At 39.2% G+C, this 248,772-nt stretch overlaps 3 protein-coding genes across 3 annotated transcripts; all 3 read right to left on the reverse strand.

Moving 5' to 3' along the window:
- Positions 1 to 80,039: 80,039 nt before the first annotated feature.
- Positions 80,040 to 198,220, reverse strand: AUH (AU RNA binding methylglutaconyl-CoA hydratase). The gene is made up of 10 exons (XM_082783805.1): positions 197,932 to 198,220; positions 188,778 to 188,845; positions 188,594 to 188,681; positions 164,740 to 164,826; positions 145,045 to 145,137; positions 144,497 to 144,553; positions 87,907 to 88,094; positions 86,083 to 86,133; positions 84,269 to 84,316; positions 80,040 to 83,606 (listed from the first exon to the last, which is right to left on the reverse strand). The coding sequence occupies exons 1-10, from the start codon at positions 198,170 to 198,172 to the stop codon at positions 83,529 to 83,531; spliced, it is 999 nt and encodes a 332-aa protein (XP_082639931.1). The 5' UTR covers positions 198,173 to 198,220; the 3' UTR covers positions 80,040 to 83,528.
- Positions 192,665 to 197,349, reverse strand: LOC309890176 (uncharacterized protein). Its single transcript, XM_082783807.1, has 3 exons — positions 196,013 to 197,349; positions 194,464 to 194,519; positions 192,665 to 194,295 (listed from the first exon to the last, which is right to left on the reverse strand). Exons 1-3 carry the CDS (start codon positions 196,305 to 196,307, stop codon positions 194,050 to 194,052), a joined length of 597 nt encoding a protein of 198 aa, XP_082639933.1. The 5' UTR covers positions 196,308 to 197,349; the 3' UTR covers positions 192,665 to 194,049.
- A 34,263-nt stretch (positions 198,221 to 232,483) lies between the features above and the next one.
- NFIL3 (nuclear factor, interleukin 3 regulated) lies at positions 232,484 to 244,836 on the reverse strand. The gene is made up of 2 exons (XM_082783499.1): positions 244,559 to 244,836; positions 232,484 to 234,357 (listed from the first exon to the last, which is right to left on the reverse strand). The coding sequence occupies exon 2, from the start codon at positions 234,169 to 234,171 to the stop codon at positions 232,795 to 232,797; it is 1,377 nt and encodes a 458-aa protein (XP_082639625.1). The 5' UTR covers positions 234,172 to 234,357; positions 244,559 to 244,836; the 3' UTR covers positions 232,484 to 232,794.
- Positions 244,837 to 248,772: the final 3,936 nt, after the last annotated feature.

The raw sequence follows: 248,772 nt of genomic DNA on the forward strand, positions 1-248,772 counted from the left end.
GGCATGATTTTTATTTTGAGAAATATATGTGTGCAGCCATCAATAGCATTCACTGCGGCTTAAAATTCTGCAGGATTGCAGCCCTGCTCCCAGTGACACTGTGAAGACCAGCAGCAGTCTCAGCTCTGGGTGGGGGATCCTCAACACCTTGTGAAGCACAGTGCAAAAGGACCTGCTTCTTTTATGCTTTTTCTCCTGGGCCAGACTCTCAACAGGTGCAAATCGGCCTCCCTGTGCTGCAGACAGCAGGTCTGTGCCAGTCAGCACCAGCTGAGGATTTGGCTGGCAGTCCGTATTTTCCTGAAGGCATAGCAACAATCCTGAAATGTGCCAGGGGCCTTAGGCTATGCGGCACTCTCTCTTCCATCCCTCCTGGCAACAAACCTAGGTGCGAGCACTCAGCTAGGAAAGTATGTGCCCTTTTTTAAGAGCCTGACTTGCAGAAAGGAAGGGAGAGCTCCCCGGTGCCTTCCCTTTCTCGTTCTTGCAGAGGCGCTTCGCTGCCCCATGGAGGGAGAAGGTTTGCTGGACAAGAGCCACAGCCCCGCTGGATGTTTCCACCAGCCCAGCGAAGCGGAACAGTCCCATCGCTGTCAGGCTAGAGCCAACGCACAATATTTTACGCAACTATTTTTGTGGTGGGATCAAATGGCCTGGTATCTGGGACATCTGCCGGAAGCAAGACACCCTTTGTGGGAGTCCACACAACTCAGCTGGCCTCACGCTGCCGGTTGCTGAAGCCACAGCCTGGGACTGCTTTTCAGGTCTGGTTAAGTACAGAAAAAAAATAAAACCCAGCTTGCTTCAAGCAGATATCAATCATGCCCTGTGCTACTCTGTTAGGTGCATCTTGTGCAAAAAACGAGAACTGGCGATATACCCCCACGCACCTCCCCGCTTCCCCAAATCCTATTTTTGAGTGAGGAGCCGGAGTGAACTCATGATTGTGGCAGGACCTCACCCCATGCCACCTCTAATTATAGGGGAGCCCTGGTCTGTACTGGCAGAAAAATAAACCCCCCTGCACAGACGTTGACACTCGGTCTCAGCAAGTGCAACCGTTCAACTGACAGCTTCAGGCACTGGTTCCTTCATGGCAGCCAGATATAAATATAAACCTTAACCGCACCGAAGTCTCCTTTTTTCCACTTTAACTCTATTTTTTTTATTATTTTTATTTTTTATTTTTTCTGTAGCCGATTCGTAAGGTCAGTTTTGTGATAGGAAATCCAACACGCAGGGCCGTCAACTGTCTTAATCCCAGGTGCCCATGCTGTTAAGCCCATATCTGTTGCAATCAATAGGTGCTCCGGGCACAAGGGGAGGGAGGTCAGGTAATAGAAGGGTTTCTAGACTGACCTCCTCCACCTGTGCTGACTGAAGAAAAACCTTGTCACAGGCTGATTGTGCTACTGCTTGCAGCAAAGACGCATGTCACTTGTGGCTGCAGTGAGATGTTTTCTTATCAGGAGTAATGCCATGTGAGGCGGTGTGAAGGTAGCAAGGGGTCAAGATCTATACACCCTCCTGAGGCCTTCTCGCTTTATCTGTGGCAAATACTTTAGACAATGTCAGAGGACTGCGTAAGAGTGGCAGCACCGAGCCCTGGCCTGGAGTGCTCCTTACCTAAGGGCGTATTTACACACATGCATGGCATGCCCATACACATAAAAGAGAGAATAACCCTCAAGTTTTCCTCTGAAAGTCTTGTAAAATTATTCAGGAAAAGGCATTCTAAGGTCTCCATACACAACACTTTTTTGGAGAATGGATCTTACCTTTTTAACATGACAGGAGGCCGCAGCAGTCCCTTTGGCTTTAAGACTCAGCAGAAACTTAGCTTCAAGCAGGCTCTGGGGCAGAGTGAAATGCATGGTTCACCTACCATGGAAAGAAGTGCTGTCCCTTCTTTTTTCCTTTGTTGTTTGCTGACTGAGGATTGGCATAGTCTGCCAACTAGCCAGGCCTAGTAACAGAGAAGACCACCCAAACAACCCTGTCATTAATACCCTCCCTGTGATCCAGCCCCATATACTTAGTGGCACAGGAAGCATCTCTGAGGCCTCTGAGTGAGCTCCAAGGACCTTTACCTCAAGCGTACCACATCTTTCCTTGGCGGGACAGTGGCATGGGATCAGTTTGTTCTTTGCCAAACTCTAAATACAAAATTATATTCTTTATCTACAGTTTACTGGAGTGTGGTTTAACAAGGTCACATGCTATTTCAGATATTTAACCAAATACAGTCAGAAAATCAAAGAAAATCAAAAACAGCTTATTGCACTCAAGTAGTCAACAATTACGTGCAAGTCCTCCATAATATGCTGTCAAGAAAATAGAAGAGGGCAGGCAGAAACCCCAAGGAGCCATAAATCACAAGGAAAAGGGAGGGGAAGAAGGCAGAAGTCTGGAAGAGACTTCAAGAGGCCAGCTATTCCTTTTCTTAGGGCAAAAACACCATCTATGTCATTCCCTATGAATGTTTGTCTTATCTTAGGTGAGATAAGACAAACATCAAACACTAGTAATGGGGACTCCACAGCCTCTCAACACATTCTATCCCAGTGGTTCACTGTCTCTGCTTTTAATGTCTCTCATGAATCTTCTTCCTATACTTCGAAAATGGATAGGAGAAAAGTACTTTGAATAAGGGATTGCAATTTTTTTTTTCTTTGCAAATTGAACTTAAGTTGTTTTGGTGTGCAAATAAAGATTATTCTGTGATTTATTTATTTTTTTTCTTTTCTTTCTCTCCCTCTTTCTCTCTGCTGGTAATCTGCTGCAAATTGAAAAAGCAGCAGTAACAGTTAATCCATGAAAAGATGTGGAGATGGTCAAGAATTCTGAAATCTTTCCTCAACCTATTTACTAGTGTGCCTGTAAGAGGTCTGAATCAACAAGACCTGGAGGGTCTTCTGAAGGTCTAATGGGGCCTTCAGTGCTTAACACCTAGAAAGGTAGGACCAGACGTGATATTCTTACCTGCATGCTGAAGTTTTTAGACATATTCTGGTTTGATCAGAATGCTCCTCTCAGGAAATAGTCTTACCACTCATTCAGTTTGAGATCTTCTCATAATTTGCAAGCAATGTCTTTCTGTGTGCAGGGTGTAACATGACTGTATTTCATGGCCACAAAGAAACCAATTCCTATGCAGAACACAGTTTGCAAAAGTGATGTTTTTGAGGCTGGTATTCTATTCCCATGGAAGGACATTAGCCTGGAAGGACATTAGTCAATGTTGATGACCATATTCAACTTGTCCCACATTGCCCACACAAACACATATTTGCAGAAGCCAGTGGGCAAATCTACTGCAGGGAATAAGCTGTCATAGCTTCACTGACTTCAGCTGGATAGCAGTGATTTCCATAAATTAAGGATTCTGGTCCACAAACATCTACATGTTTGGTTTCCTTTTGTGTTTACAGAAATACTCTCCACTAACTACACATTAAAGGGAAATTGACCCTCTATATGTGGGCAGATCTCAGCTCCTTTTGGATGCTTTCCTGAACATATTATGGTTGTGAGAGCAATCCTTCAGCTCAGCATGACACTCAGCTCACAGACACTTCTGTACTTGATAGTAAGACACAGAAAAGTCAGATTTTTAGAAACTGAATCAAAAACTAACTATGCTTTATAATCAAGATAGTTGAACATTGAAAATAATGTATTAATGATAGTGTTTTATTGGAGTTCTACTCACAAAATTCAAACTATGCCTTAAAGGTAAGCTTGCAAACTGGTATAATTATGGGGAAGAGAAAAAAAAAAAAAAAAAAAGTCATACCCAACAATTAACTGCTTACAATGGCTTAAAGGAAAATCAGACAGGTAAACTGTTTGAAGCCTCTTTTGAAAAGACTAATAACTTTTTCTTCAGGTACCTGCAGGAAGAGAGCAAACAGGAATATTATGTCAGCAAGGCAATCATGAGCAGAATTTCATCATCTATGGATTTTGGTGAGAAAGGGCATGAGATACTCCAGGGCATAGTATGTGCACAAACAAACCTGAACATTTCAAATTTTCTAGATCAAAATTCTATCTATCACAAACATTTAGGCCAAGGCTGCCAGGTGCAGAGCGGCTGGGCATTCTGCTCACCAAAGCCTCCTAACAGAAATTGTTTTACACCACCTAACTCTACTAACAGAGTACAAGTTTGATGGGGCAGGACGCAATCTGCTGCAAACTCCTGATCTGTAGAGACACGGAAGCACTTGTAAAACTGTACATCTATGGACAGATCATTTGCAATAACAGGTCAGTTCTCTTAAGCAACTCTTCTTGTGTTTTGCAAGAATTGACTTTTCATCTTTTGATTTATTTAAATGTGTGACATGTCCACCAAGCTACATTGCAAGATTTCCCCTGGACTGAAGAAACAAACAAATAAACAGGGGAGAGAAAATAAAAAATAAAAAGTAATGAAAAGAGGCCTTTTTTTCAGAAGAGTATATGCCTTCCTTTCTCTTATCCATGGCTTAATGCTACTACCTTCCCAAAGAATAGGGGCACATATCCAACATCCCACAGCTCTGAGAGACTTTCCTGAGCAATGTGCTCTACTTTATTTTTCTTCAACAGCTCTGCATAGCTGGAGCAGAATGTGGCCTCAAATCTCTTACTCATCTCCCATCTCTGTGTGTGATCGCAGGCATTGCTCACCAGCGTTGAAAGGTACTGTCAGCACAGCTATGATTTATTTCTCATTCCCTGCCTGACATTCTTGTAATGCCAAAAGCTCTAGACACAAGCTCCATTTGGCAAAAAAAGTTGTAATTGCCAACACAGCTAAAAGGAATTACTTTATAATATAAGAATGAAAAAAAATCAGTGTTGTTTTAACAGAGGTTCTCTGGAAAAGTGTGCTAACAAACTCCCTCTGGTGTGGGCAAGCTCTCATCTTCGTTTTTCCTTCCTGGCCTCTGTATGTGAGGCAGCCAGAAACTCATATATAATCTCAGAAGAACATGGAGAAGTCTCAGACGTTCTGCCAACTGCCCAGCTGTGTGCCTGAGAGGCTGGGGGTAGCACGTGCCCAGGAGGCTATGTTTCCCTGCATTGTGCTACCAGAATCCAGATCGGACTTGGCAGGTCAGCAGAGGAACGCCCCAAAAACCTCAGTGGGACTTCCCAGCATTGACAAATTCCTGGGAAGCTCTGCCAGCCTCCCAGTCATTCTCCATAGGCTGATATAGCAGGCTGATGGTAAACCAGATGTAATAGAGTACATATGATGTTAAAGTGCAAGAATTAATAAATGTTCAGGAAGGAAGGAGTTACAACAACACAAAACCCATGTCTAGCTGAGGAGGGCTTTCAGCCAGTAGTTCCAGTAAGCCTAATCTTTGGGACAAGCTCTGGCTTCTAACAAAGACACAATCTTTCTTTATATTGCTCTTTTTCTTGATGGTTTTGCATATGTGCACATGTGCCCTTAAGGATTTCCAGTAACCTCCAGCTCCAGCAGCTGATTCAACAAGGATGTCAGCTTGAATCTATCTATCTGCCTTACTAATTCAATCCCATCTATCACCAGCCCAGCAGCTGGTGGGAAGATTGCTTTTTAAATACACCTTCACAAAGGGCAGGTGTAGAGCTGTGGTTGAAAACTGCGTTATCTTTGAGTTCTTGTAAGTCTATGGCTGCAATGACTAGAACTATTTATTTATAAATCCATAGAAAGAATAAAGAATGCAGACTATTAGTACTGTGTGATAGAGTTTAAGCATATGTCAAGCAAGTAAGTTTGGACACAACAGTATCTGTGGGAAGGCAGTCTTTAGACATGACATGCTTAGTGGAAATGGGGCACAACCAGTATGTGTTCCATGGCAACATCCTCTTTTACTCCCTGAAATCATCAGGATTTCCTCCTAGAAGACCAGAACAAGGCACTTTCCGCCCCCTGGACATTCTGCACAGCTCTCTTCGCCCAGGTCGTAGTCATTACTCTTACTTAAAAGTCAGCAAAATGTGCTGTTAACAGGTAACCTCAAACTACAGTGGTCTTGTATCAAATTATCCATAATTTGCTATCGGGGCTATCAGCTATTTTCCAGATGTAATCAGGACTCTGTTCTAAAGTTGTGAAATTAATTAGGTTCACCGATAATATGAGAAGTTTTCTAATTAACCTCTACAGCACAGCAAAACACCTTCCTCATTCTGTCCCGGTAACTCTTGTCCAATAGGACTTCAGCAGCATCCTGAGATGTTACACCCGGGGAGAGACATCAAGCGCCTCATTATAATTAGCATTTTATGACACTTAAATTGGAGATCTCTGACTAATGGCATTAACTAACATGAGCTAAATGTTATGAAGAGCTAGAGGAAAGCTAAATTTTGTCCCAGGGAATATTGTTTACTTCTGCTGAGAAGCAGGGGGAAGGGGAGCCCTTGCATATTAGGAAGAGAAATCAGAAATGCAGCCACCTAATTTCTTGTCGTTTGTCAATTCAAAAAAACATACTTGGATGCTGTTCATTTGAATGAGTCAAAAACAAATGACAAATGTTCTAAAAGTCAGCTAACAGTGTGCCCTAGACCTGGATGCCAACGTTTGTGCCACCATCTCTCCCTGTCTTCCCTCAGGCTCACTACCACACAAATCACTGCTTTTTTTCTGATCCAGCCTCTGATTTGGAAATTGTTATTTTCAAGTTGTTCAGGGAGAAGGAAGGGTTTTGAAAGCAGAGCACAGGCACATTGTCCCTTCTCTGAAGCTGTTTTGTGCTATGAAAGAATCTGCAGGTTCATTCTTACGGTTTAAAGAACGAGAGGGGCAAGAGCCTGACAGATGCCCAAGTGTGACTGTCACACAGCTGCTCAAGGTACATCTGCCATGCCAGCTTTATCCAAGTGATCAACACCCAGACATACAGATTCAGACTAACATCCTCATGCTCTGAGCTACAGGAAAATATGATGTTACTTTTGTCCCCACCAGCCTTTGCCTTCAGCTACCCATGGTTATGGGATATAGGACTCCTTCCAATTCCCTTGCACAAGACTTTGCTTACTCTAGCCTGTTTCCATGGAAAACTGCAGAAGACCTATCAACCACCAGCCATGGACATTCATTGGTCATTGTCAACATGAATGTCTTGACTCCGTATCCCCACTTAATGTGCCCCAGCTTAAAGCAGCTCTGACCTCCCAGCAGGGGCAGCTCCCGGAGCCTTTGAGCAAGTAGCTGCTCAAGTCCACATACTAAGGGGAGAATGAAGGCAGAAAGTTTTCCTAGCCACAGTTACCACCCAAATATTTTCTATGTCATGAGTGCTAACACTTGAGTCATTAGCACTGTAGCTGTAACCATACTTCTTGACATAAATTCAAATTTTAAATTATTGTGAGAGCAAGTTTGCTCAACCACCCTGTAACTGTAATGCCAAATTAAGCTCGTTTTTAACAAGTACTATTAATGCTTCACTATAAACAGAAGTACTATTTTTTCAAATAGATAACAGCAGTTTGCCTAATGGCTGAACTAAAAACAAAACAAAACAAACAAACAAACAAACAACTTACTTGCCTAGTGAGCAACCTAGAACAAACTAATGTCTTACAGGTAAATATAAAAGTGTCGTGTAAGATGCAGAGCTGTTTGTCCAAGCCCTTTCAAAGTTTAATGATATTATGTAGGGTGCAGCTGCATAAATAAATTAAAGGGACCTTCTGAAGGTCTTGTGTCTTTTTTTGGTGTTGTTGTTTTTTGTTTTTCTCCAATAAGTCTCATTGTTTTAGAGTAGAATAGTTGCACATGGGATTGGGAGTTATTGAGCTGAATGGGTCAGGGCCAGCAATAGCAATATCCCTGAGCTGAGATGAGCTAAGCTGGTGATCCTCAGGAGTATTAAGGATGAGATTCTTGGTCTGTCACAAAGTACAACACATTTTTGCATCCTTCTGTTGCTTTTTCTCCCTTTACATCAGAGAAAAGTGCCAGAGGTCTGCACCAGGCCCAAGCCAGCACAGACCTCGGCTTGGTCCCCCCTAGTCATCCTCCTCTTCCTCTTCTTCCTTCTCAGGCTCCTCCTTCTCCATCTAACCTCCATCCATCCATCCATCCATCCATCCATCCATCCATCCATCCACCCGCTCGCAGTGGCAGACAAAGCCAGACCCTAGCTGCAGCGCCTGTCCTGGCCGCCCCTTCATGGCCATGCTGTGGTCAGCACGCGGTTGCTCCAACTCAGAATTCCTCCTCGCTGGTGTTTACAGATACCTGCTACTCACTCAGACCTGCCGTTTGTGGCACCAACGTGAGAAGCTGCATGCCGGTTTTAGTTCTCCTTCCTGCCGTGGTATCTGTAACCGACGGCGATTAACGCCTCTCCGGAGCGTGCTCCGCTCATGCTGCTGTAACTGTAAATACCACGCAGCCTGCACGCAGGGCAGCTCTCACCCGTGGCTGTATTTGGGCCTGCTAGGGTTTGTGTTTTGTGGTCAGAGCAGAAGCAGAAGGTGGGATTAGCTGTCTGTACTGCCTGGGTTAGCCTAAACCTTCCCTGTGGTCACCATTAAAGCTTCATTCAAAAAAACAGAGGTTCAAACAGGAAAAAAAATAAAAATAGATTTCAAACAGAAGTAGACATTTTAACTTCCTCTGCTTTCCAAAGCAATATGGATTTAAGCTCTACCTGTTCTCCTCCCTTTTCTAACCAACAGAAGTAATATATAGCAGGAGCCAGCACACCTGGACTATCTATCTTCGAGACCACCCTTGCCTGTTGTGGAGACACCTCACCTTTCCTTGGTGCCTCAAGTTTCTCACAACTGCCCAGTTTTCCCAGGGATTTGGGGGGAAAAGTGCTGCCTGCATTTTTGCAAGCATTACTGCAGGTCAGCCCAGATTCCTGCACTGGTGAGTGAGCTGGACAGCCTCATCTCTCAGACAGTGCTATTGATCTTCTGTGATCCCTGCCACCCTCCTACAGCTCTGGTCCTAAGCATGCTTTCACAGGGTGCCTCATTTCCATGCAGGCTTGATCTCTCAAATGCTGTCACAACCACAGACTCAAGCACAGTGAGGGTAGAAACAATGTTTTGAATGCCAAAATACTGGTTTTTTCTTCCCATTTGTAAACTTCCTTCTTGCAAATAACACCTTATTATTATTATTATTATTATTATTATTATTATTATTATTATTATTATTATTATTATTATTATTATTATTATTATTATTATTATTATTATTATTATTATTATTTTACTTTCCAGAAGCAGATAAACATTTCAGCAATTTTTAACTTGATGAAATTATTCTTCAATACTCCTCTTCAGCCCAATGTAATGTCCGCCTACCATACATTCACTGACAATTTCAGCAGGCCTGTGCCAAGTCGTCCCTGAAGGATAAGCCACATGTCCCACCTGCCTCAGGCTGCATGTCTGTGCAGTAACCCCATCCTCTCCGGCCACATCATCCAACTCCATTGCTCTCCTTCTGCCTCTTTTATTGGAAAATGGCTGCTCAGAGCCACTGGGCATGGGCAGACCTTCCAGGAGCTCAGCAGGGGCCCACGTTATGAGGCTGGGTCAGCACCTCCACAGAGGGAACACAGGAGGCAATTGAGAGCAACCTCATTTGCTCCTGAAGCTAATGAGCATTGTATGATCACTCAGGGGTTGAGGACAGAGGAATAAGAAAAAATATATAAAAAAGATATATATGTATGTATATGTATATAAATATACATGTATACACACACACACACACATATATATATGTATATGCAATATATATGGCAATATATGCATAGCAATTGTGTGTGTGTGTTTGTGTGTGTGTGTGTGTGAGAGAGAGAGAGAGAGAGAGAGAGAGAGAGAGAGAGAGAGAATGAGAGAGAGAGAGACAAAAGCAGCATAAGGAGGAACCTGGCTGGAGTATTATGTGTGGACAGGCAAGATGGGAATAGTCAGAGAGAAACAGAGGGAGCCTGCAGACAGGAGGCAGTAAGGACTTCTCCATTTTCCAACCGACGTGCTTTTTTGTCTTGGTATGTCTAAAGCTAGAATTGTGGAAGGAATAATAATAGACTGTTAGTTTCCATATAAAAGTATAAACTTTATCATTAATGTATGTAACAGACATGCAAAAACAAGGTGAATGTATATAGACATAGTCTCACCAGATTCAAACTATCATGTCCTCAAAAAAAAAAAATATATATATATATATATTAATCTGTGTATAAACACAACTGAGCTATGTTGTGGACTGAATATTTGCAGTGGATGAAAAATTAATCCTTTTAAGTAGTAAGGGAGCATAGTGAGACAGACTTTGGCTATGAACTTCTGGATTAACAGCTTGCATGAAATCTTTACTCATGCCCAAACTCAGAAAAAAAAAAAGCAACAATAACATGAACAGTTATTACCCTGCTATATTATAATACTTGAATATATTTAATGTCGCCCTGCTCTTCCTGAGAGAAAACAGGTAGCACAAGCCCAGTTCTTGCACTTCTTAGCAGGTGCCCTTCATCTGCTTTTCAGCATTTTTAAGACTCTCACTCAGCTTACCTGAAGTACTAATGAAGCTCAGTGCAATGGACCGCATTAAATTTTGCGTGAAGGTTACACAGCACAATGTGAACTATGTGGGAATATGGAAGGGATACTGAACCTGTAGTCAGAAGAGGAAGAAAATGCTGGAGAAGGAGGCACGCTGACAGCCATCAGACAAAGAGGGCTTTGCAAGTAGAATCAAGCACTTTGCACCTGCCTGCCCAGAAAGCTGCAGAGCAGCCTGCAGCGTGGTGCTGCATGTGGAAGGAAGCACCAGCCCAAACTGAAGAACCGGTGCGTGGCAAAATAAGCTGGTGTGCCTGCCACGGAGCATGATGCATGAACCATCAGTGGCACCAACTTCTCTGAGTCTAGGCAACATATATAAGAAGCACTACCACACATTGCCCTTGTCCTGTTTCCATCATATGTATATCGTATATAGCCCCATTCATCCCTGCACTAGTGTGGGGTTGCTTCTTTGTCAGCACAGGTGTCTCCCTTGCTGGGGCAGGAAGCTCAGCAAAGAATAGCAGAAGCAAACTCCAGCACCTCATGGGGATGGGGAGGCAACAGAAATCAGAGCACCAGCAGAGAAAAAAGACTGAGAGATACAGTATTCGTGAAGAAAAAACAGCCTAATTACAAGTGTAGACAAGGGAGTAATTGCAAAAGCTAAACAAGTAGACATGTATAAATTAATACTTAATTTATACCACTAGTGATACTGATTAGCAATGCCTTTAAGAACTAAATATTTAGAAATAGACTCTTACTCACATAGAGAATATCTTTCTGCATGGAGTGCTGAATTAATTATTACCTATGAAGTTGGCTCAGTAGTCCAGCTTTGACTCCAGTGGCCAAGGACTAAAATTCATTGCTACCTGGGCTGGATGTGAGCTACAGACCGTCAACCACCAAATTGTTCTAATGAGCAATTTATTTTAGTTCTAGCTATAGAAGTCAAGACCTGAGGGGCTGAGAGACAGGTCCCACTGAAAGTTGCTCCAAGTCCTTCACAGACCCAGAAACTGAGGAAAAAATTATGTATTTTTCGTTTGTTTTATGCAAGTGCAGAAAAGTAGTTTCCACTTCAGGATGCCTATGAGGTGCCCTGCAGGGGTGTACCTGATTGTGTGCCCTCTCTCAGCAGGAGACTTTGCAGTGGAGAAGGAGCTGGATGTGATTTTTGAGCTCCTGCCTGCTTGGCCATCAGGGTAAGTGCTGTCATTGATAGCCAAGCACAATGCTTAACTCCACGAGCTGCCTTTGACTTCATAGCTGTTTCCAACCAGGGGCAATACAGGAGCTATAAAGCATGCATGCAATCTAGGACTGCCTCTGCTCGCAACTGTGCACTTTTCTGTGTCTTGCCCTTACATGAGCAATAGTAGCACTGTGAAGAAACGTGTCTGCAGCGCAAGTGGAGACACTTGCACTCCCTAGTTTGATTAGCTATGCTGCTTAAACATACACACTTATTCAGAAAATCCTTATTTTTCCCAAGTACTGTATTCAAATTAAATATTCATCTCCCTTAAAAAGCAATTAAATTTTACTGTCTAGTAATTTGCAAATCTAAACAGCAAATGTAGAAAAATAATTAGCATAGTAAGAAATCAGTTATTTCTCTGATAAGCTCATAAACCCTTTTAATTAAAATCACAATATTTTTAATTGCTAAAGGGAATATTTTGTTTGTAATAGCAAACATTTCTAAATTTTAATTTAAGTTCCAATCTAATATTGTGATAATTGAGAAACGGCCTCCAGGGGGCAACAGTATCCACCAAACAAAATAATGTGCGTCTTAACTCTACCAAAGGATTTTCATGCATGAAAATTTATGTTCTTGGGATACAGTAAAGAAAGTTAACCTATATGAACTTTGACAAGTCTCATGTGGGCATTCACCAAGGGAAACACTTGCCGTTCATTTAAAAAACATACTTACTTATAAGTTATTATTAATTAAGATGCAAGATTATACTTTAAGAAACTGGATGTGTGCAAACTAGAATACAATTTGTAACCGAAGATGTGAAACATGAAAAGATGTGATTTTCCTCTTATGAGCTTTCAGGAATTGTGTTGCTTACGTGTTGTTTTTCCCATCAAGAGCAACCTAATGATGTGCAAAGGATTTATGAATGTTAGTGGCCTGACAGTACTGAGGCTGCCACAACTCCTTAAATGTTGCTGGTCCTGCCTGTAGTGATGCTCAGCATATATTCCCAGTAGGCACAGAGACGTGCAGAGTGGAAGGGAAGGGAAGGGAAGGGAAGGGAAGGGAAGGGAAGGGAAGGGAAGGGAAGGGAAGGGAAGGGAAGGGAAGGGAAGGGAAGGGAAGGGAAGGGAAGGGAAGGGAAGGGAAGGGAAGGGAAGGGAAGGGAAGGGAAGGGAAGGGAAGGGAAGGGAAGGGAAGGGAAGGGAAGGGAAGGGAAGGGAAGGGAAGGGAAGGGAAGGGAAGGGAAGGGAAGGGAAGGGAAGGGAAGGGAAGGGAAGGGAAGGGAATCTAACGAGAGAATAATATGGTCATATCATCAGGAGAAGTTTCTTAAGAACTAAGAGAAAGGAGAATTAAAGCAGAAGACCAAAGACAGGAGAAAATCACAGCAGTCAAGAATTTGACATTCATGGAGACAGAGATCTCTTCTTCCTTCTGGACAGCATCCACAAAGATCTGGACTGAGACAGATGGTAGGAGAGTCAGTTTAGTGCAGGATTTTGTTCAGATATGGTCACTTCTCTTTTGATTCTCCAAGATGTTTGAAGGACATTGAGATCCAAAAGGCTCAATCACTACTTGAGTGTAACACTGTCCACTTGGCGATCTCTTGTTTCAGTTTCTCTTTTCATTATCTACGTAGCAGTCAAAATATGACCTTAAATTAATCTTTGTCATGCTAAACTCAGCATTATTTTTTTTTTCCCAGGATTTGAGATCCTGGTGGGATATTTTTGTTGACCATAAAGAAGTAACTATATTTTGTAACCCATTTTGGCTTCCATTCATCAGCTTTTGCAGTTCACCATGTCCAGGCTTGACTAAGCATTGATCTATCATTCATTGAGCACATGATTCAGATAGCACAAAGCACAATGAAAGCTGTGTTTCTCTGACTGCAGAGTCAGAGAACTATAGTTTAGTACAAACTACTCTTTTAAGAATGCCAATTTTTTCACCCTACATTCAAAGGGAGGTCCAATGAACCTTAAAATAAAAAGAAGTCAAAATGGCTGTCTTCCTGCATGCAAGCTAATATTTTAGAGCCTGTTCCAAATGCCTTTAACTGAAATACTTCAGCAGAAGTTAGATTAAGTATCAATTAGCATGACACTAATAAAACTGTCTTCAACCGAGTAAAGATTGTAGGTAATTTTTTGCTGTTCCTATCAGTCAAAAATGGAAATTTTAAGTTGTTGGAGAGGGGTGGAAAACTCTGTGTTGCGTAATTATTCACACTTATTTTAATATCTTAACATAATTTTGTGTAATAAGAACATCTACTATTGGGTTTTGTAAACAACAAAATATTTGACAAAGATACATGAGGATATAATTACATTACAAAGAACATGAGAGAATAGAATCACAATATCAACATATTCCTGTGTTACCTCATTAAATAAAAACTGAAGTAACCAGTTTGTTCCAGGACCAAAAGCATAGTGTCCACTTCATCTTGACAGCTATTCTGTAGCTTGCTACTTTGCTAAATTGTGCCAGATGAACTTTCTTTGGTTCATTCACTTGTTCATGGGTTATGTTTCCTTGAAGAAGTTGTGAAGAATGTACCGATCAAGATTTCACGAGATAAAAATAAAAAAAAAAAAAAAGAAAACTTACTTCATTAGTTATTAACGGACTGGCTTGCATCATTTTTGACCTTTGGTAGCCAACTTTTAAAGTGTATTATGAGGTAGTCCCTCAAAAAGTAGCCGAGAAAGTATACGTGGTTAAAAGTCTAAAAACAATGGAAAAACAAACTATCAGTAAAACCATACCTGAGCAGCCAACCATGATTCATGAGTAGAAACATGAAAAAAATGCAAGTACATAACACAAGCTGTATGCATTAAGAATGAATGTATCTGGGATCAGCTGCAACTGCAAGGCCGTTTTCTTATCTAACAGCTGAAAAGTAGAAGTTGAGAACATCTTTTGTTACAGATAACTGATTGGGAGTGCTGGTTTGTCTAGTAGGGCATATCTGTACATATCACACATCAGTTGTCATGACAGCACGAACAGTCCTTGCATCAAAGTGGACTATTACTGCAGGTTTTCCACCTGACGCTCATCAATGCAACATGTCCAATCACCTGTGCAACTTGTTTAAGAGATTCTCCACTGAGGCTATTAAAGCAGAAGCTTTACTCAAAGTTCAGGCCTCGTACAAAGCTTTTCTTTGGGAAAGACTCCCCATTCATGTTTATTAATTATACTAGGTCCCAATGCACTTATTTCCTTATTATTTCCTTGTTTAGTAAACTAGTATTGTTTGCTAGTAGAAAAGAGCCATCTGATCATTTCCTTTTGGAAATTATTAGTCCGGCTTTGTGGTTGTGTCCTTTTTTTTTTTTTTTTTTTTTTTTTTTTAATAAAATCTGGAAGCATCTGAAATTGTTTCTTAGCAACCCTTTTCAGTTTGCCATTTCCTTCTATTCAACTCCCCATAGAGTGCTTCTAAAGCTGTAGTAAGGTTGGCCATTTCAGAGAAGCTATTATGTTTCCTCTTCTTGTATAAATGGTAAGATTGAGCCCAGATACCACAGCCTACTAGAAGTATTCTCCAGTATATTAAAAATTGTCCTTGAAACAATAAAATACTTTCAAATTGAGATAATAAATGAAATATTGGCAAGAATACTGATAGCTGTACTTATTGTTCTTGGAAAGGACAAGAGAGGATAAGGGAAGCTATTTCTTTATTGTTCTGTGCAGAAGGTTAATTTTGTCTAAACCAAAGCTTAGCCATTTATCCGAGTCTACAAAGGTACTTCTGACTCCCATCATCTACTTCTAGTACCTTCTCTTGCCTATCCGTACCCATTGGCAGCATGGCTATCCACCATCCCACAGAGCACTCAGAAAGCCCCTGCACACTCAAAAATATAGCAAATCAATAGTATGTATTTTACATGTTGTGAGACCAAACAACTCAAACATCACCCCCTTTGGTTTCCATAGGTCCCCCAAAATCCTTCCAAAAAGTTCAGGGCCATAATGGTGATTCCTGTTCCTGTATTTTCCAGTTCCATCATGTAAAGAAGAGTGACAAACTGCTTCAGAAGTGAGTTTTTTGTTTGTTTGTTTGTTTGTTTTGTTTTTTTCACAGCATGCTCTGACAGTGGTAAGTGACTCTTTTAAGTTAATTTATAGCAAAATGGTAAACCAGAACAGAACAGAGTGCTCTACAGTGGAAAATCTATGCCAGCAAAAGTCTGTTCATCCATTAACTTCTGTGGAAAGGCTCTGAGACATACAATGGGCTGCTGATTAAAAGGAATGGGTCTGCTGTTCATTTGCTGCTCAAGAGTCCCAGTCAATGTATGGTGTTCCCTTTTGTTTCCTGCCACTCCTCCCACTTTACTGGGTGCCATTTACCACAGCACTGATTAGTTTATCTATATGTGAACACATTCCAGGAAAAATGTCAAAATTTTGTGGTGCATCCTTCAGCACAGTTTGGGACTTACTTTTTGTTGCTGTTGTTGCCTACAGTAAGTGCATTGCCAGAATCCTGCAATAAACCATCTCTTTGTCTAGTACCCTGTCCTGGCCTACTGCCTTCTGCTGTTTCTCCAGTAAAAAAGGGACTTCACATTGATCAGGAAAGGCAACTGGGATGCCACCCACCACAGGAAAAACCTCCTTCATGCTCTTTGTGTAGCTGTTTTAGGCATGGTCTCTGTCTGCAGTATGGAAATTTAGGCAATGGATTCCAGCACAACAAGTAGTTATTACTGTGTGCAATAATAAAAAGGTTTTCTGGCATCTCTTTTTTTTTGCCTGAGCTTCCAGGACAGAGAAATACAAGTGGAGTTCTGGTACATTTTGGGCATCCATTGCTTTAAGAACCTGAGTTTCAGCAAGTTGTAAGATTAGAGATACGTTAATATTAATCTTCCTTATTTAATCAAGCTTGTGGGTTTGAATTGAAAACCTGAAAACCTTTTAGTCTAGTTTACAGATAGGCAGAGATGAAACAATCTCGGAGGGCATTAGGCAACACTTTAAATTGTTTTGTCTGCTAAAACTGTGCTGGTCTGTGCATATACACCCAGCATCAGCCTTGCCCCTACTGCATTCATTGACAAGGCTGGCACTGGGATCAACAGCAGAAGGAGGGCCAAAATGCTAATTGCCAAATCTGTAATTTACGTAACCCATTAGGAAGTCCTGTGACATATGCGAGGTCTGCTGAAGGAAGATCCTTCAATGTCATGCCATCATATGACATAATGCAGCACAGCCACACGCAGCTTAATATCAACATCAAGCAGCACCAGTCACTCAGAGGAAACACCGTATGGAACAGATGGGTGAGCTGGATGAATAGCCAGGGTTATGTCTGTATTTCTGCCCCCCACTGGGGGTATTTCACCTTTACCAGATCTCCAGAGATCACTATTGCACTTCAGTGTGGCATTAATAATGACGTCTGTCACTCTAACAGAATTTGCTGTCACTGCGATGTTCCTTTCAAAGTTGCAAAACTTTGTGGTACTGTGTTACCTTTCTCCCACTTAAGACCTTGGCTTTCATATACAGCCGGAGGACACTTGGTGGCACTCATTCAACATCAATTTTACTTCCCATTCCACAGATTTTGTGGGTTAATCTAAACAGGTGAATAATTCTCCTTAATAAGATTATCTCACGAACTTTGTCACTACAGACCAACTCCTGCAGTCACCACTCAGTTTTGACTTAATTGTTAATGAAGTCAAGAATTATTCAGCTTCTGTAACAGAAAACTAAAGATTAGTTTATGATAGTGAACTGATGGCTAATTTGGGGCTGAACTGTTTTTGCCTCCCCATTATTCTGTAAAATCTTCACTTTTGTGCTTGGCTGGGTACACAAGACTTATTCCCTGTGTTATGTGCAAATTCTTTGTCCTGCAACTGGCATGCAGCTGTTTGGAGAACAAACAAATAAATGCTGACTGAAGAGTCTAGTGACCAAAATAAAACCAAGAAAGAGACAACTGTGAAGGAGATAGAGAGTTGCACTTTTCTGTGCCCAGAAGCTCTTCTAATTTATACTTCTGGGTAACTGCCATCTGCAACCCAATATTCATACTGTGTTTTGAGAAAGATACAAGGGAAAGCCCAGCTCCCTACATGACTAGGTGAACAAATACCCATAACTCCTCTATAAAATCCTTGTTTTCCAGGAATTGCCCCAGTTGCTCATGGATAGTACCCTAAACCACTGCCAAGGGCTCTGGCCTTATTGCTGACACCTGGCAGTCGTTCCCATCAAAGCTGCTGAAAGATCTAACAGTCAGTAGGGGATTTGTTTATTGCCCTTAACAGCAGGGCACTATTACGTTAGCTAAGGATAATCCACCACAAGATAGCCCAGAGCTTGACTGAAGGTGCCTCCTTTGTGAGAGGGGAAGACTGAGCCCAGATGCCCCTGGATCTCTCCACTTAACCACACTCAAAATAAAACTGCGAAACACAGGTTACAAACAGGTCAGCAGCCACGCGCAGCCAAGGCATCCTTGGCGGGAAATGCCTTAAACCAGTGAAGCAGGGCCAAGCAGACAACCTGTCCACTCAAAAAACAGAACCAGCTGCACTCCTGTGGAACAGAACAGGGCTGTCCCCACCGTCCTCCAAGAGCACAACGGCCAGAAGAGTGACCCACAGCTGTTCACTGGGGTCACAGTGCCCAGGGACCTTGGTTACTCCATCGATGTCCATTGGCCCTGAGCCTATGAAATCTGCGCTGCCAGGAAATGTCCTTCTCAGAAGTTTTGCTTTCATTCGTCTTCCAAGTTTTACCAGCTGCACCAGGGAAGCTTTAACTCCTTTGGACAAAGAGCACGTTTCATTACCTGCACATACTTGCACGCACTTTGTTTGTATGCTCAGTGGTATTTATGTACTTGGAAAAAAAAAAAAAGAAAAAAAAAAAGAAAAAAATTAAAAAAAAGCTCTGCTGACAATATCTATACAGATACCCAATAATCGTTTCTTTATTAAAACCCAGCATGTACTTCTCAGACCAAGCAAATGAGATAGTAGTCTAAAAGGTGTGTGTCCAAGCCAAATCATTATTTTCAGAACATTTTACTTCTGTCCTGTTCAACAAGTTTTATACTTAAAAATGAGAGAAAATTATCTTCCTTTCATAACTCTTATGCAACTAAAAGGCTTTTCCTCTAGCCTTATTTTTTTTTTTTCAGAGTGGAAAACCAAACAAAAAACCACCACTGTTTCAAGAGAAACACAGGAAAGCAAAATATGATGCAAAGGGGAGTTGCAGCCAACTGGCCAAAGATCATCCTGCCCACGGTTTGGTAGCACTTCAGCCCCAGCACACCTTCCCGTGGTCTCACCACTGGGGCAGGATGCTGGCCACACGGCACAGCCAAGGGCAGCACCTCCTCTTCGCATTGCATCCACAGTCTGTCTGTCCTCTTGCAGAACGACAGGGCTGTGTTGTACATAAGTGCCACTGGCGCTATTTCTGTCCTTGCAAGGAACTGTAGTTACATCACGCTTTACCACAGGGACTGTTTTGTTGAAGATGGGTTACTGGCAGATAATGGCCGGGTCAGACACCGAGCCCAGGGAAGCTTACAGCAATAGACAAACAAAATAAAAGGCGCTCTTCGCATCAAGGCAGCTGGTATTGGGCCATAAACCCCCCCAATACACCGTGCTGTGGGGAGAGGCTGGGGGCACACGGCTGGGGATGGGTGCAGGAAGCTGCGGCTCCCCAAGGCTTTGGGATCCGGGGAGCCCTGGGGCCTGTGAGGGTCTGTGCAGCTCGGAAGGACGTGCAGCAAAAAGTAGGTCAGCCGTGCCGAGCGGGGTGGCTGCGGGGGGGGGGACACATGGGCGACAAAAGCCGCTCGCTGCCGGCTGCCCGCAGCCATCAGCGGGCACTGCTGGTGGTATTTACAGCCTGGTACACGGCTGTGTTTTCATAAATACATGGACACATTCAAGGAATTTGAAAGGGGGAGGGTGAAGGGGGGAGGGAAAGCACTTAAAATTAAGAGTGAAGCACAATTTGAAACCCTGCCTACACCAGAGCTTTTATAATCAGCTTGTGACATGCTTGGCACTAAACACTGTTTATGTCCACAATTAATACAGTTAATACTAGGTTAGTAACTGTGGCAGTCAGCCACGTGTGTAGCCTGGCACATGGGTGCCTGCTCGTAACCAAAGAGGCACACTTTCCTCCTCGGTGCTCACGGCTGGGCCAGCTCTAGCACATCTGGAACCAGTTTAACTGGGGCCTCCCTCCAATGCAGCACTCAGCATTGCCAGTGTATTCTTTTAATTAAAACACTATGAAAGGGGGAGAAGGAATTAGGACAAAAATGGGAGTGGGAGAGCATGAAAAAAAAAAAAAAAAAAAAAAAAAAAAAAAAAAGAGCACTAGGCTCTTTCCAAACCAAGCCACCCTGCTGCAGCAGGTTTTGTAGCCTGCCTGAACAAGACCCAGCACCAGGGAGCCCCTAGCAGGGCCTCTATAACCAGTCTGGCCAGTTCTTGTTTCTCCTATCTCTCCCTGCAGTAGGACATCTATGCCTGCATTACCCACCCGCAGCTGGGCGTTGTCCCCAGCAGGTGAGGGACAGTGGCAGTGCTGTTCTCTGTAGAAAATGGCTCACCTATGGGGCACTGCATCTTGCACTAACCCAGCCTAAGCAGGCAAACTCCAGTAACCCACAGATGATGTTTTTCAAAAATGCTTTTCCAGAGGCAGAGGTACCATGATGCAACATCAGGATGAGCATCTTGTGAGCTAGTTGCAAAACCCCCCTTGCACTTTTGGGGCAGGAGGTGAATTTTGAAACTGCATTTTTACAAGGTTCAAAAACTCTGGCAAGACTCTTGCAGGCAAGTTCAAGGCTTCCTGGGGAAACCAGGCATCTTCAAACATCTTACCTAGGCACAGTCTGACCTGCTCAGTAATATACCAGGAGCACTGATGCCATACCACACCCTGCTTTGCTTCAATGGCCACTCAGAACTTCAGTGAGAATGGAGTAGGCGCAGTTTAGTCATGCACTAAGTAATGCCACTAGCATCTATCACATATTTCTTCACTTATTCTTTCTCCAAGGAGAGGAGGATTTGTTTAGGCATTTTGCACGCCCCTAAACATTTATGCCAGAAACATCAAGGTCGAAGAAAGGTGTTATTCACCTGCAGTAGGAGCTGGTGAAATCTGAAATCAGCACCCAGAGAGAAGGAAGCCTACTTCAGTCATGGCATGGACATCAAAAATTACTGCCCTCTGCACAGATACGTCATTTTTCATCTAGAAAGATACCTCATGCCAGAAGAACATCCGTGTCGACCCTCATCCTTTAACCTAGTTCTTTAGATAGTCTGAGATGATCTGTCACATCAATTCCTCCCTTCTCTGGCACGGTTACAGCAGAGGCAAGCTCCATATCTCACTTTTATTCCACAGAACCTGAATGAGTAGATTCTTCAAGGACACTTTACGCATAGTGATTAGTATTCTCTTACTTCATGCTAAGCAAATGGGAAAGGTGAGGGGGTTTTGGTTGTTTGTTTTTGTTTGTTTTAGTTAAGGTACAAATTAATTGAAGGGAGTAAACACTTCATAGGGGACAAGAGATGGCACATGTCTGCTGTAACCTTCCTCCACATTTCTTTAGGAATGCCATTCTGGATCACCTGCTGCAAGTTATTGCCAAAAAAGGTAGCAAATACATTGTAACACATGCTTGAAAGGGTTCTATTCTTTCCTGTTTCAAAGTTTCAGAAATAACTTTGATCTGCAAGCCTCCAGAAGTCCCACATACACAACACACAGTGATTTTTATTTTTTATTTTTTAAAAAGAAAATCGATTACTGATCTCCACTGAAAATGATCTTCAGCTGAGGGACTTTTCATTTTGACACACTTAAATACCACAGAATTAACACTCAATACAGATAACAAAAAGGTCACGCACTCATCAGCAATTAAAAAAAAATAAAAATCACCTAGCAATGGAAAAAGCTTAAGCATACAGAAAAGGATTGTGTCCAAACAATGCAAGGATTATGAGGAAAGAAACTTCTACATGTATTGAAGAGAAATGGCATCCTACCCAGCTTGCAGTCAATGAGTATATTAGAGTGATATTTTATCTCCTAAATAATGAAGAAGGGGGATTAGGTGGAGTTGCTGTTCATTGTTAAGTAAAGCTGCCTTTTTTCCATCATCACAAACTCATATTTAGAAAGGCAGGATGGTGTGGAAGGACAGACCCAGTCTCCTCCTGCTGTTGAGCTCCTTGCTACTGTTCAGGGAGAATGACATCCCAGCGACACACAGTTTAAAATGCCTGCTCTAACCATTTGCCCATCAAGGAGAATCAAAATGTTTCAGCATGCTGCTTAGCCTCACTGTCCCCAGCTCCTTGGGGCTGACCAGAGCCAAAAGAGATACACACTATTTGGCAGGTTTATAAGCTGTCTTCCTGGACTCTGCTAGTCATTAAGTAACGTTTTTAGTCTTTAAAGATGGAAGCACACAAAGAGCCTAGAATGGACATGGAAAACATATGGTTTTACCATTCAAATTATTGAGTGTTAATTATCATCACTGTACTAATGAGGTCAGTCATTCATGCTCTTCTACTTTGAGCTGGAGGGCACTAATTGCAAATATAGTCCACTCAGATGACTCTTTGTGGGAAGAAATACGTGGGAAGCCCTGGTTTCAGTACAGTGGTGAAGATTATGGAAATCATTAAAATCAATTGGTAGAGAGGTCATTTTGTGAAACCTAAAAGTCATTTAGTTGTATGCATTCATGCGTTCATAGGGAGCATTTCTCTATTCTCAAACGGATTTGGTATACTTCATTTCTTAGCAGCCTGCTTGGGAAGAATCAGTAAACAGGAGGCTGAACAGAAATGCACACAGGTAATCACCAGTGGTGAAATGTGGAAGGCAAGCAATGCCACCATCCACTGCGAGGTTACCAGACCAACGGCATGCCTCAGAACAAGCACTGGCTTTGGAAGTCAGCGAAAAGACAAACTACATCTTACCAGGAGAAAGAGGGAGAAAGGGAAATTTGGCCCCTAATTCTTCCCTCTCTGGCTCCTGAGATAAGCAGAACTTATAAGAGCTTACGATGATTACAAGATTGCCTTTGATTCACAACAGAGAATAATTACCCCATTAGCTATTGTTGTGTTACTGGGTACTGCTACACATCGTGTGGGGTAGAGCTGACTAAAATGTGTGCCTTCAGCCATTTGTTGACTAACACAATCTTTGTGGTCGACTCATGCTGCAAAAGCTTTTGATAACGCTGTTATAAAGGCATGTGAATGTCAGTGTAGGAGGGCAAAATATTTTGAGCTGCTCAGCTTCACTTTATAAATATTTTTGGAAGCAACCAATGTGAAATGCTCCATTCACATTCAGCACTAAAAAAAATAATGGCTTCTTCTAAAACAAAGACACATCTGTCAGTGCAGTAGAGTATATGAATTTACACAATCTGCAGCACAAAAAAAGTACTTTCTCAAACAAATTAAGTTGAAGCAGGCAGAGAAAGAACAGCATGAAGCTCTCTATGCAATGTCAACAATAATTAACAGAGCACTTTATAGTCTGCCAATGCTTCCCGTGAGTAAGGTACTCTCAGATATTTGGTATGAGCCGGCTGCCCTCCTGTTCCTCTGCTCCTTGAGCCCAAAGCCATAAGTGTTAGCTTTTAGCAGCTAGCCTTTCATTAACTTTTAAAATCTTGTATGCCACCCAATGCTTTCCCTTCAACAGACAGGATGCAGAGGGCAAGACGACACAGTTGCAACTGCTGCAGGGATTCATGGGGTTTGCTTGGCTTCTGCATCAGACTGGGAAAATTGGGGGATTTGCATGTTTCTCAGGTGCACAAGATAAAAAAAAAAAAAAAGAAAAAAAGAAAAAAAAAAGGAAAGAAACAACAACAAAACCAGCATACTGCAACACACAGACAGCCTATTATTCTCTGCATTCCTGAGTTTCCCTGTCGAAAACTTTGGAGGACAATTTTTTCACTTCCCTCGGGAACACGTGCAACATTTGGAAGTTTTCTTCACTCCCCCTGACTCTCCAGGGAGGCATTCTGCAGCAGGGAGTCTTCTCTCCTGGGCTGCTTGTGTGCAAAAGGCAGAACGGATGTGAGCCTACTTTAGCACAGAGCACTGTATTGCTCCAGTGCTTCTGATCTAATCGTGTTGCCTTTGCAAGTGTTCATGGATTATATTTCCAATATTGCCACAGAATGCCACAGTTCTTTCTTTGCAGATAGCAAAACTGCAACCTTGTCTGGAGCAGAGGAATTTCCAAAAGTTTTTCCTTCTAGACTGAACGTGAATGATATCTTCCACATACAAGAGTGCTCCAATGGTTGTCAGGGAGACTACTGTTGGCACAACTTTGCCTTGGTATTTGGGAGGCTCGGCCAGTCGACTGCTTTCCAGTGGGCTGCGCAGATACAGCATGCAGGCGGATGGAGAGACACGGCTTTTTCCTTTGCCAGCTTTTCGTGAGCATGCACTACCTCCAAATTACAGCTGGGAGGGACAGACAGCATACCTCAGCCAGTGTTATTTGAACTAGTCTGCGCAGCAGCACAGCAAAAGCATGAAGACCAAAAGTCAAGTGCAGCCAGTGTGAGACGGGGATTATTTGGCAGGTTGACCTGAAGTGCGTGTATTGCTCAGTAGTTGTTTAAACTCTTCCAGGCCAAGACAAAGCTCCGCAGTAATGCTTCCCTGATGCTGGCGTCCTTCATGCAGTACATCCCTCAGCCCCTCAGCCTGATTCCCATCAGCCTGCAGTTTGTGCCATCGTCTGCATCTCCTCTGCAGACTCAGCACTTTCCTACTTCCCCCTCCATCAAGCTGTGACCAAACCTAAATCAAAACAGCCATCACGTCCCCTGGATTTGTGTAAAGGTTGAAAACAAGGATAATGAACTTTGCACTGGCTGAAGCTAATTAGTGCACAGGCAGTCATTTATGATTAAGCCAAGCAAAACAATTGCCACTAGTGCGAGAACTGAGTGCTGCAGGACAGTAAGGGCCCAAGGCACAGAGAAGTTAAGTGACTTGCCCAGTTTGACACAGCAATTCAGTGACAGAGGTAGAAATGGGCTGCTCAGTTCTCTCTCTCAAAGCAGGTCTAATCTCCAGATCATGCTTTGATCTCCCTTTACCAGTAGAAAATAAAACCCCTTCTGTTCATGCTATAAGTTATTACAGAAATTACTTTCAAGTTACAGACTCACCATTATCACATCTCTGCAAGATCAAACAAAAAAGAGGGTAGTAAGAGAGGAAAAGAAGGGTTACTTTGTGTCATTTACTTCCACAGTCTGCTCAACAAAGCCAAAGAGGAAAAACATTTTTTTTATTTTTTTTTTTTAGACAGATGCCTTTTACAACACATCAAACACTTTTCATGGGCGTATGTCAGAGACATTTTACTACAAAGGCTTTGTCCTTTGCATTCATGACAGTCCGGATGTTTATCAGGACTTTCCATTCCTTAAATTCAAGATCAAATTGGGATCTGCATTCTGATAGCAGCAGAAGTATATCAACATAGTCCACACTGCAAAACCATTACTGAAAAGAAAGCATTAACTCAACATTGTCCTGTACTAGCCCTGAGGTGGGGGTAGTTTCTGTCTCATGCCACCTCAAAGACTGATCTTCTCAGTGGATGCAGGAGTCAGGCCTGAAGGTTTTCCAGTCCTCCAAAATCCATCATCAACAGTATAATGACCCAATGTTTACCATATACCCAATGCCTCCACTCTTTTTGCTTTTTGACACTGAGCTTCAACAGGATATTCTGTCTCCTGAGACCACTCTAAATGTCAGTGTTTTGCTTAGGAGGAAATTTAATTGCGAGCCAAAAGAACAGCTCCTACACCAACAGTAGAAAAAGACAATAGGCAGAAAGAAATGTTTAAGGTCCTTCCCTTTGCTTCTGTTTGGAATACCAAAACTTTAATAAGTCTTCTCTATGTCAGTTCTGTTATAGATTCCAGTGTTTTCCAGTTCTAGTGGGTGATCCTGGTTTCTCAAGGAGGGTAAGCCACCAGCTAATCCTACACTTACTCTGGCCTCTGCCACCATTTCCTATGTCTAGTGCTACAGAGAATTTCCAATGCACACCAGCTTCTGCATTGGCCTTGCTTCCCCCACCAAAGAATGAACAGATCCATCCAGCAGTCTCCAGCAAACATGAGTAGCTGTGTCTGCAAAGAACAGGACTTGTGGATGTTACTTGCAGCAGTAACTCTTTGAGTCACTCAGTAACTCAGTCACTGAGTAGTAACTCAGTGAGTCCACATGAATAGTCTCTCTACCTGGCTTGAGTTAAAAGGAGCTTGTTCTCCCTCAGAGATGCCACCGGATGGATGGGTCACCCCAAACGTCCTGCCTTCCAGATCTTATTGTTGCTTCCATGAAAATGGTGGGTAAGTTTCTGGCAGCTCTTCCAGTTCACAGCAGGCTGGGGAAAAGCAGCATGTAATTTTCTGGCAACAACAGTGGAACAATAAAATTAATGAGCCTCTACAGCTATTCCCACCTGTTCTTAGTGCAATATATATATTGGATATATACCCACCCATAAGTCTCCCTGTGATGTTAGCTCAAACTAAACTATAACCAGAAAAATAAAGTAAAAAATAAAAGAAAAAATGAAGCCACTTCAGCCTTTCTTGGGTAGGAAAAAGAGTGTAAAAGACCAGGTGGGAACTTCACCTGTTTTTGCATCACACTTAAGTTGGTCCTAAGCCCTTTCAACAAAATGGAATTAATACTGGACAGATGGGACAGCAGCAGTGTCAATCCAAGGCTGATACTGACTATGTATATCATAAGATACAAAGATGGAGCAAGACATGGGTGAGTCAGCAGAATACATTTGTGTTCTATGCAGTCCTAAAATCTGGCTCTCTCCTTCAGGAAATTACACTACTATTGAATCACTGCTCTATACACTGCTCTGTACAGAAGTTTTCCATGGTGAGGAAGTCATTGTTAGGTTTTACAGTTTAATGCTGTGCTGCTATTTTAAAACATGTCCCAGAGCAGCCAGCTGACCCTGGGCGGGAAAGTATTTGAAGCACATCTGACTTCCATTCTCCCCAGTAAAAACTCCAAGATAGTCCAGGGATAAAGGCAGCAACCATTCCATATTCTTCTCGGGGGGGGGGGGGGGGGGGGGGGGGGGGGAAGTGACTTTTCACTTCCAAAACATCCCAGAAAAGAAGATCAAAAGAATGGGAAAAGATCAGTGAAACACTCATAAAATGGAAGTTTATCTCATGACAAACACATTAGGATTGCCCGGAATTTTTCTGAGATATTTTTCTCTCTCCCTCCCCCCTCCCCCCCGTAATATATTTGTTAGTGGACATACTTTCAAGAGGAATATTCTCATTTGAAATGCTTACATTGTGATTAGAATTGCTTAGCTTGCCCTGCTCAGCAAACTTTAACAAAAGCCCTGGCAAATTACTCTTAAAAAAGCCTCCCAAAAAGATTTGGGAGGCTGAGGGGGAGTTAATCTGAATTCAACTGTAGCAAAACATGTTTAAAATTTATTTCTTTTAACGGTTATTAAATGTTCAAAGTGCAGTAGAGAAGATTTTCTGATAATTGAAAAACCTCCCTTTTGCAAATATAACAATAATAAGGCATCATTGCACAAGGGAAAAAACAGATAAACATTTTATCCTAGATATCCTTCCCCTTGGACTGCATGGCCTTTGGCAAACATAGGGACTGTGATGTTACCCAGGTCTTTAAGTAGTGAAGTTTTCAAACAAAAGGTTGTGAAAAAGATTTGAAGAAAATATGTTTATAATTAACCATGGAGTTTGGAAGAAGACCAACAATGAAAGCAATTCTTGTTTTCTAACCTGGAGAACAAGCTTTCTATAAACACTCACAGTGAAGGAGATTACCATAGTAATGAAGTAAAGCAATGAAGTGAAACAGGGTACACACACTACACTTGAAAATGTTTCAGACTTTTGTTTTTTCTCAGCCAAGACATAAGCTATCTAGCACAGATAGACTTCGGATGTAATGTCAGTAGAGGTCTGTGGAGGCAGCGTCACTCTTGTGGAGTACAGCTCCATAGTCCACACTGCCCAAATGATTCTTCTTCCTTCCAGAGCTATTCCTGCATGGAAATGTTTTTACTATCTTTCTAGTGTTCCATAAATCACCACCACATACAGCAAAACAGCTGAATTGCAGTTGTTCTTTTTAGTGTGAGCTGGTTTTACACATTCATGGCTAGCTCTCTCTGTAAGGCTTCAGCCTAGCTATGGGAAAGAATTAAAATTAAATAGAGGTGGTTTGGACTTTGCAAAAGCCAAACCATAGCTGTTTCAGTTCCAGGTCCCATTTACTCTGAACCGTGAAAGTTAAAGCCTGAATGGTTTGGATAAGTGCTTCTAATTCTAGCATATCCCTATTTAAAATAAGAGGGAGGATTTGTTTTTAAAAAGCTAAAACTAGGATGATCTGGAACAAAGTCTGAAGACATTTAGGGACAATTCAGATAAATAATTCACCACCACACACACATCAATATCTGTCCTGAATTTTTATCTTATCCCTTCCTTGATTTCTGTCTCTCAGATATTGTTTGCTTCTCCTTAATTTCCAATGGAGCTTGAAATTAGATTTGTTTTACTTCCTTGTTTGCAAACAGAGCTCTGAACTACGTATTTGTGTGTAAGTTCCATACTGAGTCACTTGGTTACTCTCCACTTCTGTACCTGAACCAGTTGAAACTGTGCAACAGAAATCGCTATATGCCTTTTCCTACTCACTATCACTATTTAATTTTGGGAAAGAAAATTCTGATTATAGCTGGAAAGAGATGGAACTATTCAATTGTAATGGTTTCAGCCTCAAATTATGACAGCAGAAAAGGGCCAACATTATGGCTCAAGATAGTATTTATTGTCACAATTTATAACTTCATCAAGAGTTAACTTGGGAACTGCAAGCTGGCAGCAATAATTCTTACATTGCTGCAAACTGTGTTTTCATCATTTTTGTTGATACTGGCAAAACACTTGTTTTGGCTTTCTGTGTGTTGCAGTCATTAGTATAATATAGTATAGCCACTCTCAGATATATTTATGGGAAGGTCATTTTTATTCAACTGATTACGTACTGGAAACTTAAATAAACAAGTGAGTTAAAGACATCAGCAATCCCACTCCTTGATCCATGCCAAACTCAATTCCAAAAGCTGATTGGTTCAATTAGAGGAAAAGTCAAGGAGTGATTATGTCAGCTGTAGGAAAGAGGACATTACACTTCCTTTCACTGGAGGAATACCTGGAATGCTGCTACTTCATAATAGCTAAGTAAATCCATGAAGTTGTAGGTGTTCAAAGACAAGCTTGAACAAGTTCAGTAGCTACGACATTAGCAGAATTATTCATCCTGCTCATAATCAACAAAATTCCTATTGAGATTTTACCAAGCAGAAAGTACAGAATCAAGATCATTTATTTACAGCTCTTGGAGACCTTCTCCAAGGCAGGAAAGGACACTGTCCTTGAAAATGATATCTGGGGGGAAGGAAAAGTCCACGGTTTTCATTTTGCAAGTTTGTAACTGTGAAAGTTACAAAACAAGTCACTTTTGAGAAGTACTTATCTTTTATGCTCATTAGATTGCAATCCAGCGATGACTGAACATGATATTTAAACGGTAGTGTTTTTGCCAATGAGTTACATGATCAACACGAACTGCTAATGTTTTCTATTCTAAACCTTCTCAAAATGTCAAGTGTTCTCGTCAGCTGAGTAGAAGTGGCATAAAAGTAACTTTTTAAGTTGCTGTTGATGAGATACCCTTGGGGAACTTGGTATATACACTGAAATCATATTCACAATATGCTCTAATCTCCCCTGCTGCAAAAGGATTAGGCTCTTAACTCTCATTTCCATTAATGGCAATGTAGCACAGCCTGGGTCTTCCTTCCAAAAAAGACATAGGGCATTCTAAAATAACATAAGTATCATTTCCTGAATTTATTCAAGCTGGAAGAAAATAAAAATATAAAATAAAATCAGGTAATTGCTTCTGAAAACCTCAACATGGTAATTCTGCTACAACCTTCCTAGTTTTAGCACTGTTTTTTGTTTGTTTGTTCCTTTGTTTTAACACAGCCAAGCAGCACAGAAATTCATAGTTATCTAAGATACTCACTGTAGCAGGCTCACTGTTCTTTGGAGTTCTGCAGGCAAAAACATCAGGAAAAGGTAAGCAAGATGGTGCATTACCTGAGCTTCTTGACAAGTATAAAGAAGACCAAGCTTTGTTCCCTGGCATCTCATGGTTATCACATGTGATAATAGACAAGACATACAGAGTTATTTCCAGTCATGTACTGAGGTAAAGCATCAACTTGTGCATCCAAAGATCTCATAGCCTTGCTTAGGTGCCTCCAGAGCTCTGTAGACATCTGCTGGGCACCACTGCCTCTCATTGATTTTATCCTAGTGACCCAGAAAAGACCACAGACTTACAGAATTTCGTCCCCAGAGGTGGAGTTTGTTAAAGTATTTTCGGCAGAAGTCATGAAGTAGTTTACTTCTAAAGTTTCACTAAAGATCACTACAAACATTGTATTTCCAGAACTGTGGGTCTCACTTGTTGACAGATTTCAAGATAAGGCTTTTTTGGAATACCTTTCTTGACTGATGAACAGGGGTTTTTTGTTGTTGTTGTTTGTTTGTTTGTTTTTTACTCAAAGTTTTTTCCATGCACAAATATCTAATTACATTATTATTACATTTCTCCATTACATGGAGAAATCCATAAGGAGAAATCAGTTTTGAGTTTTAGCACTGTGCATCCTGAGTAACAGCACTGGTATATAATTTGGCCCAACTCATAAGTGTTTATGAAGATGAGGTTTTATATCCAGCCTTTATGCCCATGGATAAAGTGTAAATCAACATAAAAATCAGAAAGCAGGGCAGGATTTGGTATGTATTTTATTACATCCAATTTTGTATTTGCTTTTTTTTTTCGCACTTGGCCTGTAGAAAATGTTAGTGGGGATATTGGTTCAATTAAATAAACATTTCAAAATTTGAGTGCTTTGAAATTGCTAATTGCTCATTTGTGATCAGTTAGCAAGACTCAGTGCTAACTTCACTAAAACAAGTAATCCATGTCTAAACTGATTTTTACACTGCTGAAAAGTAAAAGGTCAAGGATGTTGGCAGAACAAGTAAGCCTCCAAAAACATTTTGGGGTCATTTCACATGTTGGATCACATCTGCTCTTGTAACTGTGTCATGCATTGCTGGATTTAAAAGCTCATTTTCAGGCGGGTAATATGATACTTTACAGCATTGTAGTCTCATTCACGTCACATTCACAAACGTAGCAAGTGGGCTGAAAAACACACAGTGATATTCAGTAACTAGGCTAACCCACATCCACAGATATCCAGAATGTGGGTTAAGTACAGGTAGATACATACAGCTGCCACATCCAGGTCAATGAGATGCATCTGGGTTCCCAGCCCATCCTTGCCTCAGCTGGCTTCCTATGTAAACCAGGCAACTGGGCCAGTTGGTGATGCTGCTTAGCAGCTTGCCCTATAAGCAAGGCACTTTCCCTCCTTTTAGCCCAACTAATAATGCTATGATGACAGTAACAAATCTTGGCATTTTGCAACATCAACTCATTACCACAACGTTTGAAATTAATCTTTAGGCTGTCACATAAAGCAGCAGCTTTCTTCATTGGTAATAAGGTTCACAAAACCCTCAGTAAAAGCAGATAGCCATGAATGCGGCAAAACCCACCCCATCCATATGAATTTTAAACTGAAACATCAGAAGCCTGGGGGGTGACTAGAAGCAAGAGGCTCTGGATGATTATAATAGATAATAATAACTTTAATGCTTGTAATTTTCAGGTGATTTATTTAATCCTCATACACACCCATAATGAAGGAAGGCAAAATAAATAAATAAATAAATAAATAATCCTGCCTTTGCTGTACAGAGACTACAAGGCAGTGAGAATAAGAGATTTGCCCAAGGCCACGCATGAGAAGTGAGGAATGTCTGGCTGCCAGCCCCATTCTCAAAATATGTGCTCTTTTACTAAAGGCAGCAGCTGTTTGTTTGTTCTCTGACACTCCTAAAGCACCTAAGTTTATTTCCACTGAAGATAATAATCTGTCCAGTCCAGTGCAAGAGAAATTGGGTCATAAATGTTTAAGCCAGTCCAGTTTTCCTGAAGTCTCCTGGTAAGCACATGGTTACACACAACATCATAATTACCGGGTTCAATTTTGGAAGGCGACTGGCACACCAGGAAGGAAGGTGCTTAGGCAATTGCCCAAGAGCTGTGGGTTCAGTACAGTGATTGATCTGGCTAGGGCAATTCCTGTAGCCTGAAATGCAGCTAAGGATTGTATGCATGCTGTGAATCCTCTCGTGCCACCACTGGAGGTGGGTATCTCATGCAAGCATGTCCCCAGCCGATGACTGGTGCACACATTGGAGATGTGTGAAAGCATAAGGCCTTGTGAGTGAAGGCTTCCTCTGGAAGGTATGCATATGTCTTGGATTTCAGTTGTGTGATGGCCTTGTCTGTCCCATGAGATAAGGGATGACGTGGAGTCCAAAAGAAAGTGGCAAAGAAAAGGGCGTAGACATGAGGAACTGTCCCAGCAAGCAGGATCCAGACTTGAAGCCCATGCAGGATGTCCTTGTTATGCTCAGGTCTTTCTGTGAGACTTTGGACAAAACAGAAGCATTTCCATTTTTCCACAATAAAGCTACTGAAAAGAGGGTGGTAGGTGTATTTTGTATGTTTTTGGGGAAGTGAGAGGTTGGTAGGATTGTTGGGTTTTGCCTGTTTATTTTCTTGTCAGGATGTTCACCAAGATTTGATCATTTTGATACAGCAGAAGAGCAATATACCTTGCTATGCCAAGACAGAGCCCTTCCAGCATGTTCCTACTTAATGAACTTCCAGCATGTTCCTACTTAAGCAGGACATAGCAGCCAGGAGTCAGAGGAACTTTTCTGTCTAGAGCACTACCATTTAATGAATTAAATTGGAGTAACGGTATTAATGAATACTCTCATTTCTACTGAATTAAACTGGTTCTTATGGTTCTAATTAATCTTCCTTTTTTATTTTTATTTTTATTTTTTTGTTTGTTTGTTTATTTTGAGCAGAGACAGACAGAATGATAGTAGACTTTCATCAGCCTGCTTATTGCTGACCCTTTTTCCTGCTTTTCCTGGCCTTGCCTGCCAGAAATGACCCTTTTTGTACATCCATAGGTCTGAGGTTTACTCTTCCTCAGTGCAGGCATTTTTACCTAGGCAATCTGAGTTGCAGGCTAGTCACTTTGGACACCCTTACTGTCAGTGAAGAAATACTGGTAGCATGGAAGGACAATTAAGCCCACCTAAGAATCTAAAAGTGTGTCAAACAGCTAATGCTGGGTCTTGTAACAACCTACAATTAGCATGTAAAGCCCAAGGCATCTGCACATTGACAGCATGGTTTAATCCAGTAATAAAGTAGGCTAAAATGATCATTATACCTAATAGCATTTTTAACAGAAGTGAAACTAGAAAAGAAGTTACACAAACATATTGATTTCAGCTATGCTTCCCTGACAAGTCTGTATAGATTTTGTTATTTATGTTCCCCCCACATTTTTTTTTTTCTTCTCCAGAAAGAACACAAGGCTTACAAATGTAGAAATCTCTGGTTGTGTGATATGGACAGTTGTGCATCAAAATGAGGGATTTACATGTTTAACTGCCTATATTTGTATCTTCCTACCCAGTTTGCATATGCAAAGGCGAGGGTTGTTATATTTATCAGTGCATAAATGAAAGGAGAGGAGATAAATGACCTGGTTTGCAGAGGTGCTGAGCACATGCAGTTCCTATTTATTTCAACTGGAGTGTGAAAAACAGGCCCTAAGTGACTGGCCCAAGCTCACACAATGCATGATTGTCAGAGCCAGGAAGAAAACTCAGAAATCCTTCCAGTCTAATCCTCCCAGTCTAAATCCTCCCCAGTTTAAACTCTAGACACAGCTTCTCCCAGAAAAAAAAAAAAAAAAAAAAAAAAGCTCAACAACAGAACAACAGCCTGGTCGTTCTCCTATCCCTACCTTAGTTTGCAGTTTGCTAATTTAAAAAAAAAGGGGGGGGGGGAGGGGTGCACATGAAAAACTCCTGCATAATCTCTAATGACTAAAAAATAAAGCCAAGTAGGGCAAGTAAATATGTGTGAAGCATTGCTCACACACCCAGCAACTTGCATGTGTGTCACAGATGGTTTTAGTGAAGAGCCAAAAAGAGAAAGAAAGAAAGAAAGAAAGAAAGAAAGAAAGAAAGAAAGAAAGAAAGAAAGAAAGAAAGAAAGAAAGAAAGAAAGAAAGAAAGAAAGAAAGAAAGAAAGAAAGAAAGAAAGAGAGAAAGAAAGAGAGAAAGAAAGAGAGAAAGAAAGAGAGAAAGAAAGAGAGAAAGAAAGAGAGAGAGAAAGAAAGAGAGAAAGAAAGAGAGAAAGAAAGAGAGAAAGAAAGAGAGAAAGAGAGAAAGAGAGAGAGAGAGAGAGAGAGAGAGAGAGAGAGAAAGAAAGAAAGAAAGAAAGAAAGAAAGAAAGAAAGAAAGAAAGAAAGAAAGAAAGAAAGAAAGAAAGAAAGAAAGAAAGAAAGAAAGGAAGGAAGGAAGGAAGGAAGGAAGGAAGGAAGGAAGGAAGGAAGGAAGGAAGGAAGGAAGGAAGGAAGGAAGGAAGGAAGGAAGGAAGGAAGGAGGAAAGAAAGAAGGGAAAAGGAAAAGGAAGAGGAAAACAAGTTTGTCCAGATAAAGAGAAAGATAGAAAGAGAGACAAAGACATTTTACAATGTAAAAGAAAAAAAAAATCCCTTAAATGCTACAAAAGTAAATGATAAAAAACATAGAAGCATTCCTTTTCCTTGATAACGTGTAGGCTAATCTCTACATAAATAGAAATAACCGCCCTTTGAAATGGCAATGATTTGCTTGGAAAACATTCATTAAAAACGTCCTGCAATTATTGACTCTCTCATTATTTCTTGGCAGCAGCTGAGTCTCACTGCATCTTGTGTTGTTTTTCCAGTGAAAAGCAAAGCATTGTTTAGAAAACAAATATTAAAAAAGCAAGGACATTGTATTTGAAATATGTGCTTGGTGACATGTAGCTGATTGCCCAAAGGAATCAGGATACATATATTTGTATTATTGTACACGTGAGTAGCTTGAATCATGTACTGTTCGCTCTCTTTGTTTGGATTATGCAGCTTGGCTGGGCAGCCATCCAAAAGATTCGCATTAAATTCTAGCTATATTCAGCACAAAAGTCATCTAGCATCAGAGGATCAAAGTTACATCAACCAACAAGCACCAAGGAATTGATAAGCCGCTAAAATTAGGTCATCTCCTAGCAGCTGCTTTTGATGGATGAAGTAGAATTTAGCCTCAGGTTTTCTATTTAAAGATCTGTTACAGCATCTTTTCCTGCAGCTACAATGAGAACACAACAAAGTATAATGCTTCTGATTAAATGTTTAATCATTACTCTTTACTCTTCTGATTGTTTCTGAAATGCCACAGATTTACTGCAACAGGGTATTTGCAGCTTTCCTAGCCCTTTTTAAACTGATCTTAAAATAGTCAAGATTTTTTAATTCCTAAGGTATAAATGTTAAGAGAGGACTTTTTAAAAAAATATGGATAAAATTCTAGCAAAGCTATTTACTTATCATACTTAGAAAGGTAGACTGCCACTTATGGGAAACTGAAAACAAATCTCTATGCAATTAACATACTACTGTGTCCACTGGAAGAAATCATTGGAAAATCACTAGGGAGAGTTTAAATACAAAATTACATATCCATGCATAAATGTATGTGGGGGCTAAATAAATGTATCATATATATCTCTCTGTATATGGCTACATATATTTACATATGGCTATGTATTCTATGTGGCTACTTTTTGGGAAATTGCCAACTTAAACTAATTAACACACTTTTAAAGGCACTTGCTAGGGCAGTAGGCTATCTTAGGCCTTTAGCAGCTGTCATTGTGATAACTATAAAGAGTACAATATATGCCCTACCAAGATGTGCTTGTGATTTCAGTGCAATACAAAATGTACCATCACTAGCAGCCTTAGAGGAGAGCTGAAAAAGGAAATAAACAGAAAGACTTGAATTAGTTTCATACACAAAGAACCTGCCCTTGACCTGTTCAGAACATGACCCAGGTCTGCCGGCTACAGCATGTGTGCAACATTGTATTGACATTATCTGTGTAAATGAAACTAGCACAGGACTTTGTCCTCAGGTTTTTCAATATGGTATCTCTTTTGTCTGTTAAAACAGGTATCACCTAATTTAAATAATCTTGAGAAACATGGGAGGGGAAAAGAAGGAGCACCTGTCCTGTGAATAAATAAAGTTAACAGCCTTTTGCCTTTTCAAGTCAAAAACGATGGGGACAAAGACTGAAAGACATAGTACATGATAATGTTAGGTAAGATACATAACCTACTTTTCCACTTATGGAGATGGACTTATGTATGCTGCTCTCTAATGGTCTTACCCTGGTTTCATTTTGCCTGCCTAGTAAGCAGAGTATTGCTGGGTAAGGTTTATAAGGGGCAGAAACTCCCTGTGCATTTCAGTTCCAAATTTGGTATGCCCAATCTTTATTACTGGAGAAAGCAGCACTATGAACTATAGCTCAAAATTTCAATCTATTTTTTTTTTTTTCCAGCTATGTACCTCTTTTTCAATTAAAAACCTAAACTGGGGCAGGAGGGAGAGTGTGTAATATGTCTGGAGTAGACAACACATCACAAACTTTTCCTTTTTAAGGAAGAATCTTTATGAGCAGAATGTAAATGAGTTTAATTTGTCAGCAGCGCTTAGTACTGCAGTCTGCTTGGCTCTCAAGCTAATCAGCTTTCTCTTTTGCTCAGGGCCTTGGAGAAAAAGACAGCCAGGGAGCCAGCTTGTAGGTGCCTAACTGGCTCATGGAATAGGACATCTGGCGAGATGGGGATGCTTTGATGCCACATACATTTCTGACAACCTCAGCTGAAGGCTGTCTGTCATAACATCTGCTATCTTACAGTGCTATTGCTACACTTTCTTCCTATGCATTGAATATATCTGATGTTACACTAAGCAAAATTTGGGAGTTCAGTTCTGCCTAAAAAGAAGTGGGAGAAAAGTACCTTTCCTGCCCTCTAGCTGCCCTTCTTGGCTCATCTTAGCATTAATATCCTTTTTGTTCACTTGTTTACTAGAAGAATTACCTCATCACCTACTATTAACAATATGCTCTGGGCAAAACTGGCCGAAGAAGACAGAACACAAGAAGAGTTTGCTTACTTTGTGACATTACATCTCAAAATCAATCTAAGGAAATAAACATAATGCCCTCTATTGTTACACAAAATCTGTGAAACCTTTTCAAAGGAGTAAAGCCATATAGTTTCAATAGGCCTACAAAGTTAACTCAAACACAAAAGAAGAATAACATGAGCACCATAAGCTGGACGTTTGCAGGAGAAATTGCTATTATCCTGGTCAACTTTTTTTGGCAAGGGCTATGATTTAAAGTTAAATGTACTACTGAATCTTTTCTTCTTTACAGTTGTGCTATTCTTGACAGTGATGAACATGCACAAATGAGAGTGGGAGTTCACAATTATTCTGTGTGATGTTAATCCCAATGTAATGCAGCATTCCTTAATCCGTACACATAAACTAAACCTCAATTGTTCAAGAACCAATCTGAGGCACATAAACAAATCTAGTTGACTAATTTATCATTTGACAGTATGAACAATTACTTTTTACCATTTTTCTTTCTTTGAAAAATAAATAATTTTAAAAATTCTTCCTCCCCCCCTTTTTTTGTTTTGTTTTGTTTTGTTTTGTTACAGTCATTTGATGCAATAAATACTGTTATGATCATATTCTGGAGATATCTAAAGAAGGAAGAATATCTCCATTCTCTTTCATTGCTGCTACCTGTATTATAGAATGTCAATATTCTGTAAAAGTTACCTGAGGAAAGAAGAAATGCCAACAGGAAAAAAAAAATCATATGAGGTGCAGCAGTTTTTTCTTTTATTCCAGTTGGTGACTAAATTAGGAGAATTAGGAAATGGGTCTTCCCCTCACCTCTCCAAATTTTCAAAATGTAGATGTTTGGCACATCTACAGTTCCTAGTTTTGAGAAAATATTGTATTTGTAAATAACAATGTTATTTTACTTTACTCACAAAATCACAGAATGGATTAGGTTGGCAGGGACCTCTGTAGGTCTTTAAGTCCAACCCCACTAGCTCAGGCAGAGCCACCTAGGGCCAGTTGCCCAGGACCATGCCTAGAGAGCACAATTGTTATTTTAATAAATCCTATTTTTTTTACTAAATAAAGTGAAGAATAATTGTGAACGAATCAAAGAACATTTTTTATGAGCTCCAGTCCTATTCACCAGGTATGAAAGCACTAGTAGTTGTAGATCATCTCACTCGCCCACACGTGGTTGCTATGCATTATGTTCCAAAACGCAAAATGCACAAACCTACTGACGACAAGAGTCTGTAAGAAGAGGAAAAGTGTGGTTACTTGTCGTAAATGAGAAGACCAGCTTCTTTTAGGCCTCCTTGTCTATGTCAGGAGAGTTTCATCATACTATCTGTATCTTCTTGGATCGGCAATGTGTCCTACTTCCATGTAAAGGATGAGCATTTGGCAATGAATGTGAAAAAATGCCGTGCAAGATCTCATTAGAGTGATCCCTGCTAGCCAGCCTAAAAGTATCAGGTAATCCCTGTTCCTTGATTATGTTGTAGGTGAACAGAGGGCTGGAGCACCTCTTCTATGAAAAAAAGGCTGAGAGAGCTGGGGCTTTTTAACCTGAAGAGAAGGATCCAGGGAGACCTCATTGCAGATTTTCGGAACCTAAAGGGGTCTTACAGAAAAAAATGGAGAGTAACTTTTTGCTCAGTCAGATAATGATAGGACAAGGGAGAGCGGTTTTAAACTGAAAGAGGGGAGATTTAGATTAGAGGTTAGGAGGAAAATCTTCACATAGAGAGTGGTGAGGCACTGGAGCAGGTTGTACAGAGAAGCTGTGGATGCCCCATCCCTGGAGGTGTTCAGTGCCAGGCTGGATGAAGCCCTGGGCAACCTGGTCTAGTGGGAAGTGTCGCTGCCCGTGGCAGGGGGGTTGGAACCAGGTGATCTTTAAGGTCCCTTCCAACCCAAACCATTCTGTGTTTTATGATTTTATGCTTTTGAGCCGAGAGGAGCTAGTTATATATGCAGTTCACAGTGCACTGTACAGCTATAAAAATCTGCTACAGGAGAGGAATAGTGTTTATAGAAGAATTATATACTGCCATACTTTGATAGGTCACTAATCTAAGCAGGCCATAGGGAAGATTAACATAGGCTGACAGTACGAGGTTGGTTTGTGGTCATGTATGCTGAGGAAACAGTGCCAGCTGTGTTTCAGAAAAAGCCATAGTTGTTTTCTATACCCATAAACTGCACCGGAGGAAAAAAAAAAAAAAAAATGTGAAAGGAATAATAAGACTCCCAAGATCAAGCCCTTGAACATGAGCAAAGTAAGAAGCAAAGTAAGAAGCAGTATTAAGGTTTTCCACTGCCTCTTCACGGAGCCCCCCAACCTTAGTTCCTGTGACCATGTTTTGTTACACAGTTTCATACCCAGACGTGGTAATAATAATAAAAACTGTGGACAAACCTTCTTCTTCTACTGGAACTTTGCCTTCTTCCAGTGGATGGCCATATATGTGTTTATCCTACTCATTCAGCTTGTGACTTCAGGTGTCATTTACTACATGCCTTTCAAACCCAACAAGCAAAACAGTTTTCTTATTGTTTGGCATTTACATCATAATATTTTTCCATTGCTTTCTGTTTGCTTTTTTTTTTTTTTTTCTTTAAATAAAGATGAAAAAAAATTACCAACAGTAAAACATCATTGTTTTAATGTTTAGATGCAGAGGAAGACATGTTTCAGAGAAAGTAAAGTAAAATTTGTCTTCAGCACGAGCTACTTTAGAGACCAGTTTGACATGCCAACTACAATTCTCAGTACTTGATAGCATTCTGTATTTGCTGAATATGGCAGTGAATATCTCACTGCCATCAGTTTCTGCTGTGAAGGTTTAAATTTCTGCAAATCCGATCAACACCGTTCATCATGGATATTCCTAAATCAACTACCTACTGTGCTTCCCCATCCATCCAGGATCCTTCTCTTCACCTGCTGCTTTGCACCCTTTCAGCAACTGTATTGCATAATATCTGTGATCTCCTTCCTCCTGCCAGGGCAATAAGACTTGAACTACTGAGTAGACAGCACGTCTACTTTTGGGTCTGGCTTTCAACTCCAGATAAGTGCTGAGAGCAACAATTTTAAAGGAAATTTACCATGAAAAGTCTCTCCTTCAAGGCCTGTATATGTGTGTGCATGTGTGTAGCAGAGGTGACTGAAGTAGAACATTGACATTGTCCATTGCCTTTTCTTAGTTTCCTGTCTACAGCCCTTTGAACCCATCTTTTTTTTTCCATCCTATGACTTGTTGCAGTAGGTATAGAGCCCACCTCTATGTGTTCCCCACACATTTAATTTTCTCACCACTGCATCCATGGAGTCTTGGGCTGGGATTGCTCAACTAGTGATAAGAACCTTAACTCTGAGGGGTTTAGAAAGGTATAGTGAGATGATTGTGAATGAAGCCAAGAGAATAGAAAAATGTTGGCTGAATACAAGGGAGAAAATTATCACTGTCAGAAAGTTATTAAAATCTGGACCAGATATCCATGTGAAATGGTGGAAGACATCCATTTGAGACTCTTGAAACTCAAATGAACAGAAACATGTACTCCCAAGGGATGGCTTGAACATGTTGTACTAGACCCCTTGCAGCTAAGATTTCCAGGGTTAAAACTTAGTCTTGATATGCTGCCAACAGTCTGTATACATTTTGCCTAGCTGCAGTGGTCAAGAAAGGGACCTTCACAGCTATATCAAGGCCTTTCCCACTTATTTGCAATAGCAGTAATGAGTATACGAAATATTTTATGTCCCTTTTCTTTGCCATATATAGCAATTATTCTGTCATTCATCAAATGTACACAAATTCCTTTTCATATGTAAATACACCATTTGCTTCACAACTCTAGCCAAACAGTTGTGCAGTTCTTTGTCAAGAAGATAATATATTTAATCACGGAGTGCCTTGTTTCCATTGTATTGAACAGGTGTTGCTTAATAGCATAGCCATTGTAACACTATATTCATTTATTAATGTGAGTGTAGCGAACATATTGTAGAGACAAGAATATGCTGGTCTCATGGTTAGGGTTAGTGGTTTCTTATGATGTGGTATGTGTAGGGTAGTGGCTTTGATTCAGAGCTGCAGAGAAGCAGGAGTTCATTATAGCAAGTACAACTGATGTGGCTGTTTTTGGCCCTTGCTCACTTTTGAAAAGCAGAGAATACTTGAAAGACTTCATTGAAAATGTGCAAGTTATTCAGTGTGGTTAATTCTACGTTAGCTTCATTCCCACCTTCTTTTGAGACTGTGTACGTGACCATGCCTTCTAAAACAGCAAAACCTATCTGAAATGGGTTCATGTTGCTTTTCGATATGTGCAAAATCCCTGGAATCCTATTTCACTAAATGACCTGTCTTCAGATATGATGGAAGAAGACAGGAGGTGATCGGCTAAAACTAAGAAACTAAGCTGACTTGGCCAGCGCAGCTACAGAAGCTCTGTCTCCTCGTTTACTTATTTTAAACACACTGCCACACTTTTAAGAGTTACTGCTCTGAGGATTCTCTACCTAGCATTGCAGCTCAGCCAGCTGTCAAGGTAGCTACAGTTGCACAGGCAAATCAGGTGAATAAGTGGAATAACTTAAGCACCTGATATTTCATATTGCACAAACTCACCCATTTACCATCAGCCCTCAGGGAAACACAATTGACTGAGGTAAATGCCTGCAGTGGCCATTTGGTTTATGGAACTCAAGTGTCTACTTCAGTTTGTTTGGACACATGTCTAGTATTTTTTTGTGAAGTGCTTTATGCTAACTGTGATGTCCTATATCATTATTATGCAGTGCATTAGAAGTGCCCCCCCATACACACCCCATACAGTCACATTTGGAAATGTTGCCTTTAAATTTCACAGTATATACTTAAATGATTGTATTGGAGAAAAGATTAATAAATGTTACTAAGTCTTCACCTCACTACAATACCATCAGTTATATGACATATTTTAGCTTTAATATTGTCTGCTAAATGAATAATCTTAATCTTGTTAATCTCTATTTATACAAAGACGTTTCCATCCATAATGCTAACTGTCTCTCTTACAGCACTTTCTATCAGTCAGCCATAAGCACTTTCCCACCGAAGCAAATGACAGTATCCCTTTAATGATTTCCATTACTGCTTTCTGGTCTTTGTCAGTTCTCAATGTTTTACTTTTAATGGAGGGCCAAGAACAGAACAAGGAAGCTATGAAGCAAAATTAAATGTTAATATTAGTAAAATATTTTCTGAACTCTTCTTGTGACCCTTCTTTAAATTGTCACAAGAGTTTGATCAAATTCCATCAAGAAGTTGTCCAGTTTTCCTTCTTTCTTAGACTCAGAAATATTTCTCTGCATTTTCTCCTCACTAACATCAGCTTTGTAGTCTTCCAACTCCTGTTTCAGCTGAATTACCTCATAGTTGTGAGCAAGTAAAAAGGAAAAAAACAATTCATTATCTGCTTTGTAATTTTCTTCCATTGGTCTTGGGATAAAAGCAGAGTGTTTAATGCAAGCAGGAAGCAAAATTACTTCTGTTTTCAAGATCAGCTATGATCTGGGCAGAGAGGAAACGCTCCATGTACAAACCCTCAGCTCTGGCATGTTCACTCAGCCTGGAGAGTGCTGCTTTGACCTGCCTTGGCCAAAGAGGACAGAAGAAAAATTTGGACCCTTACTTGAGCCACTTCACTGATCTGCTGTCTCATTACATCAGCTATAATTATTGGGCCTTTGCTCCCAAATCAGATTCTGTCCTACACCTCAGACCTTTTACTGTGTTTTATCCTCTTAATTCATGCAACAGTGCCAGACTTTTTCCCTCTCATTGCAAGCTCCCTCTTCTCTGGATAGAAATCTTTCATGATTTCTTCCATGAAACTAGATTTTATCCATCTGCCTCCCAAACAGCACAGACTAGAAGAGAGCAGGGAAATCACCATTCAGAGCCACACTGGTTTGGTGTGTGCTATACCAGTGATATCTAGCACAGATGCTCACACAACCTGTGACAGGTTCCTGTCTCTTGTTGGATACCATACAGGCACATCCTGCAATATAGACTCTTCCCAAAGAGCAATTTGTCTGTACAAATGTGAAGGACTGACAATAGATTTTTTTTTTTTTTTTTTTTTTTTTTTGAGGGGAGGCAGAGCCATTTTTGCCTACTGTTACAAAACAAGACAGTGAGAAAACTCAGAGCAAAAGCATCTTTTGGCTTCCTGACATAATACTGTGTCTGACAAGCTGTGTCAGTCTGTTTTATTTAGCTGTTTTTTATATTTTTTTAAACTGATTTTTATATTAGCCAGAATGAATTTTATAACTAGACTGAATAGTAGCCAACAGCCAACCCTACTGTAAAATAACTGCAGTGACAGCCCACACACCCTTCTTACTGGCTGAGTGACTGCTCTTCCCTCAGAGGACACAGACCATGGTTCTGGGGCTCAAATTATTGATTAATACAGGTCACATTTTCACCCCTTCTCTTCGTTAACCACTCAGCCTCATCACGTGCAATGGGAGACCTCAGGATGGGTTATGAAGTTTGCCTGTCATGAAAATCAGATTAATAAATTACCCTCTCTTGGGTGAAACTGACAGCACAACCAGGTTTACCTGCAGGGTCAGTCTGCAGCCTGGATTTCAGAAGGACAGACACCAGGGACCGCTAAAACCATTCTTGGCCTTTAGCAGACTATGCTCACATATCTTTGGTACAAGAAGGTAAAAATATATCACTTTTATACTCAATCTGGAGCTGGAGTGGAGAAAAGCAGCTCTCCAATTTCTGCCATGCTAAAGAAAGTATGATGAAAGCATGAATTTGACAGAATCCTCTGAACTAGCTGTCCTGTGAAATACAAACATAAGGCAGGGCAGGGGGGCATTCTATTGCATGCCAGTTAGAGAGACATATGAGACCTCACAGTCAATATTCATTTTTTACAGATTGCCCTTCCAGCCACATCAGGAGATTGCATCATTAACTGCAGTAAAAGCTTTTCCTACGTGGTGGAAAAATGTTCTGATGGTGGCAGTGAGAAATACTATTTCACTACACAGCGAAAATGAAAAGACTGTATTCTTAAAAAGACAAAAAGAAATCTACAATTGATAGAAAAAGGCAAACAAATTCTATTCACAGCTCTGTGTGAATCAATGATACTAGCCAACTTATCCTGAATTGTCAGCTATGTATCAAACTTGGGCCAGTAACTACGGAGCATCTTACTATAAACAGAATTGCTAACATGCTAACTGATACCCAACCACAGCTGCACAAAAATAGCAGAACAGCTAGGTAGGGAAGCCAAGTGATCACAGGTTTTTGAAAAATAATTATCCCTAAACAATAAAGATTCTCTGTGCAAAAGCTTCCTAATGGGAAGATCAATATCTTTTAACTATTATTTCAACAACACTATTCTTCATTAACAGAATAAACCTATTAATAGTGTACTTCATCACTTAGGTGATAATAACAGTAATAAACCACTTGAAGAAGAACTCATCTGTTTCCAAATTCAGCTGTCATTCACCCTGAAAAGAATAATGTTACTATATATATATATATATATATATATATATATGTATCTACAGCCTTTCCATTAGGAAACTCTACTTTTTTTTTTTTTTTTCCCCCTAAAGATTTATGAAGACTACAGAAAGCTCAAGCATTTCTGCAGTGAAACTAGAGGAGAGGGGGATGCAGTGATCTTTGACAGCATAATTCCCTCTTTCTAAACATTCAACTATGCCTGAACTTATGAGGTGTACATGGGCACAACGCAGCTGTTGTATAGTCTCAGGCAAAGCACAAGGGAGATTGAAGTCATACGGGTGCTAAAATGATGTCACTAAACATAGCTATCATTAAATTATTTTTAAAATTTTAGCACGGAAACATGATCTTGCTAGTCAACAGTTACTGGATGGACCAGCTGGGAGGATCTACTGGCAGCCTAATTCAGGATGTAGACATTCAACACATTGCATATGAACCTCAAAATAAGTAGAAAGAGGGGCAGCATTCCAGAATTATTTTTAAAAACAATTTCATAACAACTCTCTCTACCACGCCAACTACTCAGTGCTCTAGGACACTCCCTGATAACTGCTGTGCTATTGCTATCATGTTCTCATCTTGAATTCTCATTATATAATAAGCAAGGGAAAAAAAATCTTGTCACCAGGGTGGAAAAACTTTATATTCTAGACAGCAAGAGGACTCACAACTTAGTGATATTAGCTGCTGTGTTTTCCTGCATCAGCTTCCTAAAATCTACCTGCTAAGAAAAACATGGGATGTGCTCTTCTGCTCATTTTGTTTCACTGTTGACTGCCACTGTTGGCATGCAGGTTAGAACAGGACAGGACGGAGTGGACAGCACAACTAGAGTTTGCTGGCTCGATGTCTGAGCTACACCTGGCACTCTTAGGAAACTTAGCAAGGAAACTGAGAGCAGAGGGTGTGCCGTGTCAACATGTAAGATGAGTCTCGGTAAGCAACGGGATTTCAGAAACAGGACTCCCAACGGTTTGTCTGAAATGTCTACCATTACCTGGAGCTACTATGATGCTGTATCTGAGGAGAGTACTTAAAAAAAATAGCCTTTTTTCAGTGATACTAATCAGGTTTTGTTTACCCATCCTCACTGTGCAGACTTCTATCTAATGAGCTATTATCGTTCTCAAGTTATGCAACACTCCCATAAGAGCTTTCAGATTACAAATGGATTTTTTCCAGGCATCATATTGCCATGTGGCTCCAAATTATCAACTGACCTGCATTAATCCAGAACTTCTGAAAAGTCATTAGGCAACATAGCAACAGAGCTATAGGAGCAGAGGTTAGTCATTACCATGCCCCTAACTGAAGTGACAGCACTAAAATCACATTAGGGAAGAATTTCGAAAGGCTACACCTACTGTGTCTAAGTAAAGAACATAGATGAAGTGTTAATTGAAAGTCAGAGAAGTAGCAAGTTATGAAAATAAGATTAGAAGAAGAGTTACAGAGGAAAGAGAGACTCAGCTGATTAGAGAGAAATTATTCATAAGACCAGCTGCTGTAATTTGAAAAAAAAAAAAAAAAACCAACAAAAAAAAAAAAACACTCCACAAGCATCCAATTTTATATTACCATATTTATATTAAATTCAACACTGTGAAAGACAATTACTAAAGATGCTAAATCCATACACTGGGGAACTCACAAGAGGATGCTGACCATGCCTGATATTTAGGATAAAATGCCATGAAGTTGCACTATTCCTTTTTCTTGCCCTCTGCACTCCTCCATTATTGCCTGGTGGTGATATATTCAGAAGGAAACCTGACCACTCTGAACAGTAATGAAGTGCCATTGTGCTATAATGGAGTGCTTAACTTATGTGTTTCAATGTTATTTTTGGCAGCCATGTTATAAAAATCAAAAACTCTGTATATGTGTACGCAAGTACATTACATTCAAGTCACATGAGCACCAAGCATAATTCTGTCCCAGAAATAAATGTGCTATCATTCATGGCTTAAGTTTTCTAAAAGTGTTCTTTCCCATCTGATGCTCATTTGGGCAAAGAGAAATCAGCTAGTCTTACTGGCAGAGGCAGCAGGAATTTGCAGTAGTAAGCTTGGCCCCCCCCACCCCCCACCCCCACCCCGTAAACTTCCTGTGCTGCTGCACTCCCATGTACAAACTAGCTGTGGTATCAGGAGCAATTCTTGCTCCTCTCCCCTAGCACCCAGCTTAGTCTGCAATGGAGCTTCTGGACTCAGCACAGCACTTGGGTGGTGCACTGTGACCAAAGAAGTGAGGAGGGCGATGGTGCTCCTAACTCAAATACAAGGTGTTTGTAACCCAACCCCACCAACACCAAGGAGCCCAGCCACCAAAAAGCTTGCCCCCAGCCAGTGTAGCACCTAAAGAGAAGGAATGGAGTGTCTTCCAAGATAGTTATAACTCCCTGTAGTTTCCAAGTGGTCTTCAGATGATGGGCAAACTAATAAAGAAAAGCAGTGTGAAACAGCAGTGGCTACTATCTGGTACATGAGACTGTGGAGAAACCCATGTTAACTCCTCACAGGCTAAGTCAGGAATACTTCTGCCTGCACCCCCTGCAGCTCCCCACAGCCTGCATCGCAGTCCTCCTGCAGAAGCATCCTCTCGTTTCTGGCACAGAAGCAAAACAACCAGTGGCTTTTGGAAGCCGTTTCCTTGTCATGGCAACACATGCAACAACCTTTGTGGACGTCAGGAAATTGCTGGGCTTGAACAGGCAGTGATCTCCCCTTGCAGCAGTAGCAGCAGCAGGCTAAAGGCCCCTCCAAGCCACCCGAAAGGCAGGAGTGGGGCACGCTGCTGTCTGTGCCCCAGGTCCTGGAGGAGGCAGTATATGCGGTCTGGCTTGGACACGTGGCAGGTGCAGTGACACAGAAAGAAGCCACCTAGACGTGTCTGTGTGCTGTACCTGGTTGCTGCTGAGTCACCCAGTGCCTTTGAGCAAGTTAAGTCTCTGTGAAGAGAAGGTTTCAGTTTCTTCCCTTTGAAAGCAGAATTATGTTTCCTTAGTGGAGTAAACCTCAGAAACACCAAGTGTCTGCCCGGTGCTTTGAAGCTTACATGTACCATTCAGCCACACAGAGTCATCATCCCTTTTTCTTCTGCTTCTGTTTCCAGTATGAAAAAGAAATTACTCCATGAATGTTAAAATGAATCTGGCTGCTCATGGAGGCCAAATCTTTGACCCATCAGCTTTCTTTCCCCAGTTGCTGTGGCCCTAACCCATCTCCTCAGTCCCCACTGTGTCCTTGGTATGTTCTCTGCATGCACAACACGATGTCTGCTGTGCTAGGGAGCTCCGTGCTGGCCGTGTAGCTAACACATATGCTTTGCCTGCCTTCCCTCCATGGAGGCACTACCTTTGCATCTCTTCCTCTAGACTGAAAGCAGTTTTCATAAATCTAGTCAAAACATAATTATCTGTAATCCCTCTTCAAATCCAGCTGAGGACTGAACGAGCTCAGAAGCTACTAGTGAGGGGGACTAGCAGACAGACTGATGACAAAGAAAGATTGCATAAGCCTCATTTTCTTATGAAGCCAAGCTACAGTACAATTAGGAGATTCAAAATGATGTTCTACAAAGACTATAATTCATCCACAGTTTACAAATTATTACAGAGCGACGTGATTCATTTAGCACAGAAACACAAAATGTTACATAGGAAAAATGAGGGCTGGTCCCTTATTTATAGCTGGTCGAGGGGTCCTGGATATGATCATGGGTCTTGGAAGCAAATAAAATATCTTAATGATAACCTTGCATGATTTCCCTTAGCAATTAGAATTTACAGAAAGTTGATTTAACAGATTAATTGGCATGTTGATTTATCCTCAAATTGTCATAAAGCCAAACTACACTATTTTAGCTATCTAACTGAAACACTGATTAATCCTACATACCTACTTTTATGTTAGAGTAACATTGGTGACCCTTCTAAATTTCCGTAGGTATAAGGTAGTCTTCCTCATGACTATTCATGTCTATACAACTGAATGTGGTTTCCACAACTGTGTTCCCTGCTGAAGCTGTCTTGCAGTGGTATATGCACTTTACATTTCAGTAGTAAGCATACTTCAGTTTATACATGTATTAGCTTTCTGTTTAGTGTAAGTTGCTCATTCTGCTTGTTGCCATCAAAGTGGTTAACCTTGTTTAAAACCCCTAGAACTGAAGGGTTACCCCAGCAATATTGAAGCCTGTGCATTTCTGACAACCTGCATCCAGCCATTTTAAGTCAACAAACATGTCTTTTCCCTGACCCTTCTGAGCTTTTGTTCAAAAGTTTGAAGGCTGCTTAGTGACAAGTGATTTGTTTCCATTAGAACATGCCTCATTCCAGCCATCCGTGACCATTTTGTACTTAGGGCTTTATAACCAGCACGTCTCAACATTCCTAAAATCCCAGAGAGGATCTGAAAATAGAATAAGAAATGAGCATTTAAATTAAAAACAACAGCCCTTGCATGAAGCTGCCAGGTTTTTATGGTAGATAGTGTCTTTTTGCCCACCCCCACTCTCTCTACTCCCCCTTCTTCACAGGGTTGTAAGCCTCATTTTCCATAATATTTTGCAATGCCACCTAGGGTTACATTCACTCTATTTATAGGAGCCTGTTTTAAAGTGAAACAGGTGTCAGATTGAATGAGGCTGTTGTCAGCATACACGTCCTCTTGGGGAGGGGATGGGAGGTTTACTACTTTCTGTACTTGGGGGATTTACGGTTTGATCGCTAATCTCTCTCTGCAGGGTTCGGAGGGAGGAGGGGGAAGAGCAGAAGAGCAATGGAAGGAAAGGTTAGCTTTCTGCCGGAGCTATGCAGTGCTGCCTCTTCCCCGGCTCCCTGCAACCAGACCTTCCCTTTTTTCGTGTGCTGAAACTGATCTGAGTGCTTGTGGAAGGGACCAGACAGCCTGTCCTGAGGAATAAAACCCTTCAAATGGCTGCCAAGCAGGCAGAGCTCCAATGAGGTGGGGGGGAGTAGAATTCACCCCTCCCAACCGCCCTGTTCCATCCATCCCACTGGAGACCATTTCTGAGGCACAAAGTTCAGTGTAATGCCCCCATGCCTCTCCATCTTATGCTACTTTTGTTATTACCTGCTAAATAACAAGGCATTAACATAGCATTTAGGAACTCTGGGAGGAGGCAAGATAAGAGACCACTGTGTTACGTAGTGTTGAAATAAGCATCAGCGTAAGAAGTCCCTGACCTACTGAGCTCAGTGTCAGGCCAAGGAGGCAATGAGCACATGAACAGATGAAGGGCATGGGGGTGGCATGGGAAGATGAGGTAACACTTAAAGAGGATTTAGTGAAAAGAAGAAGTCACAGCTCATTGCTTGCCTTCGTTTTGACATTCACATTAACCATGGTTATTGCCTAGGTAGTTGCATAGGTGATTTTTAGAACAAAAGAGAGGCCACTAAGACATTTCACACAGGCCAGTAACAGTTCATGAACTGCAGTAACTATTAATCACTACCTATATCAAAACAAAGCTCTTACTACAGTGAACAACTGCCACTCCACTGTGTGCCAGACATGCAACAGCGGCAAGCAAGAGTTGTTGCTTGCCCAGAAAAACATCCAATGTGCAGAAGCTGACTTGATGAACAGGGGGAGGACAAACGTACCATAATCACAGCCAGATAGCTGCTTAGAGAAAGGAACGTGGAGCAAAAGGATTTGTGACTGAAGGTGGCTTTTCTTGCTGAGGTCATTTAATGCAAAGATGAGTATCTTTCTGGCACAGTTGAGAAAGCACTGGAACGAGAAGTTCACAAATGGCGTACACTTGTAGAGGGAAGCTGGGAGAGATGCCCAGGGTCAGTAGGAAGGCTTGGTATGTACTGCAGAGACTGGAAACAGAGCTGCCAGGGTGAACACTGAGTTGTAGGAAAAGACAGTTATAGGGGCAATTTGGTAAGTGAGGTGTTCATAGAAAGGAACAAAGTTTGCATGTGACACTGGTGACAATGATTTAGAAGTGTCTTGGACTCATTTGTCATCATCAGTATACCAGTGTGGCTATATGAAATTCATTTTTTGTATTCACAGGTATCTGTCAGGAGCTAGAACATAACTTCCACTGCACCTGAAAAGAAAGACGTGGCCGTACTGGAGACAGTCCAGTGTAGGGCCACCACAATGATGAGGGGCCTGAAGAACCTCTCCTATGAGGAAAGGCTGAGAGAGCTGGGGATGTTCAACCTGGAAAAGGGAAGGCTCAGGGGGGGCGTTCATAGAATCACAAAATAGTTAAGGTTGGAAAAGACCTCCAAGATTTCATCAATGTCTACAAATACCTGCAGGGAGGATGCCTTGAGGACTCTGCCAGGCTCTTTCCAGTGGTGCCCAGTGCCAGGACAAGAAGCAGTGGACAAAAAATGGAACACAGGAGGTTCCCTCTAAAGATAAGGCAGCTCTTCTGTACTGTGCAGTTAAACATACACTGATCCATGTTGCCCAGAGTGGCTGTGGTGTCTGCCTCCTTGAAGCTCTTCTAAAGCCACCTGGACGTGGTCCTGGGCAATCTGCTCTTGGTATCCCTGCTTGAGCAGGGGTGGGACCAGGTGACTTCCAGAGCTCCCTTCCAATTTGAACTGGTCTGTGAAATGGAAGCATCTGTCAGGAGATAAAATTACAATTACAGAATGATCAGGCAGAGATGAATATTGAAGGTGTATTAGGCCACCATAATGATTTCCACTGGAAGAAAATAATCTTTAGTTTATTCTATGATATAATACATAAAATCATAGAATGAATCATAGAATGGCTCATATTGGAAGGGAACATAAAGGTCATCTAACACCATTCCCCTGCCACAGGCAAAGATACCACCCACTAGATCAGGTTGCTCAGGGCCTCATCCAAGCTGGTCTTGAACACCGCCAGGAATGGGGCATCCACAGCCTCTCTGGGCAGCCTGTGCCAGTGCATCGCTGCCCTCTGAGTGAAGAATTTCCTCCTAAACCTTCTCCTAAACCCTTCCTCCTAAATCTCCTCTCTTTTAGTTTAAAACCATATCCCCTCATCCTCTCAATACCTGACTGAGCAAAGAGTCACTCCATCTTTTTGTAAGTCCCCTTCAAGTACTGAAAAGCCGCAGTGTGACACCCTGGAGCCTTCCCTTCTGTAGGCTGAACATCCCCAGCTCTCTCAGTCTTTCTTCATAGGAGAGGTGCTCCAGCCCTCTGGTCACCTCCATGGCCCTCCTCTGGACCCACTCTAACAGCCCCATGGCCTTCTTGTGCTGGGGGCTCCAGACCTAGATGCAGTACTCCAAGTGGGGCTTTACAAGAGCAGAGAAGAGCAGAGGGGGACAATCACCTCCCTCTCCCTGCTGGTCACTCCTCGTTTGATACAGCCCAGGACGCAGTTGGCCTTCTGGGCTGCAAGCATGCAGTGCTGGCTCATGTTGAGCTTTTCATCCACCAGAACACCCAAGTCCTTCTCTGCAGGGCTACTCTCAGTGAGCTCTTTTCCCCAGTCTGGGACTGCCCCAGCCCAGGCATGGCACCTTACACTTGGACTTGTTGAACCTCATGAAGTTCATGTGGGCCCACTTCCCAAGCTTGTCCAGGTCCCTTTGGATGGTGTCTCTTCCTTCTATTGTATCAACTGTACCACTCAGCTTGGCGTCATCTGCAAATTTTCTGAGTGTGCACTCAATCCCACTGTCCCTGTCATTGATAAAGACATTAAACAGTACCAGTCCCAGAACAGACCCCTGAGGGATATCACTTTCCACCAGCCTCCACCTGGACATAGAGCCATTGACCACCACGCTCTGGGTGTGACCTTCAATCCAACTCCTTATCCACTGAATGGTCCATACCTCTCTAATTTGAAGACTAGGATGTCATGTGGGACCAGGTCAAAGGCTTTGCAGAAGTCCAGGTGGATGACGTTGGTCGATCTTCACTTGTAAATATGTAAACTTCTTATTTATCCAAGAAACAAGGCATTAAGGCAACTGGATCTACATATTCAAAAAAAAAAAAAAAAAGTTCAGCATGTGTTTGTGGATATACTGTGATTCAATAGACAATCATGTTAATTGGCAAAACAAATAACTTATTTTTTAAATTTAGTATTTCTGCTTGGAGTGCTTGGAGTTATCACTACTGAATAACTCATCATAGTATTTGCGGTTTCACTCATGCACATATTTATGAACACTTGGATTTTAAATATCATGAAAATCACAAAACTATGAAAATCCCACTGCATAGCAATGCAATTGAAGTCTTGCAGAACTATTTAGTTTTGTTTTATTTAACAAGGAAATAAAATCAGAAAATAACAATGAAAAACACCACATAACTTTGCAGAAAATGGGCTTGGGAGAAGATACACAAATATTTAAGTACAAAAGGTTACATTTTCAGAAGTGCTCACCAGCTTCCATTCCTGAAAATGAACACCAGATCCACTGGATGCTGAGTGCTGTCAAAAATCTAACCACTTCACTGGAGAGCCTAACTGGGAGCTGAACTGTCTTTGTAATCTGATCCCATCTGGGAGATGTGGCATACCAAATTCTTTGTGAAGAACTAGATCTTATCATTGCTGTTTCTGAATTAATAAAACACAGTTGAAAGAGTTCTTTGTGCAATATAAATCATTTTGATAACAAATTTACATGCTGCAAAAACAAACAAGCAAACAAAGCCACTGAAGATAGGAAGCAGCGGTCTGTTCTTAGAGGGGGCATTGAAATAGGTAGCTGGTAAAGCCCTTCCTGCTTAAACACCTTGGGCATGACTTCACTGGACTTTGCCCTTCCCTAACCTCCAGGGCTTCTGTTTCCCATCCCACACAATAAAAACCTGTGAGAGCTGGAGATAGCACAGCTCTGCTGGCTGCTGCATTGTCTTCCAAAGGATGGCAACCACTGTCCCCTCTATTTTGCCATCCCTGTCATGCCCACAAGAAACTTCTTACACAATTACTTCTTACTCAGGATTCAGATGGATACAATTTCTATATATTTAATACACTTAGAAGTTCACGGTTTGCAGACAGGTTATCTTTAGATGATTACAAAGCAGTTGCTTCCAGTAGGGTAGCCTGAATTAGAGTGCTCTCTGGAAACCACCTGGGTCTTGAATTCAGCTATAACCAAAGAAAACACCTTCCAGACAAGCTCTGCTACCAATGCTCTGCATCATTCAAACACCATCAAACCCCATGCCTCTAAGCAAACATCCATAGCTTGGATTTAAGGAAACAGAGATGACAATAGCAGTAGTCTTTCTTGCCATTTTTTAGGAAACGATTGCTAATATACTTGGCAATTGATCACATAATGTCATATCTACCAACCCAATTACATCTACTACCTGCCAGCCATAGATAGCTCTTTATTTTGGTCTACTCTCATGGAGATTCAGTTCACTTTGCACTTTTTTTCAGACCACAGTTCTTACAATTATTTCTGAAAAATGCCCTTGTGTCTTCAGCATCACACATCTGCATTATATTTTCACTGTATGCCTGGACTTGATTCTTGAAGGTCACCAAACTGCATTTAAAAAGTTCTTGTTGGCTACAGCAGAAGCCTGTACATCACTCTTTCTGCTGTAAAAGTAATGAAATAATAAAAGCATCCACTGTGCAGCAGGAACTTCATGTTCACCTTTCAAAGGATTTGCCACCCTTATGGAGTTAATTTACATTAACATAAATATTCCATTAGTAAAAATGTTTATAACACACTTCTCTCTCAAGAGGCATTCTGCAACATGATTCTTCAACCACTTATGTTTGACTAATGTGTATCACATTTGAATAATATAAAAAGACAACTGAGTTAAGTGATTGAATGCCTGGAGAAAACCAATGTTAATTTCCACTAAAAGCGAAGCACATTCCCTTAATTTTGCAGCTTAATTACTGCAGTATTTGGCTCACAAATAAAAAATGGTTTAAGAAAAAGTTTCCAATGATAGTTTGCTGAAGCTTTTTTTTTTTTTCTCCCCACTCCTATGTAATTGCAAAAAGGATTTTTCATACACGTTACTTCAAGTCTGTTCCTGTGACCCAGACCAAGGCTGGTAACATTGAATACTTGCTTCCTGATATGTTGTTAATGTAATCTGAAACCCTTGCAGGAACTTGGCATGGGACGTCTTCTACATCCCAAGCTAATTTAGTGCCAAAAATCCATCCAAAGAATATGCTTGAGGTTAAACAATGCTCTTCTTCTTGGTTCCTTCTGATAGCAAATCCTTTACTGACGTCTGAATTTTTCAGCAGAAGCTTTATGAGTTAATTCTAGAAATGGGCTGAAACCCATGCTATCTATTTTGCTGCTGAGCTAACTTGTTGGCCATACGCTTCTAATAATAGCATCAGTGACTTGCTGAGGCTACTCGGTTAAGATGAAGGATATAATGTGTTTAATATAAACTTCATCTCACTGATATCCCCCCAAAACTGAGTCAGTCTTCCTGCCATATAGAAGACAATCTTAAAAAGAAATCCATTAAAATGAACAGGAGGCAAAGGAAAGAGAGTGAGAAAAGAATCTATTAAAATGTAAAGCTTAAGAAGCCTTCTAGTTTATGCATAGAAAACATGTCACTGACAGAGTTCAGACAACCTAAGAAAAAACTTGTGGCCAGATTCTGATACCATGAGCAGCAGCACTCTTTTGACTTCCGTAGAAACAGGGCAATTTATCTGGAATACAGCAGTGTTCTGATGTTTTACATTATTGCTCAGTGGAGTAGTGACCCAGATTTCTACTCCAGGCAGCTGGAAACATGTCATAAGGGTCACTTAAAGTGTAATTATTCCTACTTTATCATGGTTATAGAAAGTTAGCTTGCCTTGTGCTGAAGTCTTGTGAAATTTCTAAAACTCAGTTGCTATAAATTTGGTTCTAGTGAGTGGTGATAAAGCAGTCAGATGAAGATGCAACAGAAATACAGAGAATTATTAACTTGATCCTTGTGAAGATTTTATTATTTCCTTTAATCTATGACTGTTAATTTCTTCTTTCTTTCTTTTTGTATGCAATAAAATCTTTCATTTTGCTCTAAATAATGTAAAAAAAAAAATCTGTAAATTGACAACAGCAGAAAGAGAAACATTCAAGTCAAGATTTAACCATCGTTAAAAAGAGTACCTATTTCATTTAATAAACCATATAATTATATATTTTCTTATACGCTCAGTTCATCCTGTTTCTCTAGACTCTTACCATAGTGTCTGAAGTGCATGCTAGTAGTGTGTTGTTAAAGAGTCATCCTTTAATGCAACTGGACCTTCACCTTTTATTGAGACATTTTTCCTCATGATACATTTACAGTATGGTACACTGAGGTGGCTGACTTGTGTTATTGACTTCAAAGGACAATGTATGTAAAAGACCTCTGCAGTGTGGACATAAAATGGGCAGAAGGTTAATGTCCATTAGACACTGGAAATAGAAGGTTTCAAGAACAGTAAACTTCATAGAATCATAGAATGGTTTGGGTTGGGAGGGACATTAAAGACCATGTAGTTCCAATCCCCCCAGGGACAAGAATACCTTCCACAACAGCAGGTTGCCCAAACCCCCATTCAACATGGTCTTGAACACTTCTAGGGATGGGGCATCCACAACCTCTCTGGACAACCTGTTCTAGTGCCTCAACACTCCCTGAGTAAAGAATGTCTTCCTTTTATCTCTAATCTAAATCTACCATTTTTAGTTTAAAACTATTATCCCTTGTCCTGTCACTATACTTCTTGATAAAAAGTTCCTTCCCAGCTTTCCTGTTGGCCACCTTTAGGTACTGGAATGCTGCTATAAGGTCTTCCTAGAGCCTTGTATTTTCTGTACTAAAAAACACCTAATCTCTCAGCCTGTCTTCATAGGAAAGATGCTCCAGCCCTTTGGTCATCCTTGTGGCCCTCCTCTGGACCTGCTCAAGCAGGTCCATGTCCTTCATGGACCCAGAGCTGAATGCAGTGCTCCAGGTGGGGTCTCACAAGAGCAGAGTAGAGGAGTAGAATCACCTCCCTCACCCTGCTGGCCACGTTTATTTTGATGCAGCCCAGGATACACTTGACTTTCTGGGCTGCAAGCGCACATTACTGGCTCATGTTGAGCTTCTCATCAATTAACACCCCCAAGTCCTTCTCCTCAGGGCTGCTCTCAGTCCATTTCTCACCCAGCCTGTATTTGTGCTTGGGATTGTCCTGGCCCAGATGCAGAACTTTGCATTTGGTCTTGTTGAACTTCACAGGGTTCACAGAGGCCCACCTATCCAGCCTGTCCAGGTCCCTCTGGATGCCATCCCTTGCTTCCAGCATGTTGACTGTACCACACAGCTCGGTGTCATCAGCAAACTTGCTGAGGGTGCAGTCGATCCCACTGTCCATGTCACCCAAAAAGGTGTTAAACAGGTCCCAGAACTGAGCCCTGAGGAACACCACTCATCACTGATCTCCACCAGAACATTGAACTATTGACTACAACTCTTTGAGTGCAAACATCCAGCCAATTCCTTACCTCTGAGTAGTCCATCCATCAAATTTAAGGCATCACTTTTCAGACGAGCACAAGAAATAATTTATGTTAAAAAGTTTGCTGTACGATTTTATTCTGAAGAGGTTCCCGTTTCTCACATAACACATTTGAGGTTGTGATTAATACAAAGGCATAGGCAATGTAGTTACTTGCTCACTCATGCAAGGGGCCAATCGACACAACCAGCCAGTAGTACAAATAACTACCATGCTCATGCAGATACTGTCCACAACTGTGTGCAAACGAAAAACATGTCTTTAAGGGAGTTAAATATGAAAACTTGCTCTAAATTGTAGTTTTGGCATATATGATTTGGAAAATTTTCTTATCCATACAAAGTTCCACATGTTCAGTGACCTTTCTTATCACCAAATGTCATGCCAAGTATCATTTACTGAGTGAAGGAGGTGCCTTATTGTCAACATTTGCTGGAGGAAATAGTTGTATCAATGTGACTCTGACTCAGTATTTTTGTCTCTGGGTATACTAATTCCATTTACAGCCCAAACCAGCAGAGCTACTCTTGTGAACATCAATCGAGCACAAATCTAAGTGTACACCTGATTTTACACATGCAAGTATATTCACAGATATTGCTTAATTTATCTGAAGCTAGACAGATAATGAAGTTTCTGATGTGAATCTGATTTCTTACTGATGAAAGAAGTCTTATTCTCATGTCTAACATCCATTTGCGTACACTACCACAGGCAATTAAAAACAGTACCTGAATGTTACATGGCAATTCTGCAGGCTTCAGATACTGCTAATCCACTAATTAGGCAGTGGCACTGCCTTATCTTGAGACTGCAAACATCTGCTCTGCATCAGACAGAAAACACAGTATCTCTATTTTAGTGATTAATTCATTAGCCAAAATGTTGCCAGAAGAACTGATAGAAATGAACAAGGAGAAGCATGGACAATGCTACTTGTATAAAACACAGGATGCCACTGAAATCAAGTAGAAATTGTTATGTATTGTAATGAGAATAAAAATTGGGTTATAGAAGGGAAGAGGTCCTGAATCTGATTGGGTAAAGCACAGCACTGTAGAGCAGACTGCAGGGATTTCTGAATGTGCACGGAAGTATTAAGTACGAAACTGTTGTGGGGAACTTTCCAAGCTGGAAGGGATTTGCAGAATGCCCAGAGAGTATGTACATCAGAAAACATGGTGATACAGCAGACAGATTAAGAGAAATGAAGCAGTAAGCCTCAGAAGAGCCACAGGAGCAAGAAGATAACCTGTGCACACATCCCTACACCTTTGACAACACTTTCTTTCATGGCAAAATCTCCCTTCTGCTGCTATATAGTGACAGTCATCAATGTCAAGGAAAACACATCAGAAACATGTAAACACAAAACAAAACAGCAATTCTAGCACTTAAGCTACACTGACACTTAATATCTGTAATTGCATTCAAAACAATAAATTCCAAGCAGCTGAACATTCAGGGTACATTTGATCACACAGTTTTGAAATAGTGTCGGAAAAGATGAGGCCTTCCAGAGGACTTCTTTGTAAGTGTGCGTGGTGGAGGATGTTTGCCACTCATGTCTGATAGCTATGTGAATTATTTAAACCCTAAATTTCTTCCAACAATGCACAGAGTACCAGTTGGTGTTGAGGCTCAGGAAAGCTGCACTCTCCCCCACATTGTAAGAAGCTACATGGCAAGAAACAATGTGATAAAGCAGTAGCTACAGTATGCTGGACTATACACATTTGGACCTCTCTCTACATATACATGTATATGTATAAAATCAGCATTATCATACGAGTTCCTCACAGCTCTGCCCACAAAGGGGAAAGGTTAGAGCTACTCAGCCTTCCTTACACATTCATGTATCGACATAAACTTTGCCACTGAAGGCTAGTAGAACCATAGCCTCAAGGAAAATCACCTAAATGTTTCCTGGAGAACATGTATCAGTATGAGGAAACATCACAGAGAAGCAGCTATCTGCCCACTGGGCATCCTTCTTTTTTTATTTTACAGGAAAAAAAAATATATTCTTAGCATTCACAGTAGTGCTTTTTCAAAGAAAGGTTATATAAAGTGATATAACACACACAGAGAGACACATGCAAAAAAGAAATGTGAATGACTCACTGCACTTATGCAAACTAAGTTGCGTAAGCCTGTTTTTCTCTGCTCTAAAAAAAAAAAAAAAAAAAAAAAAAAAAAAAAAAGAGAAAAGCACATACACAACCCTAAAAAACGAGCTGAAATTCTCAGTTATGAAAGTTAAAAATGTTGAATAAAAGCAGAACTCCCTCAGCTTCTCAGGGTCCTTCACGCCTACATCTGGTGTAGTGTTTACCAGTGGATAAAAATAGAAAGTTGAAACTTAATAGACTCTAACATTTATCACAGTATTTAAGAATCGATCAAAACAGAAAACATCAGAGAAGTGGAATACACTTCAGAGAAAATAACCCTGAAAACAGAGAGATCAACAGCTACATTTGAAAGTGGATTTAATAATATTCACTGAAATATTACCCCTCAGGTACATAACAAGGGCAGACTAGAAGGAAAAGAACAGACTGTACTTCTTCAATTCAACAGGTACCTATAATGATGCAACCTGAAAAAAAAAAAAAATAATCTTTTTAAAAAATCTTGCAGAATTTCCTCTAAACGATTATCATGATTTTAATTGTTGGCAGATGATGTCATAGGAATTGATGTTTTTAGACAAGCACAAGGTCTGTCTTTCTTGGTAAAGGGCAGGGGCATTTCCTTATCTGTCAGAGCCAGCAGTTGACAGCACACATGCTTTAGATGGGATGGGACACGAACAGCCTGGGAACGCTGCACGTCACTGTCCAGGGGTCAAGAACCTTTATCTGTCACAGGAGCAAGGCATCACCAATCAGTGAGCTCTTTGACTGTGTCAGTTTGGAAAAGACATTGACAGCTTGGCAAACCAATCTTGAGAACTGCCAAACCATGCCTTTGAACAGATAGGCCACAGAATTTAGATAAATTAAACCCTGCGTTAAGGAAGGTGTAACATAAAATGAATCTTCTAATGTAATCTCAGAACTGTGATCCACAATAATTTAAAAGAGCGTTTGCAAATAACCCTTCTTTTAATTGCAGTAGTAGCATTACTTTGGTGAATTATTCAAATCTATGGCTGATGAGATAATATCAAGACAGAAAACTATATGAGTCAGCTAACCTACTCTCACAGGATTCTGCTCTTTCTCTCTCATTCACAGCACATACAACACACAGGCAGCATCTGATTGATTAGCAGTTGGATCCTATGGGAGACTGGATGTCAGCCCCACGGGACTGAAGGGACCAGTCAGCATGAACAAAGAAGCCAGAGACCTGAGCATATCACTGCTGATATCACATCCCTGGCACCAAGCTGAGCCAGAGCAGTAGCACCAGAGCAGCCAGCAGGACTCTGGCAGTGACTGTGACGGAGCAGAGCAGTAGATAAAGCTACACAGGTACAGGGCAGCAAAGAAGGGAGAGAGAAGGAGGGCAGTGTGGGGAAGGCTCAGTAGGAACCTTAGGCAGGGGAACAAGAAATACGAAAGATGAGGCTGTTTTTTAAACAGATGGCACCACGTAGGTGCCAAAATAATAAGTATCATATTTAAAAAGAAAAGCCTGAGAAAATTTTAAGTTAGTGGCTGCAACTCTTATCTCAGGGTTCTGGTACCTACGCATGAGACTTCATTCCAGGTTTCTGGCTTCAGAAGAAGCCTCTGATGGCATTCCAGTCTCATAATTCAAAGAGCTGCCTGTTTTGTTTTACAAGATACATGAGCATGAGTCCTGGTCCTGTGCCTGCTGCCTGTTACTTACTCAACATGACAGACACAAAGAAAGCAGAACAGAGTAGTATATTTAGAGGAAAAGGAAGCCTAGACTCTTAAGGCCACAAGCCACAGCTCAATGGTTTTATAAGATATCTTTAGCAAAGTGCCATTTTCTATGTTGTGGTAAATCGACATTTTCCATTTGAATAAAAAGACTGATTTTTGAGCTACAGGGTTGGTGTTACAGATAATAAAAAACAATTTTTTGCTGTCACAAGAGGAATCAAAGTGACACTCATTTTCAGAGAGCTTGTGGATAACCACACTTCAGATTTAAACTGCTGTCAGTATATCAACTTTGAAGTACAAGTTTAAAGGATGCTGGTAACTCAACAATACAACTACAGTCTTGATTCAGATGTGGAGACTAACAGCATTCAGGAACCAGTTCTGATGTAAAAGCCAGCCGAAGGCAAAATCAGCAGTCCCACTGCCTTCAAAAGTTAATCTCAGTTAACTGACTACACAAAGAAGCACCACAGTCATGGGCTTCACACACTCCAAGCAAGGTGTAGTCTCACAATGAATAAAATGCTATTACTTACCACTTACCCTTGATTTTCCTAAGATGCTTCTGGTACTAGGTGTGAAAACTCCTTCAAAACTGAAAAATAGTCTAGGTTTGGTTTTGAAGAAGAGCTCCAGAAATCACAGTTAGCTGATGCATTGTGTTGCCTTGAACATCAGAACTCCAGGTCAGTGCATGAGACAGAGATGATCTGGGGAAAAGTATGCCACGCTAGACACAGAAGCAGCAAGATAGTGTCTTTGCTAAGGATGTACCATTAAACTATGTATTAAACAGAAATTTCAGTTAAAAAAGCACTGTAAAACACCCCATTCTGAGAAACCAGATGAAGGACAGTTCAGTTCACTCTGCTGACTGCTTTAGCATGGTTTAGAAACAATTTGTTGCAGGTACCAGAAACATCTAGTACCTCAACACACACCTTTGCATGGGTCGTGGCCTGCACTCTTCTAAGTAGACTGGATCTAGAAACCTTGTTATTAAAAAAAAAAATAAATCTGTACATTTATGAAATTTACAGGCAGAATCACAGATTCAGTTTGACAGGAATGAGCAACGCTATGGCTGACAAAGACACAGGAGGATCTGGAAGAAACCATGATATCCATCGAAGTCTATCCTTCAATCTTAACGCTATCTTACTACAAGTCACAGAAATTAACTTCAAGATATGAAGGTACTTAGCAAATAGAATAATGCAGAAATAATAAAGTGGAAGAATGTCCCCAGTCCTACAAAGTCTTATGTGGGTAGTTAACTTTATTTCCATGGTTAAAGTCACATAAAGTCAAATCATGTACAACTCTTTGCATAATGGGAACTTTTCCTTGTAAGCCTTTTGCAGGAAGAATGGTCTTGCATGACTAATATAAGCCAATATATTGTGCATATATAAGTAACACTATTTCAATACATCACAGTGGATTTCCACTTGACTTTTGTCATTCTGTGCAACCTTAAACAAAGAAACAAGCTTATTTCCTTCATTCTGTCCTTCAGACAACACAATGGTGGATAAAGACAAAAAGCCCTGTCAGACAGGGCAAAATTCTTTTACAAGAATTCATTTTACTGGAAGATGCCAAAAATATTAGTTTAGTTTCAAGGCCTAACCCTGACCAATGAAAAGAAACTCAAAATTCCACTGGAGATGAGGATGATCACAAGCTGGTACTCCATACTATTTTCACCAATAAATTGATACTGTTTCTAGGAAATACAGACTTTATTTTCAGAAAATACTACCACCACACACAGATTCCATTTTAATGGATAAGCAAGAATCTCCAAACTCAAGCTAGATCACTTACATCATAATTTAAGGATAAAGCAGGGATTTTATTTTATTTTATTTTATTTTATTTTATTTTATTTTATTTTATTTTATTTTATTTTATATTTTTTTTCTGTGTTATTCACTGCTTAACAACTTCCCAATCCTCTTTCCATCAGAGCAGGATGAAGAACAGGAGTATCATATTATTCATTTTGAGACTATACAAATATAAAAAAGCAATGATATATGTAAAAGGAAACTGAGAATGACTAACTTTTAGGCTGCATAACTACAGTGCACCAGTGGACACAAGCATACTTTCTCTGAAAATGGCAGTTCATCTGTCAAATTATCCATTGGAGTTGAGATGAGGCTAAAATTTATAAATTGACCAGTACTAAGTGTTGACTGGTTGGTCAAGGTCAGAGGACAGATAGCCTAGACCTGAAAAATGCCAATCCAATGGACTGAAGCTGAATAGCTGTGACTTGGTAACACACACACAAGCTTTCTGACTGAGAACCTCTGTGCAAACCATATGAAAAAAAAAAAAAAACAACACTGCTCTAATCCAGACAGATTAGGTATATCAGTTCCTGACCTAAAAGCGTCACTGCTGGGCACCCTTCTTCAGTAGACAAGCTCAAAAAGGATAATGATGAAAATCAAAGTGTTTTCTTTCAGCCCCAGAGGTAGGGCTGTGTCACACTGAGCAGAGCTGCTCAGGAAAGCATGAACTACCACCGCCAGCCTTGGTTTTGATGGAAGATACTAGGCTCAGCAATCACACTAGACAACTCACGTGTAACATCCAAATTCAATTCCTGGTCCATGAGGAGACAGTTAGAAAGACAAACCCAGAGGTTGCTTTCTTTCAGTAAGGATTGTTTTAAATACTCCTTTTGTGTGAGGATATGTTGTGCACACTGGTATACATGCAAATATATATTATTATGTATTAATGAATACATTAGTATATATTTAATAGAGACATGTTACATAAACATACATTTATGTGTATAGAATTACATGTCATTCCTTCCTGGAATCATCACTTCATCTATGTAAGCAGTGCTAGTTTTTCTGAACTTGCTTTAAAAAAAATAATTCTAAATTTAAGCTACACTACATTTTTAATGTTAATTATGCCATTCCTGATATTAAAGCCACTAATAAATGCTAAAAATACCCAGTGCTGTGTCCCACACAACATTTACTGTTTAAATAGACCCTTTACCTAATGGGGAGAAGCTCACACTAACAGCTCAGGTAACACTATGCAACCTAGAACTGCTTCAAGTGGAGTTGTTTTATATTGACTGGAGAACTAATGAAAATAGAGAACTGATCTTTTCCACGACACAGCATTTGCTTTGCTTGGACTCCAAGAATGAACATTTGTTAATTTTTGCATACAACGTGTGCACAGATGGGTCTACTTTTTGCTAAGCTACCCTAAATCAGTAATAAAAATCTTGTAGCATACTAGCACATGAAGAACTTGACCCATTTTGTAATCATTGGATTTAACTTCAGCTGTGAGTTAGTTATAATTTAAATATAAAATGACTTGAAGAACAAGAGAACAGCAACAGTCTGCGCAATTTTTTTACTTTACATACTTATTAGATAGACATAGGCATATGTGCATTGCCTCTGCAGATAGCTGGCTTATGCAATTACATGAAAAAAATTAGCATCTCCAACTCTTTTATTCTCAAGGATGAAAACTGCTAATATAAATAGTTGATAGCAGAGGATATTGTCCATTTGACTACTGAAATAATTGACAAGTACAAGCCTACAACTCAGTTCAAAGAATACCGTAAGGGAAGCCTACTCAGAGAAAAGGTATTGGGTGGGTGGATGTGCTGGCACATCACGTATGCTGTAAAAGCAGGACCTCTTTCAGCTGCTGCACCTCTAACTCCCTTCAGTCATTCGTCATTCACAAATTAAGTCCACCTGATTGTCAGCTGCAGTTGCAAGCAAGTTCTTTATCAAAGCTTCTCTATTAGTACCTATGGGTAACCTGACCAACCTCAGAGCTTTGCTTTCCTTCCTACCTGCTGAGGTATGCTTATATTTAGGGGAAGGAAAGAAAGAAAGAAGTAAAGAAAGATGTGGTATGCTAGCCCTGCAAAACACAGGTCAGATGTGATACACCAAGTTATTGTTTTGATTCATCACTGCCAAATGAAAACAGCCTGGATGGTCATGTAGTTGGCAGCCCCTGTCTTCTGGGTGGTCATATTGTCTTCCAGGTAGCTGCTTGTTTGTTAAGCTCTATATAAAGATCCCTATAAAAAGAAGTAGTTATTGAGGTGCCTGGGACTACAAGAAGAAAAAGGGAGGTTGAGCATCACAAGCAAACAAGGGCTGCAGGAAAGTGATCAGAGACATTGGGAATTTTTGGACAGTGCCAGTTGCTGCAATTCAAACTTGTAAAAATCACAGAGAAATTTCAGTTGTGCACTTCTAAAATATCATATTCTGAGACATATTTCCCAAGAAGTCTGTATTATGTGGAAACTGGTGAACAAGCACAAGCATGGACTATTTCCCAGCCCTGTAAAAGCACTATTTACTGCACTTCTTTGTATTAGAAAACCTCAAAATGACATTCAAGAATTAAGTCCTGTCATCCTTTCAAGGTGAAGTATTATCCTTCTTTGCATATGCAACTCAACAGCAAGTTCAGAAGTATCTTGTGTATGCTGATTATTAGTGTCACCTGCTAAGCCTTAGGCCTAACTGATTTCTCAGTGAACACAATATAAATTGTCAAAAACCCCTTTCTCAAGAGATGTGGTTCAGCTGGAGGAGAAAGACGGCAGCAGAAGACACATTTGCTCCCAAGTCCTCTTACTACACCTGCCCAAGAAGGGATTTCCCGTCCTGTCAGGGGAATTCCTCCCACTAATGCTTAAGTTTCCATTCTGTCAAACTAGCCTCCTTGTTCCAGCTCATTACATGACAATTTAGGAGTGTGGAACAATGAGAAAGAGATTATGGATAGAGTGCACACCCATCAGCCAGAAATCTATTTATTTATTGAAAAATTGTAGTTCAGACTATATGTGTATTTTAACATAAACGTCTTGAGGGACAATTGCTACAACGTGACTCAATGATCCTTGTGGGTCTCTTCCAACTTGGGATATTCTATGATTCTTTTGCTAATACACCAGAGCTTATCTTCTTCTCCTAGAGGAGTTCCATGCACTTTGCAGACAGTCTGTTGTATCTTACAAGATTACATTTCCTTAACCCATTAGAATACTGAAAAACAAGCCCTATTCTAGAAAAACAAAAGGCCTATATATATATCAAACACACAATTTCGCAAATTCCAAACTCAAGCAAATTCTGAATCTAAGGTCAGATACAAAAATAAGAACTATTCACCTACATTACAATCCTCAGAACAAACCACCAGTCAGCCCTTGTCTACCCATGAAGACATCTGAACTCTTGCAGAATAGTGTCAAATGCTGCACTCCTGTATAACATAAAACTTTCTCAGTCTAACGTACCAGACACCTCATTCAGACTCATTCATCACCTACCTGCATTTGTGCAAAGCATTTGACATTGTCCCTCATAATATCCTTGTCTGTAAACTGGAGAGACATGGATTTGGTGGATGGACAACTTTGTGGGTAAAGAATTAGCTGGGGTGGTCACATCCAAAGAATTGTGGTCAACAGCTCCATGTCCAGGTGGAAATCAGAAACAAGAGGTGTTCCACAGGGGCCAGTATTGGGACTGGCAGTGTTTAACATTGTTGTCAGTGACATGGGCAGTGGGATCGAGTGCACCCTCAGCAAATTTGCTGATAACACCAAGCTGTGTGGTGTGGTCAAGGGATACTGTCCAGAGGGACCTGGACAGGTTTGAGAGGTGGGGCTGCATGACCTTCATGAGGTTCAGCAAGGCCGAGTGCTAGGCCCTGCATCTGGGCCAAGGCAATCCCAAGCACACGTACAAAGTGGGTGGAGAATGGATCGATTAAGAATATTTCCTTAGATATAGGGAAGAAACTCTTTACTCTGAAGGTGATGAGACAGTAGCACAGGCTACCCAGAGAAGCTGTGGAACACCTCCATCCCTGGAGGTGTTCAAGGCCAGGCTGGATGGGGCTTTGAGCAACCTGGTCTTGTAGGAGGTGTCCCGGCCCATGGCAGGGGGGTTGGAACTGGGTGATCTTTAAGGTACTGTCCAACCAAAACCATTCTATAATTCTGTGAATCTCTGGTAATGCATGTGTAACAGATCGAGCCTCTCTGGGCAGGAAACTGGCCCACTCACCTGAAGGCAGGGAGACCTCCATTTTAGTCATCAGGTGAAACACAAAAACAATCCTACAAGCAGGAACAAGAACTCTTTAGAACTCTTTTTTAACGCAGAAGGGCATAGGCAGTAACACAGCAATTTTACTATTTCCTCACAGGAAGAAACAAATGTGGATTTGAACGGAGGAGACACAGATAACTGAAGTAATTTGTCTCAGAAATTAGTAATCCACTTGCTGTCCAGAGAATGCAGAACTTTAATAAAGGTTTTTGGATTCCATTCTGAGACCCAAACATTTGCCTTCTACCTAGGCCTTCTTTTGGATCTCTGATCAGGCTTAAGACAGTCTTTCACACAGCTACTTCCCCTTCTAAAGAGCTGCTTTTCCCTGAAGGTAAGTGGTCCATATTACCCCAATAAGCTCATTATAATCAACTGCGTTGGTATTTTCTGCTTAGCTTTTGACATTCTTGTCTGTTGAAACTCCTCTGACCTTGGGCTGTATCCCACAGATCCTGCTTTAATCCACCCCTACATTTTTCCATAATGAGGCTCATATACCCCTATGCACCACATACAAACACACACACAGACAATGTTTTAAATAATTAGTAATTTTCCCTTAAGGGTAAAAATGTTCTGTAATAGTATTTCTTTTTGTTATGAAATAATGTAAACGATCTTGGTGTGGTAATATTTTGTAATATGGCTGCATTATGCAATAAAGGCTGTAGGGTTCAGATGGCTTACACGCACCTGGAGATATGTGCTGGAGTCTTGAAGCTGTTAAAAACACTTAAATGTGTGTATACATCTATATACACATGCGCATAAATCCACAAACATGACTTCCTACCATCTGGCTATGTTCTTTTCTTAAAAAAAAAAAAATAAAAAAAAAAAATCTATGTAGTTTAACTTTTGCTCTTCTCTCTCTTCTCTTCTCTTCTCTTCTCTTCTCTTCTCTTCTCTTCTCTTCTCTTCTCTTCTCTTCTCTTCTCTTCTCTTCTCTTCTCTTCTCTTCTCTTCTCTTCTCTTCTCTTCTCTTCTCTTCTCTTCTCTTCTCTTCTCTTCTCTTCTCTTCTCTTCTCTTCTCTTCTCTTCTCTTCTCTTTTCTCTTCTCCTCTCTTCTCTTCCTTTTTCTTTTCTTTTCTTTAGTGAGGATCACCATTTAGACCTGACGAAATAAATTTTGTGGCTCCTTTTACAGAGGTAGATCTTGGCTCCTTCTCTTCTGATAAGACATGTAAATCCTGTTGACTTCAGGAAGTATGTTTGGGTCAGTGCAACTCAATATGCTCAACTTCAATTTTGATTCCTTTCCTCAGCTTTTAATTTAGTTTTGCTGAAGAAAATGTAGAAACTTGCCAAATGTTCATGTTTGCAAAGCAAATCCTACTGCCAAGAATATAAGAATTTATTTATTTAGTGACTTTTTTGATTTGTCTCCTTTAAGGTCATCGTTGGGTTAAGGTGATGTGAATGACATAACATTCTTATGAAAACAAGTTTCTCACTTCATCTTCCTCTTTCTTTAATTCCAACAAAGACAGTGGCTGACTTTGCATAACCAAAAGTTTATCTCAAAATCACTGTGGACCATGTGGTTGTGCCTACAGAAGTTAACCATCAGCTGAGTTAAATATCAGACTGCTGGCTGCCTTAGCCCAAGCACTACGGTAATCACATATCTACCCTGGCAAGAACAGATATGTATATATTTTTTACCTCTCTCCATCACTCCCCAATTCTTTCATTTCAGGATTGTGGGACAGAAAAACTGTGCGGTAAAGGTAGCTTTTAATACTCACAAAAAGGTTGGTGTGACCTGGAAGCAATCTATTTTCTGAACAGAAAGTTTAATGTTTGGGGAATAAAGAAGGTTGGACAAGAGAGGGTAGCATCAGGTGTTAATTCAAAGATAATACATGGATAATGTGTATTTTTTTATTTAATAAAAAAAGAAAAAAGAAAAAAGAAAAAAGAAAAAAGAAAAAAGAAAAAAGAAAAAAGAAAAAGAAAAAGGAAAAAAGAAAAAGAAAAAAGAAAAAAGAAAAAAAAAAAAAGGAAGCCTTTGCAAAGCTAAATGGTAGAGGAAGAAAAGATTCCTGGAAACAAAATTGTATTAGTCCATCACTCTAAGAATTTTGTTTCAAAAATTGTTTCCACGTGATTTCCTTTCTGTCCTTAATTTTTCCTTGAACTTGTTGTCTGTCTCACTCAGTACTGGGGTGCTGTGCAGGGCCAGACCTGGGATAGGCCATAGTGCAGTTCCACTGTTTGGACAAACACACAATTGTGGCTTGCATATCTTGTAATCAGTGCACAGTTATATATCTAAAATATGGAGCATGAAATGCAGAGCAAAATATCCATACATTTGCCGTACTAGATATGCCCATTCCATGAAATTCTCTGGCACCCACAACAATTCCATGACCCTGGCACACTTTTTACTGTGCTTGTAAAATCTACCTGCCCTTGTAACAGGCAACACAGGACTCCCCCAGGAAGAATCGCACAACATGTATGCTCAGTGCTGGTCATCTGGAGATAGATCTGACTTGTAAAGCTGCATGCCCAGGCTCAGAGTTCAGGGTCTTTGGCACAAAGCCAAATGTGCTCTTCACTACACTACAACAGAAGATGTATTCAAGTTTTGTCTCCTACCCTTCCTTTACCTGACAGCTTGCATGCTCCAGAGCTTGTCTACAAGCGTACTTCAGTGAGTTCAGTGTCAAGCCCAATGGATTGCTCCTCACAATGTAACTGCTGCCAAAGTTACTGACAATGTACATATACAGAGACAGTTTTTCAAAAAAAACAATGCAAGAAAAGCTTAGGGAGTTTAAAAGAAGGGGGTTTGCTTTGGAAGGCGTGTTGAACTCTGAGACGTGCCACACTGCTTGCTTTAAGCATGTAACATGCATGAATTTCAAACCAAATTGAGGACCCTAACTTCCATCTATAGGCAATGGAGAAGGACTGATACTGCCAGCAGGCAGGATTCAGCCCACCTAAATCTATCTGGACACCTCTGGAAACGAGTATTCACTTCAACAAACTGATAAACTGAAGTCTTGATTTTGGCAATTATTGAGCTCAAACTCCTTTGAGCAATGAGGATTCCTAGTACTTCACAGGATTTGACCCTAAGAAGCTGTACCTCAGCTGTACCTCAGATATATATTTTGCAGAGAGTTCATTATAATGAAATACCTACTTCAGAAATGATCCACAGATAAATATTTTTTTGGTTAATCTTTCTGTATCTATCATTCTAGGTGATGTCTACCTTTTACAGAGACAAAAGGTACCATCTTCTTTTACCTGAACCCTTAAATTTAGTCCTTATGCCAACAGCTATGCTATAATGAGCTAACACTGCAGCACTTCTGAAAATATGTAAATCACCTGTAGGTGCATAGGGAATCCAAAAGCCTTTTTCCTTTCTCATCCAGTAACTCTGTCAAACCACACTTTTAATCCAAGAAATTACTTTAAAGCAAACATAAGAACCCTATTTGACTAAGATGCATTACAAGTGCTTTTTTTTCCACATGAATAACTCTCACTCTCATTTTCGTTTTCATAATTACACAAAATGGGGTGTTTTTTAATATCTGTTCCAGCAGAGCTGAAGATGTTGATTTCAGAGTCATTCAGACTTTAAAGTCTAATTCATGCAGTTGCTCCACAACATTAACCGGAGTGCAGGTCTCATCAATTTGATAAAGTGCCTTTATAACAACAGATGGTAATTTGTTGATACTTAAAGGTTTAAATGGACTCTGTTACAAAACCACTTAAAATGCTTTCTTTAAAAAAAAAAAAAAAAAAGACAGTAAAAAAAACCCACACAAGTGTTCAGATACTTTAACCCAAAGAAATTGCTGACAGATTTGTTTTCAGCCCAGCAGAGTAAAGAGCTGACAACATATTTTTGCTGGATATGGTAACTTAGGTCTATTTTTAGGACCCTTTTTTTTTTTTTTTTTTTTTAAAGTACACCAAAATAGCAGTGGGTTTAAAAATCACCATCTGCTTCTAGCAATGAAATAATTCTCTGAAGAATAGATAATAAGCATAAAAAAACCACCCTCAACTCTTACATTCTCCATGGCAAGACTGAAAGTAACAATGGTGCATTTCTTGACAGTACTACTTATTTCATAAACAGTTCTGCAGGGTCTTAACATACCTGTGAATGTTCAAAATACCTATTTATCAGTTACTAATTCACCAGCATAAACTGTTTACATTTCAGTCACGAATGACTAACTGGTTAGTGCTATTGTAACTGTTTTTATGAGTTAAAATAGCCTAAAGCTGCTGATATATGGGGCAAAATGCAGACTCTCTCCCTTGCTCCTGTCTGTCCCCCTGCCTCCTCTTGATTTAATTTGGATTTAGTAAAAACAATGAAGAATTCTCATTTGTAGGGACTGATTTATTTATTTTTTTAAATGCCTATTATACTATACTGCTATTAGGATTTGCAGTATATAATTGCAAATTTATGCAAAGAAATCTGAGTGCGTGTGCATCCAGGTAGTTTGGATACTGGTAAAAATGAATCATTATGTCAGCTCAAGATGGCCCCAGACCTGGAAGCTTGCTTACTGGAGGAAGCATGTGACTACAGTTTCTTAGATCTCAGCAGAGCTGATGTACCCTATACTCCACCCATGTATTGTTAGCCTTAGGAAACAAAGTTATATTGCGACAACATCAGTCCTCACTCTTTTACCCTTTGAAGCCGTATACAATATAAATCATATTCAGAAGAGGAGAATGACCTACTATTTTTCTATAGGTGGTTCAATGGAAAACAAAGGCTCAAACTAGTATCCCCCTTCCCATCTCCCTCCTAAACAAGAACTTGCCTAACTTGGTCATTTCACTTTCTGTCTGGAGGCTCCATCCGCAGCCAGCACACCTGTAGCTATGCAGCACGCTCACCTGGCCCTCCTCAGCCAGGGGTGTCCTGATCCGCATGAGCAGGGACAACTGCTAAGGGACAGGCAAAAGGTGAGAAAGGCTAAATGGCACAGAAAACCTGTTTCACTAGCTCTGGCACTGAGGCCTTGTTTGTTGGTTCTGTGATTTCAGTGAGATGACAGACTTCAATTTCGTAATAATTTCAGTTTAAAACCTTTCAAGGCTTTAAACCACAGAACAGGAGCTAACTTTTTAGTATAGTCTGAGAGAATGGCACTGCTTTTTTTTTTTTTTTTTTTTTTTTTTTACACCCACAGTACTCCAGGAAAAATCAATCTGTTTTCAGACATCTAGATCAATTCTTCTAAAGATAGAAAACAAGTAAAGCCGCTGCAAGATGCTTCAAACAACACGTAAAATGGTTTATAAACAATTGATTTAACAAAACAAAGCAATTTTGGAAGTAGTAGTATTTAACAAGTAACATTTCTAATGTATTTGTCATTGTGGTATTTAATTAAATTCTAAGCTTACAACAACAACAATCCAAAAAAGGAGATGCCTGTAATTCGTACTTGTACTTAGTGGATCACAACTGTTGTGACAACTAATTCTGTCTCACTTTTAGAAGACTTGCAAGTGACCACCACAATGGCAGTGTTTTGGTTGACTTCCACATTTTGAAAAAAAAAAAAAAAGAGAACAGAAAAATCATGGAGAAGCACAGGCTTTTTGTTTTATCTTGTTTTGCAAGGACAGGACATCTTCATGGTAATATATGAAAAGTATACAGTTATGAAATAATTTATTAATGAGAGGAATTTATTTTTTTTTCTCAGCAGTCAATAACTAGCATAAGAAAGGAAAAAAAAAAAGAAAAGGGAAATGGTAGTTTTAAGAAACCTAGTGTTCTCTAGACCTTTTCAAAAGGGTTGTTCTTCACTCAAGAATGATTAAAGAAAAAAAAAAAGGGACTGTGAATAGCCAAGACTCCCAGTGATCTCACTGCAAATTACACATTTATTTGGAATGCATTACAGGAATAATGTTACAGACTTAAGACTTGATCCAAATTCCATTATGTAAATGGAAAAAGAAAATTTTGTTGTCTTAAAAGGAAATTGAATTTAGTTTTTAGTTCCCAGTTAATGAGATCCTAATAAAAGTAAAGAACTGCAAGGAAAGTCATCAAAGAGAAATGCCCCCCCCCCCCCCTTTTTTTTTTTTTTTCCTTTTTTCTTTTCATATTAAATACTTACCTAAGCTGCAATTTACTCATATATCTAAAGTGGCTCTCAGATCCAATAGAAAAGCAAGCTGCAACTGACTTAATGTCATCCTTAATGAATGAACGGAAATGGGGCATATCACAGATTCTAAATGTGCAATTAGTGTCTAAGGATAAGCAAAAAGAGCTATGTAACCTGTACATGATCCATTGGTTATTCCATGCAACATAATCCTTTCTTCAAAATAATGTTAAGATTGTTGCTATTATTAAGGATATATCTTGCTTTGAAACAAACACTTCAAAGACTCCTCTTTCTTTTACAGATTGGACACTTTTGTGATTTTATTTCAGGTTGAACCTACTACAGTTGCTTACCTTAGTGAATGGAACCACCTAAACAGGCCCCAGATCTGCTAAATGATCTCACAGACAGGTCTTCTTCTGCTAAGCTATACATAGGTCAGTTGGCTACGTATAGGTCAACTGGTCTCACACTGTGTGCACATCTCCTAGCACCTCAATTAAGCCCCACGATCAAAGCACTGACATTTGTCCTGCACAATCCTGAATGCTCTCAGCTTTTAGTGGACCCAGAATAAGCTCAAGGTATTCAGAAACCCAGTTTGCACAGCAGGACTTTTGTAGCAGAATATCATAGCCACAAGATTTTTGTTTCTTCTCTAAAGGAATAGGTACATGCAGGGGACTATAAGTAATGTGAATTTCAAGACAGGAACAGATCCAGTTTGATCTGCCAGCTTTATTTAAAATTAATAAATTCAGTCCATGTATAAACTATCCAGTCATATCCTGTAAAGGTTTAAACAGTGAAACCACAAGGGAAAATAAACTAACATCTCTTCCCTTTTTATCTTAAAAGTGTCTGAAATGAATTGGTTGCTAAAGAAACCTGATATAATTGTGACAGACTGTTTTGAAACCCTTAGCGCAGTTCATCTGAAACCTCAGCATAACAAGTGGCCTCTTATCTGCGTACTATTCCAGGAAGAAATGCATGGCATTTCGTCATCACAGCTGAAAGACTAGCTGGCTCTGCACGTAGGCTAAGCGAGAATAAGAGCCCTCAGCTATAATGAGGGCACGGTGGTAGCTAATGCTTAGTCAGAGGCTGTTTCCTTTAGCCTTTGCTACTGCTTGTAGGAGTTGGAATGCAGGAAAAAGCAAAAATTAAAGAGAACATAGAGAAGGTCAATGTTTACCTTCTCTGTTTGTTCTCAGTGAAGATTATTTTGGAAGAAGTGGAACGCATGAAGTAATATAGTGACATCCTAAACCATCTTGCCTATTATAAGGACTTTAAGTAGTTTTATTTAGTGTGACTATTTGTGAGAAGGATTACTTACAGGAGAGAGAATCATAAAAAGCAGATGTATTTTTTTAGTCTGACATTTAAATGCAAATTAGTAAGCGGAAGTTTAATGTAGTTATTTCCTTGTGAAAACTGATCTTGAATTTCCAAACAGGCAAACAACTTTCTCCTTAACAAAGCCACTGAATCGTAGATAATCAGTAGCAATTATTTCAAAATTATTTCAAAAACAAGGGTACACCTTTGTAAGTGGAGGAATATGGTGAGGAACATTTATTTTTACAGGTTTTTCCTCTCTTCCACATCCTTAAGATCATAGCATCCACAATGCTCTGTCATCATGTTTTTCAACATGATGACGTTTTTGCAGATAAGAATCTGCAACATTTGAACATGGAATGACCGATCAACAGAAAATGAAAATGTTAAATGGGAACGTGTAGTAATGTTCAGACTGTAGGTTTGAGAGCTGATTCATTCAGGACAGCATTTTGTTTTGTTATTTTGGCAGGAGAAATATCACAGCAACTATTGTAAATTTACTCTGCTACAACCAAGCTGATTTAAGCACACGACTGTATGCACTATAATACTGAACACACTGGACTGAGTCATTTACACACATGCAGTCGCTGATCTAAATAAGGGCTAGATTTAACTTGCTCTGTTTAACTCACTGGCTGAACGCTTTAAATTGTTGGCACGGATATTTCTCAGGAAACTCAAACTTACACAAGCAGAGGAAAAACATTGCGAATGAGATGCTGCTGTGTGCAAAAATTCATCTTGGGTAAAACTTTAAACCCTAAAAATAAATCTTGTGTGCAGTTCTCCCAAATAGGCTTTTCTGTTCAACTCTGAAGGTTTAAAGCAGTTGTTAATCATGTACTGTACACAGTGCTAAGCAGGAAAGTGTTCAGTTATTTCTGAAACACGTTATTTTGAGGCTATATTTGAATCTTCCATATTTATGTGATGAGAGTTATGTCACAAAGTTAATCATTCCCAGGATGCTAGCATTCAGGGTAATGAAAAACTTCTTGTGCAAGCAGCCATTAATCAGTGAGTATAACATTGCATAATGCTTTCTGAAGCATGTGTTATGTGATCAGAGTACAAGGCTGTATAATACAGCAAAGTGTTTATGCCATATGCTGACCTTTTCTAAAGCAGAAACTGAGCCATGTGATGTGCTACTCTTGCCAGCAGTTGCTTATTGCCAATAATTAAGTTTGACGATATGAAGAAACACAAACTTGTATTGCTTTAGAGTTCTAAAAGGAAGAAGCTTTGAAGTTTTTGGCACTGCAACGCACGAAGATTGCCAACTTGGCTTGCATACACTACCGTTGTCCATTATAGGCACCGCCCATCAAAACTGGAATCAAGTGCCCTGTTCAAGTGGTTACTGGCATTTGTGTAAAGGAAAACATGCTCCGTCGTTACAGGACTGCAGTATTATCCGAAAGAGCACAAAGGTCACAGGAACAAAGCAGCCAAAAGCATGCCTGGTACCTCAAATCTCAGTACATCACAATAACATTTGATGTTCTTGTGCAATAGTGCTAGTAAGCAGCTATTACTTAATCTCCTACCAGTATTACACAAATGTATACTTGCGAAATACTTCAGATAAATATGCTGTAATTATATGAACTATAAAAGCATGTATAGTACAAAATGTTTTTGTAACTCAAAACATACATACCTGTGGAGACGTGGTTTTAATGAGCTATTTTAACAATGGGAACAATGCTTCAGAAGCTTCCATGAACAACCATAAAACTATGTGCTGGAAGCAGAGTGGACATATGGACATGCATTTTATATATTATGTATATATACACACACCAAGTGATCAAAATTTTGCCCTAAACACAGTTACTTTGTGCTTCACTGTTGGCAGAATCAGGTTGCAAAGCTGGAATAACCAGCTTCGTACAACTGCTTTAGCACAAGCAACCTTTCTGGTAGTGTAGCTATGACATGGCTGCTCCTGTACCACCTCCTCCCTGACTTGCTAGGGTTTCCTTTCACCTAACTGATGACAGCCAGACTACTTAGGGGAGTGGGTAAAGAAAGAGGTAGCTAGCTTCCATAAGCATTACCACCTGTTGAGAGCAACACAGTTCCATCATGGGACCGACTGTATGTCAGCAGTGGTTGAAGTGATTCCTGATATACGTCTGCTAAGGAACTATTTTCAAGCTTAACTAACAGTCCTAAAGCACAAAGCAGTCTAGAAACACAATCACAAAGGTGCACATGTAAGAATAAGACTATGCGGGAGCTTAGGTGCCCAAGCCAAAAATTTATGTTCTCAAAATTCCTGCTTAACTGTTGAGATTTTCCTTTCCCCTTTGAAGCCATACTTCTGATGTATTAGACAATGGCAGCCATGCCGTATGTAAGACCTTCCAGGATTTATGAATTAAGACTTCCACAGCTAAGGAATCTGAGTCAGAAGGCATCTTCACACTTGACAGACAGGAATCCACAGAGTACAAAGGCGATGTTGGGGATGAGTGCAAAGCCAGCAGGATTCTATCCTTGCTCCACAATCTATTAATAAAAGTGTAATACTCGCTACAAGACAGGTCTTCCCTTTCCAATCTAATAGGCTAATGGTCATTATTACTATGTCTCAACAAGACAAATGGCAGACTAAGTAATTAAAATAAAAATGTTTAATCAGGATTGACTGAGAACCTCCAGTGATCAGGTCAGTCTTGAAGGAGTGTTCAGACCAATTCAGTGAAAGGAAGGAGCAAAAATGGATTTGAGCTGAGTTTCACGAGTACTCCAACTATTCAGAAATTAGATCGACCAAATAAGTGGAGCATACCCTCTTCATTTTTTCAACAAAGGACTGATTTCAACCCAGGTATGAAAAAATATGTAAGAACCCAAAATGAATTCGCTTTGTGAATCCAAACTGATGAAAGGAATTCCCTTCAGCAGAAGGTGGATAAAAAGAGCCCCAAAGCACGTCCATGTCTTCATTTATGAACTGATTGAATAGATAGAACCCTTCTCATTATGCTGTCTTTTGTGGACCCAACCTTTTTTCAAATACTATGTATAGACAGCCTAGGAATCATAAATGGACGTTACGATCTCTATAAGTGATTAGGGTATAGAACTGGCTGAAACAAGCCAGAACAGAAAGATCTGTGGAGTTGCTCACAAACATATCAGAAATGACTGTGCTGAACTTAAACACTGCAGCCTGAACACACTATACAAACTATTGCTTCTGTCCATCCTTACAACTTAAACACTGCAGCCTGAACACACTATACAAACAATTGCTTCTGTCCATCCTTACAAGACCCACTACGTTTTAGAAGCATGGTTCTTGGCTCTCTCCTCCTTTCACCACTACTTTGAAGAGGAGGCTGGCCAAAATAACACATCCAAAACAATATTCAACGTTAATCTTTTTTCTTTTTTTTTTTTTTTTGGATCAGTCCTGAGTGGTCACTATCTGTCAATGCTTACATACATTTATGTAAATAGTTCAGCTACATATGAGCTTTGGAGAGAACAGTTCTGGCAGTATGGACTTATTACATAAAACAAAACTAAACTAAACTAAACAAAACACAGAGTCAAACACAAGCACATATATGCATTATTAACATTTATATGTAATGAAAACACAACCTTCAAAACTCTGTCCTTATAATTTAAATTTTAAACTTCGTCTTTCTAAGCTACATGAAAGAGACGCTTTTTAAAGAATCTGTACAACTGGCATCAGATTTTTGAACATGCTAGAAAGAATTGAGCCAAAGATGATATCAGAAAGTCCCTTATGCTTAAATGAAAATGTTAAATCAATTAGCAATTGCTAGAATAAAGAAGCAACTATTTGCTGTACGTTCCCTACAAAAAAAAAAAAAAATCAAAATCTTCATGTTCTTTTGAAAATGATTATATTATGCAACATGAAAACTGCAACACATTCTCACCTCTTTAATGTTATAAAAGCTTTATTAGCATACACTTTAGAAATTATAATCAAAGAGTAGTAGTCACTAACGAGAACTTTGAAGAGTCTACAAACATACATATACAGAGTATGCCTTTCAGGGTTAATGTATTATTTTGAACTGGAGTATTGCAATAGGACTTAGCTTTGACACAGAATGTTCACACCCTCTATAATAAATTCTTTTAACATATTTCATATTTCTTCCCATGTGAATGACTGTCCTTGGAAGAATTATCTACTAGATAAAATTTGAAGATGAAATCTAAGTCTAGACTTAGAAAAAGGAGGAGGGGGGAGTGGAGACTGATCTTATAATCTATGACAGTTGTTGATTAATGAGCTGCTCATGATTGCTGTAGGCCTGTCCAAACTACAGAAGCAAATGGTTCTATAGGGTTGGGAGGAATGTGCTATCTGGTATGCCACACCTTTGTTTAAAGTTAGAAATCACTGTGACTTCTGCTACATTTATTCTAGCCTTGAACTACCAGATGTGCATGATGAAATATACGGTAACAGGCATGGATGTCCTAGCTACTTGACTGCTGTTCCTACAAAAGAATTTCTGTATTACAGAACTTCCACGCTGCAAGTATTGCCACTTGGAACAGTCACAGCACATATTTTACGGGGTTCAAGGTTTTGCTGGTTGTGCTCTTGCACAAATAAATTCCAGACTTCCTGGAGTACAACAGTACTACCACATCCTGGAGAGGCTTGGTCTTATCTGACAGTCTGAAAAATTGTATTTGTATGTAAACCTATGTGCACACATACACATATATATGCATGCATACGACATGCCAATATATACACATACATATTATAACGCATAATAAATACATTGTATAAACACAGTGCATTCTGCCGAACTAAGTGAAGTTATACTAAATTTCATTCCAAGGCTGAAACTGAACATGATTAGAATCTATAATAAAAAGGTATCTCAGCAAATCTTTGGTGATAAAATGATTATATGTAACTAATTCTCTCAAAAAAACCCTTTTGTTATAACTTCTAAAACTATTTTAACTTCAGTTACAAAACATCAGTGTTCTTAAGGTGAAAAAAAAATGTTGTACAAAAACAACATACAAGTTATTATAACCCTGACCCCTGTTACTTGAGTTCCAGACTGAGACAAAATGAAAGCCAACAGAAAAAAGGGCATAGACAGAAAAACTAGTATTTATAAGCCCTCAAAGCACATAAAAGGAATTAAAGAAATTTAATTACCATTAGCTGTAGGTATGTCTTCTGTTGGCTTATCTGTTTGCAATTATTCTTTTTTTTTTTTTTTTTTTTTTTTTTCTCATTTTTGGAGATAGTTGTCTTTCTAGAATTGTGCAGAAAAAGAACATCTTAAAATAACCACATTGTCATTATCACACAGTAAGTACATTAACCGTACAATCTTCATTAGCCAATGAAGCCCCATGAATTTTCAGTAGTGCCACTAGATGTAATATGTGTAAAATCCCACAATTGAGAGATGGAAGCACATCTTGTCCAATTTACACCAAAAAAAATACCAGTCATATTCAATTTATTTATATTTGTATTGTGAATCATCTCTCTAACCTCAGTAGACATGTTTTCAGGGATTTGCTTACCTACAAAAGCAATGATACAAAAAATAAGTTGGAGATAAATTAAGATGTTTCAATTACTTTTTTCACTGTGCTTCTATTGGTTTTGTTACTGTGAAGCGGCACTAATACTACACCTTACATTACACCCTAAATTTCCCAAAGCCAGATTCAAGCTAGCAGGATATTCTGCCTTCTCTTTTGTTGAAGAGACTGGTTAATTTTTTTTACATTCAACAAATCTGATTATGATTAAATGCATCATAAAACAATGACCAAAAAAAAATATGAAACAGCTGCAAATGATACATCCTGGTGTTTACTATTTTGAATGCAGCTGGTTAAAAGCAGTTCTAAAAAAGCACAGATATGAACCCTGAAGTAAGACTATGAGTAATTCTGAATAGACTGACAGATTTTCAACAACTATTTGGCACAAATGGCTCCGCAATCTCATAGAAATGTTCCACAGAACGACATCCTCCAAGTGCTCTTAAGTGCATTATTACACAATCTCAGAATAAATAAAACATGGAATTTCTTTTCAGCAGGTGAGATACTCAAAGACACTGAAGTAACTGAAGTAATTCAGACAATTCTGAAAACTTTATCCAGAAATTTATTAAACTGGAGAGAATGCAGAGTTACTTCAATATTAACACAGGGGAAAACAAAAACAAACAAACAAAATAAAAACCCAACGAACAATAAGTGCTTTCCTAGATTAAAGCCTGAAGGCTAAAATGACATGGGTCATATAAATTGGCATATTAATTTCTGGAAGGATTTCTGGGTTATTTATTAAGTTGCACTTGCACTGACACTGCCAGGAGGCTCAAGGTAACTGACCTATCTGAACTATCACTTTTCAATATTCATCTCAGTATTAAAGTGCAGAAGATCTCACTACCCACTGGAGCTCAGCAGAAGCAGGAGAAAAAGCTGCTTATGCCTATAGACCATGAAATAACCTTTCAGGAAACCAGCAGGGCCCTGGGGCTCATCTACCCATGAGGTACTGTGCAGAAAATCATGGCTTTACCAGGAATTGAAAGAGCTGATCCTAAGCACTTGAAGGAGGATTTGCTAGATCAAAACTTTCATAAGAAAAAGTCAGGCTATATAAGAACATTTCTGTTACAAATCACTCTCTCCTGGAAGCAGAATTCTAATATTGCTATTAATTATGAGCAATGAAGTCATCTTAATGCTGGTTACTTAATAAAAGAGACAGTAAGTGTTTAACACATCTATTGCTAAAATATTGTTCCTTTAGAACTATTCCAATATCACTAGATAGTACCTTTAAAAATTGTGCTATTGATACTCACTTTGAAATAACATTCAAACTCTTGACTTCAAAGAAGGGACTCAAATTGCTACAATCTGACAATATCTCCTCCTGAGAAAAGGAATGGAGAGACCACTGTGACAGCAAAATTATTTTCTGAGATCAAAACTACTAGTTAAAGGCACAAAACTACACAGTCTTGTGCCACAGTATTTCAAGTTATTAGACTTTTTTAAAATAGGCATTGACAGAAGCTACTGAATCAGGGCTTGTTAGAAAAACAGAGGCAGCTTAATAAGCAGACTGTATATCAAAGTTATGAAACACAAACCAGTCAGCATAGACTTAATATTTTTTATCCCATTAACATAATTATTTCCTACTCAGTAAAAATGAAAATGACATGTTAGCATTTCAAAAACAGGAGAAAATGACCCTCTAGGCTTTATATGACTATCAAAACAAGCACCGGTACTTTATTTGCAAATTATCATGCATGAAATGATCGACTCAGCAAGTTTACCAGTCAACAAAGTGTGTGCTCTACCAGTTATAATCAATTTACATGTAATGATATGTCTAAATATGAATTTAAATGAGTTCCTGTCATTTCATGTTCAATAGCTGCTTTATCATCATACATATGGACACTGACCATAGTTAATGTTGCAGAAACAGCAGAGCATGCACAAGTTTCATAAGCCAGTGGTAACCAAATACGAAGAAATTTGTTTTAATGTAAAAGATAGCCTCTGACTGCTAAGGCATGTTTATTTTCCAGTCAAGTTAACAAAAATAATTTCTAAGAGGTTGTTTTCAAGCATTTGTTGTATATGCCACAACTACATTAAATATACAATATGAATCACAACAGCATTCTCACCTTATAACCTACCGGATTTCTCTTTCAAAATATGAAAAGAACCCTGAGGCCACCACAGAATAAAGAACATTTCGTTATCATCCCTATTGCATATAAATATACATTACTTAGACCCTGCAAAAAGGACATTCTAGGGATGAAGAGAATTCTAGTTTCTTTAACAGCATATCAGACACATCCCTGCACAAAATATTTTAATACAATCATCACAAATTTAAAATAACCAGGGCAAGTGAAATAAAATTCCATAACAGCGGACAGTACTGATCAGATGGCATTTTGGAAGAATGCAAGACAAAGCCAAGTGTAACACACAAGAATGCATTATTAAAGGCTGGCCTCTAAGATGTCTTCATTTAATACAATTAAATGAATGAAATAATAAGAATGACTTCATCAAAAGGACACCATTATGTACTACTCTCAAAGTTACTTTCATTTTACTTGGAATAGTGTAAGTCAGACAAATAAAGCTTAATATTTACCAAACAACAATCCTTTTCATCTCCCTTAACTTTATTTATAATGTACATATGCAGGTAGAATTCTCAAATGCATTTTTACTGGTATACAGAATCATTTAAATGCATATTTGGTGCAATTTCTTTTTTTTTTTTTGGTGTTCAGAAGTCACTTTTATTTTGATAAAATGATACAGCAAATTTATACTTAACATCACATATAGATTTTGACTATATAAAGAATTTATAGAGCTTTTTAATTGTGGAATGGTAAATTTCATACATATGAAATTTTAAAAATGCTGCATGAAATTGTGACCTTGCCAGTACACAGATCGGCCTTCAGAAACTGTAATGAGCATGAATGGACACACATTTCTATCTGGGCCCAGTACAAGTACGGACACACTGAAAATGTAGTAACATCAGTATGATTTGCTTTTACTTTGGTGGTTGTGATATTCTAGGCTCAGATGCAAAGTGCACCTTGATGGTCCTCATATCTGTACATATACCCCTTGTAGTTTAAAGGCATCAGCTTCTTTTATTCTCCCTTGTAGCGAGGAGGTCTTTTCTCTTTAAATGCAAGAAGACCTTCAATTCTATCCTTGGTTGGAATAGTCTGCAAAGGGTAATATGTAACATTTCATTATTGATACAAAAAACAATACCAACAAAAATATTTTTGTACATATCCCCTTTCTTTAATATAAAATAAAACATAACAGAAAAATAAAAAGTGCAACATATAGTCAGATATGTGAAAGTACCAGTCATTTCATAGGCACAAAAGGAGGCAGAGAAAAAGCTTAGGAGAAGAAGGAGTATCTTTTCTCTGAACAGATGAGAGTGAGAATGAATCTCTCTAGGGTTTGTTTTGGGGTTTTGATGTGTTTGTTGTTATTATTCTGTTTTTGATTTTCTGTTTGTTACCTGGTTAGCACAAATACTGTTAAGTTGTATGTGCTTGTGAAGTGTCCTATATGTTATTTTATGCTAAACCAAAAGAAAACAATAGCAAAGCAGTTCTTGGACTAGGTGCATACATAGCAGTGTATGACTGATGAGGTATAGGGCTGGCAGTGCTTCATGTAGTGTCCTACACCTCATTCCTTAAATTCCTTATAGAAACAGAGTACGTAGAAGGAAGGCCTAGATCCAATGACAAAATATTTGTAGAAGGAACCATAAAGCAATTTCTACTTGTATTTCTGCATGTGCCTCACAACATGCTCCAGCAAAGCCTCTCTTCTACATTTTTTTTATTTAATCATGGTTACATACCTGAGCGTAACAAGCTTCTTCAATTGCTAAGCCTGTTACTAAGTCGACCTGAGAAAAAGAATTCAACATTTTAAAAAGCCTATTTTTGCACATTTCACATACATTATTTCCTGACAGCTAGCTGTTTTTCTATGTGCCAAATACTAAAACAGTTTACTTTAATGTTCTTCTATGGTACATTAACAAAGAAATACCTGGCTGCCATGTGGTGAGAGAGATTAGTGTTTCTGTAACAGTTTCTGTATTTGGTGATACAATTAGTATGTAATACACTGTCAAAACAATGTATGTTCTTCACTGTACATTTGTAATCATTTCAACTACTGCAAGGGAAAAGATTTACTGCATGATTATTTAAAATTTGTTCTGAAATAAATATATTCAAAAAATTCTGTAAGAAAATAATATACTAAAAAGTAAACATGGATTCAATTTTAAATGGATTTTAAAAAGTAAATTAGGCCCGTGGCAATTCTGCACTGTCATCTAGTTTTGTGAGTTGGTCTGAAAAGCTGTCCTGGCTTTAGCTGGGATAGAGTTGCTTTTCCTTATAGCAGCTGCTATGATGCTGTGATTTTGATTTACAATGAGAATGATGCTGGTAACACACTGATGTTTTGCTTGCTGCAGAGCAGTGATTACACTGAGCCAAGAAGTTTTCAGCTCCTCACACTGCCCTGCCAGCTAGGAGGCTGGGGGTACACCAGGAGCTGGGAGGGGACAGACCCCAGCTGGCCAGAGGCATCCACAATGTTGATTATTTTTCTCTTGGGGCTGCTGTGCTTGTTCTCAGAGTTGTGCTGTGTAACACCTTACTTGCGGTCTGTGCTCCCTGTTGTGCTGTTTGTCACCTCTGGGGGCTGGTTTGAGGTTATCATTTTGCTGTACTGTGCAACACTGGCTTATGATACAATAAAATTACTGGTCAGAGCAATTGCATTGTGCATCACTTGTTCTGTGTATATAGTAGTAGCAATAGTAGTAGTATTTTCCTTTTCTGTCCTATTAAACTGTCTTTATCCCAACCCATGAGTTTTACCATTTTTCCGATTCTCTCCCCCATCCCACTGGAAGGGAGTGAGTGAGTGTGGTGCTTAGCTGCCTGCTGGGCTAAACTACAACAACAGCTGAAATGACTGTTCTCCTGAAGTGACTGAAATCATTTTCTCACCAGTATCTCTCTGCCTTTCTAGTGTCAGCTGCAACAGAATTACCCGCTCTCCAAAAGGCTAGGGAAAAGGTTGTGGCTATGCACCACAAGTAGATTGTTAAGAGAAGATAAGCAACAGGGTAGATTACCACGGGAAGCCATGAAATCAGGAAATAGTAATCAGAACCAAATATGAAATTGGACTCCAGATATAATTTTAACACTAGCCTTTATTAAACTATTTAAAAAAAATAGCATGCCTTTTGGCCTTTATTAATTACTAAATACCGAAAGCCTTGATAGACTTCACAGAGTATGACTTTGGTGATGTTTTTCTTTCCAGCACTTGCAATATAAGTTGTTCATAGCAGTGTATGTTTATTTTCTCCTATCAGTAAATAGCTGAGTGCATTACACCTAGGCAGATGTAGGATTCCTACACCTTGTTATGGAAATCAACATCATTCCTAGTCTCAACAGTATGAACTCAAAAAACACAGACATTAAAAAAATGCATTTAATCTTCAAAAAGGTTTTGACCAAATAGACTTTTAAAGAGTATCAAACACTGAGAAACTAAACACAGTTCTAAAAAGAAAAAAAAATCACCATGGTAAACCTGTTGCCAGCCTGACTTATTTTTATGAGAAGTACAGATCCTTACCTCCATTCCCTGATTGATGGCCAGCTTTGCAACTCTCATTGCTACTGGTCCCTGAAATGAAAGACAAAGCTTATTTACATATCACTAAATTCTAAAAGATTATGCAATAAAGAGTCAGCACATCAATGTTCTTATACTGGGACCCTTTAGACTTTGGACTTGTATTAAATAGATACAAAACAGGTCAGGTTATATATTTACAGTAGCTATATTCTAACAAAATGATATTTTCAACATTGAGAAAAAATGAAAGAATCATATAATTTTCAGTAAAGAGAACTGAAAGCAGTGTTCTGCATTTCTGTTTCTAAGGTGCTGAGCATATCCACTTTTGTCAAGATTGCTCAATTCCTTTCAAAACAAGGCTCAGAATGACCACCATAACAGGGCATCATTATAGGACTTTATAGATCAATCTAATTATGCCCTTATTATCACACAATGAAGAAACATAAAAAGATTAAACCAATTCAAATGGACCCATACAGCTTCAAACCTAAAATGTGCTTCTGCAAAGCTTGCAGTAGTCAGGTAATGACACTCTTCCATGAGCAGCTGAGTTCAGTAGCAAACAGGAGTTCCACCTTGGTCCTTCACAAGGAGGCATGTTTGGGAATCATCTCAGTCTTATGCCTATCATTGGCATCAGCTTCTGAATGGTAAGAGATTGCTTTGAAGAAGTGGCCTACTGCTTTGGGAAAAGTCAAATGCAGTCTCTCAGTGGTGACATGGCACTGCCCTTGCATGAGTTGACAGGACCTCAGGGCTCACCATATGCTTTTGAACTGGTTCCAGTGCAAAGCTGTAACTATAAATCAGCCTTCCAGAACCACTGTATGCTAAAAACTTTAGCATATTTTTCAAGTTTGTCTTTCTATGAGGGTTTTCAAAACAATCATTTTACACATCATATTTAATCCATTTTCTATTTTGAATGCAAAGATTTTGCTGTTAAACTTGTGATCTGATACAGTGGTTTACTCATTTTGTTTAATACTACTACCTATGAATCTGCTACCTGGGGTACTTTAGTTAAAAAACAAGTTTGATGATCTCCAAACTCACATTTCTTCTCTGAACAAACAGCCTGCACTCTATGCCCGTAACAGAACAGGTAGCAATCAGCTAACACAAAGACTCCTGTAAGGGTCATAATTAAATTTCTCACTAATTTTTTTAGGTTCTAAAGCACAAAAATTCAGTAAATCCCATTTCAAGTCTTTTAGTAAACGACGGAGATAAAATGTCATGTAGAATAAATGACACAAGAGCATGATTCATTCATCAAACTTATACACAAAGGACAGAAATCAAGCAGATCACTTTCCAGTAGTAAATGGGTTTTGCTTTAATACTGATATTAGATTTAGTTTTATTTTTTCAAAAACAAGAGCTATGCTGAAATACATTCACTTTCATAAGGACTTTTTTGTATCTCTTCCGAAGTGTTCAACAGCAACAGAATAACCTACTGAGACAAAAAATTTACTAAAAAAAATAATAAAAAAAAACAAACAACAACAAAAAAAACAACCCTTACACCATTTTTTAGTGTTTAACATGTGAAAACCAAAATATACAACGGAAACACAGACCACAGCACTATGATACATGGATTGACAAAGCTTATTTGCTTTACTGGGAAATATTTACCAAATAACACCACTTGATCCATGAGAAAAATTTCCATTGCTCTCCACATACCTACCATGGCTTGTAAACACATAACTTCGTGGCAATTATAACCAGAACACAGCTGAGTCTCTTTCAGGCTTAATATTTGGTAACAACTATTAAGTTAAATAGCAAAATAATTAGTTATACCTGAGGTAAAAATTCTCTTGCCAGAGCTAGTGCTCTTCTGTATGCGGCATCCCCTGCTTCGTTCTGTTCTACCACATGGCTAATCAATCCTATTGATTTTGCTTCCTCACCATCTACAATGCGTGCAGAGAAGATTAGTTCTTTAGCCAAAGATACTCCAATAGTGCGGGGTAATCTCTGTGTCCCCCCTAAAATTTGGAAAAAGAGAAAATGCAAGTATTAGTTTCACATCCCTTTATCCCACAAGTGTAGATGCCTTATTCAGTTCAAATATTTTCAATTCCATAAACATTTATATGAAAATATAGAAATTACATTAGACAGTCCAAAGTGCCTTTTTCAGTTTTGAAACTAAATCTAAAAGGAAATCAATTGTTCTGTTTCTTAGAAAGACATGAAAATAGCTGAAAAGAGCTAACAGTAATAGAAATTCTGTTTGACTGCAAGCAGGTTACCTTACTCAAAAGCAGCCAAATACTGAAAAAAGTCAGTAAGTGACCATGCCCAAGCATTTTGCTTCTTTTTAACAATCTGTATATTTACATTATATTACCATCTTGAAAACATTTTTGAAGAACTACACTCAGGAAAAATATATACTCCAAGAGACAGAACAAGGCTGTAGCCAATGCTAAACTTTCCATGTATTAGAGACAGTAAAAATTCCTATCTAACATGAACTAAAGACAAGGTCTTTAAAAAATTTGTCCTACTGGACAAAATGTCCACCATACAGCTAAATAAAAACATCATACGATGGGTGAGCAATTGGCTAACGGGCAGGGCCCAAAGGGTTATGGTAAATGGGGCTGCGTCAGGCTGGCGGGCGGTCACCAGTGGGGTCCCTCAAGGCTCCATTTTAGGGCCGGTACTTTTCAATATTTTTATAAACGATCTGGATGTAGGAATAGAAGGTATTTTGAGCAAGTTTGCTGATGACACCAAACTTGGAGGAGTTGTGGACTCGAATGAGGGTGGAAAGGCCTTGCAGAAGGATCTGGATAGGTTGGAGAGCTGGGCGATCACCAACCGCATGAAGTTCAATAAGAGCAAGTGCCGGGTCCTGCACCTGGGACGGGGAAACCCTGGCTGCACGTACAGACTGGGCGATGAGATGCTGGAGAGCAGCCTAGAAGAGAGGGATCTGGGGGTCGTGGTAGACAGCAAGTTGAATATGAGCCAGCAGTGTGCCCTGGCAGCCAGGAGGGCCAATCGTGTCCTGGGGTGCATCAAGCACGGCATCGCTAGTAGGTCAAGGGAGGTGATTGTGCCGCTCTACTCTGCGCTGGTGCGGCCTCACGTCGAGTACTGTGTGCAGTTCTGGGCACCACAGTATAAAAAGGACATGAAACTGTTGGAGAGTGTCCAGAGGAGGGCTACGAAAATGGTGAAAGGCCTGGAGGGGAAGACGTACGAAGAACGGCTGAGGTCACTGGGCCTGTTCAGCCTGGAAAAGAGGAGGCTGAGGGGAGACCTCATCACAGTCTACAACTTCCTCGTAAGGGGGTGTCAAGAGGCAGGAGACCTTTTCTCCATTAACACCAGTGACAGGACCCGCGGGAACGGGGTTAAGCTGAGGCAGGGGAAATTTAGGCTGGACGTCAGGAGGGGGTTCTTCACAGAGAGGGTGGTTGCACACTGGAACAGGCTCCCCAGGGAAGTGGTCACTGCACTGAGCCTGTCTGAATTTAAGAAGAGATTGGACTGTGCACTTAGTCACATGGTCTGAACTTTTGGGTAGACCTGTGCAGTGTCAAGAGCTGGACTTGATGATCCTTAAGGGTCCCTTCCAACTCAGGATATTCTATGATTCTATGATTCTATGAAATCATGGCCTTGTCTCTCCTTACTTTTGTCTTACTGTTGAAATCCAAAGCCTGATCACAAAAATTAGAAAAGAGCAATGATGGATGCGGGCCAGTGGAAAAAGGCACCTAACATTACTTAGCTTCTCTTACTGTGATAAAAAAATTTTGGTAGATTTTGAGGTCAAAAAGTAGTTACTACATTAACCAGACATGTGAAGATAGATTATTTGGTTATATGAAGAATTAGCTTTCTAAAACTGATAAACAATGATAACGTGAGTATAACCATTATCAAAACTGAAGACATAGATTGAAATCACAGAAGCAGATATTTGTATGAACTAAAAAGAATAGAAATGGCCTTCATCCAGGAAAAGGTATTTTGAAACTATACAAGGTACTGTTTTGACATGAATCTGAAACAAATATTCCATTGAGACAGGCAGTCTGAAAGTAAAAATTTCTTTTGAAATAGAGCTATTTCTGCAACAGCATGTTAATATATTAAATTACAAATGTATGTATACATGCAAGAGAAATATTTACAGATGTTCAAGAAGAGCTGGTACAACACTGGACAAATGCATGTTCAACTGATATAAAACATTAATTTCCACTAGGTAATTGTAGACTAAGCCAGTACTGTTTTGAAACCATTCAATTCTCTTAGTGATGCTTCCTGAAAATACTTTAAATATGTTTCTGAACCATGATCTTACTGGACATAAACAAAACCTTACTGTGATTCCACGATTCAGCTTTCAGATATTATTATTTCTTAATGAATCACAAACTTCAATACTACTGTATTCCTTTCCATAAAAACAGACCTCCCTTTGAACACATTGTAAGAAAATAAAGGAGGTTTGGGGGATTTCTGCCTTATGTCTTCTAGAATATTACAAAATCATGATATAAAACAAAAAAACGAGCTACTTTTTCCAGGCTGAAATTGAATGAATAAAAATAAAAATGCTTACACTCAAAATAGTTTTAAACATTAGCAAATACAAACACTGTGAACTTTCTACAGACCTACCATTCTGGTATGACTGTACTTAAGACCATCATCGCGGACAAGGAGGACAGGCAACAGAAAAATAAACTCATGTTTGGAAGTTCTGCTAGTTCAGCTAAGCAGGTGATAGTGCTAGCAGGAAAATTTTACAAACAGCACCCACCAGAAGAACTGAGGAATCAGAATTTAAAGAAAGCTCCCATCACAGAATATTTTTATGACAGGAAAAAGGAAAAGGAAAAAGGAAAAGGAAAAAGGGAAAAAGAAAAGGGAAAGGGAAAAGAACAAGGAAAAGAAAAGAAAAAACACCCAAACAACCCCCTTTTTAAAATACTACAAACCCTATTAGTCTTGGCTGCCTAACTGGTGAGATTCACTGAGAATGACTTAAACTCTAGCTATAAACATTTAAATCCCATCTACATGCCATAAAAACATGAGATGTATTTTCAAGAAACTTGCTGCTTATGATACCAAGCTGTACCACCGCTTCCACACAGAAACATTTACTGGCATTTTTTTCATACTGAACATGTCTTTTCACTTCTCACCCAACGAAGCTGTCATACCCTAATCAATGTCTATCCTCATACACATTTACGTGTACATCAGAACACTGCAGATGTCTACTCTGACTCTTTAAGAACAGTTTTTTCATAAATTATCCCTTGCACCATAGTAATAAAATCCAGAAATGTATCAAGTTTGGCTTTTGATTAAAGAAAACTATGTGTCCAAATCATAAGACTTGAAACCATAAGAAACTGAATCTACTTATTCCATATCTTCTGTTCCTTTTCTGTTCGCTATGCCTCATATTTTTTTCTGCTTAAATATCTCTCCTTTCTTTACTGCTTCATCTCTTCTATTACTGCTTCTACCAGGAAATGTTGAAAACAAAATTTAATTGTGCAATAATATTTCATAACTTTGACCAAGCAATGGATATGTTTAAACATGAAACACTGTTTATAGATGAAAAAAAAAAAAAAAAAAGTGTTCTTGCCAGTGTCTTACACAATAATGATTAAAGAGCAAAAAGAAAAAAGGAAAAAAAAAAAAAGAACAACAGACTATAGTCTATGTTGTTTGGCTGCTTCCCACACAGCAAAGACATTAAGCAGAGGAGCACGTACTTTGATTAATATTCACAGAATACAAGCCAACAGTTCAATGCATCAATCATATATATTCAGTAGTAGCAATAAGATATATGCATACACAAAAGCAGTAAGACAATTAATCAATTACAAACAACACACCAAAATACACATAAGTTACATTCATTTATGAAGAAAATACAGAGTATACTGCAGATGAATGTTGTGTTTTGGTAACACACAAAGAACATATAATGCCTGCCAACTACAATCATAGCTAAAGGAAGTAACACCCAGTCTTCAAAGACATTACTTAACCAGGGCATTTCATCTAAATGTAGAGCAGTATTTGATGGAAGAATAGTTGTTTCTTTTTCACAAACTTAAGAACATCTTATTTCAAGGACCAGTGATCTGGCATTACACAGTGTGTTAAAAAAACTTATTTGACATACAGTTGCAGTGTAAATGCATTCTTATCTAAGGTAGTATATATTCAATGTTGTAATAACTGTAAACACCAGTTTTAGATGACACTCCAGTCTGTGTGAACAGACACATTGAGTACAAGACTACAAGACTACAAGGTATGAATATTGTTAAATGTATTTTTTGCATGCCTTATTTTTTCTTAACAACCAGTTGATTTTGTATGACTATTTATTTACTGACAGTAATTCATCAATTACAAAATATGTACTCAACTGGTTTGGATTAAGGGAATTACGTGATAAATTCCCAAGCGTATATCCAACAAGATGAAGCAACTAGCTTACTGGAAATAGATTCATCATTCTGGCAGAGAAGATCTACAATCAGTAGTTTCTCATAGCTCAAGGCTCTGTCAAAATGTATTGGACAAAATCCTGTTCTGACAAAAAAAAAAAAAAATCCAAACTTTAATTTAGTAATATTCTTGTTTATTAAGTTAAGTAAAATGATTCTTTCTATCCTATTCTTTTCACCACAAACTTCATTTGGTTTGCATTGGATTGATTTAACTGGACCAGTATCTAGCTTTCTCTTCTTAACTACTGTACATTTCTAGTGTTTTATTAACAATAAATGGTGAAATCAGAGTCCATCAGCCACAAAACTTCTAATTACCCAATTCAGCCAAAAATGTCTTGTAGGCATTGTTGTGGTTCTTTCACAGAAAGCTGTGAGGATAGAGAATAGACTTTTTCCTTTCCATTGAAAGATATGAAAGAATGGAATATGGGAATGTAGAAGCCTGCTGTTAATAACACCCAATCCTTGACAATAAGTATAGAGCTCATAAACACGGCTAAAAAGACTATTTTAATGTAATACTTTTCAGTCATGTATCTTGTATGTAAAAAGTATGTGTTACAAATGTCTTAAAGTACCTGACATCCTTTGCTAAATAAAGAAACTTTCAAAATACAAACATTCTGAAAGCTATCAAAACAATCTTTAACACCAATTTTCCAACAGATTATTTACCAGATCAGGCCTTGATCCTGCAAAGACACAAGAGTTTCAGCTCACTTAAATCCAGGAATAAATCCTTATGGGATCAGACATCCCAAATCCTTCCATAAAAGAAAACATGAAGAGCCTGCAACTGGCACAAACTGAGTAACTAACAACTGAAAACAGCTTAGACCAGGAAGGACATGAACAAAGATGTAGGACAGAGTGAAAACCACATGGAGATAAAAAGAAACAAAATGTTATCTCTGTGACAACAAAAAAGCACCGAATTGACAAAAAGTCAAAAGGCCTCTCTCCTGTCTGGCCATGTAAGTAGTTGTTTGGAAAAAGAGTAGAGACCTGAATGAAGCGTGCCCAAGACAGTTGCCTGAGATTGACATGGGAGTTGTGTTGGGGTCTGTGATGCCTGAGGACAGAAGCTGTATCCAGAACACATTTAGCAGGAGGCTGCCACAAGGGCCAGTGGGAGTTTATTTTGCCAGTCAAGCCAAAGAAAGCTCAGCAGTGATCTAAGTCACAACTGCACATGAGACTGGAGGTGAACGATGACCCGCTACCTACAGCAGCATGGCAGCTGCAAACATCAGCTCCAAAGCTGCCGACCAAACTTGCAAATCAGTTCTTAATTTTCACAGTCTATTTTATTCATTTACATCTGTAGTTTGGTTTATTTAAAAACCTATCTGAAAAATGCCTAGAATACATCAAAACTGCATGCGTGGGTGACTTGAAGGTGGCAGCTTGAGTCAGTAGAACATAGTACTTGGCTTGAAGATGTAACACTTACAATTCATGAGAGAAAGTATAAATATACTCTCAGAATTCACTAGCAGTTTAATGATCACAGCTTTTGTATGGTAAGATGAAATCGTTGGGTAATTTAGAAAACATGATTTATTTTCAAAGTAAGTAATCCTCTTGTAGATGGAGAAAGATTAAAAATTGGTATCCCAGCAGACAGTTGCATATGTGAAATGAATGGATCAAAGAATGAGTCTCGAACGTTATTTTTAGAAAATGAACTCCACTTCAGAAGATATTCTGTATCTAGTTATTTACTGCACACTTCCCTCACAACTGTTGGACATTCTGCTACGCATCCAGACCTTTAGCACTCCACTGTCAGACCAAACACCGCTTGGCAAGCACAGGTCTGTATTATTCCACACGGACTCCCTGGACTCATGGCTCTAGCAATGCACACATTGACAATCCACTTTATCGCTTTCACATGAATTATTTAAGGAAGAAAAGAGAAGTGCATAAGGCCATTAGTCTAGTTATTAAATACTACTTTAACGTAAACAAATGCAATAGAAATGAGCACACATTCAGTAAGGCCACGCACCCTTCTTTTACTCCAGATAGAAACTTGTTCTTACTGTCCTTTGGGATAAAATGACAGAAAGTGAAGTTACGCAAAATTAAAAAGTATGTACACATTATAACATAACTCATCTTGCTGCAGATAGAAATTAATGGCCCAGGAGAAGGCATTTTCCAGTTTCAAAATTACACCCACATGTTTATGAAGTCATTACTCAGCTGTAACAACAGGTAGGAGGTTTAGAGCAGTGCTGTTCCATAGGATCATACTTAACAAATCATGTGGACTTTATGAGTAATATTAGGCAAAAACTTTTTTTAAAGTTGCATTTGAAATAAATAATTTTGTAGTCCATGCTCTTACGGTTTTGGATTGATTGTAGCAGCTAAAATTTGACTCATAAAAATCATGACATAAAAAAAAATGACATAAGAAAATCTATCATAAGTACTTAAGACAAGCAAATTACAGAAAAATGGGTTACCACAGTGGTATTCTATTCTTATTTGCACTTAGAATGAGATCACAGTCCCAATTTAGGACACTTCCTTGCTTTAGCATTTAGTAGCCACAAAAAAAAAAAAAAAAAAAAAAAAAACAGTAAGTAAAGCAAAACCAGACTATTACAACTGAAATCTCCACTGCTTACGGGTGAGTTACTTGAATGTTTTCCTTACTTCAGTGGTCTCCACATAGAAATCTACCATCTTATCCTTCCACATAGCAAAGTAATACACTGCACTACTAACTCCCTACACCCAACTCCTATTCCTAACCCTACATCTTCTCCCATCCTGACTAATATTATATCTGCTTTCAACAATTCCGAAATAATGGCTTATTTATTCCTAATTCTTATTTTATTCACAATTTATCTCTGAGATTATTATTCATCTCTCAAAATTGCTGGCTTGAGCAGTCCTAAGGAAAAAATAATCAGTGCCAACTTAGAACGGGAGTCCAGGGAAAATTCCAAAGCCAAGACACAGCAACTCCTAGTTCAGCTGTCTAATCCCAAGTGACAGACTGACAGCAGTGGTGAACAAGGGAAGAGAAACTGATGTCATCTACTCAGATTTATACACAGTCCCTGATACAGTCCCATACAACATCCTTATCTCTAAACTGGTGAGGCATGAATTTGATGGATAGACTACTCAGCGGATATGGAATTGTCTGGATGGTTGCATCCAGAGAGTTGGTTTCAATGGCTCAGGGTCCAGGTAGAGACCAGTGATGTCTATCAGGGGTCTGTACTGGGATCAGAACTGTTCAATATCTTTGTTGGTGACAGAGACAGTGGGTGGGATTGAGCACACTCTCAGCAAGTTTGCAGAGGACACCAAGATGAACAGTGCAGCTGATACACTCTATACTCTTGTCCATCCAGAGGGATGTTGGCAAGCTTAAGAGAGGAGAACCATGTAAAACTCATGAAGTGTTCAAGGCCAGGTTGAGTGGGGGTTTGTGGAACCTGGTCTAGTGGGAGGTGTCCGCTGGGGTTTAAACTAGATGATCTGTAAGGTCCCTTCCAATTCAAACCATTCTATGATTCTATCTCTAAGAATAATTACAACTTCCATTAGGAATTAAAAATTAAAATAAATCCATCATAAAATATAAGAATGCATTCAGAATATGCTATAGGATATTCTCCCTTTGCTACTTCTGAGCACTTGGATATTTATGTGCCTAGCTTGAGACAATAAAAGATAATTTTTTTTCACTAAACATTCTTAGTGATTTCAGATTTCAGCTTCATGTTTTCATGCTCAGTGTCTCCAAAATACTGTAACTTGTGTCAAACTGGCCATCAAAACACGAAAAACACTAGTCAGTGAGCTGACACCTGAAAAAAATGCCATTTGAGAGATCTGAACATATGAGGTTAGAATCCTCTGACACAGGCTGGGATAGATGATGCTTTTCCGAAGCCAAGAACACCCTTTACTGGCTCTTCAGAGAAATGAGTTATTACCTATACAAATACAATTCAGACTCTACTTATATACTGAGAACAGCAGATATCCTCAAGACGATATAGAAGACCAGGTTTTCAAAGGCTGAAGGTTAAAAATGCAACATAAATGAAATCAACAGGGAGAAAATTCAAATTGCTTGTTTGTTCATGTCTCTATCAGGAAATCACATCTCCTTACTATTTTTGACTGACACTTGGCCCCATCTGTTGCTGTTCAGGATGAACTGAGAGAGTGTAGACAGGATTAGCATACTGTTTTGAGGAACAATACATTAAAAGGATAGACAACTGGTATTACATTTAAAAGTCCTTCTCCTTACTCATAAATACTATTTTGTTTAATTCACATTGTTAACATTTTATGAATGAGTTTTTAAAAATCCTGCAATCCAAATTCATGAAAAAATTTCACTTTAATTTGGAAATAATTTTCTGTAAAGATATACAATAACATTAAATGACAGTTACAATGCAACCAGTGGATCCACCCCAGTAAGTGTAAGCACTGTAAACTGGATATTTTAACATTTCATTGTTTGGGATTATTCTGATGTTTTTCCTCAATAGATATATGTAACTCTTCCAACACCTTCTAGTCAAGTTGTAATTAAAAAAAAAAAAAAGGAAAAAAAAGCCAATAACTGACAGGAATTTAACAAAGAGTGAGCTGAAATAAGTGATTATTCCCAGACTGTAGCCATCTGACTGTTAAAACACTAATGAGAAGGATTACATTAAGAAAGGCTCTTTCATATTCTTCTCACCTGCTGCTGTGACACAAGTAATACAGAAAAGAATTCACCGCACACAGGATGCAATGCAAGAGGGCTGTATGCAACAGTAATTCTTCCCCTATATATGGAGAAGCTAGTGCTAATTAGATTTTTCTGCCACCTAATCACACACAGATGAGATGGAATTCATGGACCTTTACAGTTTTGAGGATCAAAGAAATTAGATATGAGTTTTACTTTCCTTACATCCCACTTGCAAATTACAGGAAAAGAGACATTTGGGGCTACATATGCAGGATGTAATGAAGAAATAAATTTGTATCAGCACAGTGACCTAGGACAGCAGCTGAGAACACTCGTTAAAAAAATGTATCTTTAATTAGCGTAAGTCATTAAGAATAGTTTACTTCAAACACTGAAGATAAACAAGGTGGGTAATACCACTCGCCTACATCTCACTAGCTGTTTACATCAGGTGGGATCTTTCTGCTGCGAGCAGACCTTGGTGCTGAATGCTTTCTGCTTCTAGGTGCAGCTGCAGCCTGGTTGCTGCTCCTAGTTATGGATATCTCAAAGGCACTTTTACATGGAGATCCTTTGACCCTTCTTTAGCAACAATCCACCCTCGATGATAGAGCTCTCCCAAATCCCTAGCAATTTTGTAACATTTTATTGGAGCCTGGACACTTAAAAAGAGATTTCAGAAGTTCTCTTTCTGTGTAAGCCCTTTAGAGAAAACAAGGCACAACAACAAGGAACTAACTCAAAAATAGAATTCCTTTAATAATGGACAATTTGCCCTTGAAATCCAGAGAGAATCATGGATTCTTTGAAAAAGAGAATATGCTGAATGAAAGCCCTTGTAGATTCAATTTGCCTGCAAGGTTTAGAATTTGATGAACAAGCATAAATCCACATCATCTTATTTGCTCAGTCTCTTTCTTGCTCAGAAAAAGCAGTATTTTTAAAAATCATCTCTATCTGCCCTTTCTTTCTAATCCTGAGATGTATTTCACCCTTAGAACTGGTGAAACCCTGAGAGCCTCCTTTCCCAGCCAGCCTTCACTGAAGCATTTATTCTTTTAAGTGGACCACTGAAATGGAGCTCAGAAATTGAAAGCCTTTTTCAGATCTCCATTGTTAACTCTAACCAAGCAGGGCTACATCTTCCCATGTAACTTAAGGCCACACAGCAAAGTAAGTGTTCTGCAGAGACATCTGATCAAATACCAAAAGCTGGATAAGCTTGCTACTTGTTAGCATGGCCCTTACACTCTTGATCTTATAAAACCTAAATATGATTTGAGACAAATCTGTATTGTTCTCTCAGTCTCTCTTGTCTGAGTTTCTTGTTCATGCATCTGTCTCCTTGTTCACTTTGTTTGTTTGCTTTTTTTAAGAGCCTAAAATATCATTTCTGGTGAAACAAAATATTGCATTTAACCTGAAACAAAACACTTTGCTTATATGACTTGATTTTTGATTGATAATTTAGTTCAGCCACTCAGCTGAACCTTCAATTATTTTAATAGCCCTGCCTACACCTAAAAATGTCTTACTAAGAAAAAATTTACCTTTCTTCACTAGTCTGCTGCTTGTACTCAAGCTACATACTATTTCATAACAGCGAGACTTCATGGAAAACAAAATTCCCTGTTGTTTGCACTGACAAAAAATAAAGGAAATCAATGAAAACAAACGCATGACTTTGATGCCAATCTTATATGCTACTTTCGCTGTACCTTTGGAATATCCTTGAGCAGCAGCATTTTTAATTGTTTTGTGCCAGTAATTTATAGCCCCTTTGGTATACAGATCAACTCCTTACTGGTTCAAACACGACAGAGGTCTAGATGCTCACCTGTGATCTCAAGCTGGTAGGTTCAAATCCCACAGACAACCTCACCCTGCGTATTAGACTAAACACTGCCATTATTCCTCACAGTATTGTTTTTTATCATTTCCTCCTCTTCCTCCTCATTATGAAAGCAATGGTGTTTTCACACAGGTATGCTGGATGGGAAAAGAAACAACCACTTTCTCCCCAGAGAATAAACATTTTGCTAGTCTAAATTTTTTAATAAACGTTTTGCTAGTCTAAAATACAGAGAGGCTGATGCTCAAGGCACACGTAATGGAAGACGGTATGGGGGGAAAGAACTCTTTTAGGGTAAAAACCCTGAGCAACTGAGTATATTGCAACTAAGTTGCAAGGAGCTGGAACATAGGATTATAATTGGAAGTGGAGTTTGCAGTGACCCTTTGCAAAGCTCCTGAATTTCTTCTTTTTGTGGAAAGATCATCACTACATTTCTGAGACAAGAGGCAAATGAGGGCTTCCCCTAGCTTGTTTCCCTAGGTTGGCTCTTTTCTAGAAACACCTGGAAAAAAAAAAACAACCCCCAGAAGTTTATTATGAGGATTGCATAGTCCAAAGCTAAAAGGAGAATTACACTCCATATATGAAGAGCTAACTATTGGCTATCCTTCTGGCAGGTATTAATTGTATTAGTATATTAAGCTAAAAGGTCAAAATTAAACTATCTTCTTTGATCCTCTTTTAGTTCAGATAATTTAAATTTCAGTATAGTCATTCCCATTTCTTGACACTCAGATGCAAAATGTTAAAAAATGACATCAAACTAAGCCTTTGAAAGACTGAATTCTATGGGGTGTTTTTTTGCTAAAAAACATTCATATCTATGCCAAATACATCGCATCCTCTGTTCCTATTTTCAAAAAACTTCCACAGCGTAAGTCATGAGAAAACTTAGATTAACTCAGTCACCAATTAACACTGGTTCCTTAGATCTCAAATTACATTAAACTATAAAAAACATTAATATAAAGCTGCAAAGGATTAGTATCTTTGAGACATTTTTTTCCTACAACTTCTTTTTTTCCTCTGTGTCTGAGAATCGAGGGAGAAAAAGTCACTCTTGCTCCTCTTGGTCATAACCTGAACATACCTGATGAAGAACAGAGGTAGAGAAGGAGGGACAGGAATCTAGTATTTCTGAAATTCAGAGATTTGTAATAGTTGGCTTAGATAAGTCTCCAGTGCCAGAGAGGCTGTGAAATAACTAAGGAAACAGCACTTCATAAATCATTTTATCCAACTTTCTTTGTGGTGAACTAACTTGTGCAGCTGTTCTTTTAAGGCAGACTACACAATTACCATTTCATTCATTGAATCTTCTGAAAATTGCTGAAAAACACCAGACATACAGTGAATTAACTATTAATTTGGAAGCTATTTTGCCTTCTAACATAATATAGTCATAACTGAATATGAAATGAAAATAATTGAACTCTGTATTATTACTCACTGATGATGGATCTCAAAATAAGTAAACTATTCAACTAAAAACTGACTTGCACTATTCATATCTATATGAGTGATACATTTTTCCTTTGCTTCAAATGTAATGTTGATCATAAATAGAATTGATTTTGTCTTTATTTTGTATTATTATCTTGGCATGATATAGAGCCTCTACTCACTTGAAGGTTTTCAACCACGTGACACCTGAAAATGGGGCCATATTTTCAGAGTCAATTAGTAAGCTGTGTTTTAATTTCAGAGAACTGTAGTTATATTTCATTCATCCTTTACCCCATACTTTGTGAGGGTTCAGCAGTTGGATTAGTAGTGTTTGCTGAGAAAACCATCACTGAAGTTCAATGATGAGAACCACACAATATACTTAAATACTGAAGATTGTCTTTCATATATTACAGTGTAAATGATGCATGACTGTTTTTTATGAGTATTCTAAATTCAGTTACTAAACCTCTAGAAGAGATCACTTTATAGCATAATCAATTGTTTTATTTATACTTTTATATCTTTTTAAAATGTTCACTTATTATTTTTTTCACCCCACCCTTTATAATGGCACCCATAGGTGCATGAATTTTCATTACATAGAACTGTGTGAGCAGTTGTGTTGTTTCCTCCTCGATTATTATTGAAGTGTATTCCAACTTGTTACTTAAATTGCAGTTTACTGAGGAGTGATTCCCCCCTCCACAAGACATTTAGTTTAATGCTTTGTAATTGTGGATATTACCAATCTATTTAAAGAATGACACCCATAAAACTCTATTTCATAACTTGCTTTTTATAACTCATGTCTGGACCAAGCTTACTTCAATGGTAATCAGTCCTCCCTCTTATCAAAATCACCAAAGGTCTGCAGAACTAATGGATTTAGCTCAAGGCTTATGTCCCTTTTGATTTCCATACTGCTTGATGGCTAACCATTTGATTTAATGACGCCTAGTGCTGATGCTAGCTTTGCAGCGGAGATTTGATTGTTATGAACAGTAGTCTTTCTCTTTTCAACTTCAACCCCCAACTCCCATTCAGCTACTCTAGACACTTAAGAATACAACTTTAAATATTTCATTAGGTTCAAGATGAAGAAAATTTGCTCTCTGGAAGTGCTCAACCCATTTGCAATACAACACATGCTTTGCTCTTCCTCTTAACCCTTCCTCTGTACAAAAAAGATCTATCTAAGAATAGGAAAAAAAAAATGATTTTAATACATTTGACTTAAATAATGTGATGGATAAAAGTACACTAAAGTAAATTATTTAGTAGAAACAAAACATAAATCTAGTATTTTTCATCTTCTGTGCCGCAAAACTCTTGAATAATAATGCTGCTAAACACAGAAAGTGTCCACTTGTGATATTAAAATAACAGAATGTGTTTTTTTTTGCTGTTTTTATTTATTTATTGACATCCAAGAAAGTAAAAGATTGAATATGCTAACAAAAGCATTCCTTCTACTTGTTTCCTCTCCCTTAGTAATAGCTAATTATTTTACTCAGAGCTCCCCATGCACAAAGACCAATATTTCTTTTGATCAAAGAGTAACATTTTCAAATTCAAACCAACTGTTCTAGCAAAAAGAAATAGGTTTTAAATTTTCATTTAGCTCTAACACATTACACGAATACCTGAGAACAAGGAAACTGAGATATATCAGAAAGTGTTTTGTAACTTCTGTAGTCATTACTAGTCTAAGTCTGGCAATCACAATGTAACAGGCTAAATTGGCTCTTCTAACAGCAGAAGGATGGAACCTAGCACGTTGTGTTACAGCAGATACAAAGTTCCCAGTATTTACAAACCTAATTTCACGTTATGATTTACAAACTACACAGGAAAAATATCTCAGTGTCTTGTTTCATCTAACAATCAGATTTTGTTTATAAACTTAAAAATATTATTTATCAAAATATAGAGAATAACATTTTTGTTAACTATTTAACATTTTATCTAAAGATAAACCATGATCAGGAGGTGAAGGAAGCTGTTGTTAGTTGGATTTTTACCTTGTTGATGGAACACGACTATTTAGTCTTTCACTTCACAGGAGTTTTGGACAAATAAACTTAACATCTCCACAACATGGGTGTCCTTTCATAGTTACTAGTGATGCTTTGTTTTGTTTTGTAACATTCCTGCAAGATTAAGCATTATCATCTTAACTTACCTGCACACAAAAAGGTAAAATGAACAGTCATGTTCCCAAAATAAGCTTGAAGGATGTACAGTAAATGGGGAATTGTGTTTATTCTACACAATGGGAAACAAAATATACCAAAATATTAAATAGCAGCTTATTAAAGAACCATCTATCATATGGAGGAGGATATCCATAAAAGAAAAAAAAAAGTGGTGATGTAATTTATCATGTTTCATAACGCTTACATACAGAGCAGACAATTTCAGTCATGGGACATTATAGCGACAGTCAAACTGGTTACAGTTTTTCTTATAATCATTGGAAAATGTGAATTCATCAGTAAGTGAAGTGTTTGGTATAAACACCCTTGTTTTCATTCAGTGGAACATAGGTGGGTTTCCTCTGAAAGCAGCTCTGTTTCCTGTCATTTAACATGCATAGCTCGATTACATCCACTAGACTTTTCAGCCTCAGAAGCTTAGCCATGATGAATGTCCAACCCCATACACTGCAGGACTCAAAAGCTTATAGCTTTGTGGTAGATTCACCAAGCAAAATATGCTAGGGCTAAGACTTGAGAAGCACTAGGCTGCCCAGTTGGCCACTGTACACCAAGCTCCAGACAAAGAGGAAGTCCAAGACCAGCAGCAGAGGGAAAACGGTGGCCTTGGAGCTTGGCAGTTTATCAAGTTCTCCTAGCAGAGGCCCCTGTATCTCTGGCCACTAGGTCAGAAGCTCCAAGGTCCCATTTGAGGTGATTCTTAGGTTTTTCATAGGGAGTGGGTAACCTACGCAAAAGGCAGGCAGGTTGGGGAAGCAGTCAGCCAAGCATCTGGAAACCCACAGACTTTATATAATTGATTTCTTTAATTTTTCATTTCTTTCTAATTCCAGACTCAGATTTATTAGTCAGAAAACTTCCCATTCTTTTTAGCCATACCAGCTATCATTAAGTTATTAGGCTTTTCATTTGCCTTTACCTTTCACCCCAAAACAAAATAGGCTCAGTATACTGTATATAACTCTGTTTCCCTCCTGAAATTAGTGTCCATTTTGTCTCCTCCAATCTGATTTCGTTATGAGATTAAGCTTCCATTGTAGGTTCAGCAGTTTTAAGTTGAAGGTTAATAATTTTCCTGAGTTCTGACAGTTTATAAGAAATGGGCTGAGGCAGCAATTTTACACCATACCATTCAAATTCTAGAAGTCAATATGAAACCTCTATACGGGGATCAGGTAAGACTAAGAGAGTTTGTAAAGGAGTACATGTTAATTATCCCATTGGAGGAGGAGAAATATCTAAATGCTACTTGGTTCAATTTTCTAGTACCCCCTGCAGGTTAATACAAAGGAGTAGCATTTGGCTTCAAAGTGAATGGCATATACATCCTGGCTAATTAAAATGAAAATAAGACCAAAGGTCTTTCATGTTGTTATTAATATTTAATAAAATATTTCTAAGCTTCTGTGTGAAGAGAATACCAAGGGGAGTTCTGACTGTATTTCACCCATCTCTTAATTTCAGGAAATGATAGTATCTTATTCACATTACCATAGTACCTACTGTTATTGTTGGGATTACATTTTAACAGTCTTCCTTGTTTTCATGCTTCCTGACATCCAGATTAGGTTATCCTGACCACTCACACCACTCTGTTCAAACAGATAAAACAGACTGCTCATCAAATTTAGATGCCTCAAGTACAAAGTAATCTTTTTATGTTGATCAGGATTCCAAAACAAATAGGGAATATTGTGCATTCCCTGCATTACGCTGTTATATTTTTTTCCTTTTTTTTTTAGTGCATCTTCTAACAATCTTTTCCTTTCCTATGCAGTGAGTTGTCATTTCACATCCACTTAGTTGCCTTTGTAGATACAGTAGGGTGAACTGTTTAACATAGGTCTATCTTTTCTTAAATGCTAAAAAAGTTCAAAACTGTCTAATATTAATCTTTATAGCCTCTTGGCAATACGATCCATTTATATTTCTATTTATAGTCAATGCTGGTAGCATCTTTTTTAGTATCACATAAAATTTCCCAATATAAAGTGTTATTTTTAATTGACTGTAATTTCTCAAATGTTATTATTGATCTTCCTTTTCAAGTAGTGCCCAGCACACAGTTCTTTTCACTAGGCTGTTGATTTTATTTTTATATTTTTAATTCAGCCAAAACAGTTCAGCTGTATGTAATAATGTAACTAGTGGAAAAACATGTTTTGCTCATAATAATAATTAAAAAAAATAAAAGATAAAAGGCTTTGAGTCCCTCTAACACCTCAGCATTGGCATAAAGAGTTAAATTTAGCTTGACATTGTCAGTAATGTCTGAGGAACATGTCATTTGCAATCCACAACATGTATTTGGGCAATCTTCAGTCTTTTAAAAAACCTAAGTGTGAACAGCACCGGCAAACACAACCATGAAATGAAAGAATTTACAGAATAATGCATGGAGACAAGCAGCAGGCTTAGAACTATGCAAGCTGTATCAAGCAGTTTTGTGCAAGGCTGCATATAACACTAGCAATTTTTGAGTGCTTCAATTTTTTAAATACATATTATGTATGCCTGTATAATAATACAGTGTTCTGCAAAGTACTGGTCTGCACTGTCTCAGCTGCTACAAGGTAACCGTAACATATTCCTACAGCAGCACTGAATACCATGAAGAGCACACAGCACATGTGTAGTTGGGTATTCTCATGACACAAGAGTAATGCAACTTGGAGGATATTTGTATGGGAGCACTCAAACGTTAGACTAATTTATATTAAGGTAAGAAAGTTCAATTTCAAAATTAATTAAATCAAATCAAGTTAAGTTCGTTTTAACTTAGAACTATGTATGTCCACATAGGAATTAACCTAGCTTAAGTAATACTACAAATAAGTAAATTTTAAATTTGCATCCCTCTTCCAAAATAGATAAACCTTTAAAAAACACTAGGTCTGTTCCCAGCTCTGGAAGGGGCTGTGTTTCAGTGGGTGCTGCCACTTCTGATATGTCACCATCCAAACATCAGTCTTTATATACCATCTGCCCATTTTCACAGTCAACCTGTGCCCTGTCCTTTTTCCCACTTGCTCTTGTGGGGTCAGCCCCATTCCTTTCCCCAGTGTTATGGCTCCTCAACGTGTTATGTTTTGTTGTTGTTATTGTTGTTGTGTTTCTTTCCATTAGCAGTAGGTCCCTTAACATGTTGTCCTTTCAGTTCCAGGATCACCAATCAACATTTTCAACTCGAAAAGCTAATGCAACTTCTCCCAAATCCCCATTCCTTCTCCAGTTCCGCTTCCTCATGAGGTGAATTCCCCATTGTCCCACTAAACAGATCCTGAGCTGTGTCGTCCTTCCTCATGCTCTGAATCAACCCTGAATCTCGGCAAGGTGCTGGGGTGCTCTGCAGCCACCCATACGCTGTGCTGCGGTGGGCCCTGCAGCAGGAACAGGCCTTAGATTTCTGCCCCAGTGCCCAACTTCAACCTCTGAATACAAGGAAAATGCTGTTCATGTCTTACTAGAAAAAAAAAATAAAAATATATAGCTAGATTATAGTTAGGGAGTTCCAGAAAAAAGAAAAACAAAAAACAACAAACAAACAAACAAACAACAAAACTATTAACAGCATGTGAAAGGAGTCATTTCCCCACAGATAACACTTAGTCAAACTTCGTGTGCCAAAAGATACCTCCTTAAACACAGGGTCCTCTGTAATGCCCTCCAACCTCCCCAGACAAAAACAGTTTGTTTTAACTAGCCCATATTTCCATTTAAATTCTCACTAAAAAAAGTCTTGAGATGGTTACTCAGCATTGGAAATTTCAGCCCAAATGGCTGGAATTGGTCAGTTGCATAAATCTATCTAGAGATTCCTGCCTAAGGAATGCTTATAAAATGTGCACCTTGTTAGGAAGCCCAGCAAAGCAAGAGCTTGCACAAGCACTATGCACTAGCATTGTGCACTGAATAGAGATAATCATATATATAAACATATGTATGTACATACAGAGACGTTTAAGTATGTATATACACACAGCACTCAACCCCAGTGTTTACTTAATACAAATACTTAGCACCACAAGTTTTCTAATGTTATTTTCATCTTTCCAGGCCTAAATATAAAACAGCCTGAATAATAAACACTACTTAGTAATACCACTTCATGTATTTAAAAGTGTTCAGATCAGTGTTGAAGAACGGATGACTAATTCAGTAAAGTTTTGTTATTGTTGTTGTTGTTGTTTTGTGTTTTTTTCCTTTAATATTATTTAATAGATGTTACAAACATGCCATACAGTTATAACCTTCAGATGAACTGGAGGAGTAGAAACGGACAAAAGTCTAAGCACACATCTTTGATTAAGAATAAAAAGCAGTTACCAAGCAATTCTGTAGCTGGTATGAAATATCTTCACTGTAGAAGACCTGCTGCAGGAATTCTTTTCCTATTAAACCACACTGAAGCCCTTAAGCTACTTTTAAGCATATTAAATGAAGTCCAGGCTACTTATAGTACCGGGAGATTTTGAATGATGAAACCTAGGGCAATGCTGGTGAGATTTATCATACATTTATGTGTGCACAGGTGCAGCAAAGTTAGCACACCAGAATCAGTGTACTTGCACAGTGGAGTTAGTCTGGTCATGTCCAAAGAATCCAACAGAGCTGGTGGGAGATAAAACTATTGATGCACAGTTTAGCCCCGTGTAGTCAATAGTCACTTTTTTAGAAGTTGAGCAACCTGGGTTATCAAATCTCTGAAAAATTATGCAGATGCCACAAAAACACAGGAAAAAACATGTTCCATATGCTTTTGCATAAGGTCAGATCCTGTAATATTACATCCTGTAATATATAACATTATCCACACAATGTAATTGTTAACCTTATCTGTACTAGAATGAAAGCCATTCCAGAGCTTAAAGCAACGCTAGAAAACTTACACTGTGGAAAAACACATCACTCGGGTTGGAACTGGATGATATTTAAGCTCCCGTCCAACCCAACCCATTCTATGACTCTGTGATTTGCACTGAGGGGAGGCTTGTTCCAGCTGAATTTCACTACACCTGTTTGTCAGAGGTACTTTGAACAGCCCATTCTCTTGCCTGGACTCTATTTTGTTTCTGAAATCAATTTATACATGCTAGTTTGCAAGGCCACAGAGACACAAAACAAAACACTAATCTGATGTTAACAATGTCAAATGACGACATTTATAATAGAAGCTCTTTACACTTACATCACTTGATTACTGCATTGTATGAACTGCAGTGCAAGTTTACCCTAAAAACTACAGGTTCTGCTGGAGACTTTTTTTGCTTAACTAAAGTCTATTTCACAGAATCACAGAATTTTCTAGGTTGGAAGAGACCTCAAGGTCATCGAGTCCAACCTCCAACCTAACGCTAACAGCCCTCCACTAAACCATATCCCTAAGCTCTACATCTAAACGTCTTTTGAAGACTTCCAAGGATGGTGACTCCACCACTTCCCTGGGCAGCCTGTTGCAATGCCTCACAACCCTTTCAGTGAAGAAGTTCTTCCTAACATCTAGCCTAAAACTCCCCTGGCTCAACTTAAACCCATTCCCCCTCGTCCTGTCACCAGGCACGTGGGAGAACAGACCAACCCCCACCTCGCTACAGCCTCCCTTGAGGTACCTAAAAAGAGCGATAAGGTCGCCCCTGAGCCTCCTCTTCTCCAGGCTGAACAAGCCCAGCTCCCTCAGCCGCTCCTCGTAGGACTTGTTCTCCAGGCCCCTCACCAGCTTCGTCGCCCTTCTCTGCACCCGCTCAAGCACCTCGATGTCCTTCTTGTAGCGAGGGGCCCAAAACTGAACACAGTACTCGAGGTGCGGCCTCACCAGAGCTGAGTACAGGGGGACGATCACCTCCCTAGCCCTGCTGGTCACACCGTTCCTAATACAAGCCAGGATGCCGTTGGCCTTCTTGGCCACCTGAGCACACTGCTGGCTCATATTCAGCCGACTGTCCACCATCACTCCCAGGTCCTTCTCTGCCTGGCAGCTTTCCAACCATTCCTCTCCCAGCCTGTAGCTCTGCTTGGGGTTATTGCGCCCCAGGTGCAGGACCCGGCACTTGGCCTTGTTAAACTTCATGCAGTTGACCTCAGCCCATCGGTCCAGCCTATCCAGATCCTCCTGCAGAGCTTTCCTACCCTCAAGCAGATCGACACACGCACCTAACTTGGTGTCATCTGCGAACTTACTGAGGGTGCACTCGATGCCCTCGTCCAGATCATCGATGAAGATATTAAAGAGGACCGGCCCCAGCACCGAGCCCTGGGGGACGCCACTAGTGACTGGCCTCCAACTGGACTTGGCTCCATTCACCACGACTCCTTGGGCCCGGCTATCCAGCCAGTTTCTAACCCAACGAAGCGTGCGCCAGTCCAAGCCAAGAGCAGCCAGTTTCTTGAGGAGAATGCTGTGGGAGACGGTGTCAAAAGCCTTGCTGAAGTCAAGGTAGACCACATCCACAGCCTTTCCCTCATCCACCCAGCGCGTCACTCTGTCATAGAAGGAGATCAGGTTCGTCAGGCATGACCTGCCTTTCATAAAGCCATGCTGACTGGGCCTGATCGCCTGCTTCCCCTTCAAGTGCTGCATGATGACTCTCAGGAGGATCTGCTCCATGAGCTTTCCTGGCACTGAGGTCAAACTGACAGGCCTGTAGTTTCCTGGGTCAGCCCTCCGGCCCTTCTTGTAGATGGGCGTCACGTTTGCTAGCCGCCAGTCGATTGGGACCTCCCCCGATAGCCAGGACTGTTGATAAATGATGGACAGTGGCTTGGCCAGCTCCTCTGCCAGTTCCCTCAGTACCCTTGGGTGGATCCCATCCGGCCCCATCGACTTGTGCACATCTAAGTGCCGTAGCAGGTCACCAACCAGTTCTTCATGGATAATGAGGGCCACATCCTGCTCCCCATCCCCTTCCACCAGCTCAGGGTACTGGGTATCCAGAGAACATCCCGTATTGCCGCTAAAGACTGAGGCAAAGAAGGCATTGAGCACCTCCGCCTTTTCCTCATCTCTTGTAACTAAGTTTCCCCCCGCATCCAGTAAAGGATGGAGATTCTCCTTAGTCCTCCTTTTTGTGTTGATGTATTTATAGAAACGTTTTTTGTTATCTTTAACGGCAGTAGCCAGATTGAGCTCCAGATGAGCTTTGGCCTTCCTAATTTTGTCCCTGCACAGCCTCGCTACTTCTTTAAAGTCCTCCTTAGTGGCCTGCCCACTTTTCCAAAGCTTATAAACCCTCTTTTTCCTCCTAAGATCAAGCCACAATTCTCTGTTGAGCCAGGCCGGTCTTCTTCCCCGCCAGCTCGTCTTTGGGCACGTGGGAACAGACCGTTCCTGCGCCATTAAGACTTCCCTCTTGAAGAGCGCCCAGCCTTCCTGGACCCCTCTGCCCTTCAGAACCGCCTCCCAAGGGACTCCACCAACCAGTGTCCTGAGCAGCTCAAAGTCAGCCCTCCGAAAGTCCAATACAGCGGTTTTACTGGTCCCCTTCCTGGCCTCGCCAAGAATAGTGAACTCCACCATTGCGTGGTCACTCTGCCCTAGACAGCTCCCGACGATCACGTCCTCCACCAGTCCTTCTCTGTTTGTGAAGAGAAGGTCTAGCGGGGCACCTCCCCTGCTAGGCTCACTAACCAGCTGCGTCAGGAAGCTATCTTCCACGCTCTCCAGAAACCTCCTAGACTGCTTTCTCAGGGCTGTGTTGTGCTTCCAGGATATGTCAGGGAAGTTGAAGTCCCCCACGAGTACAAGAGCTGATGATTTTGCAACCTCTGTCAGCTGCCTGTAGAATTCCTCATCCGTCTCCTCATCCTGGTTCGGCGGTCTATAGCAGACCCCGACCAGGACACTAGCCTTGTTGTCCCTGCCGATCCTAACCCAAAGGGACTCGACCTTGTCATTCCCAACCTCGAGTTCTACAACCTCGAAAGACTCTCTAATATAGAGAGCCACACCACCACCCCTTCTATGCTGCCTGTCCCTTCTATAGAGCTTATAGCCAGGCATTGCAGCACTCCAGTCATGAGACTGGTCCCACCACGTCTCCGTGATGGCAACCAAGTCGTAGCCTGCCTGCCGCACGATGGCTTCCAGCTCCTCCTGTTTGTTACCCATGCTGCGTGCATTGGTGTAGATGCACTTCAGCTGGGCCATTGCCTTATCCTCCGGCCTTGCCATTGTTCCCCCTGGCACAGCCCCAACAATCCTAGCCTCAGCCCCATCCCCCTTCCTACCTAGTTTAAAGCCCTCTCAAAAACCAAAAATGCACAAAAGAAACAAAATGTTTATATTAAATACAATGTAGGAAATGATCATACAGTTTTCCCCCTTACTTCAGAACAGGTCTCAAATGTTTTTATTCCTAATTAGGTAGTAAATAGGTTACTTTTTTAAACAATAACCAGTAAAACAATATGCTCATCTCTTGTACTCTGCATCTCAAGGCAGACAGCATAAAACAGACCTTATTTCAATGTAACCACAACAATGAAATCTAGATGAAACAAACTGAGAGCTTACTAACGCAGAGTGCTCCACTGAAACTTAGCAATTCTCATCAGTGTTACATTTGGGTTTCCTTTTTTTTTTTTTTAAATTTGTATTCTGTGGGTTTGCGTTGTGTGTGTTTTTTTTTTGTTTGGTTTTTTTTTTTTTTTAGCTTCTTATTTGCTGCATGTTGTGATGTGGCAAGATATCATTTTGAACATCTGTTGCCTGAAGACTTCTTTCAGGTTTGCTGCCCAAATTCTTAAAACACTTTCTCTATCAGATGGCTTCTTTGTTCTGGGACCTTTTAATTAAACTGCTGAGTTTTATTTGTATTGATCACAGATTTATGATAGATTATTCCATATTTACTAAGTGCTTAAACAGCACTTACAATCCCTAATATTTTTCTCAATATATATTTGAATAAAATATGTTCAAAAAAGTTAGCAGAGGCCTCTTCCCCTTTAGGATAAGAAACCGCAAAATGGAAAATTCTGGAGAATAGAAAGTGAGACAGAACTCCATGAATGACATAAATTTGTAGTAGAATGAAAGCAAGAATTTCCCAAGTAATCTCATGTCTTCCTCTGACTATTTGAGGCATCCAGACAGGCCAAGTACACTCAACCTGCTCTTGTATTTCCTTCCTTACATAGTGGTCCTCTCTCATTCTGTTAACCATAGTACCATTTCTTGCAATAGCCTGCCTTCTTCTTTATAGGGGGAGAATGGAACCACAGCATTTTCTCTTCATAAGTTGCTACCACCAGAACCTGAGTGTCACAACCTATTCTGCGAAACACTTCAATTAAATATAGTATTTTCATTATGTCAGCGAAGCCCTTTCAGACACAGAAAGTTACAGTGAATAGTTCTTATTTACAGAATTAATTAACGGTGAAACAGAAGATCACTGCACTTACAGGAACATATTTTGAAACAACAGTGCAATCTAAACATTAGAAGATATATCTCATTTTTTAGCTTTATGGGGTTGTATTTCCCAAGTTAGGCAACCACTGCTGCCACAAATATGTAATACATAGACACAGTATGCATGGACGCATACTTAAGTAGCCTTAACATAGCACTAACAACTATGTTTGCATAGAGCTCTTTCTTGGTTTCTGAAGTTCTTTGTGCCAAGAGGAAATTATCATTTTTGTTGTTATTCATACAAAAACAATGGCTTATGTTTGAAGTACATTAGTGAATGTTACACAAGGAAACGTAGCACTGGGTTTGTAGAAAGGCCATTAACCCTTGAATCCACAAAGTACATGAGTGTATGACATGAGATGTATAGGTCCACATCTCAATGAAACTGGTTGATACTGTATATTCAAAACAATTCTTACTTTAGCAAGTTGCTGAATTGAAACTTTACATTGCAAGAGTAAAGAACAACTTTTCATCATGCCTGCTGCTTGACAGTACCACTGGTCTTCTTCAAACACTACTGACAGGCTGGTTCAAAATGAGAACTTTGTCGATCACAAACAATAACCAAGTCCTCAAATGGATTATAAGAGCATTCCAACTGGAATACTGAAAATGTCAACAAATCCAGACTGTAATAGGCAAACTTTTTTCCTGAGCAGAGTACTCCTTTAGAGAGTTTCCTTAACATCCTTTAATGTAGAAATGTTCTCTTTTTAACATACATGTATTTGTATCCATCTGAGCGTTTCACTTTCATTTCTGAAGCTGAGATGTAATGCTATGCTCCAAAACTTTGTAGTGTGATTCAAGACAAAAATAACACATACTAACGTCATATTTAAAAATACCAAGCCACTAGTACAATCTTGCCATATACTTATGTTAAAAAACATGTATCTATTGGTTAAGATGACCTTTCATGCTTAAATTCTGTATGTGTCATTGAATTTGTCAGCACTGGGGACTTTCCAGTTATTTTATTATTAAAATGAATGGAAATGGAAACTTAAAAGGGCAGGCTCGACATAACTATGGGCAGTGACACATGTTAGCAGTAGATAATAAAAATCTTTCAGACCAATTTATATAAAAAAAAGCTTTTTCCTACTCAATACAATCTGTAGTAATACAGTTGGATGATAAAATGTCATCCATCTGCATGCTTCTAAACCCTCCAATATCCTCCTATATGTCAAACACCTTCTTTTCAAACTTTTCGCTTCTGTTGACACTTCATTAGAGAACATTTTGAAAATTCTTATGTGTTGAAATACATGCATTTTGAAACACATATAGTCTCTGGAACAATGTATTTGCAATTCTCTCATTTTGGAAATCAAGTTTATCTTGCATTTTCTAAGTCTAGTTTAATATATCTGACTAACACAAAGGCCCACGCTGACAATTCACTGAGCACTCCAGATGACCAATAATACGAGTTAGCCTTTTACACAGTCTGAAGAACTGTGTAGTACACTGTCCAAACAGGAGGATTTAGTGTGATATACATGCAAAAGGGAAAAAGTATGTAAGTTATCTCAAAAAAAATGCCACAGTTATTTTTCCTGTTCTTCTGACTGCAAGCTATATTCATGTTGGGAAAAGATGAGTGACCTTACAGAATGTTTCCAACGTTGGTTTGTAAGAGTACGTATGACTTTAATAACCTAATTCACACAACAGGCTAAAACCAAAGTTTGCCAAAGGTTGCCAATCCTTCACAAGAAATCAGGTTTGTTAACACTTGTCATTGTGTATATGAAATCAAATGGACAGAATATGTTAGAACTGGCGTAAGTATCTGCTGCTTTCCAGCACATCACTACAGACAGCAAATCACATAATAAAGCCCTAAGATAACAGGCAACAGGACAAACATTTTGAAAGAAAATAACTTTAAATACTTTGTTTTCCAAAGTTAAGATAAACCATGCAGAGCAGGTTTTTTCACTGTCTACCATATTATCAGAATGAAGTCTGCATAGGTTTTGTAAGTTTTCCAAAGAGCCTTCCCCATCTCCTTTCAAGTTGCATCTTGATGACAGGGACAAGGAACTTTTTAGGCCTCCAAAAGACCTCCAAAATCCAAAGCTTTGCAAAAATCTTGGAATATGATATTTAGGCTTGTCATAGCTGAGGCGCACAATCCATCTAGATGCCCTGCTCCAGAGCTAAGAAACCTTACAGGCTCTGCTACAAATTTTAAAAACATATTGTAGATAATTTAAGTCAGGACTCTCAAGCTCCCTGCTGAAAAACTAAGAGCCTGTTTTGGGCTGGTGTGTGGGTCAGGAGTTTTGAGGTTCCCTAACTCAGAATTGTGCTGAGAAGTCCAAAAGCTTGATGCATCAGATTCAGTACTGGCTTCCAATTCTCTGATAAAATTACCGCAATTTTCCCATTCCACACATAATTCTTCAAATCCCAATTTTAATCCTGAAACACCATGGCTCTCCACATAATCACAAGACTTTGAAATTCTTTCAGTGAAGAAATAATCTTTAGACTAGTGCTACTAAGGGAATCAAGTTTTTTACTAACTGGTTTTTATGCCCTTTTGATAAAGCTATCATTATACATAATTAGGGATTTTTAATTAAAATGTGTCAAATCCATTTAAGAACTTCCAATAATTTCCATTATTTAAACTAACTGCGATGACTTCTTTTAAATACCGCTAGTACCAAATTCATCAGGATACTGCACAAACATCTAAGACCCATACTGCCTACATGTATATACATCTGCTACATAAATAAAGGTAGTATCCACAGAGAATCAACAACTGAGAGAATATTTTAGAAAGTTGTACACTATTCGCATCCTTCAATTGTCCAGTGTTTTTCTTGTGGTCATAACAATGCTTGCTGAAGTACTGTTTGTCCTCTGAACACAACTTCTAAAGTTCTTCTTATAATTCACAGACTAAATTTAAACTGGATCAAAAATGGATAGGTTTTAAGGCATGTCAGGACTGTGAATTCTGAACACCAACAGGAATTTCACAAAGGCAGATGTCAGTGCTTTATTATTCATTTACCCCCTAATTCAGAAGTTACTGACAGAGTAACTGAACAGCAGAAGTCTGTCTACTAGTCTCTTTGTTATTCCATCTCTGAAGTTAACTTGCCAAAAAGAAGTAGTTGCAATTGTTCAAAAATATCTAGTAAAAGAGGCTTGTGACTGGAACACGAATAATTGCATTTTAGCTTCAACCAGAAGCCACAGAATGACAACAGCATACTGGGGTTGTTCTTTTTTTCTTGTTACATGTCAAATGTAATTTGCTATAATAATTACACCGTCACTATGTTTTGTTGCTTTACCTCCTAAAAAATATCATCAAAAATAGCTTCAAGTAATTAGTCTAACACACATATGCAAACTAGATTACGGAAATAACATATATTTTAAATGCCTCAAAACATAATGCAGTTGCTTTTAATAAGAAACAATAATAAAAAAAATAAACTGTATTTGTTGATTTAGGCTGATTATAAGAGTAAGGATTGTAATTAAAACATGAATTACCTGAACTGGAGCTACAAGATATAAGTTGTTTCACTTATTACTACAGACATCTCAACATGTAGCACCATCCAACAATGAGTTACTAAAACCGTCATGCTCTGAACCACAACTGAATCATCATGCACGTCTTAAGTTCCATCCCTGAAGATCAAAGCTAAAATTTCACTTTGTTCAACATGAAATCATCAGAGTCTAAAACTCATTTTACTTCATCACCTAAAGCCTGAAACTGTCACTGAACATCCTATGTGTTTGTAAACTATTATATAAAATTGTTTGAAAGCTAGTATCTGTGCCTTCTAAATCGTCTTACACCAAGAGAGCAATTTGTCTCCTTAGACAAGTGATCATCTCATAAGACAATGTTAGGGAAAGAACTCTTTTTAGGAAGTATATGATTAAATGGCTTTGGATGCAGTTAAACTCCTCATTTAAAAAACCACTACAGCTGCCTAATTTAAGACACTGGGGAGAAAAAAAAAAAAAAAAAAAGCAGCACTCTATTTTAATACACCATTCAAGATGAAAAATACAAAATTATTGTACATGATAAGTGCTGCAAACACAGTAACACTATGGGAGAATTTTGATCAGCCCATTAAACTGGTTAGTGAGGCCTGAACTGTGTTAAACACATATCTATTACATCTACAGACTGCTGTAATTAAGCTTTCTGGATTTTATTGCCATAAAATAATTCTTAATGAACAATGCAACATTTTTAAAATTTATTTCAATGAAATAAAATTAGATATATATTTGCTAGTAAAGCCACTATAACAAGGACATTAATGGCAACTTTCATAATTCTCTGAACTGCTGTTAAAAATAAATTTACATATCACAGAATGACTGATTAAAAAAAAGTTGTAAGCTTTAAGACAGGTATAAAGTGGTGCCTCTAGGCCAGGTATTCAGTGCTGCCTATTTTTAATATGATGTCTCAAATCCAAAAAAAAAGAAAGAAAAGGAAACCTGCTTAAATACACACTTGAAACACTTGTATGCCACACAGTATTTGAATAATTAGACTAACATCAACAATTGGCTTTGTGCTTTTTATGAACAAGCTAGACAGAAATAATCACTCAAATAAAGAAAAGATTAATCTCATTTTACTTCACACTCTTCTATATAAACTAATGATTATTAATATAAGGTTTTGAACTGCATTCTAGCTGTAGACTTTTACAACATAATAGGTAAAACACATTTCTAGTTTCACATTTCCACGTGAGAGAGCATGAACTGAAATTATGGCACACACAACATACTCAGCTACTCACACACACACAAACTTCAGATTACTGAATTATTTGCTTAAAACCAGGTATTTCTCCAGCTGAAAGCAGACTAAATTTTGGCAGCAGTCGTTTGAGAAAAAAATGTGCATGCAGAAAGCTCAAAAATAAACTCGTTCTGCAAGTAGGAGTGCAGTAAATGCAACACCTCGAAGGAAAATGAGAAAAGAGAATGTCACACAGTGTATGTAAGGTGGAACGGGGGACGGGTACTCAATAGGAGTATGTAAACATCACCCATGAGCACAAATGGGATATGAGCTGGAGTTGGCAGGGAACAAAAAGACCTTACATAAGTATACTAGCAGCAAAAACTGACCAAGGTAAGAGTATGTCTGTAGTGAATGAGGCATAAGACCAAGAAACAAAAGAAATGGAGTAGGTATGAGAAAGGACATTGAAAAGCTGAAACTATGCAATGCTTTCTTTGCCTTGCTTTTTTTGACAAGGTTTTTTCTCAAGCTTACCAGGGTTCCTGAGCCTCATGGTAGAGCCTGGAGGACTGAAGTACTATTCATAGTAAAGGGTGGTTTAATCAAAAAACATCTGAGCAAACTGCGCATAAACAAGTCTGAAGGGAGAAGAGGGGATGCACTGGAGGATGCTGAGGCTAATGTCACAGTGACATAGGGTCACTTTGGTCTCTTCTTTGCACGGACACAGCCATCAAAGTACCCGACTGCAAGACAACCAAACTGCAAATATTATATCCATCTTCAAGGAGGAAGACCCAGTGAACTTCAGGACAGCCAGCCTAACCTATGTCTATGGAAAGATTACATCACCCATTTTCCTGGAAGTTATCTCTAAAAACGTGAGAGGCAATGCCTGACCAACCTGACTGCCCTCTTATGTTGCAATGTTTGATTCAGTATATGTGGGGAAGGAAGAATATTTACCTCAAATGTAGCAAGCTTTTGAGGCAGCCTACCAGCAGACTTTGCAGCCAAATTAGAGGTATGGATTGGATGAGTGGACTAACAGATAGGTGGAAACATGACAGCCTCAGGAAAAGCTCAACACGATCCAGCAGTGTGTGCAGTTAGAGCCCAGAAAGCCAATCATATCCTGCACCTCATCAAAGGAAGCATGACCAGCAAGCCCAGGGAGGTGATTCTACCTCTCTCCTCCACTCTTGTGAAACACTCCCTGAAGTGCTGAGTTCAGCTCTGGGGACCCCAGCACAAGAAGGACATGGATGTATTAGAATGAGTCCAGAGGAGGGCCATGAAGATGATGAAAGGGCTGGAGCAGCTCTCCTATGAACACAGGCTGAGGGAGTTAGGGTTGTTCAGTCTGGAGAAGAGAAGGCTCCGGGCAAACCTTATGGTGGCCTTCCAGGTCCTCCTTCCAAAAGGAGGCCTACAAAAAAGCTGGGGAGGGACTCTTAATCAGGAAGTGTACTGACAGGACAATTGGTAATGGCTTTAAAGAGGGGAGGTTTAAATCAGATATAAGAGAGAAATTCTTTACACAGAAGGTGGTGAGGCACCAGCACAGGTTGCCCAGAGAAGCTGTGGATGTCCCATCCCTGGAAGTGTTCAAGGCCAGGCTGGATGGGGCTTCACACAACCTGATCTAGTGGGAAGTGTCCCCGCCCATGGCAGGCAGCTGGAAGTTGATCTTTAAGGTCCTTTCCAACCCAAACCACCCTATGATTCTGTGACTACTCAAAGCACAGACAGCATTTCAAAGTCCCAGTCCCATTGCAAGTCTTTATTTGTGGTGTTATTTGAGGGGGTGGAACGTCAATACCGCAGTCCAAAGCAGTAAATTAAATTCTAAAAATAGAAAGAATCAAAATCTTCACAATGGGGGTGGTCAAACCCTGGAACAGGTTGATCAGAAAAGCTGAGGAATAACCAAGCTTGGAGACACATAACATTTGACAGGAAAAAAGCACGAGCAACCTTACTAGCTTCAAAACTGGTCCTATTTTAACAGGATAGGAGCATGTGACCTTCAAAGCACCCTTCCAACCTAAGTTTCTCTATCATTAAAAAACACAAATGGGAAGTTCATCTCATATGATATTAGCTCTAGTTAATCAGGTCCAACTGTGCCAGTAGAGGAGGTTATAGCTTCTCTTTAAATACCAGTGATACTGCTTCTAAAATTGACCCCTAGAATCAGAATTAGATTTCCTGAGACTGCTTTCATCAAAATCAGCCTGAATGGCTTGAATTGTAGAGTCTTTGTTAGTGCCTTCGTTTCAACTGTAATAAAGAAAAGTTTGCACAAGCTGTTCTGCAAGCAGATCTACATGAGTGATGACTTCTGGCAAGAGGGCAATATATGCAGCTGAGGGTAGGATAATAAGCAATAATCTCTTTTCTCAGCACAGCTGCTTGTAATATGCTGACACCCTTCCATGTAACTATTTAAATTGTTTAACCAACCACATCAGGAAAAAGTGCATCACGGCTAGGTCATCAGAACTTGCATTCAAAGAAGCAACTGTTCTTTGTCAGGTAACACAGAGACTCAAATTAGCTAGTGTGAGTGAGGTAAGGAGCAAGGACTGAGGGAGCAGAGTATCAACAGAATACATGAGTTTTGTCAGCACTTACTGGTCTTGCACTGACTGGTCCCTTACTGCTCAGACAATCCACAGTTGTGAACGCTAGCAATGATGTAATGGTTAGTTCAAAAAAGAAAAGGTACTTAGATCACATGAACATCACTCAGCTATCAGGTCGCTGCTGCATTAGAACCTACAGATCCTTCTGTGCAAAATCAACTCCGTTGTACAAGTACTGAACAAAGCAGGGGCTTACGGGGAAGAAAGACCAGAAAAATTAATAGAAAGAAAATCCATGGAGAGTTATTAAAAATACATAAACTATATCCAGCTCAGAAAATCCCTAATCAGAAAACTGAGACTAGGAAAGCAATGAAGTGAGATATCATTTATATATATATCCACCCTGTCCTAGGAACCTATTTCTGTCTTCCACAGGAGAAAGGACACTGGGCTAGACAGACATTTGGGGCAGACCATACAAGCTCCTTGGTTCTAAAGTCTCACTTGCTCAGTTAAGTCCCACTTGTAAACTAGAGAACCATATCTGGAAAACTGTAACATCTATTCACTTTTGTACTTGAAAGTTTAAATTTAACTTACAGACTTCATCCAATGCTTAAAGTTTTTTGAGGCTGTCCAATCAATTGCTGTTTGTTGTTGTTTTGTTGTTTGTTTTTTAGACTGGGTGAGTATCGGGAAATTAAATAGTTAACAAACTCACAAAAGTTTAGCCTTCTTCACTTCAGTAATAACTTTTTTTTTTTTTTTTTTAATGGGGTATAAAATTTTCTTATTGCTTCAGTATGGGAAAAGCAAGACCACGCTATAAAATTGTGAACCTAAAACTTGGTCAGGAACAACAGCTCTAGTAACATCTGTATCTGTGACTCAGGGGAAGCACACAGGGAAAAAGAGTGAGAATCAAGGAAGCCATGAAATGATTTGTACAACTCTGATAGCTCAAAACTTTCTTTTATTCTATTGCATTTCCACATTCAATTGCACCATCAATCAGCTGTTCTTCAAATCAAATTACATTCATTGTAAATATCATAAGCAAAATTCAGGAGTATTGAAGAAAAGTTATTTTTTTTCTATCTAGAATATGCTGGGAATGCCTGTGGCAGTCTAGTCCTGCTGAAAGGTACAAGGGGTTTAGATTATGGTGTACATGGTCAGCCTTCAAACCTTTGCTCATCAGAGTATGAGGATGAAATTTCAGCTGATTTCATTCTCCAAATCACAAAGAAAGTATGTCTACCTCATCCTTCTCATCTTGCCATTCCTCTCTGCATCTTTTGTTGACTTCAATCAACTTCTATTGAGTAAAATATCAGTGTAATGCTTTTCAGTTGTTAGTTTCATTATATCCATTAAGTCTGATTCAGTACTGAGTGGCTGAACCTGGTCTTTGAATGACAGCAGAAATGCCAATATCCACAATTCACTTCTCAAGCTCTGAAATAAGCACCTTTTTGCCTTCTTCTAGAGAAGACCAATTATTCTCTTCAAATTCAGCCTCAAAATTTTCCTTTACTCTGACATCTAACAGAAGCTGAAGATATTGCATCACTACCAAAATCATTATCTATCACACTGAAGAATGTGGTCTCATGGTTTCCTTATATTTTGAAACCAATACATTGCATCTTTTCTTAAATTTACGCTTTACACAGACAATCACTTTGCTCCCCTTTGGCACTATGCCTTAGACAACAGGGTTCTCATCCAAAACCAAGGTATTTGTGTGCTACAACACTATAAATGAATGATACCAAGTATTTTTCAGAATGACCTTTTTGTTATTAGAGAGTCTAGCAAATCCTCCCATTACTTAGATTCTATTTTTAGCGTGCTAGATTTGCAGTTATATTAAGAAATCCTACCTTTTTTAATGGAGAAACAAGTGGTAACTTCCCTTTTAACTTTTCTTTAGGTATCAAAGAGATAAAGTACGACATGCACATAATTTTTAATTATTTATTTGAAAATCACATTCAAAATTGAAGTGAGTTAATGAACTTCAAAGTAAATGGCAAATTAACAGTTGCGTTCCATTACATCATTGCAAACCAATAGTCCAGGTATAAATACATCACTTTTTCCAGCATGTAACATAACAGCATAATTCTACTGCACTAGCTTCATGGTATGAATAATATAATGCCCAAACACTGATTCATAAGACTATAAAACAAGAGACTGATGTGGAACACAGTTCAGCCACTTTTTATCCCACTGAGACAATGTGATTCATATAATAGACATTTTCTAAATGTCTGAGAAACTACTCCACATGAACTCCTCCATAAAAGAAGGATTAAAGTATGATACAAATCCTTAACTATCCAGAAGGCTTGACACACTGAGGCATGACAGGATCCAAAGAAGAAGTGCTCTAACACAAAAGGTATTTAGTTACAGAGATTTAAACAGAAGTCCTAAAATGACCATCTTACTTTTACAAATAAGTACTGAGGTAATTTACTAAATTATGTGTTATTTTGATAAATTATATAAATAATATTGGTAGGATACATTGTCATATCACAGTCCATTCACTGATTTGGCTGTTTTCCAGTCACAGTATTTGACTTCCCTGTTTCTGCTTAAATTCTACATTTCATGGCACAAAACAAAACTAATGTGGCTATGCCCACCTTTCTACCTACAGTTGCTTCCATAAAGTGACTAGTCATCTACGGAAGTGTCAGATGTTCAAAACCAACGTCTCATTTCACTACTGGACCTATAAAGAGCTCAGTGCTTTATGCAACCAGCTCTGTCTCAGAAGAGCCATAATGGATGAAGACTCTTGGAGAGGCTGGATCCTGCACAGAGACACCAAAGTCAAATGAGGAAAGGTTCTTTTCACATTCACCACTTCAGATTTGCGTCCATGTGGCTTCAGATAGCACTTTGGCCTTTTCTGCAGACAAAGTTTATGCTGTAGTTGTGAGTAACACTGTGTATAAATAACTGAATACAAACTGATTGCATCTTTTTTTTTTTTTTTAATATGCATCTTTTCTTTCTCTGATTTATATTAATTCTCAGTTATTTATAATATCATAACAGTTAGCAATTTCAGATTTTGTAATGTCTGAGACCTGCAAACAACCCAGCACAATCCAAGATAACAGTGGTTTTTTTTTGTTTGTTTGTTTTTTTGCTGTTCTTCCTCACAGCCCTTGACTTCCAGCTTAATATGCCTATATATGCAAAAGTAAAATATCTAGAAAGACATGTCGTACTACAGTAATTAATCACATCTTGATACTGCTCTAACACATACTATGCTGGAGACAATGTCACTGTCATAAGCAAAGTTTCTCTTACCAGCTACTTCACTTTTCTTTCTGCTATAGATACCTTAAAGACCCTTGGCCTCTTTTGAACATTAAGATAAAAAGAAATCAGGCTTGAGCAAAAAGCTATCGAGATTACACACTAACATCAGCTGTTTTACTGATGACTACAACACTGGCAAAGTTTTGTTTTTCAAGTTTTACAGTATTTTTTCTGCCTTTGCATTTCAATAAACAAAGTTTCACCTGTTAGATTTCTGAAATGTGAGAAAACAGTCTCGTTTCTGAGATGACTAAAAATTCAGTCTCTTCTTCATTGATGCTCATCTAGCATTAGTAATTTATCATTTCAATGTGCTAACTGTTATGAACTAACTGCAGGACTAACTGTTGAGCCTATTCAGCTCTTTCTTCCTCATATCCTCAAACCTTGAATCAAACTTCTTGTTCCTGAAATTAAATATGAAAAACTAACATCACTGTCTTAGAGATCATCAGAATTAACATTTAATATAGCTCAAATGAAAACTAATAACCCGAATGCCATGCCAGTGGGGAATAACACCACTAAGATCCTTTACATGATCAGAGCAAATTCTTTTGATATAATTGGTAGTACTAAAGACAAAGAAGAAAGAAGGATGTTTAACAGTCATCAATAACATACTTGCATTTAACATCAATAACACTTCTGCATTTTCTTGTGTGAAAATTTTAGCGGGTAAACATCTTTTATAAAGAGTATCAGTCAGCACTAATCAAAATATAGAAAATTTGCTAATCTTTTGGAATGTGTAACTGTCAGGAAATGAAAAAAATCTTTATTTGACTTCTTTGTTGTCAAACAGAAATTGGATCTGGTGGCTTGCCTACCATCATTGAGAAAGTTCAAACAATCAAATTTTCAATGATACCATGCACAGATGTAGAATATGGCCTTAATACTACGGATATTCATCCTTGATTATCTTATCTGCAAAATTCTATTGACAAATTATATACAAGCCTAGTATCTCTGTTCTTCAGAAGACTAGAAGACTAAAAATACAGTTACCTGCTTTTTAATACTGTAAACATGAGCTAGAGTAATTAAATAAGCAGAGGGCTTCTAACAAGCTGCAGCATTTTCTCCAAGGCATAGGCTTTTTAAAGTGATTTATTATTTCACTGCTTACTCTCTACTTCTACGATGTTAAACTACAGGAACGATGACAGAGTATTATGAAACAGCATTTGCAACTACTCTACAACAATTTTACCAGCTGATTTGAATCAGATTCCACCTAGTCTCACATTCAACATCCGATTTCCTCATAAAAGATACACAGAAGAGACTGCTACATCACTGAATCAATCTGAATTTTCCTCGACCCTCCAGTGTAAAGATCAACTTAAGCACAGAGGTTCAGATCTCATTCAAATAATTCAGTCATTATTAAAACAAATTGGTCATTTCAAGAAAAAAATAAAAACTTTCTAAACATCTTCATAAAAGTATTTTGTAGAAATTAGTACCTTGCTTCATTATGATTTCTGCCTAAAAAGTAGTAACTTCTAAGTTTTGGGTTTTTTTTTGACTTAGATATTATATGAAATAAGCCAGAAACCTGCTTAGGAGGAAAAAAAAATAATGGAAACCAGCCCTTTCCAAAATAAGAACAGCTTAAATAATCACAGAGAAAAATTATACAGAGATAATTGCCAGAATGGCAAAGGCAATCAAAGGCAATAACTGACAAAGAAACACTGGAAGTGTTTGACTCATCATAGGACAGACAGAAGAACAGAATAATGTACATTATTTTTAATTATTTCTGTACAGAAATAAAACTTAGCAGGCCAGCATTTAAAGAAGACAGAGTCACAAGCAACTTCTCACAAAGAATGTCGATTACTACTAAAAATGAAAATATCAGTCATATGGAGGTGTGTTCTATTTAGATGAAATGATATTCAAATGTAGTTAGTTCTTGGAAAACATTTTCCTCCTACACACATTCTTAAAGCTGACTTTTTCGTTATGGAAATGATTACTACTATTACACTACTTCCATATTTCTACATTGCCACCCCAGTGATTGATATAATTTGTCTTAATCAGACACTCAAAAATTGATGAGCTGCACTGCAGATAGGTTAAGTCCCAATATCCCACTTCTGCAGTAGTGCAGATTAGTCTGGGGTTACTTTATCTTTGCAAAACAAGCAAAAATATACTACCCATCCTACACATATCTGCAGATTAAACATAAATCAATAGAATCTTTTACAGATAACAGATTTTCAAATTCTTTAACAATACAACTTATCTGCCATAATCCATACTTAATTCAAAAATCATCTCTATACTTTGCTGAAGTTGACTGACTTCTCATGGCTTACATTGTAAAAACATACCATGCTCACCTATACTTAGATCTCTAAACACCAGGAAAATATCTAAACTTTCCCCCTGAGATGACTTCAATGCCAGTGGGCATCCCAATATTCTTTTTTGTAGAAGGGACAGTAAAGGCCATAAATAAAACAGAGAACTGCCACACCTCACTTTCAATTAGAGTCAAAAGCGATTTTTTGGTGATGTAGAGTCAGCCAATTTAACTCTATACTTGTTCTGTACTTAATAATCATATTACCTATTCTATTAAAAAAATTATACTTAGTGCCACCCTTCACAATCTACTGAGATGTGGACTACAGAGCCCCTGTAATATATTATCTACATTTACTTTTTCATGAGCCTGTACTGACAAGGATGCTATGAGAATAACAGAAATTCTTATTATGATAATAAACATTCATCTGCCTTTGTGAGAAAAATCCACATAACCAACCAAAGAAATAATGGATCTATAAATTTGTAGAGACACTTCCCAAAGCTCGGTGCTTATTGATGTGTTTATGTAAATCCCTAAAATTAACACAGTCCCTGATGGAATTAGACTATGTACATATAAATAGAAGAACACAATTTCTTTTAGCACTGAAAATGTGACATTTGGTTGCTTTTTTTTTCATGTCTGCTTATTTGGGCATTTCTGGATGGACTTCAGTTACATTTGCTCAGCCAGTGCAGAACCTTACCTCTGTCAATGGCCTTTGTCAGAGAATAATGAAAACCTTTCTACAAGAAAAAAAATAAATAAAAGAACAAATTTAAAACAACAACAACAAAAAAAAGCCCACACATTGTTTTTCCTGAATCCCTGAAAAAAAAAAAATCTCAATATTATTTTCAAAAGGAAATTTTCTAGCCAAGATCATTCCCTCTACTCTTTGCATCTGTGGAAACTTTAGTCAGATGCTAAGAATGTAGAAGCAAGATTCCAACTCCATGTTTGTCCTTTGTTTAGGAGCAAAACCTAGAGCACCCCAACACAACCTAGCAAAACCTTGGGAAAACAACAACAACAAGAACAACAACAAACAATGAAACTCAGGACAACCTGGAACAAACACCCTAATGCAACCCAGTCACTGATGTCAGACTCACTAGTGTATACCAATGGTCAATTCAGGTGAGCACTTACTCAACCACATATATAAACTATGACTCTAGTAATACATTACCAATCTCAGAATGCTTCTCTGTTCAACTCACTTATGTAGTTTGAAGTCAATTCCTAGAACAATTACATTTTTAAATATAGATCCACAACCACACACAGACCAGAACTGCCTATGATACTATGGTATCTTTCAGTTCCTTTTACCTCTCCTATCCTGACACTCTCTGGGCCAAGAATCACTGTACCCTGTGAGTGTCTTGCTCCTGAAATGTGACTATTCACAATAATCCTGTTTTCAATAAGAAATAGCCTCTTTTAAGATAATTTCAGAAAGCATTTCACCTTTAGAGCATGGAAAAAATCTGCAACTGAACTGACAAATTCATATTAGCCTTAACCACAGCATTGCTATCATTTCACTATTACTCTACACATATTTGTAAAGATAATGCCACTTTCCTTTCCATTTTAGTCAGCCTGGCTTGCTGGTGTGACAGCCTAAGGCATACTCCCTGCATCAACCCTTTAACTGCATACCCTTTAACTTGCATACCTTTAACATTATATTTAACAACCCTTTAACTTGCATATCTTAGGCTTGGTTAAGCAGGAATACAACTAATAATTTTTTTTTGTCTGAGCCTGTTACCATCAATGAGAGAACATTAAAATGAGTTTACTATCCATAACTCACACAGCAATATCAAAGAAGGAAAAAATCATAAAACACCTTTCGCTGAAAGACTAAACTACCACTCATACATGTAATGAAACTTGTGAAGTAGAGATTTTGTCAGAAGTGATAATCTGAAGTCCTAAACAGCAGGAAACAAGAGAACAAAAAAGATAAGAAATCATAAAAAAAAAAAAAAAAAAAAAAAAAAAAAAAAAAAGCATGAGACTGCAACAATATTTTATTCTACAAATTGTATTTTCAGGAAAGTCAATGATTTTTCCATCCTTTTTATATGCAGGGGGCAGGATAGAGGGAAAATAAACAACAGCAATATCTACAACAAAAAGCTGATTTAGACTCACATGCACGTATCACATGTTCTTTATGTTGTGCTATTACTTGTGCTTACAATATGCAAGCTCACTTTACCATGATTCTGGAAATCAAAAAAAAAAAATAAAATCAGTATGGTTTTTGCTGTCTTTGATACTTCATCCAACTAACCAAGATCACAGAATCCCTGAATGATTCAGGGTTGGAAAAGATCACTGGAAGTCATGTTGTCCAAACTCCCTGCTCAAAAAAGGTCACCTAGAACAGGTTACCCAGGACTATGTCTAGATCAAAGAACTCTGAAAAAGTGAAGACCAAATATTTTCTGATGCATTGGATGTCTCCTGGATGACTGGATAAATGAAAACAAACCTTCTAAAATCCGTCACCTGAACATAGTCACAACATGTTAAGCCAAAATTCTATTTTAGGACACATCTTTTATACAGCATTCAAGGAATTATCGTGGGTCTTAACTTAATTTAAAATGAAGCAGTTCTTTTAGTTCAGAACAGAAGGCTCACAGAAGAAGAGCCTTCAGAACAGAAGGCTGATAAGATTCACTTATCAGCCTATGGGGTGGACACTATTTGGACTTCAGATACTTCCAAGTCCTTTTTAATTCACAGCGGTGGATATTTTTTGTTGTTTTCCTTTATGAATAAAGAGCAAGGACAACAATAGTTGTTTTTTTATGCTTTATGAACCTTTATTTTTGTACTCTTCCTGTTACTTTCTACTTATTTCTCACTTCAAGATTGAAGAAGTTGAACTTTGGGTGTTGTTTTTTTTCGGCACAGTAGTATGCTCTGGGTGACCTACTATTCCGTTGAAGATATGATATCCAGAAATATATTTTGCACTTAAGAGTTCTTAGCATGAAGCCTTCTGATCACCTGCAGCAGTTATAAATCTGGCTAGGCAAAACCTCCTTATAAACAACTGAAATACCAAAATTCAAGCATTCAATTTCTGCTTCTAATAGCAAATTTTGGAGGAGCAGTGAGAAATCCTTCAGTAGTATGGGTCCAGTCTCAAAGGAAGTCACAGCACAATATATGTGGGTTAAAATTGTCTGTTGATTCTCAGTGTAAAGAAATTTAACCTACAAGCCATGAATTACCTTACGCATTGTCAAACTCACAGCAATTAGTGCATAAATCTGGCATGAAACTTCAGAAATTTCAGTAAAAGATCAACAGTTACCAGGTACATTTCAGATAGAATTATAATAGTAAAAAGCATTTGGTCTTCAAATTATCAAATTTCTCTTCCATACTGACAGCAATCAAGTCTATATCCAGTCCTTTACTTTGATTTGTGTGTGTGTATGGGTGTGTGTATGTAAAATACACATAACTGGAAAGCAAAGCTTATACTCACAGGATAGGAAGAAAAATATGAGCAAGAATTATGAATTATGATTTATAAAAGAGTACTTGCAATCTTTTATGTGAGCTTTCATATATCAAAATTCAAAGGAAATTACTGGCTAAGCATATAGAACTTGTATTTACTATTTATTGAATTTTATTTCTGAAGCACACTTCCTTCTGTCTGATTTTCTTTGTAATACTTATGGTTACGTAGAAGCAGAGCTATGTTGTACCTTTGTATATTTCAGCTGCATGTTCTGTTCTTATTATTAGGACAGTCTGTGAAGTTTTGGTACTGCCTACAAAATGACCACATAATCATTTGCTATATTTGTCCAGAATTCTTACATTTGCATGACTTTCATACTAGTACAAATTAAATGCACATTTGTAAGTTGTCTGTACTTTCAAAGTTAAAATACAAGTCCAGGTCCAAACTAGCAACAAAAACTAACAGACATCTCTATCTGAATGAATGCAAAAATATCAACAAGTACTATGCTTTTTATGTTCTGCACATCTAAAATTTGCCCTCAGAACCTCCTGTTCTTGAAGCCTCATAACACTGGCATTATGCATTGGATTGAACTTGCTAAACCTACGTATCGAAAGCATTTTAGACATCAGATTGTATCTACAACTCCTGTTCTGACACAGAAAACACAGAAGTAACAGGAGCCCCATCCAGACACATGGGACACCTATGTTTAGGGAACTGAATCCCACATGCTAGCAGGAACACCCTTCTAGGAACTGAACAGAAAGGTTGACTACTGCTTCAAGATACACCACCTCAGAAATACCTGTGTCCTTCAGCTATTTTTATGACCCTCATTTTGACAATTAATACAAATATCTTGTGTCCAGATGCCCAAGAGACTTCAGAATTGTCCTACCAGTTCACAGTACACAGAAACAGGCTGGAGTTTACATTTGCCTGTCTGAATGCAGGTGTGATAGTATGCTAAGATTCTTCCAGAAACAGGGTGGTAGATACAGAGAAGATCAGCTTTCAAAATTACAGTAGCTATTTTTCACCAATCTTTCTTAAAAGGATGGTAACTTCTCCCATGTTTATTAGTACATTGAGGATTCTACTGCAAAAAAAATGGTAGCGAAGTCTCTACACTGTGAGATGAATTTACCACGGAAATTTTTCATCTGACTCAGCTACGATCCATCTCATTCATTCATATATGCTATGAAGCAGCATTCATATATGCTAGATGAAGCAGCTTGTCAGAGGTTTTCATTTTTCCTTCATGTTTCCTGAATACTTAGTAGTAATCAAACTCACTGCAATTTTAGGTGTACTTGAGACTGAGGCACCTGAAAACAGCTTGAAGATTTTGGAGGCAAGGCTTATAACAACAAAGTTCTACAGTATACAGTGAAAATTACACACATGAAATGTTCATAACTGTGAACGCTCAAGGTTTTTAACTGGCTATCTTTCACCTACTTTCTACCAGACCTACTTTTATTCCAGCTCTGCTGGAAGAAGTATCACCTGCTGACCCCCTTACAAGGAAACAGAGCCAATATTATTTTCCAAAGTACTCTCCTCAGTAAAAACGGGGATAAAAAATGACATAATTACAGAAGAAGAAAACTACACTTAGCTTATGTTCCTTTTAAGTACAAACCTTTGGCAAATATGTTACAGAATTTCATTTGAAACAATCAATAAAGCAGATGTTAAGCTGAGCAAAGTGAAAAACCGCAGGCAGTAATGACAGAAAACAATGAACTCGTAGAATATAGACATTTTCAAGAATGACAGTCACATGAACGTTTACAAGATTACATTGTTCTACTTTATGCTTTCTACAGTACAGGTGAACTAGGGATTCAGGCTGAGAGATTTCCCAAACATATGTCAGTGTCAATGCCCCCAAACAACTATGAGTTTAGAAAGCCATCAAACAGTAACACGTTCCTAGATTTCATGTTGAAACATAAAAATGGGACCAAAAACTCTTTGAATCAGGATCATACTATGTGCTAAGAACAGAATAATATAGCAACACTACAAAGTAATAATGGGATTTCCTTGTAAGTAGTTTATAAATGAAAGGAACCAAAAAGGCTTCAACAGCATGTTTTGAAGGAAAAACGTCTGTGTGTCTGGAACACAGGAAGATATATCCAAATCAGTCACACTGGTTTGCCTGGCATGAAAAGACAAGTAAGTATGTTCTGCTTCCATGCAATTTACTAGATCAAAATGTTGTTTTATATTGTTCATAACTTTTTTTTTTGTTTTCTCTTCTAACATATTTTAGAAAGTGACTCACCAGGAATTTACTTTGCTTTTATTCTCTTTTTTATTATAAAGACTTTGAAGGACAGTCAGTAGACATAGTGAACAGAGAAAAGATTAATTTACTGTGTCATTTGAAAGAACTTGAAAACAAAGAAGACATCAAAAGATGTAATCGGTCAAGTCATCAAAATTTGCTAGTATTCCATATGCTGAAGGATTGGATATTATACAAAGCAGACAGATTCACAGTCTGGCATTTTCTTGTTCCATACAGAGGAATAACATTGCTAGCAGTTTTCTATGATAAAGATCACTAAGCAGAGGAGTATGTAGTAGCTACTGCCCTTTATACAAGTCTCTTATTAGAAAACACTGGTTTTAACATGACTCAGTGAAAAAGCTGCTATTTTCTGTCCTATTTATCATTTTTGGTTCAAAAACTGCATTTTCCTTCATATTTTGAAGCAAAAAAAAAAAAAAAAGGTCTGAATTTCACATATTCTAGCACTAAAACAGGATAAACTGTTATTTCTACGGACATCACAACTTCATCCCAAAAAGGTGTTCAGGCACCTTTCAGATACATCTCAGAAAGCTAGAATATTTTAAAATACTAAGTTTCAACTAATACCTTCTCACTAAACAAGATTTCCAGTGTCTTCCCACCCTTAAATACCAGAAATAGTTAAGCAAGACTCCTCCCTAAAAATGGATTAGAAATAAATGCACACATTCACTTATACTGACTTTCTAAACCATTACAAAGCAACACTTCTTCAGCCATCATTGCCTGCCTACGAAATTTGAGGCCACCTGTTGTCCTCTGAAACAACAGCTTCTAGAAAAATTCTACAAATCATGAAACCTGAGGCAAAAGAAGTGGCAATTCCTTCCATGATTGCAATGCGAGCAACAGTAAATCAGCACTGAGCACTACTGAAAGTAGTTCCAACATAAGAAAATTAATAGACTGTAGTATTACATGAAGCACTTTAGCTCAGAAGCTCCTGAGCTGTATTAAATTAGACACACAGACACACAAAAAGCCCTTTCTCATTATTAAGCTTTAATCTATGCCCAACAATCGGTTTTGTACAAATCTGTACAATAGCCTTTCCCATACATACCCAAGAGTAGGGTTTACTACATGCAGTGTTGGTGCCTGATATTTTAATCAGAGCTAGTAAGAAGCATTCAGATCTAAAGGAAGGTAAAAGGCTCTGAACAAGGAGAACACACAGAACAAGGGAGAGATCCCTTTAGAGCTACGGTTGATGCTTCTCTACCTTAGAAACAGAAATGCTGAAACAGTGGCAGCATTGGTAGGAACAGCCAATTGTGATGCTGCACAGTGAGAACTGACTTCAGACTCCTGAATCCTTCTCCATCAATGGCAGAAGCAAGCTCAACTCTCCAGGTCTCTGGCACACACAAAGTAGAAAAGGGCTAACAGCTATTTTTGTTACCCAGAAAAGGGCTAACAGCTATTTTTGCTATCCACAGTAATTTACCGCCATTAGAAAAAGGGAAAAAGAAGGAAGAAGAAAGAAGAAGAAGAAAGGAGAGAGGAGAGAGGAGAAGAAGGAGGAAGAAGGAAGAAAAGAAAGAAAAAGAAGAAAGAAGAAAGAAGAAAAAGGAAGAGAAAGAGGAAGAGGATGAAGAAGAAGAGGAGGAAGAAGAGGAAGAAGAATAAAAAGAATAAGAAGAGGGAGAAGGAGAAGGAGAAGGAGAAGGAGAAGGAGAAGGAGAAGGAGAAGGAGAAGGAGAAGGAGAAGGAGAAGGAGAAGGAGAAGGAGAAGGAGAAGGAGAAGGAGAAGGAGAAGGAGAAGGAGAAGGAGAAGGAGAAGGAGAAGGAGAAGGAGAAGGAGAAGAAGGGAGAAGGAGTTAATTCATTTTATTTATTAAGTATAACAGTAATGCAATAATGTGCTTGATTCAAAGTACCTTTTCAAGACATTGTACATCATCTACATATGCTGAATTCCTATACTTTTTCAGATGTAACTGGGATGTGTCTCAGATATGTTACAGTAAAATATGGTATAGAACAACCACTTCAAATCAGTTATCTCACTCCAGTATTTGCTAATTGCAAGTATTTTCCTTTTGATTAAGTAGCTGGTTTGTTTTCATTAGCAGCCAGACTCTTCAACATGATCAAAAACAAAAAAATGTTACACTAAACAGAAATCCTGTAACTAATCACCTGGTAGGGTGACCATGACTATTTCCAGACACTTCCTCTGCCTCTATAAGCCAGTGACGGATTGCAGTTATTAACAGGTCAATGAATAAATTAATTCCAGGGCACTGGAAATTATGTTCATGAAATGAAAAGTGGCCTTGCTGACATTGCATCACTATTTCTAGACAGTGAGCTTGAACACCAAATAAATCTCACAGCTTGGATGAGTGCCAAAAACAAGTGACCTAGTTTCATTAGGGTGGGAAAAGAATAGCAATTGGTCCTATGAGAGCAGATTACCAAAATAACTTCAGAGTCAAAAACATTCCATCGACAATTTTCTTTAAATCAAACATTTTCCAATCTAACAGGTCACTGAAAGCCCTCTTTTCCTCCAAAATGCTACAGTCTGAGATCCATTAAAATTTAAAGTTAAAATGCACTTGCATTACTCACTCTGACATTCCTATAGAACATTCCCATTAGAGAGAATAAATATTATCTTCTTTCCATCTCATTATCTCTTTCCATCTCATTCATAATAATTTAATACTGTTTTAAATCAAAACAGCTTTTGCATTTTCAGTGAAAAATGTAACACTTCTGGCTTAAACAAAGAATTTTTTTACTAATAAAAGTAAGTCTATTTTTAAATATTCAGCACACAGTAATCTGCCCAGTAATCTTCCTTGATTAAAAATTCCTTGGCTTGTCTTCAAAAAACACTGACTACGGACGAGCTCAACAGCTGTCGACATAATTTTTAGGAACTTACCAAGCATTGTTGCGTCTATACTAGACCCCATTTATATACTCCAGCTGGTATTCCACAGCCCCACTCCTTCGCCCCCAGTTACATCTATATTGGGATGGAGACATATTGAGGAGAGGAATCTTAATAACAATACGCAGTAGAAGATATTTCATCATCTTTTTTTTTTTTGTCTTTCCAAAGCCTGTTGCCTTCTGCAAATTGCTTTTCATTGACTAAACAAGTGAAGTACGGAAGATAAACTGGAATACTGCAAGAAGATTATTCTTGCACTGTTAAAAATCCCACAACATTCTTTCATAAACCACACTTTAACATGACATAAGTAACACGATGTATTAATTTCACCCAGCAACTCCTGTTACACAATTCCTTGCTGACACATGCCAATGACTAAACTGCAACTCTTATCTGTGTGCTATGTGCAGTGAGGGTCACTTGCATAAAGACTCATACAAAAGGTCTACAATTTAAAAGACGGTGACATACTGCCCATTTTACCTCCATACTATTTCAGCTTTTGTATTTTTCCTCCAGATTCACTACCTCTGGATTCATTACTAATTGATCAACTCCTAAAGGATGATCATAGTTTTTGCAGTCCTTACTGAGGCAAACACTGATGTCAGTGGAAATTTTGACCAAATAATGACATAGACACTTGTAACTAAGTTAAGGACATACACATGAATTTCAAATAAACTATGGGAGAATCTGGTGGGGGGGGTGGGGGAGAGAGGAAAGGAAACAGAAAAGGAAAAAACAGAACAAAAAAAACAGATAAGTGAATATGCTTCTAAAACCCTTAATGATTATTTCCTTTCTAAAAAAGCATTTTTTAAGAGAACCAATAAGAAGTTTTGGCATTTAACACCTTTCCCCTTATTTATTAAGAGTTTTTATGTCCTTGGGTTTCTTGGGTTCAAACGTGTCTTGTTCCTCTGTCAAAAACTTCCTGATCAGCATGCATATCTTTTCTCCTTTTTTTTTTTTTCTTTTTATACCTTCTATCTCTGCTTGAAAGCTGTATTGTTTACACAATCTCTCTGTAAAATCTTTTGGAAGATTCCATAACATACAATATGTACAAACTCTGGCAGTATCACCGGTAGGTTCTGTGAAAAAGTAGACTTAAGAGAAAGGAGGGAGAAGAGGTTGTCACAGAAGCTGAGTCATTTAAAACTATATTGAAGAGTGGGTTATGAGTTGTTTGATTCCTGTGTATTAATGTTGCTCTTCCCACCTGTGAGAATCATGCAGATCTGCTGCACATACTTTTTACCTCAGCTTCTGCAACTGAAAAACACCTTTGGTCATCACTCCTAAAGGAGTGCTGAAAACTACCAAGTGATACATAACATAATTAGCTACACATTTTAGTGTCAGTCATCTCACCTTCATTTCCTATTAAACTGTGTCTATCATTATGCAGATTACCAAGATTCTTAACACTACAACGAATATTTACATCACCATTTTTTTCTACACATATTACTTAGGGACAAACCAAGAAGATAAGGACTTCATGTTTCCTGGGCCATCAACAATGCAGAGACACAAGTGATGCACTGCAACTAAGACTTCCAAAATTGCATTATGGTTATGAATAATCTTCTTCACTTCTCCCTTTATTTTGCTGTGTTCCACTGCCCCGGTATTTTTTCCATGCACACATATTGACAATTAGTAATGAAACATTTCTGCTAGATTTTGTCACTCACAGATAAATTTCATTTTTTCCCTCGCTATCTCAAGAAATTAAAACTTAACTTCCCAATGCAGATTGACTGGAGCATGCACTTTCATTCATCACTGATTCTTTAAGGTGTTTTCTGTACTAGACACTTACTTTCACTTGCTTACTTTCTCTGTCCTTCCTAATTTGAGTCCTCCATTCAAGTGGAGTTCTTTCTCCTCACAGCTTGTGTTGTAGAGAAAAAGTTTGACAGAATGTAAGTAAAGCAACAGGAAGGACACTATTGAGAAATATTTTATCTCTGAATATCAGCTGAAGTAGCAGCTAATCTCCTCAGCAGAGGAACATAGTAAAGATAATCAGACAAGATGGTAGAGAACCTTAAAAAGTATATATGTGGAGGAAGTTGATCATAGAACTTTGAAGCTCAGGATGTTTGTTTTAATTCCCAGTCCACTGTAAAATGGAAGTCAAGTCAGCAGATACCGAGTTTAATTTGTCTAATCTTTATTTCCAAAGCATGACTCTCCAGAAAATCAATTTTTAAAATAAACTTTCATGCAGTTTTATTTTCAATATACAGCCAATTTTTATTTTCCACATGCCCCATCTTGCCCTAGAAACATCAGGAACCAGTTAGTCTTCCTTTAGTTTTCAGATCAGCTTGAAAGTCATAGAATCATAGATTCACAGAAAATTAAAAGTTGAAAGAAAACAGAAAAAAATTTACACTAAGGTATGTACTCGGACATTTTATAATGATTTTGAGCACACATAAAAAAGCTCAAGATAGGTATCAAATGCTGGTTTCAGGACATGTTTGGGGGCTGGAAAGGGTATTTTTTTAAAAAAGTAAAAAAGGTGGTATTATATGAGGTACTTTTGGCTTCCTACAATTTTTTATATTAATTCCAAACTTCATGCATTTCATCAAAGGCATTCTTGAACTCTGCTGGATTCCCATGATTGAATACAAAACTCATCTACCTGATTAGCTGCCAGACAGTGTATATAAATCATTTTAAATTTTAACTGGCTTTGGAAAAATAAGAGGTTCTTTACCTTGCAGCATTTTCAATCATTCTTTTCTCCATTTACTTTATCGTCCCCATCTCCTTTCACTAGAGTACCCCATGTGAACATATCCTAGTTTGTGTCTTGCTATAAAACTTGGTATTGTTTCACTCTACCTAAACTGTGGTTTCCAGTCAATGTCACACTATTCTATACATGGTCACAAAGTCAAATTGCAAATGCAAAGTTCAGGTTTGCTTTCTTTTCAAAGCTTCGCTCCTTAGTTTCCAATGTCACACAAATGGTCTGAAAAAGATATGAGTGTGATAGTACAACCCAAGCTAACTGAAACAGAATCTGAATGGGACTTAAATCTACATGATTTAAGGAGGATTAAAGAAACCAGACCTTTCGTTACACTTATTCGTGTTTCTGGTTGTCATTCAAAAATGAGCAATCGATCAATCTCACAATGCAATTTTCAAACTGATGAAAGCAAATCTACTAATGTATCTATGAGAATAACAATTGATATCACTCAGGTTGTAAGAATGAAGTTTTAATCCTAGATTTCAATAAAAACCGTACTCCAAAATTCAATCTCAATATGAAAAATAATGATTTTATACTCATAAGACATGAAAAAGGTTACAACAAGACTACATGATTGTTTGTTGCTAATATCTGATTTCTCCATGTGTAAATTACAGTAATGCCAGGCCTCCCATGCTTTGCTTTCCAATGTCAAGAAAATTTCCTATCTCTCCTCTTACCCTTCCTGTAATGTTCAGCTTGGTTTCTGGGGCCTTCTTTTATTCTTGTTTTATTTTATTTCTGCAGCATCAAAGGACAAACTTTTAACAACATACAGTGGGGCATGCAGTGTTGCTCCTTATGATATTGAAACTTCTGAAATACATGACAGTTAATTGTTGTAAACAACGTATTTCCAAATTTAGGTCAGGAAGAAAAATTCTGCAATGCGTGCAAGCAGAAACAACTGGCACGTCAGAAGCAGTCAGTTTCTCACACTGAACTTGGTATTTCAAACACATTCTATATAGTTTCAGTCACTGGGTTCACTGATGATAGCCTCAGTTAACTCTTTTTTTCTGTACAAATAATCAGTTGTGTTTTTACTATGATTTTGGAAAATGTTCTATGGCTAGCACACAAAGGGAAAAGCACAGATTATTCTGTGTATCACTGCAAAAGTACTGTATGTTTCATGTGAATATGGGGAACAGCTTTGATTATGTGGCATTCTCCTATCATCTCCTGCTCTGCAGTACATTACCACTTCTTACAAAGTATTCTGTTTATATAGAGATACTGTAAATAAAATTTGAAAAACATTAGTTTTATGTATGAAGCTTTTGCAGCGCTGGTATTGCATGACATTTTAAAATTTCATCTCAACATCATCACCATTAAAAGGGATCATAAAGCTAGGGAGAAAATGAGTCATTTGATGAAAATCAGCTTATTTTTATTTAAGAAGAAGAAAACATAAGAACCACAATTCTCCCTAACTTACAGAAGCAGAATTGATTTACTTCTCTCTACCAACATTCTATACATTGCATTTAATTACTTTGAGAAAAGAGTGGATGTACAAACATCTGTTTTCTACGCTATTAGGAATTTTTTACTTGAGGCCATCTATTCAACATGCTGCATAAAATAAACATTACAAAATATTAAAATGCAAATAAAGCTTTCTAGACTTCAGATGATTGAAGAAAATATAGATAAATGTTCTTAGAGTAACTAATTTAGTTTTTTTGTTATATCAAATCACAATAGGATTGTAAATACACAGCAGGCACTATTAGACCTCAATAAAAAATAAAAATAAAATAAAATAAAATAAAATAAAATAAAATAAAATAAAATAAAATAAAATAAAATAAAATAAAATAAAATAAAATAAAATAAAATAAAATAAATTTAGAAGTATTTTTAGTTGTAAGGGGGGGGGAGAAAAAAGTTTATTTTCTTGGTTGTTCCTCAGTAAATAAAATTTTAAAAAATATATTGATGAAATGGTGAAGACGTTGATTAAGAAGCTTCCTTTAAAATGTCTTCTATCAGTATTTAATTTGGGGAATTTACAGTATTAAAACTTTGACATAAGATTGGAATAAGGAAACAGGAAAAGTAAGAGAAATCATAAAAGTTTACAGATTAACTGAAAATAAAGAGAAACAAACTCAAAGCTGCTTTACTTTTCCAGTCAGTCACTTAGTTGTCATAGGATTAAGAGTTGCTTTAAAAAGGTAAGAAGACTCAAAGAGTGTCTTCACGTAATAAGAAAAAACTGTATAAGAACTAGAGAGAGTTTAAGGAAAAAGTAAATATGATGACGAGAATACATCCAGTGAAGGCCAGAATAAAGATGGGATAGAAAGGCAGAGGATCCTTGGGAAAGAGGTATAAAGTTATACTAAACAAGCAGATACCTTTCTAGGTATCTCTGTAATGATGCATCATCACGTAGCACCTACATCCAGAAAAATTACAATTAATGTTCAAAAACCTTTAAGTCCTACCACAATACTTTAATTTTTCAGTATTTGTTAAGCACAATTATTCCTATTAGTGTAGAACTAACTGAAGTATATAAATCTAAAGAACATGCTGACAATATATTTTAAGGTGCATCAGATTGCAACTTGAAATGTCTGACATATTATTTAACCTTTACACTTGGTTGAATTGTACAACTTCTGCTGTTAGCAGTATCACATTCTGTATGAGTTTTTCACATCTGGAAACTCCCTCAACACCTTTCTCATCCAAAATAGGGTATTTTTTTTTCAACTCTAAAATAAATCCTGTAACAGAAACCTTCACATTGTTTTTAAAAGTGAATGATGAATAATTCAAGAGATAAGGAAAATACACAATGATTACCTACATTCAGTTTTCATTCTCACTCTCTTTTTCTTCCTGTGCAATGAAAATTAATTTTTAGTGTTTTTCCTCTCTCATCAAGTACCATAACTTCCTCAAACATATTTTAAAGTCTACAAAAACAGTCAAAACAATACTGTTACCAAAGTGGAAAAAGAAGAAGAACACATAAATCACATAAATGCTGCCATTAAACTTATCCCTTCCTATGTATTTTAAAGACAAAAAATAGTCCAACATGCTATGCAACACAGCTTTGGATTCATCTCTGGAAAAGCAGGTTCAAAGTCACTGTAAAATGCAAAACAAAGACACAGACAATCTACATTAACAAAGAAACAAAGATTTTTTTCTTAGCCTTCCTGGCAAAATATGCTTTTAAACTGAATATTGTCAATGAAAACATACTCCATGGGATTACGTGTTGGATTTTTGTTTCATCTTTAAAGAGTCTGCATTGTTCATCTTGAATGTGAAGGAGAGCTCTGTAATGAAGTAGTGGGGTTCTTTTTGGTTTGGAGGGGAGAACAAAGGCAAGATTTGCTTTGATGATTTGAATGAAGTCTTGCTAATTAAAATGTCTTCAAAACAAAATAAAAAAGAGGAGTGAAAGCTGTAAGTATGCAGGCCAGTAGCTACATTTTTAATCTAGCTGGGTCATATTATCTGCTGACATGAGCATATTAATTCCAATGAAGTTCTGTTACCATGTCTTTTTTATGGAAGCATAATCATTGATGTACACCAATATCTCAGCTTTACATATAAATTTTACATGAAAAAAAAAATGCATAAAATAAATCCAAGTTATTTTTCACCTGACTTTCTCACTTCCTGTTGGCACAGAGTACTTTCCTCTCATCAAACATCAAACATCATGTCTCATTCCATTAACATAATAAGAATGTTTAAGTATGTTGTTTACAAGCATTTTTATCTTCTCCTAACAGATCTATTACTGAGTGGTATCCAAATAAGATACTAACAAATAAAAGCAGATCTGTCAGCAAGGCATCATGCATCTGCTGCTGGCCCAATATGATACCCGTAGTGAAAGACTAAATATAAAAAACAGAAATGAACCATGGATGGAGATAACTTTAAAAAGCCAGAAAGTGGAAAAAGAAGGTCCCTGTGAGTACTCCAAAAGGCAATTTTCAGATAAGAAACTTGTCACTGTGAAATTCTTCTTTTGCAAGTAGATAGACACTAGAAACTACACTCAGTTACGGAGAGAGGTTGGCTTCCTTTTTACGTAAGTGTTACAAGTAACAACAGAGAGAGAAAGAACATGTCTTTTTTGTGTAAAAAATCTTTCCTATGCTATGTTGAGTCCTGTACAGAACTACTGTGCTACACAGAAAATTAGGAGTTCAAATGGCTTTTTGACTAAGAAATCAAAAAAATCAGCTCCTTTAGCAAACAACTGAGAAAAGTCACTCTGGCTGGTAACAAGCATCTCCTTAAACAACAGAGTTAATAAAATCTGGTTTCCCATGAAAGCTGAACTCAGTGCTGTAAAGTGAGACAAGTATTTTAACTGAAACATTTGCCACAGCTAGGACATCAACAGTACTTCCCTCCTGTGCCAATTCTTTTATGTCCAAGAATAGGTTACTTCATCTTCCTTTTGATACAATTCTAGGGACTAGCTCTTTTTGCAATCACTGATCTTTAGTCAAACTAGACTGCAACTCTCCAAGAGACCCAACGTACATAGGGGAGAAAACTGAGAAAGGCAAGGGGTTGAAAAGACAAATACAGATAGTCAGACATACATGCATGGTGTGGTAACGTAAGACTACTTGTGTAATAAACAGCAACTGGGAGACTTTGTAAAGAAAACAAAAATATTAATGTTCATTCTCAGGTAACTTACCCAGCACTGAGCTACCAAGCTGTTTTCTCTCTGCTACACATTTCCTTCAGTTCACCGAATCTTGACTTACTTAGTAGACAATGGGATGTACTTAACAGGAAAAACTGAAAGATTTTCTACCTTCCCTAACTCACAACTTGGCAGCTAAGGCTTTTTTCACAGTGGAGAGAGAACAGGGTTTAAATTTCCAAAGGCAGGAGATTCAATCTTTCTCCTTCACATTTTGAGCTTGTCTGTGAACAAAGCTTTTGTATAAAAGGAGGCTCCGCTATTATTCCCCGTAGCTTTTGCTCTGCCGTCCACCATGAATGGTATTTCTGAGGAGACTCAAGCTGCTACCACAGACAAGGCATGCTCTAGAAATGCCTACTTGGTTGAAATCCTCAGCAGACTTAGAAGGAACAATTCATTTCTGTATATTAACCAGGATTGAATTGCTGCTCAACCTTAGCCTTTACAATGCTGTGGTACATTGTGCATACTCAGAAGCAAAACTTCTTACACTTGGGCAATTTATGTTAAAACTGGTTGCTCACTAGACAGCACCTGACTATGTCCTTTCTTGTGCATATTTTAAAACAGGATGGAATTCAACGCAGCACACAACAAGGTCCAAAACACTGTAGCTGATCTGCTCAGATACTTTAAAACTTGACTATTACATTCTAACAAAATGCTTCTAATGTATCTTTCTGTATGTAACTTCTAAAAAAAGAACATTAAAAAGAAGTTTTTCATATGACCTTAAACGAACTAGTTCATTATCACCTAATTTAAAATCTTCACATCTATCTCATACATGTGACGGTGCAGTAGTATAAAAACAGTAGTAGCTTGCCACACTGTATGGACCCACTCAGAAGAAGCAACATATTTTGTCAGTGAGTTTCAGATGAACTAGATGGTAGCAGAAACCTGTTGAGGTCTCTTAATGGCTACGTTCATCTTTTCAGCTGCAATTCCCAGTCCTCCTTCAGCTCAGAGCAGCTGGAAGTAAACACGATAAGCAAATATCTGCTTTACCCATGAAGCCTAAGGTTCAAGTGGACATTTCTGACTTCTCTACCTAAGTGACGTACATACAATTCTTTCATTTTCTGACGACACAAAGCATGACCAGTTGCTACTTCAATGACAGGAGGTGAAAAGAACTGAAACATTCTCAGTGCTTGGTAAGGGCGGTGCAAGTGCAGGCTGAACAGGAAAAAGTTGTGATAAGCTCAAATACACTCAGAAAAATAGTCTGACAGGCTGATAGGAGCAGGGAAAAATTAATCACTGAACATACTCCAAAACTTCACAAGTTTAAAAGGCGCTGTAACTTGCTGAAATATGTCATATTTTCAAGGAGGTGAAGACACAACTCCAAAGTATGATTTTAGGATGAGAAAAACAAAAGATTTCTCAAACCTTCATCCCTGGGTAGTAATAACATATTCTGAATGAAACCCCCAAAGAAACTCATTATGAAGTCAGTTGCTTAGCATTTTAAGGTGAAAGCATTACAAATTTAAAACATCTATAAGTAACAGAAGATAAGAAATCTGAGACAACCTCTCTAAGTTGAATACCGAAACTATCTGGAGAGCATGACCTGAACTTCTTGAGCTGGGGAGCACGTGTGCAATACCAGCCTGCAAGATTCCTTGGTAGAAGGTGGAATGGATGGACAAAGTGGAAAAAAATTTCCCCCCCCAAAAATGGCATTTTCTGTCTTTTACTTCACCATAACATACTAAAAAAGGTATACTATCTCATGACAACAATGCCAGAAGGAAATATATCCTTAAAATCATCTACAAAATTCATCTTTACCCACTGCTAAAAAGGGTCTGGTCATCAACTCAGTTATCCTTATGCAAAATGTAGCTCTGACCACAGAGAAAAACATAGATAGTGAGAAAATATTGAATGAAATCACAACTCGACAATTACCATAATAAAAAAGCTTTTCAAATTGGACAATAATTGTCTGTATTAGTGATAGGATGGGAGCGTTTCCTAGACAAAGTTCGTATCAGTGTTAACTTTATGGCAGCTTTTACTCTCCTCTCTACACAAGCTGCAACACTGTTCATTAAAATTAGATATGGTACTTCCAAAATAGCTTCCACGTATTAGAAAGAAAACAGGTGTAAAGAAAATGTATATGTAGTTCCAGAACTTCCAGAAACAATGGCCAAAGCTGAGTAGGGTCAGGAGGAGACGTTTATGTTCAAAGTATTGCCCCTTTCCCAAAAAGGCAGATATCTTAATGGGAATAATTTATCCATAAAATAAATAAATAAATAAAAGAAACAAAAAGGTGTCATAACACCAAAGGCCTTGGCAAATATTATTTATTCTGTAAACTTACTTCATTATGAATTCAGGAAAAAAAAAAGAAAAGAAAAGAAACAGTGAGCTGGCCTTCCACATAAATAATAGAAAAGAATTTTTGGCATGACAAAAGATCTATTCCCACTATACATTCAGGTTTTAAATTCTTTTCAACCAATGTACAAGTAGCATGAAAACAGAATTTGTACTGGATAGTACATAAAAGTGCATCATTAATTAAATTACCATTTCTGTACATTGATAGTTAACACTACCTTTTTTTCCTAGCCTGATCCTCAACAAAATTACTCAGCCTTCATATCTAGACATAAAATCTCATTTACAGAATCACTTAATACTGTTTTAGTTAATGTAATTTTGATTGAAAAAAAACACAAGTGCCACTCCCTGAAAATGAGCAAAACACTTTTAATTAATTTTCAGTAAGTAACATGAGCAATAACCTTTAAACACAGGCCAACGATCCATAATGGAAATATAAAAATAAGCTGAAGTTTGCAAACAATCTAAAATCAAGTATCAAGAGTATGCGTTGTTTAATTTTCTGTGGAAACAAAAGCAAAACTTTCATACCTGCACCTGGAATGATTGCCAACTTTGTTTCAACTAGGCCCATCTTAGCAGAAGAGGCTGAAAAAATAAAAGTGTAAATGATTTCTTACTGTAATCTATAGGAAAACAACTTGCAAAATAAGCAATAATGCCCTGCGAGGGTATTCATTTGTTACATTTCCTTCAAAAAGAATAACAAATCACTCTGTAAACACTCACTTGTGAAAAATATCTTTAAATAGAATTAATTGTTCTGCCGTTATTAAAAGATCTAATTACTCCCACCAAGGCAAGTTCTGTAGTTTATTAATTACACATAAGAAGTAAGGTAATACGAGAAATAAGAATAAAGTAAAACCTGTAGCAAAAATACTCCAGTTATCAGGAGTAAGTGTTATGATATTAAAAATCAGCAAGTACTTCAGCCAGGTTTCTGCTAAATCCCTTTATTGGTTATAAACATTGTTAGAAACAAAATCAGATTTAAAAGACTGTTGCCAAGGCAAAGATTAGTCAAGCCTTCTGCAACACTAATAATCCTACGTTTAATAAACAGGATTCATACTTACCTGCCACTCTTATGTCACAGGCTAAAGCAAGTTCAAGGCCACCACCCAATGCAGTTCCATCTATTGCAGCAATGGTCGGTACAGGAAGATTAGCTGGGAAAAAAGAAAAAATAGCACTTAAGCCTATCTCATAAAGAACATCTCCAAAACCAAAACAGCACTTCATTACGTTTTGTTCAAAGTACAGTCACACTGTGGAATTAAAAATGGTTCATAAAACAATGCAGGTCTAAAAATTGATTGTTCTGCAACACTTTGGCAAAGAACTTGACTCTCTCTTCTGATTATTCTGTGACTTGATTGGTTTGCCATTCTTTTTGCTCCCTTGTGGCAAAATTCTGAACAAAAACATACAATACAGAAGTAAACAAACAGGAATCTTTGAAGAGATACACAAGAACAGTCCCATTTGAAATACAGACATCCTATCACAGTTAACTGTGATGATGGCATAGCTGGAAGTGCTTTAGTGCTTTTAAGTCTTAATATTACCAGATGTGGTGTGGCCACCACTATTGCCCCTTTCTCCTATAAATCAGCAGCTAACAATTTAATGGAGTGTGGCAAAGTTTTCAATCTGATAAACAGATGCACATACAGCCGATATACACAGCAGGTAACAGGGCTACCGAGGCCTGTGGGACCATGGCATGATTTGTATTTAATTTATCGTCAGTGTTCTGACACAGGGAAATCTAGCATTAAACATTCAACTTGGGGTATTGCTTTTCACCTTGAATGACTTTAAGTTCTTTTCTGCCCTCTACACCACAAAATCTAAGAAGTTTGATGAAGTGTATTTTTACTTGAAAAATAAACTGATATATAGCATCTTTGACTATATTTGATAGTACATTTTCCACAAGCAATAAATAATTTTAAACTATACTCAATATTTGAATATAGTTTTCCTACTAAAATTTCAAATATAATCAAAAGCAATCCATTAGCTGAACACTAGGGTATACAGCTTGTTGAAATGTTGAACAAACTCTTTACAGCAACACTTTTTTCTGCCGATATTAAGAAAATAGTTTCATTTTATTTTTTCAGCTACTTGAATTCAATGACGAGTTAATTTAATCTGAGCTGAAAATTGAAAAAGACACAATTGCTGCCTAAATATAAATGAAAATAAAGTGTGACAGAATGTTGTCTCCCTTTAAAATCTGAAATGATAATGTCACCAGAAATTATTAATGTATTAATTATGTATAATACTTCTTTTCTTTAGCACAATAGTTCTAAATTTAAAATTTGTTCCACTAAACTTACCGTTTTCATTTCTGACAGATACACTTCAGATAACATTTTTTTCGATGAATTAAATCTTCATGTGCATCATCATAAATAAATTTGTACACTAACAGCTACAAATACACTAACAGTCTCACAACGGTTAACAAAACAAAGTATTAAATTAAGTGAAATACTATTTTTGGTTGTAAATCAACATCTTTTTATGTAAATTAACACCTAATGAAAATCCAATTGTCTTCTAAAAAACAAAACAAAACAAAAAAAAAATACTAGCAATGCTATTCAAAATTAAAAGAGATGTTTTAAACTGAAGTCTCTTAGTGGCTGGTTTAGATCATGATTCAAAATGATTATCTGAAGCAATTCCAAAGTCAAACGAGACTGATTATTGTCTGAAACACTATCCATTTGCAGTCGCTTAAAAGAGCTAAAGCTATCTATATGCTATCTACTACAGAAGGCATAAGAGGCAGAAGAACAGTAGTAAGACCTGTTCTTTCTCTGTTTTTCCTTAGTTAGATGTGAAGGCAAGAAAAGAAGGCAACTATCTTTTCTAGGAGAGCCAGGCTGCTGACCAAACCCGGCATAACCCTATCACCATGAACAATCTGCTGAACTGTCTTGGCAGTCCAAGTTCAGAGCTGATACAGGCAACATGTCACTTAAAGGAATCCACCTTTACTACAGTTAAATGAAAACCCATTCGTATAAACACAAAGGCATGCTCATTATTAACTGTAGTTTCCAGTGGTTACTGCCTACATTTATGTTCCACTTCTGAGAGGCTAACATTATTGACACAATTTTTGCAGTACTCCAAGGCAGCCTACTTTCTCTATGATAAATAACTTCCCATTTTTCTACGGTACAATTTAAGTACACTATTGCACACACAAAAAAACTAACTTAGAGAAGAGAATATTAAATATCAGCTTGCTTTCAAGAATTATAGCCAGCAGTCCAAACAAGAAATACTAAAATTCATAATTCACAGGGTGAAAAATAAGCCCCATATCATGTTAAAATCATTACCTACCAAGGATACTAACATTAAAGGATCACCTGACATGTGGCAGTTGACAATGAATGAATAACAAAACACAAATTCTTTACAATCCCATTGTGCTGGGGACATTTCAAAAGTATTGAAGAAATTAATCTCTTTAACATTGTTTTGTTAACCATTAGAAAACGTCATATAAAAATAAATTAGCAATTGCTCTGGATTATAAACTGTATGTCTAAGTCACTAGAAATTAATATTGAGAGTAAAGCTGCTTGGAATATTGGACTTCTGTGGCAAGGGTTTGGTAGCAAGGGGGTGCAAGGGTGGCCTCTGTGAGCAGAGACCAGAAGCTGCTCTGTGTTAGGTAAGAGTTAGTTTCAGAGAAGCTCCAAAGGGACCCACACTGGCCAGAGCCAAGCCAGTAAGTGATGTTTTTTGTGCCTCTGTGAAGGCACAAACAGTTTTCCCCTTCCTTAAACAGATTTAAGAAAGGGCAACAGCAGCTGGGAGAGAGGATTGTGAAAGTGTGAGAGAAGCAGCCCTGCAGAACCCCAGGTGAGTGCAGCGGGAGGGCAGGAGGTGCTGCAGGCAGGCAGCAGCAGTTCCCCTGCGGGCTGTGCAGGGAGAGGCCCCTGGTGGAGCAGGCTGTCTCCCTGCAGCCCATGGGTCCCACACGGAGCAGATCTCCACGCTGCAGCCCCCCCATGGGTGGAGGAGCCCCCGGTGGAGCAGGTGGATGTGGCCTGGAGGAGGCTGCGGCCCATGGAGAGCCCCCGCAGGAGCAGGCCCTGGGCCGGAGCTGCAGCCCGTGGAGAGAAGCCCACGCAGGAGCAGTACTTTTATAAAAGACATAAAGCAATACAAGTGTAAAAGGATGTTTACTGACCATTTGAGACATGATACAGGTGGAATAACGAACAGGAACACGGAAGAAAAAAGAAACTAATAGCATACAAAGAAAAAACTTCAGAAAGAAAAACTAAACAATATGATAGAGCTAGTTATGTCTAAGAAACCCAGAAAAAGCTCCAACAAAAGTTAGAAAAGACGGTATCAGCAATATAAAGAAATGGACATGTTTTCTACTCTACAACAACTGTGGATCTGTAGTTGAGGAACTTTAGGAATACATTCCTCATAAACATGTAGCTTAATGGAGCTTAGGTTAGCCTGACCAGCAGCATCTGACCAGTAGCCTTAGGATGTCTCCTCCTTTCTCACTACTTTCCATTACTGAAAGACAAGGATGGAGTAAGCTCAACTCTCACACAATTATACCAGCAGTAAGATTGTCACATGAGGGTGACTTTGTATTTAAGCACGTAAGGACAAATGTAATGTGTGGGAAGCAATCTCAAAGAATCACAACTATATTTAAGAAGGTAATTTTTATTTCATTTTCAAGTGAAGTTCCTCCAGATTTCCACTGCTGGTGACTAACACAGGATTTCCTTTCTGCTTAGAGATGATTATATGATGAATGAAAGACCGGCATATGAATATGAAAATCAGATCCAGAGGATTCAACCAAGAAATAGTTTCTCAGATGTGCATCACAAAGCCAACACAACTGATTCATATATTGCGGACACTGACATTCCCCACACAGAAAGTTCAAGTTACCTGGATTCTAGTGATCCGGGTCTTATGTGACTATGTAGTCCTCTAAATAATTCCTTAAAGAAATGTGTATAAAACTATAGTTATGTAAGGTACCATCTGAGAAGAAACTGAATTACACTTGACATTTTCTTAGTGATTATCAAACAATCTCCTTTCATTCCTGCACTACCTCACTTTTTGATTGACAGATATGGCTTTCCCCAGTTGAGGGAGGGAGGGAGGGGAGAAGGGAAGGAGAAAGGATATGTATGTATAATGTAAATACAAATAAATAAAAACAAAAAAGGCAACAGCTTATATAAGAAAGTAGTCTTGCCTTTACAAAACATTAAATAATGCATATTCTACATAACAGGTAAGAAATATGTTCTCCACACAGTGGCCAAGGCCTCAGAGGAATATCTGTTGCTATTATCAGTCCTTCACTGAGGGTTCCTGAAATTGGCAGAGGATGAATAATACGGTTATCCAGAATTCCACACTTCATGAGTTCTCATAACTTAAAACCTTAGTGTATTCCTAGTCAATCCACAATTTGTCCAGATTGATTTACTTAGAATACAGGATATTCAGAAAAAGAGTCACTGGTTTAGAAGGTATCAAATCCAAAGACATTGACCTCATAAGAGTGACTTCCTGCTTGCTAAGTAAACTTATACCTGTAGTATTCTGTTAGCAACTGTACTACATTTCTGTACAAAAGGAAAAAATATTCTCAAGCTAGATACAATTTTTTGAGATGTACCCTCTTACGTGTCAATGAGCTTTGTATAAGAACCATGTATTTGTAGCTTGACAACAGCTTCAATCAACATGAAGAACATCACCTGTGAGATTACTTGCTATAGCTAGGATATCAAGACACCACAGAACTGCACTTGGAATTCTTCTCTGAGAGTAAAAGGTCACCACTGTTCCTGCAGCAACAGTTGCAGTTCATAATTTCCATGAATCAGAAAAGAAAACTCTATGGAATTCCATTCAACCCCTAACAATGCACAAATTATATAAGGTCCCCCAGATATAATTAACTTCTAGTTCTGAAATATTCTGCTAAAGATTAGGAAAAGCAATTTCAATTCAACTAACTACAGCAGTCTGAATGTAGTATTCAGGAACATTCAAAGCTCCGCATTAAAGTCTGCCTTGAAAGCATTTGTATATACCAAAATTAAGAAGACACAACCACATTACTACCCTAGCTATTGCTGTTCTCTATTTGCACAATGTTGAAAAAAGTCACTATTGGCCATTTCTATTCCTACTTCACTGACTCCTGGCAATTAGTTTTCAGAAAGAACAGTTACTCAGCCATAAACCAGAACATAGTCATTACCTCTGTCACCTACCTGAACCAGATTCATAAGCCTGACGTGTCTTTAATTATCAATAGAGAGACAGTGGCCTATGAATTCTTGTTGGCCAGTATTGATGGGAAGATATTTATGAAAATACTCTACTTCCCTCAAAGACTGGATGTCCCAGCTAAGATGGAATTTGGAAGAGAAGTCATATTTATTTGGCAGAGAAACTGACTTCACACAGAATGGCCTGAGAATCAGCAGTACAATATCCAAAATACTTTCCTCAGCCTGTGTTGTTTTCCCTCTGGATGACAACTCCGGTACATCAGCCACTCCTCCCAGTTTTGAATCATCAGCAAAGTTGCTGAGGGTATATTCTGCCCTATCAACCAGATCATTAACAAAGATTTTGAACAGGACTTGACCCAGTGCTGATCCCTAGTACACACCACTAGTTAATGGCCTGTGACTAGATTTTGTACGGCTGATCAGCGTCCCCTGGACCCAACCACTCAGCCAGTGCTCAACCCATCTCATTGTCTTATCTAGTCCACACTTAATCAATTTCTCTACGATGATCTTACACGGGACACCGTCAAAAGCCTTATTAAAATCAAGGTAGAAAATATTCACTGCTCTTCTCTCATCTACCAAGCCTGTTATCATAAACTGTAAGATTGGTCAAGTACAACTTCCCTTTTATGAATCCATGCTGACTACTTCTGATGACTTTCTTGCCCTTCACGTACCCAGAAATAGTTTCCATGATCGGTTATTACAACATCTTCTCAAGCACAAATTTTAATGCATTGATATGAAATCTCCCTTTTTGTTCCTTAGTGTATTCTTTTTAAATGCAATAGTAATAATGCCTTAGCAAAAATAACAGTCATGTGCCCCAAAAATGTCTAAGCATGGCTGGAGACCTATTTGTAGATTCCATAATGGATGGGCCAGCCATTAGGAACATAAGCAAGAAAAAATAAATGCCACATCACACGGTGGAAATAACTCATTAAGCTAGAATATAAACTTTGTATTCAGAGAGGAATGTCGGCTATTTCAGACACGTACCTTACCTCGTAAAATCTGACATCAAGTCACTACAACAAAGTTTACTTGTATTTTCAGTTGCAAGCACTACCATCAAAAAAGCACTTCCTATGACCATCTACTTCAACCAGCATTTTAATTCCTTTTTCAGGGTAACTGTAACAATGAAAATCATCAAATATATGTAGCAACAAATGCAAATGACTAAGAGAGACTGCAACAGCTGTCAAGACTTCCTATATGAACCTAAAGGCAAAGAAGATTGGTCAGACAATTTTGAGCAATACAAGTAAAGAAAAGCTACAAAGCTTTTCCTGTCATAATTGCAAAAAGCAAAAAATAACGAAAAAGTACTCCAAGTAATTTAGGTATTTACATCTGTTTAAAAAAAAAAAAAAAAAAAAAAAAAAGACAAGAAATGCAAAAACAAAACCACACATTTAAGTTTGGATGGTCTGTATGTGAGATAGGATACACACAATACTTTTCCATACATTTGCTAGCTACAGCTGTGAAAGGCTTTTATCTGCCCTCCAATTCTTGTGCTTCAGCAAGAAGCTTAATAGACTGCTACTGCTGGTAGATTTATTTGAAAGTGATTATCTTTGCTTTAATACTTCAAAGTTCATGCAGATAATCTACAGCAAGAAAGAACCACATAAAATAAAATATATATTTAGTACCTGGAATTAACTTCTTTTTTTTAATAAAAATGGCTAGTGTACATTGTTTACAGCTTATTATTGAGCAAAAACTTTATTAAAGTTTATCTTCCCTTCTTTACAACAGCAGCTAAAGGGTTTTCTTAAAGTATCTCTACCAACCCCATGAATTTCCCAGTTTCCTCCACTGATCCTTGCAAATGACCTAGAAAAATACTTTTGAGTTCACAATGAAAACTTTATATAGGAATACTATGTTCTTAATTTTAAAAAATTCTACTTGGTACTTTGTTATTGACAGATAGTTGGAACTGTGTGCCTTACATACTTTACGATAATAGCAAAAGCTAGAAAACTAATGGTAACGAGATAGAAGCTTTTATAAAATCCTTTAGCTATAGTTGTTGCCAACTCTCCCAAAATTCTCTTATACCTTTTAAACTATATAAAATAATTTGGACATTTCATCCATCTTCAGTGGCACATTTCAGTTTCACAGACAGATTCTTCAGTTTCTTCATGTTCCTTCTTGTAGTCTTATTCTGCCCTCAGTAAAACAATAATGAAATAAACCTTAGATGTCAGAATCTACTTTTTGTGCAAATGGAGAAAAGCTCTGGTTATAAGACGAATGAAAAGTGTTTCCTTATCCTTCCTACATACATTTCAAAACTTATTACTCACACAAATAGCATATCATTCATGTATTCAAGTACATGAATTTAAAAAAAAAAAACAAAAGAAAGATGACAAGGATAAATTCAGTTCATTTTTACATTCTACTTCTGTGTAATTTTTTCCAACTTACAAAACATATAGAAAATACAATTCAAACAACAGCTCAACAGTAATCTCTAATAGCTAAAACACTCCAGTGGAACAAGATTTTCATTTGTTTATTATCTACCTGTTCAGTAACAAGCATGAAGTTAACACACACAATAGTACCAGTAGAATTCATTTGACACAATACAATGAAAATCCCTAAGACTGTGATCTTTTTAGCTGAACATTTATATTTTTTTCTCCTATATCAACTTTCAGCAGTATTTTATATACTGCTTGCCTCATTCTAATGCTAAAGTTAGTTTTATTTCTATATTACCTTAATGTAACACACAATACTTTCAATCAGCTCATACACTGAACACTACAGAGGAAAAAGTCTCTCTGATTCACAGTAATAATAATAATTAAAACAAACAAATAAAAAACTAGCTCTACAGTATCATCAAAGCAGTTCTGGCCAACCTCAACAACCAGCACACACCTAGACAAAATTCATGTGCTATGTAAGACTTGAACATGTTATTCTGAAGTCCAAGACTACAGCTGGACCCAAGCAATGAGCTTAGTATTTTCTGGATAGCACACACCAGCACAGTACTTCCTGTATCATGTCAAGAGTTGCTACCCTTTTGATACCAACTGGTTCTAAGAACAGGGCCTGAGACTGAGACAGGCAAAGCAAAAGAGCTAAAAAAAAAAAAAAGCTAAAAAAAAAAATATTCCCTCTAATTAAGGGATAGAACAGTACAGTACTGTACAGTACAGTAGTAAGTAGAGTAGCAGGAACACTCCTAGTGTGCTAGTGACTGCCCACCAGCCAGACATATCCTCATTCACTAGAGCCCTTTCAGCTCTACCATTGAGCCAGTTAATCACGCATCATAGCACCAACCTGTGCAACTCACAGTTGGACAATTTGCCCAGAAGCATTCTGTAAGGGACATTATCAAAGCCTTTAATAAAATCCAAAGGTTACATCCACCACCTTCCCTTTGTCCACGACATGGGTGACCTTTTAGTAGATTAGGTTATGAAGGCAGGACTTGCCCTTGATGAACCTATGTTGACTATGTCTGATAAAAGCTTTGTTCTTTAACTAACTTCTGATGTCCCCCAGGATAATCTTTTCCATAACTTTTACAGGCTGTGAGGTTGGACTAACAGGTCTGTTATTATTATTATTATAGAATGAAACTTCAAACCCTAACATGGTAAGGAATAAGCAGAGTTCCCCAATACATCAAAATGCGTAATGTGGTTCGCTAGCGAGTGAACAGACAGACAACAGCTCACAGTGGAGGATTATTTTAATAATCAATGTGCAAACGAACTACATTAATCTCAATAAAGCATTTGAACAAGCAGCACCCTTCTTTTTCCATAGTAACTTTTAGTGGAGGAAAATTAAAGACCCATTTCCAGGGCAGTCTCTTTTTCTCAAAGACCTTTGGAATTACTACCAGAATGAAAACTAAACTACAGCTGGATCTATGTTAATTTATGTCAAGGCTGAGAAGCACTGACAGAGATCAAAGCAATGAATTGACATTGCAAAGTCACCTCCTTCCTGAATCCTCAGATCTATGAAGGAGGACAATCAGCTCCCCGGTTTTTCCTGTTTCTCAATTTTTATTTTTTAAATTTAGGAAGTTATTATGAAAAAAAAGTATTAACTATTGTGGAAACAATGCTGTCATATAAATAGCTAATAAACATCTTTGTATAGAAGTTTAATGTTGCATTCATTGGCTTTATAATGGTACAGAGTTTAGCATTGTGTTTTTTAATTAAAAACAATCCAATGTGATTTGACAAAGCCCATAATTTCAGCTCTGCAAGGACAACACTATCTATTTAGGAAACAGACAATACTTAGTCAAAGGGTATCTTAAATTAATTCAACGTCAAGAGAAGCAGTAAATCAAAGCTACTACTGGAAAATAACCAAGAGTTCAGCAATGCATTCAGAATGCTAGCAGTCTTGGACTGCATTAACTATGTTCTGCACTTAAATGAACAGGCAACCACGTAACATAGCAAGGGAAATACTTTGCCAATATCTCCCTTTCACAGTTTCATCAACACAGGAAGACCATGATGCCTGAAGTTGGTTGCTATACACAGCACTGCAAGCTACAAATTTGTCCTTTTTCAAATATGATTTGCATCTGCTATATTTCATTCAGTTTCCCAGTTAATATTTTTTTTCATGTTATAGCCTATATCTGTTCTTCCCTGAGACATAAGCTCATAGTCCTTCCCTTTGATTTTCCATGCTACAGCATTCTACCTTTGTTGCCCAGATTTACCTCCAGCAGACAGATTTGGTCAACGTTACATTAGCAGTTGTTATCTGAAGTAGCAGTCAGGAGATATAAGCGTGTCCAAAACAGAATGTGATACAGGTGATAGGCAATATGATATTAATACATGTATATCTGCAACAACATCACAAAGATGCAAACTTTAAAGTAAAAATGTCTAAGCATATAGTTTCTCACTTAACCATAGGACTGTCATTCATTCTGGCAGGTTCTACCTCTCTCAAAAACCTTACCAAACCAACCCAAAGTCTGGGTAAGACAATTCACTTACCAGGTTTTGAACCACCCAGCATTCTTTCACAGTATACTTACACCTTCCTAAAGTGACAATTTTATATGCATTTCAAATGATAGTTGCTTCTTAAATTGATGATTTAAACTTTCCTGAAGTTTTAAGCTTCTTCATAAACCTAATCAAATTAATTTACATGTCTCTGCAACAAGCAATGGAAATCAGCTTTTGTAAAGTGGGCTTCTGCTATCTCTCATTTAGCAATGAACACTGAATTCTGTCCAAAACTCTCAATCACTAGTACAACCTGCAGCAAATAGCATACCTACACATTTTGAAATGAATGCATCTAATTCCCACACTCTTCCTGAAGCTCTAAAATAAGCAAATACTCTATCTTGATGAAATATTTATATTTTGTTTAGTCTCTTAATGTGATGTATAATTTTAAAACTGTATTCACTAAAGGAAAAATACTTAAAATGGGTGAGCAATTGGATGATGGCTAGGGTTCAAATGCTTACAATAAATGGGATTACATGGTGCTGGCCACCAGTCACCAGTAGGATTTCCCACATCTCCATTTTAAGGACAGTTACCGTCAATGTTTTTATAAATGATCTCAACGCAGGACTTGAACGTATACTAGGTCACTTTGTAAATGTAAGCAAATTGAGAAGAGCTGCTCACTCCTGAGAGGGTGGAGAGGCCTTGCAGAGAAATCTTGACAAATCAGAGAGCTGGGCCATCACCAACAGTATGAAATTTAACAAGTGCCAGATTCTGCACCTGGGACATGGCAATGCCATATATATAAATATGTACAGACTGGGGGATGAGAGCTTGGAGATCAAGCTCAGCAGAAAAACATCGTGGGGTTCTAGTTGACAGCAAGCTGAGTATGACCTAACAGCGTGCCCTGGCAGCCAGAAGGGCCAGCCTTACCCTGGGGTGCATCAGGCATAGCACTGCCAGCTGGTTGAAGGAAGGGAGTGTCCGGCTCTGCTCTGTGCTGGTGCAGCCTCACCTCAAGTACTGCATGTAGTTTGGGGTACCACAGTATAAGAAGGACTATTAAGAGTGTCCAAAGGATTATGAAGATGGTGAAGGGTTTAGAGGGCAAGATGTGTGAGGAGCAGCTGAGGTGCCTTGGTTTGTCCAGCCCCGAGCAGAGCAGGCTGAGGGGAGGCCTCAAGGCGGCCTGCAGCTCCCTCACGAGGGGAGCAGAGGGGCAGGCGCTGAGCTCTGCTCTCTGGGGACAGCGACAGGACCCGAGGGAACTGCATAGAGCTGGGACAGGGGAGGGTCAGGCTGGGGGTTAGGGAAAGATTCTGCACCCAGAGGGGGGTCGGGCTCCTCAGGGCAGTGGTCACAGCACTGAGCCTGACAGAGTTCAAGATGCACTTGGACAATGCTCTCAGACATATGGTCTGAGTTTTGGGTGGTTCTGTGTCGATTCACGAGTTGCAATTCATGATCCTTGTGAGTTTCCTCCAACTGAGGGAATTCTATGATATATCTTAGTAGAGAAAGAAGGATAAATTTGTTCACTAGGGCTGTGTCTGTGTGTCTATCTGCTTGTCTGTGTGAAGTGAAATTTCACAGCAAAACAAGCACTGTGGAATGAATTTCAGGTGAGAATTGATTATGTACACTTTTATTGCATAACATTTAAATATGCAGTTGCATATGAAATTGGGAAATGTATTTTACTGCATCTTATCTAGAAAAATGTAGATACCTCCCCCCTTCTGAAAAGCCTTGATGAAAATTTATGAAACATTATTCACACAGTCCAAACTTTTCTAACAGCTGTGTTTTTTACACAATATCAGCTATTTTTAAAAACTCAAACACATCCTTAAAGTGAACTAGATGAAATAAATTCTCCTTTAAATGCAGGTGATGGTCATCAAGATATCCTTTGAATAACAGAACTAAGTGAAGGAACTAGAAGGTTGCATACAAAATATTTATCACAGCAGAAATGTTTATCAAAGTGAAGAGTAAGTATTCTACATTTTGAGGATAAAATTCCATTTACAGTTTACTATTCAACAGAATATTCTTTTATCATATTTGACCTACATGTTTTGACGTATGCTCTGTAGAGAACAAAATATCTTTATGCTGGAGAAGTCAACAGTGAAGTCAGTTTCTTTTGAGTTTCTAGTACTGAAACAGAACTTTTAATATTAACCAAGGTTTCACAGAAGCCCCAGAAACTCAAATACCTACATAAGACACTGTATTACAGAATCACAGAATGGTTAAGGTTAGAAAGGACCTCTGGAAGCCATATGGTCCAGCCCCCCTGCTCAAGCAGGGACACCTAGAGCAAGTTGCCCAGGATCACATGCAGATGGTTTCTGAAGATCTCCAAGGAAGAAAACTCCACCACCTCTCTGTGTACCCCATGCCTGGGCCAGTGTTTGGTCACCCACACAGTAAAGAATTGCTTCCTAATGTTCAGAGGGAACCTCCCGTGTTTGTCACTAATGCTTCTTGTCCTGTCACTGGGCACCACTAAAAAGAGCCTGGCTCCATGCTCTTTGCACTCTCCTTTCAGATATTTGTAGTATTTATGAGATTCCCCCGAGCCTCCTCTTCTCCAGACTGAGCAGTCCCAAGTATTCACCTTATCAATGATCATTCTTTCCTATTTTTCAGATTTTGTCATGAAAAAGTCAGCTGGTAGTAGACTAGAAATCAAGTGAAGCTTATACAATCCTGATTCCACTCTTGGGACCTTTGAGATCATGTTTTGACAGCTTGTATAAAAAAAAAAATCCACAGTATGTAGCTTGGCACAACCTAGGAATTTCCAATAATACATAACCTTTAATCTTAAAAAAAAAAAAAAAAAAAAAAAAGACTGTTTTGGAGAGTAGATTATTCCCTGAAGGATGAGTGAGAGCATTCTTTTAGGTAAATTAAAAGTTTAGTGATGACTAGAAGAAGCCATACTGACAGAGAATTTGTAAGGAGGGAAAAAAAAAAAAAAAAAAAAAAAACACTAAAAATACATTTGTATCTGCTTTAAATAAAATAAAAAGCACCTAAGAAGAAATGCCGTTCGTGAAACAACAGTGAGTAACCAACCACAAAGTTCTTGTATTCAGGATAATCACCTACAAATTGGATTATGTCAAAAAAATAATCACAGCTGTGAGAGTTATGTTTAAATAAAGTTATTAAATACTATTACTTGTTGAAGTCGTATCACAACTTACAGAACCAAACTCCTTAGATGTCATAAACAAAGCAGTACAAGATTTGTTAGAACAGAACATGTGCAACAGAAAACAAGTCACCTCAGTAATTAAAACTGCTAGTTCATTGAACAGAATATCCTGAGTTGGAAGGGACTCTCCAGCTCCTGGCTCCACACAAGACCACCCAAAAATCAAACCACGTGTCTGGATTTTCACATTTCATTGACATAAGCTAAGAAAGAAGACATTTTTAGATCTAAGTCCCATCAGTCCATTTGAAAGGTGTTTTCTCTCCCATTGGACAAAAAAAAATCAAGCCTGACCACACTTTTAACTAGGACTTTTCATTTTCTTGAGTACTTTTAATCTCCCTTTTTTTTCCTCTCATTTGTGGGATTACTTACACCTATGTTGTTTGTACAGCTTTCATAAATAATTGTGTTCTTTACTTACGAGTGGTTGAGACCGAACTTCATTGAGTAATTATAAAGATACACCAATCCAAATTCTTTCTTTAGTTTCATTTTTTCTTTCTGTTAAACATGTGGGGTTTTTTTTTGGTTGGTTGGTTGGGGTTTTTTTGGGCGAACGGTGATTATTGCATTCAGCTTCACAGCTAGCCTTAAACTGTTTTGTAGCTGAAATCTCAACTGATAACATATATACAATAGCAGTATCACAGCCTCCTCCCCACAGCCAGTTTAGAAGAATAATATGGATTTAACAGAAAATATAGGCTGAAGATCTGATCCATAACAAGAGGATTTTTCCCCAAAAGCACAAAAAACAAGGTTTCTGGGAGTCAGTGAGATTTTATTTCATTTAGTCCTGCCTGTTCTGTTGTACACGGCTCGAAGAGATCTATTAAGGTTTTTCTCTCCTGTTTTTTTTTATTATTATTGTTTTTGTTGTTGTTGAGGGTAAAGACAGCATTACATCAGTAATAAAGAGCCTCAAAGCAGAATACAGTAATGGCCAAATAGTCTTATAATTCCTACTATTTAATAAATAAATAAATAAATAAATAAACAACCCACACAATTCTGGTATAATTTTAGCAAAGCAACCACTTCTAAAAATAGAGGCTGTTTTGCTTTTTTTTCCCCTCTCAAGTTAAAGCTCTAAGAACTGTAACTAACAGCTCAGTACCATGTTTTCAGCTTTTTTTCAGTGCTTATTTTTATACCATATTTACTGCAGTCTTAATGCTTCACCCAAATTTAGCAAGTTATAAATTAATCCCATAAAGACAAATGCAGTATGCTTTTAATTTCCAGAAAATTCTCTTCTGTAACTGTGTTCCAAAATGATGCTGCAGCCTTTCACAAAACCACTAGCGTAAGGATTTTAAACATAATGAAATTGACAGGAATTGAAGAAAGCCAAGTCATGTCAATTCTAAAAAGCTAAGTTTATCCAGTTGTTCAAGATGTAATTAACCTTTCCTGTATTTTGTCTGCAGAGATAACTTAATGTTCTTCTTTCTGAAAATACTGTTAAAAAGAAGCATTTCCTTACTAGGTCAGACATCTTAACACAAACACAATTATCAAAACATGACCTATTTCTGGAAACCAAAAAGTAGAACACATTTTAAATGAGATTACAGCATTAAACGTGGATAGAAAAAGAACAAAGTGGGAAATTGGCAAATACTGTTCCCTAGCTATACAGCATTCTGCAGTTGCAAATCATCATTAGGAAACTGTTTTCCCTCTAAACATTTCACTACATTCTGGTTGTTGCTGGGCAGGAAAACTATCACATTTTTTTTCAATATACTAATTCATTGTGAGTAATCTAATGCAAATACAACATCCCACTAGTTCTACTAAAATTAGGTTCTGTAATGACAGACCACTTCTTCAGAAGAAGAAAAGAAGAACTGAGAAGCTCTGACTTGCTACAGAATTAATGCTCACTTCTACTCATAAGGGCATCAGACATCATCACACCATATGCACCAGTCTAATCTAATCCGATCTCCAGTTTATAAAATCCACTTTCTATATTCTCTATCAACTCCTAATGCAAGGAAATATATTTCAAATTGCCCTTTCAGAAAGATAATAGATAAATCCTATAAATACATATTGGCATAACATGTCCAAAAACAATGTCTAATAAGTATACAGTGGGAATACATGAAATGGAAAAACTACTTAAATACGTGACATAAAAACAGAAGAACATTAGAAGTGCTATTTCAGTACTTCTCTAATCCTGAACAACAAATTGCCATCAGTTTGCCTGTGAAAAAATAAACTGGAAGATAGCCAAATATCACGTAACAGTTTTAAAACCTCCCAGCGATTGTTTCATTTAGTGGTTTCATGAAGAAATGGGGGGCAGGAGGAACATAAGAAAGGGAAGGAGAGAGGGAGAATGCAAGAATCTTTCACCCAATCTATGCAAAAAAAGTGTTGTTACAACATCTAGCAAAGGCTATGTTCAAATTCTTTTCCAATCTGCAGCTTATCTAACCACTATTACACCAGCCCCTAATAAACCTTCTTGTGGGAAAGGAATTTGCAGGTGGCTTCGCGGTGTTTCTCACGTCCCTGGATTAGAAATAATGAGGAAACAAGCAAGGTAGAAGCAAAAACTTAAGCAAGGTTGAGATAAAGTAAATTGGATACATCTTTAAAGATGAGCTTTGGGCGGTGGCCAATTGCTCGCTGGCTCCAGGCGCGTCTGAGGGTCTCTAACCAATTTTATGATAGATTCAGACACGTGGACAGCGCGTGGGGCTACAGGGAAAGTATATGTAGTGGTGAAAAAGGGCAATAAACGTCTTCTGTTCAAGAGCCATCAGGAGTCTGTGTCTTGCACCCCTTCACCTTCTTATCTAGGTATTTCAGTAAATAACATTCTGAAATATTAATTCCTCTTGACCACAATTTCATGTCTCTTTCTTGAGAAAAAAAAAAATCAACACAGATCAATGAATGAAAACATTCCTCAGAACTACTTCTGATTTCCTACACTTCAAGAAATTCACTGTTGTCATAAGTAACCCACTGTAAACCTTTTAGATAACACTGAAAAATTTCTCACATAAGCAGTACTTAAAATACTGTCACAGGAACCTTTAAGTTGATCAAACATTTGTCTTAAAGTCTTTTCAACTCTAAAGCAAACAAAAGCATCACCACACTGCTTATCTTTCCCAGTTATTCAGTGAAAAATGCCAAATACCAGTATTCAGGTTTTGGGAGTTTTCTCACTTAAAAAAAAAAAAATAAAAAAAATCCTGGTAAAAGGAAAATATTAATACCAATTATTCCTATTTAAATAGTAATAGTGGCCCAGAAAGCATTTTCAGTAACTTCAGTTCAAGAAAGGCTCAAAAAAAAAAAAAAAAAAAAAAACACATCTAAGGAATCGTCCTAAAAATCTTTAAACTAACTAGATGGAACAACTTGTTGCCTCTTGCTTTGCATTCCAGTAAGAGGACAAGACCCAGCGTGAAATACAGTATCTGCTACAGGAAATTAATGATCTATTCATTTCCAGGTTTTTCAATGAGCCTTGAGGATCTACTTCAGTTCAAAGACAAGATATTAATTCAAGGACACAAATATCTCCATGAAGTACCTAATTAGAGACTTATTCTTCAGCAGTCTGTCATTTACCTGCAAAACACACTGTTTTCCATCCATTCTGCCAAACCAAGATCTGACCCAATACCATTAAGGAAACACATACAGACTCGCCCTCTGAGTAATGATGTATTCCTCACAGTTTTGTGCTGTTCTTTGTTGTGATTTTCTTATTAAAAAATGGTATTATTAAAAACTGGTACATATTAATTAAAACTAAAATCCCAAACTATGAACAGGTTTTACTACACCAGAACAAGTGCATATTAACAGAAAAAGGTCAAGGAAAACATTGGGTCGATGCTTGATGAAGACAGTCACCCAACAAGTAGGCAAGAGGAAAAGGTAGAGGCATTTAATGACTTTTTTCCCCTCAGTGTTTAGTATTAATGATTTTCGGTTGCCTGGTCCTCTGAGATGGAGGACCCATGACGGGGGTGGGGGGTTATCCAGTCTGCAGAAGAGGAGGCGAAGAGGCAATCTCTTGGCTCTCTGCAACTCCCTGAGTAGGGCAAGGGCAGAGGGAGATGCTGGCCTCTGATCCCTGGAAATCCATGGCAGGATGTGCAGGAATGGCACAAAGCTGCACCAAAGCAGGTTCAGACTGGACAATAGACTTGCTAATGTGATGCCCATCTATCAAAAGGGTCATAAGGAGGACCTGGGCAACTACAGGCCTGTCAGCCTGACCTCAGTGCCAGGAAAGCTGGTGGAGCAGGTCATCTTGAATGCAATCACACAATGTATGTGGGACCACCAGGGGATCAGGCCCAGGCAGCATGGATTCATGAAGGGCAAGCTCTGCTTGACCAACCTCATCTCCTTCTATGACCAGATGACCTGCCTGGTGGATGAGGGCAAACCTGTTACCATAGCTTACCTAGACTTCAGCAAATCCTTTGACACAATCTCCCATAGCATTCTCCTGGAGAAGCTGGCAGCCTGTGGCTTGGACGGGTACACTCTCTGCTGGGTTAAAAACTGGCTGGGCAGCTGGGCCCAGGGAGCAATGGTAAATGGAGTGAAATCCAGCTGGTGACAGGTCACCAGTAGTATTCCCCAGGTGTTGGTGCTGGGGCCCATCCTCTTTGCTATCTTTATTGATCATTTGGATGAAGGAATTGAGTTACTTACTCCCTCAGTAAGTTTGCAGACAACATCAAGTAGGGGAAAGTGTCGATCTGCCAGAGGGTAGTCCCCCCTGCAAAGGGACTTGGACATGCTGCACTGATGGGCAGAGGCCAATGGGATGAGGTTCAGCACAGCTAAGTGCCAGCTGCTGCAGTTTGGCCACAACAACACCATGTAAAGCCACAGGCCTGGGACAGAGTGGCTGGAAAGCTGTTCAGAGGAGAAAGATCTGGGGGTGCTGATCGATGCTCACCTGAACATGACCCTGGCAGTGTGCCCAGGTGGCCAAGGAGGCCAACAGCAACCTGGCTTGTACCAGGAATAGTGCAGCCAGCAGGAGCAGGGAGGTGATCAACCCCCTGTACTCTGCTCTGGTGAGGCTGCACCTCAAGTACTGTGTTCATCTCTGGGCCCCTCACTACTAGAAGGACATCGAGGCCCTGGAACATGCCTAGAGAAAGGCTATGAAGCTGGTGAAGGGCCTGGAACACCAGTCCTATGAGGAGGGGCTGAGGGACCTGGGGTTGTTTAGTCTGGAGAAGAGAAAGCTCAGGGTAGACCTCATAGCTCTAAACAGCTACCTGAAAGGAAGGTGTGGGGAGCTGGGGGTTGGCCTCTTCTCACAGGTAACTGTGATAGGACTGGAGGGAATGGCCTGAAGTTGTGCCAGGGGAGGTTCAGGTTAGAAATGAGGAGACATTTCTTCTCAGAAAGAGCAGTCAGGCACTGGAACGGGTTGCCCAGGAAAATGGTGGAGTCACCGCCCCTGGGGGTGTTCAAAGAAAGGTTGGACGTGGCGACTGGGGATATGGTTTAGTGGGTGACATTGGTGGCAGGGTGATGGTCGGACCAGATGATCTAGGAGATCTTTTCCAGTCTTAATGATTCTATGACTCTATGATTAGGAGAAAATTCTGTACCATGGGGGTGGTCAAACACTGGAACTGGCTTCAAGAGATTGAGTGAAATATCTCTCAAAAATGTAAAGCCTTATTTTATAATAAATTTATTATTCCAGTATTTTAATGTAGATTCTAACATTTTCCTTTAAGAAAATCTATATAGCTGCTTGGTGATATTGAACAAAGTTACAGAAGACCTTAGAAGCATGTATCCTATCTGTCGCTGATGTTTAACATGTTTCTAAAATGTATTAAAGACTGTATTAATGAAACCAAACAGAAGTATGCAATAATGAAAATCAATTCCAAAGCACTTGGGTGTCACAAAACAATACATCCTTTACAAAAACAGCAGGGCAAGTCACCTATATTTCAGTTGAGATTTAGCTTTTTTCTAGCATTCTAAAAAACAAACTTCAAATCATTTAGTCACATTTTAAAAGATGTAATGCACCCCATGATCTATATATCTCATCAATACAAATATTTGTGTGTATATTAGTATCTGTCAGGAACTAACCAAGCATGTTTATGTCATTCCTTTGATCCAGTTTATAGTTAAAAACCATAATTCAAGGGAGAGTTTACATACCCATTTCATTAATAGTTGCTCTTGCTTTTGAGACAAAAGAACCAACTTCACTTGAGTGCATTTTTGCTCTTTCTTTAAGGTCAGCACCTGTAAGTGACATTTCACATATATGTTAGCAAACTGTATACAGTACTGTAAATTTGTTTTCAGAAGTGAAATATAGCTGTGTGCCAGAAAAAAAAAAAAGTCTGCTTTGAGACAAGGACAGTTCAAATTGTCCACATTCATCTTCCACAGATTTCAAGGAAAACAGAGAATCTTTATCACAAAAAAAAAAAGTAATTCAAATTACCCAGCAGATTTTCATCAAGGATATTCTTCCCAGTGGCATTTCTTCTCAAATTAATGAACAATAAAATCTAGGTGGGTTAATATTTCTTCTGACACATATTTCTATTTTTTCTGCTGTGTCACAAAGTCTGATAATTATGTGGTTTTCTTATCATGGTCTTGTTGTTATTCTTCTGCTGTTAGATCATGAAGTAACTAGGGTGCATGTTTTTACAGTAACAGACAATATTTATCTAAATAAAAACTTCAACAGTGGGTCAAGTACAATTTTTCAACTAATTTTACTGAAACGTATTTTTGAATGCTGCATATGGCACTTTTTACATTAAAAAAAAAAACTTAAAAAGTTTTAATCTATTTCTTCATAACATTATGAAGATAATTCTGTTTAAACAGCACCCTATAACTAGAGGTAATTAGAATTCACTGGTAAGAGAAATTGACATTTTTTCTCAAGAATGAGTAAGGAAAGTGAGAAACAACAACAACCAAATACAGTGTAAAATACAAAGCCCATCTTTCTTACAGAGGAAGAATAACATTAAAAATACAAAAATTTCATATACATTTTCCTAAGAAATGCAACATTCCCAGTTGAATTTAGTGTATATATTTTTCCATTTTGTAAAAACAAATCTATTAACTTAGTTTCTTGGCATATGAAAGACTAAACAATGAAAGGAAAAAAAATAATCTGTATTTCTCTATCCTCAGAACCAAAATGCTATCCATTCAGGAAAATGTACTGGACTCTAATCCAGTTAAAACAGTAACTCTGATTTAAAACTAAGCAGTCATATGTTCCCCTTTCTGGGCTTAATTCCTGCTCAATGCAGTTCACCCTCTTCATCAAACATTTAGAGAGCAGTAGTCAAAATTAACAACTCTAGCCTACCCCCCTCCCCCCCCTTTTTTTTTTTTTAATCAAAATTGATATCTCAATCTGACTTTTTGACTAATGTGGAAATGCCATTTTAGAGTAACATGTCCAATAATGAAGCTCTAAATCTCCCTTTGCAAAGCTTCTCATTTTACATTTGTTCTCCTTCTATGCATGTTAATATAAACACAATGAAGCACACATTTGCATGTCTCCCACTAAAAAACATCAAGGTTCACCTACACCTTCAGACACTTTTCCAAAAGCTTTCAAGGAACCTTCTATGATGTACCACAACTGACAACAGCGTGACAGGCCAGCTGAGTAGTCCGCATGTACTTAGAAATACTGCAGCAAAATTGCTGGAACACTGTTGCAACTGCTACCTCATTAATTCATAATTAATACCTACAGAAATCTTGCCAGGAACCTCAAAAGCAAACAAAATTTGCATTCATAAGTCTGGACAGACTTTTAAACCATGTAAAGCCACAGAGAAATACATTTATATACAGAGTTCTGTAACTGAAAATAGCATTTACAAAATGCAATGATAATACCTGCTTTAAAAGCTATTGATAAAGTAGGTGAACAAATGAGAAAAAATATTCCTACTCTCATGTCATTTAATGTTTGCGATTAGGTTCTACAACTTTGTCTAAAACCATATAATTGCCTATATAACAATAACAATAGGCTGCATGCTCTAGTAACGAGAGAATTGTATACCTGTATAATCTAATACAAAACTCTCATGCACTGAAGTCCTGTTCACTTGGCATGCTGTAGAAAAGTAAATTTGAAAAGAGAAGCAGTGGACCTAAAAATGTCTCTAGTATTACTGTTAGGAAAATCTATTGTCAAGGTAAGACTAAGGCACCTCTTAGGTTTTACGTTATTCAAACTCATAAAGAAAGTGGATTCAACCTACCCTCCCTCCCACCCTAGGAAAATAAAATAAAAATAATAAAAATAAAAATAAAAATAAAAATAAAAATAAAAATAAAAATAAAAATAAAAATAAAAATAAAAAGGTCACAGATTCAGGCCTTCATTTGTAATATATACACTTATTTAAATGTACTTACAGAACTCTGAGTTTTCAACAAGAACTTTCATACAAGTGCATTAAAAGGTAGGTGGTAATTTAAAATTAGTTAAAAAGCGTAAGAAGAATTTCCAGCACAACAGTTGATCTCACTGCATTAACCAACTTCTGTAACCTTACATTTCCTTTTTTAAGTATTTCTCCCTCATAACTGTCAAGGAAATGGACAAAGTTCTTTTCCTAATCCTTTTCTATTTTAGCACTAAAGCAGTAAAGTAACCGAAGATCTTTCTGAGAAGACTTTTAGGCAGAAACCATTTGCTTCACTCCAATAGTTCACAGGAAATGGAACTGCCACTGACCTAATACTTTTGTTCCTGTTTTAAGATTAAACTGCTGATCAAAGAATCTTTGAAGAATTCCTTGATCCACACAGCAAAGAACTATTCACATGTTTCTTCGAAAGCTGTTCTCAAGTCAGAAGTAGGTAAGGTTAAGTTTCTGAAGACAGTCATGAAGAAGAGTGCAGGTTCAACCAGAGGCTTCTGCTCTCTCAGCAGCTGAAATCAAAGATCCCTCCTGTCATCCCAAGTTAAGTACTTTAAAGTATCTGCAAATATTATTTGCTAAAGTCCTGACAGCAACAAAGTAGCTAAGATTTTCAAACTACAAAAAAAAAAAAACTTAAAGAACGGCTCTCTGCGCCATTCCCATGGACCACAGCCGAAATCTGCAGATATGCTGGGCAATCTGCTTCCCCACATCCACTCCCAACAGACTTCAGAAGGTTGTACTGCGGGTTTCTATGTCACACTAATGCAGGGTTTTCTAAGCCTTTCTGCCCAAAGATGCAAGAAAGGGGTATCTTAAGTTACCAGTGAGCTAAGGCAAACTAAATGTTACAGATTTGAGTGTACACTGTAATTACATCCTCATATCCATCCAGTTCATGCTAAAATGTGAATCATTGCTTAGTCCATATTGCTCTTTCTGGCATTTTGATGTTTTGTCCCACCAATTGAACTATATCCACGCAGAAATATAGCTAATGCTAGACAAAACTGTGGTTCCTGGGTCATGCTCACCACTTCCCTACCCTCTGCTCCCATCCAGTGCTTCACAAGCTCCCTTTTAAGGACTATACGCTTCTATTTCCAAATTACTAGGAGCTGGTAGTCCATGCCAAAAGAGAAGTATAATAGTTCTCCTAAAGCTACATTAGGATTAGAGCAAGAAAGAAGTTCTACTTGAACCAACTTAATTCATAAAAATATCACGTCCGAATTTATGGGACAAGCTGATAGGAGAGAACTTCCCTGAAGACTTCTCGTAAACAGTCCTGTTTGAAAAGTAGCAGTCCAAGCAGCATTCCTTTGAAGATCTGCTAAGCAGTAAGTACATAAGCAACTGGTATACACAGATCAATCCTTAACACTACTCTGAGGAAATGCATGCTGTTTTAACTACTACCTACACTCTCCAAGGTTTTCTCAATCCCAAAGGAAATTCTCTACTTTATTTTGATCCTTCACCCTCTTATTTTCCCCCCCAATGTCAGGAAAGCATGGAAATGTTAGTTATTTTTTATCTGATTTAAGGGTAAAAATATTGATGCAATTAACCTTTTTTTTTTTTTTTTTTTTTTTTTTTTAAATTTGGCTATTAAATGTTTGGACATTGTACACTGTCATTCTAGAGAGTTTTTGCAACATGTGTTTTGACTTGCATTTCACAATGATACCACAGAAAATATTTATTTGAAAGCCAAGTCCAGCAAAATAGGCATATTGCTGTTACTCACTAGAATTTTCCCACCTACACTTCTATATGACAAGGATTGGCTATTTAACTTCAAAAACACACCAAAAAAAAAAAAAAAAAATTTACATTGATTGCTCTGACCCTTATGCCTTTTGCCTTATTTCGATATTTTCACACACTTTCTGAACATAATTTATATGCTATTGAAAAGCTAAGTGTTGTGTTCAAAAAATCTCTTCTGGAATCTTTGTGTAAACCTCATTTTCCAAATGCCACACTTAAATGTCTAGAAATTTTATTGTACAGTACTATTCCGTACTATGCTTTAACATATACTTCCATAACATGACTCAAAAGATGTAAACTAAAACGGTCAAAACTTTTCAATGAGGGAGGAAGGAATCCCACAATATTTAGTCTCGCTCACTCTCCATAAAGTTTCATCCAAACTCACATATTCTCTAAAACTTTTCTTTGATGTTCATTTTTTAACATGACACTAAACAAAGATGATCATTACTTTTATGTAGCTAATAGCTTCGTAAGTATGACTCGCATCCCAACATTTTATTGCAATTCATACTGGGCTTAAAAAAAAAAGGCACTGTAGCACTTTATCAAACAAGTTTAGTTGGAAACAGAAAACGACGGTAGAGAGGTCAGTAACATCAGAAAAAAAAAGTACCTAATTTTTTCACATAAAAGGAAATGGAGAAACTATAATGGTTATATATAAAGCATTCAAAACTCAAGTTCAAATTTCTGATGCAAAAAATTGTTAGAAAGTACACTATACAAATCCAGCAATTAAAAACCAGTGAGAGTTTGTATACACTTATGATCATTACGAAGAAAGAACATAACATGAGATGTATAAGGAACAAAAAAACAGAACATGTACATTTACACTGGGACCTAGTCACAGAATCACAGAATCATCTAGGTTGGAAGAGACCTTCAAGATCACCTAGTCCAACCTCTGACCTAACTAACCAGTCCTCCACTAGCCTAAAGACTGAATTAATGTACAGTATACTAATAGACTTAAAAGCTGGCTCTGAAGCCCTAAAGCTCTACAAACAGACATTAGTTTTAAAAAAAATGAGACACTGACACTGGGCCTACCTTGTTGGTTTGTCTCTCAGTGTCTAGTACTTTGTTACTTAAACATATTAGGGCTGTTACAATTGTTGTGGTTTAACCCCCTGGAGCTAAACACCACACAGCTGTTCGCTCACCCTCCCCCCTCCCTCTCTGGGATGGGAGAGAGAAATGGGAAAGTGAAGCCTGTGAGTTGAGTTAAAGACAGTTTATTAGGACAGAAAACAATAATAATAATAACAACAATAATAATATGTACAATACAAGTGATGCACAATGCAATTGCTCACCACCCGCTGACCAAGGCCCAGACTATCCCTGAACAGCCAGCCCCCCACACCCCGGCTAGCCACCCCTATCTATTGCTCAGCATGACCGCATACGGTACGGAATACCCCTTTGGCTAGTTTGGGTCACCTGTCCTGGGTCTGTCCCCTCCCAGCTCTTGCTGCACCCCCAGCCTTCCCCCTGGCAGGACAGTGAGAAGCTGAGACGTCCTTGGCTTGGTGTAAGCACTGCTCTGCAACAATTAAAACATCAGCATGTTATCAGCACTCTTCTCATCCTAATCCAAAACATAGCACCCTACCAGCTACTAGGAGGAAAACCAACTCTCTCCTAGCTAAAACCAGGACATACATCATTTTCAAAATTTTCTATTAAATAAAGTTTTCACTTTAACAAAACAGATTGCAACACATGGTTATCACAACGTCTGAAAACACAAGACTTTATAATTCACTCATCATAACTTAATAGTAACCACTTTTTCTCGTAATTGTTTGTTTTATTGTCAACAACCACCACGAATCCTCTTTCATGCCAGTACAGAAACAAATTTTTGCACACACCACCTGAACAGAGTAAAAACAAAATGACATTTACTTGTAACTTCGATAAAAAGCAAGGCATATTCTGCATTTCTAAACAGTAAGAAAAGGATGCTGGCTGCAGTCACTGTAGTCAAGAGAAAAGCAATTTGGTATGAAAGATACTGTGCATGTTTCCTACACAAGGAGGTAATTTAAATGAATGAAATGATTTATTTTTGATGCAAGGGTTTATATTCATGAGGTTTTCTAAACCTGGATATATGACTCTTAAGTCAAAACTGGTATTCAGATTCTTCTGTGTATGATTTGCTGTCATATGCTGTTACAAGCATGACTTTGGTATCTCCTTGTTTTGCACATAGCCCCCTGTGTCACAGACAAGTGCCTGAGAGTCACCAAACTGTGAAGAACAAACAAACAAAACAAAACACGTTTGCAATTCCTGTATATTTGTGCCTTTCACAGGATGTCAGTCCTGAACACATCCTCCTGTAAAATGGCAGCCTTGTAGCTCTACTGCTACAGATTATCTCATATTTTGCAATAATTTACACCCAGATCTACTGATTTTAAAGTAGATTTAAAGTACTAGCTGCTAAATAAATTGGAATAAGTGGGATACTTTAGAATGTACAGCATACACTTTTTTAAAGCTCCAGAAGCCCAACCCTTTCTTAAGGGCCAGGACACTAATTCAGACAGATTTCCTCCTCAAATCCGGGAGTGTTGAATATAAACTCCCTTAGCTTTATATACATAGATTCTACAATCCCTTTTCTATGCCTATGCAAACTCAAACCAGATATGGATTAAAGTCAGCTGGTTCTTTCTTCACCTTGTCTTTTCAGGTCTAATTTAGAAGCACTGAACAATATTCCTCCTATTAATATTTTTGTCATAAAAAAAAAAAAAAGACAGCTTATGCTTCCACTTCATATTCCTTTCCTGCACTCATCTTCAACTGGAGAGGCAGGGAAATAAATAAATAAATAAATAACAACACTCATCTCTTCAGAACAAAGTACACATTTTCCCAAACACCAAGTGATTTTCCTTATGACACTTCCTTCACCCAACAACTGTCTCGGTGGCTCCATAGGCCAGCAGTACCTGCTTCTGGAACAAAAACACTGAATAACTATCACAGCAGGATTTTCTGCAGTTTCCTCTGTAACACAACAGACCGGTGGCTATGGAAAGGTACAAGAACATGACAGTTGCCTGTGTCCAGACTAATTTAAGACAGTATTAACTTTGATTCTGTGCTATGCCTCCTTTCTAAAAGGCTTTGTTAGGCCTTGCAGAAGACAGGCACGGTAGCTGCAGCATCCATTACTCTCAGACAGACAGAGAACCACAGAATCACCTAGGTCATAAAAAATCTTCAAGATCACCAAGTCCAACTGTCAACCTGACCTATCAAGTCCCATAGCCAAAGTCCAGACCCTTTATGTTTCACTGCTCTTTTCTGCACATGCTCGAGCAACTCAGTACCAGTACAGAATATTCAGGAGAAGGAGACAGTGATGGTAGCAATGAAGGCTGCCTAATAAATGGTTAGGAACAACTAAATCATGACAAATCCTGTTTATCCCAATCTTCAAAGAACCCAAGAACTCCTCAAACATCAACCCAGCTATTTAAACACTGCAAGGGTATAAACTTACTCTTCAAATCATTGTGATGATAAATACTGTAATTAAAGGAAAAGCAGTGACTCTTGCAATTATTATTCAAGAGGGGAAAAGGGAAAGGGGAGAAAACAGAACTGGAGTCTTATACAGAACGGTATGGTGCAAATTACACAACCATAGAAGTTTCGTTTTCTACTCTACTATTTAGCTCCCAACTAACTGTGAAATCACTAACTGTGATTTTTATTCATTCCACACTTTCCATGTGAAAATCATTTGAAGAGACCAGCACAAGAGTTCTTGGTTTTAAGCTAAGAGCTAGAAAAATCTTAGCCAATACATGTATATTGTAATATATATATTAACACCACTACTGCAACAAAATAGCATTAACATTGCACAGCAAGTTGTCTATATCACATGCAAGACCTTTCCAGTGAGTCTGCTCATACTTATCCATATAATGACAGCTGAAAAACTGCTTTGTATTGTTTAAGAAATATGTAGGCATTCCTAAAATTTGCTAGTGACAAGGCTTCTCATCTTTCTTAACTTTAAATTATTAATATTCAGACCGAGTATTTTTTGTAATTAGTACTAAGCCTTTCAATTCAATGAAATGTGAATATATTCGAAATGATGAGCAAGTGGTTGTTCCACTTTGATTTCTAGTAAATGAAGTAATCAGAAAAATACAAATTTCTCATTGCATTATTACAGATGACTGAGTCAAATCTTTTGCATATATACTGTACATATGACCACTGCACATATATTTTTTCTGATGGTAAAAGGAATTGATACTGCTGGGTTTATCTATTTTGATTAGTAATAATTTAAGAATACTTAACTAACAGCACACCCAGTTTTATGAGCTGTAAATAGAAAAAGGGGAAGTGTGTTCTGTGGTAAAAAAAAAAAAAAAAAAAAAGACAGCCAGAACCCCTTCTGAAGAAATCCTGAAGTCTGTATTCAGGCATAAATCCTATTAAGGAAATGAGGAGCTCTTCCTGAGAAAAACCACAATTTAAGTTATTTTACAGCCTAAACATAGATAAGTGAATGCCTTTTTCTTCTTTTAAAATTGAAAATATTCCCTGAAAATATGGTATATGAAAATATACCATCCCATCTTTTGATCTAAAAGACACTAACTAGTATCTACCTGTTTTTTTTATTTTAGAAGATCACTATTAGCCATATTGGGGTATCACCTGGAAGCTTCCAGCAAGTCAACACTTGATGATACTGGATTCTGTGCAGTTAAACAGCACTATACGTTCAGCGGAACATTCAAACAAGCATGTAAATGACACATGCAGCACATGAAAATAAACATACCTTGAAAACAATAGCTTTAACAGTTGTCATGATTTGTTACCTCTCAACCACTACATACAGCAGACCGCACACAAACTTGAGGAAAGATTAGAAGTACTGACCTTAGAAAGACTTGATGATGTGGCTACAGAGTTTGACTAGAAACCTTTCCAAATTACAGCAGGTGAAAAGAACATGTATGTTTGTGGGGAAACTTGAACTGAGAAAAAAAAGTCTTAAAGGTAAAAGATAACGAGCTCAACTTTGGCCATTTTAAGTCTATCCAGAAAGACTATTCCTTAAACACTCTTCCTCACCCCTCTCTGCCCCTCCACGCCCCCAAAAAATGCATTAAAATGGCTAGCATTCCACAAACATCTCTGTCTCATATTAACACTGGGCCAGCACTGAAGGCCAAAGTCTTGCCATTCCACACAGGACTGTGTGGACGTATGGACTAGTAAGCATTTGAGCCATGAACAGGAACATCTCTGAATTATGCTTTGTTCACGCAGAACCTAGACAGCAAAACAGCAGCTGCAACTCTATTTCTCTTAAGCAACAAGTTAAACTGCTCATAATCAGTACTTCCTCTTATTCCCACTGTCCCCAAAAGCTTCGAACTGACACAGAGAAATAAATGAAAGTGCTTGCAAAGAGCAAGATCTCCCATCCACTGAATCCATTTTCAGCATGAATGTTGCAAACTCAATTGAATTTTCTAAGGACTTGATATTTTTAAATGCTTCAGAGATACTTGATCTCTTCTATTTTTAAAAGACCATCCAATAGACTTGTCAGCAACGTACTACAGAGGAAGTATGAGGACAGTGATCCAACACTGGAACTTTACCTGCCATCTGGAGCGGATTAACAAATTATATGGATTGGTGGTATTTGAGCCCAGAGCTCTGTCACTTAAAGACCATGTCCGTCCGTCCACAAAGTCACCAAGTTCCAGCCGGTGACAGGAACTCCAAAGATAAGTATTAGAATTCCAACAATAAACTATTTTAGACCTTAAATTTCTTTTATCCAACAGAGTTCTAATGCTTCACTATTTACATAAGCTACTGGAAAAAAAAGAAAAAAGAATAAAAGAGGGACACTGTAAACAACCACATATCTGCACTTTTTCATCATTAAATAGCTGTTTGGGGGCTGTTTTTTGCCTAAAATAGGCAGGATCAGATGATGAGCTATGCAATTTATTTTACTTATCTTTTAAATTTCTTTTGGTGTAAGACAAGAGTTGTGATATATTTTAATATCTGATCTGTATATACAGAAGGACACATACATTTCTCTATTCAAATATACATAAAAGCACTTTTAAACAGGAAAAAAAATAAAAATTTTGCAAGAAGACAATGATCAAGAGGTATTTCGTAAGTTTTTCACTTTCATATTACTTGTATTAGTTCTACAAAGGGAACATTTTAAAACTTACAAAAGCGATGACCACTGATGGCTTTAGTAAGCTACCTATGATATACTCAGAATTTTCATTATGGCCAAGCATCCATCTGTTTCTGTATCATGGTATGAGCATATTAGAACTGTGAACACATAAGCAACTGTATGCCATATTTATGTCAATGCAGTTTTTTTGTTTCCCTCTAGCTTTCATAGTTACATATCTAATAGGGAAGCTGAACAAAATTTTTATTTTTTTTTTAAATTGCAATAAACATACAACAAAGGTGTCCTCACAGGAAAGCATTAAGTGGCAGGCAAAGCCAAGAGATGAGCAAGTAAAAGTTTTAAAGAATTATTAGAAGCTTCTTTTCATTTTTATGGCAATTAGTACACAATGCATAGTTCTATTGTGTGTTATTCTATGCCATTTATAGAAAGAAGTAGATATGAAACTAACTGTTGTAAATTGTCTTAAAATGAAGATGACAGAGTCAGATATGTCTAAATACCTCTGCTACATGATCATTTTATTCTTTTCAAAAGCAAGTGGAAAGAAATTCTGTACCATGCAATAACTATTTTTGCCACATATTTTGCACATGTATTTCATTTCCAGTATGCATTACCACCAAGCACATGAAGTCAGATTATTTTTGCCATCAGGTTTTCTCAGCTAAGGATATAAACAGCAAAGCAGGCTTAGTTCCCTCACCAGCAAAGAAACCAGGTGCCATGGGCACTTAGTACCAATGTAAATGGTTATTTAAGTTGTACAGTGTACGACAACAACTTAGTTCAGAGAACTGTGAAGAAACTTAACAGTCTTCCTTCATAGGTCAAGATGTCAAATACATACAGATGTGATGTGGGTATTTCAAATGGAGGTGACTACTTAAGTTGACTTAATAGTTACGGAAGAGATCTGGACCTTGGAAACTGCAATGTTAAGTCAAATGTTCAGAGATATGTAATACAACTTAAAAAAAAAAAATTAATTCCTTGCCGAAGCAGAAATGCATTTACCAGTGATGTCCTGGGTAACAGAGGCCTAGCCAAAAGCTGTCCTCTTATCAACTTAGTCCTAACTGAGGTAATCATAATCTGTATCTTTCTATTTTTCTATTAATCTTCACCTGATTTTAACCATTTTATACGGAGCACAGATGACAGAGTATACCTTGTGACAAAAAAAAAAAAAAAAAAAAACACGCACATCCATATGCATGCCCTGAAACCATGTAGCAAAAACTCTCACCAACACCTGAAAAGAAGCTTACTGCTTTTGAGAGGATCTGGGAGAATACTGCACACACAGAATTTACACGTAGCAACCTGTGATTGCTTTCTTTTAACCCGTATTTGAACTTGATGAAAAGAGATGGAATTACATGAACCAAATTAGCTACCCTCTATCATCATCACATTAAAATGGGTTACGCATCGTGCTGGAGTTTACGCAAAAACCATTCCATGCTAGAAGTGCCCTCTTACCATCCCCAAACCACAAACGACTTGATACTACTATAAGACAGAATTCTGTCTAGCACTCTTCTGTGTTTCTGTGCAATAAACAAAATTCAATCTCAAAATATGCAAAACTGTCTTGGGAATCTAAAATGTATTATGGACATGAACAAACCGGAACAAACAGCCGAAGTTCCAGAAGAGAAGTATCTTAAGGTTAGGATACTAACTCAGGTTTTAAGAGACTTGAAAAAAAAAAAAAAAAGAAAGAAAAAAGAAATACATTTCCTCATGTACAAATAATTTTTTCAGCAACACAAGGTTTGACTTAAAGGAAAATTATGTTGCTGATACAGGCCTATAAAGAAAGACAGCGACATAACATTTTGTAACTTAGAAACCTCTCTCAAATTGTTTATCTAATACTTAAAACACTAAGGCACTAAAATTACAGACTTCACTAAAAAGAGCAACTGACAAATGGAAAGGCAGTGGAGAATACAAATTCCCTTCAGGCATCAAAGTTTGGCCAAATTGCCAGACATGAAGGGCTGGAGGTAAAGAAAGAACCTTTTTTCCAAACGGTTTCTACCTGAACAATGCTAAAGGTACTTTTATATGAAAATAGGTAAAGCACATCTCCCTAAATACTGAGATCTTAGTTAAAAGCTCATCACTGCACTCTGAAGATGGAATGGAAAAAATAATAACCCTCTAGGGCTGCAACACCTGCTGGAACAAACCTAGTGATTTCAAGCATCCCCCTAGAAAAGTCAAAGGGGAGTATGGTATCATCATCCTAATGTTGCTATTCACTACTGTACATGACTCAAGATTTCACTGCAATTGTCACATGAAACTACAGTTTTGTTTAGTGACTCTGGCTAGAAGGTAAGACCACACCCATGTGCTCGCTTGGGTTGGGAGCAGAGGAAGAAACAGACAACCTAACACTGAGCAAGCACTGTTCAGTAATAGCTGCAATACTGGCGAGTTATAGACAGTTTTGATTACCACTGTAAAACAGCACCATAATGGCCGCTATAATGAAAAATAATTACAGCACAGCCAAGCCCAGTACAAATTTTTTAAGACAAGACCACTAGTACTCAAAGCACTTGTTATCACAAAGGTCAACCACAGGTGAGACGATCCAAATACTTCAAAATGTAGCAACCTAGAGAGGGCAGATGTAAGGATATAATGATATCAGAGGACCTACCTGAACTACCTCATGACTTCCAATATCCTAAAGATAGCACTTTAGCTGGCACCTTTGCTCTAGCTGCTTTAGCTTTGGATATGGAATCAAAGATTACCTAGCTCGAATTCACCTGCTGGAATCTGTAAAGCATATATATGACAAATGATGTTACATTAAGGATTTTCCTTAGAGAAGACTCTCGAGCATGACAAGAAGACTTTGTTCTCTTCCGCAGAAGCAAACGCTTCATCTCCATCAGATGAATCTCCATCTCCATCAGCATCATCTCCACTAGTCTACTCTACGAAATCAAAGACTTCAGCAGTGCCTGATCTTGCAGTCCTGAGATCCTGATACAAACACAGATACCATATCTGGTCTGATGATGGTGATGCAAGTTTCTAGCTAGGCCATGTCATTTTTACCATAGTCAAGTTCATCTGAACATCAATAAATAGCAACTGTTACTTCCATATCAGAGGAATATAGAAATTTCTTACATGGTATAGACCATGATGCAAGGCTATGCAGACACACAATTAATTATCTAATTACAAGCATTTCTGCCTTAGGTCCAGTGCCACAATGAGTGCAGTTCAAAACTAAAGCCCAACTGTAATAAGCAAATAAAATGCATCTTTGCAAATAACCTAGAAAAAGAGGTTTTGTATAAACCTGATAGAAGTACTACAGAAAGTATTTATAAAACCAAAATTAAATGCATTGCATTATATACACAGTATAACCACTGAAGACTCATTTCAACTACATACAAACCTACGTAACCCAGTCACATTACCAAAAACAACTGTGGATCAAACCTTAGAGAAGCATACTAACACAAGTTACAAACACAGGGCAGAACTATTTCTGATATTTTTTCCTCAGTTCCTCTTACAAAGAAACTATTTTTTAAGTATGAAGTATGTCCAAATTCTTATTTCAGTGTTTAAAAGAATAATCTTACTATCTAAAGGCATTTACTGCAGAATGTAGTTTTCCCAATACAAAAAAAAAAAAAAAAAAAAATGTTTTGCATCCATCTGGTATCTTCTTGCATTTTAGTTTAGTCTATTCTATTAAAAAAATAAAATAAAAAAACTCTAGAAAACACTATCTGAAACTTCATTACAGCAAACAAGCAAAGTGCCCTTCACTGCTTCACAATCATCTTGACGTGCACCTTCATTTAAACTCTGGGACACGCTTGAAGATGCTTTTCCACAGGTCCTGCTTGTGTCAACTTTATATACTAAGTCACTAAAAATTTATACTTAGGTATATTATACTCTTCTTTATTATTTCTCCAGCCATTCTAAAGATCTTGAGCATTGTGTCAGTTTCAAACATCTCACAAAACTGCTGAAACTCCCCATCTGCTCAGGATGCTATTTAATTTGTCTACTCGCAACGTATATAGTTGTATTTATTAATGACGTAACATTCAGTCATCTAGTTATAAAAATGTTAGCTCCAAAGTTACACTACTAACTTGTGCTTTCTTTAACTAAAAGCATGCTCCAATACAGAAAATAAAACCCGCTTTCAAAATTTTTACTCAACTTGGTGTAAATTAGATATAAGACTGTGTAAGATACATGGAATCCAAACATACATTTCTCATATACCTAAGCATGGTGACTACTTCACAACATAGTAACAGCATAGCTTGTATTTCAGATTTGAATTTAACAATTTTAGGCATTCAATTTGTTCAATTTTTCCCAAATAAAAAAAAAAAAAATAATTGCAATAAGTTTTAATGGTTTTGAGGAAGTCATTCCTGCTTCCTGTTACGCTCCACTGGTTAAAACACAGAACTAACCAGATTCCACCCTCTCAGAAATACACACTTTATCTAGAAGTTAATAATTTAAGGTAGTTTTAAATGGAAAATATATAAACATATTTCCAGAAAATACCACATTCATTATATTTTTTCTAGAAAATCAGAAGACAATGCTTTAAACTACTTATACAGGATTAAAAAATAAGCACAGCATTTTTTTAATCAGCAGTTGAAACTATGACAAGCTTGCGAATTCAACAGCCAAAAATACATAATTTAGCTCTGCTTGTATACTTTCAAGAACACACAAACCTGTGAAAGGACACCACATATAGCCCCTCGTTGCTTAAATTTATTTCTAAATATAGATATCCATTTCATAAGTAATCCAGTACTTCCAATAACAGAAGTTGGTTTGTAGTTTCATGTGATCATATTACAGAAACCAACCTTCAGCTCTTACACCTGCACTAGTTACTAATCTTGATCATACCTAATAAGTCACTGTTCACAAAACCTTCAGTTCTACTTGGCAAGTTTATAATGTGAAGAATCACCACAATAAGCAGAGGACCATTCAGAAATTTGGGTTTTTAAGTATATATTAAGTAATAGCATGGATGTCATATCTTAGACGGCTTCAGTTCTAATAGGGAAGGGGGAAATAAGAACGTTTGTGTAACCAGGGTTAAGCAACTACATTAACGTTTTCATTTTTGAATCAGGTACATCACACACAAGAAGGAATGGTCAAACACTCTCCTTCATGAGCTGTAAAAGGCAAATCTCAAAGTTGTATTGATCAAATAAGAATAATGCTAAAGAGATGGATCTCTAACTGGCTGGCTTTCATAATTTGCCTTTCCCTAATAGCCTGATCTTAAATACGTTACTTACCAGCTTTGTTCTCAGTGAGCTACGGTCTACAGCAGATTCAAGACCAAAAAAGGAAGAAAAATTGCATGGAAATATCCTCAACTGGCATCCCAGCTGAATACAACCAAAGGGGAAAAAAAAAGTTTATGGTAATTAAGTGTTATGCTGTTGCAATATTAGCAATGAAAAAAATTGCTTCTACCTCCACTATAGCCTATGAAAAGCTTCAGTCATGGAGAAAAGTACACTGTGGCTGAAAGTACTATCAATCCAAGTAGTCTTCAACCAGTGGCAATATGGAGTCTAAGACATAAAATAAAATGTTTTAATAAATTGATCCCAGCACTGAAGGAAAAGCTAAAGGTCTTACTAGAGAACATTAAAAGAAAGGAGAGAGAAACACAGAATTTTGTAAGTATCTCATAACAAGCGTTTACAGAACACAACATAAGAAGAGACACCTAAGCAGATGCCCCAGATAAGCCCAAGGAAAAAAAAAAAAAACAAAAAACAAAAAACAAAAAAACTTCACATCCCTGGCAAGACACAGAATAATGAACCAAACAGCTACAGACTTAGTCTCCTCTGTTGAAGTTAATCCACTTTACTTCTGTACAGTACTGCATTAGCAGTCACTACACACTCAACTGGAGATAAAGCTTCCCTTCTGCTTTTATTTAGTACCTTTGTAAAGCATGTTCCTCTGAGACTTTATATAGCTGGTCCACTCTCAATTTCAGAGTTCGTCGAGAATAAAGGCTTAGCCTCAGTCTTATTTTTGAAAAATGGCAATAACTGGCGGGTCTACTTTGGCTGGCTGCCAGGAGCCCACCAAGCTGCTCTCTCACTCCTCTTCAGCAGGAGAACAGCAGAAAAAAAGATGGGAAAGTTTGTGGGTTGAGATAAGGACGGAAAGATCTTTCACCTTTTACCATCATGGATGAAACTTGGGGAAGATTAATTTAATTTATTGCCGATCAATAACCAAGTAAGATACTGAGGAACAAAACCTAGTTCCCTGGGGGTTCTTCCTATGCTCAGCTTCACTCCTGACTGCCCCCAGTGGAATAGGAAGGATACGGAATCACAGTGGCCATCACTTAGGAAAAGTTCATCTCTGCCACTCCTTCCTCCTCACACCCGTCCCTGGCTCCAGCAGGGGGTCCCTCCCACAGGATGCAGTCCTTCATGCACAGCTCCAGTATGGATCCTTCCCACAGGCCATGGCTCTTCATGACTGCTCCAACACTGATCCTTTCCACAGTGCAGAGTCCTTCAGGAACTGACTGCTCCAGCATGAGTACCCCATGGGCTCCTGTCAGGAGCCTGCTCCTGCGGGGGCTCTCCATGGGCCGCAGCCTCCTCCAGGCCACATCCACCTGCTCCACCGGGGGCTCCTCCACCCATGGGGGGGCTGCAGCGTGGAGATCTGCTCCATGTGGGACCCATGGGCTGCAGGGGGACAGCCTGCTCCACCAGGGGCCTCTCCCTGCACAGCCCGCAGGGGAACTGCTGCCCTGTGCCTGCAGCACCTCCTGCCCTCCTGCTGCACTGGCCTTAGGCTCTGCAGGGCTGTTCCTCTCACATTTTCTTACTCCTCTCTCTCAGCTACTGTGGGGCTGCATTTCTTAAACATGTTATCATGGACATTTAACCAACACCACTCATGGCTCAGCTTCAGATAATGGCAGGTCCTTTTCAGAGCCACTGGAGCTGGCTGTGTCCAACATGGGAGCACCCCCACAACCCTTCACATAGGCCATCACTGCAGCCCCCCTACTACCAAAAACATCCCACATAAACCCAATTCACTGGATTAAAGACTCTTTATTCCTGACTACAGAGTAACATGAAGACAGCTGAATATAAAAAAAAAGCTTTGCCATAATTTTCTCAAGTCAGACATCATAATCAACAATGAGAAGGCAGACAAGTGATCCTTAGCTGAAAGTTTCACACATAATTAGAGCTGATTTGAAAAACTGCACTGCTGCTGACAGTCCCACCCAACTTTCTAATCCATCCCTTGTGTTTGCCTCCTCAAGAGGAATGGATCCCTTTTTTGGAGACAAAGAAAAGGAACACAGCTATATTCTTGAGCTCTTACTGAGAAAATTCCTGGAAACCTTCCCATTTTTATTTGTTCTGCAGCTAAAAGGTATCTCTGTAATTATCTGTCTTCACAGCATAAAGTAATGCATACAGTTATTTCCTGTGCAAGAAACTGCTGCATTAACTACAAGCATTTATTATTGTTAGTATCATTATTTGCTAATTGCCTAGTACCTCGTTCTACTTACAATTAGCCACAAAGTTCGAGTAAATAAGTGCAAGATATAAAGAATAACATGGATCAAATAATATGTTGATCTCATCTGAGCTACATTCCAATGAAAGGAATGCACAGCAGCTCTGCCATACTTAAGACCAATCTTCTGCCTAAAGATGAACTTTTCAGTCCTCAAAAACCTACAGTTGTTCCAATTTCTTCTAAAATTCAGTGTGCATCTTCAGGACATACAGTATTAGGAGCATTTGGAGTAATCTGATTGAGGTATTTCCAAAAGGAAGACGTTTAAAACAATGCTATCTTCTTTGACTTTTTTTTTTTTTTTTTTATGTACTAGGCTATCAAATTCTGTGTGTACTCTTTATTGGCTCAGTTGCTCAACATGTGCACTAGAAAATCATGGCAGCTATCAGTTCTTTCAGAAAAACAACATCAGAAACAACATTAAGAAGAAAAATAACCAGCACTGGGCAAATGCAAGCTTTAGACACCAAACTTAACAGATTACTATGCACCCACTCATAGGACAAAGCTGTCGCATGGCTGACCACCTGCCACTGAGCCTTGTGGACTACAAGCAGCTTACATCAGTCTGAATCCAAACCTTACTAAGAGTTTTAAGTAATAAAAAGAGAACAGAGCCTAGCTACAGGATATCACTAAAGGAATTTATTGAGGGGAATTAAATGTATGTACAGCAACAAAAATATTGAGAAGGTACTAAAGTATTTTCACGTGTTATCTGAATCCTCAGGAGGGAACAGTGGAGTAATACATTAACTCTCTTCTCAGTTTCTGTGTGTGAGCTGGAACCTGAAATATGCTCTAGGAAAACACTACCCTCTCTCCTTGCTTACTTAACAGAGACTGGGAGGAAAAAAGGAGACTCTACCCACAGTTGTAACTCTGCAATACTCTTGCTGGTTCTACAAAAACAAGCATAGGTAAAGAATTTGAAGGCTATTACAGAACTTCTTTCCTCCTTCGGCATTTTCCTTCAGTCCACATCAAAACCTTATAGATGAAGTATTCAAGGATCTGCTCTCCCAGGCCCATCTACTTCATAAACTTCTGCCAGAAAAACTACACCAGCTGGAAATGGCAGCCGGGAACCACGCACCATATAGCCAATTTAGCTGTGCTGGAAACAAAATTTTGATGTACGCAAGTTATGCCAACAGAAAAAGCATTTGTGTTGGCTTTATTCACACCACAGACCCAAGCGATGAATTTTTTCTGGCAGAAAGATTACTTCTGCATTTCCAAGAGGGGGTTGTATTGGCAAAGCTGCAGCGACTGAAGCTGTTTTAGATCAAAGCGGTTTGAAGAGCTCCAATACCCAAATTTTTCAAGCTGCCTTGAAAGCTGGATACAACGACAAAAAAAGTTAACTATCCATATTCTGATACGTCTCAATGATTTCTGAAAGAAGGTCTCTAAGGAACAACATTTCTTCAAATCTGTCAATTATAAAATTGCCCTCAAGCCTTCTTTGTGTTCACAGATATACAATGCAAGTAACTTAACAATCCCACAACCTCTATTTTAATTAGTGCAGTTCTCTTCAGAGAAACAATACTGAATAGTCCACTCTTCAAAATTATACTTGAGCAATAATTATTTGAGCAACGTGATCTAGTGGAAGGTGTCCTTGCCGTTGGCAGAGGGTTGGAACTCGGGGATCTTTAAATTTCCCTCCAACCCAGACTGTTCTGTGATTCTGTGATACAAAGTCACCCAGAAAATCACAAGTTAAAGGTTCCTACCCCTGGGCTCTTCCAGCTCCCATTCAAAATGAAACCCCAAGGTGGTCTGTACTGGTAGGGAACCACAGCACTTCATTCTCCCCTGTGAGGGGAGAGAATTTTTCTTATCAGCAGAGAATGGATGGATGTTGGGAAACTGACAATTACTTGGATATAAACTTTTAGGAAATGCAAACAAAGCAATCTCTGACCAGACTGGGAAAGTCTCAGTTAAGCAATTGATCTGGTTGGCCAGGCAACAGAGAAGGGAAAGCAAAAGGGTAATTACTTAAAACTGCTGAACACGAGTAGCATGAGGCTCTATTTAACAGTACTAGCCGTAAACTGATCCAATGGACTATGGGACAGTAAGTTACTACCTGACACAAACACACCAGGAGTAAATTTTTTAAACACATACAACTATCATCTTGACAAAGCATGAAAATAAGGAACCTGACAGGCGCAACAACAGGGTGAAATTAAAGAAGAAAGGCTATGAATCTGACAGCATCCTTCAGCTTGCCCAAACAACATTCTACACAACTTCAGCATTAACAGGAAGTTTTATTTTTATGTGTATATATATATATAATTTATATTATTTATATTATCCAGAAATAAATATATCTTATTACATAATATATAAGTTGTTTTGCCTTTTATTGAAAGCCTTAGAAGACTCAACAGTAAAACTTCTACAGTACAGAATTATGATCAACTCTGAGCCATAGATAATAGTGTCCAAAAAAAAAAAAAAAGTAGCTCCTGTCCAGTTACTTCTGGACTATATAAAAGTACCTTCTTTTATATAATTTAGATCAGAAAAACCTGTAACACAAGGCTATCTCCCAGAATACACTTCCACTCCAAGGTAAGGTTTTGCAACAATTTGCGAATAATCCTTCCTCCCTTCCTTACAGTACTGTATCTCCCAGAAATTTTTTGAAAATGAAGATCCCTGAAAATCTGCTGACAAAAATACCCGAGCAGTACCACTAATATTACATTAATAATGAAAAATTAAACTATTCAAATTACTGATGTAAATGTAATTCAGCCCACTGCGTAAACACAGCATAGCTCCTAATGAGTTGATCACACGCTTTTTACCCATGGGACACCTGCCTTACTCCACGTACAGACTGTACCTTCTTTGAGGATGGAATACTGCCACGTAACAAAAACAATTCCCGCATGGGCTCAGCTGCATTGGCTTCAGAACTGGGAAGGCATACAACATAGGCTTACATAAGCCAGGACTCATCATGTATGTTCACTCCAGGAAGGGCAGTATCTTATTTATTTACTTTTAGACAGAGGAAGACAAAGGCTAAGAAGTGACCTACAGCCAGAACACTTTGGAGAGAAACAGGAGAAGACCTCATAGACATAACGCAACCTTAACACTGTCCAAGCTCTTACTGATTTCTAGGTGTTCTTTTTGATCAGTGCTAAAGCATTAACAGGGAATTTCCTGCATCCATGAAAGCACAGATCATAAGAAAGGAGATACAAGGGAAATGAGTAGTAAAAGATTCAAAGTGAACATTTAAGCAGAAATGAAAGGATACAATTGCTGGCACGTCTCTACATTCTTTTATACAATTCCTCTTTTTTTTTTTTCTCTCCCAGCTCACCATGTAAGAATCCCATAATTTGGAATCATACTCAAATCCACATCAGTCATCAGCAGACTTTAAATCTTTTAATCAACCACACTGTCATTTAGCAAATAACAGTTGGATGTCATCTTTTGTGGACTAGCCCTTAGAAGGAAACAAGACACTTGGCTTGTGGCTTTTACAGATTTTTTTTGATAGCTGAGGAATGGCAAGATTTGAGGACCTTGGATTTCATTCCACACATAAAAGAGAATTACATTCTAGGACAAAGTTTCTCAATATGCGGTCAGTAAAACATCAGATGGTGATCCAAAAAGTCATCATAAAAAATGTATTTTTAAAACCATACATTCCCACACAAGCAAGCAAGAAAACATAATTGAGGAAATCAAAAAAATTAAACAAACATTCAAATCTTAGCCTAACTGAATTGCACTATAACGCAAAACAAAATGTGACAACATTTCACAAGATGATCCTTCCTTTTTTTAAAAGAAATTAAGTGATCTTTAAACAACACACTGTCCTTTAACATTTCAGTTTGAAAACACTTTCTTCTGCCCTACTGAATTTCCAAAGCAACTCCCCTACAGATAATGCTTTGTTAGATCCACAATGCTCCTCCCTTCATCCTACTTCCCTAAGCCATTATCTGTTTTCTCCATATCCCCCTTATGTTTTCTCTAGTTTCACTCACTTTACAGACTTCCCTTAATGTCTTTTACAGAATCAATCCATCCAGGCATAGAGCTTTTCCTGTCCATTTTCATTGGCAAACTCTGCCTCAAGTCTTCTGGTTTACCCTGAATTTCAGTTACCACTGTGGGAACATCCTTAATTTCACTGGTTCAGCTGCAGGAGCTTCTTTTCTCAGGCCCATCTCTATCTGACATGTTTTACTTTTTAAAATTACAGATAAAATTGGTCCATACCCTGTCTTCACTCCCTGATTTAAGATCCTGATACAAGTATCCAGCCCTAGCCTTTTCCACTCTTCAGAGTTAATTTCCCTGCCTAATGTCCACTCATAAACACTCTTGCATCTTGTCTACAACCAGTTGTGTATACGTACTCTAAGTGGTTTTTCTAAGCCAGGTAAACAGCCAATAAAGACATCCTTAAATCTTAATAACAAAACAGCTTTGCAAAACCAACCAACATGGAATACTGAAGAAGTATTTGGAGTTCAGAAATACAATTTTAATAGCATACCTCAAATCCCTTCCCCCAGATCAGTATGCCTGCTCTCAGATTTTCAATATTACAGCTACCATAAAATTCATGAATATTAAAAAAAAAGTTTATAAAAATCATTTGTTGACAAGTGTTAACTAACAACCATGTTTTCCTATGAATTACATAACTTGAAAACCCACTTGTATGTGCTGATCTGATGCTGCACATTCACCACTTCTCATAAGTTTAAAAACTGCAGCTTTTAAACCTGTTTATTTTCTTGAAGATTACTGTAAGTTACTTATCTTTATAACTTGTTCTTTCAAACCAAGATGAAACTTGTAAATCAAATACGTTTATCAATGCATCCCTATTTAAACTACTGGTATGTATTTCTAAACACTGTATGGACTACTGTTTTTTTTTCAAGAAGATTCTTTTCACAAGCCTGGTAAGAAACAAACTGCAGCTGGATATAAACAGATTTACTAAAGACATCAACAACAACAAAAATTGAAGTAATTCTTGTTGAGTTTTATTATGCTACATAAGTTAAAAATGGAGAGAATATTTTGTGTTTAAAATGGAATTAATTACGTTATGTGTGGTTAGCATGCTAAACCACTGCATAATAACCAAAAACATAAGATTTTAGAACTGATCTTCTCCTCTATCCTTACAGTTCTGTTCACATGTTAGAAAGAAGACTGACTTCTGTTTTCAATTTCAAATGGATTAAAATTAAATTCAAGCAAAGCACTGAATGGGACATCTCAGTATAAGGAGCCTATTCAGTTGATATCCACAAAAGACACGTCTGCTTCAAATGATTTTGACTTGTTGACAATTTTTGCTTCTCAGTGTTTGGTAGTTGAGAGCTTTTGCTTTCTCAGGACTCTGGCAGGACACGTGTATTTGGGTTGTTTGTGTGCTTTTTTTTTTTTTTTTTGATGGGGGGGAATACATTTGGTCTGCACTAAGATTCAATTTCATAATGAATTTTAATTTAAAGTTTATTTAGGTCAACTTAATTTAAAATTGATTTTATTGTTTTTAAAATATGTTTCAATATAACTTTCTATACAGCCCTTAGCATTATTTGGTCTTCATTTTAAAGTAAACACAACAATTTGTAAGAGCTCTATTAAATATTTTTTCACCACCACAAATATTATCTATTTTGAAACACTTTATGACACAGAAAGAATAAAAGACATATTCAATCCTTGTCAGCAATTGAGGAAATTTATCATACAAAAACATTTTGTTTGCTACTGAGATGAATATATATAAAAGACACGTTTCCTTGGAATCTGGGCTTTTGTGTGTGTGTGTGTGTGTGTTTGTGCAGTATTAGATACAGATTTCCATCTTCTCAGGAAAATTAAGTTTGCATACCAGCACAGAATATCCCTGGGACTTCACTCCGGAATATAACAGTTCGTACTTTCTTATCAGATTTCAAAGCATCCACAGCTTTTGACATCTACAGAGAAAAGGAGGAAGGGGAATAACCAAACGCTTTTGAAGTATTTAATTCCAATATTTCACCTTCATACTAGAAACTATTATTTTTACTTACCATTTTTAAAAGATTTTTGTTAAGGGCATTCTTGGCATGAGATCTGTTTAACCCAAGCACCACAATTCCTGGAGGGGAAGAAAAATTGTATTATTGTTACAATATAGAAAATAATATCTCTATATAATTATTTTGATCTTATAAAAAAGGCGTAATTGAGGAGTACAAAAATAGAAAAAAAATGTGCTACTGTAATCATTTAGATACAGAGTTTTAAAAAGAAAAAAAAAATGACTAAAGTTTCCCAGTGCTGAACATTTCAGTGTTCAACAGAAGTGACGTGTATTTCAAGAACTAAAATACGGCCCTAACACCTCGACGTGGAAATAGTGCTTACAAGGGCTAAACATATAATTCCACTATTGCATGCAAAAATTTCATGTTTGCGTGTGAAGTGCTGACATGCAATCAGGCAAGACACTCAACTGTAAAGCGTATGTTTCCATAGTTAGACAGCATGCGTTGAGAAACTTCTTAAAGCAAGAAGTGTTACCACAGCTAAGCAATTCTGATACAGGTAAAGGGAAGTCACAAACACAGACAGAACACTATTAACAGAAAAACTGAACTTTTGTTTAGAAAGAATAAAAATCTTATAGAAATTCTACCTCAGGACACAAACTGCTCAATGCTTGGCCACACGGCTCCAGTCACACATCTACAGCTCCCTTAGACCAGTTACAGCTCAGCTGGCTCAGTGACTGATTACTTGTGCTGGTTTGAATGCTGCAGAAGGAACAACATTTTTTGTCCTAATTCCTTCTCTTTCAGTTTTATACGCATGACAGTCAAATGGGAAATTCCCAAAGAGTTTACCTTGGTAAGTATACCTTAGTGTACCTATAGTAATCTTTTAGAGAATTATATCCTGAATGTGTTACAACTCCCTGAATTTTAAACAGCAGCACACCATCCTATGAAATTGATCCAGCCTTGGTAAAGCCTTACCAATCAGGATTTTTTTTTCTTTACTCAGGGATGCAAAGCGAAAAGGAAGAGGACAAAGAACTAAGGCAGGGACCAGGAATGGAAGAGAGAAAAGGAGATCCCATTACCTCAGACAAAAATGCCTACCATATTGCCTTCAATCTACCAAAAAAAAAAAAAAACAAAAAAAAAAACATCAGTATTTGCCAGTGTATTCACTACAACACCCAGCTCTGTATGTATAACCTATAAAATTTGGCACTCTTAGTCATCTTCTGGAGGCCGTCTTGTTTTCTCAGTGTACACTACTTCTCCTTTACGGAAACATGTCCTTCCAAAGGACTGATCTAATTGCCCTTGAGCCCACTCCTCTTCCTTTTCTTCCTTCCGCATGGATGTGCCCCTCCACACATGCAATTAAACTGAGGTCTTGTTTCTCCTGCAGCTACCAATCTGAAGCCATTGTCTAGCCAAAGTCTTCTGAAGTCTACCATGCTCAACGTTCAATGAAAATGGTTAAGGCCAAATAGGAGAGCACACATTGCTCTTGCTTGTTCTCAAAGTCCAGCTGATCACTATCAAGAAACAGAGAAGAGGAGCCTGGCTGACCCAAACAACCTTCATCCCTTTGTTCTGTAAGCCTGAACTCCCACCTGTTCATCAACATGGCTGGAGGTCATCTAGGACCTTCTGCGAGGTCCCTCACTCAGCACTTAACCTGGAATCTGGTTGTTTTATTAAACAAACAGGACAAAATTCACGTAATGCTTCTGACCATAGCACTCTTCTACTGTCACAATTTATTCTTCAGGAGGAATATTCCAAATTCCAATACTTCACACGCTCACACAAGTAAATTAGGCAAAAGCAGCACTGCATTTTAAAACAACAAAAAGCGATGTGACCTGGCTTTGATTTTAGGCTCTAAGGCTGGCACCCTTGCATATCCAGTGTCTGAACAAACTGAAGAGATCATCATTCCAAACTATTTTTTAGTTTGGAAGTAAGGTCTTCTATAGAAGCATACGGGTTTTTTTTCAGTGGCAATGACACTCTTTAATTTCCGCCACCAATATTAGTGTATTCAGAAGGTACTCTTAACTAATATTAAAACACATTTAGTAATTTTGCTACAAAGAAAGGCACCTTGAAGATAAATCATACAGGTTGATTCTTCTCAGCAGTGTCACATCAAGTCATAAAACTACCACTTCTGCCTCCCTTTCCAGAAAAGTGAGGTAAATACAGATGACACCCACACAGCTATTCTATTTCTCAAATAAGAAGAAAAGTGAAGCAAGAACTACAACCAGAAAAGCATGAGATTAACACCAGAAAATCCTACTACTCGATTACTATAGTATCTGTGCATCCTTAAATCCCTTATATTTTTGTTTGTTTGTTTGTTAATATTGCAGTAAGTCTTGGGGTTCCCAATATATTTATCAGTGACCAAACTACAGACAGATTGGGTACCTGCTAAAGTCACATAACTGAAATAGAAAAATAGACTTCCTGATTTCCAGCTGAGCAATTCAATCCCAAGAATATACTTTCTCCCTTCCCCTGCCCACCTCAAGAATCACAGAAGAATCTCCTGACAGAAACAGTTTAACGCAAGTCTTCCTGCTTTGGGCATCCAACAAGATTTAAAAGCCTGGTCAGACAGCCATACAAATTTTAGATTGGAGGAAGCTCCCTAATCAGGGCAAAAAGGAATAATCAGGTTCCATACGGCAATGCAGAATCCCAGCAAACCATTTAAAAGAAAACAACAAAAAAAAAAAACAGCAAAGTTTACACATTACCATTCTGAAGTAACCATTATGACAAATATTTAGCAATATGAAAAGATGAATATTGGCATATATTTTTTGAAATATCTGTTCCATCTTCATCTGAAGCATTTAGTCGTCATTCTTTCTTCCTAAAGCCTCCACATATTGGCATGCTTTCCAATATCTTAAAAAAAAACTTTTGAAAAAAACTATCCAAAAAAAAGTAAAGAGTCATCATCATATTCACCAGCAAATATCAGAAGAAATAATAGATCTTTTCTGATATCTTCACAGCATCAAAGAAGGGTAGATATATTGCAAATGCTGATTACATTCAACAATGCTGAATGTAATATTAATTTCATATTTTTTTCCTGGGAGTCATACCCACATTACCCCAGAACGCTCTTCAGCAAATATGGTGTTATCTATTAAAAATTACAGACACATACTAAAAAGAAATTTTCACTCTATTAGATAGACTCTCCAAGGGATTCAGTTGACTTCCAATGCTGTCTAAAAAAAAAGTAGTCATGCTCCCTCTGCATTACTTCTCTAGCAAACCATCAGAGGAAGAGCATATGCAAACATACAGTATGTTCTCTTCTTATATGTTATATATGCCACCAGAGAAAGCTGTTATATAATTCTTAACATTTAAGAGAAAAATATACTGAAGTCAAGGGAGAATGAAACCAAAAATGTTTTAGTGAGACAAAATACATATAAATGAGTAATAACTTCAAAATACCTTTAAATTCCTCACACATCCTCATTTCATAGTGTGCACTAAATTTGGGATTTTTATATGAGTAAGTAGATCATATTCAAGCATTCTTGTGTTTTGATAGGGGCAGCAAAAATGCATGATGCTATCATTATTTAAAACTGCTGAAAGAGAAAATCATATTTCTTCCTATATTGTAAAAAAACAGGGTGGGCCAATTTAAGTGAAGTGATTAGATCATGTTTTAACTACAGTTTATATCGGCACACAGGAAATATTGCTTTAAATAACAATTTTTATCTGTTCTATCTTGTGCTTTGTACTTTTCAAAAAATACTCATCCTCAGTGTTTAGTAGAAACACATTTAAATTATTAGTTACAAATAAGTCCTCTCAACATTCATATCATTAATTTGTCTTACTAAGATTCACTTGGTCTCTATAAAAAGTACTTAGAAAAACACATTTATTTGCATTATATATACACAATCACACACACACAAAAAATGTATCCAAATGTTCTTTTACATAACCAAAAAATACACCTCTGCATTGAGGAAGGGAAGAATGAAGAGAAGTTTTAAGTTTGTCTCACTTAACTCTCACTTAAATACTCAGATAAATCACAGCAGATGAGTTGACTGAGATGCTTATTAATTGTACAATATTTTCTTAATCATAACAAGAATCCACAGTGAGTATACCATGCACAATTCTGGTCATTTCCATTGATCATATTTTTCAAGAAGCTGTTATGTGCAAAATCATACAGCTGTTATGTGCAAAATCAAAATTGAGCAGCATTTTTTAAAAGCACCTAAGCACTTCTCAAAATCCTAAGCACCTTCTTATCTCAAAGTGTAACTTCAAAAATCTTTCCTGCACTTCTTAAATTAGTACACCACATCTGCTCTAACTTTTTTAAAGACAGAAAAAGAAGAGAACGTAAACTATTCTGATTTATCAGCTAGCTCTTAAGTTTCGAGCCTCTGAATAAACAACCTCAAATTAGGCCAATTTGTTCTGCTCGTTTTATGTACAATAAAATTCTAACAGATGAGGTCAAAAAGCTGTCTTATCCCAAACTAAAAACAGATAGAAAATATAAACATCAATAGTTATTCTAGTGGAAAATCTAAAACTTACAAATACTTGCATCACTTTCCAGTAAGTAACACTGCAACACATCAGTCAGGATTGCAAAGATATTTCTGTTAATTTCATCTACAACCTATAGAGCAAAAGCCCTAAATTAATTCAAATTTCTAATGGGCTTGCTACTGCAACTTGCCTAAAAGCTCTGAAATTCCAGTAGTGATAATACATTTCAGACCTAACAATGATAATCAAATACAATTTCAAATAGTGTAAAAGACAGGTATTTACATAAAAAATAATACACTGACATTTAGCCACACATACATAACTCTGATACTGCAAGCAACATGAGCTGCAACGTGTTGTTCAGAAGCATTTTATAACCATATTCAAATCCTACATGTTTTGTATTCTTGTTAAGTTCAAATCTGGAAGTTGGAAAGTCTTGAATAAAAAATTCAGTAACTGGCCCTTCCAAACACAGTCTCATTGCACTAGATGTTTAACAAGGTCCCAAAACTGTGTTACATGAGTCACTTGGAAGTGTTATGAAGCAGGGCATTTTGCTTCTCTGCCTGAAGGGTGAGATTTGTCTAGAGCTACAGGATACACAGCTCTGTGTGAGGCAGCTCCTGTCATTTTCCTGTCTCCCCAGAAGTCTCTGCTGTAGCGGCCCATGCAGCACTAGGGACGATGCATCTTCCTCCAAGCAGCTCAGACAGCCTGTGCATGGACAAGAGCATCACAGCAGCATCAATGAGCACGGGCTTGCCTTGAACGGCAGTCGGGGTAGACAGGGTCTGTCCCTGCGTGCAGTCAAGAAGCATGAAGTGGAAGAACGTAAAGGGGCAATGGCACTGGGGTCCCACTTGGGAAGGTCTGCATCATGAGCTGCTGGAGATGGGTACACAGTAAGTGAGAGAAGAGTGAAGGAGACCCCTGCGGCTTGTATGGAGTAAGCATCCTGATGGAACAGAGGTACTGCATGCTGTAAGCAAATAGAAACAGATGAACTTGACACATGGGGCGAGGAGGAGGGTGTGCACTAGCAGAACAGGGAAGAAACAGACAGAGACATGTTTCTTCTTTTGCAAAAACATGTTCTGCTCTTCGTGCTGCTGAGGGAGGCATATGAAGCGTATGTCTCCTGGCTTACTTCTAGACCCTTGTTTTTCTCCTTTATCAACAAACAGTATCTGTTTCCATGTCCTCCTGAAAGACAAAACCAAAGAAAATTCCTTCTCTTTGAAGTGGATCTGTGAATTAAAAATAGTGATTGGTCCTTCCTTAAAATATCCAGAGCTGATTTACTACTCCAAATTGCACTCCAGGTTTTGGGGCAGTTTTAATGCCACATTTAACAGATTAGTATTTTCTGAAAACTAAAAAAACTGCAGGAAGAATTTTTCATCAGGAAAAATAAAAACAGACTAAGCTACTGACATGCCAAACTTTAGCTATCTCTGCAGTGTCTCTTCAAAACCTCCTCCAATTCTCTGCACAATCTACAGTATCCGAATTAAAAACGCACAGCAATGAACTTAAGATTGATACAATGTACAAAACACACTAATAACATTATAAAAGTAATAGTTGCTAGCCATTCAACAGCTGGAACACAGCACCAGTAACTCTATTACTAGCTGCCTAATGGCAGAAATAAAAGCCGTGACCTTAGGTAGTACTCAAGTATCTTCTACTGACTTGTTGGAAAAGCACAGACGAAACAAGCAAATCCACCCTCAAACATTCTGTCGAGTCTTCTTTGCTCCTGCCTTGCCTCCACCTAGGTTTAAAATAAGCTTGAAATTAAAATAAAAGTTTAAAACCAATTTCCAGTACCACAGTTGGCTGAGAAAACAGGGCTAGTCAAGTATTGTCTTTAAGGAACTGCAGAAGAGTTGGGAACAGAACAGTCACTCAGATAGAAGTGGACTGCAGGATCAGATTATGTTATCAACCTTACTGCCTCTTCTGAGCAATCAGATGAAACAGTACGTCAGTTTTCCTTTAAAAAAAAAAAAAAAACTAACCTTTGAGCGAAAATTCAGTTTTAAAGTAACATCTCTGCATGTGCATACAAATCTGTATACATGTATGCCCAATTCAAAGATGCCTGACCAAGTTTGCAGATGGTCTCAAACAACTGTGTTGATGTCCTGAAAGATGTAAACCAAACCTTGAATCTCAACATATGGTTGTTCCACCTACGAGCCACCTGAAGAAATCTATACACCTCAAAAGGATAGTGCTCCACACTAGGGCCTTCTCCATACAAGTAAGTAGAACATCATGGCTCTAAAAATAAACCCTCAGGATCACAGAATATCCCAAGTTGGATGAGACCTACAAGGATCAGAGTCCAACTCCTGGTGCCACACAGGTCTACCCAAAAATTCAGACCGTACAAGCACAGTCTGAATGCTTCTTAAACTCTAACAGGCTTGGTGTCATGACTACATCCCTGGGGAGCCTGTTCCAGTGTGAAACAACCCTCATGGTAAAGAACCTCTTCCTGATATCCAATTTCATAACAGGAAATTAATTTTGTTAAACAGGACCTATCCTTCATGAACCCATGCTGGCTGTAACCTATGACCGCATTGTCCCCCAAGTGCATTTCAATAACCCCCAGGATAACCTTCTCCATAATTTTACTGACATGAGACTGACAGGCCTGTAGTTTCAAGGGTCTTCTTTCTTACGCTTCTTGAAAATTGGCACAACATTTGCCAGCTTCCAGTCTACAGGGACCTCTCCAGACTCCCAAGATCGTTGAAAAATAATTGAGAGAGGTCCCGCGATGACATCAGCCAGCTCTTTAAGCACCCTGGAATGAATCCCAGCCGGACCCATGGACTTGTATGGATCCAGGAAGAGCAGCAAATCCCGCACATGTTCAGGGTGGGTTGGGAGGTTGTCATTCCCACTGTCATGGTCCTCCAGCTCAGAGCACCCAAAGCCCATCATCAGCGTTGAAGACACAGGCAAAGAAGGCATTAAACGTCTCCGCTTTGACTATGTCCTTGTCAGTGAGGTGACCTTTCCCATCAAGTAGTGGATCTATGTTTTCTCTGGTCCTCCTTTCTCTGTTCACATATCTAAAAAACCCTTTTTATTGTCTCCCACAGACATGGCCAGCTTCAACTCTAATGGGGCTTTGGCCACACAAATTTTCTCCCTACAAACGTGAACAGCATCCCTGTATTCCTTCCATGTTGCCTGACCCTGCTTCCAGCAGCCATACACTCTCTTTTTTTGCCTAAGCTCCAGAAGATCCCTTGTCAGCCAATCTGGCCTTCTGCCCCTCCTGCTTAACTTCCAATATTTTGGAATTGCCTGATCCTGTGAAAGAAAGCTTACAACTACTCTTTATCCCAGGAAGCCCTGAGGTGGAAAAGACCCACAAGGACTAATTAAGGCCAACTCCTGGATCTGCACAGGACCACCCAAAAACCAAACCATGTGTCTGAGAGTTTTGTCCTAACACTTCTGAACTCCATCAGGCTCAGGGCCCTGATCCCTTCCCTGGGAGCCTGTTTCGGTGCCCAGTCACCCTCTCAGTGAAGAACCTTTCCCTAACGCCCAGCCTGGCACGCCCCCACAATGAAGCTCAATGCTGTTCCCTTGAGGTCCCATCACTGGTGGTCTGCCATTCATAGCCATTCTGCACCCACATTTGCAAGTGACAGGTACCCACGGAGATCAAATCTGTCCAAAGGATAACACCTGTAAAATCTAGTAAGCACCAAACCTAATAAGAAATACAAAGTGTTGTTGAGAACCATAGAATCATTACAGTTGGAAAAGATCACCATGAACAACTGGTCCAACCACCACCCTGCCACCAATGTCACCCACTAAACCATATCCCCAGTCACCACGTCCAACCTTTCTTTGAACATCCCCAGGGACAGTGACTCCACCACTTCCCTGGGCAACCCGTCCCAGTGCCTGACTGCTCTGTCTGAGAAGAAATGTCTCCTCATTTGTAATCCGAGCCTCCCCTGGCACAACTTGAGGCCATTCCCTCTGGTCCTGTCACTAGTTACCTGTGAGAAGAGGCCAACCCCCAGCTCCCCACACCTTCCTTTCAGGTAGCTGTAGAGAGCAATGACGTCTTCCCTGAGCCTCTTCTCCAGACTAAACAACCCCAGCTCCCTCAGCGGCCTCACACAGGCCTGGCGTTGCAGGCCCTTCACCAGCTTCGTAGCATTGCTGCGATGCGTGGGGCTGCAGATTAAACTGCAGCACTGACTTCTTAACCAGGGGGATTAACGCAAGCCTCCTGGCACAGCTGAGGACAACAAGACCATGCGCAGCTGACACCAACAGAAGCGAGGCGAAGTAACGCTGCCTAGGCAAGCAGCACCAGACGAACGCGGTGCTGGAGCCGCGCTCTGCAGGCACTGAAACGTGGCCGCAGCTCCTGCCCGGTGTCGGTGCCAGCCCGCAGCCGCGGCCGTCAGCCGCCCCCCGAGGCCGCCCGGCCCGGCCCGGCCCCGCCTCCGGTGGCGGCGCAGGGGTGACCCCGGCGGGAGGCCCTCACCGGGCCGGGCCGTGCCGTGCCGTGCCGGTGCCTCGCCACCTCGTTACCTCGCCACCGCCACCTCCCCCTCGTCACCTTTGTGCTCGTCGTCCAGGTACCGCACCCGCAGCTCCTCCTCTTCCTTCGCCTCCGAGCCGTAGCTCCTCCCGGCCGCGGCCCGAGCGCCAGCGCCTCGACCGAGGGGCGACGAGGAGGAAGAGGAGGAGGAGGAGGAGGAGGAGGAGGAGGAGGAGGAGGAGGAGGAGGCGCCCAGCCGGAGCCGGAGCCGGAGCCGTCCCCTGAGGAGGCCCAGGCCGCCCAGCGCCGCCGCCGCCATGCTGCTGCCGCCGCCTCGCCGCCCGCAGCCGCCGGCCCCGCTCCCGCCGCCCACGTGACCGGCGGCGGCACGCACGGCACCCCCGCCCCCCCCGCCCCCCCCGCTCCCCAACAGCCGCCGGTGCTGAGGCAGCGGTCGGGCGGCGGCCGTTGGCGCTGAGGGGGCGAGGGGAGGGAGGCAGCGCTGAGCCCGGCGGGTGCCGGGGTCAAGGGGGGAGATGTGGCCCCTCTGAGCCTCCTTGTGTAAAAATAAAAGGTGTGGGTGGGAGCTGTGTCCCGTCAGCAGGCACAGGCGCAGCCCTTAGGACTGCTATGAGCACCTTTTCTGGCCGTCTCGCTGCTGAGCTTCATAAGTTCTTGAGGCAACGCCATAGCGTTTTGTTGAGCTGGGTGTAGATGCGTGAGACTGTGGGTACAGCCGTGCATCCAAATCCTCAGCTAAGACCTGCCAAAGGTTTAGGTACCTGCCAAACCCAGGGAAGTGGTGGAGTCACCATCCCTGGAAGTCTTTAAAAGACGTTTAGATATAGAGCTTAGGGATATGGTTTAGTGGGGACTGCTAGCATTAGGTCAGAGGTTGGACTCGATGATCTTGAGGTCTCTTCCAACCTAGAAATTCTGTGATTCTGTGAAAGGCTGAGCTGCCTGCCAAAGGCTGAGGTACCTGCAGCTAACCCAAGGCACTAACGAGGCCCCCAAGGCTGAGAAGTTTGTCTCCCTAATCTGCGTGTTCTTTGACGAGTTGGAGCTTGAGTATTGAAAACGAGCCTTTTCCACACACACACACACACCCCTCACCCCTGTCATCTTCAGCAGTCAGCGTTAGTGGTGAGCAGAGGCCTGACGGAGCCCCTGTGGCTGCTGCTGCCTTCCCCTCTATCCCGCATTGCTCGGCAGCCCCTCCGCTGCCTTCCTTCTGGGGAAAGGGACGGCTGGAGATAACGTCCTGCCTGCTCTTGTAGAGCACCATGAAGGGCAAACGGAGGGGGAAACAGGCTATCACCTCACATTTATAATGTTTTACTATTTAAACAGGACCATAGCTTGCGATTAGCAGCCTGTTTCAGTACTGCCTGCAGTACTCTGAAGACTTTTCCAACACAAAGGAATAATGAGTGCATGTCCTGGAAATTTTGTTCACAGCCAAGGAACATTTTATTTTATGAGAATTAATTTTGAAAGATAATACCCAATTATGTCAGTGGAAACTGAGAGGCAGCACTGTTCTAAAAGACACAGGATAAGATAAAAAGACATTAAAAACAGAACTTGATTCAGTACAGTACCATCGTGTTGCCTTGTAGCTGAAGGCAGACGTGTTGTCCCTGCACAGCCGTCATTTGCAGGCGTTTCCAGACTCCTTGACTCAAGGACTAGCAAACACTTTCCTGAGCAGGGGTCAGCATATGGAATCACGCCTAATAGCCTTGTATCCCTTGTACAAACACCCACAATCACAATTAAAACCCAAACAATTTTTAAGTTCAGTTTTCTTTTACATCATCAATGTTTGATTTTACTTTCTTAGCACATGAAAAGATATTTAATTTTTATTATTTTTTTTCTGAAGTCTCTATCATCTACATTGCTAGAATGTGTTTACATTCAGATAAAAGTTTAATTTCCAATGACCTCTTTAGTGCTTTTTGAAAACAGAATTGTTGAGAAAATTTGAACTCTACTTAGAGTGTTTTTTCAAAAAATCAAATTATAAGGTGCTAGCAACATAAAGATGCCTGCTGGAATAGGTCATGCCGTTCTTTGAACCGTGTCTCTGTGTTAATGCTTAAAACTGCATGATACATAAATGTGTTTTATTTTGGTGGTTTAGGAGTACATTGCATTTTGCAATACTGTATGCTCAGTTCCTCCCATTGCACTGCCATTCGAGCATGAATTGGGACTCTTGGATGGAATCAGAATTTTCCATATTCTTGTTCCCTGTTTTTTCACTGTGGTTTAGTTATACCAAAACAGCTTTAAAAGTCAAAGTAGGACATGGAAAGCACATTTAGTTACGGAGGGGAAGAATATTGACATGCAGATTGTTATGTAAATCATGTATACTAAAAAGAAATAAAACTGGAGCAACCAGATCAAAACTGTTAAGTAACTGCCTAAATTACATATGACATTGCCTGGTAACCTGATCACCTCTGCTCACAGAAATCCAAATATTGATACTTGGCGATGGGTAAAATAAATAGATTGAGCATGGTTGTATAAATCTTGACTCAGCCTCCCTCATGCCCAGAGAAGCAATGTTAGCATGAATGAAAATGGAGCCAATATAGATGGAGGATAGCCCAGCAACTCTCTGCATTCAGCTATTACTTGTAATAGGATCAGTCAATCATAATCTAAGCAGGGGGGAAAGACTCGAAGGTCCTTCACCCTTACTTAATTTTGTATTTGGAATTTCCCCGGAAAGCCCATTCACATCAGGTAGCAGCTTCTCGCCGTGCACAGAACTGAGAGTGAAAAGAGAAATGTGCAGCCCTCTTTTCAGCTTCACACGCAGCTGTTGTCTGAAAATAGCATGCAGGTCCAGAAATTAGGAAGCATCCTGCATGGTTAGTGGAGAGAAGTTTCTTACAAATGTAATTCCAGGCACTTCGGTGCAGGGCTTCTGCCATGATTCACTCTCTTAATTAAGTATAATGGAAGAAAGTGGCTTCCAGACTTAAGATCTAAATTAGGTAGCTAAAATCAAGGAGAGTGAAAGTACTTGTGGATGTTCAGTTAGGCATTTAGTATTATTAAAAATAATGATAGATCATTTGAAATGAGACAGGAAAACTAATTGCACATGTATTTATACTAATACATGACTTTACAAGTAACAATGAGAAGATGCACACAATGTGTACAGTAAGGCAGGAAAAATGATGGAGAAAAAAGAAACTCAGATAGGTCTGAGTTGCTTAAGTTGCTCTTACATTATAGAACATGATGTGTGAGGAATAGTTTCATTTCCCTTAGGTGACCGTATCAGTGGTAGTGTGTAGCTAAAGTGAAAAGTGAACAAGTTTTACAGAGAAAAAAAAATAAAAAAATAAAAAAATAAAAGCACCAAATTTCTACTGTTCATGGTAAATCATGTCTTTTTGCAAGCTGTAAATTAATTGTCTCTGTAAAGTGACTGTTGATGTTTCAGGGTAAGATCCATTAGCTACCTCTTTTTTTTTAAGTTGGTTTACAAAGGTTATTCCAATATCATGCCACCTGCCAGGAGATCTTTTCTCTAATTTTCACCTATTTGCTTTTAATTAAGGGCAGGATTTTACTGTTTATTATGTTGTGCAATTAGCACACTTTATTGCATTTCTAACTTATTTTAAAACCTTTTGGTCATTATACTATTAATGCACAAGCAGTACACAGCACATTCTCTTTCTGGCACCAAGCCTATTCAATATGTTTCACAGGCAGCTGTTTCCTTAGATTGTCTATTTTCTTTCTGCTTAGTGCAGCTTTAGGATTATAAAACTAAGACACGCAATGTTTTCACAGCTTACTTTTCCTTTGCAGAAATTATTCTTGTTAAACTCAGCCTACCTGGGTACGCTTGCAAGTCTGCTTACATAGTGCTTGTTACCTGGTTCCAACAGTTATTGATGAAAAATGTGCCTATGTGTCTGAGTCATGCCTCAAAATGCTGCACAAGTTTTGTCTCTGCATTCCTGCCTCCTCCATTTATTTGTGTTTGTACTCTTGTATCTTAAAACTGGAGGCAGCTGTATTGGGTTGATTTAGTGGACAAGTGCCTGGCATATGTGAGCCACTTAGACATGAGTCATAGAATGGCTTGAGTATGGAAGGGACCTCAAAGATTATCTAGTTCAAACTCCCCTGCCATAGGCAGAGATCCCACCCAGGAGATCAGGGTGCTCAGGACCTTGTCCAACCTGGTCTTGAACACCTTCAGGGACGGGGCATCCACAGCCTCTCTGGACAATCTGTTCCAGTGTCTCACCACCCTCAGAGAAAATTTCCTCCTAACACCTAATCTAAATTTCCCCTCTTTTAGTTTAAAATCATTTCCCCCTCATCCTATCATTATCTGACTGAGCAAAGAGCCATTTTCCTTCTTTTTAAAGCCCCCTTTGAGTACCGAAAAGCCACAATGAGGTTACCCTAGAGCCTTCTCTTCATTAGGCTGAACATCCCCAGCTCTCTCAGCCTTTCTTCATAGGAGAGGTTCCAGAGATCAGAGGCTCCAGCCCTCTGATCATCTCTGTGGCCCTCCTCTAGACCCATTCTAACAGATCCACATGCTTCTTGTTCTGGGAGCCCCAAACCTGGACACAGCACTCCAAGTGGGTCTTCACAAGAGCAGAGCAGAGGGGGGCAATCACCTCCCTCTCCCTGCTGGTCACTCCTCGCTTGATACAGCCCAGGACGCAGTTGGCCTTCTGGGCTGCAAGAGTGCACTGCTGGTTCACGTTGAGCTTTTCATCCACCAGAACACCCAAGTCCTTCTCTGCAGGGCTGCTCTCAGTGAGTTCTTCTCCCAGTCTGTGCTCTTGTCTGGGACTGCCCCAGCCCAGGCATGGCACCTTGCACTTGGACTTGTTGAACCTCATGAAGTTCACATGGGCCCACTTCTCCAGCCTGTCCAGGTCCCCCTGGATGGCGTCCCTTCCTTCTCTTGTATCAACTGCACCACTCAGCTTGGCGTCATCTGCAAATTTTCTGAGTGTGCACTCAATCCCACTGTCCCTGTCATTGACAAAGACATTAAACAGTACCAGTCCCAGAACAGACCCCTGAGGTACACCACTCATCACTGGCCTCCACCTGGACATAGAGCCATTGACCACCACTCTCTGGGTGTGACCTTCAATCCAATTCCTTATCCACTGAATGGTCCACCCATCAAATCCATACCTCTCCAATTTGAAGACCAGGATGTCATGTGGGACCAGGTCAAAGGCTTCACAAAAGTCCAGGTGGATGACATCAGTCAGTCTTCCCTTGACAGCTGATGCAGTCACTCCATCGTAGAAGGCCACCAGATTGGTCAGGCACAATTTGCCCTTGGTGAATCCATGTTCAGTGTCTCAGATCACCTCTATGTCTTGCATGTGCCTTGAAATTGCTTCCATGAGGATCTGTCCCATCATCTTGCCAGACACAGAGGTGAGGCTGTAGCTCCCCGGGTCTTCCTTTCTACACTTTGTAAAGAAGGGAGTGATGTTTCTCTTTTTCCAGTCACCAGGGAGTTCACCTGACTGCCAGGACTTCTCATATAAGATGGAGAGAGGCTTGGCAACTATATCAGCCAGTTCCCTTGGGAATTGAAGGGGGCTTTTCAGATCAATCATGGGGCTTTTCAAAACCCTATTTCCCAAACATGGAGGGTGGAAACAACCAAAAGGTCTGCCCATTCTCCACAGATCACAAACGAGGCAGGATGCTAAAACAGCCACAGGAACACAGACGTGCTGAACAAGGACTCTTACATGAGTAAGTTGGCAGTAGCTGCCACAGAGCTACAGCCATGCAATAGCCACAGATCAGGGCCTAAGGAGGGCCTCGGGTACTTACAACAGGAGCTGAGCAGGCATTTGGTGAAGAAAATGTGCAGAACATTTTCTCATTGGGCAGGGCACATGGCTTGGAAAAATATATATATATATATTTCTTTCTTTGGGGCTAGATATAAGCAGAGATAGTGGAAACAGAGTATTCATATCAGTGGAGATTCCTCAAAATTGAGATACTTGAGGTATTTAATTAAAACCACAAGTCTTTTAATATGTCTGCTTTTGGCAAAGCTTTTAAAAAATATGCTTGTGATTTTCCAGTAGTTCAGCAGAACAGACATTTGCCTACCCAATTAAATAACTAATGCGTGCAGGCAAACTGCAACCAGAACATCACTGGAAACTTTTCTTACGATTAGATGTACTATGTTCAGCTACTTATGAATACTATTAAAATCATGTATTTTCTCCATGGTCAGGCTTCTAGAAGAGCCTTTGTATGAAGCAGTGCTCACTTTCCACCCTTGTGTCCTTTTGAGGAGTTCCAAGGCCAATGTTACTGTTAATTCTGTCTTAGAGGCTCTCAGCTTTGGCAGCTGAGAGGACAACTCTCTTATGGTGTAACAGGGTGGGTCAGTAAAAGCTGCACAAGAAGCACACAAACCAAGCTAAAACCCTGATGGTGTATTTGATATTCAATTTAAGATGGTTGATAGGGAATTCTAGTAAAGAGTAGATTTCGCAATTTTGTCCGTGTGCCTTTATATATGGTAAAACCACCTGGGCTGCTGCTAACAAGCCAGTAAAACAACCCTACTATACACTATCTAGAAGAATTAAATAGAGCTAAATATTAGCTCAGTTAAGCAAGCTTTTTACAACAAAGAATTACTAACCTTTTCAAACCAATATCTGAATTCAGAGAGTGGGGTTTTCCTCCAAACAGGCATTTGGTGAAAAAAAGATGCACGTCATCTGATTTATTATTATTATTTTTTTTAATCTTGAATTGAGGTAGTGAAGGACATTTCAATGAAATAAATTAATAGTTATTGGCATCACTGCAATCAGGAGGTGAAAAATACTTTATTACTTCTGTCCTGATATAATGTTATTTTCTAGTGAAAACAAAAATTACAGAGAAACTGCACTATTTAAGCACAGTGCTCTTGCCATGAAATGCACGTTCATAATAGGAACTAAGAGAAACCTGGTCTTTTATACTCCTTATAAAATGTTATAGAAAAATCAACAGCACTTTATGGACTGTTTGTCAGATGTAATTCTTTATTACTGCTCATGAGCAAGCCAGGAGTTAAGCTGTATATTACATTTCTGAACGGCATAATTACATTTCCCTTCTGTTCAGCTAATTTCTTTTTCTTGTTTTCTGAGGTGGCTTACGCCTAAAGGCAATAACTGATCTTACTGTGGACAGACTATAGATAACATGTGAAGTTTAAGATATTGTTTACCTTTTTGCTAAAAGCTGCAGCATTTTTGAGGAAAATCACATAGTTACTGCTTGAAAAAATATGATACATTATGCACAAATCACTCTGAAGATAAATTCTAAGCTGTTATGATGTAAAATGTATTTATGCTCATTGCTTTTCCTTTTTAGTCTTTTATGATTCACAGTATGTACTGCAGAGATCTACTGAATATATTTCATTCTTTGTAAGAAATGTCTCACATTCATTTTTACACCATATGGGGAAAGCAGTGGGGGCTTTTTTGGTGTTCTATTTAGTTTCATTAGACTAGGTTATCTTCTACATGCTAACCTTAACTGTATTTTCTTACATTCTTTCCTCTGTAATGAAAGTGATGCAATTAAGAGAGTCTAATAAGCTGAGTAAGCATTTTCAGTGAAAGCTTATTCCCTCATGCACAAAAACTCTTTTAATGTCAAAGAATCTGAATGACCTTGTGACCTGCATTTCCAGGACAGAGCAAAAGGTTAAATAGTCACAGTGTCTACATCACATATGGGTACAAGAACAGAGGAACTGAGATCTACATTAGCTAAGAACTCTTAAGTTTTGTCAAAATAGTTTAATCATATCCCTTTTTCTACTCATACTTCCCAATATAAGACATTTGCCTATGTAAGATCAGGAGCAAGGAGCCTAGAAACTGGCATGTGAAAATACATATATACACTAAGTGGCTAGTATTTTATTTGCCTAGGCACAGACTGAATACAGAGATAATCACCAATGGCAACAAACACCTGTTTCCAACAACTTTCACATTTCTGATTTCTTAAATTTTCTTTAAATTTGTAGTTCCTCAGAATTAGTATCTCATCTAGGAGTCAGTCTTTGCAATTTGTGAAATTAAGCATCAATTAAAGAAAAATTATGTACAAAAATTAACCTCTCCTTGGAGTTGTAGTCAACAGTTCTTTTCTAGATAGTACCTTTCTGTGCACATCACTTTATGTCTGGAAGTTAAAATCGTATTCTAATTGTCTTATGCACTGTAAAGTATGTTTTATCTCCTAAGTAGAAAACAATATACTGTGTCTTCTCAGCCCTGGCAGCAGCTGGCAAAAAAAAAAAAAAAAAAAAAAAAAAAAAAAAAAAAAAGCATATATATCTAAGCAGCTCCTTAAAATGGAAGACTTAGAAAGCCTAAACCAGGTTTCTAAGACTAAGCCAGGATGTAAGGTTGATAGTGCCTGCAGCTTTCTAATTACAGAAATGGCCCATAACTTGAAAAGTTTTGTGCTCTTTCAACAGCATACCTGAAAAAAATTATGAATATGGTTAGTTAGAAAAGCAAAGTTTCCTCCTTCAGTGAAGTTCTTTAAACTTACCATTTTCCTGTGATAAGTGCAGGCCAACAATAGGTGGAAGAAGTAAAAATATGAACAAGAAAAGGACATTTCCATGTTCTGAAACAGTATTTTGAAACTGCTTATGTAAAGAGATTTCCAAGATGTTCAGAAAAGCTTGTAAACTATGAACACTGGAACACATATTTAATACAGTTAAAGGTGTTTTGACAAGTCTTGGTGTTATTCTTAATCCACTTAACAGTCCAGTCATCACCTCAAGATGGCTATTTCCTGCAACAGAGACATAAAGCATCTTTGGCATCCTTGTGCCCCATCACCTTGCAGTGTGCCAGTGAAGCTCAAAGATGGCATGCTGTCCTCCTTTGGATTCTCAAATCTTGTGCAGAGCGGTCCTAAAACTGTCAATCTTTCCAGTAGCTACTGCATGAAGGAAGCATGAAGGAAAACTGCAGTTTATTTAGAATAAAGCTTCTGTAGTTTTCTTTGTAGCTTGGATATCATTACAGCACCTGTAAGGTCCTGTGTGGCCTTATAAGCTTCAGCTGAGCTATTTCAGGGGAAAAAGGATCCTGGGCCAGGAACTGGCAGGGCTCATTGAGAGGGCTTTAAACTAGGTAGGAAGGGGGATGGGGCTGAGGCTAGGATTGTTGGGGCTGTGCCAGGGGGAACAATGGCAAGGCTGGAGGATAAGGCAATGGCCCAGCTGAAGTGCATCTACACCAATGCACGCAGCATGGGTAACAAACAGGAGGAGCTGGAAGCCATCGTGCGGCAGGCAGGCTACGACTTGGTTGCCATCACGGAGACGTGGTGGGACCAGTCTCATGACTGGAGTGCTGCAATGCCTGGCTATAAGCTCTATAGAAGGGACAGGCAGCATAGAAGAGGTGGTGGTGTGGCTCTCTATATTAGAGAGTCTTTCGAGGTTGTAGAACTCGAGGTTGGGAATGACAAGGTCGAGTCCCTTTGGGTTAGGATCGGCAGGGACAACAAGGCTAGTGTCCTGGTCGGGGTCTGCTATAGACCGCCGAACCAGGATGAGGAGACGGATGAGGAATTCTACAGGCAGCTGACAGAGGTTGCAAAATCATCAGCTCTTGTACTCGTGGGGGACTTCAACTTCCCTGACATATCCTGGAAGCACAACACAGCCCTGAGAAAGCAGTCTAGGAGGTTTCTGGAGAGCGTGGAAGATAGCTTCCTGACGCAGCTGGTTAGTGAGCCTAGCAGGGGAGGTGCCCCGCTAGACCTTCTCTTCACAAACAGAGAAGGACTGGTGGAGGACGTGATCGTCGGGAGCTGTCTAGGGCAGAGTGACCACGCAATGGTGGAGTTCACTATTCTTGGCGAGGCCAGGAAGGGGACCAGTAAAACCGCTGTATTGGACTTTCGGAGGGCTGACTTTGAGCTGCTCAGGACACTGGTTGGTGGAGTCCCTTGGGAGGCGGTTCTGAAGGGCAGAGGGGTCCAGGAAGGCTGGGCGCTCTTCAAGAGGGAAGTCTTAATGGCGCAGGAACGGTCTGTTCCCACGTGCCCAAAGACGAGCTGGCGGGGAAGAAGACCGGCCTGGCTCAACAGAGAATTGTGGCTTGATCTTAGGAGGAAAAAGAGGGTTTATAAGCTTTGGAAAAGTGGGCAGGCCACTAAGGAGGACTTTAAAGAAGTAGCGAGGCTGTGCAGGGACAAAATTAGGAAGGCCAAAGCTCATCTGGAGCTCAATCTGGCTACTGCCGTTAAAGATAACAAAAAACGTTTCTATAAATACATCAACACAAAAAGGAGGACTAAGGAGAATCTCCATCCTTTACTGGATGCGGGGGGAAACTTAGTTACAAGAGATGAGGAAAAGGCGGAGGTGCTCAATGCCTTCTTTGCCTCAGTCTTTAGCGGCAATACCGGATGTTCTCTGGATACCCAGTACCCTGAGCTGGTGGAAGGGGATGGGGAGCAGGATGTGGCCCTCATTATCCATGAAGAACTGGTTGGTGACCTACTACGGCATTTAGATGTGCACAAGTCGATGGGGCCAGATGGGATCCACCCAAGGGTACTGAGGGAACTGGCAGAGGAGCTGGCCAAGCCACTGTCCATCATTTATCAACAGTCCTGGCTATCGGGGGAGGTCCCAATCGACTGGCGGCTAGCAAACGTGACGCCCATCTACAAGAAGGGCCGGAGGGCTGACCCAGGAAACTACAGGCCTGTCAGTTTGACCTCAGTGCCAGGAAAGCTCATGGAGCAGATCCTCCTGAGAGTCATCATGCAGCACTTGAAGGGGAAGCAGGCGATCAGGCCCAGTCAGCATGGCTTTATGAAAGGCAGGTCATGCCTGACGAACCTGATCTCCTTCTATGACAGAGTGACGCGCTGGGTGGATGAGGGAAAGGCTGTGGATGTGGTCTACCTTGACTTCAGCAAGGCTTTTGACACCGTCTCCCACAGCATTCTCTTCAAGAAACTGGCTGCTCTTGGCTTGGACTGGCGCACGCTTCGTTGGGTTAGAAACTGGCTGGATAGCCGGGCCCAAGGAGTCGTGGTGAATGGAGCCAAGTCCAGTTGGAGGCCAGTCACTAGTGGCGTCCCCCAGGGCTCGGTGCTGGGGCCAGTCCTCTTTAATATCTTCATCGATGATCTGGACGAGGGCATCGAGTGCACCCTCAGTAAGTTCGCAGATGACACCAAGTTAGGTGCGTGTGTCGATCTGCTTGAGGGTAGGAAAGCTCTGCAGGAGGATCTGGATAGGCTGCACCGATGGGCTGAGGTCAACTGCATGAAGTTTAACAAGGCCAAGTGCCGGGTCCTGCACCTGGGGCGCAATAACCCCAAGCAGAGCTACAGGCTGGGAGAGGAATGGTTGGAAAGCTGCCAGGCAGAGAAGGACCTGGGAGTGATGGTGGACAGTCGGCTGAATATGAGCCAGCAGTGTGCTCAGGTGGCCAAGAAGGCCAACAGCATCCTGGCTTGTATTAGGAACAGCGTGACCAGCAGGGCTAGGGAGGTGATCGTCCCCCTGTACTCAGCTCTGGTGAGGCCGCACCTCGAGTACTGTGTTCAGTTTTGGGCCCCTCGCTACAAGAAGGACATCGAGGTGCTTGAGCGGGTGCAGAGAAGGGCGACGAAGCTGGTGAGGGGCCTGGAGAACAAGTCCTACGAGGAGCGGCTGAGGGAGCTGGGCTTGTTCAGCCTGGAGAAGAGGAGGCTCAGGGGCGACCTTATCGCTCTTTATAGGTACCTCAAGGGAGGCTGTAGCGAGGTGGGAGTTGGTCTATTCTCCCACGTGCCTGGTGACAGGATGAGGGGGAATGGGTTTAAGTTGAGCCAGGGGAGTTTTAGGCTAGATGTTAGGAAGAACTTCTTCACTGAAAGGGTTGTGAGGCATTGGAACAGGCTGCCCAGGGAAGTGGTGGAGTCACCATCCTTGGAAGTCTTCAAAAGACGTTTAGATGTAGAGCTTAGGGATATGGTTTAGTGGAGGGCTGTTAGCGTTAGGTTGGAGGTTGGACTCGATGACCTTGAGGTCTCTTCCAACCTAGAAAATTCTGTGATTCTGTGATTCTGTGATTCTATTCAGTACAGGATGAGGTGAGAACAAGGTGGAAACTGTGAGGAGATATCACTGCTTACCAGGATCTGTTTTGACCTTGAAATAAGGTTTTCAGTCCAACATGCAGTAGGAACTTGTCCTGACAGAAACCCACATGCATCTTTCTTCATTGCACTCAAGGCACTTCAGCTAAAGAGTGTATCATTTACAGAAAGTAGGATATTTTTTTTTTTCATTACATAAATTAGATGGTGCTGGACTGAAAATTGGTTAAAGTGTTGGTTTTTTTTTTTTTTTTTTATGATTCCTAATACAAGAAAATGGCATTTCTTAACATAAAGCGCATGCTAAAACAACATACAACCATACTTCCCAACAGTTTGCTATGTTCCAGTTTTTCAGAAGTTAACTGAAATGTACTGAGCATGACTTTTCAGACATGACGAGAGCCTGCTACCTCCACTCAGCTCATCTACAACTGCAAGTAGTCATGAAAACCCACTGTGTCTTATATTAGATAGATAAGAACAGGACTAATTAATATGTCTAAAATTTTGGCAAAAGTGCAAAAAATGAGTGTAACATCTGAGTGCCACAGATGTTAGATCAGATTTTGTGAGCATCTGAAATAAATAAATATAACATACGGACCATCCCACAGAACTGTAATGTTGAAAATTAGAAGTGTATTCTGCATTTATATTCCTTTCTCCACTTTTTTTTTTTTTTTTTTTTTTATTATTGAATATGCTTATTCTTTAATCAAATCTTGCTTACTCATTGTCTTGTTTTCCTTCTACTCAATCTTGTGTTGCATTCAACATAATCGTATGTTTAAAGCATCAGTCTGTTGCTGTAGAAATCACTGGTGTCACAAATTCAGTTAGAATTTCATGACAAGATCACATATAAAAAGTAAATGGGGCTCAAAAAGAAGGAAACCATTGTTGAAATAGCAAAGCTTTGGTAACAGGCTTTGGTAAAGGAAAAAGTACAAAAGGATATACAAAGAGTAAGGCAATTTAATATTTGTGTTAAGAGAAAAATCCTTTAGCTTTTTCTCTTTCAAATGCAGAAACATAAATGCTGTTAGAATTGTGTGTTTTTAAAAAACCCTATAGAAGCATATCATAAAACCACATTTTCTAAACTTTCAACCTATTGCATATACCAAAACAGAAAGACATGAAATGGACACAACAGTGAAAAAGATGAATTGAAGGTAGGTTTTCTTAATGGAAAGAACAGGAAAATTAATTTTTTATTATGAGGCGACATATAAACTCCATATTAATTGCTAGAAGAATTAATTTAAGTACTGTTTAAAGATTTATTCAAATGAATGTCATATTCACAAAGCAACATTTCTCTGAGATCAGATTTTTCATCTTTTTAGTCATTTTTACTGCATTTTTCTAAGACTTTGATTTAATGTGCTGGCTAAAAACATCTTACTAGCTGTATTATGTGGTCTGTCAGACTTGTCAGACGTAGTACATCTTGGAGAAAATATGTGCTTACAAGATGCTCTGTGACAACAAGTGACCTGCCTTGCTGTTTCCAGTATGGGAGGTAACCAGATGTTACACTGGTATTAATATAAAGCTAGCAACAAAGATAAGAAACAGATTAAAAATAAGGATTTTAAGACACAGCATTTTTTTTTTTTTTTAAGAAAGAGGTAAAGTGGTGCTGCTACCTTATGAAAATATTTGTAAAAATCACAGTGCATAGCAAAGCTTTCTCTTTCATAATTATAGCAGTAAGGAGCCCAATGAAGAGGGTAAACATTTAAAGAGATAGTGCTTTTCTGAGCATTTCCTATTGAGTTGCTTAGGTTGTTTTCCAGTGATGCTGCTTTTTAGATATCCCATTCTTAAGTTCCATCTTCTCTCATAGCTCGTGTATGTAGGAATGCAGCAGAAGTCCAAGGTATCCCAAAGGTTAGGTGCTGAAGTGTTCTCTATCATGTCACTCAGCTCACTTTTTGAAGAATTCAGGCATGAAGTTATTTCCTTATTCTTGAGAATATTGATGAATGTAACACTTCCATGGAGTAACAGATGCCACAGTGCTTGCCTGAAAGATGCTTCATACCGTTATACTTACCGAAAGACAGAGGGAAAGCATTGTAAACCTTTTCCTTCTGTCCATTTTCTAATGGACAGAAGGGGAAAAGAATATGGTCTTACCTACAGATTTTACCTAAACTGGGAGCCCATCGATAGCTGGAATGTGCAGCTGGACTTAAGAAAGTGGAAACCCCTTGTTGACATATGACTTGGGAGATCTAAGGAAAAGGAATAGCCACTTGTCCTCCATCTTCTGGGTTGGATTATTGTACACAACACATTTATAAACCACTTCTTATTCAGTTTGTCCCATATTTGAATATATACCCTGTACTTGCAACAGCTGCAGCTGGGCACTGCTTTTAGCTAACCTATTCCACCTTCAGAATAAGGGTTTATGCTACCTTAGATTAGCTTCTTAGTATCTAATTGTGAGGCAGGCATAAACTTACTTCAGTCAGCACTTCATTAAATGTGCAAGCATTTCCAAGCACACTCTTGTGTGTGGGATGCAGAATAGATTAGACACATTTAACTACTTGGAGGCTGCTTTTGGCACAGACCTATTCATCCAGACCCACCGTTGTTTCTTTTTTCCATATCTGAAGGGCAAAAGCAGAAACTATTTCATATTATAGTCAGATGCTGTTTAAATTTGTCCACCCGCCCACATCATAAAATGGTTTACAATTGTAATAAATGTAACCATTCAGGCTAAAATTTGCCATGCTGAATGCCTGCCTCAGGCTTTGGCTAAGTTTAAACTAGAATGGCCCTGTCCTTTCTAAGATTGCTCTTGTAGGAAATGTATTGTCTTGAAGAAATTGCCAGCTAGTGTCATCTCCGTGTCTTGTTACAGAGAACTACAAGTTGTCAGTGACATCACTGAAATTAAGAGTTCTACCTTTTCACTTTTCTGTGAGAAGTCCTGCAAGCAGGCTAAATTGCAGTGTTTCCGCCTTGGAGGGCTGACTGTTTAGAAATGGCCTGTATGAAAAAATGTGTATGTTCTGGATAAAAGTGGCACCGTGTGGTAATATTGTTCATACATCACTGTCCCTTGTTCTCCCCCCTATCCCCACCCACCTCCCTTCGGTGGGGCAATGAACTGTTCTAAAGTAAGCTATTCATATGGCTGTGCAAAATTCTCCAGTGTAACATGAATAACTTTTTATGACCTATCAGAGTCAGCTCAGGTCATGTCTCACATGGAAATCTTGTAAGCCATTAAAGAAAAGTGAGGAAAAAAATCATTTGCTTTGATGTGGCATAGTGATCCATGGAAGAAACATCAGGGATAGAGAAAAGAGAATTAGGAAAATCAGAGTCTCGTTTTACATTGTCCAAACCCACCTCCTGAAAGTTTTTAAGAAATAATTTTCAAGATCAATTAATTCTTTTCAATTCTGAGCTTGTCCTTCATAATTGTAAAATTGCTCAGGGAATTTTACTTTGCTGAGTCCTCTAGTCTGTCCCTCTAAGAAAACCTTGTGTACAAGAATCATATGTAACATGGTTTCCTTGAGGTCAAGTGGAAAGAAGTAAATGCTATATGACCTCAGCAACTACAATAACCTGCAAGACTGCAAGACTTTCAGTACATTAGAGTGCATATTTTTTCATCCTCTCCCAGAAGAAAACATCAAAAGGGATTGTAAGACCTGCAATTTTCCCTTCTGTTTAGTGCTAAAAATACAGGAAAGGACTTCTTGTAAAATTAACCTCTGACCTACATATTTGTTTTCTCTTCTTAGTGACAAATTACACAAGCAAAATGATATACATTTACTAATGCTTCTTTTCTTTGCCTTAAATGGTTTTGTAGCATGCTCTGATTCAAGTCCCCAGTTATGCCTGAGCATTGTTGGGTAACATTTTTATTATGCTCTAATGCTACTGAGTTTCGTTTTTATCTGAGAAAGCCATGTACCTTAAAGTTCGGGTAGCTGAAAATGGGTGATGAAGTTGCAAGGAAAATAAAGATATTCAGTCTATTCAGATGTAGTTTTACAGTGGTACATGGTACAATCAGAAAGAGAAAGTTGTATTTAATCTGAATTAGGGGGGGGGGAAAGCAAAGGATTCTTAGCAATGAGAATAGGCAAGGTGGAACTGGCAAACCATTAGTTTCAGAATTTTTAGGTTACCCTGGAAAATAATGAAAAAATATATTCTTATGCTTTGGTGATACAGTTGTGGCTTAAGTGGCTTTTTCCAACTGTAGTGTCTGTGAATCATTGTCTGAAATCAAAGCAAGGAAAAGTTTCAAAAAAAAAAAAAAAGATTATCTAGTCAAAGGAATTAAAAAGTCATTTTCTTAACAATTACTTTTTCCAAAAGAAGTTTTTTTCTCTGTTTATCTGTATGGTAGAACTAAATCAAGTTCCTAGTTAGATCTATATGCAAATTTTGATCTAACAAGATAAAGTTCTTTCAAGAGGGAATTGGGTCTTCTTAACAATATAATTCTTAGTGCTATGCAATAAAAAAATAGTAGTAATAATTTGACATTTCAAAAAGGAATTGATGAGGTGATAAAGTCTTTAATTAGGTAGGAATCGGATACAGGTCAAGATGTGATAGCAACTGTAAAAGATGATGGAAATAATTTATAAGTGAAATAATCCCTTCCAAAAGTGCAATAATAATAGACACATATTTCTTAAATAGAACCATAATTCAAAAAGCACTCAGGGAGCAGAGATAGCTAAACCACTACCTGACATTTTCATGTATTATTAGGGAACAGTAAGTTTTCAACAGTGGCTGAAGTCAGACCCATAGTAAATCACAGGCTATATAAGCATTTTTCCATGTTATAAAAAGAAAGCATCATCCAATTATATAAAACTTCATTCTTCAATATGTAACTGTAGTAATAAGCTTTAATAAATAAAAGATTTGATGAAATGGAGAGGGAGAGACGAATAAAAATAAAAACATTATCATCTAATGAAAGACAGACTGGAAATCACAATGCAACTGTTTTACCACCTCTTAGTAAGGAGTGGGAAAATGACTCCCATGTACGCATTCTATCCGTAACATATCCACTCTGTTATATTGTCGGTGATGTTCAGTCCACATATAGCTGAGCCTAGGATGTTTCAGACCTCTGTAAGTGGGGAAAGAAAGAACACATGGTTTGCACAGCTATAGATAAGCACATGAATTCATTGACATACAGCTAAGCATTGATTCTTTGATGGTACTCATAGAACAGCAATCCGATCAGCATTGTTCCTAAGCACATTGAAAATATTGATTGATTTTTACATACAGTGATTTCTATAGCAGATTACAGAACTGCATAAAAGCAGGGCTATCAGAGCTTCAAGGGGTAGACCTATTTATCCCCTTTCCCAGAAAAATAACAGCCAGACAGATCCTTGACAATGGTCCTCTTAAAAATTTCCAGCAATGGAGACTTCACAGGCTTCACAAATGATCTACTCAAGTGATTTTCAACCCTTCCTGTGAGTTTTCCTGAAATGTCCAGACCTAATTTTCTTGCTGTTGCTTAAGCCTCTTCTCATCTTATCCCTTCTGAATAGACAATAAATAATTACATTATTCTTTGCTGCAACATTTTATGTACCTGAAGATCCTTATCTGTTCCCTTCCTTAATCTTATGTTATTTTAGGTTAATCAAACTCATTTTTCCAGTCCTTCTTGTAGGTACCACATTTGATGAGCTTCTTGTGCCATTCCTTGACTTTTAGTTACTGTTGTTCTTGGACATGGTGTACAAAACTGAAAAGAAAAAAAAAAAAAAAAAAAAACCTTCATAATGCAGAATTTTTGTGAGTATCCTATAAGCTATGCTCCTGTTGATATGTCCCAGTATACTTTTTTTTTTTTTTAAATTAACTTGTTAACCATTAACTTGTTAACCATGATCGGCTTGTGCAAGTCACAAGTCTCCCATGTGTAGGCCTATCATGAGCCAGTCACTGCTCATCTTGTAATTGTACAATTGAACATTCTTGCCTAAATACAGTGTCTTGCATTTACTGTTGAATATTATCTGTTTGCTTCCAGATCATTTCTCCAATTTTGCTATCATCATTTTGAAACTTAAATCTGTCGTTCACTTTAAAAAACAGTCCCTTTCAGCTTCAAAATATCTACAAATTGTCTACAAATTTTTTGTCTACAAAACATTTTTATAGCTTTAATGGAAATATTTAATAGATGAAAGCACAGGGGCACAGGCTCCTGAAATATCTCACTTGGTCTGGCTTTTGTTTAACAATAAAAAACATTCAACTCACCACAAAATATCATCATACTACTGTTTTTGCATCCCCATTTTAGTAATTTCATGTTGATCACATTTCCCTAGCCTACAGTGCATCTGTCACATGAGACCCTTGCAGTAGTCAAGATATAAGATATATATTTCTTTTTCTCTACCCCAAGGCCTGCTCCCATGTGATGAAGAGAGCTTAGTGCACTCGTGGTGAATTCCTGCTTATTGTCACTTCTTCACTAACTTTTGAACATTTACAAACAGCTTGTTTATTTATTCCAGAATTTTCCAAGAAAGCAGATCCAAAATTTTTCACATTTCCACCTCCCATTTTTGAAACAAGCATATATACATATAAACTGTATATATGTTATAATATATATTTTTGTTGTTGTTGTTGTTCCCAGAGTATCATCCCAGTTCTCACAAATAATTCTGAGATAGCTTTGCATGATTGTTTAAACTTGAATTTCACAAAACGATTTGTGAGAAAATTGAAAGCCTTTGGTCTCTGACAATTTGAATGTATCCAGCTCAGTGAAGTGTTCTTATTCTGTCTGACCACATGGTAATATTAATGTTGTTAGAGAATGGTAATCCAAAGACATTAAACCCTTTAACTTTCTCCACTTTACCTATCATTAGCTCCTCTCTGTCCTGTAGCAGAAAAGCAATTCCCTTCTCCTTCTTATACTGGCGAAGTGTGTATACACTTCTTGTTCCTGTTGATATATATTTAATTTTCTTTGTCAGATCTTCATATGTGCTTACATAACTGAACTTAGTTTCCACTTTCCGTATACCTTACTTATGCCTGATGCCAGTGAAACCCATCATTAAGCAAATTGTTCCTGTCCTACATTTCCCGTCTTCCACTTTGTGTCCTTAATATCATTGCTTTGTCAGTTCATCTTAACCTTTTACTTCTCTGACTTTTCATTCTGATTGCTGAAAGAAAATCAGAGGTGCTTTTATTTTACTTCATCTCTTTTTAAAAGTGATCAACCTTGTCATTTCACTGCAATCCACTTTACTTGGCACTCAGATTTCTCAAACTCATTGGCTGGAATCAAATTTTAAAATATTCTTTCATTATTTGCATACTTTACACTCTGCTTCAGAAAAATTATTACCAACTCATTCCAAGAACTTGCTGAGCAGCCTTCACACCATTCTGTACCTTCCCTAAAGTCACACCAAATTTCTGCAGAATTTCATTACTTCTCTTAACCACAAAACATTTCTTCTGTTAACAAAAAATAAAATAAATGAAATAAAATAAGAATGATCAGATCACTCAAAGCCATATATGCATTCCCTGACTTATTAGGCAACCCTGTGCAATTCTTTCAGAGAATTAATACTAGAAAAAATCTACCCATGTTTGGAACTATTTCTGCTTGTCCCACACTTTTATCAGCCCTTCAAGCCAGACGGTAAAGGAACTCAAGTAAGAGAGCTTTTGCCACGCCTTAAAGGCATTGAGGTTGTTTGGGCTTGCTTCCTTCCTGTGACATTTTGGATACAAAAGGGAGAGTCCAGCGCAAAGTTTACCAAACAAAGCCCTGAGAGCCCTGTGCATATCATAGTCTTGGTAACAGCAGCATGAGACAGAACATTTGGTACATTGTACATTCTTAGGTTGGATCCACATACTTTAATAATGGCTTAGGAAACTAGACCAGTTGGTTTGCTAGCAGCTTATGCCATACTTTGTAATTTACACAGTGAGAATAATGAGATGATAAACCCTATGATTATTTTCTTAACTATATATCATATTTTGCTCAGTAAGACATGACTTTAACCTAGGGTCTGAAAGACTAATCTGTAAGCAGAACCCTCTAATTAAAATGTACTCTTATTTATAATGTACCCTTAATATTCCCTAAATCTTTAACTGACAATTGAAATGCCTTTTGATAATAACACAGGCTATTTTATCTAGTTTTCTTTTTCTCTAGAAACATCTGTGAAGCAGAAGGGATGAGACTTTCTCTTAAAAATTGTGGGAACACATAAAATATACAGTACGCTTCCTGTTATAGAAGCCTATTTATTAGTCTAAATACTTGTGCAATATTTGGCAAATGATCAAAACTAGTTTCTCCTGATGTGTTTACAATGTTCTAAATTAAAAGCAAAGCCCATTTTCAAGTGACATTTGTCATACAAACTGAAATGTTTCTCTCATGCTGCATGTGGTTATACTTTCTGCTTGACGGGATAAGCTCCAAATGTTGAGTACGAAGTTTGCAGGAAAGTTCTTGTGAGAATTCAAGTTGCCATCTAGCAATTCTTCTTGTAAGAAGAACCAAAGGAGTCTTTTCCCCAGTGTAGGATTTTTTTTCTATGACTGTATGTTTACTTAACTTTCTGCCTGATGCTGTGCTTAATCAGCTACACTGAGAGAAATTCTTTTGATTTCATTGCATATTCTGTTGCTCTTTACCCCGTTTTAATGTTCTTTCCCATAACCTTTGAGTGGTAAAATGCTCACAGACAAGAGCAGAAGAGCTCCCATTTCTCTAGTGAATGCTTCAGAAATGTACTAAGGCATAAATTTAGCAAAAGTTTTGAACAGACACTGTCTTCTGCATCGAACTGTGAAAAAGTAGCTTGCAGTGCAACAGAGATACACTGTAAGTGTTATAAAAATTACTCAGCACCATATGCAAAACATTTTCTTTTCAACTCAGGTTCAAAACCTGTTAAACAAACCTGTTTATTAATCACCATTATTGCTTCCTAAGGGTATCTGACAAGCTCTGAAAGAAAATCGGGTCAGTTTGTAGCAGCAGCTTTTGAATGTGTTGCACTATTACGTGTGTACTCAAAACCCGTGCAACACTTAACAAGTTGCACAGGAAAAATGTGCTTGGGTCATGTTTCACGTTATAAATAGATAGATAGGCAAACATATACACTGTATCATTTCCAAGAAAAACACTTCATATTCCAGTAACCTGTCCCTCTTTTCATACCTCAGACTTAGCTATCTGTTTACTGAGTTGCAGACTATTCTTGGACTTTTAGACATCCTAGAATTTAAATAAAAATTATTGGGATCTATATTTTTTTCTTCCTTTTTCTTTACCTGAATGATTTAATAACCATGAATGGTCCAAGTTGAAATTCAAATTAGGGAATCTGCTGCAGTTCAGGAAGAATCACCATTTGCCATGCACAGAAAACTACCCTGTGTATATTTTAGCACCAGAGCTTCAGCTGACTCAGGGATACTTAGAAAGAGAGTGGGTTTAAAAAAAAAAAAAAAAAAAAAAAAAAAAAAAAAGGGTTCAAGTGCAGTATTTTTTTTTTTAATTGGATTGTTTGGTGTGCCAGCCATTTCCTACCTCTCTAAGGAGCACATTTTGCTTACTGCTGTAAGGCTTCAAGTGGCAAACATTTATTTATTTATTTATTTATTTATTTATTCATATATTTATTCCTGCAAAGAAACTACAAGTTTTTGGAGTAAAACATTGCATCTTCAGATATGGTAGAGAAAGCATTTAACAAAGCTGAAGCTGACAAACAAGGGAGAAAATACTGAAAATCATATTCTGTAAAATAAAATTAATCAAACAAATAAACAAAAAAACACCCTCCTGTAATAAATAAAAAGCATGGCCTGAGCTATGCTCACAGTTACATAACTGAGAAAGCAACTGACTATTGTTTTGCCTTTTTATATTCTTCCAATTGCCAATGTCTCTTTTACAGTGCGCAAAAAGATTCTTCCATTACAAAATGAGGTCCTAACTGGAGGCTGGATTCCATTTCCTACATGTCAAGTAAATAAAATGTTGCCAGAAAATTTATGCCAAATTAAAGGCATGGTAAGGTAGTACAGTTGAGATTAACTCACTTCAGAGGAGTCAAGAAAAAAATGTAGATGGCAGGCATCCTGTGTATGCAAGAATGCACGTAATGTTCAAACTAATTCAAACTATTCAAATAGGCGAAGTCCTGCACCTGGGGAGGACAACAACCCCTGGCACCAGTAAATGCTGGGGGTCACTCACCTGGAAAGCAGCTCTGCAGGAAAGGCTCCCAGGGACCCTGATGGACACCAGGTTGAACATGGCCAAGGAGAGTGTCCTGACCACAAAGAAGGATGAGAGAAGGGCAGGCTGCAGTGGGCAAATCATTGACAGCAAGTCAAGGCAGGTCAAGGCAGGTGATCCTTCCCCTCTCCTCAGCACTGCTGCTGAGGCCACCCCTGGAGGACTGCGTCCAGCTGTGGGCTCCCCACCAGGAGGGAGACACGGACATAGTGCAGAGAGTGCAGCAAAGAGCCACAGAGATGGCAAAGGGCCTGGAGCGCCTCTCCCACAAAGGAGACCCACGGGCCTGGCCCTGGTTTTGAGGGCTTCCTTCCCCTCCCTTGAGCACCATGGGGCCTGGGACATCTTTCCCCCACTTCGAGGGCTATGGGCCCTGTGCCCTTCTCTGAGCTCCGCAGAGGGAAACAACCCTGTAGACACCAAGATCAGTCAAGAAGGAGGGGGAGGAGGTGCTCCAGGCACTGCAGCTCGGGATTCCCCTGCATCCCATGGAGAGGACCATGGTGAAGAAGGTAGTTCCTACAGCCCTTGGAAGACAATATTGGAGCTGATAGCCATGCAGCAGCCCATGGAAGACCCCACATTGGAGCAGGAGGCTGCTCTGCACACTTTCCCTTTCCCTCTTCTTCACATTCTTGTGCAATGCGGTGCCTGGCCCTATCGACTTTGGGGGCCTCTTTGCACTGAGTCAAGCACCTCTTGAGTTGGGTCCTTTGCTCTTGCTGGACCTCTTTCCCCTGACTTGGGTCCCACCACTCCTGGCACCACGGTTTTGCAGGGATTCCTTTGCCTGTCTCAAGTGCCACAGCACTTGGCCGTCTGCTCTTGCAGGGCTCCAGAGGCCCGATCCAAGGAGCATGGGCCTGGCCCTGGTCTTTGAGGGCTTCCTTCCCCTCCCTTAAGCACCATGGGGCCTGGCCTTGGGACCTCTTTCCACCACTTTGAGGGCTATGGGCCCTGTGCCCTGCTTTGAGCTCTGCAGAGAGGCGACGTGCTTTCTCAGGGGCTCTGGGTCCTGAGGAGAAAGCGTCCCATAGGGCTGAGCCTTCTGCATCTCTAGACCCTCTGTGCCTTGCTTCGGCCGCCATGGGCTCATTTGGGAAGCTTGGCTGCATTTCACCCTGCCAACGCTTTCCCTCCCGGGACTTCCCCGTGTGTCCCTTCGCAGGCTTGTGACCCTTGTGCTCTGGGCTGGGCCTGCTCAGGTCTTGAAAACCTCCATGCTCAGGGACACCTCTGCCTAAATGGACAACCCCGTCTGGTGCTCTGTGTGCCTCACGGGACTTTCTGTTTTTCATCTCCAGCCTGAACCTCCCCAGTCCCAGCTGATGCTGCTTTTCTCTGCTCCTGTTGCCAGCCACTGCTGGGAAGAGCCTGTCCCCATCCCTGTCATCCCTTCTCCCAGGCACCAGGCAGTGCTGTCAGGTGCCCCTAAGCCTCCTCTGGTCCATGCTGAGCCAGCCCCAGCTCCACGCACCCTCCTCACAGGGCAAGTGCTCCAGCCCCACCGCATCAGTGGCCTCTCCTGAACCCCTCTGGCTTGTTGATGTCTCTCCCACCCAGGACCCCAAGGAGGACAAGTGCTGAGGAGAGCAGATGACCCCAGAGAGGGGTGAAAGACGGGAGAAACACACTGAGAATAAGTCAAGGGCTGCCTTTGGCTTGGCATGGGAAGAACCAGGGCAACTCAGAGAACTGGCCAGCAGAGCTGGAGGGTGGGGAGAGCTTGTGGGACTGTGTGGTGCTGCCTCAAAGGCAGGCGTGAGGTTTTATTGACTGGACACTATCGTTGAATGGACTTGGAGATGTCTGCCGTGGTCAGGGTGAGCTGATGGTGCCCTGGGGAGACACGGCCAAGGCTGCAGAGACTGGTGGAGAACACTGATGCCCAGAAGAAGACAACCACTTTGTGGGGCAGAGTGGTAATGACATTGTGCTAGACACAGACGCAGGTGCCGGGGCCAGAGCCCTGCCAGAGCGAGCGCTGCGGGGCAGGACGGCCCATTGTGATGGCTCCGAGCGATGCCCTGTGAGAGCCGTGAGCGACGCATTGTGACTGCGTGGCCCTCGCTGCTCATATGCGGGCGCAGAGTCCCACCCCACCGGCTAGTGCCCGCACTCCGGCTGAGCGGTTCCGTGAGGTCTGGAGTGAGGAGCGAGGTTGGCCTTGGTGCTGGTGTCGTGCCCTGGGAGTTGCTGCAGTAGCTCTCAGTGCCCTTCCCAGAGCCATCTGAGCTTCTTCCGCGGCCCTGCATCGTTTGGGCCGTCGGGAGACTCAGGACGAGCGCTCAGAGCAGCAGAGGTGAGCTCAGAGCAGCAGCAGTGGGGACACCTTGCCCTGGGCCCTGGGCAGCTGGAAGGGTTTCCTCCTTGAGGGAGCTGCACAACTCTTCCAGCCGCCCCCAGCTCAGCCCATGACCATGGCCTCTTGTCTGCCTTTTGCAGCGTGACTCCTGCTGCTGCAGCGCCGGTGAGAGGGAGCGGCTCGTCATTGCCACTTCTCCCCAGCTCACCTCAGCACGTGGAGAGCATGGCCACAGAGCTGGACACCCGCTGTCCCATCTGTCTAGACAGCTGGGTCAATGCCAGCTATGTGGTGCCATGCCTCCACCGTTTCTGCTTTGTCTGCATCCAGCAGTGGGCTGAGAGCAAGCCCGAGTGCCCCCTCTGCAAGAGGAGGATGCGCTCCATTCTACATTCAATGAAGGCAGACAACAGCTTTGAGGAGCTTGTCCTTGCACCACCTGCAGGGACATCAGCCATCGCCCAGCAGCCAGGGACAGCACCTGGACACCATGTCTTCCGACCACAGGCAGCTGGACCAGTGCAAAGGGATCCTGTGGGCAGCCTCCAACCCCATATCTGGGCATCCCTCTTCCGACGGCATCCAGCTATGCTCCAGCCCCTGCTGCCGTGGCTGCGCCAGGAGCTGAGGCAGCTCTTTCGGAATGACAGAAGGGCAGCCTCTGCAGCGCAACACCATGTCATCTCTAGGCTGCGCTTCTTCGGCCTGAATGAGGCAGCTCTGACAGTGCTGCTACGGACGTCCCTAGGAAGACACACGGCTGGCTTCGTGCAGCGACTCATTGCCACTGCTGTGCAGCGCTGCAGCGAGGAGGCCCAAAACCTGCTGGGTCGGGGGGCCTCCCGTGCTGCCGGAAGACAAGAGGGCAGCCCTGCATCAGTCCCCAGCCACGCTGCCACCTCAGTGGGGACACCGGCTCCTGGAGCAGAGCACTCCGAGGGAACCAACACAGAAGAGCTCCCTGGAACCTCAACTGCTGCCCTCCGGGAGGGGCCCAGCCACCCCCCATCCATCCCAGTTCCCAACCCTGGTGATCAGGAAGTGCCCCAGCAAGAACCACAGGAAGCTGAGGCTGGTCCCTCAACTGCCGGCCAGGGCAGGAACCAGCCACGCAGGGGACCCTGGCGAGCTGCGAAGAGGAGGGCCCCCACTTCCCAGGACTCTGCCCCACCCGCGAAGAGGCCACCCCGCCGACGACACTAGGACAGAGCCCCAGGAGCTGGCCTAGCTGGGGCTGGGCCAGCAACTGGGGCACGTGCCGGCATTCGGGTGGGACCAGAAGGCTCACAGCAGTCTGAAGCTATTGGACAAAAGAAATAAAACTATGAAAGCTAGCGAAAAAGTCTCTGTATTGCTAACAACACGGTTGGCACTGCTGTCCCCACCCCTGCTGCCATCTGCCCCTCTTCCTACTGCTGTGCCCACCGCTTCCTCCCAGGGCTGTGGGGCCCGAAGGCCGATGGGGTCGGTCTGCTGGGATTGGGGCGCGGCGATGCCGCCCCTTCCCAGCAGGGCTGGGGTGTTCGTCTCAGCGCTTCCTTCCCCAGGTGCCCGGCCCCACTGCTGTGCTCCCCCTGACAGCGCGTGCTGCCCAGCTGCAGGCCTGCAGCTCCGCAGAGCTGCTCCCAGGGAGAGGCTTCCAGCCTGGGGTGCCCGGGGCCAGCGCGTGCCCATCTCCATCGCCCCAGGCCTGGCCTCCAGCTCACCGCCCCCTCTGCCCCCGCGGCTCGAGGCTCTGCCCTCCCGCCAGCCTGCCCTGCTGCCTGTGGCCTGGCGATGATGCTGTTGAGATAGCTCCTCCTGCACAGAGTGCGCCTTGGTGCTGCTGCTGTCTGTAGCAAGCTGGGCTTGTGCCCTGCCAAGACAGGAACCCCAAAACAATGGGAAGGGCAAAGCCAGGCACCTGGAGAGGAACAAGCCCATGGAGCAGTGCACGCCCAGCTGGAGAAGTGCTTTGCTCACGGGGACCTGGGGGGTCTCGCTGGACACCAGCTTGAACGGGCGTCAGCAACACGCCCTGGCCACGAAGAAGGCTGAGAGAAGGGCAGGCTGCAGTAGGCAAAGCACTGACAGCAGGTCGAGGCAGGTCGAGGCAGGTGATCCTTCCCCTCTCCTCAGCACTGCTGCTGAGGCCACCCCTGGAGGACTGCGTCCAGCTGTGGGCTCCCCACCAGGAGGGAGACATGGACATAGTGCAGAGAGTGCAGCAAAGAGCCACAGAGATGGCAAAGGGCCTGGAGCGCCTCTCCCACAAAGAAGAGCTGCGAGAGCTGGAACTGTCCAGCCTGGAGAAGGGAAGGCTCAGGGAGGACCTCATCAGTGTGTAGAATCACCAGGAGGAAGGGGGCAAAGAGCATGGAGCCAGCTCTTTGCTGAGAGGGCTGACCACGGATGGGCACAGGTTGCCCAGAGTGGCTGTTGTGTCTGCCTCCTTGGGACTCTTCTAAAGCCATCTGGACATGGTCCTGGGCAACCTGCTCTGGGTGTCCCTGCTTGAACAGGGGATGTTGACAAGATGGCATCCAGAGGTCCCTTCCAATATCAACTATGCTGTGAAACTGATATTAAGTGTCAAGGACTGGAATGCAGTAGTAAAATAGGAGATAAAGTTTCTTTAGGCTCTGCACTAAGTCCCTTCCCCTTCCCCTTCCCCTTCCCCTTCCCTTCCCCTTCCCCTTCCCCTTCCCCTTCCCCTTCCCCTTCCCCTTCCCCTTCCCCTTCCCCTTCCCCTTCCCCTTCCCCTTCCCCTTCCCCTTCCCCTTCCCCTTCCCCTTCCCCTTCCCCTTCCCCTTCCCCTTCCCCTTCCCCTTCCCCTTCCCCTTTCTTTTTCCTTTTTCCTTCTATAACTATTTTAAAAATTAGAACCACTCCTTTATTCTTAGATACCCGTAAATTATGCTTTTTCAGAAGAGGCAGATAAATACAGTAAAGATTCAGGGTACTGAAGAAAGAACTATTTAAAATTGGTCAAATTTTAAATATTATACTGAAGACAAGAGAGCTGGCCTGGGCTAATTTGAGATTTTAGTAATGAGTTCATGGGACTGAACTAATGACCCTGCAATTTCCTTATTTTAGGAGATAGCTTTAATGACTTATGGAAAGTTTTGGCATCTGGAATCTGAGCTAACTGCAGTGGATGGGAAAATGAAACAACTTTTACTAGATCACTACTGTTACTGGGGGATGCTTTCTGAGATCTGCCCATGGGAATGGGCAGGAGGGGAAAACATCTTAGTCAACAACTGGGGGATATGCAGTAATCACTCTGAGGAGCAGCAGCATATTTTAGGTTTTGGTTACTATGATACACTCCAATGCTCTTTTAGGAAAAAAGTCCACTTCAGCCACATTACAAAGACATGGTGTAGAGAGAGGAGACTCTGGCATGTAGTCTCTGGAATCTCTCTGTAATCTCCCAGGGCCACACATGAACAGAAAGAGTCTCTTTCTTAAGGAGCATTATCTCATGAATTTTATATGAGCAGGATATCAGAAGAAAAATAATTATTAACAAACACTACAAACTCGCGTGGAAGCAAGCTAGTGAGTGAAAGAATCAGATTAGCAAGTGTCATACAGACAGATTGTAATAGATTAGTGATAAAATGGCTCCAGCAGGCTCACAGGCTTTTCTTACTACCCAAATTCATTATATCACTTCCTACATACAAAGAAGTCTTCTGAGAGGCAGCTGACTTTTTGCAAAATCTGTCCTGCTACTTAACAGTTTATCACCTCAAGTCTGATCATAGTAAAAGTGAGAAGTTTGTAGGTTTTTTTTTTTCATTTTTTGTTTGTTTGTTTTTCTTTCTTTTTTTTTCTTTTTTTCTTTTTTTTTTTCCTTTTTTTTTTTTTTCGTTTTTTCTTTTCATTTCTTTGTTTATTTGCTTTTGAAGGTACAGTTTCCTTCTCAACCATAATCCTCTACTAGTTAAGAAAATGAGAGATTTCTGGCAAAACAGAGGGGATAAAAAGAATTCATATTGCATATGAGTTACTGTTCCTTCTGGATGTCATCTGTCTGCTATCTGTCCTCTTTTTTTTTTTTTTTTTTTTACATACCTTGATAGGCTAGTGCATAAACACTGCATAAACCACATAAGTAAACCACCCAATATAGATGTAGAAAGTTCTGTAGAGAATCCTCAGATATTTTTGTGTTTAAAGGAGGTTCTGATATGGCATTTGCTGTTGCATTCAGCCTCTTTATTTTTTTATAAGATTTCACATCTGCCTGTCAGCAGCACACTAGCACCATTATTTTTCATTTCTGTATCTCTCACAGTGTCACTAGATTTACTGTGAAATTTGTTGTTGATCTAGAAACTTATACAAATTAATGCATAACCCAAAAGACTATTCCTCCCTTCCTCAACACTACCTTTCAATTAGCATTGTTTGGTTTTCTCCAACGTTTGTATTATTTTTCACTGTCATAAACATCTTCTGATAAAAGAAGCTAAAAATCTTCTTTTTTAATCCAACCTCATTATTTTATGGAAAATGAGAAAATATAAAAAATTCCTTCCAGACCCCTAAATATTTATAGATTGCATATGTTGTCTATCACTGTCTCTTGTCCTATGTAGTTTTATTTGCATACACAATTTTAAGATTTGCATGTCTGCATTTTTACCTATGAGACTTTTTAAAAAAAAAATGCATCACCAAGTCACTTTTAGAGAATGGGAACTAAATACTTTATTCACATACACTGGCAAATATATGGGCTATTGATGTGTATATTGTGGACTAGTTTAATGTGTACTTTTACTTCATGGATCAACCCCTGACAGTTCATTATTTCACTTTTGTTCTCCTCTAGACTCCCTCTAGTATTTCTAAATCCTTAATGGGAACAAAGCCCAGAGAAAGGAACACTGTGTTCTGCTACAATGACTCTCCTTGCATTTTATCATCTTTTCAGCTATTTTATACGATACGGTATTATGCTTTGGTACTTTCTGATTGTTATATAGACCATTAATAACTTGGCTTTCAGGGCTGCATAACACAAATCCCAAGGAAATCAATGCAATATGTAGCCCATATACTTATATATAAAACCTAAGAGAATTTTTGGAGGTCCAAATTGTTAGAAAGAAATGTGTTTAATACAATGGCTGAGAAATGTAGATACAGTGGATGCCAGCTCTGCCACATCCAGTCAACAGGGCAGATTTAGTTTTTCACATACCTCAGTTATTGACATAGATGCCCTTTCAGACATTTGCTCATCCAAGAGTCTGAGGAGCATGGAGAAGTGTTAACAACTGCCTGACATTTTAAGTTGTGCATAAATTTGTGTGGGAGAAAAGGGTGGGAGGAGGAAATATTGACAATGGTACCCAGACGTTGAGTGTTAGAAGGCCATGTGGCTCCCCCAGAACCTTCAGACTAACACAGGCTTTCATATCTCATAGATGCATTCCTGCCACTTTAGGAGTCCAAATGTCTCCTGATACTTTCTTCCAAGCAAATGAACTCCATGCCTCTGCCCTAAGCTTTTGCTCGTAATTCACTGAGCCCTTTTTGAGCTGTCATTGAACAAATAATAGTTGAATATCTGGCCTCCTTCTCTTTCATACATGAGTAAGTTCTCTGTAATTCCAGTGGTATGAGTTAAGTGACTCACATATCACTATTGTGTCACAAGAGAGCTAGCCTCAGAGATATGAAAATCAGCGTGAGTACGTGCCATGAGTGAACAGCAAAGATTATGTCTTGGTAATGTTACTCATCTTGAGTAAGTATCTTATTGCACACGTAAAAAGTCTGCTTGAGTAAGGAAAGTACAATCTGACACTAAGTTAAAGGCCTTCGGATTTGGCCTAGTATTTTTAACTGTGAACTTGGCACTGCAGTGGAACAATATGTGCTACTCGTTCTTATGCAATAAATACCAAAAATTGTTTTGTTGTATTCTTGTAGTTACCAAGCTTGTATTGTGCAATAAACTGTAAAAGTATTCTTAAAACAATATGTTGTTAATAAAGGCCATATTAATTGGATTCTCTGTGGATTTTCTGCTAAATTCATTGCATATAGCCTATTTCAAAACCAGATTTATATACCAGCAAGTAGAAAAGATGTTTTTGAAGTTGGTATTTTCATAAAACTTCAAAGATGTGTTTATGGTGCAATTTTATATTTCTGTTAACTTCTACAGAAAATAAATGTAGTCTCATAAACTGTGCACGTGAACATAAGGGCTATAATGAAAACATCCAAAATACTAAGTGGAGAGGAATTGGGAGTTACTAGCTACCTGTCTCTTCTTCATGAACAAGGGAATATTTGGAAATGCAGATTATTAATAAAATCTTAGAATATTACATATATATATGTACTTATATATATATATACACACACATATATATATATATATACACATACATATATATATTATAATATATATGTCCCCATTTAAGTTTTACTGAAGCCAGTTTCAAGGGATTCAGAAAACCATGATGTATAGAACCGGTGTAGATATGGGCATATCCACATTTAATCTTTGTACCTACCAAAACATGTTGATGGAACATAATATATTACTGTGTTGGTAGCTAAAGTTAGGTGGATATAACAGAGGAACTGACTCTTACACTTCACAGTATTTATTAACCACCAGTCGATGTCACTGGAAAAAAGAACCTACCTTGTTAATCAAGTTATTTGCCATTGGCTTTTCTTAAAACTTTCCAGGAAGATTTTCATGTTTCTATTGCAGGCAAGATTCAGGACTAGCCAAACAAATCTAACATGATTAATGCCTATGTTCCTATCAAAAATAGTAATTCATGCTGATAAGTCGCTAGAGTTTCCATTTTGCATGTGTGATCTTCCTTAATATTCCCATGTGAAGGTAGACCCTACAGTCGGTTTTCAGCTGCTTTCTAATCATCCGTGTTGCTTTGCAAGGGAAAGATTCCACTTTCAGCATGTTTTACGTTTTCTCAGTGAATCACTGAGCTTACAAGAGTTCTTACAACTTAGAGGCTGTGATACCAGTTTGTACCTGCTTAGATAAAGCCCAGTACAAGCTCTAACAAACCTTCTGATCCCCAATGGAGAGACTAGTAGACCAACCAAGGATAGCCTTTTAGTGGAGGCAGTTTTCTACCACACAGGAAATGCCAGACTGGAAGGACACAGCTACCTGACTCCCCAGCTCCTCTGTTCCCTTCTACGTGTGTCCATACACCTGCTGAAACCTGGAGCGGTGGCAGGGTCCCGCTGCATTTCCTCCCTCCCCCCAGTCAGTGCCACTTGTCCTCTTCCCTGATAGCACCTGTTAAAGGAAAGCAGGCTAGCATTGGGTGTGGAGGGTGCAGGGGCCAGCTACACCACCCTTAGTTCAACCACCCAGAGTTTCGTCTGGACAGTTTGAAACTGTAGCCAAGAGTCTGGCTTTGTATTTACCACCCACACTCCAGCGTCTTCTACCTTCAGTTCGTGCAAGCTACTCTGAATTCCAGCCATACTAGCAGTAACTTCAGCATAGGAAGTTTTGCTGCAGAAGTGGAGAATTAACACCTGCTAATGCGTACGTGTTGCACTAATATGATGAACGTACAAAAAAATCATGTTGTGATTAGTTCTGGTTTTGAACAAAAGACAAATTATTTATTTGTTTCTTCAAATGAAGCATAACACTAAGGTATAAAGGGAGTATAAATAACATCTGATTGTGCTCCTAAGCTCCATGCTATAACTTTCTTGCAATGACATCCTTCAACAAATTAACTACATCATTACTGTTAAGTATTAATTGCACAAAACAGATACACAAAATATATAATGAGCTAGAAGGAGGACAACATTCTTCCATTATGACAAACAACTGTAACAAGAAATGGAAAAAAAACAATAGATCTAGGCTTACACAGATGGCAACACTGAGAGTTTTAAGTCCTCTCCTTGAACACATTACATGTGATAAATAATATGCAAAATATTTAAAGAATTTTGTTGTTGCTTACAGAAGATACTTAGCAAGCAAAGAGCCAGTAGCAATCACTGCCTCATGTTTCATATCCCCATCATTCAATGCAAATTTTTACATTTCATGCAATAATCCTGAGCTTATTTTCAGTAACATTGAAATGTCATCTATATTAATTACCAAATACATACAGAGCCCAACTATGGGGTCTATTGTATTATTAAGGCATGAAAAAAGAATAACAGTTTATTAACTCTGAATGCCACAAATACAGCACAGCAGTTAGAAGGCTCAAAAAAGCTCAGAAAGTACCAGTGATGTCTGTGCCAAGGTCCTCCCAGAACATGACTGTGAATCAGCTCCTGAAAAGATACAGCATCAAATCCTGGCCTTGCTGACATCAGGGAGTTTTGCCATTGTCTTGACTGCTGGACCAAGCTTCAGAGCTATGAGGAGTAACTCAGACTCCTTTTCATATCCCCAAAAAATTGACAAACTTCCTCTCACTCAAGTCAAGTATGAATTTAAAAACCACTACCTACATTTTTTCTTAATTAGTATTTTAAGTCTATGGTAAGATTCTATTATACAGCATGGCAATTAATAAAAAGCCTTTTCAGGAAGTGCTTATTTGTTAGTCTGATTTATTAGTACTTTAAAAGAAGGTGGAATTAGCATGAAAAGGACCTCTGCCAAATCTATGCTCTATTTATAACTTGTTTTTTATTTTTAAAGGAAAGGCTTTGGTAAGCCAAACAAAGGGTATATGATGCAATTCTAGTCTCCACAGTTCAATGGCTTTTCTCAAAGATAAAGAACTCCAAAGTCATCAGGTGAAGAACTCATCATCTGCATAAATCGCAAGGGTAGAATCTGGGTTGTACTGTTCTCCACATATTCTCTAATTTACATTTAAGAAATTCTTGCAAAACGCCCTGTAGTAAGCCAGGGTATTCCAGTTCACTTAGCTAAACCATTGAAACTGAAGCCAAATTGGTGGTAAGTCTTACTTCATGCTTAAAGTTGTGTTGTCTCCCATGGTGGGAACATGGTAGCAGATGATCTCCTCTAACTCTGCTACCGCTATTGCCTGCTCCTTACGTAGGTATTTGCCTAGTTGAGCACAGAGTTTACATTTCGGGGAGCCTTATCCTTCATCTGAAGGTGGCCCATGCTCTGTTGTGAAAAGAACCATGGGGTGGACAGATGCTTTTACACAGCCTTTGTGCAGAATTCCTTCTGTGCCTGCACCCCTTGCACACACAAACCACCCTTTGACAAAGATGGTAGTGTCTAATTCTATCAGTGCAAGGCTCTGAAGAACTTAGAAGATGCACAAATCCAATACAACTAATTTCATCTAAAACACCGAGTTATAAGACTGAAATAAAAAAATGGTTTGTCACAATAAACCGTTCAGGAAATTCATTACTCTCTTATTTGAGATAAAAGGAGAAGAAGGTTACTGTTGATATTAGAGCTACCAGGACAGACTTTGTGTGGTTTTTGGTTAACTTATACTAACAAATAAGTTAAAGCAGGCTAAGGCTATAAATTGTTAATGTTTCATTTATAAATATCCACTTTATTTCTATTCTCCTCTAAAAAAAGTGTTAAGGAAAAAGGTGGCCAGAAGGTTTACATGTGTTGTAAATTGTAATTTGGTTAAGTTAAGCTGTAAAAACCAAACCTGTAAGTGAAGTTGAGCACAGTGTAAGAAAAAGCCTTTTTTTTTTCTTTTTTTCTTTTTTTTTCTTTTTTCTTTTTTTGTAATTAACAACTTATTTACAAGTTCTTAAAATCAACTGAACTGGAGTAGATGTCCTGTGTTTGTCACCAATCCATGTTTTATTGTAACTGGTAACTTCCACACTTTATAGTAGAACAATAAAAAGAAAATAAAGTTCACTATATACAGCCTTTGTACAGGCTACTTGACTATACACAAGGCATAGTGATCATAGCACAACCTAGTCTTCATAATAATTTGTGCACAGAAGGACACCAATCAGACATTATGTGAACATTACAGTGAAATGACGTCACAAGTCCAGTGAAAATTCAGCATAATACAAAACATATTTATCTACTGCAAATGACATCCTTTAAAACAGTAAGCCTTTACTCAGTAGTAACTTAACCAGAGTCTGACGCAGAGATTTGTTGTGTAGTTATAAGTCTTTTAAGTGAAGCAACCTCTGCAGATAAGTTTGCTATCCCCTGCTTCAAATACAGGTTTTCGGACTCAGAGACATTGTAGATATTGTCTTTTATTTCAACAACTCCAGTTTTGCAACCACTCTGAATTTTTACATTGAGTTCCTTTTGATGCCAGAGTTCTGGTTTGAGTGACCAGTCTTGGATGTTAGTCACCTGAACCGAGAAAGGAGTGTGAGAAGAATGCACCAAGTTCTGTGCGCCATGTTTTTCAAGCTCAAAATGTCTTTTTGAGGACATATCAATAGGTGATGATAATTTCTGTGTGGCATCATAGTCATTATCCATTGCTTCCACTTTAACTTGCATGGCTTTGGCTTTAATTCGAAGCTTGTGAGGCAAAGCTGAAGAATTCACTTCAGGAACTTTAACTGTTGCATGAACATTTTTATGTTCAACTGGGGAATGGATTGGACCCTTCGGAACCTGCTGCTCATCTTCTCCATCAGATGACTTTCCAACAACACCATCATCAGTTTCTGAAGTTCTGGGGGAATTACTGGAGGACCTATTAACTTGCAAGAGAGGAGGAGAATGTGAGTACACGTTAAAGGTAGTTCCCATGTAGTTTGGATATATGGATGCTTTATAGGAGCCTCTGTCATCTCTTGGCTCTCTCTCTAATTCCATGGGCTCCTGTTTTATAATCTGGAACTTATTTTCAGGACTTCTGCAGCTGCTCTGTATACGACTTGGCTGACTATGCTCTACTGATGACATTTCAGACACATCGGACATAGAGCTTTGAGGAGAATGCTTAATGACAGAAATACAACTGCTACCAACTATAGATGGTTCATGTTCATCTACAAATGAGTTAATGTTTGATTTGGAACTTTGATAGTCTTGGAAATACACAGTTGTCGAGCTGCTGAGTTTCTGTATCTCTTGGGCATAGGCTGCAGAACTAATTAAACCAAACTTTAGCTTCAATGAAAGCAGCTCCGCCTTCAAAGTGGCATTCTCCTCTCCCAGTGCAATTAGTTTGTTCTCTAAGACAAGGTCATTCAGTCGTCGTTTTTCACGAGATCTTTTGGCAGCTTCATTATTTTTCCGCCTTTTCTCCCAATACATAGCATCCTTCTTTTCATCTGGAATGAATTCACGCTTTCTCCGGCAAGCTGAAGATTTGCTTTTTCCACTACTTGCTTCAGTAAGTAGTATATCTTCATTTGTGGACAACTCTTCAGACACTTCTGCTAAAGTAGACTTAAGTACCATGATTTTGTCCACATTGCTACTTGTGTCAACAGGTCCGTGTTCCTTTTTAAGGGTCTGCATTTTTCTCAGCTGCATCAGAAACAATTTGTAGACCTACAATGAGCGACAGAGCAAGCTATTTCTCCAGTACTTCTCACTCCACAACTTGATAAATACAGTGATTTTAAATCCACACACATTCTTCTGTTTGTTTCATATTCTCAAACAGAAGTGTCTAGATCCAATTTTCTTGGCAGAGCCAATGGGAATCTGCTAAAAAACCTGGAAAAAAAAAAAAAAAGAGAGAATTTGATGACTATTTAGGCATCATTGGTTTGAGGACTGCAAAAGGAATTTTTAATAATAATCGTAGACTAGTGTTTGGTTTATTAATCCTACTGTAGTGTGAAGGAAGCTCAATACTGAAGCAACTGATACTGTACACTTCATGATACCTAGGTAGCAGATTTGCTTCCAAAACAAATACATCATGATCCAAGGGAAAAATATCAATAAAAAAAACATTTGGGTTTTGATCCTACCATAACGTTGTCACAGAACTTTCCGTGATATCACTGACAAACTTAAATCTCTAACACTCGACACTGCAGGACACCAGGCATGTTGATGAGCAGCACTGGAAAGTATCTTGTTCTTCCACATTAAAGCATCTCTTCTGAAAACAGCTGTGATGTGTGACTTAGAAATGCTATATATTTGGGTCCTTCATGGATTAAAAATAACATAAACTGATCTAAAGAATCTGGAGTGCTTTCTATTGTCTTAAAATAACACCACTATTCATTAAAGCTATTAAAGATTTGATTATTGTTTTTATATCCTGTAAATATAAACATATATATGTGTACTTTTATGACAAGATTTATAGACACACACACGTAGTTTTAAAATTTTAAAATGGCTTTTTGATCAATCAGACCGATTCAAACTAGTAAACATACACATATAATTTTGGCATATACCTAGCTCTTAAAAAATTTACAAGACAAAAATGCGTTACATAAGATTTCGTCTTGTCTCTTCCTAAGAAAACGCTAAAACCAGTACTGAAAAATACATTAGAGACTTAACATTTACTAACATAATTTGAATTTGAAAAATATCCTTACTACATCAAAGTAAAGTTTAATACTACTGAGGCATGGGCAACTTTGGAAAACAGTGTTTATGTTAAAGTGAAAGTTTAGATCTAAAATTCTTACCACTAACAAAGGAAAACTACCTTACCCTTTAGCTTTAGATATTTTGATCATTAAAATTGAATTTTGCACTTAAATTGGCATGTCTTATTTAGTCCTTCTTAATGCAAAAATGCTTTATTCTCATAAGATCATTTGATCTTGATCAGAGATACAGCTTCTCAATATCTCATTTTCCAGAGTCAGTCAAGTTCCTTTTAAAATAAACATAGTATGCCTATTGTTTTTATAGGACTTACTATTGGGTCAGCAATGATTCTTGTCCATACAACAACCACCACCAGCAACTTCAAATTAATGTCACCATTTATTGGGAATGTTTTTACAATGACTAATGAAACTAATTTTAATATTATCAGTTGGGAAAGTTATAAAAGAATTAATGAATTGTATTCTGCCAGTTTCTCTTTTCTTTTCCAGAAGGCAAAGAGGAGTGAGTGATGTAATAACAATTAAGTAGGGTCATAAAGACTCAGGTTTCAAGCTGGGTTCTGTTCCATCAAACCATGCCAACTCTTCTGTCATGAAAAATTAACACATTTAATAGAACAGCTAAGAAGAATTTCCTAAAATCCATAGTTAATTACTGACATGTAACTATTTGTCTTTGATAATACAGCCTTAATGGAAAATAGAGTTAGAAGCCAGCCACACCAAAGACGGTCTCTAACATTTCAGTGCAAAAGCAGCACCACAAATTGCCATGTTTGTAAAGCAGAAATATAACTCTAATACACAAGTAATTACATAGTTAGATCCTGGTCCAAAATTCTAACTGGAGTCAAAAAGAATTTTCTGTCAAGTTAAGTAGGAGCTGGATCACGTTTAAAAAAAAAAAAAAAAAAAGTCCCACAACAAAGCAACATCCAAAACTTCAGCATAATTTAATTTGCTGAAGAAGCTGTATAGTCATTCTGTCCATTTCAGTGCTGCAAGTCTTCAGTGCTTTAATTAACATGCAAACTGTTTCAACTGTGGTGTAACCTGATACTTCATAAACACGCACGCATATATACATATAAATAAAAATTGCTTCGTACATGGCTTTTAAAAATAAAACATCCTAGATGGGTCACCTGAATTTCTATGGCATTTGTAAAACATTCAGTCTCTGCAATGTGGTTTTACAAAAGAAGGAGAAAAATACCAAGACTTTTTTTCACTGTCCCATAGCATTAGGAATGCACAGCTATTGATCCACGGTCACCCTGATACACTGCAATCCTTGTATTCATTTGTATCACTGACAACTTCTGTGTTTCTTTTGAAATGCATCCATCTGCTAAAGCACATACAGAAGTTGAATACCTACCTGTACTGAATACCTATGAAATCATCACTTGTCTCATAACATGCATCTCAGCCAACTCTTGCTAAGGCTTCAAAACAACTTCAGGGCCTTACAAGTGAATATATCTGACTGAATTTTACAGCACTAGAGTGCTAAACTCAAAGCCAAATAATGTTTATTCTCTCTTAAGAAAGGGATAGCAACATAGATATACGAAGGGATGCAAGACATGGACTCTTCATGAGCCCAATGGCTCTTTAACAGAAGACGTTTATTGCCCTTCTTCATTACTACATATACTTTCCCTGTAGCCCCATGCACTGTCCATACGCCCAAACCTATCATAAAATTGGTCAGAGACCCTCAGACGCGCCTGGAGCCAGCCAGCAATTTGTCTCCACCCAAAGTTCATCTTTAAAGATGTAGCCAATTTACTTTATCTCAACCTTGCTCAGGTTTTTGCTTCTACCGCTTGTTTCCTCATTATCTCTATTTCAGGGATGTGTGAAACAGCGCGAAGCCACCTGCAAATTCCTTTCCCACACATATACCATTACTTTCTTCCCTGGAACATTTACACCTACTTGAAACAGGAGAAGTAGCAAGGAAGTAGTGATATACATGGTATTTGTGCTTATTTCTAGAAGAATGAAGCCATATCTACACTGGTTTAGTACAAACTGCATTTTCATCTTACACCCCAGCATCCCATTTCCACCCTACAGAAGGAACAACTTCATCCTTAAACAAGGCTGTTTCAGGGCAAGAAGTATGAATTCGCCTCTAGCTATGCAGTCCTCAGCTCAGAGTGATCACACTTCAGCAGCACCATGACACAGGAAAAGACACCAGTAATGACAGTAATAGAGAAAAGTAATTAGCAAAAAGATTGTTTGCTTTTCTTTGAAATGAATGTAGACTAAGGCATAGTTCATCAGTAGGACCATCTATGTATCAGTAAAAAAATCCAACTGCATGTCCAAACTATTTCAAGCAGCCAAACGCTGGCACTGAGCTGCACTTGAAACCCAACAACCTAGGGAGTTTGTGTCCCTCGATTCAGGTGGCTTCTACAGATTGGGCCGTTCCAGTACACAACCTGCCCATTTTAGCACTGACAACTCCCGTTTTGGCCATTCTCCCTCCCATATGCATTATTCCTGGCATAAACAGGGAGAATGTAGGTAGCACACAAGTCTACAGCAAGTAATGAATGCGTATCAAAACAATGATGCTTTTCATGCAGTATTCAACTTTGCTTTCTGCCAGAGCCCATCAGTAAGGCTGTCAAGACAGAAATGTAACCCACTGACATAGTCTTACTGATTTGCTATTTATGTAGTTCTTTCTAATGCCATTACTTCAGTGAACAGGCAAAACAATAAATCCTTCACTCTTTCCACATTTTCCTTGAGCACTTCTATCACGGTAACTGGAATTGCTGCTTTACATAAGAGGAGGAAGAGCCCCTGTTTGTTAATAGTTCTCCATGTGGATCAGCCCAATACTGAGTCTGTAAACAAATTAAATTCCATCTGATGATAATGGCAAAATGCCTTCAATAAAAACAGCCATTTCGCTTCACTTGTATTTTATAATTCCACTGGAAAACATCAGTATTTACACATAAATTAATGAACTGTAATGACTCCTCTGACTATATTTCAAATTCCAATATTTTCCCTTATGATTAATTTTTCAATTGCTTTATCACTCCCTCATAAAGTATTATAAAACCAACGTTTAATACTGCCTTACATTAGTCACTGTTAAAGATTTTTTTTGGTTGGTTGGTTGATGTTAATGGCATTGAGTGCCAATTCAACAATGTAATAACACTCGACCCTATTAACTTAATTACAGACCCAGTCTTGCTCCCACAGCAATTTTGCCATTGGCTTGAACAGAAGTAGGATACAATCCCAGACCCAAGAATTAAAGAGACTGTTTTATAGAAATCACACTATTGAAGCAAGAAATTACGTATGCAGAAATTGTGAAAAGTTAATTTGTCCATGGACTTCAAGAAATACTTAAGTGGTCTGATTGTGTCAAAATAGTACATTAAGGGTCTGATCCCAGGGATTTGTGTATTCACACTGTAATAATTGAAATGTTTCAATAGGTTGAAGGACAGGGCTACAGTCTTGGCTGTCTCTGTTCCATGTAATCTAATTACACAAGTCAACCCTACTTTGGAGAGTGCATATGGGTCTCCACACGTATGTGTAAGCTTCCCCATAGAGTAACTATATATTATTTGTATTTATCAAAATAATTCCTGTTATCTCCAAGCACGGTATCTCAAAATAAATCTCAGAATGGCATAACCTATTATTTAATTCTATTCTTCTAATAGTTTTATTAAACTAAGTGAAATACTATCTCTAGCAATTGGTTGCTTTCAAATACATTTCACTTTTGTACAGCCATTTGTCTCCAAAATTTATCTGTCCTTCAAAACCAGAAAAAAGGCTAAACACAGCTTCTTGTTTTAAAAAAGAACCACACCTCCATCAGCATCTTCTCAGTAAATAATTCAAACTACTATATGGTAAAGTGCAGAAATACAGTAAGAGCTCACGCTACTATGTGTCTCTGCATGTTTTTAGTTGTTGTTTTCCATGTTTTGCATAGGTCTCATTAACCTACTACCATTCCCTCATATTTATTCTGAAAAGGTGCCTACACGACTGAAAAGCTAGCGTAGAACCCACTCAAAGGTAGCAAAATGACCAGTTCACATTCCTAACTTCAAAAAAAAAAAAATGAAAAATATACTTCACACTTTTATCTTCGAAGTGTTTTAAATACTTTAGCTAACTATCACACAATTTTTAAGGAGGTACAGAAAAATACCATCCCCACTGCACATGAAGGAGACAAAACCGAGTTTATTAGTTTAGGTGGTGGGCACACAACCTAACTGAACACTTTGGAACAACTCTACCTCTACTGCGAGCCACTCTACATCTACTGGTTTTCCCAGACAAAAGCTATGCCATAAGATTCTGCACCTGCCAGGTCTATCATAATTCGGAAATACTTTTGAACTGAAGATGTGGCCCCCAAATTCCATTCCAACCTCCAGTCAAATTGCTCGAGATCACTTTTCTTGCCTTTATGTAGGACAGTTTGTAAAATTATATTCTGATTAAAGAAAAGGTTTAATGCTGCTCCCACTGGAACAGCACAGTGCTATCCCTAGCACAGATTATTGGGCAAGAGGGGCTAGGCAACGTAGAGCAAATGAAGTTCAAGCTCTCTGGAAAAAAACGAGGTAACTGCACTTTATGCAGTAGTAGACATATTATCCATGGTCACAAAGAGGTTTTCCTCTTTCCGCATTTACGATATGAACGTTACCACCAATTACTGCTATTATATAGTTACACTCGTACAGAGCATGAATCCATTACAACAGCAAGGAGCAACACGGAACTATTGCTCCTGCACAGAGTCCCCTTTTCTTACAACTTCACGGGCATCTTAAGTGCTTACAGTTCCAGGATCAGCACGTAATTAGGTCAGTGGAGCACTGATGATGACAGCTTTGTACAAGATGACCCATTTTCGCTAAAATGTTGTTTCTCTTATTGAAAGAAAGTAATGGGAGATGGCTAAACAATGTATTCCATAGAAATATCAAGAATCATTCATTTATTATGACACTTTCAAATCTCCCCTCTTTTAATCCCTCTCCCCCCTGCCAAAAAAAAAAAAAAAAAAAGACTAAAGCTCATCACAGCACTCACAACAGTATTACATTTTCCTATTACCCACTTCTAAGCTGTACCCAGAAAGCTGATGTCATATGTAATTTTTATGAAAGGCTTTTGTTGTTAGGAAAATTAGTTAAGTTACTGTTTATCTTAATAACTACAAATTAATTCATTAATGTATAGCTTGCTTCCCAAAGGTAAATTACACAAATTATGCAAATAAAATTATTATTTGGAGGGAACTAAACGTGTATTAAAGGTAGCTGTTGCTCAAAAAGGTCAGTCAAGGTTAATAGGAGCAAATATGACCCATATTTTCTCCCATTTCCTTAGGAGGACATACTGCATGCTTCTACCAGATCTGCTCAACCTGTCCTAAACCGGCTGCTTGCTGCTCTGATATAAGCAGGAATAGATTGGTGGGAACAAAAATCTAAGAAGGTTACTCAAAGAGCCATGAGAAACTTTGAAGTTTAAAAGAAAAGGAAATGTATATATTACTTGTGTAAATATTTAATTACACTTATACAACACATGGTACATATGTGTGTATATAAATCATGACGTTTTATTTAAATATCACTTCACTCTGCAGTATTTTACTAAAATCCCAATAGAAACAACAGGAACTGAAGTAACAATAGTGTAACAGTATGCTTCTCCTCATCTCAACAGCTATTTGACAGTAGGAAAAACTAGAGTGCACAAAGCAATCACTTAGTAGCAACGACGTTCTGGGAATAAGATCTGTGTTCTAATTAAGGACCATTAAAAAATACAAAATCAAGTGTTAATTATTCTGACAACAAATGGCTCTCTCCTATTGAACAGTATTCTTAAAATGCCAACCATGGACCAGACCTTTGGCTGACCTAAATTTATATAGTGCTATTTAAAGGCAGAAGAATTATGTCAATTAATCCCAGCGGGTGCCCTGAGCATGCATTTGTTATGTAACTGAAGTATAAAGATGCGAAATAAACGATGTTTGTAAAATGTTGGCGTCTACCACGCACTGCCAATGGAACACAGAAACAGCCGACTTCAGAGCCCCACTCAGGCAAGATGGTCCAGATAGGAAGACCACCACCACCTGTGCTAATTCCTATTATCTTTGCTGTCATGTTCCACTCACAAGAGGAGGTCTTGCAGCACTGGCACCTATAAGACACCTCTGTGACAAAAAATAAAAAATAATAATAGAAAAAAAAACTGCTTAATTATTCTAATGCTTCAGGACAGAACTCGTAATTACACTAAGATGGAACAACTCAAAAAAGGAAAACACTTTTTAATACAGCTTTTTATCTGGCAGAAAACAGATTTCTGTATTATCTGTTGCCAGATTCAATCTCATAGTATGAGATTTCAGTTCAACAGCTGAATGAGGAAAAGAAAATGAAAAAAAAAAAAAAACCAAAAAAACAACACAGGATGTCTAAGGAGGGCAATAATAATTCACTTCAGGTCTACCTCTTAATACAACAAGTTTTCAAGAACATTGCTTTTACCACATTTTGAATCAAGCCCAAGTATGCCCTTGCTTATGCAATCCTATTTTTGACAGTCATGCTTGTCATTGGTATTAGACAGTTACATCACCTGTTTAAAAAAAAAAAAAAAAAAACACAGTTTTTTTCAAGCACTGTAAAATACCATAGCAGAAATCATCTGACATTTTGTCTTAGAATGGTCTGCAGCAATTGGCCATCTATTTGCATTTTTTTTCTATTACATATCCTAAGCACATTTATATCTCATAACTGGCTGTAATGATCATAGCAAGGTCACCTAGAAGAGTCAATTAAGCTGATGAGTCAGATACATTGCTTAACAGTGTGCAATAAGACTCAAACAGAGGATTTTATTGTTCATGTTATTGCATCATAGTGATGTTATAACAGCAGCAAGATTGCTGTCTGGAAAAAAAAAACTATTGCATAAACATAGTTTGCATAACTATCTACTAAAATAAGTCAATTTAAAATGAGCTAAAGGTTTATTTTATTTAGGAGTTTTATTTCAAGATAAAGGACTGGAAAACGCAGCGTGGTGCTGATACCTTTTGTAGACTGTGCATTGCTTTACTCGCAATAGAAAGAATGTATGTTCAACAAATTTCAGCTAAAGCGTGGTAAATACTGTTCGTTCTTAGGATAAGATTAGATGTGAGGAGGTCACATAAGTTCATATTGCTCATGGGAAGACTCTAAGCTTTTTGACACCTTTCAGATTAGTTCCTTAAAAAAAAAAAAAATACAAACGAGAGGGAAAAAAAAAAAAAAAAAAAACAAGAGCAGAAACTTGAAGCTTTGAAGTCAAATCCAGGAAGCTGGATATTATAAAAGCTAGTTAAGAGTCCTTTAGAGAATAAGACGAGATAAAAATAGAAAGTAAATAAAAATGGAAAGTAAAGGCAGATCGTTCTAAAGAGGGTTAGCACTTCAACAGTCAAATAAAGACATTTGTAATGTGAGAACTTTTAAAGCGGTATCTGCCAGTGCCAGTGATGTTAGGGATCTTTATTCAATAATCCTTGAACTCACTGGTTTGAATTAGGTCTCTAGGTCAACACCCGAATCCTTATTCATTCACATTTCCGATAAAAGCCAGCATTTTGGTGGAGCAGGGGACCACAGAAGCGATGCACTTTTTTTTTTTTTTTTTTTTTTTTTTAAACTAGCCCCTGGGTTGAATTAATTACCGAGGAGGGCAAGGATGACTCAAACTGGGTTACGTACACAGGAGGGAACACAATGAAACTGCGAGCAACCGCTGAAGTTACAAGAACGAGAAAATACATAAATAAATTGACTAATTAAGAGAAACCAGGTTGGCTCGCTTCTGACACGGCAGCAACTCCCAGACCCTCGCCACCGGGGCGCCGCCGCACTTGACCCCCCCCCCCCCCCACCGGGGGCCGCCCCGCCGGAAAGTTTTGCCCATCTGGGGCATTTTCTGCCGCCGCCGCCGCCACCCCTACGGCCACCTCGGCAGCTTTTTTTTTTTTTTGGTGACAAAGACGCCGATTTCGGCGTCGCCCGCCCGGGCGGCGGAGCCCACCCCGAGCCGCTCCGCGGGGCCGGGCGGTGCCGGTGCCGGTCCCGGTGCCGGCGGGGCGCGGCCGGACCCCCTTTGTCTGCTGCTCCCCCCCCGGCCCAGCCCGGCCCGGCTCGGCCCCTCCGTGCCCGGCGGCGGCGCATGGCGGCCGCCCGCTCCCTCGGCGCGGCCCCGGCCCCGAACAAAGGGCTGCGGCAGCGCCCCCAGCCCTCGCCCGCCGCCGCCTGGCGGACGCAGGGCGGGGGACGGGGGGCAGCGGCCGGGCCCCGGCGCCTGTCACAGCGACCTGCGGGTGCGCCGCCCGCACGGCGCCCGCAGCCTCCGATAACGGGGCCGGCCCCAGCCGCGGGGGTCCCGAGAGGCTCTGCCCCCCCCCCCCCCCCAAAAAAAAAAGGGCGCCCCGCGGCCGGGCCGGGCCGGGTGTGCGGGGCCAGCCGCCGGGCACGCCCGCGTGCAAGGAGCGGGGACAGCGTGAGTGTGGGTGTGTGAGTGTGAGTGTGTGAGTGTGAGCCCGGGGCCGCCCCGCCGGGCACGGCTCGTCCCGCGGCGTGACAGACCCGGGCACGGCGCCGCGTCCCCGCTGCTACACCCCTCACACATATATACATATATACACATACACCTATATATGTATATATATTTTTTTAATTCCCCTTTTTCTTTTTTCTAATTTTTATATATTTTTTAATATTTTTTTCTTTATTTTTTCCGGGGCCAGAGCCGTCCCGCTGCTCTTTGTCGCCCGGCCCGGCCGCCCCGCGCCGCTGCCGCTGCCGCTCCCCCGCCCGGCTGCCGGCGAGCCCCGCGGTTACATAACGCCGCATTTCCAGGAACCCGGCCCCGCAGCGCCCGAAAACACACACACACACATTAACAGGAAAAAAAAAAAAAAAAAAAAAGCAAAACACGAAAAAAATAATAACGATAATAATAAAAAAAACAGGGACGGCGTACACCGGCAGCACCCCGCGGCGCCGCCCGCTCCCCCGCCGTGCTGCGGGGCAGCCTCCGGGGAGTGCCCGCCCCGGCTGGACGGGCAGGGCAGGGCAGGGCAGGGCAGCGCCCCGCACCCCGCAGCCCGCACCCCGCGGCCCGCCGGCGGTGCGGGTTATGTAACGGCCGCCACCCGCCTCACATCACGGCACCGCACGGTACCGCACGGCTCGGACGCGCCCGCCGCGCCTCCCTACCTTGCGTGCAGGGCGAGGCGGTGCGGGGCGGTGCGGCCGCTCCGCTCCTCTCCGTGCGGTGCCGTGCGGGCAGCACCAGCAGCAGCAGCAGCAGCACCAGCAGCAGCAGTACCGGCAGCACCAGCACCGGCAGTACCGGCAGCAGCAGCAGCGTCGTCGCCCCGCTCAGCCCGCCCGCCCGCCCGCGAGCGTGCGGCGGCGGCGGCGGCGCGGAGGGATGTGTGTTAGTAGGTCAGCGCTGCGCCGCGCGGGGCGCGCAGCCCGCATGCCAGCCGCGCCGCGCCGTGACTGGCGGCCGCGCCGCGGCCAATCGGCGCCGCCAGCCGCCGGGGGGCGGCCAATGGGGGGCCGGGCAGGGGGCGGGGCGGGGCGTGGCGGGGCGGGGCGGGGCGCGCTTACAGTAGGTCTGTGTGCTGCGCATTGCATAACCGCCGCCGGGACGGGGGGCGGCGGCGGTGGCGGCGGCGGCGGCGCGCGCGGGGGGCGACGGCGGTTACGTAACGGCCCGGCGGGGGGGGCTCGGCCCGCGGCCTGGGCGGCGCCGCCGCCGCCGCCGCCGCCGTGTGGTGGTGGTGGTGGTGGCGGCGATGGGGGGGGGGGGGCTCGGGTGTGAGGGGCTCGGCGCCCCCGGTACCTCGGTAGCTGCTGGCGGAGCCCGGCCGGAGCTTGAGGCGGTGTTTTAAATGGTGACCCTCGGTGGGCAAACGCGAGGGTACGGCGAGGTAGAGGGCAGAACACCGGCGTGTGTGGCTGGAGGAACGTGTTCAGCACGGGTTTTTTTCCTGCTCTCCCGAGGTACAGGAAAAATAAAATATCACGGTGGAGAGCCGTTGCTAGCTGTCTGCACAAAGGGAGCCCACGGACTTGAGGAAAAACTCCGAAAAGAGAGTCATTCTGTGATTGTCCACCTCAGCTGATTCTTCTCCTGCAGGGATGAAGTAGGTCACGCAGGTCTTCACCTAAACTCTTAGCTGACTTTAGCGTGGTAGAGTTTATACTTGGTTCTGGACAGCAATATATTGACTTCAACCCCTGATGGATTCGTCTATATTTATCAGTACATAACTTCAGCCCTCTTAACACTGTCTCCGATTTTCGCTTAATGAGCAGTGCTGAGCCTATGTGTTGTAACACTGCTACGTGAAGGGTCTAGAAAAGGGGCATTTACAAAGCAATTAATAAAAATATCGCAGACAGTACCTTCTATCATCTCTAACATCCTCTGGCTTCTTTATACTCTCTTGTGTTCATGCTTCTTGGGTTTTCAGTAACACAAGGTCTGAGTCTGACCCAGCCCAGAATTCAAAGCCAGCGGAATTCAACAGCAAAATCCCAGTGCTTTCAAAGAGAAAAGGCTCTAATTCCTCACCTTTGTTACCGTTCACGTTCAGGACAGAATAATCTAAATTACATGTAGTTTGGAGTGAAATAAAAATGATATGCTTTTTAATATATCATGATATATTAAACATATTTTGATGGCTTTATTTATGTATGTATACTATGTATATATATAAAATACAATCTGGAGTTAATTGAAATATATATATATGTATGTATGTATAAAATACACCCTGGAATTCATTGAAATACTGCAACTTGTGCCATAACCCTTGGCTTCCCTGCTTTACATTCTTTATAGCTGTAGGAGCTTTGCTATATAACAATGCAATCAGACTACACCATATTCACCAGTCTTTTTATACATTTGATGTGATCTGTGCTCAAAAACATTTAACGCTAACCAAGTCCTTCAGGGCTTCCTGCTCAAGATGAGCAGTAGTGAAAGTTCTATAGAATAGATGATAGTGTGATTTTATAAAGATCTAAGCCAGAAATAAAATACATTAAAGAAAAAGGCAAGTCATTTGACTACAGTTCAAAGTACTAATCAAAATATTTCCGTGCATCTGGGAACATTTGTGGAAACTGTACTGGAAAAATATTTGTGCTGTAATGTACCCTTGCTAAAAGCAAACCCAAGAGGAATAGATGTTCACATTGTAACTTAGGCAGACATAAGTGAGGCAATGTTTACTGGCGCTGTTAAATGTGAAGAAACACCAAAAATTGCACAATAAGTGCACGGACTAAAGAAAGAAAATTTGTGTGATACTATTTACACTGCAACAGCCAACTTAAGATTGATGGGTCATTCATAACCTCCACATGACACAAAAGTGCAAAAGCAAATGTGATGACTGTGAACAGGTTGCCTATTCTCAAGCACAGCTACAACATAAATGCAGGAGTAAAAATGTTGTGATATTCAAATACACTCGGTGAGTCCGAAAGCAAGAAAAATGTCCTGTTTCTTAGGACGCAGCCAGATGCCAACTCCGCCAGCAGAGCAACAGCACATTACCCTGCTTAGATCCAAAGGGAATCTAGAGATCAGCAAAATCTTCAGGACTGAAGGAAGTATCCGATTTCACCTGAATATTTTAAGCACAAAAAGGAGAAGTACTTTCAAAAAGGTTCTTTTAATTACCAAGCACATGTGCCGCTAATGCAAATAACACTGCCATTACTGAAGCTCTGAGGTACTGCTGCCAATACTGTGGAAAGTAGAAACATGTATCACCATTCATTTTCAAGATTAGAGTGAAAAATCACTGGAACGCCCTCAAGAATGTGAAAATGTACCATTTTATGAAGTGTACAGTATGTATATGGAAAGCGGAAAATGCTATGAATATCCCCGCGTTAAAAAAAAAAAAAAAAAAAGTTGACTCTTAGCTTCCCTCTACACATGACTGAGCAGCAGACGTGATGAGTAGGAAACCTGGAGTGCGCCACATAAAAGTCCTGGAGAAGTAAAGCAGTAAGCACCCTGCGGTGACTGAGAAGGAAAGGCACACCTTACACCTGCACGTTTGGAAGGACATGGTCGATTGCACACAGGTAGGCAGGATCAGCAATTTCCCATGGCCAACAGCATGGAAGGGAGAAAAGAGACACTGCAACGACACCAGGAACAGCCGTTTTCAGCCCGTGGCAAAAGGAGCTCACCGGGCAGCCTGCTAAGTTCCAGCACCTTGTTCAGAGGTTGCTAAGGACCAGGGAGATTTGAAATGTGCAGTTACTCAGAGTTGCCTCACCGCTGACATTTGAATCATTCTAATTAAGTGAGACAGGCCAATAATCTGCAGGGTTTGTGATGCAAAGTGATGATTTCTTGAGAAGAAGTAAGAGTGTTTCTACTAGAGAGGGCCTGAAAGCCTTTAGTGACCGGTGGCTGCCCTGGTCTACAGCAACTGAAGCAATTACTGGCAGAGGTTCTGGTCTAAAAGCCCAGCAACTGAAGCTTTCTGACATGGGAGAAACAAACGAGCAAACAAACAAACAAACAAAAGCAGAAAACAAACCAACTTTTTCATGTTCTCACTTTAAGAGACAGTTTTCTGTCCACATGGATACGAGCAATCTTATCTCCAAAACAAAATGAAATTAACTTGCATAAAAGTTACTCAAATGTCAGTTAACACAAGCCTGACTCAATTAGTCATCTAAACGAGATTATACAAGAATGATGATACAAGCCAAAAACTTCACTGCCTGGTCTCCCGCAGAGCCAAGGCACAGGAAAGTAAAAAATCTCAGGCAAAGTTTTTTAGACAGGGGCTAACGCTGTTCACCACCACTGTTCCAGTCATCTACTTCTCTGTTTCATTTGTCATACTCCAAGGTGAGAGATGTGTAAAGAAAGCAGTGGGATGTTTTTTGGCAGTCATTTCTTATATACATTTGAGACTTGGTCTTGCCATTTAATCTTTGCTCACATTAGTCATCCTACTGAGTTTGATGATTTACATTTGTGAGTAATCCTTACTTAAGTGACAGCGCTAAATCTATAAGAAATGTATCTCCCTCAATTTTCACCAAAATGCTTGAAACACTTGAATACACTTGACCACGGAAGACAGACAGACACTGAGGCACACCGTATTCTATGACGTTGTGCTTTGAGGGATGATGGGGAGAGCAAACACCACATGAACGATTTTTACAGCCACAACTAAGAATAGTAAAATACGTATTAAAATACTGAGCAGTTGGCTCTTCTATGACAGTAATTATCAGTGAGTCATTTGTTGAAGCCACTATGCTTTGCAAAATAGTTTGTAAATGTGTTCTATTGAAGTGAAAATTGAGTAGTAAACTTAAAGACATTAAGAGCTATAAAAAGTTTGTCACACAGCAGTGATTAGCAG

Source organism: Aythya marila (assembly GCF_965140915.1).
Source record: "Aythya marila genome assembly, chromosome: Z".
Lineage (NCBI taxonomy): Eukaryota > Metazoa > Chordata > Aves > Anseriformes > Anatidae > Aythya > Aythya marila.

Excerpts from the sequence above, each read along its gene's own strand:
- LOC309890176 (XM_082783807.1), bottom strand. The coding sequence starts at position 196,307 with ATGCCTTCTTTGCCTGTGTCTTCAACGCTGATGATGGGCTTTGGGTGC. Across the intron at positions 194,520-196,012 it reads TGTGCCAATTTTCAAGAAGC|GAGGACATGGAAACAGATAC; the intron begins GTAAGAAAGAAG and ends TTTGTCTTTCAG. Across the intron at positions 194,296-194,463 it reads AGAAAAACAAGGGTCTAGAA|CATGCAGTACCTCTGTTCCA; the intron begins GTAAGCCAGGAG and ends ATTTGCTTACAG.
- AUH (XM_082783805.1), bottom strand. The coding sequence starts at position 198,172 with ATGGCGGCGGCGGCGCTGGGCGGCCTGGGCCTCCTCAGGGGACGGCTC. Across the intron at positions 188,682-188,777 it reads ACAAAAATCTTTTAAAAATG|ATGTCAAAAGCTGTGGATGC; the intron begins GTAAGTAAAAAT and ends TTTTCTCTGTAG. Across the intron at positions 145,138-164,739 it reads AGCAACTATTAATGAAATGG|CTAATCTTCCTGTACCGACC; the intron begins GTATGTAAACTC and ends CTTTTTTCCCAG.
- NFIL3 (XM_082783499.1), bottom strand. The coding sequence starts at position 234,171 with ATGCAGCTGAGAAAAATGCAGACCCTTAAAAAGGAACACGGACCTGTT.